Source organism: Bos indicus x Bos taurus, chromosome 9 (genome assembly GCF_003369695.1).
Source record: "Bos indicus x Bos taurus breed Angus x Brahman F1 hybrid chromosome 9, Bos_hybrid_MaternalHap_v2.0, whole genome shotgun sequence".
NCBI lineage: Eukaryota > Metazoa > Chordata > Mammalia > Artiodactyla > Bovidae > Bos > Bos indicus x Bos taurus.
In genome coordinates, this window is record NC_040084.1 from 24157443 (window position 1) to 24445800 (window position 288358).

Here is a 288358-nt window from a genome sequence, read left to right on the forward strand (position 1 = left end):
CCACAGTTTATTGTGATCCACACAGTCAAAGGCCAGTTTTGTCAAAAAATAATTTTTGATTATTTAATTCTCTGGTTTGTATCTTTGTTTCTTAGAGTAATAGATATTTGATCTTAGTTATAATTCTCCTTATCTATTTTTAGGATTTATCTTATTATTTTCCTAAGTTCTTAGATGGATGATTGACTCATTCATTTTTAGTTTCTCTTGTTTTGTAACATATTTTTCCTCTGAAAAGTATTTAGATGGAACTCCACAAGTTTTGCTTTATGGGAGTCTAGTCGTAATTCATGACCTAATATTTGATAATAAACACAGTCCATTATTTCTTCCTTGACTCATGAGTTATCTAGACTCCTGCTCATTTAAATGCCCAGATATTTGTTACTGTGATTTTTATTTGTTTATTTTTTAGGCTGTACATATTGGTTTTTCATTTTGTAGCAGAGTAGTTATGGAACACAGTGTACGTTATTCATTTTGGGGCATTTGTTGAGACTACTTTGTTGTCTGGAACCTAGTCAGCATTTGAAAATGTCTCATTTGAGCTTGAAAAGAATGTGCATCCACCAGTACACTAATTTAGTACCTTCACTAAGTTATTAATTTTGTTGCTCACATCTTTTAAAAAATGTTTTAAAATTAACTATCAGTAGTAGTAGTGTTAAGTCGCTCAGTATTGTCTGACTCTGTGATCTTTTGGACTGTAGTCTGCCAGGCTCCTCTGTCCATGCAATTCTCCAGCAAGAATACTGGAGTGGGTTGCCATGCCCTTCTCCAGGGAATCTTCCCGACTCAGGAATTGAATCCAGGAGTCCTGCACTGAAGACAGATTCTTTATTGTCCGAGCTACCAGTGAAGCCCTAACCATCAGTAACTATGCGTAACTGTCAGTTTCTTGGAGACAGGTATGAAAATACTTGTTTCCATTGTGCAGATACCTTGTCACACTTCAATTTTCCTTTCTGCCTGTGAATTCCAGCCCCTACGGATATATCTGATTGAATACTCCATGAGCTGAGACCTAGCTTCACCTTTGATCTCTACTATTGCTTTGTGTCTATGTTTATGGCTCCTGGAGTTTTCCTGTCTTCTTTTCAAGCTGAAAGTTGTACTAAGCCATTGAAAAAATATTTCATTCAGAATTTTCTTTATTGTCAGAGGGAAACCATCTATATTAGCTAGGTTTGCTGTGTTTGTTCCTGCTTTACATCTGCTTTCCAATTCTGTCTTGAATTTCAACTAAGATAAATATTCCAACGTTTGTGTTTATTAATTCCTCTCACTGTGTCTCCCTTATTTTCACTTACTGCATTCTTTTTTCTAATTTCTTGGATTGGACTCCTTGTTTTCTTGTCATTATTTTGTACTAATTTTGTAAAAGCACTCAAGAATTTTGATTTCTCCATGAAGAATGTTTTAAGGAGAGGCATATGCCTTGAATATCATTTTCTTAGTTTTCATTTGTAGCATTGGTTTTTGTTCCTCTGCATTATAAACCTATCTTTCAGTTTTGAACAGGATACTATGGTGAAGATAGTGGTAGAGAGCAATCTATTTGGCACTGTTGAACAAGAGGTCTGAGTTTATTTTAATCTAGAGATATATGATGACAAGAATGCTGCAAGGCAAAATTGAGAAAAAATAGGAAACACTGCCAAGAAATATCACATACATCTATTTAAAAAAAAAAAAAACCTTTTTGGGGAGTATAGTTGATTTACAATGTTGTTAGTTTCAGATGTACAGCAGATTTAACCTGCTGTACATATACATATATCCACTCTTTCTTAGCTTCTTTTCCCACGTAGGCTCTTGCACAGTGTTGAGAAGAGCTCCTTGTGCAATTCAGCAGGCCATTATTAGTTACCTATCCCACATACAGTAGTGTGTATATATCAATCCCAGTGTTCTAAATTATCCTTACTTCCTGTTACTCCTGGTAACCATAAGTTTATTTTCTATATCTGTAATTCTGTGTCTGTTTTGCATTTGTAGCCTTTTTTTCTTAAAGATACCATGTGTAAGTGATATCATATGATATTTGTCTTTCTCTGTCTGACTTCCTTCACTCGGTAAGACGATCTATTATTTTGTTCTTTCTTATGGCTGAGGAAATTTTCTATTGTATATACATACCACATCTTCTGTATCTATTCCTCCATGTTGATGGACATAGAGGAGTGGATAAATGTTGATGGACATTTAGGTTGCTTCTATGTCTTGGTTATTGCAAATAATGTTGCAAATTGAGATGCATGTATCTTTTCAAATTATGGGTTTCTTTGGATATATGCCAAGGAGTGGGATTGGTGGATCATATGGTAGCTCTATCTTTAGTTTTTAAAGGAACCTCCATACTTTTCTCCCTAGTGATTGTACCAGTTTACATTCCTACCAACAGTGTAGGAGGGTTCCCTTTTCTTCAAACCCTCTCCAGCACTATTGTCTGTAGATTTTTTTGATGATGGCCATTCTGACGTGTGAGGTGATACATCACTGTAGTTTTGATTTGCATTTCTCCAATGATTAGTGATGTTGAGCATCTTTTCATGTGTTTTTTGGCCATCTGTATGTCTTCTTTGGAGAAATGTTTATTTAGCTCTTCCCCCAATTTTTTGATTGATTTTTTTTTTTTTTTGGATATTGAGCTGCATGAGCTGTTTGCATGTTTTGGAGCTTAATCCCTTGTCAGTTGCCTCATTTATAAATGAAATATCACATAAATCTTGATGAAAATCAAGTTTCCAGAGTTTCAAAGTAAATCTTTAAAATTTGTACTTCATACAGCTATAAATTCTCAGACTTTAAAAGGGAAAATTAGCTTTTATTTATATTTAAAAAATTTTGTGAGCACATAATTTTTTTAAAATACAATTTAAAATTTTTAACTAGAACTTTCTATTCCAGTCACAATGAACTAATAGAGAGCAGATTGCCTTCAAGACCAGAAACCCACCCCCCTTGCCTTAAACAACTAGAAAAAGTGACACATGAGAAATACATGGTTTGGACACTGGACAGCAAATAGCACAGGACTATGACTCCTGAGAGAAGGGAAATAAACAGTGCAAGACTTATGTTTTTACCAGTTTATTCTCACAGATAGTTTTCATGCTGCAATATAGTTCGAGGAAACTGAATTACCAAGGCCTTACTAAATTGAAGAGAAAAAAAAAAATAAGAGTTTGGGAGCCTGAATTGACTAGAATTTGCTGCTAAAATTTCTGAAGAGATAAAAAGCTGCACAAAAAGAGTTCCAGAGATTTTTCAGAGGGATCTCGTGAGTTTTTAGCTGAAAAGCAACCTACACATAAATAAGAAAAACTATCAGAGGATCATAGAAAGAACTGTCATGAAGAAGTAAGCAGAATAATTCCTAGAGATCACTCACAGTTTGGAATTGTTCATGTTCTTACCACCAAATGTGTGAATACCATACAATACAAAGTTCATCAGATGACATCTTCCGAAGAGCATCACGTTAGTGGGACTACTTTAGTTCTAGACTGAAGGGTACTTTGGACATTGTTCTGATGACCTCCTATTTAGCCTGTTGATGAAGGAAGATGACTTCACCTTAAATAGTATTAAGTGGCCAAACACATGACACTCAACAATGGACAGAGGAGACTGGCCGAGGTTTACTGTCCACATACTCTCCCAGCTTGGGAGTGGACACGTGTGCATGCCAAGTTGCTTCAGTTGTGTCTGACTCTTTGCAATGCTATGGATGTGTAGCCCACCAGGCTCCTCTGTCCATGGGTTTCTCTAGACAAGAATACTGGAATGGATTCCTCTCCTCCAGGGGATCTTCCCAACCCAGGGACTGAACCCAAGTCTCTGTATACCATATAGGAATACATGGAAGGGGGGAGCATGTGGGGGCAAAGTAATCCCAAAGGGCCAGGGGAAGCAGTTTCCAGGCTGTGGAGAGGGAGGAAGTTGTTAAATTGAAAGACGTCAATCACCAAAGCTCACTCAAGCAGGAACAGATAATTTGAATGCTCCTACATCTGTTAAAGAGATAACAATTATATAACTTATATAATTATATAACAATTATATAACTTCCCACAAAGATAGTAAAGCTACCACTAAAGTGATACCAAAACCAAGCAAAGTTGTGCAAAGAAACAAAAGAAAACAAATAAGAAAACTATGGATCAACATGCCTCATAAGCATCTATAAAAAACTCCGAACAAAAGTTTAGCAAATTGAGCCCCTAAATATATTGAATGGATAATATATCATAATGAAATGGGTTTTAGCCTAGGAATAGAAAGCTTGTTTTACAGAAAATAAAACAATGCATTCACTGAATTACAAGTTAAAAAAGAAAAATCGTATCGAAAACATCTCAACAAATGGAAAGAATGCTTGACAAAATTACATCTATTCCTCGTAAAAATACTAGCAAAGAAATAATAGAAGCATACTCCCACAACCTGAAAAAGGAAATCTGTAAAAACAAAAGCAAAAACAAAAACCTACAGCTGATGTAATACTTAATGGTAAAAGAAAGAACAAATGTTTTTCCTCTAAGGGCAGGAACAAGACATAAATGTTGGCTCTTCCTAAATTCGTCATTGGGAGGAAGGGCTACATCATGACAGAGTTGCATATCTGAAGTGAAATTTCCCTTGTTTATATCTGTAAGAATACATGCAAGTGCCTAACTGTTTATTTCTCAGTGATAGAATGAATAGGGAGGTCACGAATAGGGAGGTCACGAATAGGGATGTCACGAATAGGGAGGTCACATATAGGAGGATTCCTTCCCAGAAGCCAAAAGAATACAACCTTTCCATGCTTTTTAAGAATTTTTGGTTAACCTGACAATTTTTAACAAATGATGATTTTATTTTCAGTCCCAAATTCTACCTCACATTGATTCAATTTGAATTCAATTCAATCCAAATTCTACATAGTATTAGCCCAAAGTTTTTTTGGTTTGCTTAAGAGGAGATTTTTTTTTTTAGGGAGGTTACGCTGAAAAAAAAAAAAAAAACAACAAAACACTGGTCTGGAAACAAAAGTTCTGATTGTGATCTTGGTTCTGCCATTTAGGCAATTACCTCATCCCTTCTTAGCCTCCATTTCTCATCCAATAAATAAGTAAAAGACTAGACTCAAAAGATTCTCTAACTTTCTTCCAGCATAGAGTTTTTCTTTTCTTTTTTTTTTAAAAAAGAAGTATTTAGCAGTGTCTTTCATACTTAAACAAGCAACGAAATCACCCAGTGAATTTGTTAAAACATAGATTCCTGATTTCTGCATTGAGAATTTCTGATTCAGTGGATCTGTGGTAAAGCCAGATACTTTGCATTTTTCACAAATTCTGAGGTCAAGATGCTATTGTGGTCTTCAGACTATACTTGGAGTAACACTGGTCTAAACTCTAGAAATTATAGTTGCAATTCTGTTTCAAGACACTAGATGATAAATTTTTGGATTAAAACTAGTCAGAAATACTCCAGTAAGGACAGTGTTTTGAAGAGTTCATCATAAAAATATTTCTGTTGCTATAGAAAGCCAATATTTATTGTTTTATATTATCATCTGGTTCTGGTTGGTTAATGAAGTACATGCCTAGCTTATGTGTATGCTTTAGCAAATTTAATCCCTTTTATTGAATAACTTTTATGTACAAAGATTCTTGACTTGTATTTTGGGCTGTATTTTGAGCATAGGTTAATGTCTTTAATCTTTCATGAACTCATTAGTAAGTGAGGGAGGCAGGCAGAAAACAAACAACTTTATACAAAGCATCAAATAAAAATGTTAAAATAAGTTCTTTAAAAAACACAACATATCCCCTTTAAAAACAGAGGAGGATGAAGAAGAGATTAATTCTAACTGAAGTGTACAGAGAACAGCTAACAAATAATATGTTACAACCTGGTGACCAGATCCCGGTCATAGAGGAAGTAGAAAATTCTAGTGTAAGGGAACCTATAAAATAGATATGGGGAGGCCTGTTTTATTTTTTAATATTTGCTTGACTTTATCGGGTCCTAGTTGTGGCACATGGGGTCTGTGTTAGGGCACACAGCATCTTTCATTGCAGAGCAGGGGCTCAGTAGTTGCTCTGTCGCACGTTCCCCAACCAGGCATTGAACCTTCATCTCCTGCATTGCAAGGCAGATTTTTAACCACTAGCCCACCAAAGAAGTCCCTATAGGGACCTATTTTAAATTCTCTTCCATATTAGAAGACTCACTTTTTGGAGTCTTTCTTTTGTAGTGCTACACACATTTTTCAAGAGTATTCCTTTTAAATATACTGGGGATGATTCAGAAATAATCCATCAAGCAGTCATTATGATTTTAAAAAGTCATTTTTAAATCTATTGCTTCTCATTAACAGTAATATCTTCTACATTTTCATGTTAATGAAGAATGGATAATCAAATAGATAATCAGTGAAATCATACACTAGTCAAATCAAATTTGCAATAGAATGAACAATATTTCTAAAAATAAATTTTGGTAAAAAACTTCAATGTAATGTGTTTTCTGATTTAAGGAGAGTACATAATCATATGAGTTATACGTATAAACTATCTGCATGATATTCATGTAATTATATGAGTTGAACTATAAAATAAGTAAAATATTAGAAATTAAAGTTCCAGAGGCGAAGAGGTTTAACTGGATCCAAGGGCTACACCTGTAGGTTTTATTCTTTTATTCTAGTTCCCTACTTGCATTGTGATATTGAGCTGTTATGGTATTCATAATGATTGGTACAATATGTTGAATGACTATGTGCTATCCACATAACATGCATTTTCTTGAATAATCCCAACAATCTTAGAAAATAAATATTACTAACTTCACATTAAATACAAAATTAGAAAGTTACCTTTCAAATGGCATGGTAGATTTATACTTGACTCCAGGGTGAGTACTTTGCCCATACCACTTACTTTGTTTTGAATTATTCTATTTTCACCTTGGAAGTAGAAAATCCTGCTGATTTAATTACTAATTGGCCAGTACTATCAGCTTCCCTGGTGGCTCAGTGGTAAAGACTCCACCTGCCAATGCAGGAGACACAAGAGATGCAGGTTTGATCCCTGAGTCATTAAGATCCCCTGAGCAAGAAATGACAACCTACTCCAGAACTATTGCCTGGAAAATTCCATCGACAGAGGAGCCTGGCAGGTTACAACTACAGTTCATGGGGTTGCAAAAAGTTGGACATGACTGAACAACAATGCTGTTATCAGGCATGTATCCACTTTGTGTGTGACTTAAAAAAAAAAATATTATCTTTATTTGTTTGGCTGCACCAGGTCTTAGTTGAGGCATGCGGGATCTAGTCCTCAAGCCAGGGCCCGAACTCCAGCCCCTGCACTGGGGGCAAGGAGTCTCAGCCCCCAACCACTGGACCAACCACCAAGAAGTCCTTGTCTGTGTCTTCTGATTAACAAATCAAGCAGGGACAGGGGGAATAAGAGGGTGGAGGAATCGGTGGATGTGGAGTACATCCCTCTCCTTGGATACATCAGGACCAAATCAAGCAGAAGAGTTATCCTGATGGTGCTATATGTGGGTGGGTGCATGCATGCTAAGTCTCTTCAGTCGTGTCTGACTCTCTGCGACGCTATGGACTGTAGCCAGCCAGGTTCCTCTGTCCATGGGGTTCTCCAAGCAAGAATACTGGGGTGGGTAGCCATGCCCTTCTCCAGGGGATCTTCCTGACTCAGGGACCGAATCTGGGTCTCCTGCATTGCAGGCAAATTCTTTACTATCTGAGCCACCAGGGAAGCCCCAATGGTTCCTTTCAAATCACATCAACAAAGCCAGTCCTGCCTAGATAAAGGTTTCTTTGCCTGAATTCCAGTTCCCAGTCTCCTTTAGTGGCCCATCATCCCATTCTTCCTGAGTTCTGCTTGTTTATGTGTATGTATGCTCTTTCCTGTTTCGGTTTGTGTATTGATCTGTCTTTATAAAATGTACTTTATAAAGTACATGCCTCTTTCATATGTGTGGATCTCTCTTTGTGATTGTGTTACCGTATGAATTTTTTAATATCAATTTCCCGTTGCCTCTCTGGGATGTGTTTGTGCTTCTCTCTGTTCATACCTTCTTGCCCAATCCTTTATCTTTATGTATGGGTCAGTTTTTACATGTTTAATTCACTTTCTCTTTTTTTCCTTTTCTGTCTCTGCCACTTTCTACTTACTTCTCTCACTGTCTCCCAGGGCAGGTAGTACAGCAGAGTGGGTTAGAGCACACGCATTGAAGTCAGATTGCCTGGGACCAGACCTCAGCTCCGCCACAGACTGTGAGATGACTTTGGACAAATATCTTCACATCTCAGAGTTGCAGTTTTCCCATTTGAAGTATGCTGATGATAATAGAGCCCAATAAACACACAGACACAGACAAACTTTGAGATGGTCTGTCAAAAACTGTTTAGGACTCCAAGTTCACCCACAGAACCATCCTTCCTGGAATGCTATCTTGTCAGAGGTGTCACTCCAAAAGAAAGCTTGTAATCCCTCCACAATTAAGCCTAGATGGAGAATCTTTTTAACATATTCAGTCTTTCTGCCTTGGAAGAGAGAAAAATGTTTATCAGTTTCTCTTCTATTCGAGATAACATATAGTCTTAGGCCAAGTTTCTGAGAAGCACGGGAGCCCGCAGGTTCATGATTCGTAAAGGAAGTGCTCAGAGACCACAGGAAGGGAGCCATGTTAGCAGGACAGGGAAGCGAAAGAAACCAGGGAGGAGCCTCAGCCTGATTTGAGGGAATGTCACATTCTCCAGAATGTGAATTTCACCTCAACATTTGTCCTGACTGGAGGGGGAAAGAACTGGGCTTTCATATTTCTATGTCAGTAGTTATAAGAGCTGGGACCATGGCAGGTACATAAGCTCTCAGGTGCCTTTGCTTCTTTGCTCCAAGTCTACAGGCAAACAGCTTCAGGTGGCCTTAGGCAGTTTTCTGAGGAGACTCAGGGACAGGCTAGAAATGGGCAGAGGGCCATTCAGGGAAGGTAATGGGGCCCCAAGGAGCTCTAGGCAGAACACTGAGAACATCCCCAGCCCTACACATATCAAAATGCAGGATGAATTGACAACATTTTAGGAATAAAATTTGAATAGGTTCAAATTTACTTTAAAATTTTAGTCCTTCATAAGCATTGGTGCTTTAACACAGGTGGTATTTTCCACATCTGGTGTTCTTCTTCTTGAGTCATGACAACACTTACCTAGTTAGATTAGACACTAGTTCCATTTTTTTTTTTTTAAAGAATAGTAACTATAGTCTGTCTGAAACTTAATTCAGACTCACTTTTCTTATAATTATACTTACAAGTTGGCACAAGTGATAATGATGTAGGAAAGAGAAGAGATTTTCCAAGGTTAACACATATCACAGGCTCATTAACATTTTCAGGTGAAGAAGTCTTCTAAATGAGGGTGTGGTGGTGGTTTATTCACTAAGTTGTGTCCGACTCTTGTGACTCCATGGACTGTAGCTTGCCAGGCTCCTCTGTCCATGGAATTCTCCAGGTAAGAATACTGGAGTGGGTTGTCATTTCCTTCTCCAGGGGATCATCCCGACCCAGGGATCAAACCCAGGTCTCCCACATTGCAGGAAGATTGTTTACCCACTGAGCTACGAGAGAAGCCCAAATGAGGGGGCAAGAGGTAACTTCTAATGACTGTGCTGGGCTCTCTGACAGGAGCCAGGCCACCACAAAACAATGGAAGTTAAGGCAGATGCCATCTCTTACTGATTCTTTGATTTCAAATGTACCAAATGGATCATTCAGTTCACTCCTAGGCCCTGCAAAGCCTTTCCCCACCTCATTCCAAAGGCCCAGAAAAGGCCAAGCAATGAGGCAGTAAAGTTTATACTTGGCAGCCTCAGTCTCTCTTTTCTGAGCCTTTTTTTTTTTTTTTTTCCCCTTAGCTGGGGCTCCTGAGAATTTATCCTCAACCAATACAGAAGCAAACTGAGTTTTAACTATGTTTAACCTCTTTGGTGTTGTGTGCGAAGCTGTTAAATAGACACATCTTCAACTGCTATGGTCTGTGTTGACATAGGGCATATCATATATGATACTCATGTTTTAATCAACATCTAAGTTTTTATCAACCCATTTGGAGATAACCCATCTTACCAATGTCTACAGAACATTTCTCTCTGAGAACTTTCTTTTTTTCTTCCTTTCTTTCTTTCTGTTTTCTTCCCTCCCTCCTTCTCTCCCTTCTTTCCTATCCATCCACTATCCATCCATCCATCCATCTATCCATCCAGGGAAGAAACAGATAGGAGAAAGAGAGAGAGAGAGAGAGAGAGAGAGAGAGAGAGGGAGGGAAGGAGAGGGGAAAGGAGAGAGAGAAGGTGCATTTCAAGGTTAAGAAGTAAAGCAGGCTGAAAGCATTTTATAGAACAAATTAGAGGAATCAACTCTCCATAGGAATCAACTGGTAGTGGAATCTAAGCATGTAGATAGAAAAAATGAAGATACTCTGAAAATAGTAACGAGGGCTTTCAAATAAGAAATACACAAATCCCAATGTAGGTGGCCTGATAAAACTGTCACAGCCATAGAAGAGAATATAAGAGAATTACAGATTGAAGCAGTATATGTACTATGTATTCTCATCTACACTGACTAAAATGCTCTCATAAGCTCCCCAGTAAAAAAGAACTAAACATGTAGTTTAGAAGTATATCAGTCATGTCTGACTCTTGTGACCCCATGTGCTGTAGCCCACCAGGCTCCACTGTGCAGGGGATTTCCCAGGCAAGGATACTGCAGTGGGTAGCCATTTCCTTCTCCAGGGTCTCATCCTGACCCAGGGATGGAACCTGCATCTCTTATGTCTCCTGCGTTGTAAATGATCTCCTACATTGCAGGCAGATGCTTTACTGCTGAGCCACCAAGCACAGCTGTAGAAAAGTATATGAGTGTGTGAGTGTGCATATATACATATGTGTGAACTGCAACTGACTTTTATAGAAAAAGACATGGTTAGCCAAGATAGAACACTTTAGTTCTAATCTTAACAGGTTAAAGTGAAAGTGACTCAGTCGTGTACAACTCTTTGTGACCCCATGGACTGTAGCCTGCCAGGCTCCTCTGTCCATGGAATTCTCCAGCCAGAATACTGGCATGGGTAGCCGTTTCCTTCTTCAGGGGATCTTCCCAACCCAGGTCTCCCACATTGCAGGTGGATTCTTTACTATCTGAATCACCAGGGAAGCCCAAGAATACTAGAGTGGATAGCTTATCCCTTCTCCAGTGGATCTTCCCTACCCAGGAATCGAACCAGAGTCTCCTGCATTGCAGGCGGATTCTTTCCAAGCTGAGTACCCTACCCATAAAACAAAAACAAAAACCCCCAAGCCATGCACAGAAAAAACAAACAGAGGAACACTTTCATTATCTGGTGTTGGTTCCAAAGTCCCATGGGGATCTTCAGTGGCTGGGCTAGCCTAGACCATACACTAATTCTTTTGACTTGGCCGATTGGTCATAAGTGGCGTAGGACCGAGTCCAGAGGAAGACTTTCTTGTTTTCTTTGCTTCTAGTTTAAGGTTTAAATCTGAATTCTGAATATCAGCACTCAAGGAAAGCACATCATCTAGCAACAAACAGGAAGAAAGCACAAAAATCAAGAAAGTATTTGGCTCAAGGCATAGGGCAAAGCTGGTTGGATTCCCTCCTTCTCCATTTTTATTGGGTTGTCTGGAAGATGAACTCAGTGAAGACCCCTTGGCTTTTCTTATGCAGCTGGGTGGAAGAATTATCCAGGGCTATGCAACATAGATCAGACGAAAGCCCCGTTCAGTTATATGAGGCCAGAAATATGAAGTGTCTGAAAATAGTTTGCTTTCTATAAAACTAAGCAAAATGAACCTGTTCTCTTAATCAAGAATACTCTTTGTTATCACAAGAGAATGACTCTTTGTGACCCCAGGAACTATACAGTCCAAGGAATTCTCCAAGCCAGAATACTAGAGTGGGTAGCGTTTCCCTTCTCCAGGAGATCTTCCCAACCCAGGGATCGAACCCAGGTCTCCCACATTGCAGGCAGATTCTGTACCAGCTGAGCCACAAGGGAAGCCCAAAGGGGTCTTACTCTTCAAATTATTCCTGAAGAAATATTAAAATTCTAAAATATGTACAGAACCGTCTATACTCTTTCAGCCTCTCACTCTGCTGTTAAAACCAATGCATAGGACTTTCAACACTGTAGTATATCAGCTCCAAGTCTAGCAAGTTTTGTTGAGTTTATTTGCTCAGCTGTTTTCTTGCTTCTTCATGTACAGCTCCCATTTACTCCTGTTTTCATCTGTTTGGTTCACTTGGGGGCTGACAGTGATTGGTCCATTGATGGTAATATTTCCCAGAATGGGCAAATCAGTCTCTTTCTAGGAATTTAATCTCTTTCTATCTTCTGTCTGGTCAGAAACTATAGGATGTAAGTAAATAGTCATGAAGCATTCTACATATTGACCAGAACGAGAAATCCAGGAAAATAAAGCTAATTCCCACCCCTCAAAATAGAGATGAGAAGTAGAGAGAAAGTCTTGAGAATATTATCATATACAGAAGAGTCCTTCAGTATTGATTTATTCTTGAGGCTAGTTCAACACCCATTCTTCCAAAGTCTTGATTGTTTTCTAAGTTCTGAACATTAGACAAATATCCTTCCAAAAAAATTTCCCCTTTCGCTTAAGCTAGTTCAAGGTGGGTTTCTGTCACTTATATGTGATAGAATCTTGACTAATACATCAAGACTTTCAATTGTTCTATTTTTTCTAACATAAAAGTGGCTGAATTTCCTTGGTGGTCCAGTGGTTAAGAATCCACCTGCCAATGCAGAGGACATGGGTTTGATCCCTGGTCCGGGAAAATTCCACATGCTTCAGGGCTGCTAAGCCCATGCACCATAAGTACTGAAGCTGGCATGCCCTAAAGTCTGAATGAAAAGCCCATGCATGCACCGCAGTTAGAGGAAGCCTGCATGCAGTAACTGACCCAGTGCAGTTCCCCCCAAATTGCTCTATGAGTCCTCATTGGCTTCAACCTTTAGATTCTGTACTGAGAATGCTAGTTGACAGTGCTGGCCCAGGTAGAGCACCCCTATTGTCTAGACCAAGTTAGCCTGAGTGACCAAAACAAAACTGGCCAAAAGGGGAGGACTTTGCCTCCCAAAGTCCAATAGTCCTTTGGACTATTCCACCCAAACTCATGCCTTGGCTTAGACCTCATGGCAGAGACTGCTAGTTGCCACTCCACTTTTCATTCCCAGTTTCTTCCTTGTGATGAAAACTGTGGATTTTAGATGGAAACATGATTGCCTGAGGAAGAAAAAAGCTCTACTTTCTAATCTTCCCGGCAGGTAGGTATGGCATGCGATTGAAATGAATGATATGTAAGCAGAAGGTTTTCTTTTTTTTTTTGCTTTTGTTTTTACAGTTTCTCAAATACCTTCTTTACTGATCAGCTGGTATGTGTTCTTTGCCCCCTTTCTTCTTCAAGCCTCCCTCTTTTCAACTGGCTTTTCTCTCTTACCAGTTCCCCTGTGACTGGTTCCCTTGCACAGACAAGTTCCCTTGCACCATGAGGTGGAAGGCATGAGCTGAAGTTGATGAAACCTGGGTCTATGATATCATGAAGCTCCGTATCACCCCTGGCATACATATCTTCAGGCATTTTTTTTAAACATGAGAGAGAAATAAACTTACTTTTTGTTTAAGTCAATATTATTTTGTTATATGCAGCCAAGCTAGTCCTAAATGATGAGCCATTCCAGTTGGAGAAAATTCTAATTAAGATCACATGCAAAAATATCCAGAAATTAAAGAAGAGACTTGAGTGACTAGACCGGAGCAGACACCTAGGACTGTGGCACAAGCTCAGGGCTCTGAGGCTTCAATTAGACTTGAATTAGAAAAAAAAAATCAGTTATTTTGCATTGTGAGTAGAGTTTAAGGTAGGCTTATTAGAGACACTTGAGTCCTCCCAAAGGCAATGCATTTATGTTTATACGTGGCAAAAAGTCCCAAATTCACATTTCATGAATAAGTCGAATCAATCTCAACAAACAATAATCTCTTCATAATGTTCAGTGTTATTTTCAGAAATGCCATCTGAGTAATAACACCATTCTACTAAAAGCCCTTTAATGACTGAAATCTCTTAACATGATTAGCAAAGATTGTACCTATTTGTTTGGGGTTTTTGTTTGTTTTATTCTCTCAGGACTAAGTATAAGCTCAGTGAAGGCGGAGCTATGCCTATGTTATTATGTCACCAATGCCTAGCATTGTGCCTAGTATATAGTAAATAGTCAACAAATATTTGCTAAATGAATGACAGATAAATGAAGAAAGCAAAAATTCATGAATATGAGAAATCCTGTTCTGGTACTGTTACCTAACAGTATTCTATCATTATGCAGAGTGAACCAGTCAAGATCTAGTGTGCTAAAAGATTAAACCAAGTTGTACTTTTTATAAAACTTTGCTCTAATTGTTTATATGTGAGGAGTGGGTGTAATGATATGCTGCATAAATAGGCAGGATTCTAGACTAATACCCAAGGATCCATGACCTTGTATGGCCCCTACCCTTTGAGTGTGGGTGAAACTGTGAATATGGTGGGGTATCTCTCTTATGACTAGGTTACTAACTAGTTGACTGACCAATCTCAAGATGGAGATTATCTTTGTCAAATGAAAATATCGCCTACCATATCAATAAATAAGAATTATCACAGCCATCAGTGATTTCTGGCCTCCAAATGTAAATGAGGGCTCCCCAAACTGTGATCCAGCAGATGCTGCCACCCCCACGGTGATTGCTGAGGAGCCGGGGAAATGCAAGAAGCAGCCACCTGCCACTCCTCAAGGTGCAAAGGGAAACAGGATTTGGCCCCAGAGAGCTGAGGTGCCTGGCGCTTCCCAGGTGGTGCTAGTGGTAAAGAACCTGCCTGCCAATGCAGGAGACAGAAGAGAAGCGGGTTCCTTTCCTGGGTCCAGAAGATTTTCTTGATGAAGAAATGGCAACCCTTTCAGTATTCTTGCTTGGAAAACCCGTGGATAGAGGAGCCTGGCAGGCTACAATCCATAAGGTCCCACAGAGTTGGACACGACTAAAGCAACTTAACACAGCACAGCACACAGCTGAGATACATATGGAAGGAAGGAATTCAGTGAACCCAGAGGCTTGCAACTTCTCATACGTAGAATGCTAAATTGTTTAACTTGATATCTGAGTTTTCTTACCTCAAAATAATTTTTGATGTTCAGACTCTGCTCCCTTTGTTGCAAACTTGTATATAGACTGATTCCCCCTCCTGCCTCCTTGGAGCAGTTTTCTTGGGGCTACTGAGATGCTATCTCCTTGCCTCAGGGTCCTTAACATTCCCACCAAATAAAATAACTCTCTACTTTCAGGTTGTGACTATATTTTTTAGTTGACATCCTCAGTGAGCTTGACCTAATCGAGTGAGCTCTTAAAAGATATAAGAAACATCAGAAGATATGCTAGAAGAAAGCAAACTTTGGTATTGTGGACTTACTATGGGAGACACATGACAAGGAACTTTGAATGGCTTTTGATCACCAGTCAATAGCTAGAAAGAAAATGGGTACCTCAGTCCTACAACTGCAAGGAACTGAGTTCTCCCATAAATGACTAAGTGTGGAAGAGAAGCCTGAGCTCCAAAGGAGAACAGCATCAAGACCAGCACCTTGATTGCAGTTTTATGAGACCCTGAGCAGTGGATCCAGTTAAGCTATGCCCAGACAATTCATCCTGGGGAATTTCAAATAATACATTTGTGTCATTTTAAGCCTCTAGGTATATGACAATATTGTATATAGTAATAGAGAACTACGACAAACACTTTTACATATATTACTTCATTCTCAGGGAAATGAACAGATTTATGTTTTTACTTTAGTGTTTACAGATAATGAAACTGACTTCAGAGAGGTTAAACAACTGGTCAGTGTTTGCCAACCTAGTAAGTGTATGGAAGGATGGGGAGAGTTTAATAGAAAGATCATATTAGAGGTGGAAATACCCCCATCATGTATGCATATATGCAAATGATGGAGTAGACTGAGAACTGAGGCTGCAAACACCTCCATAAAGTAGTATAATTGCTTCTATGCAGATGACAGTGTTGATTGAATATCTTTATTCTAATTATAGCATAGTAAACTAAGCCAAATCTTTTCAACTTTGATTGGGAAGACTGATGCTGAAACTCTAATACTTTGACTACCTGATACAAAGAGCCAACTCATTGAAAAAGACCCTGATGCTGGGAAAGATTGAGGGCAGGAGGAGAAGGGGATGACAGAGGATGAGATGGTTGGATGGCATCACTGATTCAGTGGATATGAGTTTGAGCAAACTCCAAGAACTAATGAAGGACAGGGAAGCCTGGCATGCTGCAGTCCGTGGGGTCGCAAACTAGTACAGCTCTGTCAAGTGCTTTTTAGGTTACTTATTTGTACTCCTGCCTTCTTACTCCTATTTTCATTTTTCTATTTTTTATTCAGTATGTTTGTTTTGAAATCTGCCTTAAATTCTATATGGCATGAAGTATAATAGGAAGAAGGAGGAAAGGAAGAAAGAAGGTAAGAAGGAAGGGAAAGAGATAGAGAAGAAGAGGTAGAAAGAGGAAGTGGAAGAAAGTAAAGATGAAAGGGAGGAGAAAACTAAGAAAAACAGGAAGAAAAGAAAGGCAAAAACTACAGAATGATGCCTTATAACTCATACGACTCAGATTAAATGACTTGCCTGAATTCAGTTTACAAGCTATAATGTGTAGTTCCCAAGTCTTCTGGCTTTAAAATGTATGCTTTCTTGTTTTTTTTTTCAGGCTGACATAAATATTTGATTATCCTTATCCTGGGACTTCCTATTTTTAAAAGAGCGTGTGTCCTTTGCTTGAGCAAATAAGGCAAATACCTATTTCACCTACTCTCAATGAAAAGAATTATCAGTCCGTCTCTGTTACCAGTTAGGTTTTGTAGTAGATTTGGGTCTTTTGTGTCACTAATAGAAACAGGCTGATGAAAATAAGACGTGATGAATTTGGATGAGTTTCATCCGCACACGCTTCAAAATCACATTTTAACTTAAGGGTAAAACCGATGTCTTGAAAATTTAACAGATTGAAGAGAAACCAAGAAAAAAAAATGCAATTTTAGAAAGGAGAAAAGAAGAGCAAAGTAAATAGAAGGTAATAGAAGAGAGGAAGAGAGGATGAAGAGGGAAAACATTATAAAACAGAGCTAAAGAAAAATCAGTTTTTCAAAATAAATCTTAAAATCCACTCTGGTATTTATATTGTATTTTTTCCAAGTCTTAAATGGTTCCTGTTTGTGACTCATTTATTATGGATGCAGTTTGGATTGTAGTGTGCTTTAGACCATATGGAATATCAGAGTATATAGAACACGCTGATCCACGCAACTTGTCATTATCTCACTGTACAATTTGAGATGGGATTGCTTTGTTGGGATTATTTTTTTGTTCAGGGAAGAAGGTATGTTTTCAAAGCTTTTGTATACAGTAACAATTACTGTTCATTGAGGAGAAAGATTAAACTTGAAAAGAAAGAATAAATGCTAAGACCCTACCTGCAGTATTTCCTATCAGAGTTAGCAACCACTCCATTTTTCTACATACTGAGACCAAAACATATTGGGGTCATTCGAACTGCTCTGTTTCTTTCACATCCCACTTATAACCTATGACCAAATCTCTTAGCTCTGTTTTCAAAACACTATCACCAGCTCCACAGCTATCACCCTATTCTAAGACACTGCTGTTTATCAGCTGCTTCCCTTGCTTTTTGCCCAAATCTATTCTCAACCTAGAAGTTAGAGTGATTCCATTGAAATATTGGTCAGATCAAGGCACTTCTCTGCTCAATCCCTCCAGTGGCTCCCCATTCATCCCAGAGTAAAATCTCAAACTCACCAAGGATCACTTCCCTGAAATCTTCTCTGAAACCTATTTAAAATCACCAACTGCCATCATAACCCCTCTGGAATGAAGTTTCACAGGTACAGGTGTGCATGTCCACTTTATTCACTGATCTACCCAGAGTACCTAGAATAATGCCAAACACACTGTATGTATGTGCTAACCATTTGTTGAAGAAATAAAATGAATGCTCATTGACTTGAACCTCTGAGGAATACTGCATAAATAGGTACTGTTAGTAGCTCAGTCGGATCTGACTCCTTGCGACCCCATAGACTATAGTCCACCAGGCTTCTCTGTCCATGGGATTCTCCAGGCAAGAATACTGGGGTGGGTTGCCATTTCCTGCCTTTTAGCTAAGATCAAGTGTATTAACAGTTAACTAACCTGTTATTAACCTTGGTTGATTTAAGTTTTTCTACTCATATTTGAGTATTATTTTATTACCCCAATAAAGAAGCTATCATAGGACCAACATGAGACAGAATATGGCCAATTGAAGAAATGCAGTTAGTAAATCACCATTGGATTGTAGCAGGTACTAAGAAAAAAATCTACAAGAAGTGAGGCTGGAGAAACAAACCAGATGATGAATTCTCTCATGCTCTGATAAAAAGATTGGGTTTTATCCTAAAAAAAGTATAGTATAGGCACTGCCCAGGTTAGATGATCTGGGGCTCATCAAGGAAAAAATATGCCCAGGAGAGACAGCGACACAGAACAAGCTTCATTGGGCCGTGCATGGACAGAGTTGCATAACAGGGAAGTCTCTCTAGACTGTACAGAGGCAAAGGGACCCATAAGTACTTACATATGAAAGTAAGAAAGAATGAATAGCAACATCAACCACGTACTGGCTCTTGCCAAGGGCATTTGCCATCTGCCTTGTGAAGACTGAATCCTGTGCTGACCTTTGACACGCCCTGAAGGGAGTTCAGTGTGGAGAGTGGGGCACTTTGTGCTCCAAAGAAACCGGTGGGACAGGTCTTTAGACAATTGGATATTCTCAGGAACTGATTTCATGATCCCAATCCTTGCAACTCCTGTTATCTAGAAAAGCACTTAATCCCTTCCTGGTGACATCAGCTCCTCATGACTAGCAGAAAATCTTTTGTAAGAGAAGTGCTTGATTGCATTGAACTCCCTCTTCACCAAAAATCATATATATTGACCTCCTGCCACTGTCTTTTTGGTGCAGTTTCTCTGAGCTCTCTGAGGTGCTGTCTCCCAGGTTGCAGTCCTCACTGTGCCCCAAATCCAACTTAACTTGTACTCTCACGTTGTGTATCTTTTTCAGATGACAGCAATATTTATTTTAATATGGCTCCAGTGACTTTTGGCAGGCACAATGAGGAACATCTTGCAGAAAACCACACAGAAGGCCAAGTGTTTGATATGATCATGGAATAATAATAATAACAAAGTTATAGATTTAAGGAATATTAAGGGAAAAAATTGAGAGGATTTAATCATCAGATAAATGTGAAGGTTGAATGCAGTTTCTGACTTAAGAAAATGGATGGGCAGCTTGCCAAAATAGGAAAAAAAGAAATGCGAGGAAATTTAAAGGAGGGAGCAAGAAAGTGAGTTCAATTTGGGACATAATAAATTTGAGGTGCTATAGGACATCCAAGTCAAGGCATTTGGTTTGCTTGCTTGTTTGTTTGTTTTTCTTAAAAAACACATTAGCTAAATGGATCTGGAGGGAATCAGGGATGGAGATTTAGATGTTGGAGTAGCAGTGTTAAATGGTAGTAAAAATCCTATAAATAAATGAGATTTTCTCTAAGGGAGTGTCAAGTACAAATTGGCACTTGCCGATAGCATTGTCAACTACTGAACAACAAAGGCATTTGCCACCTGCCTCTACTGAGATTCCTGGTGGACTTCCCTGGTGTCTCAGATGGTAAAGTGTCTGCCTACAATGTGGGAGATCCGGGTTCAATCCCTGGGTCGGGAAGATCCCCTTGAGAAGGAAATGGCAACCCACTCCAGTATTCTTGCCTGGAAAATCCCATGGATGGAAGAGCCTGGTAGGCTACAGTCCTTGGGGTCGCAAAGAGTCGGACACGACTGAGCGACTTTCTTTCTTTTCTTTTCTACTGAGACTGAACCCAGAGCTGCTATAGCTGTTGACCTTCAACAACCCCTGAGCGAGTTCAGGGTGGAGTGATGCACTCTGTGCTCCAGGGAATCTGGTGGGACAGGTCTTTAGTTAGTTGGATGTTTTTAGGAACAAATTTTATGATCTCAATCCTTGCACCTCCTCATATCTAGAGAAGCAGTAAATACCTTTATGATAACATCAGCTCCTCATGACTAGCAAAAAACCTTTTGTAAAATGAGTGCGTATTGGTATTGAATTCCTCCTTCACCGAAACCTTATATGTTGACCTGCTCCCACTGAGGCTTTGGAGCAATCTCTCAGAGCTGTCTGAGGTGTTGCCTCCTGGGCTTCAATTCTCATTTTTCCTCAAAAAAAACTTAACTCACAACTATCAAGTTGTGCATTTTTTTTTTAGTCAACAGGAGATAAAGGAGGAAAATCAAGAGTCAGTGATGTCGTAACAATCATATGAGGAAAGAATTTGGAGGAGAAAGATGCTAAATAGCATCAAGAGTAGTATAGAAGTCCTATAAATTAAGGATTGAAACGTCTTTTGTTTTTAGCAAGGTATTTGTAAGACTTCCTTTAGTGAAAATGAATAAGCATCTATATAGTGATTTAGACAGTCCTAGGAAGTGGGAACGGAGAAGGCGATGGCACCCCACTCCAGTACTCTTGCCTGGAAAATCCCATGGATGGAGGAGCCTGGTGGGCTGCCGTCTATGGGGTCACACAGAGTCGGACACGACTGAAGTGACTTAGCAGCAGCAGGAAGTGGGAAAGTATATATATCACTCTTTGGAGAAACTTGGTTCTAAGAGAAAAAGTGAAAGTCACTCAGTCATGTCCAACTCTTTGAGACCCCATGGACTATACAGTCTGTGGAATTCTCCAGGCCAGAATATTGGAGTGGATAGCCTTTCTTTTCTCCAGGGGATCTTCCCAACCCAGGGATTGAACCTAGGTCTCCTGCATTGCAGGTGGATTCTTTACCAGTTGAGCCACAAAAAGTAAAGTGATCATTGCTGCTGCTGCTGCTGCTAAGTTGCTTCAGTCATGATCACTAGAAGGAGATAAAGAGATAGGACATGTTGGAAGAAAAAGAGAAGTCAAAAGTACAGAAGAAAGGAAGAACACTTGATTTAAGTAAGGTTCCCAAAGAAATGGAAAGATGTGATTCAAAGAACAGATGGAAGGATTTGAAAGGCAGAAGGGCAACCACTTAGCTAAAATATAAAGAAAAAGGTAAGGGTTGTGTTAAGTATATTTACCTATATTTACATTTGGTTGTGTTGTGGGTAGACACAGGGAGTGGAGAATGGTCTTACGTGGTTGTCTCTATTTTTCTCTCTAAAGGAGGGTTCATTTACTTAGAGTGATGGGAAAGATCAGAGTGGTGAAGGTTTGAAAATACTGTTGTGGAGAATGAGAGAGGAAGTGGACTAGAGGTAGAGATTTTACTGTGTAGTGTTAATAGCTAGACTGATATGAGAGACCATGAATTTGTAATGGCATCAATCCATGTGGTTGTGGCATTTGTTTTTAGCAGTGCTCAGCAGCCAGAGACAAGAAAAGAGTGACTGGTTGATCCTGGGCTAGAGTTTAGCTAATTAGGTGCAGAAGAAGGATAAGGGGCAAAGGCACCAATTGTTTTCGCAAGAGAGCTTTTAAGTAATAAATTATGAAGTTTAGATATGTTAGGTAGTTAAAATAGGAAAAAGGAGTTCAGAATGATGGTAGCTAGAAGACAAAGAAGGGGAAAGCCCATGAAAATAGAACAAAGGAAGGTCGGAAGAGTGGAGTGAGGACCTCAGGTAAAACAAACAGCCCTCATGGCTAGCTCAGCTTACATAGGGCAGGATCAGGGAGGGGACAAAAAAACATATAAAAAGAGGAGCCAAAAGTGAGCCAGGGGCCTCTCTTTTCTCCATCTTTTGGGTCGGCCCACTCTCATTCCTCAAGGGTGTACTATCCTTTTTCCTAATAAAACTGGGCTGTAACATTGATTCATCTGTTGCTTCAAATTTTTCCTGCAGTGAGACAGAACCAAGGAAATTACAAACTCCCCCTGACAGATAGATTGAAGTTGATAATGATTATTTAATGCGTACACTTAGCAAGGAGTAATGTTATGCATTTTACATAATTTATTGCTAATCTTCCCATCAAATACATGATATAGGTATTACTACTCTCATTTACAAATGAGGAAAATAAAGCTCAGTTGAATAATTTAATGAAACCAGGAGGATTAAAGATTAAGATAACTTAATGGACCAAGGATTAGAGTTCTTATTGAGATCTAAGAATAGTTTTTGTGGACCAACAAGCTGAGGGAGCAGAAACTATAGATCACCATAGAGTGTAAAGAATTCTAGATGGCATATGGTCCAGGATGTCCATACAGAGCTATATAGACAGTGGGTTTGGAGTGTTAGGTATACTGTCTATACAGAATTGGCAGTCATCCAAGATGCAGTAGAAATGGGGGCAAAAATCTAACACTGTAATTGATAAACTCAAGCCTTTGGTAAGCATGTGGAGAGTAAGTTGGAATCAGAAAATGGCAACTTCTTGTGTGAACCGTAATTATGCTCAAGGTCCTGAGTTTTAAGAAGTTATGTTGCAGGGAGGAAGCCAGTTCTGACTCCATGTTGGAAACTGTTTCTTTGACTTACTTTTTCTTGCTTTTGTATCAGTTCAGTCGCTCAGTCGTGTCTGTTTCTTTAGGACCCCATGGACTGCAGTGCGCTAGGTTTCCCTGTCTATCACCAACTCCCGGAGCTTGCTCAAACTCATGTCCATCGAGTTGGTGATGCTATCACCGACTTTTGTATAGTCATATTTACTATGATTATGCTTTTGTATAATCGTACATAATAGCCTGCCTCAGAGGACCCAGGCCATCTGCTTGACTGTAAAGTGTCTTTGTTCAACTCACAGAAGCATAATTTGTCCCTACCCACCTGTGAATAGAAGAGATTAATACACCCCTTCCAGAGGCTGGCCATTCCCTTGGAGATGTTTTGCAAGACTGAAGACTTTTAGTACTTTACCTCCCCACCGCCTCTCCCTCTCTTTTCTGCCTTTTGAATTTAGTTCCTCATTGCTTTTCCTCTGAATCTATAAAAGAACCTGGCATCCAGACCCCCTATAAGATGGTTATTTTGAGGTGGTAGCCTACCACCCTCTCGGTCAGCTGCTTTCTGAATAAAGTCCTTTTCCTTGCCCTTACATGTTGTCTCTCAGATTCACTGGCCTGTCATGCAGTGAGCAGGGTGAGCTTGGACTGATAACAGTTAAAGCTTAAAAACAGGAACAAGAGGGACTTCCCAGGCAGTCCAGTGGTTAAGACTTTGCCTCCCAATGGAGAGGGTACAGATTTGATCCCTTATGAGAAAATCCCACCTGTGTTCTGGGGTTCACTGGCTTCCCATTTCCCCATTGAGGTTAGGAGTGAACTTGAGCAGGCAGTGGCTTGAGAGCACAAGTGATCTGTCACTTTTCAAGATTCCTAACTAACTGATAATGGGACTTAACCACAGGTCTCTGAAGACATCCTAGCCCAGGTATGCAGACACTAAGGTTAGCTAATTCCCAGGACCTGCCCTTTAGGTAAAAATAGCAGCAGCCCCGAGGGTGGCTGGTCCACAGCACCGTCCTTCATTAGCTCCCTTCTGTACCATATCAGATTCTTAATCCCTTTGAAGCTTGTGGTCAACTAAAACCTCTATGGGTTGACTTTTTTCCATGCCAGTGGCTATTAATTCCCTTGCCTCTTTGTAGTTTGCTTTACTTTAATGTAGGTCTAGGCTTTCTTTTCATCTCGATTTTATCTTTTTGGTCCCAGCCTGTCATTCCAGTTTGACTGTTTTACAGTGTTTATTTTCTTATCCAAATCATCATTTATATCTCTCAGCATTCTCTCTCTCTTTTAGATTTAGAGAAGCATGCTTTCTTTAGCTTCATCCAAGCTACTGAGATGAAATAACAGTAAAGGGTGAAGGACATAGACTTCAGTGCTCTGTCGTAGAACCTGCAGGCTGACACAAAATTTTATCAATATTCCTTCCATGAAGCTGCTCAGCTAGATAGAGATCCATCTCATTGTAGCCACTTCTGTAAATGTATGGGCTTCCCAGGTGGCACAGTGGTAGAGAATTCACCTACCAATGCCAGAGACCGAAGATACCCAGGTTCGGTCCCTGGGTTGGGGAGATCCCCTGAAGTAGAAAATGGCTACCCACCCCAGTATTCTTGCTTGGAAAATTCCATGGACAGAGGGGCCTGGAGGGCCACAGTCCAAGGGGTCACAAAAGGTTGGACTTGACTGAGCACAGCACACAGCACAGCTGTAAATTTATTCATGAAAATATTCAGAGAAACTCTGTTGAAATTCAAGATATAGTGTATGAAATTTCCCCAATTTATTACTTTAAAGACTCTAAAAGACAAAGCAAACAGCAAACAAACAAAAAGCAAAAACCCTCCTAAATCATGAAACAGCACAGGAAAGGGAAAGAGTGTTTTGTAAGGCAGAGCCTGAGGTCTGAGAGCTGTGGTGACTCCATGGTGGCCTGTACAGTCTCTCCTGAGTGTGATGTCTGGTCTTCTTGCTTCTGTGTCAGTAGCTTAATATTAGTTTTAGAATTCATTTAGATATAAATGCATGACTTCAGTGTAGTCTTCAGATTCTACATTTGTTCCTCGTGGCAGAAAATATGTTTTGAAAATAACATGTTTAAAAATGAGTGGTTTTGAAGATGTGATAAAACATAATTGATGTTGTTTTTCAAAAGAATATACAACATTTAAGAAAAAAATTTAAATCAAACTTGAAAGCAAGTTTTTCTCTTTTTTTATTTAGGAGGAACTGTGAGGATATGTGATTTTTACTGGCTATCTGAGTTTCTATCTGGCAGAAAACTAGAATTCTATATTTATCATTGGATCTATACAATAAACATTACATTATGTTTCTGTTTTTAGACATCAAATAAGTTAATGGAGACAATTTAGCCTGACTTTTTGCTGAATATACTGAACACAAGATGCTTCCTATCAGCAAATAAACACATTAATAAAACATCTAATTTTTAATTGTATAGATGAAACTGTGCCAATATGTGAAAGAGTTACAAATTGCAACAAAATAAAACTGGTTTCATTAAACAGGACTGTATACATTGTACTGCTGCTGACTATATCTGAAAATAGGAAAACAGTTATGAAACCAAAAATTTATGCTTCATAGAAAGTACACTTACTAAATATTTCCTTGTAAAGATTTCCTCCTAGGTACTGATAAGTTGACTTGAACAGTTTATTTTTTCTTGCCAACCACTTGTATTCATGATTCAAACACTGACTTATGATTAAAGAGGAGATAGGTCAACCTTAAAGTGATGTTAATAACATACTTTATATTTTTATACTTTACTATTAAACTTCATATTTTGCAGTCTTTAATATCTTTAAAAGGACTCACATCTAGGTTTGATTTTACTTGTAATTCATTTATAAAATAACATACAAAAAAGTAGAAGTTAATATAGTATATGCAAGTTTTGGGTAAAATGTTGAGTAGACAATATTGCCTAAAAGTTGAGAAGCTTGACCTAAGTGTTAAGGAGGGCAGTAATACAGATTGATTTTTGGATAGCAAAATCAGTTAAGATGAAATAGTATTACCAAATGCATTCTTTTAAGGGAAAAGAGACAAAGGAGAAGACCAAAAAAAAAAAAAAAAAAAACACCTTGCTTAGAATTATGAAGTGATATGGGAATTTGAGAGAGAGTTGGAAGAAGTGTTGGGAGAAGAATGTTAAATTGGAAATGCTGTTTACATTTCCATTTGTCTACCGTGTTTATTACAATATTTAAAATTGTACTTTTATTACGGTTTAGTTAATAATTCTACTTTTTGTCGTTAAGCCAGGAAATGCCTTTTTCTCCTTTGCTTTAGCAGGTGAACATGCTCTGCTGCTGCTGCTGCTAAATCGCTTCAGTCGTGTCCAACTCTGTGCGACCCCATAGACGACAGCCCACCAGGCTCCCCCATCCCTGGGATTCTCCAGGCAAGAACACTGGAGTGGTTGCCATTTCTTTCTCCAATGCATGAAAGTGAAAAGTGAAAGTGAAGTCACTCAGTCGTGTCTGACTCTTCGAGACCCCATGGACTGCAGCCTACCAGGCTCCTCCGCCCAAGGGATTTTCCAGGCGAGAGTACTGGAGTGGGTTGCCATTGCCTTCTCCAGAACATGCTCTAGTCTAATTTCTTTCTTGGAAAGCGGGTCCAAGGAAAGGATGACTTGACTTTGTGTGGGTCCTGGTCTGAGTTCCCTTTCTCATCTACTAGAGGAGAGCTTTTCCACTGCTTTGCCTCTGTCCCTTTTCCATCTGCAATTCCCTACCTCCCGTTCTGTTCTCAACACACTGAGATCTGGGGCTTTCCTGGTGGTCCTGTGGTTAAGACTCCTGGCTTCTACTATAGGGGCAAGGGTTCTATCCTTAGTTGAGGAGCTAAGCTCCCCCATACCATGCCCTGTGGCAAAAAAAAAAAAAAAAAAAAAAAAAAAATTAAAATTAAAAAAACACACTGAGGTTTGACTTCTGTTTGTATAATTTTGAGGAAACAAGTTCTGGCAAGTCATGGCAACACAGGGTCTTTAGATTAATTGATTTTGTTGTAGTTTTTGATAGCATCACACCTTTTGATTTCCGCCTGTAACTGTTCTGTGCTGTCACTTTTTTTGTTCTTTATTTACCTCTCAGTCTGACTTTGTTTTTCTCTGTGCATGCATGCTAAGTCCCTTCAGTCTTGTCCAACTCTTTGTGACCCTATGGACCACAGCCTGTTAGGCTCCTCTGTCCATGGGATTCTCCAGGCAAGAATACTGGAGTGGGTTGCCATTTCCTCCTCTAGGGGATCTCTTAAATATTGCTAAGTGTGTTCAATCTTGTTCCTTTACTTTTAGTGTATTCTGCTCAGATCCACTCACCTCTGCCCTCTGGTTTATTAATTAGATGATTACTTCTAATTTGATGTTTCATTTTACACACTCTGAAAGGGACTGACTTGTATCTCAGACTCCCTTGAGTTCATCCCCATTGAATGCTTCACACATTTCAACATCAACAAGGCAAGCAGGCAATCTACTTGTGCCTATGGTCAGTTCTCTGTGTAGTGATACCACTAACCTCAGACACACCAAGAGACACATGGATTCACCTCACTTGCCAGCTTCCTCTTGTGGCTCCTACTTTCAAATTATGTCTCATACCTATTCTCTCCTCTCCTTCACCTTCTCTGTGCATTCATTCAGGCTCTGGGTATTTTTTAGTTCAGTAATACAATTTTATTGCAAGTTATCAGTCACTCAGTAATATGTGACTATGTGACTTCAAGGACCATAGTCCACCAGGCTCCTCTGTCCATGGAATTTTCTAGGCAAGAATACTGGAGTGGCTTGCCATTTCTACTCCAGGGGATCTTCCTGACTCAGAGATTGAACTGCTCGTCTGAGGTTTCTTTTGTTCCTTCTTTTTAAAAATTCTGTCCTTTCTTTGTCACCAAACTCATCTTTGTAAGCCAAATAGAATGATTCCGTTGCCTTTCTCAAAACCTTTCCCAGACTTGTCACTTTTCAAGATAAAGTTCCAAGTCTTTCACATAGCATATAAGGCCATTTGTCATCTGTTCCCTGCCCACACACCCACCAAATCTCTTGCCAGAGAACACAACAGCTACTTGGAGTTCGCAAACAGCATATGTATGCTCTTTTATGCCAGAGTCTTCTCATGGCCTATGACTCTATAACTTCCTTCCTATCTTGTTTCACTGTCAAAGAACTACAGTGAAACGTGAACCTGAAGTCGCTCAGTCATGTCCAACTCTTTGCGACCCCGTGGACTGTAGCCTACCAGGCTCCTCTGTCCATGGGATTTTCCAGGCAATAGTACTGAAGTGGATTGCCATTTCCTTCTCCAAGGGATCTTCCCAACCCAGGGATCGAACCTGGGTCTCCCCTTATTCATAGAGGGTGCATCTCAAGACCTCCAGTGGTTGCCTGAAACCGCTGCTGCTGCTGCCGCCAAGTCATTTCATTCGTGTCCGACTCTGTGCTACCGCATAGATGGTAGCCTGCCAGGCTCCCCCGTCCCTGGGATTCTCCAGGCAAGAACACTGGAGTGGGTTGCCATTTCCTTCTCCAATGCATGAAAGTGAAAAGTGAAAATGAAGTCGCTCAGTCGTGTCCGACTCTTCCAGACCCCATGGATTGCAGCCTACCAGGTTCCTCCATCCATGGGATTTTCCAGGCAAGAGTACGCCTGTAACCATAGATAGTATCAAATCCTATATATACTATGTTTTTTTTTTCCTACACATACATATCTATGATAAAATTTAATTTATACATTAGGCACAGTAAGAGATTAACCATGATAACTTATAATAAAATCAAATAATTATAACAATATACTGTAATAAAAATTAAATGCATATGATCTTTGTCTCTCTCTCTGAATGTCTTATTGTACAAACTTAATGCCTTTTAAAATCTTATCTAAGTACTAATCACTCACTGTGCCTGTAACTTTTGCAGTTTGAGGTGTGACAGCAAAAGTAGCATGAATTTCTTTTTCCTTCTTCACAATTTCACGGATAGAAAACTTGTTCTTACCATAGAATTTAGCAACCTCAGCACACAATTTTTTTTTTCTTTCCTTATTGAAAACTTTCACTTTTTCACTTAAAGGAAGCATCTTTCAGCTTCTCTTTGGCCTATCTGAATGGCCAGCATCACTACTCTTGTGTTGTGGGGCTGTTATTAAGTAAAATGAGGGTGACTTGAATACAAGCACAAATATCATGATATCACTTACGTGTGGAATCTTAAAAAAGAAAATGAGACAAATGAACTTACATACAAAACAGAAGTAGACCTCAGACACAGAAAACAAACATGGTTGCCAAAGAGGAAAGTGGGGGAGGGATTAATTGTTTGGGATGAATATATACATACCACTATATATGAAACAGATGACCAACAAGTACCTACTGTATAGCAGAGCGAAACATATCCAGTATTTAGTAATAATCCATAAGGGAAAAGAATCTAAAAAAGAATATATATATATGTATAACTGAGTCACTTTCTTGTACATCTGAAAATACATTGTAAATCAACTATCCTTCAATAAAAAATTAAAGTTAAAAAAGAATATTTAGAAACACATTGCTGAATTCTACAAAGCAAAACAAAAAATCTTATTGCTAAAAAATGCTAACCATCACCTGACAAAGCAAGGTGGTCACAAATCTTGCCTGTCAAAACCACATTATCTGTGAAATGCCATGAAGTAAAGTGCAAGAAAATATGCTTGTATATAAGAACTTACATTTCAGAGTGATTTGGAAATTCTAAGTGTTTTAAACAAAGCATATAAAAGATCTGATGATGACAGGAACAACTTACAGAGTACCCACCATGTGCCTGGCAAGTCATACACTTTTTTAAAATTTTATTTTAATTAATTTATTCTGCAATCCATATACTATGTTTCCTTTAATCCTGACAACAATTCTACATAGTCTGGAATAATATACTCATTTTATACAAGAAGATACTGAGAATCAAAGAACTTCAATTATTTTTCCAAGATTGCACAGTCTGCCAAAAAGGGATTTAATTGAAGCTCTTTGAGTCTCCAAAGACTGTGCCCTTTCCACAAAATTTCACTCCATCAGGTAACCTCAGGCTTATTTCCCAGTGTCCTCCAATGATTCCATCTAACTAGTCATCTTGGCTTTTTCTTCTATAGCACATTTGGATTTTGTGTTTCATGATGCTGCCAAATGGGGGTCTACTGACTGGGAGAGGAACAGGAATCTGGAGTCACTGAGCTGGTCAGTCAAGGGAACTGGAGGAAGAGAGGTGGAAAAATGGCGAACACCGTGGCGCACCGCCCCACCCCTGCAGCCATGTTTGTATGTCCTCTTCCTTTCTGTTGAGCTACGGGATATTTGTTTTTGCTTAAATATGCTTGCCTTTGTGACATTCAAAATCTTGTAGAATGGAAAGCAAATGCTCTTTTTGGAACTTGCAATATGAATGCATCTTTATTTTGTTTGCTGTATTTTTGTTTGTTGAAAGAGAGGGAATGGTTAATCATCAAAACTGAGTAAGAGTCTCTTAAATGTATTACAACTTGTAGCCTCGGTACATTTGACCTACTGTCCACATTTAACAGTTTCTGATAGAAGAGACTGGAATGTAAAATATCCTTCACGCAGCCTGGCTAAAACTGGCATTTTGGTTAATCAGAAAAAGAAAGAAAGAAAAAAAAAGCAATGAAATGTCTGATGACTTATTTCCCAGTGTTCTCCAGCGATTCCATGTAACTATCCATCTTGGCTGTTTCTTCTGAAGTACATTTGGATTGTTTCATGATGCAGCCAAATGGTATCTTTTTTTAAAATAGGAAAACTGAGTTCCCCATTTTGCTGGTATAGTTTCAGCCACATGTGAAAAATGGAATAAATATGTGTCATCAGGAGCAGACTGTTAGCAGATGAGATGATGCCTCAAACCGTATCTCAGCAACATCCTTTGCCAAACTCTAGTCCCTAAGGAAAGAGAAGCAAATGTACTTTTGAAAAACACTTACATGAGATTAAACATCCTTATTTGAGAAATATTTATCATCCTATTAGTATGAACAGGTTTGTTTCATTATTTAAAAGAAAAATCAAGATTTGTGAACTAGGAAGAAAAAATAATTGAGGGTATATAAGCTTGGAATAATTGAACTGATTATTGTTATTTACTATAAAATGGGCATGATAATTTTTTGATATAAAATTTTACTTACAAATTACATATTTCTAGTGCTTTTCTTTCTTTGGCATTGGATGTACCATGCTTACTATATCACCTACAAAATTTTATGAGAGCATTACACAAAATAAGCAAGGTGACTCTGGGGCAAGCGTGCACACAGCAATCCTTAAATTCACTAGGAGAGACTCAAGCATTCTTTGTAATGATTTTGCATAGGAAGAGTGTCTGACTAGTTACTGTCTCTATAAATATTAACCGAATTGAATCACTACCCACAAGTTGGATGCAGATGAGAAGCAGATGGAACATGGTCTTTTTGCTTGTCATTGCAAGGAGAAATAATTTAATGTAATAACACGTTAGGATGAAAATGTTGCATTTTCCTAGTATAGTACATTGCAGATTTTAGTTGCCTAAGGCAAAAGGGGATACTTTTCTTGTCTAACAGTACCAATAATAATTAGAGCTAAATACCAACCATTTTCATATCTAAATGAAGTGGCTTAATAAGTGAACACTGTTTCAAATAGTAGAAAACAAGAGAGTTAAAATGTCAGTAAGATTAGCTCAAAGACACAATTACAGACAGTATTCCCTTATCTGAGATTTTAAAGTAAAATCAGTACATCTTTGGTTTGTGTTTGGTTAATAATGGAAAACTTGTCCTAAATTTTAAAAATGAGGTACATACTTTAGTAATAGAACTAAGGAAAGTTAGCACTCTCTCTCACCCCATTCCCTCCAAAGCTTTTCCTCCAGATGTTATTTGGTATTTATTTTGCAGTGTTTATTATGACAGTTCAAGCCGTTTATGTTTTAAAGATACATTGGTCAGTTTATTTATAGAGAGACAGCTTCTTGAAGTCAAGACAATCGACGTGGGTGTGGGTTAAAGCTACCCAGTGCTAGAAAGAATGGAGACGGCTGGTTTCCTCCAGTATGTTCTGTCATTTCTTTCATTATGGGGGTTCTGGAGTTTTCTTTTCTTTTTTAGTCCCATAGGTTCTACGTGATTTACCCTGGGAGGAAAAGCTGAGTTCCTGGAGCTGTTATCCTGCACAGGAAATGAGAGAAACACAAGGCAGAAGGGGTGACTGGGCCTTCATACATTTGCTTACAATCTGGCTCCAGTCCAGGGTGAAACTGGAAGAGCTGGAGATTTTCCCAAGGCACCCAGGTTGGAGTGCAGTTCGTCTGTTTGGACAGCATTGCTGGTGCTTCTCGAACCAGGCTCAGGACTGGGGGGTGGGCAGTAGGTGGTTATCAGTGTGCAGCAGGGCTGGATCAAGGTTGTGGAGGTTTCCTGTGCTGAACTATGCTGTAATCCTTTCCCTTTATGTGTTGCAAAATAAAACGATATTAAACTGCACAACCGGGGTGAGAAAGTTCAACTAAGTTCTCATTTTTCTCATTGTGATTACTTCACTGACACTTTGATAATATCGAATGACATTAAAAAATTTTTTTTTGAAATGTAAAATAGCAATTTTTTCCCCAAAGATTGCTTTTCCTTACATTTGCTTTCCTGAGTTCCTTAGACTTTCCACTGGGAAGTCTAGATAGGAAATACATCTACTGACTGAGTTTGTGGGAGTGCAAGCTGAGCGCAGTGCCAAGTGGAAGCTGGGAACGCGGCACCCAGTGAAGTCTGGGGAAGCGCTGAGGACAGTTATGGATTAGGGCTGGTGTGGTGTCTATAGAACCATAATGCAGCACTTTGTAGTAAGACTGAAGCTTTGTCTTGCAAATTAGAATGTATAGGGAATTTCACTTTTAATTATTTTCCTCTACTTTAGCAATATGTGTCTTTCCAAGCTTTAACAAACAACTTAGCAATGAATTTGTTATCTCAATTCACTTTTAACTTAATATGTGAGTGTTGTAAGTGTTTCAAGTGACACAGGGAAAAGCAAGACAATATGCTACTTTTCTTTGAGGGGCTAAAATAATCTTACACAGGGTTACCTCTCTACTTGAAATGCTACTCAAAGGTATATTTTATTTTTTTAAACCCTTTGAAGCACTGCTTAAATAGTATTTAGTTACATTAGTTAGTTCAGTAGTGATTTTTATAGATAAAGAATTTTCCTTCAGAACTTAAATCACTCTGATTCTTTGCAAAGTTAGACTTCTGTATTTTCAAATTTTCTTGTTTTTTTGGTATCAAAACTTATAAAGTTATATAACTACAAAGGCAATAATGTTTTCTTATCATTTTACAGGCTGGAAAACATTAATATTTACAACAGACACCAGGGATGGTAGAGCAATTATTGTAAAATAATATAAAGCTTTAACTTCTTTCTATCTGGAGATGATAAATTTTAAGAGAATATATAACTTATACACATGGAAATACTAAATCTAATTGGGTAGCCCTATTTGTCCCTCAAAGCACTGTTGCTGTTAGCTTTATAATAGGGATGGCAGAATCTATCTTTTGATTATTTATTCATTTAAATGATGACTCATAAGTGGATGGTGCTATGGCCTGAGTGTGTCCCCTTCCAAATTCATATCTTGAAATCCTAATGCCTGTTGTAATGGTATTAGGAGATAGGGTTATTACGTCATGTGGATGTAGCCCTCATGATTGCAATTAGTGCCCTTGTAAAAGAGGCTCCAGAGAGAGCCTTAGCCTGTTTTACCACAAGAGATCCCAACAAGAAGGTGCCATCTATTAACCAGAGAGTGGGTGCTCAAAGGTGAGGTGAAAGTCACTCAGTCATGTCCGGCTCTTTGCGACCCCATGGACTATACATACAGTCCCTGGAATTCTCCAGGCCAGAATACTGGAATGGGTAGCTGTTCCCTTCTCCAAGTAATCTTCCCAATCCAGGGATTGAACACAGGTCTTCTGCATTGTGGTAGATTCTTTACTAGCTGAGCCACCAGGGAAGCCCAAGAATACTGGAGTGGGTAGCCTGTCCCTTCTCCAGTGGATCTTTCTGACCCAGGAATCTAACTGGGGTTTCCTGCATTGCAGGCAGATTCTTCACCAGCTGAGCTACTAGGGAAGCCTTAAGTGGGCCCTAACTAGGTACCAAATCTTCTGGTGCCTTCATCTTGAGTTTTTAAACTCCAGAACTGTTATTTATAAGCTACCAGACTTAGTGAACTCTGGGAGTTGGTGATGGACAGGGAGGCCTGGCGTGCTGCGATTCATGGGGTCGCAAAGAGTCGGACACGACTGAGCAACTGAACTGAGACTTGGTTATTTTGTTATGGCAGTCCAAATGGACTAAGACAGATAGGAAATACACCTACTGATTAGTTTTATAGAACTATTCCACAGGTGACTATATCAAACCTGAAACAACTGATGCTTTTCTACAGTCATTTCTTTTTAAACCTACTAATTTTTAATTATTCTGTTAATTTAATTGCTTATAAATTATCTAATTGGCTGGTTGTTTTGAGGGGTGGAAAGGGTTGAGGCAATAAAATTGATATTGGCCCTGAATTTCATATTGCTTCAGCCTGGAACAATGGCTATGACCAATCTATTTTGATGATGTGGAAAGGATAATTTTCATAATAAATTTGAAAAATCTGGAGACATGGAATAGCACATTCTAATGATCTCTTCCTTTCTATTAATAGTAGCATTTTGGATTTGATTGGATCATATGGATTCCAATTAAGCTGTATTCTCTTGACCCTTTTCTTTCACATGTTGCATATTAAGCTATGCTTTAAATATTCCACAGTCAACAAGTGGAAATATTGGTTTACCACAATAATTTATTTCCCCCCTCCCACCCTAAAAACGTCAACATTTAAATGAGACTAGGATGGCAATCAAGAAAGTTAGGATTCATTTGCATGAAAATGATTCACTTTTCTAAACTGATTCTGCTTGTCTATGTCTTTTCTGGAATCATAAATTATTCTCACTGCTGGTTTGGATAAAACTATAATCTATTTTCCTGTAGTGTATGGTGTGTTCTTGTTATGAGTCATAACCATTTTTTTTCTATGGGAAAAAGATGAGTAGGGGCAAACTTCGTGATAAATAGGATCTGCTTCTAAACAGTTATCACATAAAGACAATCCCTAGGATGTTAAATACCAAGTGTTTTTATTTTTGTTTTTTTCTAGTTTTTATTTTTATTTTTGTACTGTGTCTTTTTGACTCATGGCAAGCAGGATCTTCCCCAACTGGGGATCCAATCCGAGCCCCTTGCAGTGGAAGCACGAAGTCATAACCCCACTGGGCTGCCAGGGAAGTCCTAGTTTCTTTTTGTTTTGATTTTATTAAACTACTGCTTTAAGAAGTACAAAATAATGTCTTTCCTTAGTTTTACATTGAGTAGAGGAACTTATTAAACTATTTCTTCTCCAACTTATTCCAAGATTAATTTTTAAATCATTAGGTCATTTTTTTTTGTTTCCTTCTCAAACTAGCCAACCAAAAAAAAAAAACAAAAACCAACAATCAAGCAAAGTATAGGACCAAAGCAAGGGGAGAGGCCACAGTCCAGGATGACTGACATCGCCATCAGGAAGAGCCCAGTGCCCCATGCCCTAAGGCTAGGAATGTGGCTTTTTTTTTTTTGGATATCATTCTTGGGGAGAAGCAGGGCTTCCCTGATAGCTCAGTTGGTAAAGAATCTACCTGCAATGCAAGAGACCCCGGTTTGACTCCTAGGTCGGGAAGATCCGCTGGGGAAGGGATATTCTGGCCTGGGGAATTCCATGGACTGTATAGTCCATGGGATCGCAAAGAGTCAGACACGACTGAGTGACTTTAACTAGGGGAGAAGCAATGAGATAGTACATAGCTGTCCGTGAGTAAAGCTAAGGGCCCCCATTCTTCTGGAATTGTAAGTTTTCTTCTATTTTCTTTTTTTCAAACCTTGAGACTGTCATGGTTGACTGAGCTGTTAAAGAACTTTCTGCCTCTTGGGAGGTTGGAACTCGGCAAGAGTGTGGATGATCCAGGGACAGAGAGCACACGGGGTAGCATCAATGCACTCAAAGACGTCTCCCATATAAAATTAAGATTCAGTGGGGACTTATGTTACTGTTCGAAGGACTTGAGTTTGAGTGAACTCCGGGAGTTGGTGATGGACAGGGAGGCCTGGCGTGCTGTGATTCATGGGGTCGCAAAGAGTCGGACACGACTGAGCGACTGAACTGAACTGAACTGAACTATGTTACTGTGTTTAGACACCACAAATTTTACAAAATGGAGTGGTGTCCCCTTCCCCATTTTTGATGTAGCTCCAATGACAGCAGCTATAAAAAAAATAGAGTGAAAGTTGCTCAGTAGTGTCTGACTCTGCGACCCCATGGACCGCAGCCCACCAGGCTTCTCTTTCCATTGGATATTTCTGGGCAAGGATACTGGAGTGGTTTGCCATTTCCTTCTTCAGGGGATCTTCCTGACCCAGGGATCCAACCGGGGTCTCCTGCATGGCAGGCATTTTTTACCGACTGAGCTACCAGGGAAGTCCCAACAGAAAAATAAGCCAGAAGGAAAGACTGCGTGCTGCATTCTCAAATATGGGGTCTGTCAACTCAGGAATGAGTGCTTTTATTAATCCCTCCTTGGGAGGGATATGGATAATTTCCTCTAAAAATAGTCTCCAGTGTCTCAACAGTGTAAGGAATGGAGAAAGGCAATCTGTTGCTTTAGCTAGTGACTGGCTAGCAACAATAGTAGCTTGTATATTTACTGTGCTTTGTAATTTCAAAGCACTTATTTTATTATAAAAGTAGGCGTCTCTGCAAACATTTTAATGGGTTGTTAAGTGGGTTGAAAAACTCTATCTCTTGCTTAAAATCTACTTGTGGTAATGGAAATTTGATAGGGATAACTAAAATAGTAACTGATGTTAATGGTACAAAAACTTTTCCAATAAGGATTTGCTAATTTTCTATTTTAAAAGTAAAACTTAGTCTTTAGTAGGTTATTCAATACTTTTGATTGTCTCAACATCATTTTGAACAATTTTTTTCATTGCACAGACTGTAGATATACAAGTGTAAGGTATTTTTCAAACTATTTATGGTCATGAAATTCGGTCTTCTGAAATTATCATGCTGCCAGTTTCCCAGCTAATAAAATATTCTTACTGGTTGAGTTTCTCTTACAAGTGTATTTTCACGACTATGGGGAATTCCCTGGTGGTCCAGTGTCTAAGACTCTGTGCTGTCAGTGCAGAGGACCTGGGTTTGATCCCTGGGCAGGTGACCAGATCCTACATGCAGCAGACTTGGTGCAGCCAAATAAATAAATAATGACTATGAATAAAGCTACGGTTACTCTTTTTACCTCCGTCTTTACTTCCCTCCATTTATTTCTTCTTTCTTTTCTTCATTTCTTAAAACCTGCTTATGTGATGGATATGCTGCTCTTTGAATTACTGGAGGGACAGGATGGGCAAGAAAAGATGTGTGACAACTGAAACACTGATATTGAATGTCAGAAGTAGCTAGGAGAAAGTGAGGAATTATCTGAAGGAAGTTGTTTTGGCAGTTCCAGTAGTGAAAAAGATCTGCTGATGCTTCTTCCCGTGTCATTTTAACCCTTGACAAGGACTCAAGGAAAAGATAATAGAATTGGCCAATATCCTGCTTACACTGAAAGAGAACCGAATTGAGAGTCATTACACAGTAATAAGGAGAAGGAGATGGCACCCCACTCCACTACTCTTGCCAGGAAAATCCCATGGGCAGAGGAGCCTGGTAGGCTGCAGTCCATGGGGTCGCTAAGAGTCGGACATGACTGAACGACTTCACTTTCACTTTTCACTTTCATGCATTGGAGAAGGAAATGGCAACCCCTCCAGTGTTCTTGCCTGGAGAATCCCAGGGATGGCGGAGCCTGGTGGGCTGCCATCTATGGGGTTGCAGAGTCGGACACGATTGAGGCGACATAGCAGCACACAGTAATAAAGAACAGCTATAGCAATCCAGGACTTTCCCAAGGAGCCATACTTGCCATTCCTTTTGTATATGAATGCTGGTCTTTTTTCTGAGGGCACATAATTCTCAATTTTCCATTTCCCTCTGAGCACACTTGAATCCTCCCAACAAATCTCCTACTAGCCAGCCCATAGACTCTTTGGAGCCCCCATCCTACCCCTGCCCCCAACACACATTCATACAAATAGTCACATTTGTATTTGTATAGATTCAGAGTTGAGTCTTATCCTGGGCTAAGGCTTCTGTGATTTGACTTTTCTGCTTCTTCTTTATGAGCTACTAGTTCAGATCACAAGAAAATATTCCTATAATACTTTTATGAACTTCTTTGGAACTAAGAATAGACATGATTTTTTTTTTTTTTTGGTCACATTATACAGAATATACAACCTCCCTGATTAGGGATCGAACACATGCCCTCAGCGGTGGAAACAGGGAGTCTTAACCACTGTCAACCAGGGAATTCCAAAGAGTTATGAGGTAGGGGAAGGAGCAAGGGCAGAGCTGAAGTGACTTCCAGGCTTATTGATTACTGCTTCTGTGACTTTGGGTGCTTCTCTGTGCTCTAGTTTCCTCATTTTAACAAAAAATATATCAATAACCTGCTCACTGTGCTTTGGAGATAATTACATAATATAATTTAGTCAAAGGATAACTGGTTAGCATGAAGGAGGTACAGACAATTTTGGGGTTTTGTTTCTTTTTCTAATAAATCCAGAAGAATATAATAAAAATGATAACACATCTACTAAGTTAGAGGCTTGGGAACAACCTGGAGTGGTTGGGAACTAGGTTGGTAACAACTTAGTTGGGGAGGGAGGTGAGAAGGACGTTCAAGTGGGACGGGACATGGGGAAACCTATGGCTGATTCATGTTGATGTTTGGTAGAAATCAACACAATACTGTTAAGCAATTATGCTTCAATTAAAAATAAATAGGTTAAAAAAGCAGGTGAAATATTATTGTTTGCAACAGAAAAAGTCTCAGTTGATCCAACCACCATCTTTAGGTAATCTTATTCTTTAGTGGAGGATGAATTTATATTGGCTTCCAGACTAACTCTGTGTTACAAGAAGTAACATATCAGCTTTAGAAAGAGGCCTTGTCTCCCACTAATTTGCCCAGAAATAGTTGCAGTTGGACTGAGATAGAGTCTAGTCAGTTCCTCAGTGTCTTTATGCTCATTTATTTAAAAAAATGCATACTTTTAAGAATATGTGATTTTTTAATTTTAACAAGATCCAAGACAAAACCTGTGTTTACATTTTGGTTACTAATAGTCATTTCATTTCCACTGAATCGCACAGATATACTTATTCCTTGAAATTATTACATCAAGGAATTACTTATTCCTTGAAATTAATGTAACAATTTCAAGGAATTACTTATTCCTTGAAATCAAGGAATAAGAAGTTAATGTAATAATTTCAAGGACTAAGCACACTTATATGGATGATATCACATATTAATCAAGACAAAAATTGATTTATATGTGTGGCTTGTGGGATTAGTTCTTTTTCTTGATATTAATTATGTATAGAATAATTATTATATTGAGTGGTGAAACTTCTAATTCTCATCTAAGAGCCTGTACATTTCCATTTTTTGGAAAAGCAAAGTTGGGGAACCCAGAAGGACACTGTCGCTAGTGAGGGGTTATTAGGGACATCACCTTGAACTATCACAAAGGACGCAGGCTTCCCTGCCAATGGGCATCTCCAGATCACCTCTTTCATGCTGCACACAAGAAATGAGGACTCAGAGCAGTTAAGTAGTTTGCCAGTTGTTAAGTAGTGCCAGCTATCTATGACTGGATAGAAAAAAGACCTCCTTTCTCTTATAAAGTAGAATTTGGAGACCAGAACAGGTGTGTGGATCAAACACAGATTTACATTGCTCCATTCCCTTGATTTTCTTTGTATCTAGACTTTACCAGCCATCTGCCACCATTAATAGTTAACCAGATCTTAGAGACAGAATCATAGCAGAAAGTTAATGCCTTCAGTGACTAAGACAGGAATTTTATCAGAAGTCAAACAGGAGATTTTCCCAAAGTTGAGTAGGCTGCTAGTTTGAAGATGATAATGATTTCACGTGCTTAAAGATCTAATTACAGGTGGATTAAGAACTGCAGTTAAAGTTGATGTTTTCTTTGTCTTCACTTATATTTCACCCAGTACGTGACTATAATGCTGGTTTTCATTTCTTTTTCCTTTGTAATAATTCTACTTGTAATTAGGAGCTGCATCAGGGATTTAGATTATCTGCCATTGTCTGGGGGACCACAGAGTATAGAAGTCTGGAGTCAAAACACCTGGGAAGACATGATAATCATTGACCACAGTTGTTATATCCTGGTTTATTTAACCTTTTTTCAGCATTGTATATGCAGGTGTAGACCTTCTCAGTCACTGCTTGTTGGAAGGATGAAGACAATGATAAACATAGAAAGTGCACAATATTTGGCCACATAGGCTTGACTAGGTAAGATTGAGGACAAAGACAGTGATAGAAACCACCTCTAAGGTCTAGAAGATGGGACTATACTTCCACCTAACACAACTCTGTAAGGCAAATGTTTGTTTCTCCTTGGTGACATAAATTTGTAGTTGAAGATTGGATTATTTTTATACATAACACATTTCACATGGACAAGAAAAGAAAATACAGAGTAAGAAGCAGGAACACATCACTCAGAAATGTTATATCTTGGAAGAGGAAAAGAGAATTAAGGCAAAGAGCCCACATGAAGAGTACAGTTTGTGGAGAAAGAATGACCAGAAATTGGCAGCTAGAAACCAGACTCATTGCCAGCTCTTCAGAAAGCCGTGCTCATTAGAGGGCTGGGAAGATGGGTGAACGGGTAGCTGTGTGTCCTTCCATTGCAACAGGAAGGTTATGGTGGGTCATGAGGTTCTGTGGCCCCTGTCTCCTCTTGCCCCAGGCTGGCTGTGGCCTCTCTGAAATACTGGTGAAGCCTCCAGATAGGGTGATTCAGTTCCCCGAAGAGATCCAGAGACTGAAAAAACATGCAGAAGAAAAGGCCAAATGTTCAAGATGCCGGAGGAACCGATATACAAGAAAAGATACAAATTTCGAAGCAGAGAAGGGGTAGTAATGAAATCATTTAGGGAGGCCCCTGTAGCTATAACTAGAATTTTTTAATCACAAAAAGGAAAATGGGATAAATATCTTCTAATACGTTATAAGTAAATTTCCATCAGCTCAGATAAGGCTGGACTCCAAAAGCAAACACTGAGAAATGTAATATGTTCTGAATTCCATCCACAATCCACTTTCCTATTTCAGGAATATCTAAGAGTAACAACTTTTTAATAAAACAAACAATAAAATGAACAAAACTTTAAAAACTATCAACAAATATATTTATTGTGGTGGCTTTCCCCCCTATTAGATACACTTTGTTAGAAAGTAGTATCCCTTTTAGTTTCATGTGGACAATTAAGCAGGTAATAAGATTGTTTTTCCCCCTCCCAGTTGAGAGAGAAAGAAAACACACGACTTTGCAAACATGTTATATTTTCCTTGCTCTAGTTTTTGTTTTCTATGAAATCAGAATTTACTTCTAATAAGTATGATTTTGTTTTTGGAAGTAAGTTACAGGTACACGTTTACAGACATATAACCCAAGGGGTAGCAGAGGCTGAACCACACAGTGCGGACATAGACTGGAGACCTGTTCCAGGTAATCGCAACCCTTCCCAGTTTTGTAAAGAACAAAAATCATCTCCAGCTCTATGGTTTCTTCCACATTTTGCCTTCCTCCAATCCCATACAGTATATTAATTCTGAAAATATGTGCACTCTCATGCTTCTTGCAGAAGGACAAATGAGGGCAAGAGAACTAAGCTTCAAACAATTGTTTCCGTGGTGATAATTCCTATGATTCCAAACGCCAGGCCCTAATATCTGAGCACTCCCTAGATTTCCTGGACAAAACAACACTGTCCTTTGAAAGGTGTTTCTCTCCTCTGATCTCTGGTTTCTTCTGAAGGGACACAGCATCTTTGAGTTCGCAGAACTATCATTTGCTTCTTTAAACAATAGCTTGAAAACATGATTTTATAGGGAGAAGATGTTGCTTCTCCAGCTGTCATCATTATGTTGTTACAGCTTCTAGCCTATTGATGATTATGTACAAAATTTCTTGTCTCTTAAAAATGCACAGAAGCACGTAAGATAACCATTCAAAAGCATCCCTTCTTTGGACTTTTGGCTCTTTGTTGTTAACTATGCTTGTATGAAGAATATAGCAACTATCTGGAATGTTGTTTAGACTGAGCAGTAACTGACATGTTGTCCATTTGTGGTCCTAATGGCTAGAGCACCTGTCCTGGGCATCTGGTGGAGATAGCAGCATCACGAGTTTACGACAATCTCATGGGACCTTCTAGTGCACAGTGCTGACGGATACCGACTTCTGTTGTTTATCTTGGACCTTTCGTTTCTTCTGCTGCTGTTTGTTTTCTCGTTGCTCTGGAGTTTCCCTGCTGGGCTCCAGACCTTTGTTATCAGGTATTGCATCTTTACTTTCTTCTTTATTAGGTTTTTTTCTTTTTCTCTCCCTTCCTTTTCTTCCTGAAATGAAAGGAGACACCTTTTAAAAAGCATTCAGTCCTGTTCAATTTCATTTTTCAAAGTTTTTAAAGGCAAGTTGAATTTCTCTTAGGTTGCATACCATGCCCATAGATATGAAATTATCTACTATTTAAATCATTCATTCAATTAGTTTTATGAAGGCTGTTGTGCTATAGTTTAAGCAATGCAAACATGAAACACATGCAACATATGATGAAGTAATTAATATTTGATAGTTCTGAATTCCAGAAGGTTCTATTGCTGTAAATTTGGTATGAGGATAATTTTACATGATAGCTATTGATGGATAATTAATATAAATTTTCGAATAGATTTCTGGTGGCTCAGATGTGAAAGAATCTGCACGCAATGCAGAAGACCCAGGTTCGATCCCTAGGTAAGGAAGATCCCCTGGAGAAGGGAATGGCAACCCATTCCAGTATTCTTGCCTGGAGAATTCCATGCATAGAAGAGCATGGCGGGCTACATTCTATGGGGTTGCAAAGAGTCAGACAAGACTGAGAAATTACTACTTTCTTTCAAGAAACTTACTAATGTGTATATGTTATCTGGCTCCTACAAAAGGTTCTATTTGGTTTTCAAAATTTTCCAAGTAGCAGTTACCTATTTGCATTCTGTCCCAAAGAAAGGCAATGTCAAAGAAGGTTAAAACTACTGCACAGTTGCACTCATCTCACACGCTAGCAAAGTAATGCTCAAAATTCTCCAAGCCACGCTTCAACAGTACGTGAACCATGAACTTCCAGATGTTCAAGCTGGATTTAGAAAGGGCAGAGATCAAATTGCCAGCATCCGTTGGATCATTGAAAAAGCAAGAAAGTTCCAGGAAAAACATCTACTTTTGCTTTATTGACTACGCCAAAGCCTTTGACTGTGTGGATCACAACAAACCATGGAAAATTCTTCAAGAGATGGGAACACCAGACCACCTGACCTGCCTCCTGAGAAATCTGTATGCAGGTCAAGAAGCAACAGTTAAAACCAGACATGGAACAACAGACTGGTTCCAAATCAGGAAAGGAGTGCGTCAAAGCTGTATATTGTCACCCTGTTTATTTATATGTAGAGTATATCATGAGAAATGCTGGGCTGGATGAAGCACAAGCTGGAGTCAAGATTGCTGGGAGAAATATCAATAACCTCAGATATGCAGATGACACCACCCCTATGGGCAGAAAGTGAAGGACTAAAGAGCCTCTTGGTGAAAGTTAAAGAGGAGAGTGAAAAAGATGGCTTAAAACTCAAAATTCAAAAAACTAAGATGATGACATCTAGTCCCATCACTTCATGGCAGATAGATGGGGAAACAATGGAAACAGAGAGAGACTTTATTTTTGGGGGCTCCAAAATGACTGCAGATGATGAGTGCAGCCACGAAATTAAAAGACACTTGCTCCTTGGAAGAAAAGTTATGACCAACCTAGACAGCATATTAAAAAGCAGAGACATTACTTTGCTGACAAAGGTCCATCTAGTCAAAGCTATGGTTTTTCCAGTAGTCATGTATGGTTGTGAGAGTTGGACTATAAAGAAAGCTGAGCACTAAAGAATTGATGCTTTTGAACTGTGGTGTTGGACAAGACTCTTGAGAGTTCCTTGGACTGCAAGGAGATCCAACCAGTCCATTAAAAGGAAATCAGTCCTGAATATTCACTGGAAGGACTGATGCTGAAGCTGAAGCTCCAATACTTTGGCCACCTGATGGGAAGAACTGACTCACTGGAAAAGACCCTGACGCTGGGAGAGATTGAAGGCGGGAGGAGAAGGGGACGACAGAGGGTGAGATGGTTGGATGGCATCACCGACTCGATGGACATGAGTTTGAGCAAGCTCTGTGAGTTGGTGAAGAACAGGGAAGCCTGGTGTGCTGCAGTGCATAGGGTGGCAAAGAGTCGGACACGACTGAGTGACTGAACTGAACTGAACTGATACATCTGCATGCCATCTACTAGAAGAGAATTAATCTGCATAACAAATATGCAAATAAGGTTGAGGATAATTATATTTTAATACAAATATTTATATGTTGAAGATAATTTTTATTGAAAATTCTCTATATGCAGGGGTACCTGTGACTATGACTTATCAATAACCCTATGGTATTAGCCACGAGGGCAGGAACTTTATCTCTCTCAACCAAATGAGTAGTTGTTTATTGAAATATACTGGATTCCATGAGAATCTTGACCTTGAACAGGGTTTGAAGCACAGATTTATTCAGATATGCAGTGTGAAACATTTTAAAAAGTGGAATCAATACAACTTTAAAGGTCTTGATGTAGGAAGCATAGTGAGAGAAAGACTGGGACCAGGACGAAGAAATGAATTTCATTCTATTGGCCTTGGGTAACTGTTGGCAGTTTTAGGAGAGAGTAATTTGATCAATGGGCTTCCTAGGTGGTGCTAGTGGTAAAGAACCCACCTGCCAATGCAGGAGACATAAGAGAAGCAGGTTTGATCCCTGGGTCAGAAAGATCCCCTGAGGATGGCCTGGCAGCCCACTCCAGTATTCTTGCCTGGAGAATCCCATGGACAGAGAAGCCTGTCAGGCTACGGTCCACAGGGTCACAAAGAGTCAGACACGACTGAAATGACTTAGCACACAATTTGATCAAAGTAGCGAGTCTGGCACCAAATTAGATGAATTGTTTTAAAATTTCAAATTAGTATATCAGCTATATTTTATTATTATGTTAACATTTTACACATACAACCTACATTGTAAAGTAATTTTGAGGGCATGGTTTAGCAATCTCCATTAACACACATATCCCAGTGAGAAATTACTGATTCAAATCAATACAGTAAGTGAAAACTAAGAACCAAGTATACCTGGGTGTGGAAGAAATTCTGATTGGGTGTATCCCCACATACTGAGTCATGTAGAATCTGAAATTAGTTTCAGTCTACAAAAAGTCATTTTGAACAAAAGTATTTTCGAGAAATTATTTGCATGGGAGAACCAAAATATTTTCACGTCCTGAAATAGGCTGCAAATATTGAATTCAGTGGTTTGGCTTTCCTTTTCTTGAGCTCTGGTTATGGAATTCTAGGAACCAACATTATTAATACTGCATATGTATGCTCAGCCAACACCGTCTCCTTCGATTTTATGCCACAACTAGCTTTGTCTGAGACTATATTTATAAAGTCTTCCAGTTACGTTGTGAAAACTTGCCTTGTTGGGCTCAACATAAAAATCTCCAAATTTTGGACTTTAAAAGAAGAGTAAACAAAAATAAGAATTCAGACCACGTAAATCAAATATCAGGCAAATTATTTGGGATATGTAGAGAACAAAAAATATTAGAGTTGAGTATTACATCTAGGGCTGACTAGTCGTATACAGATTCATGAATTCCACTACTCTTTTCACTTAAAAGACTATTGCTGGATTGATAAGATTTCTATAGAAGAAATTCAGGGTGTTTTTTTTCTTATTTTTCATGCTGCTTTACACATTTTCAGTGCTGATATGAACTTAGTAACTAAGAGAAAACTGAAAAGCTAATTTATTGTCTTGCATGTGTACTATAATTTTCATAAATCTGTACAAACTGAAAGAGAGAGATGCTGGTTTTTGTGGTATGTGGTTGATTTTCCAAAGAACATGGCTGAAAAGGTTAGATTACATAATATTTCCATTTGAAGAGCGTTTTGGAGGTGTTTAAGTTCATCTCTAAAAATATTGTCAGTGAAAATCATTCCAAAGTTCCATAAAAACTACTGACCCTAAACAAAATGTTATTTTCATGGAAATCATCCAAAAGTTCAGTGTTTGACATTGTTCTCTTGATGACGGTCCAACATTTTACAGCTGTGATCCCAACCATAAAAATATATTGTTTCTTTCTTGGTCATGGATTGATTTATATGCTTGCTAGCTACATGTGACAACATATTCAACTTACAGTGCATTTCTGCTTATTAGCAAACTGATATGATTCTTTCTTAATACAGGCAGAAACATTCTTGGAAGTAGCTTGAAACTCAGTATTAGAGTTTTATTATCCAAGGAATAACTATTTAGTCTGGGCAGTGAGTGAAAGGGGAGGCTCTACTAAAGGAACAGGAAACTAGCACGTTGTACGTTGCTGTTGCCTAACAGGGGGCTATTGCACAATAGAAAAATGAGATGATTATTTTTTACAGGCCATGTGTTAGTGGTTGGAAATGCTAACTATCCTTTTGCATAAGTAATATATTTTCCTCTTGTCCAAGAAATAAAAATGCAGAAGAGTGTCTCTAGTCCATTAAAAATCACATGCAATTTGGGAACCTCTGTTGTTTTCATTAAAGGGAATTTCTTTTTCTATTCTGCTGACTTTTCATTGATGTGGGCAGGAGTTATTTTATACATTTTTTGGTGATTTTGCAAACTATGCATTCCAGTTATCACAGTCTTACATATACACTTGTGCTTTGTCACTCACTGATTATGTGTGTGCATGCACACATGAGCACCAGAATTGGTTTGTAGAGTGCTCCAATGATTAAAAGAATGTTCATCATGCTTCTATGTCCCAGCTATGAGGGCAGTGTTTGGATAGAAACCATCAAAAAGAAATTAGTCCTTGCATAGAAGTGTAACGTTTAAGAACATTAAATATTACATTACTCAGAAAAACATGGTGTTCAAATTCTAGACGCAACCAGCTAGTTGTGTGACTTTTGACAAGTTGGTATCTCTTGGGATTAATTGTCTGATATTTAAAATGGGGATAATCATTACCACTTGCTAAACTTTTTAAGGATGCTTGTAAAGCACTTAGCATAGTCCATGGTACATATTAATCATGGGAGAGATGAAGGCTAATGTTATTAACTCATTACACAAACAGGAATTAAGCCTCTATCCCTGCCAAGGAATGTGTTAAAACCTGGAGATACAAGTGAGATATGGAGACAGATACAATAAATAAAGTCGCACACTAATGCAAAAATAGTAGCATGCATGAGATCTACTGGTTGCAGAGCAAGGAAAGCATTGAACTCTGCCAATGGAGATCAAAAAAGACTCCCTGGATGGGGTGATGTTTAAGCTGAGCTTTAAAGAATTAATGAGAGTCTGCCAGGCTGATGAGGGAAAAAGGGCACAGCAGGCAGTGAACAATATGTCAATGGCATGAAGGCATGCAAGGCCATGGTGAATCTGGGAAACTGAAGTAGACTTCCTTGGTTTGATCAGAGTCTATATATAGTATATTACCCAGAGAAGCTGGAATGACAGACAGGACTTGATTGCCATTTTGGGAATTTGTTCTGAGGACCAGTGGTACTGAAAACTGGAAAAGGGCAAGTGTCAGAATCTGAGAGCAAAGCAGAAATTTCTAGTTTAGAAAAGGCTATTTTCTATTTCAGAAACACTTCTAAAAGTAATAAGAACCCATAAAGTGAGTATGGTGATGACTGGTATTTATTTTTGAGCCTTGACTTTTAAAAGAGTAGCTAAAATTTAGCCTAAATCTCTGTGAAGATCATATAGCCACATATTATTCAATATTTGTTGCAAATCATAATTGAGTAGGCGATTGACATTTTTGAGATTCTGAAGTTATTTTCTATGAATACAATACTGGAGTGGGTTTCCAAGCCCTCCTCCAGGAGATCTACCCAACCCAGGGATCAAACCCCAAGTCTCCCTCATTGCAGGCGGATTCTTTTTTTTTTTTTTTATTTTAAGTATTTATTATTGGTGTATTTAGTTTAATTATCAGGTTGGCCACAAAGTTCATTCGGCTTTTTCTGTACGATGTAGAAAAACCCAAATGAACTTTTTGGCCAACCCAATAATTGCATGTAATTTTTATTTTACTAAAATTTTTTTTTTTTTTTTACTTTACAATATTCTATTGGCTTTGCCATACATCAACATGACTCTACCACGGGTGTACATGTGTTCCCAATCCTGAACCCCCCTACTACCTCCCTCCCCGTACCATCCCTCTGGGTCATCCCAGTGCACCAGCCCCAAGCATCCTGTATCCTGCATCGAACCTGGACTGGCGATTCATTTCTTATATGATATTATACATGTTTCAATGCCATTCTCCCAAATCATCCCACCCTCTCCCTCTCCCACAGAGTCCAAAAGACTGTTCTATACATTTGTGTCTCTTTTGCTGTCTCGCATACAGGGTTATAGTTACCATCTTTCTAAATTCCATATATATGCGTTAGTATACTGTATTGGTGTTTTTCTTTCTGCCTTACTTCACTCTGTATAATCGGCTCCAGTTTCATCCACCTCATTAGAACTGATTCAAATGTATTCTTTTTAATGGCTGAGTAATACTCCATTGTGTATATGTACCACAGCTGTCTTATCCATTCATCTGCTGATGGACATGCAGGCAGATTCTTTACCATCTGAGACACCAGGGAAGCCCATGAATAAAATACCATATTGTCACTTATGTAAAGATCTCCTAGGGCCGTCTGCAAACTGGGTTTCCAAGCACAGATGACTTTGAAAAATAGATTCCTAGTGCCACTCCTGGAGATTATGAGTCAGCAGTTTTATGATGTGCCCAGGAGTTAACAACATGTTCATTCCCAGTTTATTCTTCTGTGCAGCTACATTTAAGAACCATAACTAGAGATCAATAGAAGTCCAATTGTCTCAAACATGTGCTTTCAAAAAGTTTATTTCATATCACAGCACTGATCATTTAATTTCTTATACTTTCCCATGGATATCCGGTATATTTTTTTTACTTACTGTACTATTAATTTTTAAGTCAAGTTTTCTAATTAGGTACATTTGGAACAGGCACCTATATACAAAATAAAAAATTACTTGCAGATTGTCTTTTTAAAATATGTTCAAACAGAAGTATGAACTGAAAAACAAATATATTAAAAAAGAACAAAATAAATGCTCTTGAATAATATTTCCTAAATTGTGTATTACATATTTTAAGTTCCAAGTAAAAATAAAAACCACAAAAAATGCTCAATTATCTTTTTAAATGTAATAGGGTTATGAATAAAAGAATCGTTCTCTTTAGAATCACAAATAGAATTTGTTTATTGAGAATTACTCAAATTAGGAATATCAGTTCACAATTTTCAGGGTATTTAGATATATCTGTGTATCGATCTTTATAAAAGCGGCTTCTTGGTGAATTTCTTGCAAGGCACCACTAAGGGGAGCTATTGAGCTTTAAGTAGCTCAACTTCCAAGAGTAAGTTTTCTCAGAACGCTAAAAGTGTATCCCACACTCTGTGAACTGAGGACTAAATATCACAGAATCTACGATCAAGCCAGTTAAATGAGTATCACATCAAAAGTACAAAATTCATTGCTAGGTAGTTCTCTTTATTGGGTACGGCAGGAAATTCATTTGAGAAGCCAAGACTTAATACTTTCAAAAGAGCACAAATGACGTGAAAAAGGAGTTAATCTGATGATTTTTGGATCTAGAATTGGACCTGAATTTTATGTTTAGAGGATGAAAATTCCAATTTTTTTCCTTTTTTGTGAAGACATCACTGAAGAAATTTCGCAAAGGAGGGCAAATTGCTACAGTATGACTTCAGCAAATATGATCTATTGTGTAAATACATATTTAAAGGTCTTTGAATTATGGGCTATATAAACACAGGACAGCTTGACCTAGTGGTGTAGAACAGAGCTGAAAGTCAGCAAGGCTAAATTCCTTCTCAGCTATATTTTTACCAAGTAGAATTGACTTGAGAAATGCATTACAACCTTTTGGGTTTTTGTTGTTTAACAGAACAGAAACACTTATTTCCTTTCTATTATTTTAACCTAGGAATTTATTTCAAATACAGTGCAAATATGGTATAATGGATACTTAAAATAGGCAGACAATGTCTCCAAATGGAAATTTAAGCTACCTGTTTTATCTACTCTGTATAGTTGATCCTTGAACAACACAGGTTTGAACTGCACAGATTGACTTATATATGGATATTTTTCAACAATAATACTACAGTACTACAGCTTCTGGTTGGTTAAATCCCCAGATGTAGGGGAACCACAGATATGGAGGGTGACTATAAATTATACATGGATTAACCCTCTGAAGTTGTATAAGGGTCAACCATTGTTTAATACATGAATTAGTTCAACTGTATTTCCGTTTAACTTCCAAGATGCTTCTGAGTAATTATTTGCAGGAAAATAATTTGATGTATCATTACATGCTCTGCTAAATGCTGTAATTTGAGAAATTATCTTGAGCCCACTTTTGCAAAGATATTAAGACTAAAACAGCATTTTGGCTACCAATTGAAAAGGGTTAATATAAGAAGTGTTCATCCATTGTTAATGGAAGAAAATGAAGAGAAACTAAAGAGCCTCTTGATGAGAGTGAAAGAGGAGAGTGAAAAAAATGGCTTGGAACTCAACATTAAAAAAACTAAGATGATGGCATCCATCATTTTGTGGTAAATAGAAGGGAAAAAGTGGAAGCAGTGACATATTTTTTTCCTGGGCTCCAAAAGTCACTGCAGACAGTGACTGCAGTCATGAAATTGAAAGACATTTGCTCCTTGGAAGGGAATCTAAGACGAACCTAGATAGCATCTTAAAAAGCAGAGACATCACTTTGCCAACAAAGGTCTGTCTGCCAAAGCTATGGTTTTTGCAGTAGTCATGTACAGATGTGAGACTTGGACCATAAAGCTGAGTGCCAAAAACTGATGCTTTTGAACTGTGGTGCTAAAGAAGATTTGAGAGTCCTTTGGACTGCAAGGAGATCAAACCAGTCTATCCTAAAGGAAGTCAGTCCTGAAAATTCATTGGAAGGACTGATGATGAAGCTGAAGTTCCAATCCTTTGGCTACCTGATGTGAAGAGCTGACTCACTGGAAAAGATCCTGATGCTGGGAAAGATTGAAGGCAAAAGGAGAAGGGGGTGGCAGAGGATGAGATAGACAGCATCAGTAACTCAATGGACATGAATTTGAGCAAACTCCGAGATAGAGGAGGGCAGAAGAGCCTGGTGTACTGCAGTTCATGGGTTCAGAAAGAGTTAGACATGGCTTACAGACTAAACAACAATAACAAATCTATTTATGCCCCATTCTTTTGGGGATTCGGAAATAAGACTGTCCTGACTATAATGTACTCAGTATAAATTTTCAGAGGTTAAAGCAGATAAACCCAAGCTTCCAACCATGGCACCCAGGGTGCTTATCCTTGGTGACCTGGCCCCTGCTTAAGTAGTCATCAACTTTGAAGTCCTCATCCTGCTCTTCCTAGTCACCCCTGCACATCACTCACCATAACCCACAATGGTTACAAATCCCACTGATGCCTTTCCCTAGAATGCATTCTCTAGTGTCCCTGGATCTAACTCAGACTTATGTGCTTACGTGTCACACCTTCAGAAAAATCTTCCCTATTCTTGTAATCTTTTCCTCTGCTGGATTAATTATGTCTCTCCTCTCTTTGCTCCTTAAACTCCCAATTAGTAATCCTGTTTTAATAATCAAGATGAAGATGACTTATGCTGTCTATTTTTAGAAATACAATCTGCCACTCTTTCTACTTTTTGCCTATCTATTTGCCATGAAGTGATGGGACAGGTGCCATGATCTTAGTTTTTTGAATGTTGAGTTTTAAGCCACCTTTTTCACTCTCCTTTTTCACCTTCATCAAGGGGCTCTTTAGTTCCTCTTCACTTCCTGCCGTTAGAGTGGTATCATCTACATGTCTGAGGTTGTTGATATTTCTCCTGGCAATCTTGGTTCCAGCTTGTGATTCATCCAGTCAGCATTTCACATAATACACTCTGCATATAAGTTAAATAAGCAGAGTGACAATATACAGCCTTGATGTACTCCTTTCCCAATTTTGAACCAATCTGTTGTTCCATCCCTGGTTTTAACTGTTGCTTCTTGACCTGCATATAGGTTTCACAGGAGGTAGGTAAGGTGGTTTGGTATTCCCATGTCTTGAAGAATTTTCCACTGTTTGTTGTGATCAACACAGTCAAAGATTTTAGCGTAGTCAATGAAACAGATGTTTTTCTGCAAATCCCTTGCTTTTTCTAAAAGACCCTGATCCAGGGAAAGACTGAGGGCAGGAGGAGAAGGGGGCAACAGAGGATGAGATGGTTGGATGGCATCAGTGATTCAATGGACATGAAAACTGCAAACTCTGGGAGATAGTGAAGGACAGGGAAGCCTGGCATTCTGCAGTCCATAGTGTCTCAAAGAGTTGAACACCACTTAATGACTAAACAAAAACAATAACAATTTTTAGAAATAGTAAGAGTAAGGATAGATGACTAAAATTTAATGAACACGTCCAAGTGCCAGCCATACTTCTAAGAGTAAGTACTGTGTCTATAAGTTCTGTTATCACCTCCATGGAGAGATGAGGAAAATATCTTTTCAGATGAGGAAAACTACTGCGCTTCTCTGCCTTCACATTCTATTTTGACAGAGCACAATGTGACATGACATCCTTGTATTCTTGTTTTATTTACACTGAAACTGATGAGGACAAAAAAACAAAAAAGAAAATACAGTGTCCAGGTGTGAACTAACACAAGAAGACATAGAGGTTTTGCAAAGATGAAAACATACCTCCCTTGACCTCTTGAAATTCCAGTTTCCTGATCACCCAGCTGCTCTTCAGAACCTAAGAGTACTTTGCAGTAGATATTTCGTGTCAGCACCGTTCATTTACACCATGCGTTACGGGCTTCTGTTTTATTGCTACAAGTAATTTTCATTATTTCCACACCTCTGCAATGGCACCCCACTCCAGTACTCTTGCCTGGAAAATCCCATGGACAGAGGAGCCTGAAAGGCTGCAGTCCATGGGGTCTCTAAGAGTCAGACACGACTGAGCGACTTCACTTTCACTTTTCACTTTCATGCATTCGAGAAGGAAATGGCAACCCACTCCAGTGTTCTTGCCTGGAGAATCCCAGAGACACGGGAGCCTGGTGGGCTGCCGTCTATGGGGTCGCACAGAGTCGGACACGACTGAAGTGACTTAGCAGCAGCAGCAGCAGCAGCACAATCATATAGAGGTGACGTATTGTATACGTGTAATTTGGAAATCATTTATATATTTCATCATTCATAGGTAACTTATAAACTTCATTTGACCTTTAAAACTACTACTATTATACTTTTAACATTCTAATAGAATTTATCAGAGATTTTTATAGTCAGCTAACATTTAATATCAAATAAAGGGGAAGAAAAACTGTATGAATTCAAATTTCAAAATCCCACTGAGGTTTGAAGGCAGTTCTATTATCAATAACTTCATTTTATGGCAGACATCATAAACAGTAATATTAACAACTTTTTAGAATCTATGTTTTCATAATATCTTAGCATAATGAACTTGCTTTTGCCAAAGCAAATATGTTTCTTACTGATTGTTGTCAACAGGTCTTTATGGATTTTTTTCTCTCCAGTTGTTTAAGTAGTTTCATTACTCACTGAAGATTTGGATCTGAAATTTTGAATTCTGGCTCCATGTCCCAACTGAACTTTTCATAAGCCTTTCTCCCAAGGTAACTCCAGTCTATCACAGTGCTTCTGTTGCCCAGAACACTACCCTGTAGACTTTTTGCACTCAAAAGGGGCATTAACTTAGAGTCCAAAAGGGACTGTTAAAGATATTGAATAATGCATACTACGATGCCTTCTTGTTGTAAGTCATCAGTATTAAACCCCAGTGTTCATCGCAGCACTGTTTATAATGGCCAGGACATGGAAGCAACCTAGATGTCCATCAGCAGATGAATGGATAAGAAAGCTGTGGTACATACACACAATGGAGTATTACTCAGCCATTAAAAAGAATACATTTGAAGCAGTTCTAATGAGGTGGATGAAACTGGAGCCAATTATACAGAGTGAAGTAAGGCAGAAAGAAAAACACCAATACAGTATACTAACGCATATATATGGAATTTAGAAAGATGGTAGTGATAACCCTGTATGTGAGACAGCAAAAGAGACACAGATGTATAGAACAGTCTTTTGGACTCTGTGGGAGAGAGGAGGGAGATGATTTGGGAGAATGGCATTGAAACATGTATAATATCATATAAGAAACGAATCGCCAGTCCAGGTTCAATGCAGGATACAGGATGCTTGGGGCTGGTGCACTGGGATGACCCAGAGGGATGGTATGGGGAGGGAAGTGGGAGGGGGGTTCAGGATTGGGAACACATGTACACCCGTGGCAGATTCATGTTGATATATGGCAAAACCAATACAATATTGTAAAGTAATTAGCCTCTAATTAAAATAAATAAATTTAAATTAAAAAAATTAAAATAGTTAAAAAGTACAAGGAGAAAAAAGAACCTTTAAATGTGTTACTATTTGCAATATGCACAATTTACCCATTATAAAAGTAAAGTGTTTCCTGTATTTTATTTTACAATATTTAAAAAATATAACAGGGCATTACAATTTATATTATATAGCTATTTTAAATTTAATATTCTTTTATGTGGGCTGATTTCTTTTGAATCAACTACTTTTGTTTGGAAGTTCATTTGAAATTAGTAATTTCAGTGTACTTTTTTTTTTTTAGTGCAAAATTTCTTAACTTGACTTTGAAATTCTACCCAGCACATTATGTTAGATTACAAAATTCTTGGAAACTAATTCATGTACAATTTATGTGTCGAAAGTTTCTTGATCTAAGCATGTTTGCATAGTGTGTTTAGAACTAGATCTTGGGTCTTATACAATTTTATCTATTGGATAAGCACATAAACATTCTGATTTTCATTTGCTGTCAAAGAATGTGTTGGTAAATTTCAGCTTTAAATCAATTAAATTTGGTTCATTACTTCTACCATGAAATTCACGACTAGTTTGTAAAATTACTATTATGGCTCTCCTTAGAAAAAATTGACTCTGGATATGATTTTTGGATTGTTTAACATACTGTTTGTGAATTTATGAGGATATGTGTATATTGCTTATCTTCAGAAATTTAGATAGTGATGTCACTCCAGTACTCTTGCCTGGAAAATCCCATGGACGGAGGAGCCTGGTAGGCTGCAGTCCGTGGGGTCGCTAAGAGTCAGACACGACTGAGCGACTTCACTTTCACTTTTCACCTTCATGCATTGGAGAAGGCAATGGCAACCCACTCCAGTGTTCTTGCCTGGAGAATCCCAGGGGTGGGGGAGCCTGGTGGGCTGCCATCTATGGGGTTGCACAGAGTTGGACACGACTGAAGCGACTTAGCAGCAGCAGCAGTGGCTAGTACCGCTATTTCAAAAACTGTTGAAGCTTGCCTTGTAGCATTGTCAAGCGTCCTCTCTGAAATTTTCAGTTGAGATCCGCCTTCTCAAAGTATTAATGACTATATCAGGGATGAAGTGATGTGTTTGTCTTGGTTGCAGCGCTCATTCTCTACGTTGCTTCCTTCCTCAGGGCCCACCCTCAACTCATGGTGGCTGCTAAACAGGCTACCACCTCATATAGCAAGGTAGAGAATATATGTAAGTCTATGGAATGTTTTCATCAGTTTTTTTTCATATCATCCTTAAAAAAATCAATTGCAGCCATTTAAATATGAAAAAAATGCCCAGTAGAATAGCCTCTTAGAAAACTCCTACCATATGCATATTGCCAAACTTAAAGTATGTAAGATAGTATTACAGATAGGATTTCTTGCAAAATTATTTTAGAGCAGAACACACAGTTATCATTCAGACCATATTTTGAGTGATTCCTTTAAGAAATATAAACAATTAATTCTTTAATACTTCATTATACTTAAATTTTTTTCACTTTTGTGATAAATTAGTTTTCCTAATTTGTGTCCATTAAAATTTTAAATGTAACAATTTTAATGTTACTAGTCAACAATAAGTTGAAAATATGCTCAAAGTGTAGAGCGCTTTGAAAATCTGAGCCTTAAAAATGTTTTTTCCTAGTGAATATTCATTTTCTTGCTTTAAATCTTTCTGAGTTGACAATCATGTTACCCCAGTCCCCATAAAACATGTTAAAGTAACAATTAAAAATGCTTCAATATGTTGACTTACCCAATTCATTTACCTTAGAAGATCAGAAACCTCAGTTATATCAACATTTGATTCTGAAAATTAACACTTGATATTTTAAACTGTTTTACATCCTTGCATATTCCTCTCGAGAGAGAACAGAGCGATAGTGCATTTTTGTGTAGAGCTTAGGATAACACTGGTATTTGAATTTTCTTCTTTTTCTCCAGCTAGGTGTGTAGGCTCACAGTTCAGTTTTTCATACTTGAAATACAGGTTCTGAAATCTTTTTATGGTAAATATCCACCAAATGCTTTTTTTTAAAGAGAATCTCTAAGCCAAGAGCACTGTCTTCATCTTTGATGAAATATAACTTTCCAATTAACAGGAAAGTCCTCCATTTCAAAAGGCTGAACAGAATGCTACTTGAAAATTCATTCCAGCTGGTTAAATTAAAGAACTGAAATAAATCCAAAGAAAGAATATTCTCTTGGCATTTATCGTTTGATTTTCATTTGGATAAATTTCCATTTGCTCCAAGAACTTGTCTCGTCTCAGAATTTTGTTCTTCGGAGACAAAAAAAGAAGTGTTGATAGGCGTGTTTGACTATGCTGTACTTCCTCCCTTACCCGGATTGTCTACACGGTCGTATTGACAGTTGGAGATGGCCTCATACTTGGTGACACATTTGCAGTGATTGATTATACAAGATGTTGATATTATTCTAGTCTCTTTCATCATTTTATGTACCAGCTGACTGTGCTGTCTAATTCTCATTCTACCACATCCCACTCTTTCCTTCCTTTGAAGCTTTTTACTGCTCTATGGGGGAAAAAAATGTAACTCTAATCTGGAATTACATCACAGGGGGAAAAACAACTACCAAGTGTCTCATTTAGCATGTGCTACTCCACATTTTTAGTAAAGATGTCACACTCTTTTGTAGTCATAATTTACTGTTTTCAGAAATTTATTGATTACTTACGTAAGGCTAATTTTTTAATGTACCTTCCCTACATCCTCAAATATTTTCACTTTTCTTTTTTGTTATAGACTTGATGCTAAACTCTTGACTTCTTAACTAGCTTGGAAAACATAGAAAATCCCATGTAGCCTTTACTATATTAATATGTGTAAGAAATAAATTTTCTTCATTCATGCAAATAAGATCATATGGGGCATGTTTCACCTTTAGTAGATAATGCAAGCTGTTTTAGTTCTTCTCCTCTCACTGTTGGTGCAAAGATCTGTTTTTGATTAGAGATACTTTTCACATTCATTTTCATAACCAACAAGATAGCACCTTGTAATTATTTCATCAACAGTGGTTACATATACTTGAATGGAATACACACAATTTAATTTCTTTAAGTTTTTAGCAGTTGAGTGTTTACTCATCTAGAAATATCAGTCTGATAATTAAGCAAGATTTGAGACCTGAGTTTGGTCAGTGCATTGGGAAGATCCCCTGGAGAAGGAAATGGCAACCCACTCCAGTATTCTTGCCTAGAGAATCTCATGGACAGGGGAGCCTGACGGGCTACAGTCTGGGGGGTTGCAAAGAGTTGGACATGACTGGACGACTAACACTCACTCACTCACAGTGATATTTTACCATATCTCACTTTACAGTTTTTCGTTGTGCTTCCTTTTTCACTGTACATGTTAGGGTGGGGAAAGAGTCAGGAGGGTAGACACATGTGCAACAAATGTGTGTGTGTGTTTGTGTATATATATAAATATATATGCACATATTTATTTATAGGTCCTCTCCCACCACAGATGGAAAAGTTCTATTTTTCTGGTGGATTTAAAAATACCAATTCAAGACAGAAAGCCTGTTTTCCAATTTAATTTTCAGTAAGCCTAAAAGGGGATTTAGCCAATTAAAAGAGTCCTTCAGAAACTCAAACCTTTAAAATTAAGAGACTCTGCTAGATTATACGTGACTTTTTTTCTTATCAAACATTTTCCATATGTTAAATTAAACTTAAGTTAACTTGTACCCTTTCTTTTTTTCTTTTCAAACTTTCAAAATGTTTTAGGAAAAATAGAATATGGTGCCCTAATATGCATCTGATTAATGCAGGAAAATTTAAAGAATTATATTCATTCTTCAAATACTCTTTTACACGTGGACTTTCTCTCCTAACATTAACATTATCATGGGAAGCCCAATTTCTCTCTTCTTTCTTCATGACTAACTAGTTCATTTCCTTCCATTGTTTTGATCGGGTTTCTAAGTGTACATTATATGTATTATATATATATATATATATATATATATATATATATATATATATATAATCTAATGAATTCTGACCTATATATTTCTAGGCCCTTTTGTAATACAACATGATGATATTGAATTATATTTCTATTTTTTGTAAAAGTAGTTATATTTTGTGTATATATATATATAATTATATTTCTATTTTTTGTAGTAGTAATAACTGAAAATATGATGGACTTACCTTGTAGAAACTCAACCTTAATTCTGCTTCCCTATAAAAATATTTGGAAAGGAAATGCAAGTCACAGAATGGGTTATTTCGGGTGGGGTGGGGTGGGTAATGTTGGGGTTTCCAGTAGTGGGTTCCTGATTCATTTGCATAATTCTATGCACAGAGAACCTGGAGCCATAGGGAGGCCTCCATGCCTGGGTACACAGGTAAGCGCTGCTACCATTGCTCTGAAGAATGTGCTAGTTTCGCCTTGCTCTGTGTCACAAGCCTCTGGTACACAGCAGTGACTCAATACATATTTGTTGAAAAACTAAGAGAAAATATGAATGACGCTCTTTTTTTCTTGATTTAATGCCTGTCATTCTATTGAAGGAGAGATGGGGAAGGGCAGGCACGCACAGAGATACTTTTGGTGTTATTCTCACACACGCAAGCATGCTGTGAGTGAGTGAGTGAAGTCACTCAGTCGTGTCCGACTCTGTGACCCCATAGACTGTAAGCCTGCCAGGTTCCTCGGTCCATGGGATTTTCCAGGCAAGAATACTGGAGTGGGTTGCCATTTCCTTCTCCAAAGCATGCTGTGATTACCCAATATTTTGAACAACTTGTCTTAATGAATGACATTTTGGAGTCCTCTGCCAGTTAGGGGCTTCCCTGGTAGCTTAGTCAGTAAAGAATCCGCTTGCAGTACAGGAGACTTGGGGGTCGGGAAGATCCCCTGGAGAAGCAAATGGCAAATCACTCTAGAATTCTTGCCTGGAAAATTCCACGGACAGAGGAGCCTGGCAGGCTGCGGTTCATGAGGTCCCAAAGAGTCAGGCATGACTGAGTGACTAACGCAGTCACTTTTCTGCCAGCTAGCCACTTCCATTTCAGTATTGGTTTCAAGTGAGTACAACCCACTCCAGAGAGCTACATCATGGTTTCAAGGAACTAATTTTGATTTGTCAGGCTCTAGAAGATCATCTTTGGGACCAAACCAATGATTAATAACTGCAGTATCCACAAGGCTGCTTCAGAAGAGACCTTAGAAGTCCAGGATGCACAGAGAGATTACAGAGGATCCGACTGTCTTCTACTGTGAGGAGGAACTTGAATTCCAGAACAGTTTTAGGGATTTGAAAGCTCTAAGGTTTCACTGAAACTCAGAATGTGGACCAACTCTCAGCCCCAAACTGGGAAACAGGGCCTAACAAAAATTTTTTTGAGGCTGGAGAATAAGAGGGGTTAGGGAGAGAGACAGAGAGGGGAAACAGAGGAGGAAGGGAAGGGAACTGACTGTGAAAAGTTGAAAGATGGCAAAATAAGTTTTTCTTCAAATTATCTTCTATAGCAGGCATAAATGAAGTGCTATTTGGTGGAGCTGGGAATGTAGTCTTCTTCTAAAATAATGAAAAATGACCCTGGCTTATCTTGGCCCAGTCTTGGGCCCAATCTTTTGAACTGGTACTACACAGTCTCAGAAGCTTGATTTCCTCTTGAGTTTTGAATGACTGTGGCTCTCGTTGTAATCCACCAAATTCTGCATTCAGTAGAATTCCACTATAATGAGGGGCCATTTGATAATATGATGATACTGTCAGTTGAAGAGGGTGTAGCAAGGGCAGCAAATGGGACGTGCAATGCAATTAACCAGAGAAAGTCCTGGAAAGCCTTAAGTCAAATGACCTGAAAATGAAAGAAACTGTGACAGTTTCTGAAGGAATGAACGCCCTCTTACTCAATCTCCATGAAAATGAATATTTATTGTTTAATTGAGTATTTAAGAATCAAATAAGAAGGTCCTGGAAATAAAAATGCTGAATGAAATAGCAAAAAATGTTTTAAAGGAATAAACAGTTTTTAATATCTCATGTTTTGGGTTTTTATTTTTTGAGAAAAATACAGAATCTTCTTGTATCCCTGAAGACCACTTGAAAGTAGAAAGGGGAATATGTGACTAATGATTGATATAAAACTTTGCCTTATCTCCAGGGGATTTTTAGGAAAAAGGGTAGTAGTCAGGAGGTGATTGAAAATGCTGAGGAATATGGACTTCCCTGGTGGTCCAGTGATAAGGAGTTTGCCTGCTGATGCAGGGGACACGGGTTCAATCCTTGCTCTGGGAAGTTTCCATGTGCTGCGGGGCAACTAAGCCCATGCATCGCAACAGCTGAAGCCTGAGTGCCTAAAGCCTGTGTGCCACAACAAGAGAAGCCACTGCAGTGAGAAATCTGAGCCCTGCAACTAGGGAGTAGCCCCTGCTCACTGCAGCTAGAGAGAGCCTGCATACAGCAAAGACCCAGCGCAGCCAAAATATTATTAATAATAAATATTAATAATGATATTAATAAGTATTAATGATGTTAATAAAATATTAAAAATAATTTTTAAAATGCTGAGGAGTACAAATATTTAAGGAAGGCAGGAGTAAGACTGGCAGATTTGTCTCTGCTGGGCTAGGGCCTAGAGGGACAGGAAGGAGAATCCTTCCTTTTCATCACACCCTGGCCATCCTTTTGCTGTTGTTTAGTCACTAAGGTGTGTCTGACTCTTTTGTGACCCCATGGACTGTAGCCCACCAGGTTCCTTAGTCCATGGGATTCTCCAGGCAAGAATACTGAGTTGGTTGCTGTTTCCTTCTCCAGGGGATCTTCCCAGTCCAGGGACTGAATCCGTGTCTTCTGCATGGGCAGGCTGACTCTTTACCGCTGAGCCACCAGGGAAGCCCTAGGCATTCTTAATCAAGTACATTTTGGGATCCTGCAGACTCCATTGGCCCTTTTAGCTCCAGAAGCCTTGAGGAGTGAAGCACAAAAGGCTGTCTTGTGGGCAGCCTTCCCTGAGTATGAACAGGTCTGGGTGTGAGTGATGATTCTGTCCTAATAGAAAACAATACCAGTGATTTCTAAAAATCAGCAAATATTTCAGAGCTCACCAAATGCTCTAATAGATGATTTTCCCTATTGCTTACAACACATAACAACTACTTGTGTTCTTTAGGTATGCTAATATATTTAACATTTTTGATTCACACATGGATTAATCACATATTTTACTGTACTAGTTGTTAAATGTTTTGAAAATCACTCCTTGCCTATAGACATCCTTCAAGACACATTTCAAAGGCTGCTTTGTCCATGAAGTCTTCTCTAGTTATTCTCCAGAAGGTGAGTAGGGATGCAGTGAAGTCTAGCTTGTATGACCTTGGACTTTGAAGTTAGACAGATCCTAGTCTGATTCCCTGCCAAACCATTTAGTCATTGTCTATCCTTCGGGGATGTTACTTAAACTCTCAAGACCTCATTTAAAAATATGTATGAGCTTAAAAATATGTGTGGTATTAAATTAAATGTCAAACATGTGAAATGGGTATCAGAAAATGTGCATTTTACATTTGGCTATGTTCCTTAGCAGCTATGTGACCTTAAGTGAAGCACTTTCTGCAATTTAGTTGCCTCATTTATAAACATGAACAGATAATTCCTCTTCTTCTCACTAGTTGGGGTAGGTGTGAGGAACAAATACTTAGAAAATTGAAAAAATTATAATTATATATGTTATTTATAAAGTTATAACTCCTAAAATATGATGATGATGGTGGTGGTGCTCTCTATGAAAATACAAAAGAGTGAAGTAAACCAAGTCATCTTTGAAAATAGAAAAGCTCTAATATGACTAACATAAAACTTCAGGGGCACTTAATTTTTTAAGACTTTTGGTGGAAGTCCTTAACCCACTCAAGTCCATGGTGTTCAGTCGTTCAGTTGTGTCTGACTCTGCAACCCCACGCACGGCAGTACATCAGGCTTCCCTGTCCTTCACTATCTCCTGGAATTTGCTCAAATTCATGTCCATTGGGTCGGTGATGCCATCCAACCACCTCATTCTCTGTCACCCCCTTCTCCTGCCTTCAATCTTTCTGAGCATCAGGGTCTTTTCCAATGAGTCAGCTCTTTGCATCAGATAGCCACAGTATTGGAGTTTCAGCTTCAGCATCAGTCCTTCCAATGAATATTCAGGGCTGATTTCCTTTAGGATTGACTGGTTGGATCTCCTTGCTGTCCAGGGAACTCTCAAGAGTCTTCTCCATCATCACAGTTCGAAAGCATCAATTCTTTGGTACTCATCTTTATGGTCCAGTTCTCACATCTGTGCATGACTACTGGAAACACCATAGCTTTGACTATATCGACCTTGTCAGCAAAGTGATGTCTCTGCTTTTTAATACGCTGTCTAGGACTATGACTCAAGTCCATGTGCTTTAGTAAAATTTAAAATAAAATCTTACTTCTTATATGTCTCTCAAACTTGTTACAGTCTCTTCATTCTCATTTAGTTCAAGCCTATTACCATCTCTAGAGTATAATTTTGTACAACTAGGGACATTGCATTTTTTTTTTTTTTTTTGCTTCCAGATGTTTCCTACCTTGCTGTCAGGTTACCTTCTTATTGCACAGAGGGCTGCTCTGCTCTTCCTGTTGATCTCTTGTTTTTTTAATCTCCCTGGTTCCTGTACTTCCAAAGTTGGGAGTGTGTGGCTTAGAAGGTCCTTCAGAATCTGACTCCAGTCTGTTTTATAGAGTGTCATTTCTTTCCCCAATTTGATTTAGCTAAAACCACATGTGTCATGATTATCTGATCACATCATATTCTTTCTTGCTTTTGTGCCTTAGATGCTGGTCCTTAATAGAAAGCTTCTTTAGCTAGAAAAATTCTACTTGTTCTTCAAGAGCCAATTATACTTGATCTCCTCTGTTTCCAGAACACCCAACCCATCTGTCTATTTTACCACTATTTGTTTACAACCAACTCTCACACGAAATTGTAAACTCTCAAGTGAGTCTCATACAGATTTATGTATCCTCCTTGCCATTTTCGCTTCTTGCGTCTAGGGTGGTTTCTGGAATACAGCAGTTACTCAACTCATAAAGTCAAATGAAAAGATGAATAGACAGAGTGTTCAATGCCAGAATCATGCAAAGCTGAGCAAGCAGTAATACCACAAAACTTAATCAATGGAAGAGTTTGACAATTCTATTCATGAAAACAGATTTTCTTATAGGACATCAGGTTTATTTTTTAGACTTACTTTGCCTTTGTCACAATGATATTGCTTTGTCAGTTTCTTTACATTCTTTTTAGTAAAGGAATCTTTGTTTTTGGTGATGGTGTGATCCTGTAAATAAAACTGTTCTATATGAGGAATGGCATCATCACGTCACTCCAGCTGGAAGCAAGGCTTAATTATGGTACCGTTACATCCAGTTTTCAATTTTCTAGGCTTCAGTTTGTCCTCTAATTAATATGCACAACACATGCCTGATGAGTTAGAGATGATGGATTTAGTCATATTTTCTACAGTCTGTTTATGAGAAGGATTAATTTCTTTTTTAAATCAATGAGGATGGTCAGAGGGGATACATAGAGTAATGAAAGAACCGGGCAGACAGCTGAATCTGTCAACAATTTCTTATGGAGGAAATCATCACTGTGAGTCTTTACTTCATAAAAAGGAGCAATGCCAGTTAATGTTTGGTCCTTGGCTTGGTAATCATTTATTCAGGGCCCCTTCAGAGAACATTATGTAAATTGGGGGGGGGCTTCAAATTTATAAGTAGTGTGGCTTGTTTTGCTGGGACAGCTCAGTGGCAGGCAGAATAAGAGCTTCCCAAAGCTGTCCGTGTCCTAATGCTAGAGCCTATGAATATGCTGCTTTACAAGGTAGATGGAATTAAGGTTGCTATTCAGGTGACTTTGAGATGGATAGAATATCTGGGCTTATCTAGGTAAGCGTAGTCTAATTTCACAAGTCTTTGTGTATGCATGTTGGGTCGCTTCAGTCGTGTCCGACTCTTCATGACCCCGAGGATTGTAGCCTGCCAGTCTTCACTGTCCATGGGATTCTCCAGGCAAGAATACTAGAGTGGGTTACCATGCCCTTCTCCAGGGGATCTTCCCAACCCAGGGATTGAACCTGGATCTCCTGCTTTGCAGGTGGATCCTTTACTGCTGAGCCACTGGGGAAGGCCTCATGAGTCCTTAAAAGAACTTAAAAGGCAGAGGCAGAAGAGAGAGTCAGAGATATGGTATGGTTAAAGACTCAACCTGCCATTTGTGGCTTTGTAGATGGAGTAAGAGGCCATGAGTCAAGAAATGTGGGCAATCTATACAAGCTGGGAAAGGCAAGAAAATGAATTCTCCCTTAGCACTTCTAGAAAGAGATACTGCCCCTTGGACACCCTGATTTTAAACTGATTAGGCATGTATTGGTCTTCTGACATAAGAGAATTATAAGATGATAAATTTGTGTTGTTTAAGACACTAAATTTTGGCAGTGATAGAAAACTATTATGAGCCCAAACTTTGTAATGGTTTTCTTATATTTAAGCTCATAAATATATGCCAAAATGGTTTTGAAGGCCATTGTTTTGCTATTTAAATGCTCTAGGAAACTTGAATGGATCGTCTTGGTTTTGAATAACATCTCGCTTGTCTACACAGACTTTTAGAACATGAGCACCATACGTTTCTTTCTGGCAACCTTTTTCCTGGACCTTTGGAGAAACTGAATTTACTGATGATCAAGTGAAAAATCGTAGATCAAAAGCAGCCAAATGTCAGAAATACTAATTTCTTAAAAAGTTCATAACCTCTAATATTTATCTAGTTCTTGTGAGAACCAAAAATTTGCTTCTCCTGAAAATTATCTGATTAATTTTAAGACAAAGTTGTGAAACAAGATGGGTCCTTTCCATCTTATTTTTACATGTATGGTGAATACATTTTCTGCATCAATTTGTGAACAAGGATTCCTATTAAGCAGAAATTCATCTGGAGTATATCATCTGCAAGATCAGCTTGAAGAGAAACGAAAGAATGTAAAAACAGGGAGATTCTTTAAGAATGAAATTATGCCTTCCTCCAAGTGCCCTCACCAGTGTGGTTATAGAGCTTCAGGGAATTTATTCCAATGTTTTCTGAACTCACAGTGTTCGTTGCTTTACTTCTTCCTATCAGAACCTCCTGAGGTCAGAAAGTTTTGCCCTTTTCAGAGACTTTTTTCAGCCAAATGAAGGCTTCTGAGCTAACCAGAAATCAAAATGGGATGCTGTATTATGTCAGAATTGCATGTTTAGTCTGCTTTCTTAGAAATAATCAAGAAAAGTTAGATGTGAAAAGTCACAGATGTTCCTTTCCCAGCAATATTTTCATACTTTTGAAGCATACTATGAAAAAATCTAGTTACAATCTAGAACAATATCTATTTTGTATATCCACATATTTTATTGATTTACATAAGTTAACTAAAGATAAATATCTTTTGGAAATGTCTAAGATTATATAATAATATGATTCTATCATATTTAATATGTAATACAAGGCAATAAATGTTGTTTCATGTTGATGTTGACCCTTAACCCAGCATGTCTTTCTTTGAAAATTCATAGGAAAGAGATATTCTACTATTTATTCTGACTTCTGTGAAGTGTTAGTCACTCAGTCATGTCCGACTCTTTGTGACCCCATGGACTCTAGCCCACCAGGCTCTTCTGTCCATGAAGTTTTCTCGGCAAGAATACTGGAGTGGGTAGTCATTCTCTTCTCCAGGGGATCTTCCTGATCCAGGGATTGAACCTGGGTCTCCTGTATTGTAGACAGATTCTTTACTGTTTGAAAGAAATAGGGAAGCCTATTCTGACTTACAGTTGAGCATATTTATAGCATGGAGAATATTTTTAATTTATTAGACTTCCAATCATTTTAGGAAAATCTTTGAAGAGGTACCTAAAAACTAAGTTGCCCAAAATTTAATCATGTTACTTGTCTTTCGTTTTTATTATTATGTGAGAAAACAGGGCTCAATTTTAAGCTGCCTTAAGATATATATTCTGAGTTTAGTAACTAAGCATGTGTATATATCTTAGAGAATCTCAAGGAGTTTTTGTAACATTTAAAGTTGTTGTTCAACCCAAATTCTACAAAAGTCACTACTTGTCAACTTAATGTATAAACTACCGTTTAAAAATATATACAGTGAAATAAAATTAGTTAACATTTCAATATTTGAATTAAAGATAACTATAGACTCTTTCACAGAATGTAAAGTCCTAGAGAAACAGTTAGGTAAATACCTATTAATATTCTATGAATGCCAGATTCATTAAACACTTCATTCTATTTCAGACATGAGTCAAAGGACTGTAACCCACAGTGTGAGACTAATACTAGTGAAATAAAACTTATTCTATTCAGTCATTGAAAAAAACTCAGCAAACCCCAAGAAACAAAAACAAAACTTTAAGACCACTATTTGGCTGTCTCTCCCTCCTTTCCCTGGACAGCCATTAAATAATTGACTTTTGAGGAAAAACAAACACATTTGTAAAAAGTTTGGCTTCCTGTGAGTCCTTTCTCCCTTTGTCTTTCATCTGTCTTACTCGTTATTAGAAAAAAGAGAGAGAAAGTAGATGCAAATCTTCTTAATTTACATTTTAGAAACTTCTTTTCAGTTCCTGTTTAACCAATTTAGTTGTTCACCCAACTCTGATTATTCATCTTTATAGTTCCTGACTTACTCCTCACACCTTATCAGAAATTCTAATTAATATAGAGTTCAGTACTTGTGATCAGAGCTTATTACTGGCATGGAATATTTGGTGCCAACCATAAACTAATTTCAGATTATGTCTGTATCCACGTCCTCTTTTTGACAGGGGACTATCTTCTGCTCGGAGCAAATATACAGGTCCTGCCTGCTGGATGGCCAGCTGGGTTTAAGAAGGAGGCAGGACCTCATGGTTGATAGATACCAGATGAATGTGCCTCTTCTGTACAGCTGAGATATGGAATTGTTGTTGGTGACCATTTGGTACAATCTGGTAGCTTGAAAGGCTGGGAATTCACATTCGTGATAATTTAAGCAGATTTTAGTCTCACTGGCTTATTCCCAAGAATTGGGTAACATGTTATAGCTTTTGATGATTTGTTGGTTATTTGTTATTCTTCTAAATTCCCAAAGAATGAGCAAAATATCCAGTGGGAACACTGACGTGAGCAGCAGACTTAACAGTCAACTTTTGTGAGCCATCAGCCGTGGCATATCACAATAAAAACCCCCAAGGCAGGCCAATTTTGGGGTCAGAACTCTCTCCAGTTAGAGCAAGGCTCTACCATTAAGAAAAGAACAAGTTCAAAAGAAGTCTTGGTTTAAAATGTAAGGTTTGGGAATCTTAGTAGGGTGGAGGGGGGTGCAAGCAGGTAGTGTTTATTAGAAGTAAAAATCTGCTGTCATGGAGAATCATAGGGATTATCAAGAGTATTGTAATTCAGCAACAAGGAATTCATATCTTGTAACGAGTGCCACCTGAGTTAAATGAAGATAAACTTGAACACTTTTTTGCGTGCTGCATTCCATGGGGTCGCAAAGAGTCAGACACTACTGAGCTACAGAACTGAACTGAAACTTTGACTTTTATTTGAAACTAAATAAATATATAAACCCTAGAGTAGAATATTTCTTCTTTTATAACGTATCTTGAGGTTTTTCACTGTCCAAACCCTGGATTATTATAAATTCATCCTAAATTACTTTCTGGTGATTCCTAAGATAAAGTGCTTCCCCCCCACCACCCCACTTCCTAGATATTAAAACACATTATGTTCTTTTAAAGGCTTATTCCCTCCATGTGTTTGGCCATATTAAGAATAGTCAGGAAAAATAGCTGATCTAAAATAAAACAAGTGGGACTTTAGGACTCAAAGAAGCTGATAGTTAGGAGTGAGCATTTAGGTCTATTCACACACAGAAAAAGGAAATAACAAGTTCCCTGACACTGGAGCGTCAATTTCTTTTGTTACAGGCTTGCACTTCAGCTTCTTTTTCTGCTTAGTCATTGCTTTAACTCCCACTCTGAGATTAATTGCATGACCCTTGGAGATGAATGGTCTTCTACTTAATCTTAGCCAATGCAATCTGGACAACCTCAGGGTTGGTGAGGCTCCTCTTGGGTGGTTTTTCATTTGTTTTAAGAACATTAAAGTATCTCATAAATCTATATTTATTATATTGGTGAGTAATCTATTATAATTAAATATGAAATGCTGAAGACAATGTTAAGGTAACATTGGGGTCACAAACACTCTTTTTATGGTGGTTTCATGGCTGCAAAAATACTCTTGAGTTTGCCTTTGTCTTTATGTCTGCATCTGTTTAACATTACGAAGCATCCAACAGCATATCATTTTCAAATGGGCACTTTGTGTTTTAAAATAATAGTGATCTTTTTGATTATAAATACACACTGCTTAAAACAAAAAATTTAAGATGAATCTTGGAGGGAATACGGCTAATAATACCCTCATTCAAAATGAAGTGTCTTCACTCACCAGTATTAGAAAATTTGGTAAGCCAGTCTTAATAATACCATATTTACGAATATTCGGGGTTTAATACTAGATCTGTTCCTATTAGTTTTCAGATTGAGACCAGTATGGAGATAAAAGAAATTAAGTAATAAAAAAAAAAATTCAGCTTAAGTATGTGAATTTGGAATCTATGTTCAGAACAAACTATGATAAATATGCTGAAATTGACCTTTGCAATATCATCAGGGAGAAAGAGGATTTGTTATGCAAATTAATACTGAAACAAATGGTTGTTTTAGAAGTGTTTAAATTATCAAAAAATATAAACTTTTCCAGTCTTTTATATCATTTACAAAAAAAAAAAAATTCATCTTACAAGGAAGTATTATTTGATAACTGAACCAGCTCCCCTAACCAATTTTCCACTTGACTACAATAGGTCAATCATATGCATTTGAGGAAAGTGTCACAACTGCATATCGTTCAAACATGTTCTGTAATTCACACCAGGAAAGCTATTTCTTTGGATTTTCTGAGTTTTCAGTATTTAGCAGATGCAACCTCTGCCCCACCCTCCACTAACCCCAACAAAACTAAATACTGTGCTTTGGGACTTTCTCTTCAGTAAAAGGACTCAATTTTCTAAGTCAGACAGATGAACAAACCAAAACAAATGGGCATACCCAAAGATAAGAGACACTGTCAACTATAAGGGTAAAACCACGAATCAACAAATAACTCCTACTAGGAAAATAAATGCTAGAGGAAAAATGAATTATAGAACATAATGAGAGTGAGGCCATTTCGGTAACCTGGGAAAATTATTACTTTTCGTATTTAAATGTGCTACAAAATCTATTCACTAAAGAGTTTTAAAATTGAATAAAGTTTCATGCAATTGTACCTAAAGTCAGGGATACAAACAAGTTACTCATAATGATTCCCCGGCTAGTTTAATGCGTTAAGATAAAGTTGCCCTGAGCAAGCTTCTTTGTAAATCCAAACACTATTTCTATCAGACATTCTTCCAAATTGGTCTAGGAAAATTTTACTGAGTACTTCAAATGGAACTTTATTGTATGGCTGATAATATATACAAATAGATCATACAATGGACTTGGTTTAAAAAAAATGTAGTTGGTGACTACGTTTCCAGTTCTCTTGACTCCACATGTATTATTTCAATTACTTTTTAGCACATGCATACTTAACTTTTGAGGAGAATGAAGTAAGACTGCTGCAGCTGCTGCTAAGTCACTTCAGTCGTGTCCGACTCTGTGCGACCCCATAGATGGCAGCCTACCAGGCTCCCCTGTCCTTGGGATTCTCCAGGCAAGAACACTGGAGTGGGTTGCCATTTCCTTCTCCAATGCATGAAAGTGAAAAGTGAAAAGTGAAAGTGAAGTCGCTCAGTCTAGTTACATTCTAATGGTGCCAGAGAATATGGGTGTGTGTGTGTGTGTGTGTGTGTGCTAAGTTGCATCCAACTCTTTGTGACCCTGTGGACTGTAGCCTGCCAGACTCTTCAGTCCATGGGATTCTCCAGGCAAGAGTACTGGAGTGGGTTGCCATTTCCTTCTCCGGGGCATCTTCTCCACTCAGGGATCAAACTTGCATCTCCTGCATTGACGGGCAGGCTCTTTACCACTAGCATTACCTGGGAAGCCCTATGGTGGGAGTGAGGTCAACTTGTAAAGCCATGGTCTTCATGTTCCCACAGGACAGCAGCAACAAAATAAAATCCAGCAAAGAAGCAATTTCATAATGTATCTATTACCCTGCTTTTTTAACATCCCATGTTTCTTTTGCTCTCTTCACACCTCTTGTTCTTTTCCTGATGGGAGCATATCCACCATTCAAAAATGATATTAAATGAAGTATTTGTAAAAACACATGTGCGAGGCCAAAATGGCAAGCACCAATTTATTCTTATTTCCATGAGGCCATCCTTGAATTCGAAGATGTCTAATTATGTTTCATGTGCTCTAGAAGGCTTAATAGATCACTAGTAGGTTTTACCACATCTTAATTCTGAAAATCTGTATATAATTGAAAGGAAACATATCCATGTGTTTCTGACTAACTTGCCATTAGGCTTATTTTGTGAGCTCAATTTCATGTCTAAAATGCACGATGCTGGATGCTTGGGGCTGGTGCACTGGGACGACCCAGAGGGATGGTATGGGGAGGGAGGAGGGAGGATTGTTCAGGATGGGGAACACATGTTTTAAAATTATTAAATTAAAAATTAAAAATAAATAAATAAATAAAACAAGAAAAAAAAATATTTAAAAGCCTCTTTAAATTGTTAAGCTTTTGCCAAGAGCAAGGTATCACAAACATGCACCCCATTAGAAGTGGGCTGGTCTTTGACAGCCCAAACTAAAGTCTGTAAATAGATACCTAATAAAACTACTAGAGGAATTATATGCTCCCATCTTTTTGCAAACAAACAGCTTCCTGCTCTCTCTTTCCCTACCTGGAGGAACATGCTATATATATATATTTATAATGTTAGAAATAAACTCTTCTTCTGTGACAGTCAGTTTCAAAGTTAAGCTACTATATTCTAGGAGGAATTTTACACCATTGCCCTACCCTCAATCTCACGTGCCTTCAGCAGATGTCTAGAGCAACTGAGAGCAGCATGTGATTTTTCCATACAGTCGTGAGTTCCCAAGAACAAACCAAAAGTCATGCCGCATCTGCTTTATTCCTACATGCACATTGTGTTCTCTCTTGGAACTCTATCCTCTTACAGCTTGCTTCAGGCTTGGAAGCCTCCTGGGCTGGGAACTTTGCTCCACGTCTGGCGTATTCACTGATTCACACGACACTTAGGAGACATATATATTTTGTAAACCGAGTTGCAAATCTGAACCTCTGAAATACATTTTTGTTTTTGTGAATTTCATTTTGTCTTGTTATTTTATAGTACTTGGATGAGGTATTATTTTTAATAACCTTTTAAAAACCCCAATGAGGATCTTTATTAGGTTCCATGTTTAAACATAACCCCATGAAAACTGCATGTAAGGCACTTAGAGCCTGAAGGTCACAGACTATTGACAGACAGTGTCTTTGTTTAGACAGTGTGATGCTGCGAACATAACCATTTACTCCATTTGAATACGATGTTAGCAATTTGTGAAAAACGTTTGACTTTAAAACAGCAGTGTGATTTGAGGCAAAAGGCCAATTTGCTCATTAAGTTCAAGTTTGTTCTTTGAACAACAGAATGGTTGTAAAACAGGAAAGATTTAGCAGATTTCATGGTAGAAATAGAAGGTTCTCAATTTTACCAGCAATAAAATGACAATAAGAAATAATAGCTAATGCCAACCACATGTCTGGTGTGTATAATTTTCAAAGGTCGGAAAAATATAAATAAATGGTCATCTTGAACATGTGGCAAAAATGTTGAAAGACATAGCATAGAAAGAAGATTGGATTAACAGACAAAATATCCACATTCTAGTCCTGAATCATCTATTTATTAGCTAACACTCTTAAGGTTGTTATAAACTTTTTTCAGCCTCAGTTACTTGAAATCTCACTGATCTTGGAGTCAGGTCTGAGTTTGAGTTCTATGTCTATTGCTTACTATGTGTGATTTATAGTCACCTACTCACATGCATCTGGTCCCATCACTTCATGGGAAATAGATGGGGAAACAGTGGAAACAGTGTCAGACTTTATTTTTTTGGGCTCCAAAATCACTGCAGATGGTGACTGCAGCCATGACATTAAAAGACACTTACTCCTTGGAAGGAAAGTTATGACCAACCTAGATAGCATATTCAAAAGCAGAGACATTACTTTGCCAACAAAGGTCCGTCTAGTCAAGGCTATGGTTTTTCCAGTAGTCATGTATGGATATGAGAGTTGGACTGTGAAGAAAGCTGAGCACTGAAGAATTGATGCTTTTGAACTGTGGTGTTGGAGAAGACTCTTGAAAGTCCCTTGGACTGCAAGGAGATTCAACCAGTCCATTCTAAAGGAGATCAGTCCTGGGTGTTCTTTGGCAGGACTGATGCTAAACCTGAAACTCCAATACTTTGGCCACCTCATGCGAAGAGTTGACTCATTGGAAAAGACTCTGATGATAGGAGGGATTGGGGGCAGGAGGAGAAGGGGAAGACAGCGGATGAGATGGCTGGATGGCATCACCGACTCGATGGATGTGAGTCTGAGTGAACTCCGGGAGTTGGTGATGGACGGGGGGCCTGGCGTGCTGCGATTCATGGGGTTGCAAAGAGTTGGACACGACTGAGCGACTGAACTGAATTGACTCACTTGCACCCAGGTGGCTCAGTGGGTAAAGAATCTGCCTGCAATGCAGGAGGTTCAGGAGACTCAGTTTCAGTCCCTGGATTGGGAAGATCCCCTGGAGAAGGAAATGCAACCCACTCCACTATTCTTGCCTGAAAAATCCCATGGACAGAGGAGCCTGGTGGGCTACAGTTCAAAGGGTCAAAAAGAGTCAGACACGACTGAGCGACTAAGCACTCAAATGCAAAGTCTCAATTTCCTCATTTTTAAAATGGAGTTGATAGTAGAAATGCAGAGATACCTGAAATAGTTAAAAGAACTACATGAGATAATTATGCAAACTGCCAAGATTTAGACAAATCATATTGTTAAATCACAACCCCATCAGAAAGAATATATGTCAATGGATATGGTTATTGGGTTTGAGTAAAGGATATACAGCAAGGATATACAACCTAACCAAATTATTTTCTAGCTTTCTTGCCTGGAGAATCCATGGACAGAGGAATAGTCCTTAGGATCTCAAAGAGTTGGACACGACTGAAGTGATTTAGCATGCATGCAGGCAAGGATACAACCCAAGCAAATTATTTTCTTTGGCTTTTTGAAAATGGTAATTTGTGGCTCACTATAATTACCCTGCCGCTAAGTACTTCAGTCATGTCCAACTCTGTGTGACCCCATAGACAGCAGCCCACCGGGCTCCCCTGTCCCTTGGATTCTCCAGGCAAGAACACTGGAGTGGGTTGCCATTGCCTTCTTCAATGCATGAAAGTGAAAAGTGAAAGTGAAGTCACTCAGTCGTGTCCTACTCTTAGTGACCCCATGGACTGCAGGCTAACAGGCTCCTCCATCCATGGGATTTTCCAAGCAAGAGTACTGGAGTGGGGTGCCATTGCCTTCTCCGATGCCTTACTCTGGAAAACCATTATTACTTCTTCATTAATAACTAGAAGTCTCATCTCCATTTTAATCATTTTATCAAGTTCTGAGGCATAATGAAACTAGGAAACTGAACTACCCCACCCTTTAGTGTCCAGCAGTGAGAAAATTCTTCCAGTTGTTGTGCAATTTAGTGGGGCTCCATGGAATATTAAGATTTAAACCAACTCAGAATTTGAATTTTTTAAATAAAAAATCGACTATAAAAGCTAAATATGTTAAACAATCTGGTTTTAGACTGTAATATCAATAATTAAGGATTTACTAATGATTCATAAGCCTCCTTTCCAGAGAAATGTAGGTTTGTGAAAAGGCCTTTTAGTTTAAAGGAACAGAGTTTCATGGCAAATCCAATATCTAATATCATGAATTAAAGACAGTTTTATGTTTCCTATGGAACTTTGGGTTTTTGCAGTTAGAAGATTCTGGATCATGTGTTGGTAGTTTTACTCTTTTCAATATTCCAAATACATATATTCAAGTCCTTTGGGTCTTAAACTAACTTATTTTTTTAAATTTAGTATTGCACACACATTTTTAGTTAAGCAATAAACATCTGTCATCTGCCATTTATTAATATTAATTATAAATGGTCAGTGGCTCATGGGATCCAAGTACAGCAGCTGAGATTTTTCTACATCTGACCTCCTTAGAGTTTATATAAAAAGTGTTCAGAGTAGTTCTCCTAAGCTCCTAGCCAATTTAAAGCTGGTTTGTAACCTAGTGCTTTCAATTCTGCATCTAGCAATTAAAAAAAGGAGAATAAATGACAAAAATCCTGAAAAAAAGCATTGTGCTAGGGGATTAGGTGGAACAAATAACAAGAATATGTCCCGGGACATATAACAAGGGACAAATAACTGGTCATAGGAAACACCCTCTTCCAGCAACACAAGAGAAGACTACACATGGACATCATCAGATGGTCAATACCGAAATCAGACTGATTATATTCTTTGCAGCCGAAGATGGAGAAGCTCTATACAGTCAGCAAAAACAAGACCAGGAGCTGACTGTGGCTCAGATCATGAACTCCTTATTGCCAAATTCAGACTTAAATTGAAGAAAGTAGGCAAAACAACTAGACCATCCAGGTGTGACCTAAATCAATCCCTTATGATTGTTCAGGGGAACTGGCAAATAGATTCAAGGGATTAGATCTGATAGACAGAGTGCCTGAAGAACTATGGACAGAGGTTTGTGACATTGTACAGAAGGCAGGGATAATGACCATCCCCGAGAAACAGAAATGCAAAAAGGCAAAATGGTTGTCTGAGGAGGCCTTACAAATAGCTGTGAAAAGAAGAGAAGTGAAAAGCAGAGGAGAAAAGGAAAAATATACCCATTTGAATGCAGAGTTCCAAAGAATAGCTAGGAGAGATAAGAAAGCCTTCCTCAGTGATCAATGCAAAGAAATAGAGGAAAACAATAGAATGGGAAAGACTAGAAATCTCTTCAAGAAAATTAGAGATACCAAGGGAACATTTCATGCAAAGATGGGCACAATAAAGGACAGAAATGGTATGGACCTAACAGAAGAGAAGCTATTAAGAAGAGATGGCAAGAATACACAGAAGAACTGTACAAAAAAGGTCTTCATGACCCAGATAACCACGACGGTGTGATCACTCACCTAGAGCCAGACATCCTGAAATGTGGTCAAGTGGGCCTTAGGAAGCATAACTACGAACAAAGCTAGTGGAGGTGATGGAATTCCAGTTGAGCTATTTCAAATCCTAAAAGATGATGCTGTGAAAGTCTTGCACTCAATATGCCAGGAAATCTGGAAAACTCGGCAGTGGCCACAGGACTTGAAAAGGTCAGTTTTCATTCCAATCCCAAAAAAGGCAATGCCAAAGAGTGTTCAAACTGCTGCACAATTGCACTCATCTCACATGCTAGCAAAGTAATGCTCAAAATTCTCCAAGCCAAACTTCAACAGTACGTGAACTGTGAATTTTCAGATGTTCAAGCTGGATTTAGAAAAAGCATAGGAACCAGAGATCAAATTGCCAACATCCGCTGGATCATCGAAAAAGCAAGAGAGTTCCAGAAAAACATCTACTTCTGCTTTATTGACTATGCCAAAGCCTTTGACTGTGTGGATCACAACAAACAGGAAAATTCTTCAAGAGATGGGAATACAAGACCAGCTGACCTGCCTCCTGAGAAATATGAATGCAGGTCAAGAAGCAACAGTTAGAACTGTACATGGAACAACAAACAGACTGGTTCCAAATCAGGAAAGGAGTACGTCAAGGCTGTATATTGTTGCTCTGCTTATTTAACTTATATGCAGTGTACATCATGCGAAATGCTGGGCTGGAAGAAGCACAAGCTGGGACCAAGATTGTCCGGAGAAATATCAATAACCTCAGATATGCAGATGACACCACCCTTATGGCAGAAAGTGAACAAGAACTAAAGAGCTTCTTGATGAAAGTGAAAGAGGAGAGTGAAAAAGTTGGTTTAAAACTCTACATTCATAAAACTAAGATTATGGCATCTGGTCCCATCATTTGATAGCAAATAGATAGGGAAACAGTAGAAACAGTGAGAGACTTTCTTTTTGGGCTCCAAAATCACTGCAGATGGTGGCTGCAGCCATGAAATTAAAAGAAACTTGCTCCTTAGAAGAAAATCTATGACCAACCTAGACAGCCCATTAAAAACCAGAGACATTACTTTGTCAACAAAGGTCTGTCTAGTCAAAGTTATGATTTTTCCAGTAGTCATGTATGGATCTAAGAGTTGGACTATAAAGAAAGCTGAGTGCTGAAGAATTGATGCTTTTGCACTGTGGTGTTGGAAAAGACTCTTAAGAGTCCCTTGACTGAAGGAGATCTAACCAGTCCATCCTAAAGGCAATCAGTCCTGAATATTCATTGGAAGGACTGAGGCTGAAGCTGAAGCTCCAATACTTAGGCCACCTGATGGGAAGAACTGACTCATTGGAAAAGACCCTGATGCTGGGAAAGATTGAAGGTGGGAGGAGAAGGGGGTGACAGAGGATGAGATGGTTGGATGGCATCATTGACTTGATGGACATGTGTTTGAGTAAGCTCCAGGAGTTGGTGATGGACAGGGAGCCCTGATGTGCTGCAGTCCATGTGGTCGCAAAGAGTCGGACAAGACTGAGCGACTGCACTGATCACCTCTTTAACCTCTGGTAGAAAATAAATGCATCAGTTCATTAACACTATAGAGATTTTTGTTGTAGTACTAAGAGCAAAGAAGAGGAAAACATTTTGCTATCTAGGTGTACTATGATGGTACATTGGTAGTATGCCATTCTGGTATCTATACATGCCATATCATGTATACACTTACTGACATTAAAAATAATCCTTTTGTGAAAATTAACCAAAGACAATAAAGAAACAGCAAATCCAGAGTTGAACTGAGATGTTTTGGTTGTCAAACTAGTTCAGCACTCTTTTACTTAAGTCGGTTGACACTGCGTGTATTAAACTACTTTGACAACTGTGAACGCAAGAAGAAATGATGATTCTATGAGCAGATAATCCTTTGAAAATGGAGGAAACTCTCACGAATGGAAGGAAAGGGTGATAAGGCAGGACACAAAGCAAGTGGAGGGACACCAAGGGCATGAAAGATGGGAGGAAGCCAAAGGCCCTAGGGAGAGGAATTAAATAGGAAAACTCCCTTTTCCTACACATTTCAAAGAAAAATTAGAAAAACTGGACAAGTGTGCATCCACCACCAGTTTGTCCAAGAAATACTTTAGTCAACTGCATCTTAACTATTGAAACAAACCAATCTGAAACAAAACAAAATTCGTTTATGAGCTTAGAGTTGGTTGGAAACCAGAGGAGCATAATATCAGAGATTAACAGTTTGTACTTATTACTTTGAGGAATATTTCACTATTTCATATGTCTACAGTCCATAAAAAAAATAATTAGCTATCTAATTAGCATTCTCCTATAAATTAGGATAATACTTTTTGTTCACAGGTTGTAATTAATTAGATATATACATTTCTATGACTCATTTTCAGAATTATCAATTACTCATGTTTTCCAAGTGTGAATTCAGTATACTGATATTTTCTTGCCCAAAATGTGATATTATTTAAAAGAAAAAATTCAGTGAGGTATTTCCTGGTGGTCCAGTTGTTAAGTAGCTGCCTGCCAAGGCAGGGGACACGGGTTCAATCCCTGGTCTGGGAAGATTCCACTTGTTGCTGGGCAACTAAGTCTGTACACCACAATTACTGAGCCTGAACTTTAGAGCCCATGAACTGCAGCTACTGAAGCCTGTGCACTGAGAGCCTGTGCTCTTTAACAAGAAAAGCCACTGCAATGAAAAGCCCACGCATCAAAACTAGGGAGTAACCCCTAGCCTCTGAAACTAGAGAAAGCCTGCCTGCAGCAATGAAGACCCAGGGTAGCCAAAAATAAATAAAAAATTAATTACTTTTAAAAAAGCAATGAAAAATGAGTGCCACCATGTTTCCAGACATTAGTTGTCACATAAGACAAGAGTAAAAGGGATATCTCATTTAAAAACGTACATTTTGCATTGAGATAGAAAACATAATTGGACTCTGTTCACAAACCATTTCCTAAATTTGATCTCTTGCAAAAATTACAAAAGTTGGCTTTTCCAGCAGAAACAACAAATAAACAAAACAAGCTTTTACAAAACATATTTTTCAATTATGGCAGCTTGGGCTCACAAAGGATAGAGTTATGACCGGGTGGTGTATACACAGTATAAACACAAGAGTTCAGTAATTAGGTTTGAGTTAATCTTAAAGTTCCAGTGGCCTGGTGCATAATCAAGCAAAAGGTCATTACCCATACTGGTGGTAAATTTCACACAGAACACTCAGCTGCTAGAAATGGAAATGGACATGTCTTTACTTTAGCCTGCACAAATCAATCCCAGAAACCATTCATATGAATAGTGGATTCTATTTCTATTCATTTGAGAGACCATTTACTTATAAAGAAAGGTTTATAGCAAACCAGAAAAATCAGAAAAAAAAAATCAGTTAAAATATTTGCATTATGCTGGACACGCTTGTCCAGTCTAAAATAGAGGAAGTAAAACTTTGATTACACTTTTTTACTTAAACATTTTTTTTCCATAAATAATATTGGATAGGGATTACCCTATAGAAGAGTACAAACTTTTTAATTTTGGGCTTCCCTGGTTGCTCAGATGGTTAAGAATTTGCTTGCAGTGTAAGAGATCTGGGTTCGATCCCTGGGTCAGGAAGATCCCTTGGAGAAGGGAATGGCTACCCACTCCAGTATTCTTGCCTGGAGAATTCCATGGGCAGAGGAGCCTGGAGGGCTACAACACGCTGAGCAACTAATATTTTTGTTTCTTCAGCCTAGCACTCTTATTTCTACATGGAACTGTCACTCAAATGGCCCATGTGTCCCTTGGCTTCAACAGTGGGCGTGTGACTGAGGCAGACCAATCACAGCACTCCATTTCCTCTGCCACAGTGATGGGTTCAAGGGTAGACACATGAGTCAAGCAGGGTCAATTTGCATCTCCCATGTGATTGGATGAATGGATGCTGAAAGAGAGAGCTTACTATCCTTTTGGACTGAGAGCAACCTGGATGTAGACTTAGGGCTTCCCCAGCCAAGCTTTCCCTGTGAGTAGAGACAGACTCCCTGTAGCAGGGGAGAACAATGCCAATAAACAAACACAAACAGAGGCAGGATGAATTGAAATGCCAAGAAGGAGGAAAGAAGATGTATCCAATGATACCGTTTGAGCACTTAGAGCAAGCTGTGTTTTCAGCCAATAGGTTCCTTTTTGCTTAAAATTTGAAATCTGTCATTTTTAAATATCCTAGTGAGTACACAGAGGGTAACAGTGAGCTTGGTGAAAAAGGACTATCACTGAAGGATAAATACTCTGACATACACTGTTTTACTCTTAATAATGACAACATTTGCAAATAATTTTTAAAGAAACTTAAAAACAGTAAGAAAAGTGATAGAAAACATTTCCGATTTAGGACATGAAGAATGAGGTGCTTTAAGCCAAAGGAAAAACGAATCGAATAGAAAATAAAATGGAAAGTGAAGTACATGTGAAGGAGAGCAGAAACCTAGTAGAATAATGGGTTCTGAAGAATTTATACTCATTTTGCACATGTTACCGATAATAGCCCACAGGTGCCAGCCACTGCGCTAGAATTTTATGCTTGGCTTTGTCCATTAGTACAGAAGTACACCATAATCTATGTGGGGTCTGCTTTGATAGTAATGTACGAGAATGAAACCATTCAAGTGATCTTTCCGTTTCATGATGCTAAAAATGATAGGGTTTTAACGTGAACAAGTTTGAGAATGTTTCTGTTTCATTCCCTGACATTGTAATTTCATTGTACATACATTGTACATACATTGTACATACAATTTCATTGTAACCTGGTTGTATTGGCTTGGCGTTGTAACCTTGGTTGTATTGGCCTCTTGGGAGGCGGGTGGATAGAGGTAACTAGTCTTTTCTGTCAGGCCGTTAACAATCTACAAAGTTAGTCTGTAACACTTCTATGAAGTTACCGGAGTAGATAAAAAAAGAGAACAAGATAATAATCTATGGAAAGAATAATTCTTTTGTGCCTTCAAATGTGAGGTGATTTCTTTGCCAAAGAGGTTTCAGCAACACCAGCAGTTTCAAGGAGTGACTGTGTTTGGGAGGTGGGAAGGAGGACAGGAGCATGAAAGGAGGAAGTGTCTTTTTTGCCGGAGAAATGTTTACTTTGTAATTAGCAAAGGACAAGAAAGCCCTTTTGGAAACTATACTTGGGGGTTCAGAATTTAAATTTATGCTGATGCTCCCTGAGGCTCTCTCTAGGGAACCCTCCTCATTGGCAGGGATCTCAGCTGGCTGGAACAGGCTGCACACGAAGCCAAGGTCTCAGGGTCATTTCTCCGAAGAGCCCGTTAACGCAGCTCTGTTCCACAACTACAAGCTGTACCTTTAACCCTACTCAGTCATCTCACAAGCACACATTAGCACATCGACATGGTGGTCACAGAGAAAAAGATTTGCCTGCAGACCAAATAGAAAAGCAGGCAGAGATCGTTCGTTCTTGCCAGCATAAACAAATGTTTTTATAAATGCAAACGAATGAAACTGCAGCTACTGACAGAACAAATCCCGATGAAAACTGTCCACACAAGTGGATGCTACATGCGAGCTGAGCATTGATGGTCTTTGCTCTGTGGCCCAATATAAACCATGATGGGCTCCCCCAGTGGTTCAGTGGTAAAGAACCCCCTACCTTCCTGTGGAGGAAACGTTAAGAGACATGGGTTCGATCCCTGGGTGGGAAGATCCCCTGGAGGAGGAAATGGCAACCTACTCCAGTATTCTTGCCTGGAGAATCCCATGGGCAGAGGAGCCTGGCGGGCTACAGTCCATGGGGTCGCAAAGAGTAGGACACGACTGAAGTGATTTAGCACACACACATAAACACACTTAATAGAATAAGAGATTCACGATAGCCGAGACTTCTGTCTTTCCTATCCACTGCTATTGGGTTGGCCAAAACGTTCATTCGGGTTTTTCTTAAGAGTGTGTGGAAAAACCTGAATGAACTTTTTGGCCAACCCCAAAAGTGCTGAAAGTGCCAAGCATAAGCTGGTGCTTTAATAGATATGTGTTGAGTGTATGAGGGTTTCTTGACTGGCCTTTTAAAAAATTGTTATTAATATTCCTACTCTTCCCTTTACAAACTAGAAAGTATAATAGAAATAATCTACACACTATCTCCTGTATCAACTGTTGAGTGTGTTTTTACAAAGGAAGAGACATTACCTTAGACAGGAAGACAATGCTGAATAAAAGAGCAGTCACACTCATCTAACTACAAACAAGAGAACGACCTCTGTGGTAGATGGAAAAAAACGGTTACAGTTCTCTACTCATCCCTGTATATACATACCAAATCGCAAAGTAACTCTGGGGACTTCTCCCTGTAAGAGAGGATATCTATTTCTTTAACTCTTGAATCAGGACCCGCCTTGTAACTTGCATAGACTAACAAAACATGGTGGAAATAAAATTGTGCCAGTTCTCAGCACATACTCAACAGGACTGCTTCTCTTCCTCTTAGAACATTATAGAATTCCTGGCCACCTTGAGCATGATAGAAATAGCAGTTTCCTCTGTGCTCAACCAGTCTACCACATTAGGGAACCAGCCAGAATTGCACAGTGGATCCCAGCCCACACTGCCCATCCACATTTATTGTTTTAAGCCTGTATGTTTGGGGGTTATTTCTTACGGAGCAAAAATGAACTGAAACAGTTTCATCCCAACACACAAGACGTAAACAATGGCACGATCACTGCCTGGTTAGAGGCTGAAGAAGGCTTTGTATACTACAGCTACTACCCGAGTCAACATCCTGACCAATGTGCACTATGTCACACATACCAATGGGTTGAAAGCATTAGATATTTATAAAAATCACAAAAAAAGAAATCTCAGAAAATATAGGCATTTGCAAAAATAATTTATTATAAAGAGTTAGTATCAAAACGATTTTAGAATAGAGATGCTGCAGTGTATGTTCCAACACACTGGTGAAGCCTAAAAATGATTCTTCTACCAGCAGAGACTGCACAGATAATAGTGATACTTAAGTATTTCACACTGTGAATCATGTCCATTGTGAATTTTGACCACTATGAATAGCCCTCAAATCTCAGAGAACCTACAAAAATGGAATGGTACAAACTTGGTATTAATTTTAATGAGATAACAACTTGGCTAAATTATAAAAAATAGTATAGTACCTGGGATTGCAAAACATGAAATGAAAGGCATCTTACCTTCTGCAGAACTTTTGCATTAACAGAAGTTTAAGAATATACAATGCAATTGTATTCAACTTTTTCATTAACAGAGATTAAGAATATACAATGCAATTGTGTTCAAAGCAAGAAACCTAATAACTGTCATTTCACTTTTTTTCAAAATCTGTCTAGGTGCTGGATGTGACCCTTCAGTTCCATTATTACAGAGGGGAGTAAACTGTACATATATAAACGAGCTTAGCATTGTCTTCACCCCACAAACCTGGGCAACAGATAATGCCTGCAAAGGTCCTGCCATTGTAATGTCAACGTCAGAGGAATCAATGAGAGAAACTGGGGCCTATCACAGAGGCAAACTCTTTTAACCATATGGATAATACATTTGGACACATGGCTGTGGAATTGGCAAGTTGATTTGATGCTTCAAAGATTAGGCTGGAATTGGCAGGAAAGAAACAAAGTGGAGTAACCGTTGCGTAACATAGTGAAGGAAAAAATACATAATAAATAAATCAGTGCATAGGCCATGTGTGAACGTGACTGAGATGGACTGGAAGATGAGCCACGTTTTTATAGGGTCTTTAGGGATCAGTAACAGTAGCATACTTGTATTAATATTAAAAGCCCCAAATTTGTATTTGGTGATAACATATACAAACTGTAATCTTTTGGTCAGTAACAATGGTACTCTAAGTCTAGTTTGAGTATTTATAGAATTTAGAGATAAAATTTTGAAGTATTAGGTTAAACTCTAGTGAAAGTGAAAGTCGCACAGTCATGTCTGACTCTTTGCTATCCCATGGACTGCAGCCTGTCTGGTTCCTCTGTCCATGGAATTCTCCAGGCAAGAGTACTGGAGTGGGTTGCCATTTCCTTCTCCAGGGGATTTTCCCCACTGGGAATTGAACCCAGGTCTCCTGCATTGCAGGCAGATTCTTTACCAACTGAGCCACTAGGGAAGCCCATGAAATTGTTAATATTTGACTACTGACAAGCAAAGTAAGAGCTAGTCCCTGGTGGCTTAGACGGTAAAGAATGCAGGAGACCCGGGTTTGATCCCTGGGTCTGGAAGATCCCCTGGAAAAGGGAATGGCAACCCACTCCAGTATTCTTGCCTGGAGAAGCCCATGGACAGAGAAGCCTGGTAGGCTATAGTCCATGGGGTTGCAAAGAGTCAGACATGACTAACACACACACATTTATGTGCAAGAAAATGGCAGTTTCATGTGGTTTAACCGAATAGACAGGAAAGCATTACAAAACAAAGATGACTATAGTCACATAATTAGTCTTGGTGAAGAGAGAGCTATGGGGCTTTACTGGTGGTCCAGTGGTTGGGAATCCTTCTGCCAGTGCAGAGGACACGAGTTTGATCCTTGGGTTGGGAGGATCCCACATACCGTGGGGCACCTGAGCTCGTGCACCACAGTGACTGAGCTGGAGCTCTAGAGCCCACGTGCTACAACCACTGAAGCCTGTGCTCCTAGAGCCTGTTCTCCGCAAGAAGGGAAGCCATCATAACAGGAAGCCAGTGCACTGCGACTAGATGGCAGCCCCCACTCGCCACAACTAGAGAAAGCCGTGTATAGCAACAAAGACCCAGTGCAGCCAAAAAAATGAGCTAAACATTTACTAAACAAATGACAGCCCTCTCCACTGGGGACATTAGATGAAAAGCTGGGTTTAGCCTTTAAGAGAAAGGCCACACATTTATATGAAGGACCATATCTCAGAGTGAAAGGCATTATATATTTGCAATAGATTACTTTTCTTAGAGGCTTTAAACATAGCTAAATATTTTTGTATGGTACTGGAATATTTTAGATTCAAAGTGAAAGTCGCTCAGTTGTGTTGGACTCTGGACTTGTAGCCCACCAGGCTCCTCTGTCCATGGAATTCTCCAGGCAAGAATACTGGAGTGGGTTGCCATTCCCTTTTCCAGAGGCTCTTCGAAATCCAGGGATTGAACTTGGTTCTTCTGCATTGCAGGCAGATTCTTTATTGTCTGAGCCACCAGGGAAATTGGGTGGCAAAAACTTCCCCTCTGTTCCACCAAATTGTTCTTGTCACCAAAGGTTTGCACCATGCACAGGTTTCCATTGGTGGCAATGAAACCTTGCCTTGGTTGAATGAAACCTTACATTGGTTCTTCACAGAATCTCAACAAAAAACCATTTAGGTAAGGGGCTGACTAGACCCTAAAGAAGGATCACAAAGAGAAACTGTTGAGTTTACACCAGGGTTTCTCCTCTTTGGCATAGTTCAGTTCAGTTCAGTTCAGTTGCTTAGTCGTGTCCAACTTGTGACCTCATGAACCACAGCACACCAGGCCTCCCTGCCCATCATCAACTCCCGGAGTCTACCCAAACCCATGTCCATTGAGTCGGTGATGCCATCCAACCATCTTATCCTCTGTCATCCCCTTCTCCTCCTGCCCTTAATCTTTCCCAGCATCAGGCTCTTTTCACATGAGTCAGCTCTTTGCATCAGGTGGCCAAAGTATTAGAGTTTCAGCTTCAACATCAGTCCTTCCAATGAACACCCAGGACTGATCTCCTTTAGGATGGACTAAACTGGCAGATAATTTTTGATGTGGGGGGCTGTCTTGTGCATTGTAAACTATTTAGCAGCCTTGCCCCACTAGATGCCTCTAACTGTGACAAGAAGATGTATATGCTGGGGAGCAGACTCACGACTGGCTGTAAACCAGTCTTTAATGCCATCCTTATCTCAGCTCTCTATTTTGTGGAATTTTCTCTGACATGTCAAAGGGCCAGTGTACTGACTGTGTGCAGGGAAAGAGCAGAGAGCACCCCCCCTCCAATGCTTAAACAGGATGAGTGTCTGCAGGCCAGCTGGTCTTCCTCCATGAGGTGAAGGTGGTGAGAGGACATCACCGAAATTCTCCAAGCCAGTTGGCATCCTACAATTTTGAGCTAATGAAGCCTTCTATTTGGATTTTGAAAACGGTTCCAAAAATTTTGGCTAAATGTCTTGTTTTGAATTTGAATGAATTTTTAATATGAATCCTTCCTGTAGAAAACTCAACTCTTCATCACTGGGGTGGTTGTTACAAATATTTTAAGAAGTAAACCAGAGGACAGGGGCACAAACCTGGGAACAAAGTAGATTCACTTTTTATTTCCTTCCTTTTTAAAAAACTAAATTTGCTGTAATTTTAAATATAGTGCTCATGATAAATATAATGCATGTGTATAATACTGGTATTTAAAAACATGATTAATAACAATTTGTAAGTTAACTTACAACACTTTTCGTCTATGTAAAACCTAGTAGAATTTTACAACTGGACTTAATTTTGGGAAGGCACATAAGGTGACCTACAGTACGTTCAAATAATGCAATAATTCCCATGCTTGTTTCTTCCCTGGAAATGTCTGGATATTTTCATTTGTTTATATTTTAATGGATTCCTTTTTTCCTCCTCTGCCAAGAAGGATGCTATTTCTTTCTTTACACCAAGAAAGTAGACCCTGTCCCCATTTTTTCCATGACTCTGTTCTCTCTCCTTTCTATCCCAAGATCGTGTACTACATGTAATTAATTAGGATCTTGTTCATGCAATTCACCAAAGGACAAAATTTCTTTCATTCTTTGTAAATTTGTTCAAAACCCAGTATCTATTGGAAATTCTCTTCAGTTAATTAAAGGAATCTACATATGAATGGTTTTGTGAGGACTTCCCTGGTGGCTCAGACAGTAAAGCGTCTGTCTACGATGCGGGAGACCCAGGTTCGATGCCTGGGTTGGGAAGATCCCTTGGAGAAGGAAATGGCAATCCACTCCAGTACTATTGCCTGGAAAATCCCATGGACAGAGGAGCCTGGTAGGCTACAATCCATGGGGTCGCAAAGAGTCGAACACGACTGAGTGACTTCGTTCACGTTCACATATGAATGGGAAACATTTTGGTGATCTTCCCTTCTTTGCATCTACCTTCCACTCCAAACAAAAAAAATCACTCTTTTGCACCAAATGCAAACATATATATACTTCCCTGCTCTGTTTCACTTCCCCTTATCTAAGATGGTTAACCCAATATATCAAAAGAGTTAAAAAGTATAATTTGGAAACCATTAAAAGTGCATTTTCTCCTTGCTTATTTCTATTTCAAATACATTGTTTTAAGGCATATGTGATACTAGTATATGTTATGTTAGCCCTCATAATCTCTTAAAATACATGTTACTTACCTGTGACATTTCAGATATATATAATTCAATTGAGATATACTCAACTAGAAACTACTGCAATAGTAATAATTTCTTATAAAAGTTTATAATTGATGGAGAAGTTAAGAGTGATTAAAATGCTGCATGTCAGGTAAAAGGAAATAATCCTAAATGTGCAAGCAAGTAGTGTATCAGAGAAAAGTTTAGATTTGGGGCTACAGAAAACACATTCATCGTCTTGGATTAATTTATGATAATTATTCTAAGCATGAGAAGAATATCAGTAAGAAAAATGTGTAAATGTGTAAGATTTTGCAACCAACTTTTCATATATATATATGTGAAAATTTCATGTGTATAGATATCCATTTTACAACAAGAGTAATCCACTCTGTTACTAAAATCTAGTTCTTATTATTCAGCTTCTTCTTTGTGTACATTTTGAAAAGTCATTTCTGGGTCTTATCATTCTTCCCTGGAGACCTTGCCTTTGGCAATTACAACACAGCAGAAAAAATCCTGAACACATGCTCCATACCTTTTCCAAATAAGAATTATCTACCTCTGTCTATTGTTAACCTCTTAGGCAGGGATGATAGATATAAATTTAAATTCAAGATTTTCAGGCTAAATTTTGTTTTATAAAGCCTTATCTTTTAGCTTACTCATATGGAAATGCTCAGCCATGAACCTAGAAGATGTTATTTTGTAAATCGACAAGGATTTAGGTGCAGCTCAAGTAACAGTTCTTCTAGTGGTAGGATAAATCGTATCTTCATCACTTTATTGTGTTTATATTTATCATTTTATTGTATAGCTCTGAGATATACAATATAAATGAGAAGGCTCTGGGTAGTAGTATGATTTTGATGTGATTTTTGCTAGAGTGGCAAGTTCAGAAGTCATAATTACTTTTCTATTTGGTTTCTTCATATTCAAATAGATATTTATTTGACATTTGAGTTATTATTAGGAGAAGTTAAGAAAATCAATAGATTAGAGAAGTTAAGGAAAGAAGAGAAAAGTGGTTTCCTTCCTATCTTAACTTTCTAGATAGGCTACTTGAGAAAATACTTTTGACAGATGTATAAACACATGTATACCTGTGGTGGATTCATTTTGATATTTGGCAAAACTAATACAATTATGTAAAGTTTAAAAATAAAATAAAATTAAAAAAAAAAAGAGTGAAAATTAAATAAAAATGGAACTGAATCTTGAATTTAATTATACATGTAATCCACACTTCCTACTCGGTAGTTTATTGATTATCAAATTTGGAAAAGAATAAAGCACCTAAAATTTTCTAGTTGTATAAAGTTCTCATTGTAAACATAAAATGTCATTGTATCCTACTTAGAAGGGAAAAAAAAGACCAGAAAGAAACTTTAAGTCAAGCTTATGTTACAGGTTATTATTTTAAACTTCTTATGGCATTTATTTTACTTGCTGCTAGTCTAAAACCTAACATTTTTCAATGTTTAAGTCAGTGCTAGCAAAATATATTAGAAGACTACTTTCTCAAATAAAAGAAATAAAATGTAATTAGTATCATAATTTATCTATTGGATGAGATTTTCTTCACTTATATTTTAAAAGCAAAGTACACTAAATACTGATTAGTAATGTAGAATCTTTGTGGAAAAAATAATATGAACAAAGACCACCTGTGAATCATTAAATTTCAAGAAAATTTAGTAAACATAAGTAAATGTAAGGCTATGGGAGCTTACCAGCAAGTAAGAGTGATGAAATATTTGATTTCCAAATCCAACTTTTAAAATCTAAGATGTTTTAAATTAATTGGTAACAAATGTCAGAAAGACCTTTTTCACTAGCCAACTTTCATTCCTTAAACCTAATTTTTAATCAAAACCTCCTATAAATTTACAAAAGTTTGAAATTTCCTTTAAAATAATCCACATACTCAAGAAGTTTGTCACATTAACTACTTGATTACTAATGGCAACGGCAGGCTGTACCCATCCTGATGATGATCAACTTGGTCTTTTGGTACAGTGAAGACAGTGCAAAGGATGGGTGACCCAAGTTCTTTCTTGTATGAGCAAAGTTAAAGTTTCACAGCACTCTCTTCTGTGTTTCCATTGAGTGTTTTCACACACCAAGTCTCCCTTCATATGTGATACTATGATTATCTGCTTAAACTTATCTCAACCTTCCACTGGACTCTGAGTGTAACTTCAGAATAGAGATGGTACCCTATTTAGTTGAGAATCCCAAGTGCTTAGCTCTATGTGTGGTTATAAAGTAAAAATTCAATAAAATGATGAATGAATGAAATAAGCAAAGGAAGTTCAACTATAGAGTCAGCCAAGCTATAGCTTGGCTGCATTATTTTTTTCAATTAATTAATTGAAAGGATCATTTATAGACTCAGATTACTACTAATAGGTACATAGCATATTTGTAGGCAGTGGTACTGGGGATAAGCAAGAAAGATGGAAAAATTATATTTTAAAAGTCAACAGCTGCAAATCTTCTAGATAGATGTTTAATCACCAGAAAGCATCATATTAAATGATACATGAGTTTTCTTTAGCCCTAACAAGACTTCAGAACAAGCCCTTACACAGAGTTATTTAATATTGATTTGGTAGGTTCTATAATCTGATATATAAAGTTAGTGTAATATGAAAAAATCTGGGGATAAATTGTCATTAATGCTTGTATTATGCTAATAAAATATACAACTTTTAAAACATGTTTTGCTATAAAAGCTTAACACCTAATTGCACTACTTTGATTTGCAGGAAATGAAAAAAGGAGTAAGTTGGTGGCTGGTATTCACCATTCTCATATGTGTACCAAATGCTGTTAGACTTTGCATTTCTGAGGCTTCCCATGAGTTTGCCAGGTACTAGGAAGATGCGTGATAGGAAAGATAATGGCCCCAAAGGAAGATATAGACATAGATGCATTATAATGCAGCTCCTTCTCCAGGATTCATTTAGCACACTTGTGTGAAAAGTTCTGATACCAAGCTCCATTTTTAAGAATCACCATCTCAAGATTCTGTACTTTACAGCCAACATATTCTTTGGTACACATTTTAGACTTTTTTAGACATGAGTGATCATACTAAATGTTTCCTAAGAAATAGTGAAATTTGCATCAAATCATGTGGATCCAACTGAGCACATATTGTTGGTATGACTGTACCTCGTTCTCCCTTTGGACATTTCTTCCTTTGCACTGTACACTTCCTTGCCTCACTGGTGGGGGGACACAGGTTACCCTTTGCTGATGGATGCTGTATTATTTCTCGGACCCGTGTTTCAGTTCCTCTTTTGAAGCCGCATGTTTTTCCTTTCTTTGTGCATGGACTCCAAGGGCTCCATTCACTGGCCTCACAGTGCACTGAAACAGAACACCAGAAACAGCCTCAGTTCACTCACACACAGTTTCACAATTGTTAAATAAACAAAAAGACTTGCTTCCATCAGTACTTGCCCAAATTCTGAGCAGAAATCCTGCAGGATGAAACTGGGCAAGATGACTTAAGAAATAGGGAAAGGCAGGAATAGAATGTTTTCCCCTTTTTAATCCTTATATTATCAGGTAAACTCATTCTTGCATTGGGCTTACTTTTCACTGTAGATTTTAACTCAGGCATTAATGTAATTACTCATGAGTAACCAATGCTTTATAATTTCTAGAGCACTGCTACAATTTATGTATTTGTTTATGGCTATGCTGGGAAGAATTAATGCTTTTGAACTGTGGTGTTGGAGAAGACTCTTGAAATTCCCTTGGACTGCAAGGAGATCCAACCAGTCCATTCTGAAGGAGATCAGCCCTGGGATTTCTTTGGAAGGAATGATGCTAAAGCTGAAACTCCAGTACTTTGGCTACCTCATGTGAAGAGTTGACTCATTGGAAAAGACTCTGATGCTGGGAGGGATTGGGGGCAGGAGGAGAAGGGGACGACAGAGGATGAGATGGCTGGATGGCATCACTGACAAGAAGGATGTGAGTCTGGGTGAACTTCGGGAGTTGGTGAGGGACAGGGAGGCCTGGCGTGCTGCGATTCATGGGGTCGCAAAGAGTCGGACACAACTGAGCGACTGAACTGAACTGAACTGATGCTGGGTCTTCGTTGATGCTTGGGGGCTTTCTCTTTTGTCTCGGCAAGCTGGAGCTACTGTAGTTGTGGAGCATGGGCTCTAAGGGCACACAGGCTTCAGTAGTTGTGGCATGAGGACTCAGTAATTGCAGCTCCCGGCTCTAGGATACAGGCTCAATAGTTGTGACACGTGGGTTTAGTTGTTCCATGGTACGTGGGATCTTCCTGAATCAGGGATCAAACCTGCATCTCCTGCATTGGCAGGAAGATTCTTTACCACTGAGCAACCAGGGAAGCCCTGCTACAACTATTGATTGATCCTGACCAGATGATTACTGCAGCCAAGAAATTAAAAGATGCTTGCTCCTTGAAAGAAAAGCCATGATCAACCTAGAAAGCATATTAAAAAGCAGGGACATTACTTTGCCAACAAAGGTCTGTCTAGTCAAAGCTATGGTTTTTTTTAGTAGTCATGTATGGATGTGAGAGTTGGACTATAAAGAAAGCTGAGCACCAAAGAATTGATGTTTTTGAACTGTGGTGTTGGAGAAAACTCTTGAGAGTCCCTTGGACTGCAAGGAGATCAAACCAGTCAATCCTAAAGGAAATCAACCCTGAATATTCATTGGAAGGACTGATGCTGAAGCTGAAACTCCAATACTTTGGCCACCTGATGAGAAGAACTGACCTCTTGGAAAAGACCCTGATGCTGGGAAAGATTGAAGGCAGGAGGATAAGGGGATGACAGAGGATTAGATGGTTGGATGGCATCACCGACTTGATGAACATGAGTTAGAGCAAGCTCCGGGAGTTGGTGATGGACAGGGAAGCCTGGCGTGCTGCAGTCCATAGGGTTGCAGAGTCAGACACGACTGAGCAACTGAACTGAACTGACTGACCATAGCTTGCTAGGTTAGTCATTCTCAAGAATTGATTCTCATAGTTCATTGTGCAACAGGATCACCTTCAGTGAGGGCTTGCTAAAACAAACAATGTTGGACCTGTCCCAACCCTGAGTTTCTGATTCAGTTGTCTTGTGTGGGGCCTGAGAATTTGCATTTTTATGATACAGGTGATACAGATTTGCAGGTACTGAGAACACACTTTGAGAACTTCTGTACGAGACAATGGTTAAGCAAAAGATGAATCCAGGTCTTTGGCCTACAACTCACTGCCTTTGCTACAGTGCTACAATACTGTAATATTGCCAATTATTAATTAGTATAGATCAGGCATAGCAGTGTCTATTTTAAGTGAATTCCAGGTCAATTTCAGCTGATAAACTGCTTCTAGAATTCACTTGACTGGCTTGTTTCTCGGATGAATTGATATCCTTTTTCTAAAGCTTCTTTGGTAGAATTTTTTCCCTTTTTCTGTATGTTTCAATCTTTTCAGTCTTGGCTTTCCAAGGTCTTTCCTATAACAGATTTTTGCACTTATAAAAATACGTACCTGCAAGGTGATATTCTTATATTTATGTTCATAAAACTTCCTGACTTACAACAACTGAAATGACTTGCAACAGTAACCCTTTCAGATGATAGAAGACTCTCTTTCTACAAAAACAAATTCCCAGTAACCTTTTTTGCTAGCTTCTGATGTAAAGAATCCTTATTTCAGAGCAGAATACTATTTTTCGTACAATCTCAAGAAAGATAACTTAAATGTTTTAGAAATTTAAAACCATTCATAATACATTTTTTTTCACATGCTTTTTTCAGTTACTTTCAGATATCTGAGTGCAACACAGAGTTGAGTGGAAATGGATGTGAGTTTAAGTTTCTATGAACTTAAATGAACTTTATTGAGCCACTTTCAAAAGAGTCTTCACGCTCAGCTATACTGTTATAATATTGGCTAAAGAATAGAGCAACCAAATCACCTAATGATGTCATAATCTCTTGCCAGTTAAGGTCATATCTCTGATCCCAATATTAGTCATTAAAACATAGGGGAGCTTTAGTACACACCAATAAAAATACCTTCAAGAAAGTAAATGGAAAAAATAAATCCAGTTTGTGAGCTGTAACTTTGTCCAGTATTCATTTAATGCCAGAACTATGAGTACTAAATTAGAAAAAAAATTATATGATGTGGAAATGACCCAAACTTTAGTGCTTTTTTATAAGAGCAAAGATGCTCTAGGAAAAAGCATATCTAGACTTCAGAGAAACAGATTTTAAAAATTACAACATAGGTAGCTTCAGTCAGATGATGAATGGTTCTAAAAATGAAATTTTACTGACAGCCTTATATTATTTCATTGAAGAAGGAGGAGGAAAAATATTCAAAACTAATGAGTTCAGACAATAAAGGGCTCTAATACAATAAGATAGTTAAAAAATATTGAGAGAATAAGAAATGAGCCTTTAATGTTTGTGTGCAGAAAGATTTTTGGAAAAAATGGCAACTTTGTTGAACATGTAAAGACAACAAAAAGGGTGATTTAAGTAATATTCAGATCATTAAATGAACAGTGTAGGTCTGGGGCACTATTTGGTTAAGAGGTAATTAAGGAAAAAAGCAGGACTGCTCAACTCTGCCTTTCTTCTATATTCTGCATTAAGAATAATCTTAACATTGGAAACGTTTAACTGTTCACTAATGAAACAAGTGTCTCAAAAATGTAATGAGCTCCTTGTCCCCGGAAGTGGTCATGGTGTGGTTGATCATCAGCCTGGAATGCTGTAAAAGGGATTCTTGAAATGGAGAAAAGTTCAACCCGAATGTTTCACTAGTAGTGGTCTTACAACATTATTCACTTCTCATTCTTGTTGTCTGACTGCATAGCTCCAGAAGGAATGTAGCAAGGCCATTTACTTCACTACTCACTGTTTGAAGCTAGGTACTTTCCTTCTATGACTACTTGAACACCAGCTCTCTAAGAAGAGCAATGACAATGGCAGAATGACAGTGCAGAAAAGAGGCAAATATTTGGAGCACAAAGTGTAAGTAATAGGTCTACTAAAAGATTGGGCACATCTGACATTTTTGCTTAATTCGACCTGCAAACCATGAGAAGTGGATATGTTATGATGTGAGTCTTTCCCCCTAGCTCTGTATGAGGGTAGTGTTTTCTCAGTTTATGACAGGCTCTCTCAATTTAAAATCTGGGTAAGATACAAGTCATATGGTCTAGATTCTAGCAAAGGGAGAGACATAGCCTTCAACCTCTGTCCTAGAGAGCTAGAGTCGAGGTACTAATTATAGCACTGACAGTAACTCACATTGTGTCCTTGGGATCACTGTTTCAGCTCACTGGGTTCTAGTCTTCAGATTTGTTAAAGGAACAGCTTTAACAGTTCTTTGTGATCATCAAGCAGGTTATCATTTTTCATGAAATTCTGAGGTAAACTCACGGGCATGGCCAACACACTGCTTGTAGGCCAGATACCATGCAATGGGAGGCATCCCTTAGAGAGCAAGCAACAAAAGCCAGCTGAGAACTAAAGCAGTTGATTTGCCTATTCCTATGTCAGAGGTCAATTCCAGCAGTCCCCAACCTTTTTGGCACCAGGGATCTATTTCACGAAAGACAATTTTCCCATGGACCAGGGGTTAGGGGATGGTTTTGGGATGATTCAAGTGCATTACATTTTTTTTTTTTTGCACTTTATTCCTATTCCTATTACATCAGCGCCACCTCAGATCATCAGGCATTAGATCCCAGAAATTGGGGACCCCTGATTTACACCCATCTATTCAAGGAGCCAGATTCACTAAATGGCTTTTAGATTGCTAACCCCTATTCTAAAATATATACATTTCTTAAATTTAATTGTGTTACCAATCTTTATGTAAATTACTTTGCATAAATTACCAGGAAGCTTTAACAGCTAATCCCACAGTTTCAGATGTTAAATGCTCTCTCTGATAGGAAAGCATTAACACATTTAAGATGAATGGCCTCTGAAGGACTGATGCTATACCTTCTACAACTGATAAGTCTAAACATTCACCCCTTTCCTAGGTAGAGCAACACCACTAACTTTCTACAACTCATTCTGAACTTCTGTCCTTGAATATTCCACAGAACTGTTTCCTATTTTCTCCACAGTTTGGAAGTTATTACCTCTAATCATCAGCCCTCAGGACCTACAGAGAGATGAATGTGAAGTGCTTTCTCATGTACCTTTTACTCTATTTCTAAGTTATTTTTCTGTTTTTATTGCCTAGAGGGAAAAAAATAAAGACTCAACCAAATTGAGCCATGAACTGTTTCAGGAAAGTTGTTTCCCAGATGCTTCTGAAATTATCTTTAAAATTTCATCTATTTGTTTCATTCTTATACAAACTTTGTTTAGAAATAAAAGTCTCATATGGATCTGAAATGGTTAAAGCGCCACTTTAGAGCTATTACTCCAGTATTTTCGATTCTAATGGATCTGTCTGTGGGGACCCCAGGGGTGTCCTGGAGACTATCTCGTACTGAATCAAGGGGACATTTGTGTGCATATGCCAGCATCACTGCAGCATCAAAGGTTCTTGCAGCCCTTGCCCAGGGGATTTTGAGATTTAGTATGCTGTTTCCCCATTTGGTTGAGCATCTGCTCCCCAACTGTTCATCAAACTCGTAGCTGTAGTAGCTGCCCACCATTTAAAAGAGGGAAAATATAGCCTGACAGTGATCCGTTATTTAGACAAACAACTTGTCTGAGGAACCTCCCCTCCAGGAAACTCAGCCTGCAATTAATCAGACCCTGGGACTGTGTCCGTCTGTCAGTTTGAGTAAGTCCAAAATCCTCTTCTTGTCTCTGAATACCTGTGCAAGCAGAGAATTTCAGCAAAGTAGTGTGAGAGAAAAAAGTGTGATTTTTAAAAATATGATTTATCATATCCAGTTCTTTAAATCTTTGATCCATTTACTGAGTATTAATGGGCTGGATCCAGAGAATATGTTTCCTCCTTTTGGAAAATAACTTTGGTCACTGGTTGACATTAGACCTAGATGGAAACTCTTGAGCTAAGGTGGAAATGTAGTTCAAGATTAAATTTGTAACACACACACACACATATATATGGAAGTATGTGTGTGTATACCTATAAATTGCTATAAGTAAAACTTCATTAAATAATGATACAAAATAAGTCTATATCACAATAGTTGAAAGAGTTATTGACAGTTCCTAAGAAATAATGGGGCGCCCACAAGGTGTTAAATTTACTGTAATACATGCTGAGTAAGGCCCATTAAGATGTTATCTTTGTAAAGGAGGGAGTGAGCCTCTAAGAGGAACCCCTCAGGTTCTTGCGAGGCAGGACTCTGAGCGGAGACTGATGTTATCAGCTCTGATGTTTCTCAAATCTCCTAAGTCCTCACCAATACTGACGCACTCCATGGTGTGGTTATTGGCTTCCAACCCTTCTGGGCAATTGTCAAGGCACTTTCCAAGGTGTAAGTAAAATCCACTTTTACACTTTGTGCAGAAATTTTTGTTGAAACAGGTATCACAGTCAGCTTTGCATTCTGAAAACAAAAAAAAAAGAAAAGAGAAATAGACTTCCATTATTGTGAGTTAACTATTTTTTGTGGGTCCAGTTCTGTACGCTTACAACACTGGCACCTGCAACTTGTGTGTTAAACACACAGCCTCAAACTATTTTGCCAAACAGAATTCAAGAGTCCTCCATAATCATTTAGTTGATGCACATCAGTCATTGATTTCAAAATTGTTGTTCTTCTGGCCTTGTGAAAAAATTTTGACAAGAATGTTTATAAGACTGCACGTCTACTTCTACTAAATGATAGTAAAAATGTTTTATTAGAACTTTCATGAAATGTGCTACGATATTGCCTTCGTGCTGCTCTTGAGATTTCTTCGTTCATTCACCAAATATTTGATTGCCCACTGTGTGCCAAGCACCATTCTAGATATACGTTGACAGCAGCAAACAAAAGAGAGATAAGGTCTGTTCTTCATGATGCTTATATTCTAAGACGGGAGATGTGATCAACAATGATAGTTGACCCTTACATGGTGATTACCATGGGTCACACACTGCTACAAGTATTTTACAATATTAAGTCATTTAAACCTTACAACAACCCAGTGAGGAAGCCCCTATTATCTCTTATTTTACAGATAAGGGAACTATAGCTCAAAAAGATTGTGTCATTAACTCAAGACCATGGAACACAGTGGTCTTTGAAACTAGGCAGTCTGTTTCAGACTTATTCCAGAGTGACAAGTGATGTAGAAAAAAATTAAGACAGACCTAAAAGGTAGGAAAAAGATATGCAAAATGACAGGTAAGGGGAAAGTGAAGTGAAGTGAAGTCACTCAGTTGTGCCCAACTCTTTGTGACCCCATGGATAGTAGCCTGCACCAAGCTCCTCCGTCCATGGGATTTTCAAGGCAAGAGTACTGGAGTGGGTTGCCAGTTCCTTCTCCAGGGAATCTTCCCCACCCAGGGATCAAACCCAGGTTTCTCACATTGTAGACAGATGCTTTACCATCTGAGCCACCAGGTAAGGGGAAGAGGTTGATTGTTTTGGATAAGATAGCCATGGAATGCCTCTCTCAGAAGATGACATCTGAGCAGCATCTTAAATGAAGGGAGAGAGCCAGCCAACAAGTGAAGGTGTGGGCAAAGAGCTTTCCAAACTACCAGGCAGGGAGTGTAGAACAGTGATTTCAAAAGCCTTGAAGTGAGGGGATCCTGTAAGCAGGCCGGTGGAGTTTGTGCAAAGTGATCGAGGGGCAGTCACAGGAGGGAATTTGGAGAGAAAAGCAGGGCCACATGCGGTGTATGCTGGAGAAGTGCTGTGTGCTAATTCGTGTTTTGAAAAGTTCCTCAGTCTACAGTGTGGAGAGAAGACTTTCAGGGTCTACATGAGAGGTGATCTGAGAGTTTCCAACATTTAATTCCAACTGATAAGTCAATATTTCAGTTGTTGTAATGGAATCCTTGAAGCAAGAAGAGCTGAATTACTTCTTTCAGTCATTAAATACTTGGATTCCATGATAGCAGTGGGAACCCAGATGGCATTGGTGCTTGCCATATTCTTATACAGGTTCAATGAATAATCACCACATTCTCAGTTTTGTTTTTTACAATGAAACAAAACAAAACAAAACAAAACAAAAAACACCTCTCAAAACTGGAATATTTTTCAGAGTGGTGAGAATTTTCCTGCCCTGAGGGCTAAGTTCAAGTATGGTTTAGTCTAACTGTCAGGTAAAGACTATCATTTACTTAACATTGAATATTAAAAAAATTCTAGAGGCCATTTCATATCTGGAAAGTACCCCCAGTCAGTTCAGTTCAGTCACTCAGTCCTGTCTGACTCTTTGCAACCCTGTGGACTGCAGCACGCCAGGCTTCCCTGTCCATCACCAACTCCCAGAGGTTGCTCAAACTCATGTCCATCGAGTCACTGATGCCATCCCCCAAGGATGAGATAAAAACATAATTTTGTTTAGGCACTTACTTGTACACTTATTTATATCTGGATATCGGGTTCCATAATATCCACTTGGACATGAAGAGAGACACACTCCAATCTGCTTCATGCCAATTCTTTCCAGAACAAAAAATAGTTTGGGCTTACATGACAAACATCCATTGTAATCTGAACATGTTGCACAGCCTCCTTGGCAGCCTTGACTGACGTTAGGATGCACTGGGGGGACAAATGTAGAAAGACAAAAATAACAGTTAAATCATAAATATAGAAGTTCAGTGACGTTCTCTGGGCAGGATACACATGTTCTTTTATTAGCTTGCAATTTGGTGGTAATGGGTGAATGAGTTCAGAATTTTTCCCTCTCTTTTCTGTGATCTGGTGTTTCCCTTGAATAGATACATACATTATTTTTTAGTTTCAAAGTTTTAAAAATGTGAGCATTTGAAAAATAAGAATATACTGCCTCAAAATATTTATAGATAATATAAATTGAATGGAAGTATCCTTACTGAACTAGTGTCCCAGTAGATTGGAGATGAGAATTGTGTGCTCTTTCCTTGAAATCAGTACATATTAGTTTTGCTTTTCATGTATGTGGTGGATGTATCTAATGTCTTCAAATAAGGATGACAACATAGACTGGGACTTAATTGGAGAAGGAACATTACTTTCTAGGATATCTTTTTCAAACTCTGGTGTATTAGAAAACATAATTTTACTCTTTGATTCAAACCAAATTGACTCTGAAGCTCTGTAGCTATTTAGCACCTCACTCCTTGCCAATGCTTTCCTGAATCATTTCTGCTCACATGATATTTCCCAGTTGAAATTTATATAATGGTGCAAATGTGATTTACCTTACCAGTAGTTCCACATGGATCATACGAAGTATTTATAATATTAAATAATATTTATTATAAGTTGTGTTCAATATTTGATCTGTTAGGAGAGAAGTCATAGTTTTTGTGCCCTCATCTTTCATTTACTTAAGTGAAATCTACATTTGGTGAGGACATGACCAGTCCATCCTAAGGATTGCTACTACACATGTTCCTGAGAATTCCAAGATTTCTGAGAATCACCAACATACGTGGTGAGACTATTCATTAGCAAGTCTGAACAAATATAAGCAAACATTTGGAAGATTCATGTTTACTTGAGATCTTCATAACTTTAAACATTTTTAAAATGACTATTAACTAGTTATAGACACTGTCTGTGAGCAGAGGGAATTTGCTGACTGAGGGGCATCTTTCATGTAGCTAGTGTTTGGGATGATTTTTTCTTCTAATGTATTCTCTATTCAAATACAATATTAACATCTTTATTGTCCCTTTAGGAGTGCAGAAGGGAATCATCCTGACCCTAAGAGAAGTAGGGCTGATGCACAAGAGTGCAAAGGCATCCTTGTGTCTCTCTCTCTTCTGTTGGTGGGGGGAGGGACCTCCAATTATTAAGTCTGTCTTCACAGTGATGTTTGATTACTGCAAAGTCCTTTACTGCAAAAACAAGTCCCATCAGGCTTAGTTAGAAGGAGTACACATAAACCCAATCAGCCTTACCACGGAGGCGCACGGGTTAGCTGCTGAGAGGTCATTCAGTTGACCAGCATCCTCTGCCTAGAGGAAACCATCCCTGAATCAGCCACAGGAACCACAAGCAGCTCATTCTCATTCCAAGACATTTTGTAAATAAACTGAGGAAATGTGTGGGGGAAGGGAAGTCTGCTTTTCCTGTACATGCTCCTCCATGGGGTGGGGCGGACATATAAAGTGGCACAGGAGGTTTAGACATTACAGGACCTGGGGGACTTGTAAGCGAATACTGCCTTCCAAGGAACAGAGTCATTTTTCATGCCAGTAACTCCAGTATTGGAGACTTACAGAAAATGTGTACATATTTTAATCAGGGAAAGACCCTAAAAAAGAAAGGGGGTGAAAACTCCATGCATTTGGAATCAAACTGATCCATTTCAAAAAGTGATAGTTGTAGGTCAAAACCTGTAAAACTTTTCATAAAAATCATCCATGGGAAAATAGACCTCAGTTTGAAAGAAAGTCATTCTGAGCTCAGGGAAGCAAGAGACTGAATTTAAATGAAGATGGACTGGATTGGTCCACATCAATGTGTCTCTGTCTCTGAGACACAGTTGCTCGAAGGAACAGAATTGTAAGTTTAAGCCCCTTGAAACTTTTGTCAATTATAAGGTTAAATATATTAGTTAAAAAAATAAACATGATTTACATGTTCTGAGCCTCAAAAATGGATATACCTTGAAATAAATTTTATTTGAAAATTTGGGTTTGAATGTCTGGAAACTTCTGCAAGAGAGACCTCTGTATGCATCCCAGGATTAACAATTTTGCCCCAAATGATGAAATGTGCTAAAGTGATCTCTCTCAACCTCCTCTTTAAAACCTTTACTGATGAAATGTAGCACACTCAACTCACACATGGTACTACAATTACTCTTTTTTCCCCCATATTTTGCTTTTTGAGACAAAAGCTTTTAACAAAATAGCATTCTTTCCCCCAATTTTCTTCCTTCCACTATCACACTGTGTTAATTACTTTGGTGTACCATTTAGGATATTTTCTAGTTGTGAGGTTTAATACCTACAACTTTGATCTGTTTTTTCAAGGTTCTGACAACATAATTTTGAAAAATTAAAGATGTAATTGTTCTAACTGGCAAAGAAAATACCTGTTTGTTTTTAATCAGAGAATTTTGAACATGGGCAGCTACAAATAATGGCAAACTTTATTTATTCAGGAGGGGTTAAGTATTATGCTGTGGGAAGTAAGAAAAAAATCGAGACTACAAAATTCAGATTCTATGATTCTAGATTCTTTTATAGTTAAGAATCATGACATTTTGCTTTCTTGAACCTTGTATAAGGATCACTCAAGTTATGCAGTTGGTATTACACAACTAGATACAAATTTCCCAAACTTCATCTTAAGGGAAGAGTTTTTACTTTTTATATGGAAACCACAGAAAACTTTGGTCTGGATTGACTGTAACAACCCTTCCAGCCTTAAAGTCTTATAATACTAAGAGAGAAAATAGAACTCTACTTGTTGTGCTGTTCATTTTCCCCCCACTCTAGTAATACCTTCATTTTCTATTTCTGAATCATTCCTTTTCAAACAATGTTTTGTATTATTATTTTATACGAGCACTGGAGGGATTGGTGGTGGTGACGTTTCATAGAACATCTCACGTTTTAACTTAATCTTAGAAAATGTATCAAAGTTAGCAGTATGTAAGAGGCCATGGTGGGGCCGGAGGTGGGAACACCATGTTAATTCCCATCAAGGAGACTGGCACAAGTTCCACGCAACTGATGCTGAACTAGTAATGAATGGAAGTAGAAGGCATATCAAGACAATTTTGAAGCACAGGATAGATCTAGATTACAAAACCCCTGGTGGGCTCTCCCAAGGAAATTATTCTGTAGACTTGGAGGACTTAAACCTGGTGAGTGATATAACCACATCTGTATTATTATAGAGGGGAAATTTCCTTGACAGCATGCAGGCATGGACACTAGAAGACTAAAGCAATGATCAAGGTAAAAAGACAGATGAAAGCTTCAAATACAGCAGAAGTAGTGTAATGTGGTGAGGGAGGGATTCATATTCCAAGGATACTTGGGAGGCGGCATCAATCAAATATGTTGACCAAGAGAATGTGGACTGAGTACGTAAAATAACTTGTGTTTTGCATTTTGGCCAGTAAACAGAATGGAAAGGGACTGCTAAATAAAAGCCTGAAGTTGGAGGGAAGAGCAAGGTACATAGAATAAGAAGGTCTACAAATATAAACATGGTTGGGGTCCTTGATTTTGCAGATTTTGTGAAATATCCAAAAAGCGATGCTTAGTAGATGGAGCTTAATGTTGCAATGGTTCCTAGATATGAATGTGGGAGTCATTTAATTAGAGAAGACATCTTGAAAGGGGGAGATGGCCAAAGAGGCCAAAACAAGGAATAGTAGTCCAAATAAGGAAGAGAAAAAGATGTATAATCAGTTAATTTTAGTAATAGGGATTCCCTGGTGGCTCAGTGGAAAAGAATCTGCCTGTCAATACAGGAGATGTGGATTCAATCCCTGGGTCAGGAAGATCCCCTGGAGGAAGAAATGGAAACCCACTTCATTATTCTTGCCTGGGAAATCCCATGGACAGATGAGCCTGGTGGGCTACAGTCCATGGGATTGCAAAGAGTTGGACACAACTTAGCTACTAAACAACAATTTCAGTAATACTTTGTATTTCTATATCACTTTTGCTTTCAAAGCATGCATCTCAGAAGGCTAAATTAGCCACAGAGGGACTCCCTAGCTGGTCCAGTGGTTAAGAATCTGCCTTCCAAAGCAAGGGACTTGAGTTTGATCACTGGTAGAGGAACTAAGATCCCACACTGCAACTACTGAGCCCATACACCATAACTAGAGAAGCCTGGACACTGCAACAAAGACTCAGTGCAATCAGTAAATAAACAAATAATATAAGCATGGACATTACTGTCAGTAAGGACAGAAGTTATCACAATTACTTCTTTTGGAACCCCAGACTAGGACTCAGTGAAATGCTACTTGACAAATAGTGAGTTTAGATCCAAGAGTAGAACTTAGACCTTTGATACTTGAAACCAATCTATTTAGGACTTCCCAGGTGGCACAGTGCTGAAGAATCCACTTGCTAATGCAGGAGACAAGAGACGTGGGTTCGATCCCTAGGTTGGGAAGATCCCCTGGAGATGTGAAATGGTAACCCACTCTAGTATTTTTGCCTGGGAAATCCCATGCACAGAGGAGCCTGTGGGCTACAATCCATGTGGTTGCAAAAGAGTTGGACATGACTTAGAGACTAAACAACAGCAAACCAACCTATTTACATATAAGTAAACTTTAGATGTGTAATGTGGATAAATATAAAGTGAAAAATGGGCAGAATTCATAGAAACTCTAAATTGGGACTTTCTGGTTATGATGCACCAAATACATGGAGAAATTTGTATGACTTTTCCTAAAACTGGGAAAGAAGAAAGTATCTTTTCTTAACTTGTATATGAAAGTTAATATGAAGAATATATCTTAATGCATAACAGACCAATTTTCAGTGTCTGAACTGTCGACACTATCTGTGTAAGTGACTTCAATTTCTCTAGCTATTAAACAAACCTTCCTACTGTTTCTCTGTTTGATAAACTTACGATGCATAACCGATGCAACCATTCCTAAATGCTCTTGTCATGAGAGCCAATTCAACTTTTTAAATAAAATATCTAGAACTTGGAGTTTTAAATGGTACTGTGCATTTGAAAAATACACAATCTTTATATTAGTGTTTATGATATACAAAACCAACTACAACATTGGAATCTAAGTTTGTTTCTTTAACCATTTAAGTGTAAGTCAACGATTTTCCCAACTTTGTGTGTTCATGCTAAGTAGCGTTAGTTGTGCCCAACTTTTCGTGACCCTATGGACTGTAGCCCACCAGCCTCCTCTGTCCACGGGCTTCTCCAGGCAAGAATACTGGAATGAGTTGCCATGCCTTCCTCCAGGGGATCTTCCCAACCCAGGGATCCAAACCTGTGTCTCCTGCAACTCCTGCATTGCAGGTGGATTACTTACTGCTGAGCCACCATGGAAACTGTTGCCTTACTTTAATTCCCTTCTAAAGCCCAAATGCAATACTAATCTGACTGTTATGCAGAAGGAATCTACTGTAATTGTTATGCAGAAGGAATCCATTATTGTTGTTGCTCATGTTCAGTTACTCAGTCCTGTCTGACTTTGCAAGCCCATGGACTGCAGCATGCCAGGTTTTCCTGTCCTTCACCATCTCCCAGAGCTTGCTCAAACTCAAGTTCATTGAGTTGGTCATGTCATCCAATCATCTGGTCCTCTGTCATCCCCTTCTCCTCCTCCCTTCAATCTTTTGCAGCATCAGGGTCTTTTCCAATGAGTAGGCTTTTTGTATAAGGTGGCCAAAGTATTAGAGCTTCAGCATTAGTCCTTCCAATGAATATTCAGAGTTGATTTCCTTTAGGATGGACTGGTTGGATCTCCTTTCAGTCCAAGGGACTCTCAAGAGTCTTCTCCAACACCACAGTTCAAAAGCATCAATTCTTCAGTGCTCAGCCTTCTTTATGGTCCAACTCTCACATCCATACATGATTACTGGAAAAACCATACCTTTGACTAGACAGACTGTTGCTGGTAAAGTAATGTCTCTGTTTTTTAATATGCTGTCAAGGTTTGTCATAGCTTTTCCTCCAAGGAGCAAGCATCTGAATTTCATGGTTGCAGTCACCATCCATAGTGATTTTGGAGCCCAAGAAAACAGTCTTTCACTGTTTTCATTTTTTGCCCTCTATATGCCATGAAGGCTCCAAAATCACTGCAGATGATGACTACAGCCATGAAATTAAAAGATGTTTACTCCTTGGAGGAAAAGTTATGACCAACCTAGACAGCATATTGAAAAGCAGAGACATTACTTTGTCAACAAAGGTCCATCTAGTCAAGGCTATGGTTTTTCCAGTAGTCATGTGTGGATGTGAGAGTTGGACTATAAAGAAAGCTGAGCACCGAACAATTGATGTTTTTGAACTGTGGTGTTGGAGAAGACTCTTGGGAGTCCCTTGGACTACAAGGAGATCCAACCAGTCCTAAAGGAACTCAGTCCTGAATATTCATTGGAAGGACTGATGTTGAAGTTGAAACTCCAAAACTTTGGCCACTTGATGATAAGAGCTGACTCATTTGAAAACACCCTGATGCTGGGAATGATTGAAGGTGGGAAGAGAAGGGGACAACAGAGGATGAGATGGTTGGATGGCATCACCGACTCAATGGACATGAGTTTGCGTAAACTCCGGGAGTTGGTGATGGACAGGGAGGCCTGGTGTGCTGCAGTCCATGTGGTCGCAAAGAGTCAGACCTGACTGAGCTACTGATCTGAACTAAACTGATATGCCATGAAATAATGGAACCAGAGGCCATGATCTTCATTTTTTGAATGCTGAGTTTTAAGCCAGCTTTTTCCCTCTCCTTTTTTAACTTCATCAAAAGGCTCTCTAGTTCCTCTTAACTTTCTGCCATAAGGGTGGTGTCTTCTGCATATCTGAGGCTATTGATATTTCTCCCAGCAATCTTGATTCCAGCTTGTGAGTCATCCAGCCCGGCATTTCATATGATGTACTCTGCATATAAGTTAAATAAGCAGAGTGACAATATACAGCCTTGACACACACCTTTCCCAATTTTGAACCAGTCTGTTTTCCATGTTTGGTTCTAACTGTTTTTTCTTGATCTGCATACAGGTTTCTCACGTGGTAGGTAAGTTGGTGTAGTATTTACATCTCTTTAAGAATTTTCTATAGTTTGTTGTGATCCACATAGTCAAATACTTCAGCATAGTCAATGAAGCCAATATTTTTCTGGAATTCTCTTGCTTTTTTATGATCCAACAGATGTTGGCAATTTGATCTCTGGTTTCTCTGCCATTTCTAAATCCAGCTTGTACATCTGGAAGTTCTCAGTTCACATGCTGCTGAAGCTTGGAGAGGGTTGCCTTGCCCTTCTCCAGGGGATCTTCCCAACCCAGGGATTGAACCCACGTGTCCTGCATTGCAGGCAGATTCTTTACCATCTGAGCCACTAAGGAAGCCCAATAATTGATTTTAAATGAACTGCAGCTATGAACATATAGTAAAGAAATCAGATTTTATATCACATACATTTTGAGGATGCTTCATTAATTATGAAATAAATCATTCAAAATAATATAATAAAAGCTTCCCTAGGGGACTTCCCTGGTGGTCTGCTGCTTCAGACTTGGCATTCCCAATGCAGTGGGCATGGGTTTGATCCCCAGTTGGGAAACTAGGATCTGGCACGCTACAGGCTCAGTCTCTCTCTCTCTCTCTCTCTCACACACACACACACAAAGTTCTCTAGGTGCCATTTATTTGAGTTATCAATTCACTTAGAGAAAATGTAGACCTTTTTCCTGCCTAAGTAAGAACAGCACGTTTCTATCATATCTTGAGACTTGATTGTTATAGAATCATTTTTAAGTTTAATGCAATGTTTGGTCATAGAAAAAGATGTTCTGTGGTTCCTCTGGAATGTCTGGCAATATTCACTTTAAGAAAAATCTAATACTAAAAATTTGAATAACTTGGCAGTCTCTTTCAAATTTTATTGATTCAACCCCAGAAAATATTGAGAGCCAATGTTTCTTATTTATTCCTAAGTTAAATCTTTTAGGGCAGAAGTGACTATAGCTAAGATCTCTAGAACCATTTGGGTAACTTGGGACTATTAGGTATAACATCAAAATATCAAAAGTTGCTTGAATAAATATGATTACTTATTGTACATATAGTAACAATACTGGTATACATAAACATTTGTATATATACAATGTATACAATTGTATACATACAATATTTGCATACATACTTGTATACATTCTTAAATAATGATATCTGGATGAACAGAGGTCTAGCATAGTCGTCCATTATTATTTTTGACTAATAATTTGTTGAAAGAGTGACGTTTATATATACACACATATACTCTATTGTTGAAATACTGTGTATCATCTGATGATTTTAATGTTTTTGTATACCAATGTTTTAATCATTAAATGAATTAAAATTTGCCTATGCTATGTAAATATACAAATGTACACGTTTTTGTGTTAGACACATGACACTCACACATCCTATTTGGTCTGTTATTAAATCAATATTACAGACATTAACCGACATGAAGCAGTTAAAACAATCGAGTCTGCCACATCTTTTATCCCAGTGAATCAACTTCTGATACTCTGAAAGTCTGTGCCCAGACCAATGGGTTCACAAAATTCCTAGCAATCTCAGAGAGGAATGTATTCACCAGCTGCTGAATATAGCCCAGTTAGGACTCCACCATTATTATGTGGGAAACATACTGTTTTTAATGGAAACTATTTCTTTGAAAACTTGGAAGATCTTTCTCTTTCTCTTACTGAATAATAATTTCCTGAAGGGAGTCTAATATTTATATTCTATAAATACTTTAAAATAAAACCACAGCAATAAAACAGACCTAACATTAAGTAGCAATTAGCTAGACTTTCCACTAAAATCAAGCCAGCTCAAAATATTAAGAACATGGCTAGCAAGTGATGGCAGACATAGATTTCCCGAAATCTAAGATATGATGAATATTTGGAACTAGATGCCAAGTTGGTGGCCAATGACTGAGCTTTGTCTATCCACAGGCTATAGAATCAGAACTAGAAATAAAAGATGAAAGTGGGTTGCATCGTGTGTATATATGTATATATAGTATTACATGTAATACATATATACTACATAAAATATTACATATAATATTACATGTTATATATACATTATATACACATATGTGTTATTATATATATATACATACATGTATATGCTATTATATACACATGTATATAGTGGAGATCAGTGTTAAGGGTTTTAACAAAATTTTCAGATAACTTGTATGTGCCCCACACTACACATGGTGCAGAAAACATAGGAGCGAATAAGACAGCTGGTTCCCAATCTCATGATGTTAATCAGTTAATAAGCAAGTCAACAAAGAAATTAAATGGTCAAAGATTGTGATGAGTGTTGTGAAGGAAGTAAACAGGTGGATAAAGCAGAAAATAACTCTGGGAATCTACTTTAAATACGGTGGTCAGGAAAGGCCCCTTTAAGAAGTTTACCCTTTAGTTGAGACTGGGAGGATGAGAAGGACTCAGCCAGGAAAACCTGAGGGCCAGCACTCCAGGTGGAGCCTCAGTCAGTACAAAGGCTATGGGAAAGAACAGGGCACAAGGAATAGTCAAGGGGAACCAATGAGGCTGCAGTGCTGTGACTGGTATGAGACAAGGTTAGGAAAGGAGGTTAAAGTTAAAGCCAGATCCTACAGACCCTTAATGACCAAAGTAAATAGCTGGGATTGTCTACCAAGACCCTTTAGACTCTGCATTGCTAAGCAGACATCAGAAGGAAAGGAAAGAACACATTTTTGCCTGACTTAGTCATCCACTTTAATTTTTTGCTAATTTTATAGGTTATAGAACAGAACCAACATCTTGGATTCCACAAACACAGGTTTTCTTATTAAGTTTTATATTAAAGGATAATGTTCTAACTAGACATAACTTAGGAATTTACATTCAGATTCCAATCTCGTGTACATTGTTCTACCTGTACTTTGCTCTTGGGAAGATGTTATTTCATTTTTGTTTCTCCCATCTCTCTCTAGCAGTAACTTTAGTTTTCTTTGGGGTTTTAAATTTTCATTCTACTGTACTGGAGTGTGTGTCGGGGGGAGGGGAGGGGGCCTTGGTAGTGGTGAGGAGAAACAAAAATGTTATGAAATATATAAGATGTCATAAGAACAAACTCTAAAAAAGTAAAGCATTCTGCAATCTTGCATATAATCTTTTTTTTTTTGTATTTTTCTGAATTCTTGCCATTAGTGACATATACTGACACAGTCTAATTTAGAACAACAACATTATCGTTTTCACTTATGATCTAACCTTCCTTTTAGAATCCCACTATTATGTTCTTTTTTCTCCCATTAAATGAATTAAATAACCTAAGGACTAATTCCAAAGTTGATTCTTCAAATGCAGTGAAAACCATATTAGTTTTCATGTGACCTACCAATAGCTGTAGTTGATGCTGAAACTGCAACAAAAAGCATTTGTAGAATCAAAATAGTGGAATTTTTTCCCCTTAATTACAAGCAGAAAATCTATCATAAAGTTAATGCACTCTGCTATGGGTGTAATACATAAGGTACTGAATCAACATCTCCAGCTGTTGGTAAGAGCGGGAGAGCTTCCCCTTCTCCAAGTGGCTATGTTCCCAAGTGGAGGTGAATAGAGGACAAGAAGGCCTGGATGGGGGTAACGGAGACCCAGATTCTGTAGAGAGCCAGGACCTGTTGATGAGTTAGTGGGTGGTAATAGCAGCGTTTTTCATGAGACAGATCCAACAGTGTTCATCCAACAGTGGGAATCATTATGTGCTCTGGTCTGGCTGAACCATTCCTTTTTTTTTTTAGGAGAGAATTAATTAGAAATCAACATAAACAGAAAATGTGATAGTTTAATGGTAATGAATCTGCATGGGTGTGATTCCATAACTACTAAGTTTGCATTCTTGAATGAAACAAACTTCAGTTTGTGTTAAAAACAAACTCCACTTTGTTATATTAGGAATAAACTTGGATCTTCTCACCACATAGCATGCTCAAGTAGCATATCTCATGCTGAAGTCTTAGCATAAGCAAACAGCAGGCGAGGGACTTGTGGTATTTTAACAGGCACAAGAAGATGTGCAAATAGTGGGTATACCATTAAATAAATCCAGCTTTATGTGTGACATCTGAAATCCTGAGCAGAAAAAAAAAAAAAGTGGATTTTTTTTTTCTCTAGGTTCACAAAATTGCTGACAAAACAGAAGGTGCAGACACGCACCTTTGTGAGTAGGATGTGTGTTTGAACTTATGTGCACCACTCACCAGGGCACTGCCTCAGTCAGAAATGTGGCTTCTGCACTTCCTAGAGGAGCACAGGGACTGGGAAGAGGAGAGCTGGTTTGGGACTTTAACAGAGTTCTGACATTTACTAGCTGGAAAACCAGAATGTACCTCTTCAACTAGCTGTTCATTTAAACGATTGAGTTTTCTAAACATCCAGACATGGGGCGAGTTGGTGAACATTCAAAGATGAATAAAACCAATAATCTGTGTCAAAGAGTTCACAGTCTGATTATTTATTTAGATAGACAACGGATGTGTAACCTCTCTGAACCTCAGCTTCCTTACCTGCAACCTGAGAATATCTACCTGATAGACATGGTGGGGGTGGGAGGAGAGAATTAAGTGAGAGCATTTGGAAGCACCTAGCACTGTTACAGGTGTGTGTGCATACGTGCTAAGTTGCTTCAGTCATGTCCGACCCTGTGCAACCCTATGGACTGTGGCCCACCAGGCTCCTCTGTCCATGGGTTTCTCCAGGCAAGAAAACTGGAGTGACTTGCCATTCCCTCCTCCGGGGTATCTTCCCAACCCAGTGGTGGAATCCACGTCTCTTATGTCTCCTACATTGGCAGACAGTTTCTTTACCACGAGTGCCACCTGGGAAGCCCACTCTTATAGGCACTTGTTACAGATCAATAAGTGTTAAGACATTTTGTTTTACCTGAGAAGTACCAACCACATTCTTGTATCATGTCCACTCTTATTCAAGGCAGCTGGGAGCTTTTGGTCAATAATAACTCTTCAAAAGCCTCCAAGCAAGGAGACAGGAGATTTGGGGAACCTTTAAGAGCCAAGGATTCACTAACAGTCATAGAGAGGGGCTACTTTTTCAGGACTGCAGACACAGCTTTTAATGAATATCCAAGATGGTCTTTCACAACATTCTGAGCAAGAAGTCCTCTGGGACTCTAGCAACCCACTGAAGACAAGAACCTGCTTAAACAGATGGAAAGAGGTCAGGCATGCCATGAAAGTGGTACCAGAATGATAACAGAGAACCTGAAGGTTCTAGAGTATGTCCAGACTAATGTCTAGACTAAACTTTGCTATGTGTGAAAACGACCTGGAGTACTTGTTAATAATGCAGGTACATAGGTTTCACTCCAAAACTCTGTGATTTGGGGAATGAAGAGGTGGGCTTAGGTAGCTCCATTTACAACAAGCACTCTAGGTGAATGTGATGCAGATGATACTAATATCATACTCTCAGTATCATATCATGGCCATCCTCCCAACTAGGTACTTATTCAGTGATTACTGGAAATTCTCTGCTAGGCACTGAGAGACAAAGCATGGTCCCTGGCTCAAGAATTCTATAATGCCACAGTAAAATAGTCTGTTTACATTCTGAGGGCTATAAATATATAGTTTAGAAATGAAGTACAGCAGACATTAAAAGGTAGGCGCAATTACTGATGGTTGAGGTATTTCAAGATTGCAGAGAGCAATTAGGAATAGTTATGGGACTTGAGGGAAGAGAATAACTTAGAGAAATGGAAAGGGAAGGAATGTTATGAACAGGAATGTTCATAACAGGAATATAAAAAGAATATTTGGGACAATGGTGAATATAAAGCTGTGAATTTAAAGGGATCTTAGAGCTCTTCCTTCTCTCTTAAATTTCAAATGAGAACACTGACATCCATAAAGTTAACCAGCTTCCAGCTGATAGAATCATAAACCTTTGGAACTTTAGAGGGATTTAGTTCAAACAGCTCTCCCAGAAAAGTCTATTTAATCATGTTTAGTAAAACAAATCTTATGATATCTGGGGGCAAACAATATAATTATTTTATAGCACCCTATCATATTGAACATATTGAAACGTCTCTCCACAGTGAACGTAAATCTGTCTTTCACAAAGTTCATGTGCTTAGTTGCTCAGTAGTGCCCAACTCTTTGTGACTCCATGGACTATAGCCCACCAGGCTCCTCTGTCCATAGGATTTTCCCAGCAAGAATACTGGAGTGGGTTGTCATTCTCTTCTCCAGGGGGGTCTTCCTGAATCAGGGATTGAAGCTGGGTCTCCTGCACTGCAGGCAGATTCTTTACCATCTGAACCACCAGGGAAGCCCTCATTTGACAATACTTCTCAAGTAATCCAACATATCAAATGAACTTAATTAGTTAAATATCTTTCTTCGGGGTGTTTTAGGGGCCCTTTGAAGCATACTACTACGTTGGAGCAAAAGTAATTATGGTTTTGGACCCTGAATTTTAAATCATTATAACTAGGCTCAAACACATTTTTATTAATCCAATAGGAACCATTACAATCAACACATTTTTGCCAATGAGAAATAAGTTTGTTTATTCCTATAGCATAAAAATCCATGCTTTGGGAGTCGATGAACTCTTGGAAAGCATTTTCTGAGTCCTTTTGGTTGTAGAAGCATTTTCCCTGCAAAAAGTTGTCCAGATGCTTGAAGTGGTAGTCAGTTGGCAAGAGGTCAGGTGAATATGGTGGAGGAGGTGAAACTTCGTAGCCCAATTCATTCAACTTTTGAAGCACTAGTTATGTGACATGCAGTCAGCCGTTGCAGAGAATTGGGCCCTTTCTGTTGACCAATGGCAAACTCAGGTGTTGCAGTTTTCAGTGCATCTCACTGATTTGCTGAGCATACTTCTCAGATGTAATGGTATCACTGGGATTCAGAAAGCTGTAGTGGATCAGAGAAGCAGCAGACTAACTAACAGAGACCATGAACTTTTTTGGTGCAAGTTTGGCTTTAAGAAGTGCTTTAGACCTTCTTCTCAGTCCAACCACTGAATTGGTCATCAACAGTTGTCGTATAAAATTCACTTTTTGTCACATGTCACAATCCAATTGAGAAATGGTTCATTGTTGTGTAGAATAAGAGAAGATGACACCTCAAAACAACTATTGTTTTGATTTGTGGTCAGCTCATGAGGCACCCCAGAGAAGGCAATGGCACCCCACTCCAGTACTCTTGCCTGGAAAATTCCATGGATGGAGGAGCCTGGAAGGCTGCAGTTCATGGGGTTGCTGAGGGTTGGACACGACTGAGCGACTTCACTTTCACTTTTCACTTTCATGCATTGGAGAAGGAAATGGCAACCCACTCCAGTGTTCTTGCTTGGAGAATCCCAGGGTCGGGGGAGCCTGGTGGGCTGCCGTTTATGGGGTCTCACAGAGTCGGACACGACTGAAGCGACTTAGCAGCAGCAGCAGCAGCATGAGGCACCCACTTACTGAGCTTTTTCACCTTTCCAGTTTGCTTCAAATGCTAAAGAAATGTAGAATGGTTGATGTTGAGTTCTTTGGCAATTTCTGGTGTAGTTTTAAGAGGATCAGCTTCAATGATCCTCTCAATTGGTCTTTATCAACTTTCAATGGCCGGCCACTGCACTCCTCATCTTCAAGGCTCTAATCTCCTTTGCAAAACTTCTTGACACACCTCTGTATTGTATGTTCAGTAGCAGCTTTTGGGCCAAATGAATTGCTGATGTTGCAAGTTGTCTCTGCTGCTTTATGAATCCATTTTGAACTCAAATAAGAAATCTGCTTGAATTTCTTTGTCTAACATCATTTCCATAGTCCAAAATACTTATAAAATAAATAGCAAGTAATAATTCATTAGCAAAAAACATAAAGCAAGAAATGCACATTAAAATGATGCAGAACATAACCACATTTTAAGAACGTATTCCAATATCAAATGGCAAAGTTCAACAATACAAAACCAAAATTACTTTTGCACCAACCTAATATCATAGACCACACTCAGTATGCTTTCTGTTTTCCTTAAGACAGTTTGTCAGACAATACCTGGTGCCTAGGATGGAAAGATAGTTAAGACCTAGGAGTTTCCAGTATGGCTAGAGATTACAAACTAGGTTAAGCCAGCGTGGTGAATTCTGTGTACAAACCAGGCAGAAAGCAGACACCTAGTTGGCAGACCTTACATTTGAGCTGGATTTTGAGAAATAAGGAGAAACTGGGGGAGGGTGGGGGTTGAATTTAATCATAAATGTAATCTGGATGAACTGTTTATGGGCAAATCTAAGACCATGCTCTAATTTGGTTTTAAGGGAATCCTCTCTGATGGTGAAGAAGAGATGCACTGGAGAAGGGAGACTAAAGTTGAGGGCGTCAGTAGGACGTTCTGGTCTGTACCTGGCATTGTTTTCTGCTCAATTACTACAGCATGAATAAGAAAGCACAGATCTTAAAGTTATTTCCAATGAAGACGGGCAGGACTGACAGCGTTTGATAATCAGTTTTCAATGGGCAAATGAAGGAGTAACACATGTTGAGTTGGGGGTTTCTAACTTGGGAGACCAGGCATAAAACAACATGGTAACTGAGATAAGGGCATTCAGATACCAAGTCAGAAGGACAGGTAGTGAGGGAGGGAGAAAAGTAAGTTAAAATGATTGTTTTTGAGGTCCTGGGGCTTGGACTTGTTTTATTTCTTTTTGTGTATCCCAAAGCCATAGCACAGGACAAGGCATATTAACAGGTTCACAAGATTCCATAAGGAATAATACCCTAACCCCCTTCATTTTATTAAAAAGAAAATTCAAACCCCAAAAAGCAAAAGCTGAGGTTTATGGAGTTTGATGCCTTGACAAGGATCTCCTAGGATTAGTGGCACTCTTCAGGGTTTGTGTTTTTCTTTTTTGGTTTGACTGGAATGTAAAATTTGTGGAGAGAAATAGAGGGGAGAGAAAGTTAAGACTAAACATAGGAAGCAGGCCAAGGAGTTGACCATGACGATAACAAGGATACGTCATGGTTTTGAAAGGTGATGGGACTTTAGGAAAAGTTGTTCTTGGGCTATATGAGTTCAGAACACAAAGCTGGGAATCACAGTGCTTGTGATCCCGCAGTTTAATCACTACACCTGAGCATGTGAGAACTTAGGAATGGAATCTAAGAGTTCTCCAAAACCAAAGAGAGCTAAAATGCTGACACTAAGTGTAATTTCTTACAGGATCGATATCCCATTACATTTTCCAGGGTTTGAGATCATTCCCTGATGTTCATTTCCCTGTGATTAGTCATTGTGGAGACAGGTCTTGGAAAGTTAGTCATTAATATTGCCCAGAGTAGGAGCACAGACACTTGACTGTTATACCTCTGATATTCTATCTTCCTCACTGGATCAAAGAAATGTTCCTGTGGTCCATGACAAGTGGTCACTCTCCATTGAGACTGTAGAGCCAAAATCTTTAGTAACAAAAAGAGATCCAAACTGGTTCATTTTCCATCATGCCCCCAGTAAGCAAGTTACTTTGGATACTGTATCATCAGAAAGCTCTCAGTCAATTTTAATCAGGAAGCTAACTTCAAGGTCCTAATTCATGACCTTATATATAACAAAAGTAAATGATTATAGACAATGAAACAACAAAATGGGAAAGCATTTTATCTTTAATAATTTTATAAATTAATATATTACTATGAATCTTTATTTTTAGTTTCTTTTAGCTTATAAGGACTATTGAGGGAGTCATGGGTTTAGAATTTTATTCTTAGATTTAAAAGCATTTTTGTTCATTCTTTAAAATGGTCCCCCTTTTGGGGTACCCTTTTCCCTCAGAATTTCCCCACACCCCACCTTCCAGGATGAGCTCACGCTTGGGTATTACAATGGGAAAGGACCTTAAAGAACCACCAATTCACCTTATCGACCAGTAAGAACAATCTCATCCATAACAAAGATTTCCCCTAATTTATATGCCTTTGTTGTCAGACTCAAAGAAAATTTTATTAATAGTAGTAATTTCACAGGAAGATAAAAGAGGATTCTGCCAATGCAGGAAAGGCTATAAACTTGTAGTAAAACAAAAGACATATTCCCCTGTAAGAAACCTAAGGCTGAGGTTTGCCACCTACCACCTTTATGATGTTTATACAGATCACTTAACATCTTTGAGAGTTATCTGTAAAGTGAGGACGGTAAAACCTGCTCTGCTCATTTCATAGGGTATTGAAAAAAATCAAGACAAATATGAAAAAGTGCTTATAAGTTATACAAAATTATTAGGTTGGCCAAAAGTTCATCTCGGTTTTTCCATAAGATGCAAGATGTTCCATAACCTTATGGAAAAACTTGAATGAAATTTTTGGCCAAGCTAATATATTGATATGTTGTTGTTAAAAATGGGCATGATGGTACTCTACCATCTCAGGGCCAGATTTGAACTTACCATTCCCAGGAATAGAATAAGAATACATTTGATGAGAAAACTGACAAGTTTATTTTATGGGAATATGTATAATTGAGTTTTTTTTGTGTGTGTGTGTCCTCTTGTGAGTCTTATTATACTAGGGACTTTTTAAGGTTTAGATCTTGGAGTAAGAAAATGAAGAGATTGTGAAATAAATAGCCAGTGAACAGATAATTTTCTTTGAAATGACCATTAATTAAACAAATAGGAAATCAGATTGCTGGAAGATCCACAGAGTACTTCTCTGGAATATCAGTCCTTGGAACCATCTGCTGTGCGGTGTTTGGTGTTACAGAATGGCCACAGGACTTGTTTCTACTCTTGGCTCCACTGCAAAGTGAGTTTGGTCAAGTAATTCACTTCTCTGGCCTTTCTTTTTCCTCTTAAGTTACATAAGGGAATTATACCACAGACATAATTTCCCCCAATCTTCCTAGCTATTAAAACACGTTGTACACCTAATCCACATGGCTCTTTCTCTAGTATTCTCAATTTCGGTAAATGGTACCACCCATGGGCTAGAGCCAGAGAGCCAAGCGCCCTCCCCATTCTCATCTCCAATCCCTTTGCTATGAACAGAGCTCACATCTTCCCATCTCCTGCCACCACTCTGACTCCTGTTAAGCAGTGACGGTGGACTTTTCAGAAGAGTGGCTGTGATCGTATCAGGCCCCTGCTGTAACAAGTTTAGAGGCTTCTGTTCTGCTTCCCAAGTAACCGTTTCTGCCAGTTAGCCGAGTGTACTCTTTCAACCTCACTTGTCCAAGAAGGCGTTAGTAGTTCTGTCTCAGCAGCAGAATTTCCCTCACTTAAACCTCTTCTGGCCTTCTTGGTTAATGGACTTAATGAAAAGCAGAGTGTAATGGAGAAAACAGTGCTTCCGGTTAGAAGATCTGGGTACACACTCAGTTCTACCCTTGCTGACTATGTCATTTTGACCTGTTTCCTAATTAGTTTAAGCCTCAGTTTCTTCATTTCTAAAATAGTTAACTATATATTGATATTGTACAAGACTGAGGTGAAGGTTACATGAGATAACACATATAAAACGCCTGAGGGTCACCTCTCTTTACTCAAAATCCTTCACAAGTTAGTAATAACACACAGAAAAGAAGTGGGTCATGTGATTTTCGGGAATCTGAATTCTGGCAACTGACAGACTTACAGCTATCAATTGATGTTAGGAAAGATCACAAACAGACTTACATAGAAATCCAAATAACTTGTTGACATGCACTTGCCACACTGGTGCTTTACGTATTAATAGATCTGATTGTATGTTCCATGTCGTGGTCAAAGGTTACCATAAAAGGTTTGGAAAATGCCTCTGAGATATGAGCAAAAATGCACTATGTTTAAACATACAATATTTTAATGTTTGTTTGATAAAAGTAATTCCAGTTAAGGAACTAATGTGAAAGTTCAACTATAGAAATTGTTCAGTGCCAAAAAAAGAAATTCACTCAGCTAAACCATGCTGCTCCATTACAAGCTTTACCTAACAATGCCAACCACTTTTATGGTTTGCATGGCAAACTTCCTATGATTGTCACAAAGGTCATGCTAAATGATGACTCCTATTCATCGGTCATAAATTTTCAAACAAGAAAATACCAGGAGACTCAATAAATTCCAGTGTTTTCTGTTGATCTGTCTTCGACTTTCCTGTGTTTTCCTTACAGTATGTCTACTATCCTTATTTTCCAGAGAAAAACCTGGATATTCATTCGGCTTATTTGTAAACACTTTGATTTCCAGTTGTATTTATGCAAGCCTTACAAAAGAAAAGTTATACAGCTTAGAGTGCTTAACAGTTCTCATTTACTGTAAACCAAATATTGTTTAATTCTGGTTTCATGTTTCTTTTTTCCTTAACCACCGTGATGTGCTACGAAGGCAGGTTTCACGTGTGGTTTGCTCACTTTTGTAACCTCATCACGTACTAAATGTTCGATAGATAACTGTTGAATGAACAAATGAATAAATTTATGCTGTTTTAATAAGGGCTAAGTTTAATTTCAACTTTTCCCCCATTAGAACTTCTTTTCCATTTGTTAGTTTTTAAAAATATGATCTAAAAAACCCCATGAAAGTACAAAGAGAAACTTCTGCTGCATTCAAGCCCTAACTCCATATTCTTGAAGTTTTGATGAATAGTTGTTAAGTTTAGAGAATGCTACAAGGAGGAAAGGGAAAGTTCTTTGATCTTACTGTCGCAGGGACTTCAAGATCAGTGTCCTGCTTTCAAATAAAAGAAACATTAAAAATCAGATTTTATAATGGCTGCAACTGAATCACAGACTAAATGATTTGTCTAAATTATACAGCATAACGTTAATCAGAAATCAATTCACCCACCCTCTAGTGTGGCATTTCTCTAACCATAGTCCAAACTCACAAAGATCAAGATTCTAAAAAGCCAAGGAAAAAGATATTTTCCTTCAATGAAGTTTATCAAGTTTCCATTTCATCTTCCTTAAATCTCTTTTTATTTTCTTTGCTAAATCATCAACAAATACAGGATTCAAGTGGGATCCAACTGGAGACTCAGCATCAAATGGTTGTCATAATAAGTTAGACTCAAAACAAGGAGGAGTAAAATCTCACTGTAGATATTTTAATAATATTCTTTTTAGAGCATTGTTTTTCTAAAATGAGTTTCAGCAGAAAAAAAAATCCTATGGAAAGTGAAGAAAAATCCTACTCCTATAAAAGAAGAAAAAATTACATATACTAATAAGAAATCTTAGATTGTGACTTATCAATATAGAAACTGAATTAAAATTCTTGGCTTTTTATATTTTAATGTAGGCCTTAAATCATCAAGGGAAGGTGGAAACAATAATTGGTATAAAGGATGAATACCTTTTCTAATCAAGTATCACAGTAATCATCAGTATAGTGGGATTGACTTAAAATTCAGTCAGTGAAGCCTCCAGTGCTTTCAATTACTTAGCTGGGCAATCCCCTAGTATAGAAAACACTTGAACATGCTACGCAAATAGGACGGCACAGAAGTGGACTAGTGCTCTTCCACCCACTGAGGCTAGGGTACCACCCTGTTTCAACAAGTGATATTTGATATAAGCATTAGAGACTAGCCATTATCCTTTTTAGTAGTTCTTGAGTAATATAGAAATGAGAACTTACACCAGATAGGATCTCAGATGTATGACTTCATTTTTTGGGGAATATGGAGAAATAGCTAAGAACTGTATTTGACTGGCAGGGTTGATCAAAAAATCTTAATTGGCCCTCACTTTTTATTAAATCATTAAAAACACCAGTAGCCAAGTTTTACTATTGTCAATTTAATCGAAGTCATTTCCCCTACATTCTGTATACATTAAAACATGTCATCTCTCTGGTGATAACTTAAAATAATATTTTGCAGCTCAGGTTACATAGAGTTCAATCGAACTCTTGTCTTGATTTTTTTTTTCCCCTTCACCTTTTTCTCTAGTGTCCCATATCAGAATCTGTGCATCAGATAGCATAAGGCTTGTTGTTGCAAACATTAATAAGATCTATCACTTGGGAACACTTACTTACACTTTGTTTCATCTCTAATGGAAAGGATTTCTCTAAATATTTACACCAGAACAGTTGTCAGAATGAATCCTGCAAAATTGCTGGCATACTCCCAGGAGCAGGGAGCTGGTGTTAGGGGGAGGGGAGATTCCTGGTCCTTGGTTGTCTAATCTTAAGCAGTCCTAGATTTTCAGGAAGCTTCTTGCTGGAACATGAGGGGTTTGTATTAACAAAAAGGTACTTCAGTGTGTAGACCAATTCAAGTGAAGTATCTGAACAGCCACTTTCATTTATTGCTCTTGTAAAAATGGCTCTCCATTGGCTTTAGGTTTAAAGTAAAAGGGATGGTTTAGGTTTCAGAGACCCAGCAACAAAACTGTACATGAGGAAAGAATCTTGTACAGGAAGTGTGAACAAACATTGAAATCATTTTATGCAATGGCCCTCAAGGTGCTTTAATATATAGAAATGTCTTGTTCCCTCCATGAATTGCTAAGTGAGAGAGTCAGCATGCAAGAGTTAGACAGGAGAGAAGTGAAACCTGCCAAGATAAATGCCAAGATAAATGTTAACAGTGTTTTATAAATTAACTCCGCTGTCTGTGTGTTTGTTTTTTCTTTGGAAGAGCCTAAAATTAAGGCTATTCGACTCATCTTGGTAATGGTTTAGAATTTAAGGGGTGGATTGAGGAAGTAAGTTTGGGCTAGAAAGGGCAGAGAAAATATCTTGCACTGGAAAATCTCGGAAATTTTCACTTGAAATATGTTCTTATCTGATGAATGAGGGTATTTCTGCCCCCAAAGTCTATGAATGAAGTAGTTTGGTTAAAAAACGATTCCACAAAGCTTGCTGGGTTTGTAAGCACTCCATTATAGTATGGGCAGTTTATTAAATTCAAAGGCAAACAGTTGACAATGAATTCGAGAACGTCAATGAGATGTCCACGTGGGTACTGAAAACAGCAGAAGTAGCCTGAAACGGTCTAGAGCTACTCTTGCTGGAAATCTCCCTTATTCTATTAGAAATTAAATGTTGAATGGGCACATAATGCTCACAAGTCTGCAAACACATACGAATTAGGGCTGGCTCCTGGAGGCTCCATGCTGGGTAGAATGGCACATGCCATTGATTATACTGGGGCCAAGAATGCATCAACATGATCCTGCAAGTCTAGCTGGCTTCCAAGGGAATCCCACTGATCTATGTTAAAAGCTTGGATTTACATCAAGCTCTGGACAGAACTGGAATGCTGGATGGATGTCTTAGAAATATGCTACAGGAGACACTGCCTATTTTAAATTACATTAGTCTTTGTGGAGGGGGCTACAAGTTAACATCTTAATATTGACATCAAATGAGTGTGTGAACTTAGACCAGAGGGGCTTAAGGACACTACCTTTGGGCTTTACTTCTTGTTACCTAATAGTAATGAGTGTCCTTTTAAACTTAGATCAACAAATTGGTCACGCATTGGGAAATAAGACTGAAATCTGTAACAGACAAGTCTTCAGGGACTCAATGAAAAGTCAAACTATTAGTTGCTCAGTTGTGTCTGACTCTTTGTGACTCCATGGACTGTAGCCCACCAGGCTCCTCTGTCCACGGGGCTCTCCAGGCAAGAATACTGGAGTAGGTGGCCATTCCCTTTTCCGGGGGGTCTTCTCGACCCAGGGATTGAACCCAAGTCTCCCACATTGCAGGCAGATTCTTTACTGTCGGAACCACCAGGGAAGTGGCTCAATGTGTGGTCCTTTAGCTTGTGGCCAGGCAACATTCAGGTTCAGGTTCAGTTCAGTCACTCAGTTGTGTCCAACTCTTTGCACGGACTGCAGCATACCAGGCCTCCCTGTCCATCACCAACTCTCAGAGTTTACTCAAACTCATGTCCATTGAGTCAGTGATGCCATCCAACCATCTCATCCTCAATCCTTCCCAGCATCGGGGTCTTTTCCAGTGAGTCAGCTCTTCGCATGAGGTGGCCAAAGTATTGGAGTTTCAACTTCAACATCAGTCCTTCCAATGAACACTCAGGACTGATCTCCTTTAGGATGGACTGGTTGGATCTCCTTGCAGTCCAAGGGACTCTCAAGAGTCTCTCAAGACTCTCAAGAGTCAGGCAACATTAGTCTATATCTTTTGTATTTCATGGCAGAAACTATATGTCATCAAAAGGTATGATACAAGTAAGCACATTTTGCTGCTAAATTTCCAAAAGTTAAGATTCTTCCATTCTTAAATCAGCTCATGGCCAAATTTAAGACCAAAGAAAATCAAATACATGATTTCACTAAACTGCTATCATATTGATAGCAGATCATGCTAACTCTGGCAAAGGGCATGAGGTCAGAGTTTACTTGCCCAGTACTACCTGGAGAATGCCAGTTTCTGCAGAAGGCTGGCAAGAATAAGAATGTGACTTCCTGCCTTTCTGTGGGTTTAAAAAAAGCAATATCACCCATCCATATGTTTAAACAAAGAGAGACTCAGGTCACAGGAGTCTAAGGTTTAAGATCATAGGAGTACTGAAATATACTGACATCATTCTGAATCATAAAAGAATGTCACACTTAGACCACATTTAGGACACTGATCAGTGGGGACTCTGTGTCTTTGTTCAACTAAAGATCCAACACTCGAGGTGACAGAGTAACCTTTCTGGGTATTTGAGGCAATGCCAATAGTTTCAAAGGTGAACTTTCACTGAGATTATTAAGGATAGATACATATGTGCTACTTGAATGTTTTCCTATAGAGAGGTTTAACAATCTTCTCCCATGCTAAGCTGCTTCAGGCACGCCTGACTCTTTGTGACCCTGTGGACTCTAGCCCTCCAGGCTCCTTTGTTCATGGGATTCTCCAGGCAGGAGTACTGGAGTGGGTTTCCATGCCCTCCTCCAGGGGATCTTCCAGACCCAGGGATCAAACCAACTTCTCTTACATCTTCTGCATTGTCAGGAGGGTTCTTTACCACTAGAGCTTCTACTTTCTAACATATTGAGAGCTTAAAATTAGAGCACCACTTAGCTCTTAATAATTTTGACTGAGCTACTGACAGCGACACACCTCAAAATGGTATTGTTTTCAGTAAAAGAATCCCTAAGTTTGCTCTTGGTCTTTTCCTAGGAGGTTTTAGACCTCCTATCCTGTGTAATGTACTTCTATTTTCTTATTTCCAAATATTACTTCAGTAATATTATATCTAAAATGACCTTAGGATGTTTACAAAGATCCTTTCCCTTCCCTCCCCATCCTAATCGGACACCTCTTATACAAAGACTCAGGCTGCATTCCTTGAGTTCTTTTTATCTACTCAGGAAGGGAGGAGGAGAGCTTGCAGTGGTGACAGCTGGAGCTCTGTATGTGTGGTTTGCCCTCGTGCAGGCAGACAAGGTGGTTTATAAGATGACCGTGATTTGCCCTGGGCACGTATACTGGCGGCATGTTTCCATCTCGTGCATGCGTAGGGTGAATAACCTATTGAGGAAAAAAATTGGTGGAAAAGCATTGTTTTCTGGTGGGTTTCCTGCTGCCTGTAACTCATGATTGCTCCCAATCCCCAGGGACAAGTAACTAGGTCTGACCACGGAGCAATGGCTCAAGCGTGCTGTGATGACCCTCTGCCCCCAAAGCCTGGCTTTCCTCAGTCTAATTGCTTTTGGCAATTGTGGTTATTGGGATTTGGCCTAGTGACTCCCTGGAACCCAAATTCTCCCAAGGAGCCCCCTTAACAAGCAGAATTAAGTCTGACAGGAAGCCCAAACTTCCACTTCACTTTTACATGGAGTTTTCCCTGGTTTATGGCAAGGTCTGAACATCGTTCGTGGGCTAGAAAAGAATAATAAACAAGATTTAATGAAGATAACCACTTGAAGAAGAGCACATTAGGGGGGAAGTAAGAACAGCAAGTTCAAGAATAAACAACTTACTGCAAAACGTCACCCATTAAGATGCAGTTAAAACTATGCGGTTTATAGTAGTTTCATTGATCACCAGTAGTCAATCTAGAGTTAGTCAGGAATTGTAGAAATCATAAAAGAAAAAGATGTTTATTTCTTATTAGAGGCTATTTCCTAACCATTTCGCTTTTCCTGAAAACAAAGAGGACTCTAGGGCACAATCATCTTGTAATACATGAAAACAGTTGTTTATGATTCTGTAGCTCTGAAAAAAACATCTTTGGTGCGGCTGATACCTCATCTTCCATCCTATTTATTGCCTCCCTCAGCCCTGCTGTAGTTCAGCAGCAAGCACCCTGACTCCTGAATCCACTTCTCTTGGCAGCAAGGTTCCCGTCAGGGAAACCAACAGCAGCGTCTGTTACACTCCCCACATATCCTACTGCGTGCACTTTGCTATCTCTCCTCCGACTCTCTGAACAAGATGATTCTAAATCACATGATCTTGGCTGCACCAGTCAGTGCCACAAGTTTAAACAGGACTCACCTGATTAACAATCTGGGGCTATCAGATAAACATATGCTTTACATTTTAAAACTACTATCTGTTCAGTGACACAGATCTCATCTCTTATCATAATCCCCACAAGTCTACTTTGTTTGTCTAGCTCTCCTGTAACTGGCATTGTTTTCAAATTGTTCAGTTGTCAGTGTTATCTTCAGATGAAGGTTTCAATAGAACTTCTCAGTTTTGACTGCATCTTAGCATCACCAGGATTGCTTTTGAAAGTGTAGATGTCCAGGTCCCCATCCCCAGAGATGGTTGTATCTGGTCTAGGGTGGAGCCTGACTGTTTTTTAAAGATCCCCAGGTGATTCTAATTTGAAGTTAGGGTTGAAAAGCACTGTACCAAGGCCCATAAAGCAAGAATTCGGGGTGGAGGTTACTGTTAATGCTCACGGTAAAAGGAATATAAATAAGACTTTATGAAGCACCATAAAGATAACTCTTCTGGATAACAAACACTAGCCAGTGAAGTATCTATTGTGGTTATAAATTACATAGAAGGATTTTGATATTTAACTGCAAAATTACAGACTTTGCCCACATTCTCATGCCTTAGTCAGTCTTCTCTTGAATTACACACCATAGATGGGAAGAATAATCTTCAAGTACTTCATATCAACTGTGCTATTCTATTGCTTCTAAGCAACTTTCTATGTTTAAAAACTATCAGTAGGACAGGTTTAAGAAAGGAGAGGAAAAACAACCAAGAAAGGAAAGAGATGTGGGAAAGAGTATTAGAATACCAGAAGCAACCTCAGGAGTAAAAGTCTGAAGAAGGCTTGTGGTTTGTTAAATGAGGAGGAAGAGATACTAAGCAATGAGAGTAAGGGAAAGAGAAAAATAGGGTAGGGTTTGAGAGCCCCTGTCCCATCCCCCGCCATGATTGCTTCAAGTACTCCAACCCCAACAGTTGAAGTGACATGAAAAAATCAAGGAAGGCCATGAGTTTTGAAGTCAGTCCTGGGCTGGAATCCCAGGTACCACATCTTACTCAAGTGACCTCAGGCAACTGATATGAGACTACTGGCACCTACCTGTCTTACAGGTTAAGTGTGAGCACTCAGTGAGATAGTATTTGCAAAAACATCAAGGACAGAGTCTGGCACCCACGGGTGATTAAAACACAGCACCTATTTAAATCATCATCATCACATTACTCACTTTAATAAATGAATACAAATGCACATTCAGATAGAATGCATGTGAATATAACAGTGGTTCTGAGAACTATAAAACTACAGCTGCCACGAGGTATCTATACACACTTTGTCATAACATTTCACCTCTTTCCTATCATCTAAATGTGACTGACTCTGCCTCTTCTTACAGGACAGCCTTTGACGAGATGACCGTGTTCACATATGTGAGGTCCCATTGTATGAGGGTACATAACAGTGGGAAAATAGCTGCTCCTTTTCTTATAATCAAGCATATGTTAAGAAAATGGTGTTCTAAAATAAGCATTTCACAAATTATGTGATTTTATATTGTGTGGTGGTGGCTTGTATTATGTGGTTATAAAATGGGGGCTGCTTTACCACTTACTCTCAGGAATGTGCTTTGTATTGGGGTATAATTATAAATGTGCTTACCAGCTAGTTTTCGAAAGGCAATTTTTGGGAGTGAATATGGTGCACTGAATTATTGTGTATTCATTTTAGAAGGAAGTTTTAAGGTAACTAAATCTCAATCTCATGCCCCTGTCAGTTGCTCAGAAGAAGGAGAACAGGCATGCTAGAAAATATACCCTGCTTCCTGATACAGAAGACCCAACTTGACTAGGAGAAGCAAGTAAAGGCATGGGATCCGGTTGTTATTGAGTAGTAGTGCTAGTCACTCAGTCATGTCCGACTCTGCGACCCCATGGACTGTAGCCAACCAAGCTCCTCTGTCCTTGGGATTCTCCAGGCAAGAACACTGGAGTGGGTTGCCATCCCCTTCTCTAGGGGATCTTCCCAATCCAGTGATCGAATCCAGGTCTCCTGCATTGCAGGCAGATTCTTTACCCTCTGAGCTACCAGAGAAGCCCTAACTGGTTGTAACTGAGGCTAGACAATTACTTGGTGGGCATGTTGCAGAAGTAGTTCATGTTCTATATAGATGGACTGAATTCCTTCGTTTCAATACATTCTGAGAATTTGTGTTATTTTATTTTATTTTTAAACTCTTTATTGGGATATAATCGATTAACACTGCTGTGATAGTTTCATGTGAACAATGAAGGAATTCAGCCTTACATATACATGTATCCATTTTCCCCCAGACTCCCCTCCCATCTAGGCTGCCAGGTAACATTGAGCAGAATTCCATGTGCTTTACAGTAGGTCCTTGTTGGTTATCCATCTTAAATATAGCAGTGTGTACATTACCATCCCAAAGTCCCTAACTATCCTTCCCTCCATTCTTGCCCACTGGAGAATTTCTTATTTTAAGAGAGGGTACTTTGAAAAATCTGCTTGAAAGTAGAATGCTATGAGTAGATGCTAGATCCAAGTGGAATGATATAAAAAAATCACTTTTATACTTTAAGGAAACATCTTTCCTTACTATAAACTTTTTTAGGTCTCCTAAGATCTGTGGCAAACTAATACAGTTCCACAGTTGATGAGACTTTCAAGTATGATTTTCAGTTGGAAGTCTTGGCAATGTAAAATTAAAGCTCCTGATACCAATGACTGCTCTCTTATGTGCACAAAAAGGGCTACAAAAATGAGAAACCACAGTTGAGAATGATATACTAGGCTCCTTAAAACAGGTGAAGTGAAGTGAAGTGAAAGTGGCTCAGTCGTGTCCGACTCTTTGCAACCCCATGGACTATATAGTCCATGGAATTCTCCAGGCCAGAATGCTGAAGTGGGTAGTGTTCCCTTATCCAGGGGAATCTTCCCAACCCATGAATTGAACCCAGGTCTCCCACATTGCAGGCAGATTCTTTACCAGCTGAGCCACGAGGGAAGCCCAGATGAAGTGCCTTGCTTTTCACCAGACCTGAGTCCTTATACTCCAAAGTGTGGTGACAAATATGGCTCTCTTCCTCTTTTCCTTCATATGCACTCTCCTGCTCAGTTACTATCATAACACAGGGTCTTATAACTTAAACCTGGGCCACTGCAATTGCCACTTCCACCCCCAGCACAGGCCACTTCTAAAAGCCTGACATGTAAGGGAGTTCTGAAGCATCTCTCTGGTTGGGATTCCAAACCAGTTCCCTGTGACTCTTACATCTAAGGACACAATGAACTTGCTGAAGATGGAGTGTGTGGACTGATGCTACGGCTATGGTCTTCTGGGACTAGAAATTGTGATGGGGGCGGGGGGTGTGTGGGATATCATAATTAATTCAGTCTCTATGTTGATAAGTTACTTATTAATCTTTATATGATGAATTTACATTTTACTTACAATAAATGGATACTTCTTATATTCATTTATATTCTTCATCTACTAAACTGAGTTAAATAAGATAGCTAAGTTTAGAAGAAATAACTCCCCACTTCTGCTCATGCTTCATGCTCTTATACCAAAAGATTAAAGGTTGAAGAGACTATAAGAATCATGTAGCTCTAAAATTTTAACCAACCACCTCACTTCACAGATGAGGAACTGAAGCTTTGTGTGGTATAAGGGCTTGTCTGGGTTATTCAGATATTACAAGCAGCACTGGACCTAGCACCCAGGACTTCTACTTCTCAGTCTACTTTTCCCAAAACACACTTGGAATTCTCCCTCAGTGATGTCTTAGGTCTCAGGCACTACCATGGATTTATGTATGCTTGCTGTTATCCACCAAATTATTAAGGTCAGAGGGAAGCCTAATAAAGTAGTAATTTGAAGACTGGGTTGGATGCTTGCATAAGGCATAAAGCATAAAGATAGTTAAAGCTTATTAAATATGTATTTAATTGGGCAATCATATCCTTTAGTACCATTAAATTTTCTTTAAAAACTTTCTGAAGAATTTTAGTGACAGCAGATGGTAACTAGCTCCTTCGCCAAGATTACAAATAAGGCAGAAACATTCTCATCAGATAAGAGGCACCTGCAAACATGTCTTTTTTAAAATGAATTTTTAAAATTATTCAAACTTTTTATGGTTTGAATAATTGTGAATAGTGAGGAAGTGGGAAGAGAAGTTAGGTAAAAAGAATTCAGGTCTTTTGCTTAAAAGTTTCATGTTGCTGAGATACCCTCGGAGCAGAAAAGTGGGATTTCTTAATACTCAATGGCATCTTCAGCACCCCACAATCCTTGAGAATGGAACATTCCATTCTTTTCAGCAGTGTTGGATAACTACTTTAATCAGAATACTAGTAATAATCCTGAATGGGAAACATCTGATGAACAGAACTAAATAAATAGAAAAAATGGACAGCATCTTTTACAGATATGTATTTTATACTTTATATGTTTATATGCTATATGTTTGCTAAGATATAGTTACAAAGCGTTTCAAACTTACTAGGTTGGCCAACATATGGTAAATTTAAGATAATCCAATCATTTTAAATCTTACGAAAAAATTCACAATCAAGAAAGCAACCCACATCTTTCCTCAAAATCAAAAGCAAGGCAAAAAAAAATCTATATAATTTATGATGCAACATTTTTACAAATGATCATTCTCAAAAGAATGCCAGTGTACAATGTGCTGTTCAGAGAAGAAAAAGTCCTAACTAAGTAAAACATATAATTTCAACACACTGTCTTACATGATCCTTACCATGCTCTCAAAACTGAATGATGTTTTCCTAATGGTAACCAAAGTTGATTCTTACATTTCATGAAACACAATACCCACTCTGATGGCATTTCAAGAATTCACTACTTGGAAAAAAATATTTTGGGGGCTGGGGAGAGTGAATAGTGAGGAAGTGGGAAGAGAGGTTAGGACAATGTCCAAAATGAAACATTTGCATAGAGATAAAGCAGGGGGAAGATGATTTAGAAAACTGTTGTATGTGGAATAGTTTTATTTTTTGATAGTTTATTCTTGTAATTGCAGAGGGATCATGTTGTCTTAACTCTACGTAGGGATCTGACAGCATACAGTGTTCTATCAATAATACATAGAATTTAAAAGAACGATTGCATTTTTTTAAAAAAAGATTAACCATTTAACTAGAAATATTTGAAATAGTAGCAATCTGGAGATCTCTGTTCTAATTAAAATAGCCTCAAGTGATCAGATGACTAATAAACTTGTTTTGCAGTAGTGTGGCGAGAGTTTCTCCATAATTTGAAAATCAAAATTAACTACATGTTGTAATTCCCCATTCATCACTTTCTGGGGACCTAATTTGTAAAATATTAAATTCCAGGAAATATTTAATGGAGAAACGATTGAACGAAACTTATTTACTTACTTACAAGCTAAAAGGCCGTTCATATTTCATGCTTAAAAAATGCTGAATTAATGACATTGATCAATTTTATGCCTACTATATTGTCAATGACTTTACATAGAATAACTTGGGACTAAAAAGACAAAACTATCATTCTTAATGCTCTTAGTAAAATCATTCTACTGAAGTGATAAAGGGTTAAAATAGTATGACAAAGAGATATTTTAAGAAACAACTTTGATAGTGTAATAATGATTAAATTAGAATTCACAAAAATAGATCTTTGCTTATATTTAGATGTTGCCATCACTGCTTACTTAAGAGCCTGAATTTGGGGCTTTGATTCATGAAGATATCATATGATATGTTGCAGAATATGTTTTCTCTAGCAAATTTTACTCGTATCTCCATCCATTAAACAGTGTTTCTCTCAAAAACAAGGTAGACTGCGACAAAGTAGACAAGTGGAAAAAATGCACTGTAGTCAGTATCCAAACCAGACACACTTTCATTAAAGTTAATATTACAAAATGTATAGCAGAATGAATGATTTTTCTGTCTTACAGTTAACCTGTTTTCCCAGGTAGTTATATAATCATCAAGAGTGTATCATAATTTCAGAGAATGGCTCAACAACCAAGATATCATGAGCAGCGGCCACTGTATTCATCATTTTTCAGTTCGTCACCATGAAAATAATTTCTCTTGTGTTCTTACTCCTTTATTTCAAACATCTTTATGAAATATTTTAAAAAATTTTATAGATTGTGCAATGGGAGCTTGGTAATTATGATGCATACAATGGCTTGTCAAAACCTGGATCTGTCTGTAACCCAAGCAATTAAACATGAATTAATAGATGGCATCAAATAAAAAGGATATCGTAATGGCATCTGATGTTTCTCACAATAGCATTCTGGCATAATATGAACCCACAATGTCTTCCTAATAACCAAATAGTATATTATACTTAGCAAACTATCAGGTATTTAACTCTTTGACACCAATCATTAATATATAATACATTAGAAAGAACAGTTCAAAAATGTCCAGTCAACCATAAGAGCTTATTCTCCAAACACAGGATAAATGATGGTTTGGAGACAATCAGATTTATTATCTAATACTCCTGACATCTACTCACAGACATGGATTAGCATATAGCATAAATAGCAGGAGACAAGTTCCATCCAGTATTTTACAGCTTTGTATATATTACTTAGCCTCTGTTTCTTGGGTTCTTTCCCTGTAAAATGGGTATATTAATACTGGCCTCTATACCTCAAGTGGCTATACAGGGTCCCTAGCAAATAACTCAAGTTAAAGTGTGGTGCAATTGTAAGATACTGTGGTTATTATGGCAAACACAACCTTTACTTTTATTAGCAGATAATCTAGAATTCAGAAGCTAACTCTGTCAAGTAGCAAAGGCTGAGTGGGAAATGATTTTAAAACTGGATTAAGGATTCTTTATGTAACATCCTCTGAAAACATTTCTGGTTGAGGACTGTTGAATGAGGATTGCATTCCATGTTTATCTTAAGTAAATTCAACTTAGTCAACTCTAGGAGCTGTATATGAATCCAAGTAGATAATACAGTTATTGGGTATTTTTTCATCCATAACGCCATGGTGGTGGTGGTTCAGTTGCTAAGTTGTGTCTGACTCTTGTCACGTTATGGACTGTAGCCCACCGGACTCCTCTGTCTATGGGATTTTCCAGGCAAGAATACTGGAGTGGGGTTGCCATTTCCTTCTTCAGGGGACCTTCCTGACCCCTGCTGGAACCCACACCTCCTACATTGCAGGTAGATCCTTATCCATAACCCAATAAGTATTTTTTAAAGTATCAAACTCCTGTTTAAAATGCTGTTTCTTTTATAAAAGGAAACAAGAAACTAGTTTGCAACAAAGTAGAGATAAATGGTATACCAGTTGCCTGAGGGAAACCAGGATTACTGATATAGCTTTATCTCCTTTATCTCAGGATTAGTCATGGCTCCTTATACTTGATAATATTTAACACTGCAAATAAATTTTTTTTTGCAAGAAACTTTTCCACCAAAACATTTTCCACCAAAACCGCTTTAAAATTTTTGAAAAATATTTCTTGCACCTCAATTTTCTATCATTAGTTAAGATTTTAAAGTTTAGGATAGTGAAGCTATTTAACTCTAAGGACAAAATGGATACCCTTAAATACTTTAATTGTCTCTTGAAGAATAAAGAAGAAAGACTTTCTTTCTAGAATACCTCTACTACCTTATTTTTCATTTAAACAACTTTTTCGCATTCCCTATTTGAGAAAACTCTTCCCCTCAGAGATTTCCCAAACAATGAGTATGTGAACATGCAATCTGACCTAGAATTTCTGGATTTTTGAACAAATCTCTCTCTTTACCCTCTTACCCCTTCCCCATTCTCAAAATAAACGAACAAGCCCCATGCTACACCTGCCAAGAGAATCTGTCTCCTCAGAGAACGCAAGGGGTCGCCCCTCTCCCATAATTGCACCAGCAAACCCCAGTAGCAAAGGCAAGACTCAAGCGTGAAGGAGCAAGGAGCATCCCCTGCTAGGGGAATTCTCTCCCGCCTCACACCCACATTACATTCGGAATTTCAACACAGTTTCACCCACTCCGTCTCTCATCCCCGCTGCACAACAAGAGGGCGCCTTTGACTTGGCCTTGAGACGATGAAGGCAGATCAAAAAGCAGCTCGTCTTTAGACTCTGTAAATCCTCTCCAGTCCAAGCCCAGAGTGCATCATCCCCCTCTGCTCCCAGAAGACTTGCGGCAGCACCACTGGGCAGCTTCCTGCACCGCTGTCCTCACCAGGGAAGTGAGAACCAATGGGTGGTCAGCTTTCTTGCCGGTGTCTTTCATCGCAAACAGCCCTCCCCCAACCCCCACCCCGGAATCGGAGACAACTCTAACAGACATGCAAGACCCTGTCCTTCCCCTGCAATTGTGGGGCTCCTGGCCCTGGGATCCTCGGTAGCGTGAAAGAGGGTGTGAGCCACGGGCGCCGGGTTGGGTACTGGCTGGAATATGGGATGGGAAGGCAGGAGGCTGCGCTTGTGCCTAGCATCTCTCTTTCTCGCCATCGACCTGCAGGAGACACTCAGTGCCCTAGAGCCAGACTTTGCAAAAAGGTGACCTGGGGACTGCCAGGAACCAGGGCAAGCCTCGAGTCCCAAGCCATTTGTTTTGTGAGGCAGCCGCATGAGGCAGCCACAAGGCTCGAGTGGAAGGGTAGGTGGAAGAGTTTTGAAGACTACAACCATTCAGAGGCCAAGAAAAATAAATTGGATGCCCTGACATGTTTAGATTAGGCCCTCCTGCCCCTTGCTACGCGATCCTAGAGGCAGTGAGGCTGGGCAGGAGCCCCTGGCGCTTTGGTTCAGTTATGTTTTTTAAAGACAATTTTCAGGTGAATCAGACCTTGTCTGCTTTAGGCAAGCGGCACAAAGGGGGCTTTCAGGGGACCCTCACGTCCAGGGACAGGGCACAAATAGCGGCGGAGAAGCGATTACTAAATCTCCATCTCACACAAGCCCATGCTGTGTCTTCTGCGCTGTTACCCACGCTTACCCCGAGGGGCTTCGCGGGCCAGCGCTGGGAGCTGGCTCTGCGCGCCGGAGCAGGCGCCGCCAAGCGTCATTGACTCCCGGGCGGCGGCGGACTGAGTTGGTCAAGGCAATAGCATCGTTCTCTGCGCCCCGGGAAGCTTTTTCCCTCCGGGTCCCCGCCAGCGCTCCCTACACTGGAGCCCGGGTCGCTCCGGCTCTATCTGCGAAGAAGGGACTCCCCACTTCTGCACAGAAGCCAGAGCGCCCAGCGCGCCAGCCTTCCCGGCAGCAAGGAGAGGTGCCTTTCTCGGGTTTGTCTCCTCATCTATGGAAGACTCCACCTTGAAACAGACCAAGCCGCGATGGGGGTGCCCTTCGGGATACCCGTTTCATCCCAGCTACGGCACAGTCCTAGGAAGGCTACACCAGCCAACCTTCCGAGTAACTGGAGTCAGGATAAGGGGAAGCGAGGAGGCGAGCCAGAGTCTTTAGGGGAACCCCACCCTCGGTATGTGTCTGCCCCCAGGGGACCCACTTGAAAGGGCCTGAGACGGTAAAAGCCCTCCTGGGTGACAGGCAAGATTGTCACTGGAAACCTGGCACCCTTGGCTCCCAGCGGCTGGCTCTGCATCTCTCGCGATCCCCGGAGGGGTACGCCGAGCGGCTCCGCCAGCGCGTAGGCAAGCGAACCCAGAGCGCCCGGCGCGCCCTACCTCCACTCGCGCGTGGCTGAGGGTAGCGGCCGCGCAGGCGCTGGCTCTCGGTTTCCCGAGGGGCGACAGAGCTCTTCGCGACCCCTGAGCCGAGGGAGGACCCCGCGAGGTCTCCCCACGCGAGGTGGCGACGCAAGGTGAGCGGGTGCCGCGGCCGCGCCTCCCCCGGCGGGCACTCAGTGGGTCAGGGGCATCCCGCTAGCCGGGCGTCTGCGACGCCTGGGGGCTGGAGGCTCCTGTCCCAGTCTTGGGGGGAAAGCACACATCCCCTGAGCTGGTCTTAAAGAAGGAGCGAACTTTTCCGCTAACCTGCGGTTATGGGGGCGCGGGAGGCACAGGAGCGCCGGGTCCGCCGGACTATGGAACCCAGGAAGATGCGGGGCAAGAGAGGAGCGGCCGAAAAGAAGGCGTGAAACACAGGAGCCTCAACTGTTACCTCTTCTCCAGGCGTGGGGTGTTGGGTGGGAGGACTGCCGCCGCTGTGAGCCGACTCAAGTTAAGGAAAAGCGACCCGACAGGTGAACGCGGCGGGAGGGAGCAAATGCGTAAAAAAGCCTGCACTTACTTCTTCGCTGGCGCCTTCCCCGGGAGGCGTTTTGGCTGCCGATGTATTCCATAAAGTTCAAAATGATAAAAAACCAAGAAATCAGTCGCAAGTGCATAGTAACCCAATAATGTTTCCCTTCCTTTGCTCCTTTTTTTTTTCTTTTGATTGTTAATTAAGATTGACTGTTTCAGAAATACACGTAGGTGTTAGGCGTATGGAGAGAGCAAGCGCTAACCCCAGCTGCGGACAACTTCTCCACTCAGATCCGACAGGCGAGCCGGGATGGCAAACGCAGCGGGGTCGGGTGGTCAGGGAAACCAACTATTGTACTTTCAAACTGTCCGAGCCCTGAGCTGCGGGGGCTCCCGTGCGGTGGCTGTCAATGCCGCGAGTGAGGGTTCCAGAAGCAGCGAGCGGCCTCGCCAGGGTGGCCGCAGGTAGCATGGTGCGCCGCGGCTGCGCGGGATCCGGGCGGGCGGTGGCGACGGTGGCGGCCCCTGGGGCTTTAGAGGTGGCGGAGGCAGCGGCGGGGGTCCCGGGAGCGGAGGGGAGCGGGCGCCGTGGGCACCGCGGCCATGGCCAAGGGGCGGCGGAGAGACCCCGAGCTGCTTCTGCCGTTCGCAAGCAGGAGCGGCTCCACTGGTGGAGGGAGGGAAGAAGGGAGGCCGCGAGGGAGGGACAGGGCGAGGGAGGGGGAGGGGGACGGCCGCGGGGGGCGGGGGGAGCTTGGGGGCGGGGAAGGAAACTGCTGGAGCAACAACCCCGAGCGACCTCAATAACTTTCAATTTCAAGAGTGAAAGAGGGAGCTGGAAAAGTACAGGCGTCGCGATTTGGCAGAGGGACGGGAAGAGGCGCCTAAGGGGTCTCGGGTCTGCGGCGGAGCATCTCTGGACGCGGCGAAGAAGGCGGGAGAACGCGAGCCCGGGGCGGGGGGAGCCGAGGAGGCACTGCGAGCGCAGTGGAACCCCTCCGAAGGGCGGCTCTCGCGGGGAGAGGTGGGCGCGCTCCGGCTGCGAGTGTGGAGGTGGAAGGTCCCGCGGCCGCGAGACCACCCCGCCCCTCGCCCCCCTTCCCCGCACCGCCCCCCCCCCCCGGCCCCCAGGGCCGACTCCCGAGTTGGGCGGGTCTCCGCCGCCAGAGGCCGGGCGCGCTCCGCTCCTCCCGGGGGCCGAGCGTCCCGGCTCCCTAGCGCCTCGGCTCCCGGAGCCCGCGCGCAACCCCGGCCCCACGGCAGCTCGCTCCTCGCCCTCCGGGGCAGATCGCTGGAGGGTTTCTGGCTACGGACGCCTTCCCCGTCTTCTCGAGCCCCTCCTCTGTTGCTTCTCTCCTTTCCTTTCTTTCTTTTCAATAAAAGTCGCTGCAGTTGGTCCGGCGCAGGGCGGGTGGTCCGGAGGAATTTCGGTGGACACTGGCGGTCAGCCGGACCGCCCGTTACCTGCCCGACGCGGGTCGGACTCAGAGGTGTGTGCCCTCACACAGTTTGGAAGTTCAACTGTGCTGCGACTTTTCTCCTAAAGGGAGTCTCTGCCGGGGCTCTGGAAGATTCCTCCTCCCCTCGGGCAGTTCCCTCCACAGTCAGCTCGCCCTCGCTCTGAGCCGTTCTCTCTCTCTCTCAATCTTCTCGAGAAGATCTCGTGTGCAATTTGGTTTCTCATCTGGGGGATTGGGAATGATCTTGGGAAAGCTTTTTCCCGGTTTGGGCTGGGGGAGGAGGAGAAGGTCCGCTATTCCTGTTCCCAGTGCAAGTAGGGGGTCCTTGGCAGTGGAAAATAAGGTTCGTTGTTCTCCCGAACCTTCGCCCCCCTCCTACGCCCCACCTCCGTCCGAGGTGGGAAAGTTGAGGGCTGGCCCTTCAGAGCAGGGTACACCCAGGCTCTTATTACTCAGTGGTAGCTTCCCATCTCTTTTCTCCAGTACCACAAGTCGGAAGAGCTTCCAGTACTTACTGAAGAAACTGAAAGTCACAAGCCCCCAAAGTGATTTTAATGTAAATTTGTCCTCTGTGCTGTATTACTCAGTCTGTCTCCAGGGTTCTGCTCTATGGCCTTACAACTTTACACAGCCCCAGGCTTCTTAGAGGTGGCTTTGAAAAAGTCCCTGATTCATAGACAGCTTGCTAATGCTTATGCTCAAAAATTCAGGTTTAGAAAATAGCTAAAGCCTTGCAGAAAAACAGTAAGATCTGTCTTTTCCCTTCTTTTATCCATTTGTAATCTTTCTTACTGGTTTGCCTTAATTTATATGTTGATGAATGAGAGGAGGAAAAAAAAAAGTGATTGCTTCTATTCATCACATTTTACAAGCTTGCAATGCTTCATTCAAATTGTTGTGTGTCTATGAAGATGTAGCTGTTATTCATCCCCAAAGTAAGGAGATGAAATGGCCTGGAAGCAATAGGAAGGAAACATGAAATAAACTCTGCTGTGAAGGTGCTAAAAATTAGAATCTGAGAGACTTGCCTTTCCTTGTGAATTCCTTAATTAAATATCATCTATTACTTTGCATACCTGTATGGGGATTTTGAAAGTAGAAATAGTTTTGTTTAGCTTCTTTATTCTGCAGAAAACAACCCATCAAGTTTATCCTTTGGGGCTTATTTTAAAGATTGGCATTTGCAACATTTCTCTTTCTATGGTGGAGCTGTATTTTCTATACATCACACACACACACACTCCCTTCCTTAATCTGTTGCATAATGTCCTGTTCCAAATGACTGAGTCTGTTACTTTGAACCAGAAAAGTTGCAGGTAACAGGACAATTCCAATACTGATTGTCCAAGGAAGAAGCTACTCTAGTTTTCTGTGCCCCTCTGGGCCAGCCTTGCTTTCCTTCTTAATGCCTCAGATCCTGAATATCTGCACCATAAAACGTGGGGATTTAAAGGCTGTGGGAGGCTCCCTTTGAAAAGGACTCCAGAGAGGGCTTTTCTAATCCTAGATACTTGAGCCGGATGGGGTGAGGTTGCAAAAAGGGGATGTAAAAAAGCAATTTGGCGAACAAGTTCAGGGAAATAAACACAAAGAAAGACATTTACTTTTCACTGTGTGTTGTGCAGACATACGTTCATTTGGATGAGGGCAGGAATGGCCCTGTCAATAAATAAACAAACAGTGAGAAGCTACGGTTCCTGAGCCATCCCAGAAAAGATGCAGTGGGCAGGAAAAGCTTGTCAAGGAGCTGCTCTGCGGAAACATAAGGAAAACATTAAATAAATGGCTAGTGTATTCTTTCTCTCTTGACACTATGTGTTAGAATAACTTTTTCTTGATCCATGTTATCATACTATTAAATGCGTATTTTCTTTCCTGGCTGAGTCTTACGTCCCCTCCACTGTCCTTGCAGCTTATGGAAAGCTTGCCATGGCCTATTTTGTGCAACATAGTCCTTTTTTTTTTTTTTTTTTAAATCAAGGAAACGATGCTCACAAAAGCATGTGGCTGCTGATGGATTCTAGGGCCCAAGCCTAAAACAAGTTAAAAGCCATAGGCTTAGCCTAGAAGTCAATTTTTGCTTGCTGTCTGTTTTTCTCCAGAAAACATTAAAGTTCCAGGGAGTTTAGATAACCAGGAGTTTGAGTCAGACCATGAGGACAAAGTTTTGGACAAAGATAGAGGGTTAAACACATCCAGACTAGTTACTGCAATTTCTCATCTCTCCTTTCTTTACTTCCCCCACCAGGCAGTGACAACAGTAACACGTTATTTTTGTCCCTTGCAGCAGTGGCACTTTAAGGAAAGAAAATGATTGTCATATTGTTGAATCCATACTGCAAATATGTGAAGGGGGTGGGAGCGGCGGTGGTGGTGGAGGCGTGCTGCAGAAAGAGAGAGCAAGCCCAAGAGTTTGGAATGGGACATCACTGGTAGTGATGAGAGATGTTTGGCAAAGTTTGGGCTGACATCAGTCATTATACCACAAAGCTAACATGCAGACCCTGAAAACGCTCAGCTCTCCAGTTACTCAGATCTGGAGGCATCTGAGTGAGTTAAGTCAAGCAGGGTACTGCGGGTGGGGTCTGTGTAACTGATGCAGCTGGAAGTCACTCCTGAAACAGAGAGCAGACAGCAGTATTTAAAAGCTATTGAAATGAGTAGATGAAGGAAATGACTATTTTTAGAGAGAGTAACAGAGGAGACAGAATTATTATAGCAATTTAAAAAATGATTAAATCGTTATATAGCATTAAGAACATGAGAAAATCAAGACCCATGATGCATTACTTTCTGTCAATGAGAAAGAATGTTCTTCCTCCCAGATGAAGTTATGGGACACTTAGAAAGTTGTGGTGAGCACCATCTGGTGTAAGGGCTTCCCAGGTGGCACAGTGGTAAAGAACCTGCCTGCCAATGCAGGAGATATGAGAGATTCCAGTTCGACCCCTGGGTCAGAAAGATCCCCTGGAGTAGGAAATGGCAATGCTCCTCCAGTATTCTTGCCTGGAAAATTCCATGGACAGTGGAGGCTGGTGGGCTACAGTCCCCTGGGGCCACAAAGACTCAGACACAATTGAGCGCACACTCACTGTCTGGTGTGCCTGTTTTTAAAAACCTTTCACAAGTCAGTTGATTACTGAGCTCATTTAAATAGTGAATGTCTGGTAGTACTTAATATAAATTATTTACTACCTCAGAAAATTTTGTTTGACTACAGAGTATTAATAGAAAGAGGCTGTGTGTTGTGATAAGAAGGGCAAGAAATCTAGGGATCAAGGTGAGTCCTTGTTCTGAATTTGTGATTGTGTTTCAGGTTTCTTTATCTGAAAAATGAGGGAATCCAATCATCTGCAGAGTCCCTTTTAGCTCTGAAAATAATGGCAATATATCCAGAAAAGAAAGACATGCTTGTAATTGCAAATGTCAACGCTATTTCTAGTTATGTGACATCACAGCTTTCACTCACAGAATTATGTTTAACTGAATAGGTCCAGATTTAGAAATCTGCCTGTAAATGTGTTGATTTTCTGGAAATGCCTAAGCTCTTACAAGAATCCTAGATGACTGGCCTGGCAAGTCAGATCCAGGACTAGTTTCATCTGTCTAGATGTCTCTAGACTTGGGGACAAAGAGGAACAAATTTTAATCCTGGATTCTGGGCACATGCCCAGAGAGATTAGGGAAAAGGACTTCTGTGCCTCATGGAGATACTACTCAATCTCTTTTTGTTTTTAGGAATTGTAAGTGGGGAAGGCACATGGATTTCACTGAGTGTGTGGCCTTTCCTTTTATTCTCTGTTATTCCTTTCTTTTTCCTACTCCTGTCTTTGGATGAGGACTGATATCCATGTCTCGTTTGTCCCAGGAAATGCTCCAGGAAGTTAACGGTGAAGCTTGAGTGGCAGTGGTCACAGATTTAGGTGGAAGGATTACTGTCAATGACATTCAAATCCTATAAGATGTCGTGGGCAAGGCTACATGATAATTTAAATGAACAACTTTTTTTGCATGTGTTAACATGTTAACAACTGCTCTTGAATGTGTTATCTCAAAACAGCCTCAAAGCACATGATTTCATAGATGAGACAACATAAAGTCAGAAAGATAAAATCGTTTGCCTAAACTTATATAGACACTCTTTGGTTATGTCACCCTCAAGAGCTATGTTCTCTGCTCTCCCTGACCCCCAAGTTGTTGATTTCTATGGAGTAGTCACCAGAACTTTCTTCCTCTGGTTCCTGATTCAGTTCGGTCAATGGGACCACCAGGAGGAGATCAGAATATGGGAGGAAAGAGTGATTCTGCTCCTTCTCAGCTTCAGCATCATTCTAGAAGTGGCTGTATCCATGGGGGTGACCACAGCTCTGTCAAGCAGCCCCGTTTCTATGGCCCTAGTTCTTAACCAGGTTTCAATAACACCATTGACTCTCCCTGCTTATTTACCTAGGAGTTAAAATGGCTAGTTCCTGGGTGCCTTAACATCTCCTGTTGTTTCCCTTTACTTTGTGCTATCATAAATAGTCCTTTTTGTAAAAGTATGTTCCAAAAATTCTTGTGGGGTTCCAGACTTCCCTGGTGGTCCAGTGGTTGAGACTCTGTGCTCCCAATGCAGGGGGCCCAGGCTCGATCCCTGGTCAGGGAACTAGATCCCACATACTGCAACTAAGAGTTCACCTGATGTGATTAAATGTTCCTGCATGCCATGACTAAGACCCGATGCAGCCAAATAAATAATCCTTTTAAAAAAAGAAACAAACAAACAAAAAAACACACCACCTATTCAAAAAGTCTTGTAAGGTCCCTCCCCAAGTGACACATAAGTGTCAGAGCTGAGACTGGAAACTAGGTTATCTGACTTAGTCAGTGCTTTTTCTACCATGTCATCAGCCCTATCCAGAGGAATGTACTCTGACTAACACTGAGATGGGTAAAGGGGCAGATAATAGGGGAAGTTGCAGGGTTCCAAGCCAGGAAGGCTTCTGATGTAAACAAGCAGGCATACAACAGATTCTGGAGCAAAGTTGTGGGTTAAACCAGAGTGAATAACTAGAATCAGAATGGCAATGAGCAAAGTGAAATTCATGTACAAAATTATACTGGGCATCAGAAATAAGGTGATTACACAGGAAAGGTAAATCAGGTACTCATTTGTTCCGGAAGTGTATGTTGATGGTGCCTCCTGTGAAGGACACCAGGCTGGACAAGGAGACAGAGGTTCATGCATGGTCTTTAAGACAAGAATGTGGAAGTGATGGCTGTGTAGGTTGTATTGGCATTCTGGTTAGAAACAATATGATGGTTTATGACAGAAATAAAATGGCATGGAGAGATACATTAGGGCATGTTCAACAAGCTTTAAGGAAATATCTCATCTGAGCAACTCTATTAAAAAGCAAAACAATAGAACAAAAACAATCTCTCTCCATCTATATATTTACCTGTTGCTTCTGGTTTACATTGGTTGTTACCCAATACATTTAGGTAGCTGGTTTTGGTCAACTGGTCACCCTTATTTCAGCATTCACTGAACATATGGTAAGCACCATGCTTGGCTCTAGAGATACAAAACTCTGAAGACTAGGACCTTGCCCTCAAGTAGAGAACGCTCAGTGAAGGAGTGTGTGTGCTAAGTCGCTTCAGTTGTGTCTGACTCTTTGCGACCCCAGGGACTGTAGCCTGCCAGGCTCCTCTGCCCATGGGATTCTCCAGGCAAGAGTACTGGAGTGGGTTGCCATTCCTTTCTCCAGGGGATCTTCCTGACCCAGGGATCAAACTTGAGCCACTGTCTCCTGCAGTTCCCTGCTTTGCAGGCAGATTCTTTTCTACTGAGCCACCGGGAAGCCCCTTAGTGAGGGAGAGAGCCACATACACCATGAAAGCTTCCAGGAGATAAATGCTGTGTGATAAGGCTGGTGCCGTGTTGTGGGAAGAGGAAAGAGGAACAATGCTTTGGGGGAAGGTGGGGTGTGATAAGCTCTGTGTCTAAGATGGGCAACATTTAAAGGACTAATAGTGAATCTTAATGCAGATAAGGAAGGATTCCTTCCCTTGCTTAGACTGGCCCTAACTCAGAGTGGAGGGATAAGCTCTCCTTCTCTTTTGCTGTGTGAAGGTCGGTGGTCAAGGTTGGCTGCCTGCTTGCTAGGGAGGAGGCCATACCCCTGAAGTGGTATCAGGCCTCCTCTTCCAGCAATTCAATGTGGCTCAGTATTGACTATGTGGGAGTGTTGTTAATGGCTGATACCTATGCAGGGGTCTTTGTGGGTTAATGATTTGACCGGTTTATTATAGCTGCACTGTGGGTGGATTCCACTCATGTGAGAAAAATGACATTTCATTTCTCCAGTTTCTTATAAGTATTTTGAATATATTTCTAATAACCAACAACAACAAAAAATGAAAGTCAGTCTTGCTTGGTGTCTGGCTGCTCTCATTCTCCTGCCCCACCCCCACGTTCCACCATTCCATACATATTCAAGTATTTCTTTGCAACATGTTCTCTCAGACAGTGTTGGTCACCCAACCTTGCCCAAACGTCCCCTGCTGAGTCTCATCCACTGGTTGATTTAACCCTCCCCCGCTTTAGAAGCGCCCTACTCTGAAACCAAAGTCTAATTCACACATTAGTGATAAAGAATTGACTTAGCTCTGTCACTGTCTCCTTCTTCTCTTCCCTCACAGAAGCCTTTCTTTCTAGAAACATATTTTGATTTCACATTGGTCTGGGGGGTATGCCCCAGGTATAGGGATTTTAAAGCCTGTATAAGGAATAGAAAAGTTTCTGGTTTGCTGGTGGTTCTGGCATGTGGATGCTAGCCTGCTTTTGACTTTTTCCCATTTGGCAGGTGGGGGAGCTAGTGGAGGGCAGGGAAGCCTGGCATGGTGCAGTCCATGGGGTTGCAAAGAGTTGGACATGACCTAGCCACTGAACAAGAGCAACAGAGTTCCAGGACACTTGTAGGACAAAGTTCTGGACTTAAGTCTAAAAGTAGAGAGCTGTTGTCATTTGGAACTCATGGAGGAAAAACTTGTTGGGGCATTGTAGTCTTGGGAGAAGTCATAAGAGCTTCTCTATATGGAGGTAACTCTAGCCTGTTATTTCCCTTCCTTTCTTTCTTGTTTCATGTGCTAAGATAAGTGTGACTTAAGATTTGTGAATACAGCATAGAGAGCTCTTCATTAAAAAGAACTACTGTTTAAATGCCTTCTTTCTGAGAGCCTTTCTTTTGCCTACCAACACTGACAAATGGACTTATCATTTTCGTGCACAGGAACATAAGGAATTTAATAAGGTGAAGCCACGATCTTTACTCCCTCAGTATTCATTGATTCTCTGACTTAAGAATGGCACAGTGATTTTGCCTGACTTTACGGTGAATTTTCATCATCTGTGGTCATAAGAATTAATATTTTTAGTAGCATCATAATTTATGTAAAATATGGTGTCTTTCATGTTTTTGTTAAAGACATGTGGTATAGTAGTTAGAAATTTGATGCCAGCTCAGCTTCTAATAGATAAGTAATAACCTGAGGATGTCTCTCTCAAGTAATTATATTAGTATATACAGCTTGCTTTACCTTTTCCTTTATGTGCGCTCATGACTATATATTTTTTTCACCTGTTAAATCCCATTGCTGAAATTGTTCACAACATTATGTATACTACTTGAAATCATCATAATTAAAAATTAAGTTTAAATGCACATACCCCCAAGAAAGTTAAGAACAGGTGAACTATTTTAATTAGGTTGTTTTTTCTTAACAGATCTCTGACATGTGGCAAGGGAAGATCAGCGTGTGCAGGGCATTATGAAATGTGAGTGTGTGGGAGATGTGTCTAATAAGGATGCTCAGTGACTATGGGAGGTTGAAAAATAAGGACAGAAACAGAAGCTGCAAGAAAAAGCAGCAGAGGGGAGATGTGACTGTTTCAAGGATGAACTTAGTTTTCTGGAGGTGAGCAAATGAAGCATTAATGAAAATTTAAGTTAGACACCTTCTTGCAATTCCCTTATCATAGGAGAAGATTGTGTCAAAGATTAAACAATCAGAGATCAGATCAGTCGCTCAGTTGTGTCCGACTCTCTGCGACCCCATGAATCACAGCACGCCAGGCCTCCCTGTCCATCACCAACTCCCGGAGTTCACTCAGACTCACGTCCATCGAGTCAGAGATGCCATCCAGCCATCTCATCCTCTGTCCTCCCCTTCTCCTCCTGCCCCCAATCCCTCCCAGCATCAGAGTCTTTTCCAATGAGTCAACTCTTTGCATGAGGTGGCCAAAGTACTGGAGTTTCAGCTTTAGCATCAGTCCTTCCAAAGAAATCCCAGGGCTGATCTCCTTCAGAATGGACTGGTTGGATCTCCTTGCAGTCCAAGGGACTGTCAAGAGTCTTCTCCAACACCACAGTTCAAAAGCATCAATTCTTCAGTGCTCAGCTTTCTTCACAGTCCAACTCTCACATCCATACATGACCACAGGAAAAACCATAGCCTTGAGTAGACGAACCTTTGTTGGCAAAGTAATGTCTCTGTTTTTGAATATGCTATCTAGGTTGGTCATAACTTTCCTTCCAAGGAGTAAGCGTCTTTTAATTTCATAACTGCAGCCACCATCTGTAGTGATTTTGGAGCCCAGAAAAATAAAGTCTGACACTGTTTCCACTGTTTCCCCATCTATTTCCCATGAAGTGGTGGGACCGGATGCCATGATCTTCGTTTTCTGAATGTTGAGCTTTAAGCCAACTTTTTCACTCTCCACTTTCACTTTCATCAAGAGGCTTTTGAGTTCCTCTTCACTTTCTGCCATAAGGGTGGTGTCATCTGCACATCTGAGGTTATTGATATTTCTCCCGGCCATCTTGATTCCAGCTTGTGTTTCTTCCAGTCCAGCATTTCTCATGATGTACTCTGCATATAAGTTAAATAAACAGGGTGACAATATACAGCCTTGACGAACTCCTTTTCTTATTTGGAACCAGTCTGTTGTTCCATGTCCAGTTCTAACTGTTGCTTCCTGACCTACATATAGGTTTCTCAAGAGGCAGATCAGGTGTTCTGGTATTCCCATCTCTTTCAGAATTGTCCACAGTTTATTGTGATCCACACAGTCAAAGGCTTTGGCATAGTCAATAAAGCAGAAATAGATGTTTTTTTGGAACTCTCTTGCTTTTTCTATGATCCAGCAGATGTTGGCAATTTGATCTCTGGTTCCTCTGCCTTTTCTAAAACCAGCTTGAACATCAGGAAGTTCACGGTTCACAGATTGCTAAAGCCTGGCTTGGAGAATTTTGAGCATTACTTTACTAGTGTGTGAGATGAGTGCACTTGTGTGGTAGCTTGAGCATTCTTTGGCATTGCCTTTCTTTGGGATTGGAATGAAAACTGACCTTTTCCAGTCCTCTGGCCACTGCTGAGTTTTCCAAATTTGCTGGCATATTGAGTGCAACACTTTCACAGCATCATCTTTCAGGATTTGAAATAGTTCAACTGGAATTCCATCACCTCCACTAGCTTTGTTCGTAGTGATGCTTTCTAAGGCCCACTTGACTTCACATTCCAGGATGTCTGGCTCTAGGTCAGTGATCACACCATCATGATTATCTGGGTCGTGAAGATCTTTTTTGTAAAGTTCTTCTGTGTATTCTTGCCATCTATTCTTAGTATCTTCTGCTTCTGTTAGGTCCATACCATTTCTGTCCTTTATTGAGCTCATCTTTGCATGAAATGTTCCTTTGGTATCTCTGATTTTCTTGAAGATATCCCTAGTCTTTCCCATTCGGTTGTTTTCCTCTATTTCTTTGCACTGATCACTGAAGAAGGCTTTCTTATCTCTTCTTGCTATTCTTTGGAACTCTGCATTCAGATGCTTATATCTTTCCTTTTCTCCTTTGCTTTTCGCTTCTCTTCTTTTCACAGCTATTTGTAAGGCCTCCCCAGACAGCCATTTTGCTTTTTTGCATTTCTTTTCTATGGGAATGGTCTTGATCCCTGTCTCCTGTACAATGTCACGAACCTCATTCCATAGTTCATCAGGCACTCTATCTATCAGATCTAGGCCCTTAAATCTATTTCTCACTTCCACTGTATAATCATAAGGGATTTGATCTAGGTCATACCTGAATGGTCTAGTGGTTTTCCCTACTTTCTTCAATTTAAGTCTGAATTTGGCAATAAGGAGTTCATGGTCCTTGTTTTTGCTGACTGTATAGAGCTTCTCCATCTTTGGCTGCAAAGAATATAATCAATCTGATTTCGGTGTTGACCATGACCGTGACATCATGACACGGTGATGTCCGTGTATAGAGTCTTCTCTTGTGTTGTTGGAAGAGGGTGTTTGTTATGACCAGTGCATTTTCTTGGCAAAACTCTATTAGTCTTTGCCCTGCTTCATTCCGTATTCCAAGACCAAATTTGCCTTTACTCCCGGTGTTTCTTGACTTCCTACTTTTGCATTCCAGACCCCTATAATGAAAAGGACATCTTTTTGGGGTGTTAGTTCTAAAAGGTCTTGTAGGTCTTCACAATGGATTGTCCTAAAAATAATTTTGACAAAATGAAGCCTTCATCAGACTAGGTCCCTGGGGGACTATGGTGGCCAGCCCTCTTACTGTCTACCTATTGATGGCTGTGTTGGACATACAGCAGGAAAGAGAAACAAAACTTTGTAGTTAGTGGGCTACTAAGATTTCCCTAAAGTCAGATTTTTATTCCTTCAGTCAACATAGGTCCTAGCGTATGTGAATGAAAATAAGTGTGCAGAAGGAGAATAAATTAGAGAATTAAAATAGGCAATTTCCATAAAAATAATAATAATGGATCATTTACAAGGTAAGATTCAATAGTTTCTTACTGATAATGGGCAAAATTAACTGAAAGATTGTATAGCTGATTCCCTGAAGTAGGATATGTTTGCTATATACACGTTTTAGAGAATTTGAAGGGAGTGGTAGTTACTCTAATTTTTCATATTGGCAAATATTTCACTCTGATGCTCCAACTCCCGCCCTCTGAAGTGCACTCATTCACTGTGATTGTGGCCCTTTGGAACACCAAGCCCTAAGGGGCTTCAGGATTATTGTGTATGCAGGGCAGCATGCTATGACTGCCTTTAGAGCTGGAATACAATAGGGAAACCTGTTGGCACCAGAACCTGAGGCAGAATGCTTAAGGAATCCCTGAGACTGCACTGCTGTTAAACACCTTGGTGGGAGGGATTTCCAGTCTTCTTTGCAAGCTTAAAAAAGTACAGAACAAATTTTATTTCACTCTAATGCAGCTTATGGGCTTCCCAGCTGGTGCTAGTGATAAAGAATCCACCTCCTAGTGTAGGAGACAAAAGAGAGGTAAGTTAGATCCCTGGGTGGGATGATCCCCTGGAGGAGGAATTCAACCCACTCAAGAATTCTTGCCTTGAAAATCCCATGGATAGGGGAGCCTGGAGGGCTGCGGTCCATGGGGTCGCAAAGAGTCGGATACAACTGAGCGACTAACACTAATGCCACTTATGCCAGCATAAGGTTTCTGTCCTGAATTGCAATTTCAAAAACAAACCAAAAACTGCCCAGAAGCTGGTAAAACTTCCAGTTCTTAATGTAAGTTTCAGTTTAATTTGACTTGCAAAATTCATGGAGTTCTAGAACTGGAAGTGCTCCTAGAGATCACCTAGTGTATATTATTTTGTTTTATAGATGAGGAAACTGAGACCTGAAAGATTAGATGACCTGCCCAAAATCACACTGGCAAAGCTGAGACTAAAGCCCAATCCCTCTCATTTTTAGGATATTTTTGACCACACCAAGATTCTGCATGTAGTTTCATTTAGCATTCAGTGTTCATCACTATTTTAGAAATTTGTATTTTTTTGTTTCACATCAATAGGGTCAGAACAGCACATTCATTAACTAGTTCATTTTTTTGTGTACTCCCATTTATCCAACACTCCTTTACTACCTTCTTTGGAAATTGTATTGATCCTCATTACAATCCTTCTTTCCAAAGGAAGAACTCTTCATACAGAAAATAGTACGAATTTACCAATTTCCTTGGGTTTAACACTTTAATTCTGATTCTTTGAATAATTCCTCACAGACTTTCATTTACTTGTTTTTGCAAAATCTAGGGTCAGATGAATTCCGAATATAATAGAAGGGAGATCTAATATTTCTGTTTTTATTTTCCTGAGGCCCATATTTGTTTTTGTAATATAGGATTCCAATATGAATTTGCTATACAAGTGGCCCTGTTTTTTCAGTTGCACTTAAGGAAAAAAAAAGTATAACTTCCACAGTTAAATAAGGCCATGTATTTATTCCATGTATTACCCTATACTTGTACTGATGAAATTGTCATTTATTTTCAAATTAGTTCATGTATAAAAAAGTCACTTGGATTCTGCTTTCCCACTGCTGATTAGTGAGAATACTGTGTCTGCCATGTGAGCAATAAACATGAATTTATTACTCTTGTGAAAATTATACCAAAGAAATTATGGACATAGGTCCACAGGAACTCATAATTTAGTTATGAAGAAGACATAAAGAAATATAAGAACCATGAAAATCTTATGCTCTTGATATATTCTTATCCCTAGAAAAAGGTTACTCTTTGGACTACAGAGAAATGAGAAACACTAGGTCAGTCAGTCAACGTGTCAGTGTTTGAAGATTTGGGTGTTAAGCCAGATTTTGAAACAAACCTGATGAAGATATAGGGAGAGGGTAGTTCAGGTGCTGATGTTCTCACTGTTCAAAGGAAACACTTGGGCTTGAATTTTTCTCTCTCTCCTTTAAGACTAACTGAATGTCCCAGTCTGTGCACCCGCTCCTTCAGAATGCTCAGGTTCCCTTTCAGCAGCAATTCCTGAGAGCTCAGTTCCACTAACCATGTAAAGCGCTCTGGCATGTTGTCACATTCGTTCACCTAATTGTTTTTCCATGGAGGCAGGTTATTCTCAATCTTCCCCTCCATGCTATTAGTCTTACCCACCACTGGAATCTAAAATATATAAGTGATGTGTGTAGGGAGAGGGAGAAGGGAAGGAGAGGCGGTGACTAAGCCCTAGCTCTAGCTCTCACTCTGTTCCCGAAGATGTCAATTTAATAGGCCTTTCTGCTCATACGTGGTCCACAGACAGCACCCCAGAGTCCACCTTATTAGAAATGCCAAATCTCAGGCCCCACCTGAGATCTGCTGAAGCAGTCTACTGAATCAGTTCAACCATTTTCCTAGGTGATTTGCATGCACATTCAGGGTTAAGAAGCTGCTTCCCAATATAGTCATTTAAGGGAGCTTTTCAAGGTACTTCCCTGGTAGCTCAGATAGTAAAGAATCAGCCTGCAATCCAGGAAACCTGAGTTCTATCCCTGCATTGGGAAGATCTCCTGGAGGAGGGAATGTCAACACACTCAAGTATTCTTGCCAGAAGAATCCATGGTCAGAGGAGCCTAGCAAGCTACAGTCTCTGGGGTCACCAAGAGTCAGAAATGACTGAGCAACTAACACGCTTTCAAAGTACTAATTAGTGAGCTCTATTTCAACATAGTTAAATCAGAATCTCTGGTGACTAGGCATCTGTATGATTGAAACATTTCCCGGGAGGTTCTAGTCAGTGCTTCTTTCAGTTGCTAAGTCATGTCCAGCTCTTTGTGACCCCATGGACTGCAGTACACCAGGCACTTCTGTCACTATCTCTCGAACTTTGCTCAAATTCATGTCCATTGAGTCGGTGATGCTATCTAACCATCTCATCCACTGCTCCCCTGTTCTTTTGCCTTCAATCTTGCCCAGTGTCAGGGTCTTTTCCAATGAGTCGGATCATCACAGCAGGTGGCCAAAGTATTGAAGCTTCAGCATCAGTCTTTCCAGTGAATATTCAAAGTTGATTTCCTTTAGGATTGACTGGTTTGATCTCCTTGCAGTCCAAGGAATCCTCAAGAGTCCTCTCCAGCACCACAATTCAAAAGCACAATTCAGTTCTTCTGCACTCAGCCTTCTTTATGGTCAACTCTCACATCTGTACATGACTACTGGAAAAACCACAGCCTTGACTATAAAGAACTCTGTCAGCAAAGTAATGTCTCTGCTTTTTAATATGCTGTCTAGGTTTGTCTAGCTTTTCTTCCAAGGAGCAAGAGTCTTTTAATTTCATGGCTGCAGTCACATCCACAGTTATTTTGGAGCCCAAGAAAATAAGATCTGTCACTGCTTCCACTTTTTCTCCTTCTATTTGCCATGAAGTGATGGGACCGGCTGTCATGATCTTAGTTTTTTGAATGTTTAGTTGTAAGCCAGCTTTTTCACCCTCCTCTTTCACTGTCATCAAGAGGTTCTTCAGTTCCTCTTCACTTTCTGCCATTAGAGTGATATCATCTGCATATCTGAGGCTGTTGATATTTCTCTTGGCAATCTTGATTCCAGCTTGTGCTTCATCCAGCCCAACATTTCGCATGATGTATTCTGCATAGAAGTTAAACAAGCTGGGTAACAATATACAGCTTTGTTGTACTCCTTTCCCAATTTGGAACCAGTTAGTTGTTCCACATCCAGTTCTAACTGTTGCTTCTTGACTCATATACAGTTAGAACCAGATATGGAACAACTGACTGGAGACAGGTAAGGTGATCTGGTATTCCTATCTCTTTAAGAATTTTCTGAAGTTTTTTTGTGATCCACACAGTCAAAGACTTTTGTGTAGTCAATAAAGCACAAGTAGGTATTTTTCTGGAATTCCCTTGCTTTCTCCAGGATCCAACAAATGTTGGCAATTTGATCTCTGGTTCCTCTGCCTTTTCTAAACCTAGCTGCTACATCTGTAAGTTCTTGTTTCATGTACTGCTGAAGCTTAGCTTGAAGGATTTTGAGCGTAATCTTGCTAGCATGTGAAATGAGTGCAGTTGTGTGGTAGTTCAAGCATTCTTTGGCATTGCCCTTCTTCTAGTCAGTGCCCCTACATCCTTTTACCAGATGACAAGACAGACCCACAAAGCAGGGAGGTAAACATGGGAAAGAGAGAATATAGGATAAGGTATGTGTTTCAAAGTATCTTATAGGGTCTAAGCAGAGATATACAAAAAAAATCTTCATGACCCAGATAATCATGATGGTGTGATCACTGACCTAGAGCCAGACATCCTGGAATGTGAAGTCAAGTGGGCCTTAGAAAGCATCACTACGAACAAAGCTAGTGGAGGTGATGGAGTTCCAGTTGAACTATTTCAAATCCTAAAAGATGATGCTGTGAAAGTGCTGCATTCAATATGTCAGCAAATTTGGAAAACTCAGCGGTGACCACAGGACTAGAAAAGGTCAATTTTCATTCCAATCCCAAAGAAAGGCAATGCCAAAGAATGTTCAAACTACCACACAATTGCACTCATCTCACATGCTAGCAAAGTAATGCTCAAAATTCTCTGAGCCAGGCTTCAGCAGTACGTGAACCATGAACTTCCAGATGTTCAAGCTGGATTTAGAAAAGGCAGAGGAGCCAGAGATCAAATTGCCAACATCTTGTGAATCATAGAAAAAGCAAAAGAGTTCCAGAAAAACATCTACTTTTGCTGTGGCTCAGACGGTAAAGCATCTGCCTGCAGTGCGGGAGACCTGGGTTCGATCCCTGGGTTGGGAAGATCCCCTGGAGAAGAAAATGGCAACCCACTCCAGTACTCTTGCCTGGAAAATTCCATGGACTGAGGAGCCTGGTGGGCTACAGTCCATGGGGTCGCAAAGAGTCGGACACGACTGAGCGACTTCACTTTCTTTCACATTTGCTTTATTGACTATGCCAAAGCCTTTAACTGTGTGGATCACAATAAACTGTGGAAAATTCTTCAAGAGTTGGGAATACCAGACCACTTGACCTGCCTCCTGAGAAATCTGTATGCATGTCAAGAAGCAACAGTTAGTACTGTACATGGGACAACAGACTGGTTCCAAATTGGGGAAGTCAGTCAAGGCTATATACTGTCACCTTGCTTATTTAACTTATATGCAAAGTACGTCATGTGACATGTTGGGCTGGATGAAGGACAAGCTGGAATCAAGATTGCCGGGAGAAATATCAATAACCTCAGATATGCAGGTGACCCCACCCTTATGGCAGAAAGTGAACAAGAACTAAAGAGCCTTTTGATGAAAGTGAAAGAGGAGAGTGAAAAAGCTGGCTTAAAACTCAACATTCAGAAAACTAAGATCATGACATCCAGTCCCATCACTTTATGGCAAATAGATGGGGAAACAATGGAAACAGTGAGAGGCTTTATTTTCTTGGGCTCCAAAATCACTGCAGATGGTGACTACAGCCATGAAATTAAAAGACGCGTGCTCCTTGGAAGAAAAGCTATGACCAACCTAGACAGCCTATTATAAACCAGAGATATTACTTTGCCAACAAATGTCCATCTAGTCAAAGCTATGGTTTTTCCAGTAGTCATGTATGGATGTGAGAGTTGGACTATAAAGAAAGCTGAGCACTGAAGAACTGATGCTTTTGAACTGTGATGTTGGAGAAGACCGTTGAGAGTCTCTTGGACTGCAAAGAGATCCAACCAGTCCATCCTAAAGGAGATCAGTCCTGAATATTCATTGGAAGGACTGATGCTGAAGCTGAAATTTCAATACTTTGGCCATCTGATGCGAAGAGCTGACTCATTGGAAAAGACCCTGATGCTGGGAAAGATTGAAGGCAGGAGGAGAAGGGGACAACAGAGGATGAGATCGTTGGATGGCATCACCTACTCAATGGACATGAGTTTGCGTAAACTCCGGGAGTTAGTGATGGACCGGAAAACCTGGCGTTCTGCAGTCCATGGGGTCACAAAGAGTCGGACAGGACTGAGCGACTGAACTGAGCTGAACTGAACTGAAGCAGAGGTGGAGGTGGGTGGGGCTCAAATCAGTTTGCATCCCCTTATCTTAATCAAGAGTCATTGGTGCACCTAGGTCAGTGAATGATTTTCAACAATTCTGAATCTCTTTGTTTGGGAAAGGGGTGGTGCTGAAGGTAACATTTCAGAGAAGATAACCAGAGTATTTAGGGGAAGACAGAGAGCAAATCAGAATGGATAATATGATTGAGAGTCTTCAGAGTCAATAGGAAAGGAATGAGTAGGCGTTCTTCAGTACTGTGGAAAGCTGTTCTGTGGATTTCTTTTACTATTTTGTCCCCAAGTTGAGGAATACTGATTTCAAAAATGTGTAGTCTTTTTATTGCTGACACAGAGGGCAACAACACTTTTCTAATAGTGGTGTGGATATGATCCTTGCATTCGTTCAATACATCAACCATCTTGACGTACAGCACCAAATTGATATCTAAGATGAATCCTTCATAAAATTGTTAGTTGTCATTCAAGACCTTGCACTCATTTATGGAACTATTTAGGTTTTATTTGTTTTATTTTTGTAGTAGGAAAATACTGTGTATTTTAAATACCTACATAGAGAAATGTGCAGAGTACTCTGCTAGGTGCTGCAGATGAAAAGAATATTAAAGGATACCACTCCTGCCTCTGAAGGGCTTAAAATTTATTGGAAATAGGGGGAGTGGGATGGTCAGAACTTGTATGCCCCAAAACATAAACAACTGTGAAGCAGAGCACACATTGAAAGCCAAATGGGAGATTCAGACAAGTGCTAATGGACAGGGAAGAGAACCCACTGGGGGTTCTCTTACGTTTGTGGATATTATGCTTTGGGCTTCTCCCTCTAAAAGATGTGTGAACTCAGAGACTTATTCTATTTCATCACTTTTTCTCACTTAGAGCTTTAATAATTATTTAACTTTTCTTAAAAACAGTTAGCTGAATGCAAAGGTTTCTTAGGTGTGTCCCTGGCGCTAAGTTTTAAGGTACTTCAGAGACACAATGAGTTATCTTGCTAAGCTTGAATATCTAGGGAAGTTACAAGACCTTAAGATAATTAGCCTTTGTAATATGCTTCCAAACTGGACATTTTGCAGATAACTATTGTCCTGCCTTCTCCTCCTAGCAAGGGGTTGTGATTTCCCAACAAAGGCAGAGGAGTTGCAAAACAGCAGGACTTTGCTACAATTAGTAATTAATGAGGTGCTAAAAAGTGCCAGAGCAGAGGCTCCCAGATGCGGTATGTGACTCAAAGGGATAAGAAGCACCCAGAATTTCAAACAAAAGTGTCACTTAAATAAACAGAAAGTCAAGTGAGTCCAGTCTGTGGAATGGGAAATGGTCTATTGACATCAGGAGTGATCACACAACTGTGTAATACAATATAATAAAGATTAGTCACTGCATTTTGCAACTTACCAAAAAAAACTTTTTCCCCCTCTAAATCCTGCAGAAAGTGAGCAGTTATCTGCTTTGCAATATTCAATGAAGTCAAAATGAACTCTTAATGTACTGTAGTGATCAAATAAATAACCAGTTCGTACAGGTTCCCACCAGCATGACTTTCCTCTGCCTCTTTAATGTATATTAATCAATCAAGTTAATTATTAATATTAGTTGACAGGCCAAAGTACTTTACTAACTAGTACTTTACTAACTAGTAGCCAGAGACCCAAGGCCTAAGAAGAGATTTCTTTACTGATAGGAGCTTTGTTGAGAGAGAAGAACTTAAGGGTTGCTTTGAATCATGAGAGTTGCCTAAAGTGGAATATGTTTTCCTGCAGAGTAGAATTTCTAAGTAAATTCGGATGAATATTAAGGCATTTTCCAATTAAGATTTTATGGTTTCTTCAGGAATTCCCTGGCAGTCCAGTGCTTGGGACTCCATGCTTTCACTACCTGCTGCTGCTAAGTCGCTTCAGTCGTGTCCGACTCTGTGTGACCCCATAGACGGCAGCCCACCAGGCTCCCCCGTCCCTGGAATTCTCCAGGCAAGAACACTGGAGTGGGTTGCCATTTCCTTCTCCAATGCATGAAAATGAAAAGTGAAAATGAAGTTGCTCAGTCGTGTCCGACTCCTAACGACACCATGGACTGCAGCCCACCAGGCTCCTCCGTTCATGGGATTTTCCAGGCAAGAGTACCGGAGTGGGTTGCCACTGCCTTCTCCATTTCACTACCAGGGCCTGGGTTTGGGCCTGGGTTTGATCCCTGGTCTGGGAACTAAGATCTGGCAAGCTGCACACACGCTCCCTGCACGCGTGCTGCCCCCCCCACCGCCCCTTCAAATGCACTATTTAAATTTTGGGTTGGTAGATAATAAAATAAAATTAAAATAGGATTTACCAACCTAGAATAGCAGAAGTTCACTAAACAGGTCACTAAAATATCCATCTATATCCATAATAGGCTTCCTTGATGGCTCAGTTTTAAAGAATCAGTCTGGCAATGCAGGAGACTGGGTTCAATCCCTGAATCAGGAAGATCCCCTGGAAAAGGCAATGGCAACCACTCCAGTATTCTTGCCTGGAGAATCCCATGGACAGAGGAGCCTGGTGAGCTATAGTCCATATGGTCACAAAGAGTCAGACAGGACTGAAGAGACTAAGCACACATACACACACATATATAGATGCACTTTATGTAGGTATCCTGCTATAAAGAACAAAAATGGTTAGATGTAATTTGATTATCCTACCATAAGAATCGGAGAAGGCAATGGCACCCCACTCCAGTACTCTTGCCTGGAAAATCCCATGGATGGAGCGGCCTGGTAGGCTGCAGTCCATGGGATCGCGAAGAGTCAGACATGACTGAGTGACTTCCCTTTCACTTTTCACTTTCATGCATTGGAGAAGGATATAGCAACCCACTCCAGTGTTCTTGCCTGGAGAATCCCAGGGACTGGGGAGCCTGGTGGGCTTCCATCAATGGGGTCGCACAGAGTCGGACACGACTGAAGCAACTTAGCAGCAGCAGCGTAAGTATTATTCCTTTGAGGGGTTTCATAGTTATGTCGATTGTTATCAATGTATGATACTTAATGTTTCAATGACCTTGAGAAAATTTCTCTGTTTAATAAGCCTACTTGAGTTTGAAAATGCAGAACAGGTGAAAGAAATTTCTTAAAGGTATCCAAATGTTAAGATATTAGGAGAATTAAGCAAGTCCCTGATTTTTGTTTTTGCAGCATGGAACTAATACATATATATCTTGCCATAATAAAATGCATAACATTTTCACATTTACAAGTAACTCTATGTTCATTATACATGTGAAAAAGCTGAATATATTTGAATTTGGTTAGTGAACTTTAATTTGTAGAAATAAAGGCTTCATGGTAGGTTTATTTGATAGCATTTATTAAATGCTAGCGCATTGGAAAAAACCACTAGCTGCCTCACACTAAAGCTATTATTGGGAATTTGGAATTTTAATACTATAAATCACAAAGCCAGTATTTAATGACTTGACTTTAGAGATCTCTTGTCCTGGTACCAGCAGGTTAGAGATATAAATCAATAGTTTACTCAGCAGAAACATTTTGGCTCTATCCATTAAGAATAACGGAATTGTTATGGCTTTTCTTCTTTAAGAAACTTCGTAGATTTTGTGGGGGAAGGGGAATATTGTATCAATAGCTTTTCCTGTTTTAAAATATGTACTGAAAAATAATTCACTGGATCAAGTCTTTTCCTCCAACATACTCTAGAGGGAGTCAAATCTAAGAAAGTTATACTTCCTGCATTTCAACTGCTATTGGTTCTTTTTAGAAATTCCTTTTTTTGGTGACATTGTTGTTTGGTCCTCTTAGTTAATAAAGGTTCAGTCCAGGAGGTGATGAGAACCTGGAGCTAATGAGGCCAAAGTGGGGACTGACTCCCTATACGAACCAGGTAGCATCTTACAGAGAAAATATCCTGTCCTTCGTTACAGACTGCATGGGTCAGCCTGTGAACCAAAGCATGTTTTGGCATGTATGGGGAGGTAAAGAGTGGAGTGAGAAAGTGTTTATGAATCAGGGAAATTCTTCCTTCCAGATAAAAATATAAGCTCCACTATGAGTCTTAACATTGCCTTTAATTAGCTATATGAAGTTGGAGATGCCATTATCCTCTTGGAAAGTCAGTTTTCCAATTCTGCTAAAATAGAGCGTTGAGTTAGAAAGATCCAGATCTAAATTTTATGATATTATTTCAACAGAAGATAGTTTACCATTTGTATAAAAGCCTGCCTTGAAAATCTGAGAAGGAGCCAGGAACTTCTAGATAAATTGTGGATGTCCAGTGTTTTGTTCTTAAAATACTTGGACCATCACTGAACATACATAACTGGACTACATGTTCTTCTCCTAAACACTTATTGGGCTCTTTTCTCCTTTTATGGCTTTTTTTTTTTCATCTGGAATTCCTCCAGCTGCTCTCTGCAACTATAGAAATCCTATGTGTTCTTCAAGGCCCTACTCAGTTGATGTGTGCTCCATGAAAAACACCTTGTACCTTCCAACATTATGGGAATGATTTCTGCTTCCTCTGAACTTTCTTGGCATTTTGCTTTCATTTTTCTTCTGGCATTATCATTTTTTATCTTGCCTCATAATTGTTTTTTGGATGTGGCTTACCTCTTTGTGCTCAGTTGTGTCCGACTCTTTGTGGTCACGTGGACTGTAGCCCACCAGGATCCTCTGTCCATGGGATTTTCCAGGCAAGAATAATGGGGTGAGGTGCCATTTCCTAGTCCATGGGATCTTCCCTACCCAGGGATCTTCAGCACATCTTAAAGCTCCTTAAGTGTAGATCTGATTCAGTTCAGTTCAGTCGCTCAGTCATGTCTGACTCTTTGCGACCCCATGAATCGCAGCATGCCAGGCCTCCCTGTCCATCACCAACTCCCGGAGTTCACTCAGACTCACGTCCATCGAGTCAGTGATGCCATCCAGCCATCTCATCCTCTGTCATCCCCTTCTCCTCCTGCCCCCAATCCCTCCCAGCATCAGAGTCTTTTCCAATGACTCAACTCTTCACGTGAGGTGGCCAAAGTACTGGAGTTTCAGCTTCAGCATCATTCCCTCCAAAGAAATCCCAGGGCTGATCTTCAGAATGGACTGGTTGGATCTCCTTGCAGTCCAAGGGACTCTCAAGAGTCTTCTCCAACACCACATTTCAAAAGCATCAATTCTTCGGTGCTCAGCCTTCTTCACAGTCCAACTCTCACATCCATACATGACCACTGGAAAAACCGTAGCCTTGACTAGACGGACCTTTGTTGGCAAAGTAATGTCTCTGCTTTTGAGTATGCTATCTAGGTTGGTCATAACTTTTCTGATTATGTTCTTCATTTTAAGTAGCATGACTTGCTCATAGGATATGCTCAAATATTTATTCAAACATGAATAAAAAGAATGCTACTTAATAAAAAAAAACACACCTAGTTTTAGAAACTTATAAGGAGACATGGAGTCCATTTTAGTATCACTAATTGCAATTCTTCACACTTCCTCCTTGAATGCTGAGACAGCTCCTATATTTTTTGAGGAAATAGTTTTAGGAAATTCTCTCTTTAGGGATCAAGGGAGGAAAAATTATTTTGAATATCTTTTTTCTAGTGTACTTTATATATTTATTTCTAAGAAATTATAGTTTCGATTTTATTCTCTGGCAGCTATAAGTTGGTATTACTCAAAGCAGATTTTGTATGAATGCTTTTAAGATCTGCAAAACATTTTCATGTAGTTCATTCTTGTAAATGTAGCCCTTAGGGATGAGGAGTAGCCAGCATTTTTCTCATCAGATACCAATTTATTTCCATATCATAACAGGATCACATCTCCAAGTAGAACTGGATGTGAAATTAGAAATTCTTATATTTAGTACAAAATGCATATAGACTTTTGCTTCACAGTTTCTTAATCATTGCAACTTTGATTTCTGTTATTATGCCTCCTTCTCTTCTTCCTGTTTTGATTTCCACATTTTGTTTCTTCCTTACAGCCCAGTTATGACAAGACATTTATATACTAGGTTTTCAATACATGTTTTATTTGTTTTTATTCTTACTGGTCATTTTCCTCTACTAGGGAGTGGAATTTTATCCAGGGAAACGAGTCATGCGTGTAGAATTTGTCTTTTTTTTTTTCGGTAACTTGCAAAATTACTTGCCCTCTCAGTGGCCTTTTTCATCACAAACTTTTCATCCTGTATTTTAGCTCTTCTGTATTTTCTTCAAGTGGCTACCATTTCATTCCTGTTGGCCATCAGCTTACACTGTGGGATCCCCTCCCTTGGTAATTGCAAAGGCATAAATCCCTGATGATAAAATATTGAGTGGCAGGGTTGAGATTTCTGGACCTGAGGGCCTTGTGTATCATCATGTCCTTCACGTTATCATACCATGAACATTTATGGCTTTATCAGTGGGTGTGGCAGAGTGTTCTTCCTTCTACCCTGATGTTGAATGTCTTTCACTTAAGCCTCCTCACCTCTGAGCTCAGTGCAGGGCTGAAGGCAGAGTTCTTATCTATTCTTTTTAATTCCTATCTCATCCTTCTGCCACAGTTCTTTGTGCCTCTTCTGGACTGGTGTGATGACCAGGGTATGAAAACTTTATCTCCATTTAAATATGTATTAGAAAATTACATCTTATATTAATGGTAATATCATATACTAGAATCAGAAGTGTCAAAAAGATTGATGTTAAAGGCCAGGTTGAAACAGTATTAAAGAGGATAAATGCCATTTGCAAAGATGAGCTCTGGTAGGAGTTCATGGCATTCTGTATTTGAGTTCTGTCCCTTGGATTGATGTTTTGTTCAACTGATTTTTTTTTTTTTGGCATTCCAGAAGGCTGAGCAGTATGGAGTGTGCAATGTCTAACATAGATTGCAGAGGCTTTGTGATAACTTATATTCCAGGTTAATTTCTAGGTCTTCCTTGTAGAAGGAAGATGTTTTCATTTAGAAATCAAACTATTGATATGGCAGAAAACAAAACATATTTTTACCCTTTACATCAAAACTCTGAACAGAATTTCATAATAGAGATAGTATCATCTATGATTTTAGAGGCTTAGTTTCTGTGTCTTCTTTGGTGATTCCTTTTGCAGTTTAAGGTGTGCCTTTAAATGATAGAGGAATCTTTTGAGTATTAAAGCCATTGTGACTCTACTAAGGAACAGCTGGTTCTCTGCCCTCATAAGGTGGTTGGTATCATTCTCTTCTCTTGGTTTCAGAGCTGACTTGGATTTCAGGCTGGCACTTCATGCTGTTGATAATGATATAAGTTGCTGGTAAAGTATAACGTATGTATGGCCAATATTGATAAAGTGAACATAAATTTTATGATGTTGTCATAGCATTGAACTGCTCTCAATATTTCAGGATTTTAGATTTGTGTCATCATCTCCCTTCTTTCTTTTGCTCCTTCTTCATTTCTTTTTAATGGCTGAAAAGTATAGATTAACTGACAAACTGATGTGTTCGTGTGTCCTGGACCCAAGCCTTTTTTGAAACTCTTAAAATGAATGACTGATAAAGCTAGTGCTTGAATATCTTGGAAGAAAGACACTAATATCATAAAAATGTTCAGAATCTAGAACTAAACACATCATGGCTAATGTGTTTATCTGTAAAGATATATAAAGAGGCAGTGCCAAGATCATTCCTTGGGAAAAAATGTGTCAGAAGAGTAGTCTTCATAGTAACCTATGCATTACTTAGAGTCATAAGTCTTGGCTTTTGTCCTGCATATATGGTTTTTTATCCTTCATATTTTATGTTTTGGGGTGCAGCTTATATCAAGGATAGCATGATGACACAGAAAAAACTATCTTTTAACTGCAAAATTTCCTGAGGGTAAATGGTAAGGACTTGGACAACATATGTAAATTTCTGCAGTGCAGCAATTATCTCAAACATTTAGATATGGCTTTGGGAAACCCACTAAAAGTCTTTGAAGTAGGGAAGAAAAAAAGATTAAGTTTCATTTACAATAATGCAGAAAAATATGTAAAATATTTATAGGGAAAAAAAGTTATGTTGGAGCAGAGGCACAGAAATAAGGAACTTATCTTAATCATAATGAACTCTCTTAAAAATCTTATCTGAATTATTACTGGTAGATTTCTCTTGTTGCCTTTATACTTCTGTTCAGCTTTATGCCAAGACTTTTAAAAATGCAAAACATATAGGGAAGTCAAGCTCTCAAACGATCTTCTCCATAAGCCTGAGGATTCGCACTCTTCCTGTGCTTTGTCTCTCCTCACCCCATCAAAACATCTCCATGCCACTGTGGTTTCCATGATTTGTAAAATGACGATTTTTTTCATATTAGAAAACAAGGCAATGTAACCATGTTTCTACTACTATAGACAAGATACATTCCATTAAAAATAAGTAAAGCATTTAGATTCAAACTTCCGAATTAGTTCTGGCCATTAGATTTTATGCGTAGACATCTGTATTCATCTACTCATTTGGGGGCTAACTTTTTCTATTGACAGTTGGAGATATTTTACATTGAATAAAATAAATATCTTTTCATCCATGTGTTCTGAGAGGTCTCAGAACTGATGAGGAATGTTTTTCCAATAAATATTTGGGTATTGATTTGTTTGCTTTAATACTGTGTATTTTTGCCTTTTAATAGGGAGGTTGACCATTTAGCATAATTTAAATCTTTCTTTTTTAGTATTCTGTTTGATATTTCCTGACTTTTGTGCTCCCTTGGAGTCTCCTTTTACTAATGATGAGTTATATTTTGGTTTTGACTTGTCTAGGAATTTGGAAAGTAAGCATCCCATTTTAAATTTTACTCCTGCTTAACTAGTAGAATTAAAATACTTTCAAAAATGCTTTAGTTTATTAGTGTGTCTTATATTGAAGGTAAACATATATTAATAACTCATTTGTTTAGGTTACTTATTTTTATTTCTGTAATTAGTATATTTACATCATTAATGTATCTGTGGTCGAATTAAACATTCCTGCATCTTCTCACATTCACCTGATGCCATGTACTTCCGGGGTCTTGGCTGTTTGCTCAGTGGAGATCTTTGACCATTACACTATAGTGTTGCCTTGTTCCCAAATATCACTTGTTGTCGCAGATTCCCCTGGCAAGATGGCAGATTTTACTGCACCTGATGGAGGAGAACTACAGCAGCAGGTAAAGCAGGCTCAACCTGGCTAAATGCACGACAACTTTTCCTCTTCCCACTGGTTCTGCTTTCCGCTGAGCATTGGGCATGAGACATGCCTTTCCCAAAGACTCTTCAGATGTGATGACTAATACAAGCCAGCAGGACAGAGGAGTTAACTTGTGAAGGGATAGTTGACCAGTGAGGAAGAGGAGATGAGAGAGAGCTGATTCTCTAGTTCACCCCCATCTCATCCCCAACTACTGCAGCGTGCGAACGGACGTTCCATGTGGCCTGCCAGGACACGGCCCCAGCCACGCTTTCCTGTGAAGCTGTGCCAGTCCCATGTTGTTTCTGCTTCCTTGCTTCCTTGTCTCCTCTGCTGGTTTCTCTCATTCATTCTTGGAGCCACTGATTGCATTCTTTTCCCAAGTGAAGCTATTAAGACTTAATCTTTAACTTAGCCTCTGTTTATAGGAAATCCTGGTTTTGACAGATATATATTTGTTTTAAATTAAGCCCTATATTGAAATATAAAAATGTAGGAATTAAAAAAATAATTCCTGTTTTTTTTTATTTTCTAGATTTTTAAAAAAATTGGGCTATTTATTCTATTATTGAGTTGTAAGGGTTCTTTCTTTTTTTAACATTTAGTTTAAAAAATTTTTTGTGTGTACTTATTTACTTGTTTTTGTCTGTCCTGAGTCTTTGTTGCTGTGAAGGCTTTTGTCTAGTCGTGATGAGCAGGGGCCACTTTCTGGTCTTGGTGTGGGGCTTCTCCCTGTGGTGGTCTCTCCTCTAGTGGAGCATGAGCTCTCAGGCACGTGGGCTTCAGCAGTTGCTACGTGCAGGCTCAGTAGCAGCCGTTCACGGGCTCTAGAGCACAGGCTCAGTAGTCATGGTGCTGGGGCTGAGTTACTCAGAGGCATGTGGGTTCTTCCCAGGTCAGGGATCGACTTGGTGTCTCCTGCATTGGCAGGTGGATTTTTTACCACTGAGCCATCAAGGAAGGCCCACTTTTCCAGATTTTTAGTAAACATTTTCATATACTTAGAACAGATGGTAATACATACATATATATATATATTTTTTATTTATTTTTTCTCTCTGTGGAGTTTTGTAAGAAATGAAATAATCTTGGATACATTTTCCTGAGATTTGGTCTTTTCATAAAGCCATGATTTTTGGACATTGTTGTATGCCAGTACATCGTGTTCTATATCATTCCTTTAAACACAGTATTCCACAGTATGGATGAACCTAAAGGTCTAAGCCATTCCCTTTTAACTTATGTTTACATGCTTCCCATTTTTTCGCTGTTACACATAATGTTGCAATAAATATTTTGCAGGTGCTTCTACGTGCTATGTGTCCATGTTCACATATTTCTCTGGGATACAGAAGTTCTGAGTGAGATTGCTGGAGATGAATGTCATGCACATTGTAAATTTTACTTGTTACTCCCAAATCCCACATCTTCCATCATCTGCACATATTTTTACTGTGATCAACTTCAACAATTTTCAAACTCAACAGTGCTGGATAATATAAGTCTTTATGCCAAGCCCACATGTGAAAAAAATTTCATTGTTCTTTTAATTTATATTTGCCTAATTAAAGAAGACAAATAGCTTCCCATGTTTTCCCAGCCACTAAAATGGCTTCTTCTAAAAGTGCCTGCTTTTATTCTTTCCTCTTGATAGCTTTTGGGCCCACATGTGTTATGAAGTGTTATGGAATATTTAACTCTTCAGCCTTTCCTGCTACTGAGGTACTTATTTTTCATAAATACTGACTTTTATGTAAGATGATTAGCAAATTACTATTTTTTCATGTAGTTTCTCATTAGGTTTTATTATCAAATATTTCAGTTTGATTCTGTTAGCAGAAGGAGAGTCTGAAGACCCTTCCTCCTGCTGGCATTGGTTCTTGTTTAGGACAAAAGAAGAATCTACAGTCTTAGCCCTTGCAAGTAAGTTCATTAACAATAAGGAAAGAAAGAATAGGTTGCAAAGAGTTGGACAGGACCAAGTGACTGAGCAGACACAGAGAAAGAACAAAGAGAACACTGCAAGAGAGAGGTAGACCACGCCAAGGGAGTCAAATGGCGCTGGAGGGCTGGGGTACAGAGTTGTTAAGGCAAGGTTATTTGCATAATCCAGGGGCTTGTTGATTGACAGCCTTGATTGACCACTGCAGGTTATACAACAAGATGCTCTACTCTGGATGTCCTTCCCATAATTCAGTCTGTTATAATTAGATGTATGTACTCATGGAATAATTATGAGCAGTTAATGCGGTCCCATCACTTCATGGGAAATAGATGGGGAAACAGTGCAAACAGTGTCAGACTTTATTTTTCTGGGCTCCAAAATCACTGCAGTTGGTGACTGCAGCCATGAAATTAAAAGACACTTACTCCTTGGAAGGAAAGTTGTGACCAACTTAGATAACATATTCAAAAGCAGACATTACTTTGCCAACAAAGGTTCGTCTAGTCAAGGCTATGGTTTTTCCTGTGGTCATGTATGGATGTGAGAGTTGGACTGTGAAGAAGGCTGAGTGCGGAAGAACTGATGCTTTTGAACTGAGGTGTTGGAGAAGACTCTTGACAGTCCCTTGGACTGCAAGGAGATCCAATCAGTCCATTCTGAAGGAGATCAGCCCTGGGATTTCTTTGGAAGGAATGATGCTAAAGCTGAAACTCCAGTACTTTGGCCACCTCATGCGAAGATTTGACTCATTGGAAAAGACCTTGATGCTGGGAGGGATTGGGGGCAGGAGGAGAAGGGGACGACAGAGGATGAGATGGCTGGATGGCATCATTGACTCGATGGACATGAGTCTGAGTGAACTCCGGGAGTTTGTGATGGACAGGGAGGCCCGGCGTGTTGCGATTCATGGGGTCTCAAAGAGTCAGACACGACTGAGCGACTGAACTGAATTGAACTGAATGAGTCCAATGGCCACCAAAGGTTATTTTGGTACAGAATAGTGTGAGGTTTGCGCATGTGCTAGAGTGGGGAAAGTCCTGCCAGTGAAGATGTTGGGTCTGGTTTTTATGCCTTCTCTGACTATTTTTGGAGTGCTGGCAAGGGCATGTTAAGGGTGGGGCTTGCAAATTGCTTGGTGGGATTAGGTAGCTCTTGGACAGTTAGCTGAAGGGGCCAACTCTTGTTGCTCTCAGCTAACTTCCTGCCTGTCCTTAACAGAGTTCAGCATTTACAATCTTTCTAAATAATACGATTACTTACGAAGTTTTGATTTTTAGCTTTCAGAAATCTTTTTAAACTTCAACATTTATTATTATTTTATGACACAAGCAATTATAAACTACAAATATGGAAATTCACAAGGATAAAAAACACTTTCATATATGTTAATATTTTGTTATATAACTTTTAAAATATTTTCAGTGAATATGTCTATAATGATACATATATTTTAAAATGACATATAATACCTGTTATTTTATAATTTACTTTTGCCACAATTGTATGATGTTCTTAAACATGTCAATATATTTTTTTATAAGTGTTACATGGAAGGTAACACTTCTGAACCTTTGAATGTCTTCAGTTGCCTTCACAGATGAATACTAACTTGTCTGAATATTAAATTATTGAGACAAGAAGTTTTCCCTTAGATCTTTTTGCCAGTTATTGTTACAGAAAAAAAATTTATATCAGCTATTCCTTTTCTTTGTAGTCATCATGTAAATTTCTTGTCTAGGTTTATCTGTATGGGTAATAAGTCCACATATAACTTTTCAAATCCCTTATCAGTTAAATTCTCTTTTTTATGTGACTTTTTTCCCCTGGATATTATGGCATACCAACTAATAAACAGCAGACTTTGATGTCAAATGGCCTCAGTTGGAAGGCTTTCCCTATTTGCTTTGTGATCTTGGGCTAGTCATTGTTTCTCTCAATTGCTAAGTGTATAAATATGGAATGGGTTGTTGAGAGAACTGAGAAAGCGGAATGCATGTAAAGTGCTTTGAAAGTTTCTCTGCATGTTTTAGATATTTGTTACTTTGTCTACACACCACCATATAGTCTTCTTTTTTTTCAAAGTATTTTGGAAGACTGCTTCAGGTATGTATATGACATCACTGATTTGACTTCTCACAGTGCTAATATCATAATTTATGTCTTCCAATGTGAATTTAAATTCTGTTATTACATTTTAGCTTAAGAAAGTGATCTCTTCTTACCTATTTCCTTGTTTTTCATATTCTGCTGGTTTTCCATCTCTCCCTTATGGATTTCTCCTCCGTTTCATAAATGTTCTAAGTCCTTGAGTCTTAAAGAAAGTACCAAACATGTACATCTTAAATATATTTTTTCAAAGTTCTCTTTCTTTCACTGGGCCTTAAACTTGATGTAACTTCTCCCAGGTTGCCATTGCTTTTTATTTTTCTCCAGAAGTCCAGTTTGCTTTCTTTATTTTTGTTTTATTTTTCTATTTATTTACTCTTGGTATTTGCTAACACACTGGCTGTCTACATTGCCCTTGGGCTTCAGAGTCGATTTACTTTAGTGATGGCTAAGTCTACTTCTCAGACTTCTGGCCTTAATGGCTGGTTAGTACAGGGAATTCTTTCTCAATTTTCACTAACTGCAACTGTTTATCTAGTGTCACTATAAAAAATTTGATCTGTCTTTATATTCCACTGCCTGCTATATGTCATTTTGAACACATGAGGACATTAAAAACTACAATCTTCAGTATACACAAATCTTGTCCAGTTCAGTTCAGTTCAGTCGCTCAGTGGTGTCCAACTCTTTGCGACCCCATGAACCGCAGCATGCCAGACCTCCCTGTCCATTACTAACTGCCAGAGTCTACCCAAACCCATGTCCACTGAGTTGGTGATGCCATCCAACCATCTCATCCTCTGTTGTCCCCTTTCCCTCCTGCCCTCAATCTTTCCCAGCATCAGGGTCTTTTCAGATGAGTCAGCTCTTTGCATCAGGTGGCCAAAATATTGGAGTTTCAGCTTCAACATCAGTCCTTTCAATGAACACCCAGGACTGATCTTCTTTAGGATGGACTGGTTGGATCTCCTTGCAGTCCAAGGGACTGTCAAGAGTCTTCTCCAACACCACAGTTCAAAAGCATCAATTCTTCAGCGCTCAGCTTTCTTCACAGTCCAACTCTCACATCCATACATGACTACTGGAAAAACCATCGCCTTGACTAGATGGACCTTTGTTGACAAAGTAATGCTCTGCTTTTGAATATGCTCTTGTCTGTACCTATGTCTAAAATGTAAGAATATCTTATTTGTAAGAATTATCTTTTCTAGAAATAAGTATGCCATTACTACTGTGTTTACATTCTATCCCTACCCAGCTTTTCTAGAGTTTGTGGGATTAGACCAAGATGTAGAAAGGGAGGTCTCTGGTGGTTTGGGAAGTGGAAGTGGGAAGAAGCCCCTTGCCTGCTTCAAAAACCTGCACCTACCACTCGGGATGGGCTTCCCAGGTGGGGCTAGTGGTAAAGAACCTCCCTTCCAGGAGACATAAGAGATGCAGTTTTGATCCCTGGGTCAGAAAGATCCCATGGAGGAGGGCATGGCAACCCACTTCAGTAGTCTTGCCTGGAGAATGGCATGGACAGAGGAGCCTGGTGGTCTACAGTCCAGGGGGTTCCAAAGAGTTGACAGGATGGAAGCAACTTAGCACACACCACCAGGGATATTTAGGTCTTCCTTTTGGATCAGTTCAGTTCAGTTCAGTTCAGTCACTCAGTCGTGTCCGACTCTTTGCGACCCCATGAATCACAGCATGCCAGGCCTCCCTGTCCATCACCAACTCCCGGAGTTCACTCAGACTCATGTCCATTGAGTCAGTGATACCATCCAGTCATCTAATCCTCTGTCGTCCCCTTCTCCTCCTGCCCCCAATCCCTCCCAGCATCAGAGTCTTTTCTAATGAGTCCACCTTTGCATGAGGTGGCCAAAGTACTGGAGTTTCAGCTTTAGCATCATTCCTTCCAAAGAAATACTAGGGCTGATCTCCTTCAGAATGGACTGGTTAGATCTCCTTGCAGTCCAAGGGACTCTCAAGAGTCTTCTCCAACACCACAGTTCAAAAGCATCAATTCTTCAGCACTCAGTTTTCTTCACAGTCCAACTCGTACACTTCAAATCCAGTGGATTGTGATGAATTGAATTCCTGTCTAAAGACCCACTAGATGATTTGACACATGGTAGGTACTCAATATAAGAAATCTGTATGAGAAAGCATGAGAAATCTGTATGCAGGTCAAGAACCAATAGTTAGAACTGGACATGGAACAACAGACTGGTTCCAAATCGGGAAAGGAGTGCGTCAAGGCTGTATTTTGTCTCCCTGCTTATTTAACTTATATGACGAGTACATCATGCGAAATGCCAGGATGGATAAAGCACAAGCTGGAATCAAGATTGCTGGGAGAAATATCAATAACTTCAGACATGCAGATGATACCACCTTTATGGCAGAAAGTGAAGAGGAACTGAAGAGCTTGATGAAAATGAAAGAGGAGAGTGAAAAATTTGGCTTAAAGCTCAACATTCAGAAAACTAAGATCATGGCATTCAATCCCATCACTTCATGGCAAATAGATTGGGAAACAATGGAAACAGTGAAAGACTTTATTTTTTGGGCTCCAAAATCACTGCAGATGGTGACCGCAACCATGAAATTAAAAGACACTTGCTCCTTGGAAGAAAAGCTATGACCAACCTAGACAGCATATTAAAAAGCAGAGACATTACTTTGGTGACAAAGGTCTGTCTAGTCAAAGCTATAGTTTTTCCAGTAGTCATGTATGGATGTGAGAGTTGGACTATAAAGAAAGCTGAGTGCAGAAGAATTGATGCTTTTGAACTGTGGTGTTGGAGAAGACTCTTGAGAGTCCCTTGGACTGCAAGGAGATCCAACCAATTAATCCTAAAGGAAATCAGTCCAGAATATTCATTGGAAGGATGCTGAAGCTTCAATACTTTGGCCACCTGATGTGAAGAAGTGACTCATTTGAAAAAATCCTGATGCTGGGAAAGGCAGGAGGAAAAGGGAACAACAGAGGATGAAATGGTCGGATGGCATCACCGACTTGATGGACATGAGTTTGAGCAAGCTCTGGGAGTTGGTGATGGACAGGGATGCCTGGCATGCTGCAGTCCATCCGGTTGCAAAGAGTCAGACACAACTGAGAGACTGAACTTAACTGAACTGAGGTACTCAACAAATAAGTATTCTTTTCTCTCCTTGTGGTGGGCAGTGCCATAGTGCCATCAGCTTTCCTTTTAAGATTCTTCCCCAGTGCTTCCTAAAGTCTGGAGTTAGTTCACTGTCATTCTTAATTCCCAGTGTATTTAACTTTTCATTTCTTTTAGGTGGTGAATGGTGAGATTTATCAGACTTCTAGCCGTTTCATACTGAATTACCTATGTGTGTTTTAGAAACATTGCTCTGGTATCACCATGGCAGGAGCATTGATAGGAAGTGAGGTTGAGGAAGAAAGACGAGTTAGTAGAATACATTCACAGTTTTAACCCAAAATGGCAAAACTGGAACATTCATAAGAGGATTACAGAGAAGAGGGCTGTGCATTGCAGGTGGATTCTTAACCACTGAGCCACTGGGGAAGCCTTTGTTAAATTTCTACTGTACAGCAAAATGGATCAGCTATATGTATATATCCCCTCTTTTTTTGAATTTCCTTCCCATTTAAGTCACCACAGAGCATTGAGTAGGGTTCCCTAAAGTATACAGTAGGTTGTCATTAGTTACCTATTTTGTACATAGTATCAATAGTGCAGATTTTTGTGTTTAGATTTTATTTGCTTATTCTCTCCTCCTCTAGGGCTGCTGCTCCAGATATTAAGTACAGACCATATATGACTGAACATAAGGTGGCTTTCAGAGAAGGCAATGGAACCCCACTCCAGTACTCTTGCCTCACTTTCACTTTTCACTTTCGTGCATTGGAGAAGGAAATGGCAATCCACTCAGTGTTCTTGCCTGGAGAATCCCAGGGATGGGGGAGCCTGGTGGGCTTCCGTCTATGGGGTCGCACAGAGTCGAACACGACTGAAGCGACTTAGCAGCAAGGTGGCTTTACTCTCTGATGCAGAGGGTGTTAAGATAGAAGGACATTGGAGAAAATGATTATTCAATTTTTGTCCTTGTTTCCTAATAGATCTCATATAGACTTCTTAGCTGCAGTTTCTGTAGAGCCTCTGTGTGCATGGTGAGTCTCTCAGTTGTGTCCAACTCTCCGTGACCCTATGGACAGCAGCCCACCAGGCTCCTCTGTCCATGTTATTCTCCAGGCCAGAATGGGTTGCCATTTCTTCCTCCAGGGGATCTTTCTGACCCAGGGATTGAACCTGCATTTCCTGCATTGGCAAGCGGACTTTTTAGCACCGAGCCACCTGGGAAGCCCATAGATGTCAATGTAGTAATTGTCTTGTGTGCAAAAGCAGAGGTGGCTGCTAAAAGGCTAAACCCAAACAGTAAGTTTATCAGATGACTATGTGATGCTGATTGATGGCTATAGGATGGGTCTTCAATGCCTGTATTATCTCTGTTCTGACCATGCTATCTGAAACTTTCCTTGGATTACTTTCTTTGGACTTACTTAACAAAAAAAAGCAAACTTCATGATGGCAGTGAATTCACAATAAGATAAGAATGACCCAGCTGCTCCTTTACACAGGTAAAAAGAGTGACCAAATGCTGGATTCATGACTGGAGACTGGGGATTGTAGTGGTTATAGAAAAACCACAAGTCATTATTGTTACTATATTTTAATTCAAGCTAGTTTTTGTATTTCTACTACCTTACTATTTAATAGAAATGCATGACAAGAATGAGCCTAGCCACTTGTGATTTTGCGTCACTTCCAACTTTATAAAAGTATAGTAACAATTTTATATACATGTAAATACATGTAATATAAAGCATTTTATTCTGATAGGTGAAATCACTTAATAAATGTGGCAAGTTAAACCAACTCACAACCTAAATATTTTTGTTGGCAAGGCAGTATGTGTTTGTTTCTATGATGGTCTGTTTCCAAAGATAACTGTCTACTTTAAGTTCCTTAAGGGCAAAGATTTTGTTTTATTCATCATTGGGTACTCTGTGCTGAGTGAAATGCTTTAAATATAGTAGGTCATCAATGACTTTTATTGCATAAATAGCAGAAAGTGAAAAATGAGAAACTAAAAGGGAAATGACAATTTAGAACTTACATTCTAGGGGAAAACTTCCATTGATAGAAATAAGAGACCTGCTTACTCAGGGTCCTAGCATGCATTCCTGAAAAAACCAAAGCCATGAATTCCATTGTGTAGTGTTTGAAATAAACAGTTCCTCTTTTTTTTATGACACTAAATTCGAGGAAACACAGAAATCTGGTCTTGGATAATTTGGTGTGGCTAGAAAGATGACTTGATTCATAACACAAAGTAGTTGGGATGAGTGTGATATTTCCCATTGTCTGTAAAACCTCTCAGTCCTTCTGTCCCCTCATCAACAGCCTTTTTAGCCATAATGCCTTTAAGTAGGAGGACTTTTTAGACCACAGACTTCCAGACTCAATTTTTGTATATCCTGATGAAAATTCTCAAATTTCTCTGCTGAATGTAAACATCTGTGTGATGTGTTTAAACTGAAACTTACTGAGTGTTGGCAAGCTTTGCTGAAGTGAATAGGGTGGTACATTTGTATGGATGGAATTGTTTGGGACAAGGAAGTGATAAAACAATCTAAGCTTGGGATGCACTCACATGTTTGCCTCAGGACACAACCTGTCCCGTTACCTCCATTCCTTCTATCTCCTCCCCTCCTGGACTCCTTTTGAATTTACTGACCTCTTTGACCAAAATTCATTGTAATTCCTTACATTTTGTTTCTTCCTTTCTATTTATATAGTACGATCCTTCATTCTCTCTGGTTGCACTGTATCTTTCTCCAACTATATTCCAGGATGACTGACCCAATCTAGCCATAATGCCAAAAACATATAAAAAATGAGTTAAAAAATTCCAAGGGACCTTTGTAAAGAGTACCATGTTAAAAGAAAAAAGAAAAGAGTGCCACGTAGATATAGTTCATTTTTCCTCCAGTTTTTAAGGAAAGGCTTACAGGACTGACCTGGACCAATAATGTTGTAGATGTGATAACTGGAAAACAACAGGTTGGTATAATTATAAATGATTACCATTTGAGCCTTGCAAATGTACTGAATATATTAAAGACATAAATAAAGATTCAGTGCAAATTGGAGTAGAGATCAAGAATAACTGAGGTGAAACTCAAGGGGGAAAAGTCATAGGATTTGGGCTCTTCTTTCCATGGAGAAGAATTCTTTAAGCAAGGATACTGGAGTAGGTTGCCATTCTCTTCTCCAGGGAATCTTCCCAACCCAGGGATTGAACCCGGGTCTCCTGCATGCAGGCAGATTCTTTACCATCTGAGCCACCAGGGAAGCCCCTTTTTAAATCTAAGTTTTATCAATTAATAGGAAATCTTGTTTAGTACATTAGATAGAATGTACTCAATGTTTCTTTAGGTATAAATGGGTTTCTTTTCCGTAGTTATGCATAGGCCTCTTGAAGTAAAGTTATATAAAGCCAGTATTTTTGGTGTATAAAATATAATAGATAACTATCACATAAAGTACATACAGTGGTTAGTTTAAGCTTTCAAACTCTTCAGAGCTTATGGTAAAGAATCACTTTTCGCCTGGAGGCAGTTAACAGAGATAATTCTTTTATAAGCAAATTATTTTAAATTAATCTTTATTCTGTTTGAGATTTTGTACTCCTTGCAAATTAAGCTAACCTGCTATACTTTCATAGATGCTGGCAGATGACACAGGATTCCTGCTTCTGAGACAAAGGACCTTATTATCAATAATACCAAAGCCAGAGTATCAAACATTTTCTTGTGCTGTTTCCCCACACACCATTCTTATTGGACAGTACAAAAGATTAGGTAATACCTGTCCATGCAGTGAGTTGTATTAAAGGAGAAAGGTCCTAAGATTAGGAAACCCGAATCTTTTATAATGGACAGTAACCATTCCTGCTCTTTAGTCTGAAAAGGGACACACTTTTTATTCTACGGGACAATGGACAGACCTGCCCTTTGCTCTGGTGTGTAACCTGTCTTTATTTTCCAAAGGCTCTTTGTTATACAAATATCCTTGAAAAGATAGTCTGTAAGAACAATAGAAACTGCCTCTGCTCCCAAGATGTGGAAGAATGGAAGAGGCTCGTGGAGAACTCTGTCCTCAAACAAAATTTGACAAAAATGTGCTTATCCTCTAGATATCTTGCACTTAAACTATTGAGTGATCTGAAAGGCCTATTACATTTAGTTTCCTAGGGCAAATGGCACTAAGGTGGCTGTGGAGGGTCCAGAATGTTTGAAGAGAGTTTGACACTTTTGTCTTCTCTACTGGGTAGCTGTGGGGGCTTGGGGGAGGTGGAAGTATATATATGTATATATCTAACATAATGCTCTTTTAAGCTGACTAATCTATTTACCATCCCCTGTACCATTATCCCTCCCAAAAAAGGTCCTGGCAGCCTTGCTTCATTTGTTTGTGGACAAGATAGCATTTATCATAAACATTTCACTCTATGGCAGCATTCACTCTGATTTCTGACTTGCTCATGATCTCTTTAGGTCCTGAGTTTTGCCTTATTTCTTGTCTGTGTCTTTACATTTGTTTCTTGGATCTTCTGTTTAATAAAATTCTTCCAATAGTGCCTGATAATCCTTGTGATAAAACTAGTGCTTACTCCTTGTTTTATATCTGCTGTCCAGTACTCTGCAAAACAGATCTCTTCTAGCCAGGCCTCCAAGATTTTATCTCATTCCTGAGAACTGGTCCACAGGCTTGAAGTCCATACCCACTTTTCACCAGCTTTTATGAAAAGAAGCCAGACTCTGCCCAAAACATGAACACTCTTTGTAAGATCCCTACCAGATGGTCATCAAGCTTTTACTTCGTGTGTATATTCTGGGTTGACAGTGGGGTTGAAAGAATCAAATAGTAATGTATAACTGGGAGGTATATCTTGAAAACCATTTCAATAAAGATCCAGACCTTGGATTTAAAACCTATTTAAGTATGGATCAGATATATATACTGTAAAAAACATCAAGAACACATTATTTTCATAAGACAGGTAAAATTGTCCAATCCTGAGTGCTTCAGATATGATCTGGGACCTATGAAATATGGTATGAGACAGAGTTTTTTCAGAATGAGATAGATATTTTGTAAGGAAAGACCACAAATATTTAAATATGTTTGACTTCAGAAATAATGAACATTAACTTCGTTGCCCCATAAAAAAGTTTGTGATCTTTAAGCAAGGGGAAAACATAGAGTGAGGACTGACATGAAGATCAATGTTAATAACAATTAAAGACCTTGTCAATCCACACACGCTGTTTTCTGTCTACCATTATGGTCTTGATCTTCTGTTCAACTTGAATTTTCCTTATTTTAATTCTTCAATGTTAATATTTCCATATTATTATATGTATTTTAAAGTTACAAGTTAAAACAAGATATGAACAAATACATAAAATCTTAACTGCTTTTGTATCTGCTTATTTAATTTACCTAGACAGATATATTTTAGAATAAAATGTGGCCTTAGCTATATGTGCTGTAGCCTATAAATTCTAGTCTCCTACTGGAGTGGGAGGAGAGTGTATTTTACTTAGAAATACTGCCTCAGTGTTTGGCTACATAGAAATTTCTATGGATTGTTTGGAACTCAGAAATTTGTAGAATTATAGAATGTACTAATGCCTTAGAAATTAGAAAGAAACTTTTTTTTTTTTCCTGAATGAAAGAGAAAACTGAGCTCCTGAGGGTTAAAGATAGCTTGATACAATTAAGCTTAACACAGTCATACAATTAATAACAAAACCAGGACCTCAATTCAAGCCTCCCTACATTAAATTCAGCATTTTCCCCATGATAACCTACTGTGATTATTTTAGCTTCATATTGAAAAATGAATTAGAATCAAAGAATAAAAAATGAAAATCAATGCCAGTTAACAAAAGACAAGATAATACCCTCAGGGAGTGTGGAGGTATTGCAAACTGAACTGCTTGGGAAAAACTGAACACATACCCAGGATGTAGAGACAGGTCACCAGGCTAAAAAGTGAATCAGAGATCCTAAAAATGCAAGGTATTTGGTGACCAATAGCATTTGAAGTAATAAAAATCAGATAAAGATAATCAAACTTCATATCGCAGCACGTAAGTTGATTGCTCCAGGGATCCAGCATCTCCTTCTTCATCGCCTTCCCTCTCCCTTATGAAGTAATTTCTTGGCCCTTAGAACTGTTTTCGCGATTTATAAAATTTTGCTGCCAGAGTCCCATCCCATTTGGCAGAAGGAAGGGAACAAAGCCCCCAACAACTCCACTAATTTCTACAAAGGACTTGACTCCCACTGTCTCTTTCTTTCTTGGCTTTGGGCAGTGACAGAGTGCAGAATCAGATGTTGCACGGAAGTCTTGATAACAACTTAGAAAGATGGCCATTGCTTGCTTGCTCTGTTAAGTTTCTTTTCTTTTCATTGGAAAGGTTACTATGTATGTGTCCAGGCTTTAGAGAAAGATTCATAAGTTTATCTTCACAGGTATCTAGTTCTGTCTGGAAGGAGTACAGCTACAAACCCCTCAGAAAACCATACTAATATTTCTGTCTGTTTAGGACTAACTTATTTTGTAGGATGCTAGTATCTTTCAGTTACTCTAAGAACATGCTTGGCAACTCTATACTTGAGACCTGGTCTGAAAACAGAAATCCCATTTTGTGTGCGTGCTAAATTGCTTCAGTCATGTTCAACTCTTTGAGACCCCATGGACTGTAGCCTGCCAGGCTCCTCTGTCCATGGGATTCTCCAGGCAAGAATACTGGAGTGGGTTGCCATTTCCTTCTCCAGGGAGTCTTCCCAACACAGGGATCACACCCATGTCTCCTGTGGCTCCTGCATTGCCGGCAGATTCTGTACCGCTGAGCCGCTGGGGAAGCCTCTCGTTTTGATGGTCTGACAAATCATTGTCTATGTATAAAATCAAGCTAAAGGGAGAGTACTTTCTAACTGAAGGGCATATATGCACTTGTGGTCAGAATTTCAGGGTTTCAGTGAAGGCTCAGCTGCTTACCAACTGGATCACCTAGAACAAGTCATTTTTTAAAAAAAATTTTATTTATTTTAATTGGAGGCTAATTACTTTACAATATTGTAGTGGGTTTTGCCATACATTGACATGAATCAGCTATGGGTGTACATGTGTCCCCCATCCTGAACACCCTCTACCTCCCTCCCCATCCCATCTCTCAGGGTCATCCCAGTGCACCAGCTTTGAGTGCCCTGTTTCATGCATCGAACTTGGACTGGTGATCTATTTCACATATGGTAATATACAAGTCACTTAGCTTCACTATCCTCACTTGTAAAATGGAATAATGAGATTCAAATGGGAAGATATGAGTTGAAAACTTTTCTAAAAACTATATATCTCTATGCAAAGATTCTACCATCTGAAGAATGTGGGACAATTAGAGAAGAGTTGTGCCACAGACAGCCAGACTGATGAAAAATGTCAACTTCATGTTGTCACTCAGTGATTATGCATTTCATTGTCTCAGCTCTGTAATATTGCTATTTGCATTTATGATGAAGATTTATTTGTTATTGCTTTTTATCAGGACATTCATCCTAATTGGCCATGGTCAGGGCAGGATTGGGGAAAGTACATATATAGTAATGTTTACTGAAACAGAATTGCCAGTTTTGAGAGAGGTATCCAAGAAGAAGGCATTTTTAAAGCAGTTTTATGCAATGTTATTAACTTAGAATTCTGTGGAGTAGCTTGAAACTCAAGTGAAAGAATACTGAGATAGGACTCATGAGACCTAGGTTCAAGCTTTGCCTCTGACTAGCCCTGAATAACAAGGCTGCTGCTGCGGATACTAACAGTGTTGTGATAATGAAGGTGATAGTAGGAATAACAAAAACTTTTAATTGAGCAGTCATCCTAGGTCAGGCACTATGGCTTTATATATGTTAAATTATGTAATCATCTCAACTACTCACTCTATCAGGTAGATACTAAAATTATCCTCATTTTATAGATAATTATCTGAGAATCAGACCAAGACTGAGTCTGAGAAACCATTGCTATTAGGAGCCAAGATTTAGTCTTGGCTGTGTCATTCCGAAGTTCGTGTGTTTACTGAATACTCTATTGCTTTTATGTTTCTGGGCCTTGGTTATTCCACCTATAAAATGAAATGATTAAGGTAGAATCTCAACTTTATTCAAACTCCACATTTCTATAGATGTTTTAGAAATTTTGCTGCAGAATGCAGAACTCTTAAAGCACACTTTGAGTATTCTACACCAATGGAGTAAATAAAAGAGAAAATATCACCTGAATTTCCCAACATATATTCGTTACCATCTGGATCATTTTTCATTTAATGTCTAACCTGCTAGTACTTTTCAAAGAACAGGCAAAGATTCAGATAGGGAATTTTTACAAATTAAATATGACATATATCCTAAATAGGGCTTCCCTGGTGGATTGGGTGGTAAAGAATCTGTCTGCAATGCAGAAGATCCGGGTTCGATCCCTGAGTCAGGAAGATCCCCTGGAGAAGGGAATGGCAATCCACTCCAATATTCTTGCCTGGAGAATTCCATGGATAGAGGAACCTGGCAGGCTACAGTCTATGGGGTTGCAGAGTCAGAAATGACTGAGCGACTAACACTTTCTTTCACTTTCATATACTAAATAAAGGATACATTTTTAAATGAAAGAAACGCAAGTTAAGGAAGATCGGGGACTCAGGCATGTGTGCTGTCTCTTTAGTCCTGTCTGACTCTTTGGCACCCTATGGACTATAGCCTGTCAAGCTGCTCTGTCCATGAAATTCTCCAGGCAAGAATACTGGAGTGAGTTGCTGTGTCCTCTTCCAGGGGATCTTCCTGAAGCAGGGATCAAACCCATATCTCTTATGTTTCCTGCATTGGAGGCGAGTTCTTTATCACGAGAGCCACCTGGGAAGCCCTCACGCCCTCAAAGTATCAGTCAAAGGACTCATTTTAAAACCTTGCTTTGCCAGCAAGGAAAAAATTAAGTGAGTTGTTCAGTGAAGTGGTTACACGATGGAGATGCAGAGAATGTTAGAATTGGAAGGGGTCTTAGAGAATATCTAGCCCAGTAATTTCATCTTATGGATAAAGAGAAAGTGGGATAGAGAGAGTGATAACAAGCTTTGGAGTCAGATTTAATCACATTTAAATCCCTATGCTTGCTACTTACTTGATATTTGGTTTTTGGAAAACTGACTTCTGTGAGGCTATTCTGTGAATGAGAATAGCACTCTCTGGCTCACTGAAAGTGAAAGTGAAGGTCGCTCAGTTGTGTCCGACTATTTGCGACCCCATGGACTGTATAGTCCTGGAATTCTCCAGGCCAGAATACTGGAGTGGGTAGCCTTTCCCTTCTCCAGGGTATCTTCCCAACCCAGGGATTGAACCCGGGTCTTCCACACTGCAGGCAGATTCTTTACCAGTTGAGCCACAAGGGAAGCCCAAGAATATGGAAAACAGAATGATTCTGGCTATCTAATAAGCATTCTATAAAAATTAGTTCCCGTCCTACTTAACTGCTTGATCCTCTATAAAAGAGTTCGGAGTTCCACCTCACCAAGTTCCTCAGGTCTTCTGACCTCCACAATCATCAATGCTCCCCCAGCTTATTGGAGATTTGTCCCACTCTGCTAAAGAGGGTGGCAATGCCTGTTTTTTTTCCTTCCTCAAATGCCCTCTCATACTTTGAAGTACCATTATGAAAAAATAAACATTACTTAGTAGGAAAGAGAGAAAGGAATAGGAAGTGTTTATATCTTAAACAAAATGAAAAAATTGGTCTCATCTTGCAGTCCCTCTTGGGAACTTCTTTCTTTAATTTCCTGTTTTCACTTTGTCTACAAATATGCTCAATAGCATTACAATTTGTTGTCCTAATACCACTAAAGGTTTTATTAATTATTAATATTTTAATAATATTAATAATTTAAACTTGCTAAAATAACTAAAATAGTTGTAACCTTTACTTGCTGTCTCTTGTTTCTTGTTAGTTCTTAAGCATTCTCATTTTTACCAACTCCCTTATACATATGAATATCCTATGCTCTTCTCCCTCATACATATGAATCAAAATTCTTAGCATTTCCATTATCAATTCTATACTCATGATTTCCATGTTCCTATTATACTCAAATTTTGCATTCATTTCTAACAGTATATCAGTGTGATTAAAACAAACTGTCATTTTGGCAGTCCCCTGCCTCTCTACTTCTCCACTGCCTTAAACGTTTGAAGTGATTTTATTTTTCTATATTCCATTTGTATTCATGACCCAACAACAGTATGGAATCTTGGGTATCCTATTGGAATATCACACTTTTACAACATGTCAGCTACTCTGCCAAGTTGATTCTGTCATTACACAGCTCTTCTTTTCCATTATCAGAGACAATATTCTAGCACAGATCACAAAGAAATCATTTCTAAAATGCGGCAGTTTTTCACTATTTGATATGTTTTCCCTCTTTTGAGCCATCTGCATAGCTTTGTCAGAAAATAATTCGGGTTGGACTTGCCCCCTTTCCCCTCCACTTCAAGGGCTTAGAGTACTTTAACATTGCTTACTAAACCAACTCCAGACAGCTTTTCAAGATTGCAAACAAAATCATTTGACCCTAATTCTGTCTATCTGACTTGACTTTACATTACTTCCAAAAAGTCTTCACTTAAACCAAGTTGAGTTTCTTACTGTCAATTTTTGTCTTCCAAACATTTGGCTCCCAGGGAATTTGGGTCTTTCAGTTACATCATTTTCCCAACTAAAAGAATCCAAAGCATATTCATGGCTTTTTGCATCTTTAAAAGCACTTCTGCAGGTATTATTAATCCTTCCAATAATCATGAGAGGTAGATATTATTTTCCCCACTTCTAACATGAGAAACCTGAGTTTTAGAAAGGCTAAGTGGCTTTTAAGAATCACATGACTCTCAATGAACTCAAAGTCTTGTGACTGCAAATATGGTGTTTATTACTTCAGAACATTTTTTATAATACTTTCTGATGCCTCATTATCTTTTCATTTAATGTTCAAACCTAGCTAAATTTGCTCTCTTCCTTCCAAGTTTTTTATGGCTACAAAAGCCTACCAAGAACTCATCCCATGTTAGATAACTGCACAATAGATGTTTAATAAAATATTCATTGCTTATCTCTTCTCTGTTAGACCATGAATCCAAAGGGCTGGAGGGTCATCTTTTTTTTTTTTGTCTTCTGAGTGTCTGCTGCAATCATTTAATGCTCATTATTTTTGTTGAATGAATGACTTCTGTTCTATCTTTGTAGGTCAGAGTTTCCTATGTCTATCACATATGAAACAAAGTTTTATTTTTGTCTTTATTATCATTATTAATTGCTATTTAAATAAAAATATATCGGCAGTATTTGAAACAGCTTTCATTTTCCCTGCGGCAATGCAGGGGTAGAATTAGCACAAGAACTTAGATCAGTTGAGTCAACAATGTCCAGTGTTTTTGCTTCTTGCCAACCACTTTTAATTTTAATATGAGAAATACAACTTGACATTTCAACCTCACTTCAGTTCTCGGTTATTAAATCTTTTCTGAGAACAAGGTGTGGTGCTCAGTTTTCTCTGAAAATAGAGGAGATGTGGATTAGCTAAGTAAAAGTTAGTGTTATTCCACTGTGATTAGTTCCACGAATGAAAAACAGAAATTCCAATTGGCTGTCTTACGTAACTGTACATAATCTTCCTTAGCTGTCATGTTACTTTTACATTGTTAAATTATCTCTGCTTGGCTTGGACTTGTTCATATGACACAATTATACATGACAAGCCAAGAAAAGACAATATAAAATACACACTAACATTTCCTAGTCTTTTTGTATTCAGCAAATCTCCAGAAAAACACTAGGTTGGAAATCTTTTCTCGTATACCAAATTCGCATTTTAAAGAATATTTGTTTATTTTTGGCTGCACTGGATCTTGGTTGCTGTGCTCGGCTTTCTCTAGTAGCAGAGAGTGGGCTACTCTCTAGTTGAGGCGCATGGGCGTCTCTTTGTGGAGCACAGGCTCTAGGGTGCTCGGGTTTCAGGCGTGGTGGCGCGTGGGCTCAGAAGTTGCAGCTCGCTGGCTCTAGAGCACAGGTTCGGTAGTTGTGGTGCACGGGCTTAGTTGCTCCATGGCATGTGGGATCTTCCCAGACCAGGAATCAAACCTGTACCCCTTCATTGGTAGGCAGATTCTGAACCGCCAGGGACATCCAGCATTTTAAATATTATCTAAATCTATTTTAAATGAAGCAGAACCACATTACATTTTTCATTTTTGAAGTATTTACTTGTAATTATCACTGACCTGCAAATTTAATTATTCTGCCTCAATTATATTTCCTAGATGTTTATTTAAAGCACAGATTACAAACACTCAGATTTTTTTAAGTATGTTACATATAATTGGGCTTCTCTCATAGCTCAGTTGGTAAAGAATCCTCCTGCAATGCAGGAGACCCCAGTTCGATTCCTGGGTCTGGAAGATCTGCTGGAGGAGGGAAAGGCTACCCACTCCAGTAGTCTGGCCTGGAGAATCCTCAATTATATTTCCTAAATGTCTATTCAATGCACAGAATACAAACATTCATATTTTTAAAAAATATGTTATATATAATTACTTTGGATGGGTACAGAGATTATATCTACTGGTAGGAAATGGAACCAGCTGTCAGTCATGTCTCCTACAGGAGATGTTTCCAAAATTGTCTCAGCCCCAGATTGTAAGTTATTTGAACAGTGGTTTCACTTGCTAAAATTTTAATTAGTATGTCTGGGGCTTAGACATTTACATTTTGGTAGACATTTACATATTCTGAAGATGATTCTTATAACTGATCAAGTTTTGAATTATAATTTTAGAGAATTGCCAATACTTTCACTCCGGTTTATTGTTTTTCTTGCAAGACTTCTGCAGATTGTTTGCCCCTTGCATGGGTCTGTCTTGCTTATTGTGCATGGGAAAACATGACCTACAAAAACAGAACAATTAATTTATTCAGCAAAAATTGTTTTACTATAAAATCAGTGTTGTAGGCAACCAGAATCTGAAAAAGATGCTATTCTAGCCTTTTCCTGACTTTATCTTCTTTATGGAAACCAGCAGCTTATTAAGATAAAAAATGTTTAAGTTATTAACTATCATGAAGTAACTGTAATTCTCCAATTGAATAAGGGTTCTTGAACATATACTTAGGGAAATGTTTGAATTAGGTGTATTAAGTAATGCCACCATGGGTAAGAACTAATTCCTGCTATCTAAGGGCTTGCAAGAGTGTGTGCTAAATTGCTTCAGTTGTATTTGACTCTTTGTGACTCTATGGACTGTAGCCCACCGGGCTCCTCTGTCCATGGGGTTCTCCAGGCAAGAATACTGGAGTGGATTGCCATGCCCTCCTTCAGGGAATCTTCCTGAACCCAGGGATCAAATCCACATCTCTTATGTCTCCTGCATTGACAAGCAGCTTCTTTATCACTAGTGCTGCCCGGGAAGCCCCATCTAAGGGCTTACTATAAAGCAAACATCGGTATAAGACATAGGGAGATAAGGTAAGAATACAAAAGAGTATAATTAAAAACTAACTTTAATAAAAATGACACAAGATTTTAAGAAAAGAGAATTCACAACCAAATGATTAAGAAAAGCTGCATGAGGAAAATGTCATTAAGGGTAGGCAATGAATGATGAGCAGAAAATTTCTAGATAGAAAAAGAAAAGGATAGTGCTCCACTGCAGACACAAAGAGCTTAAGAAATTATTCCTCGACTGGAAAACATGGGGCATATTTGGGAAATATTACATAGTTTAGCTTGGTTTACGGCTGTGGTAGAAGAACAGCATAGGATGAGTGGGATGTCAATGAACCAAGTCATCACGTGTTAGATAGGCATTGAAATTCCCAGAATATTAATGCAGAGCTGGTGGTAAAGAGAAAGATGAAGGAGAGGAAGCAACCTGGATGATGACACAAGGAAGGTATATCACATATCAGAGTCTGATCGCATGTACTTGGAAGTAGCTGGAAGCTTTTTTGGAAGTGGCAATAAAAGGCAGAGGGAATATCTACCTCATTCCTGTGGGTGGAAGAAAATGCAAGGAATGTGGAGGAATATGCAGGGTAGACTGAATCTGATGATAAAGAGGACTGGAATAGAAGAGGTTGAGAATTGGGTTCACTGATGATGACAAACCATGAATTCCGGGGGGCACAGTGCTAGAGTGGAGAGTGTTGACAAGATGTGGAAGCTTGAGTTAGACTTAAAGGATATAAAGATCCAAATTGGGAGATAAGGCTAGTTGATGTAGAAGGAGGCTGGTCTGCCAGTGGTGACTGAGTTAAACCAGAATGCAGGACATTGTGACTTTCAACCTGGTCATGTCATAGGGGATATAGATAATCAATTATATTATCTATTTAATGTTCACAATAATCTTATTAGCTCCATATTTTCAGTATAAATATACAGATGAAGAAAGTTAAAAACAAGGTAATAACTGGTATAAGGCCTTGTAGAAGAAGAGAAGTCTTTTTTGAAAGTACAGTCTTATTTGAAAGTGGATTTTGTGATTCAGAAGCTTTTCCTTGCCTCTTTCTTCCCCTTCTCCCCTTCTCTCTTTCTTCAAATCATGATCCTTCCAAAGGAGATCAAGAAAGTACCATGATGAAGGAAAAGAATAGAAATGAGATGATGCAGTCTTTTAAAAAACAAGGGAGTTTGTTTCAGGAAGAAGTTGATCAACAGATTAAAACGTTTCAGCCAAATCAAGAATAATAAAGACAGACACAAATGAAGACAAAGGAAAAATGCCCCCCCCCACCCCTTTTTTCTTTTTTCCAGATAAGATGGCACCATTCAAGAGTGTTGAGCAAAAAATATTATTCTGACTGCTGTTTTGAGAAAGTACTGTAGGGAAGCAAGTGTAAAAAGAGAAACCCTTTGGGAAGATTTTGCAATAATCAAAGAGAGATAATTTTGATTTAGGGCAGCTGTAGGGGTGAGGGTGGTGATAATTGTTCGGATTCTGGATCTACTTAGAAGGTATAGCCAACAAGATTTTCAGAAAGATTGAGTGTGGGATATAAGAAAAGAGGAGGGTTAAGAAAGAAAGGTTTTGTCTTGAGCAATTGGGAGGATGGAGTTGTTATCAACATAGATAATGAAGACTGTTGGAGAAGCAGAGTTTGAGGAGGAATATCAGGGGTTCATTTCAGATATATATGTTCAGGAAGTTATTTGTACATCTAAGTAGAAATTACAAGTAGGCAGTTGAATATATATCTATGGATGAGTAATTCAGAGAAGAGGTATGGACAGAAATATAAATATGTGAGCTGGCTGTATAAATAGTAAAAGATGAAGAAAAGAAAGTGAAGTTGCTCAGTCGTGTCTAACTCTTTGCCACCCCATGGACTGTAGCCTACCAGGCTCCTCAGTCCATGGAATTTTTCAGGCAAGAGTACTGGAGTGGGTTGCCATTTCCTCCTCCACGGGATCTTCCCAACCCAGGGATTGAACCAGGGTCTCCCACACTGCAGGCAGATGCTTTACTGTCTGAGCCACCAGGGAAGCCCCAAAAGATGAGCATTATTTCCCCCTTTTTTTGATGCTCTTCCCAAAGAACAATACTTCCTAATAAAAGTATTGGAGTGGGGTGCCATTGCCTTCTCCAATATAAAGATGTAGCCTTTATCAAATCTTCTTTATTAAGAACTGATTTTAGACTGAGTGAGATCAGTGGCAAGATAGGAACTAGTTTCTCTCCCCAGTTTTGCAGTAATGTGATATTTTCAACAAAAAGTAGTTTGAATGTTCCTTTGAAAGACAGAGTATACATTCTAAATGAAGAAGAAGCAGGCACTTGGTGATTAAGATAGTTTAATGGTGGCACTTGAAAATTTCTCAACAGTAAGCAGAAGCCCAAAGATTTTTAGTCATTGGTTTACTGATTCATTCATGTATTTACAAAAAAAATAAAGCACCTTCTTTGTGGAGTGAAACTTATAGAATTTGATGAATGATTTATGTAAAACGTGAGGTACAAGAAAGATTCTTGTGAGACTCTTTGAGGTGTTCAGCTTGGGTCAATGGTTGTGCCATTAACCAAGACAGAAATAGCTGAGAGGAGAAACAACTGAATTTGCATGGAAATTAGAGAGTTCATTTATATACATCTTAAAATCAAGGAAGTTACATATGCCAATGTTTGTTTATTGGGCAACTTTTGGAGTGTGTTCACAGCTCAGAGAGAAATCAGGATATGAGGGGTTCCATGCCAGAATCCCTTGAACAATTTCCTCCTAGCTCTTTGTTGGACTAGATTTTCTTATCCTTTAGATCTAAACTTAATTGTGACTACCTCATGACCTTTCTCCTCCTTTGTTATGCTCTTACTTTTTGTCCTTTTTCTTTTTTTCCCCTCTTGGTATTATGTATGGTTCTTTGATTACATTTTGTAGTATTTGCATATTAAATAAATGTCTTCAGTACTTGATGTTAAGTTGCAAGATGGCAATGACTATTTTGTTCCAACTAAATAATACAACTTTCTGGGATATATAAGCAATCAACAAATACATGCACAATAAATGAATAAGATATATACTGGGGAGTTCTTGGCGTACTGATGACAATTGAAGCCTGAGATAATATTGAACTTTCTAAGGATGGCAAAGAAGAGGACCAATAAAATACTCTGGGGAAGTTCTAACATTAGAGTCAGAAAAGAGTAGTCATTATAGATTTTTGAGACCAGAAAGATAGCAGTGCCCTGAAACCAAAGGAAGAAAGTATTTAAAGAACAGCACCTCTTGTTGTCATTCAAAGGAAAGCAAAAGTCACACTCCAATTCTTGCTCTTTATTTTGTAAAAAACAAAACAAAAAATTGAAAAGTCCCACAAATCAAACAAAATTCATGTCTTATAATTCATTATTTTTGTCTTCTTCTCTATGATCAATTTTATTTATGAACTGAAGATATTGGGTATATTTTCTTGTATATTTCTAACTTTGCATTTGGGATTATCATTTATTTTAGTTCAAAATATTAATAGCCGTTTTAAAAAAATATTTTATTTATTCATTTGGCTGCACTTGGTCTTAGTTACAGCATGTGGGATCTTTAGTTGTAGCATATGGGATCCAGTTCCCTGACCAGGCGTCGAACCTGGGGCCCCTGCATTGGGAGTGCAAAGCCTTAGTCCCTGGACCACCAGGGAAGTCCCAGTAGCTGTTTTAATTTTCAAAAACCATTATCCAAAAACTCCAATATCCATTATTGTTGAACTATAGACAATATATATTCATGCAGCTTTGTATATGTGCTTGTGTGTATAAATATGTATGAAAGAGAGTGTATGTGTGTGTTTCATGTGTGTTCTTTTAGGTTAAGGGAGTATTTGAGTCAAGAATATTTAAGTTCTATGTAGGTCTACATTAGAGAGCCCTGAAAATACGAAGTACATAGGGCCTAAATGTACTGATCAGAAGACCTGAATGTCACCAGGAATGACCCATGGAGTGAATAATTTGTTTCCTTAGGAACATATGGAATCCACTGACTTCAGGAAATATTTTCAGAGTGCACACATATTTCTTCAAGACATTAACATCCCAGGGGAGGAGGAGAAATAAAAACATGACAAGGAGTAATTTAAAATGGCAGGTACTGCAGTTTTCTTTTCCTGAGCTGGAAACCTGATATTTGATACGAATGTAGATGATTTTCTTATGATTGCTATAAAAAGTTGATACTGTTCTTTCCAAAATTCTCTAAAATTTATTTTTTCCTCCTTCTTTGTGGAATTTTGTTGTTTTTGAAAAGCTTAGATTGTGGGTTCAAAGAAATCAAAACATTGCACATTATTTCTTATAATGTAACCACAAGAAAATGCAAATGCTGAGACTCTGATTCACAAAAGAATATTACCTATTAGTTACGGTATGGTTCAGTGGGAAAATAGAGTCCAAAATTAAATTATGTTTCACTAGACTGTAACACAATCAAACCTTGATTTTTGTGCATCAGTTACATTATTTCCCTTTTTAATTTTAAGTTTTCAACATTTTTATAAGATTATAGCACCTCGGGAGACTTAAATGCTGGACTTTGACATAGACAGCCTAGGCTCCAAGTCTCATTTTGCCACTAGTAAGATATGTGACTGGGAAAATTCCTTAAATGTTCAGAGTTTCACCTTCCCCACCTATAAAACAGGGTGGTAGTGTTCACTTCAGAGATGACACTGAGGATTCAATCACATAATTAAAGTGAATAAGTATGTTTTTTTCTTTCTACTTCTGAATGCCTAGTCTTTGATGGATGTTGCAAGGGTGAGAATGGCTAGGTACATTGTCTACAAATCCTTGAGAACATAATCATTTACAAAAATCTAAGCTTGAAAAGACAACATTTTGTAGAAAGTAATTTTCAGATTTCTTTTATGCACTTGATTTTTCTCTTTTGAAATTAAATTTTTTATAATATGGAAAGATGGTTGGACAGTTTAAAAACCATAGACTTCATTGGAGGACACAGATTTTAGGACAATGGCTTTTTAAATGATAACCTACAGTAAGAAATATCTTATTTTGCAATCTATTACTTTCATTCATATATATATATATATATATATAGAGTATGTATTATATATATATGAAATAAAATTTTTATAAAATTATCCATATATTTGCCATATTTGCAGCTGTTTAATCTTTTCTACTCTTGTCTAATCTATTTCATTATTTTAAAAAATTGTCTTTAAAATCCAGTAATTTGATTTTAAGATCCACTAGTGGAGGGCCATCTCGTGGCTTGAAAATCATTTTTTACTTCAGATATGTAGCATCTCTGTAACAGAGGCTTTTGTCTGACTGTATTCCCACAAACAGTATCTATATAAGTTTAAATAAAATTCATGAAATTTTGGTCAATCACCCTATTAGCTTTGGTTTCCCTGGTGGCTCAGACGGTAAAAGTGTCTGCCTGCAATGTGGGAGACCCAGGTTTGATCCCTGGGTTGGGAAGTTCCCGGGAGAAGGAAATGGCAACCCACCCCAGTACTCTTGCCTGGAAAATCCCATGGGCAAAGGAGCCTGGAAGGCTACAGTTCATGGGGTGGCAAAGAGTCAGACACGACTAAGCGACTTCACTTTCTTTCTTTCTATTAGCTTTCCTGTCCACAGTCTAAAAGATAACATTATAAAAGGTCAGTTTTCATTCCAATCCCAAAGAAAGGCAATGCCAAAGAATGCTCAAACTACCACACAATTGCACTCATCTCACACGCTACTAAAGTAATGCTCAAAATTCTCTAAGCCAGGCTTCAGCAGTACGTGAACCGTGAACTTCCAGATGTTCAAGCTGGTTTTAGAAAAGGCAGAGGAACCAGAGATCAAATTGCCTACATCCGCTGGATCATCGAAAAAGCAAGAGAGTTCCAGAAAAAAACATCTATTTCTGCTTTATTGACTATGCCAAAGCCTTTGACTGTGTGGATCACAATAAACTGTGGAAAATTCTTCAAGAGATGGGAATACCAGACCACCTGACCTGCCTCTTGAGAAATTTGTATGCAAGTCAGGAAGCAACAGTTAGAACTGGACATGGAACAACAGACTGATTCCAAACAGGAAAAGGAGTACATCAAGGCTGTATATTGTCACCCTGTTTATTTAACTTCTATGCAGAGTACATCATGAGAAACACTGGGCTGGAAGAAACACAAGCTGGAATCAAGATTGCTGGGAGAAATACCAATATCCTCAGATATGCAGATGACACCACCCCTATGGCAGAAAGTGAAGAGGAACTAAGAAGCCTCTTGATGAAAGTGAAAATGGAGAGGGAAAAAGTTGGCTTAAAGCTCAACATTCAGAAAACAAAGATCATGGCATCTGGTCCCATCACTTCGTGGGAAATAGATGGAGAAACAGTGGAAACAGTATCAGACTTTATTTTTTGGGGCTCCAAAATCACTGCAGATGGTGATTGCAGCCGCAAAATTAAAAGACGCTTACTCCTTGGAAGAAAAGTTATGGCCAACCTAGATAGCATATTGAAAAGCAGAGACATTACTTTGCCAACAAAGGTCCGTCTACTCAAGGCTATGGTTTTTCCAGTGGTCCTGTGTGGATGTGAGAGTTGGACTGTGAAGAAAGCTGAGCGCCAAAGAATTGATGCTTTTGAACTGTGGTGTTGGAGAAGACTCTTGAGAATCCCTTGGACTGCAAGGAGATCCGATCAGTCCATCCTAAAGGAGATCAGTCCTGGGTGTTCATTGGAAGGACTGATGCTGAAGCCGAAACTCCAGTACTTTGGCCACCTGATGCAAAGAGCTGGCTCACTGGAAAAGACTCTGATGCTGGGAGGGATTGGGGGCAGCAGGAGAAGGGGACAACAGAGGATGAGATGGCTGGATGGCATCACTGACTCAATGGATATGAGTTTGAGTGAACTCCGGGAGTTGGTGATGGACAGGGAGGCCTGGCGTGCTGTGATTCATGGGGTCGCAAAGAGTCTGACACGACTGAGCGACTGAACTGAATCAACTATCCAGATACAGCAAAACTTAAGTCACCTGCCTTCTGATGCTAGTGCTAATTCCAGGCCAATATTGATGGTTGAGTTGTCTAAAGGTGAACAAGGGCACCAGACAGGGCTGGCTTCATGTGCATATGACCTGTGCAGGTCACACGAGCCTCTGCCCTCAGAAATACCCTTTGTTTGGATTAATGTCCTCGTGTGCACCTTCAGTTCTTACTCTTTTTATCGGAGAACTTGCGTTTGTAAGTGGAGTTTGATGGGACAGTAGAGCGTTCACATGAGCAGAGAAGCTGTGAGCAGTAAGTGTGGGCACTGTTCCTCACCATCCCATTTGCTTAAAGCCTACCTGATGTCCCATCCATGCATTCCATTGGATTCAGTGTGTTGGAGTTCATTCAGAAAGACTTAGAGCAGATACAAGACAAGCATGCAATGAAAGTTGTTGTTACAGAAGGGAAAGGAAAGGTAGGGTAACCCATATTTCCTTTTCTTCTCTGTCCTTCCTTGCTCATGGGTAAGCCACAAATAGAGAGCATGGAAGAGTATGCATATCAAAAACTGAAATAAAATAGATGAGTCAGTTTTATGCAGAATATCCTTTGTGCTGACAACATCAAAATACATATGCATGTACAAGTTACAAAACTGAAATTGTGTAATTTCAATGATTCTGTGTGAGTTAGTTTTTTTTAGATTTGCCTTTAAAACTGACACTGCACAATATAAAATTGTGGTAATATTTAGGACAACAATTTAATTTAAATTGTTTATTTACTTAGAATGACATTAAATAGGAAATAAAAACACCATGACAATTTAAGAGACTTCAGAAGAAAGGAAAAAGCTTTCCATTTTAGTGATTTTATGGAATTTTCCCCCCACTTTATGAAGAAAAGACTTCACATTTACATTTTGTGCTGAGCCCTCTAGTTATGTCTTTGGCCCAGGCAACATAATGTATTTATATATATACATGTATACATATCAGAGTCGATTAAGGAAGCCAGCAGGTAGTTTAAACAATTATGTGCATTCATGTCTTCGTTTGTTCCTCTGTTCAAACCTTCACTCATTTATTGTGCTCCTGTTAAGCTGTCCTAGAAACTGGAGATTCACACCTATGGACGTGACAGATTACATCACTGCTCTTGTGCATCTTAATATGATGAGAAGGCGATCATTAAAAATTATTTGCATTGGTAATTATTTCATGACAAATATAGTAATGGATAAGAAGAAAAAATTCAAAATGCTACAAAGGAATATAATATACTTTTTCCGAACAGCTAATGTTAATTCTAAGAAAACTTTAAACTTCTACTTTTATTTAGTAATAGTTTTTTACATCCCTCATAGATGCCTGGCAGTGTATGAGGCTATAGGGATATAATGAACATTGGTCCTAAGGAGCTCCCCATTCGTTACAAGTGTTATTTGTTGGTTGTTCCTATGTAATAATGGGTAATATTTTTATGACAGAAATAGATTCAAGGTGGAGCAAAGATGAAGTAATTACTCTTTTAGGTGTTGGATGGTGAGGGGGATGGGGATTAAATGTCCTCAAGGAAGCCTTCTACAAAAAGAAACATGGAAATAACTACTTTTGTTGAGAAATCAATATTTTAAATAGTGGCACTTTAAATCAAGTGAAGACTTAGGGAACTTTCCTATGACATGTTGCATTTCTCTGGGCTCTAATGAGAATGGCTCCGCTGGATGTTTATATCCCTTCCTATTGAAACAGAGTTTTCACTAGCTTCTGTTCTGGAACACTGTCTGAATCCCAAGTAACTTTTTAATCAGCTGTTTAGAAGAAATATTTTAAGTTAGTCAGTTAATACTATCACACTCACAAAAGTAATGGCAGTGTGCTTCATCTTGGTAGTTCTATTTGTTTGATTGATTTTTGCTCTTTATTGCTCCCTTAACTTTCAAAATGTTCTAAAATATTTCTCTTGCATTTAGTTTTATGTCTTAAAATTTAATCTCCAGGATTAACTATTTGTGTCTTTTTTTTTTAAGTATTAACTTTTATATAGCATAGTAAAGAACACTCACCTACCTAAATTTTTCAGAACATTCAGCAGATTAAAATTTCTTTATATTATATTGTAAGAAGTAATCTACAACATTCGAGGTAATGAAATATTTTCTCTCTTGATTATAATGAAAACATCTCTAGTTGTTCTGAGACAAATGGAACTTCATTTTGAGGGACTCTGTATTAATTAATGGAATCTCTAACTGCTCTTTAATTTTTGTCTTGCATATAGCATGTTGGTTTTGTATTTCACTCCTTAGTTTCACTGTCATACAATTCGTGACTTCTTTTCTTATATTCCCTTTGCCAGCTTCCTTAAATTCTCACATGGTCCAATGTTGACCTGGATACAAGCTTAACTTTCCTTCCATAGTTTGTTTTCTAAAAATGAATACTGTGTTGAGATTACTGCTTTATATTATCCTATTCTTACATTTGTGTTGATTTATAATTGTCTGGTTCCATCACATGTTTTTGTGTTATTTCCCTCCTTGTGAGTGAGACTCAGCCTACTTTTAACACTTGCACAGTTTGACCATTAGAAAAAAATTGCTTTGAATGAACACATGTGTCATGAGTGTATGAACTTGAATATTTATAAAGCAGGTATAAATTTAATGGAAAATTTTTTCCCAAGAGTAATGAGAGATCTCCAGGTAAATCAACTCATTTCGTTTTGTAATTTTAGGAAAGAAAAACATTTTTAATAAATCTTCAAATTTTAGGCAGTGAATTAATAAGACCTGATAGAATCTGGAGAACCCAGAACCAGCACCTCAGAAACACCTGCCCCCAACACACACACACACACACACACACACACTAGATATTAACAGAACAGTCATTTAAGTGTCAGTTTCCTTCTTACATTTCTACAGTATGGATCTTGGATGCAAAATTCTGACACTTAAAAATATCTAACATCACAGAAATCTTATGACTAAAACCTATTTCTGATAGCCATCATGTATAACACAAGGATTCTGTTAGTTCTAGCATTGAGGATTTCTTTCCTTTCATAATTTCAGCGATTCATCTAGGATCAAATAATAAATAAATATAAATCACAAAATAAAAAATTTCAGACTCTATATTATATTAAAAAGTAAGAGTCATAAGCCAAGAAGACTGCACTGTAAGCAGGCAAGTCTTATCTACTGCGATCTGAGCAGACCTCTGACTGATTTCTCTGTGTCTACTCTGCCAGTAGATTCTGAATGCCAGTGCATTCTGAGTAAACCAGAGGAAAATGTGGGAACCATGACAGACCAAAATCAGAAGGAAATGGGACTGGCTTCTATCCTTTCATCTTTTAACCTGATTTGTAGAAGAATGTCCAGTTTGAGAATGGAACCAACTGAATGAGACCTTATATCTGTACAGCTGCTGTTATCAAAAGAGATTGCACCTTCATCCAAATATTTGGGAACAAGTTATCTTACCTGAGTGAGGGTAACAAACCAGGAAATTCCCACCATCTGACCTGTTACTGAGAAATATAATATCACCACGAGTGATGTTTCCACTGTTCAACATACTGTGAACAGCCCACTGAACAAAAGACTGTCATCACCAGGTAATATATTTAGGATATATTCGATGGAATCTGAGTAAAATGTATCTGATTATGCTGTTCTGATTATTTTAAATTTCAAAGCATAGTTGTTTCACCGAGGAAAAGAAAAAAAACAACTAAGATCAAATTACTCAATAACTTAGATAACAGGAGGACATGCCAAGCAGAATAATTCAACTTGGGTATCATATTCTTTCTTCTTATATCCAGTTCCTAACTTAGAAATGAATCGAGTACCATAAATTCATTTGGCCTACATTATCCTATGATACCAATATTCATGGTAGTGGTTAGGTTTCCAGGATTGGTACAAATGCCCACTTTATAAAATAAAACATATGCTTGAAGTATAAACATTTACAGAAAATGTTTTCAGTTTGTCACAATAAAATTATTTAGGAAATGTTTAAAAATATTTCTTCATAGATTGAAGCTTGAAGAAAAGTGTATTTCAGTCAGATGAGAAGCTAGAAAATGGCAAGTTTGTGCAGGTTTTTAGGTGGATTTATGGACATTTTCAAGGTCTTTAGAGATTAATAGCATTCATATGATTTAAGCCTAATTTTATGTTAAAACTTTTTTTTCTAAGGAAGTTTATTTTGTTATTTTTTGGCTGTACCTCATGGTTTGTGGGATCTTAGTTCCCCAACCAGGGATCAAACCTGTACCCCTTGCAGTAGAAGAACAGAGTCTTAATTACTGGACCATTAGGGAAGTCTGCTTTAAAATTTTTAACTTTTCTCTTTCTTTGGTTCCCATAATGTTCCACAGACCCACATCTGTGTTACTCCTCATGACAATACCACAGAAGAAAAGAGTAGGAGAAAGAGATGATGATTTTTTTTTTCCTCTGAAAAAACAGAGTGTGCAATGAGAGATACATAAAAATGGAAAAGTGATCAAAATGAAATTAACAAACAAGGAAAGTTATCCAAGATGCAATTATCTCTATTGTCATAGAAATGAAAATACAGGAACTTCACTTCAGACACACATCTTTTCAGCAAAGAAGTGGATTTTGGGAAGGAGATGTTTGTCTTTGGCTCAGTGGAGAAGAATCTGCCTGCAGTGCAGGAGACACAGTTTCTATTCCTGGGTCAGGAAGATTCCCTAGAGAAGGAAATGGCAACCCACTCTAGTATTCCTGCCTGGAAAATTCCATGGACAGAGGAACCTAGCAGGCTATAGTCCATGGGGTCTCAAAGAGTCAGACATGACTGAGCATGGGCCTGTTTTTCACCATCCCCATGAAGAGTCAAGCGTTGGACTTACAAAGGGATGGGGCCAGGGCAAGACAGAAGCAGATACCTTCTGTCTTCTTTGTGCAGACAAAGAAGAAAATGGAAACCAGGACCTGAACTGGAGAAAAACTGCACTGAGTATAATGTGTATAATCAAGGGTGGTTTCAATTCCAGCCAGGAAGATGAACTAGCTCAATAAAAAAGCCATACTCAATATTGAGCTGTAATTAAGTGCCAGGCACTGTGTTCATTTCTTCAAATGAGTTATTGTAGTTATTTGTCAAAGAACCTCAGTGTGGATAGAACCATCATGAAGACCCATATAGTAATATTAGTATCCCGATTTTATAGATAAGACAACTATTACATAGGGAGATTAAATAGCTTGTCTAAGATCATTCAGAGGGTAAATGGGAGATATAAGACTTGAACCTGGGAAGTCTCGTATTGGGTCCCTCACTGTCGTATGCAGACATCTTAAAGGAGGATTAAATGATCTAAATCCAGGACAAGAGGATCAAAGAGCAAGGCTATCCAGAGCCTAGGCTGGATTCTGCTGGGGTTTACTTGCTGTTTCTGCTGTCATTGATAACCTCTATTTCCAAGTCTGTGGACCTCCGAAATCTCTTAAAAGGTGCCAGGTAGCTTATATCAAACCATATAGTTCCCCATCCTAGCCACTAGGTGGTGGTTAGTACTGTCAACTTAAAATGAGTATTTGCTAATATGAATAAGGTTAAAAAGGACAAAAGACTTGAGGTTTCAGTGGTTAGAGTTGCACTGAGGTGGTAAGTTACTAGTGGTGAGATGGTGAATTATTTTAAAAAAAGAAAAAAATAATGTGAAAGGGACAGATTCTCTCATTTGCTAAGAGTTTAACTTATTGTATATCAGACACTGAGGTAGAAGATACTGGGAACACAATGATAAGCAGCATAAAGGAGCATGTGGGATGTAAATATCTAATTAGGGTTATCTATCAATGGAGTAATTGGATGGATAGAGTTATATACCAGATATGAAATTGAAGAGACATACCCCCAAATGAAGTATGTGCATTTGTGTGTGTCTGTGTGCATATGTGCACACTCAAGGAAAGCTTACAAAAAGTTTAGGTATGAAAATACCAAGATGCAAAGACTTCGCCAAGTAGGCTATAGGATGCAGTATCATGTACAGAACAAATTAGTGCTATGTCAAAGATACTTGTATTATCAAAGTAATAATTATGGTTTTTTTATTTTGGATGACAGTGACTTAAATTTTAATCAGTTGTGTCTGACTACTCCCTGACTATTGAACTATATGTGTCTGAAGATCTTGTCTACCAAACTTTACTTAAATAGTTCCTCACTGTATATAAATCAAACTTTTAGAAATTCTGGTCAGATAACATAGCTAGCATGCATGCTAAGTCACTTCAGTTGTGTCTGACTCTTTGCTACCCCATGGGCCATGTCCACCAGGTTCCTCTTTTCATGGGATTCTCCAGACAAGAATACTAGAGCGGGTTGTCATGCCCTCCACCAGAGGATCTTCCCAAGAATGCTGGAGTGGGTTGCCACGTCCTCCTCCAGGGGATCTTCCTGACCCAGGGATTGAAGATGCGTCTCTTGCATCTCCTGCATTGGCAGGTGGGATCTTTATCACTGGTGCCACATGGAAGGCCTTACTAGCATTACTAGACCCATTTAATAATAAATGTGTGTGTGATGTGCTCAGTTGTTTCCGACCATTGGAGATCCTATGGACTATAGATTGCCAGGCTCCTCTGTCCGTGGGATTTTCCAGGCAAGAATACTGGGGAGGGTTGCCATTTTCTTCTCCAGAGGTTCTTCCCAACCAGGAATCAAACCTGAGCCTCCTGCATGTCCTGCCTTGGCAGATGGATTCTTTTACCACTGAGCCATTTGGAAAGCCCTTAATAATAAACAGAATGCAGAAAATTGTATGAATATGAAATGAATTCATCTTTTTTTGTGATGTATATCAAAGACATATATTAATATGGAAAAAATTTAGAATTTCAAGTTTGAATAAGCTTGATTTTTTTGTGCTTATCACTTTTGTGCTTTAGATAATCTACATTTGGGAAGCTGAGATCAGATATAATTTTTACTATTAGAATACCAGTTAGTGTTAAGATTGTTGTAACATTTGTGTCTCAAGAAAACACCAAGGTTGATATTAACACCCATGTTGGCCAAAGTCAAAGCCTCTGAGTTGTTTCAAGGTACAGTATCACCAGAACGAACCCATGCCTATCACAGGCCCACAGGAGTAATTAGCCTTTTCTAAACTTAGCCTTTTCTTTTTTTTTTTTTTTTTAAACTTAGCCTTTTCTAAAGCTTGGTTGCCTAAATTATGATGTCCATGGTATCTGGAAAAATTAGCTGCGAAAATGGCAGTAAGGTATTTATACTGCAGATGTAGACATAGGCTTTCTTGCTAGACCCTCCAAAAGAATGACACTAAAACCTATTTTCTAAAGTAGATCATCTAATATCACATAAAATCATTTAGAGCAAGGAAAATATAAATATTCTTAATTATTCATTTAAACTATCTATACTGAAAATGAGGAAATTTAAATTCGCACTCTACCTGTATCAATGTGTGTGTCTGCAAACTTCCTGACAAAGCTTGAGTGTGTATCTTTTACTAGAAAGCACACTATAGCAAAATCAGGGCCTCATCAATTAATACTATAATCATGACCACACAGAATCATCAGTCAGTTCAGTTCAGTCCAGTCACTCAATTGTGTCTGACTCTTTGAGACCCCACGGACTGCAGCACGCCAGGCCTCCCTGTCCATCACCAACTCCTGGAGTTTACTCAAACTCATGTCCATTGAGTCGGTGATGCCCTCCAAGCATCTCATCCTGTCATCCTCTTCTCCTCCTGCCTCCAATTTTTCCCAGCATCAGGGTCTTTTCAAATGAATCAGTTCTTCGCATCAGGTGGCCAAAGTATTGGCATTTCAGCTTCAGCATCAGTCCTTCCAATGAATATTCAGGACTGATTTCCTTTAGGATGGACTGGTTGGATCTCCTTGCTATCCAAGGGACTCTCAAGAGTATTCTCCAACACCCAGTTCAAAAGCATCAATTCTTCAGCACCCAGCTTTCTTTATAGTCCAACATGACTATGTCCATACATGACTACTGGAAAAACCATAGCTTTGACTAGATGGACCTGTGTTGGCAAAGTAATGCTTCTGCTTTTTAATATGCTGTCTAGGTTGGTTATAACTTTCTTTCAAGGAGCAAGTGTCTTTTAATTTCATGGCTGCAGTCACCATCTGCACTGATTTTGGAGCCCCCCAAAATAAAGTCTGCCACTGTTTCCCTTGTTTCCCCATCTATTTGCCATGAAGTGATGGGACCAGATGCCATGATCTTAGTTTTCTGAATGTTGAGCTTTAAGCCAACTTTTTCACTCTCCTCTTTCACCTTTATCAAGAGGCTCTTTAGTTCTTCTTCACTTTCTGCCAAAAGGGTAGTGTCATCTGCATATCTGAGGTTATTGATATTTCTCCCAGCAATCTTGATTCCAGTTTGTGCTTCATCCAGCCCAGTGTTTCTCATGATGTACTCTGCATATAAGTTCAATAAACAGGGTAACAATATACAGCCTTGGTGTACTACTTTTCCTATTTGGAACAAGCTGGTGGACCATATCCACTTCTAACTGTTGCTTCCTTACCTGCATACAGATTTCTCAATTGCCTACTTAAATATGAAAATTAACCTATCATTCAGAGAGTTATTCAGAATTTCTTTAAATATTAGACTTCACTTGGTTCTGCAATTTGAAGGTTTTTGGAGGATGTGTGGTTTGAACTATTATCTGCAATCTAGATAGAAAAGAGTTTTGGCATAAAATGATGAGTGTAAATGATTTCCAGGAAGAGAGAACACAGAATCAAAGTCGCCAAACTGTGAAAACTTAAAAGTTCTCAAAAGATGCGGTGTCTTCCAATTTGGCTAGAATGTTGAGTTACTAACTGAAAAAACTTGGAAATTGGGACAGGAAATTTTGTTTAGTAGCAGATTCTGAGGGGCCTTAGATGTAGAATTCATCATTTTGGTCTTTCTTCTGCAGGTAATATGGACTTGTTGAAAAAGAAAATCTGAGTAGAACAATAATAACCTAAAGAGAAGCAATTCCAGTCTCTCATCTGTTCATGAAAAAAAAATTGTCTGTTGCTACTGAAGAGAACAGATAAGGTATCAACATTCTACTAAGACTTCATTTGTTCCCCAAATACATACCAACAAAGGCAAACAAATTCCAAAGTAAACTTAGAAATATAGATTAATGAAAACATTTACATTATTTGGCTACTAGTTATAGATTTAAAACTACCTAAATCACACAATATACACTTCAGTTGTTTATCATATTTGCTATATTGAGTGGGTGTGTATATGTGGAATTTAAGTATATTGTTGAATTAATTTTATCTTTTACTTATTTGTCTATCAAAGATAACTGCTGTGTGGGATTTTTCATTAAATGTTTGTTTAACATTTTCAACATATAATTATTTGACTATTAAGACCACATCAGAACAACTAAATTACTCCTGAAGCAGCTTATGTCCTCTGATCATTCCTTTTGAAAAACTCTTATATTCAGCATCAAAAACATTTACCCATTTCAGAGAAACCAAAGTTCAATACACATGAATCTATACCATGTTGATGGTATTTTACATATCATATTTGATACTGCTTTAGTTATTTTGCCTATTTCACAAACTTAATTTGAATTTCATCAGTACTGCTTTTGTTCTAATTAAATAACAGTGCTTTAAAGCTTAAGAAAAATGACACTTAAAATAGAACCATCCTTTATCTTCACTGGTCCCTTTCATAGCCTTCCTACCTACCAGTGTGACCTTGCCAAGTGTCAAATACATGGAAATACTTAATGGAATTTTTTTAAAAAGTTATGAGAATGTCTCTAAATGCTCTGAGGAAATGATACACAGAAAGGAGATCCTAATCTAAATTTATACCACTGAATTTTGAAGACTCTAAAAAGAATACACTAGTTTGAAGACAGGCCTGAGGTTTTGATTTATTTGTGCTAATGTAAGGCACAACATTAACAAACAAAAGAGGAAAAGAAATATGATCATGTCAGGAGAGACATAAAAAGTATTTGAAAAGTTCAACATCCATTCCTGATAATACACTTGAAAATTTGGAATTGAACAGTTTCAGTTTGATAAAGATTATCTATGAAAAACTTACAGCTAATGTTATGCTTAATGGTGAAATACTGATTCTTTATTACTGAATAATAAAGAAAAGAGTAGAAATCTATTGAAAATAGGAAAATGACAGAGAAAAGTCAATAAAACAGAAAGCTGACTCTGAAGAAAAGCAGCATAATTGATAAACCTCTAGAGAGACTAACAAGGATTGAAAGAGAGAAAATGAAAATAATATCAAGAATGACATGGGTGTTATTTACTATAGATCCTGAAGCCATTAAAATCATAATGAGGGAATACACTCATAAATTCAAGAATTTAGGGGAAAAAGACTAATTTATTAAATAGATCAGTAGCAAGAATGTGTCATAAACCAAGTATTATGCATAATAAAATTCTGTATAACTGAATGTTTTTTAAAAAGGTTTATGGTTTTGTATTGTACAAAATATTATGTATTTAAGGAAAAAGCTAAATTTAATGTAGGGTACTTATTCAGGCTATGTTTATACATCATCTTATATGTATATAAAAACATTATATAAAATATTTTTAAAATCCTAAATTATTTCTTTCTTTATGATAACTATTTGAAAGCATTATCTAGTTTACTCCCCTTTCATCCCAGTAAGTCTTCGATGAACTTTGCTTTGCCTTCATCCACACTGAAATTGTTTCTGTCATAATGACCCGCATGCATACAGAGGGTCAGGCTCATTCTTTTGTTCTGAGTGACATGGAAATTGTTTAGAAGATTTGGTCCAATGTGTTAAATAATCTGAGTGTTTTGGAAAACAAAACAAAAAAAACTAATTTGCTGTACCAGTATCTAGGCAGATAAGCAAAGAAAGGGATTCAAGCTGTAATGAATGATTAGGACAAATGGTGCTGATATGTGACATAATATAAAGCCAAAAATTTGTTATTGGCTTGCAATGTGAAGATCGTCTGAGATATGTTGAGCAATGAACGTCCAAGAGAAAATAAAAGAGAAACTTAGTCCTATTTTTAAAATTTTCTAGTTAAGAAAATATTCCTTTGTATTGAAGCCATTTTGAATTGGGTTTCTATCTTGTTATAGCAAAAGGGGCTCAATCAATTTTTTATTGGAGTATAATCGCTTTACTCTGTTGTGTTAGTTTCTACTGTACAGCAAAGTGAATCAGCTGTACATATGCAAATATCCCCTTCTTCTTGGGCCTCCCTCCCACTTCCCCCTCATCCCACCCATCTAGGTCATCACAGAGCACCGAGTTGAGCTTCCTGTGCTTTAGAGCATGTTCCCACTAGCTGTCTATTTTACACATGGTACTGTATATATTCAATCCTAATCTCCTAATTCATCCCCCCTCCCTTCCCCCACACCCATGTCCTTATGTCTGTTTTCTACTTCTGGGTCTCTATTCCTGCCCTGGAAATAGGTTCATCTGTACCAAACAAAGCAAGATATTAAGCTAATTACCCATTTAACAGTGACAGTGAGGCTGTGCTCATAGAAAAAATATCCTTACAGGACTACAGTGTAGACAATACTCTACTCACAGAAACAATTGCTTTTTCATCAAAATTCCTTGTCCTGATTATTAATGCCATTATAAGAGCTATGCAGTTGGATGTTTGAATGATTTATCTCCAATATAGAGCTTGTTAATGCTGCAGTGTAAACCTCTCAGACCTGTCACCATCTTTGTTTAGAACAGTAATATCATGTGGTTTAGCTTCTGCTCTTGTGTGTAGTAAGCTAATCACTGATTGAAAATGTGCATAACTTTGTTTTATGCTATTTTATATTTCACGGCAATATCCCTGTTAACATCTGTCAAAGTTGCTATGGAAACTGAAGCATAACATACCATATTATACATAGAGATTTAACATTTTGTTTTATATCCTTTCTGGTGGAAATTTTGTGCATATGTTCAGTTTTATATTACTCTGTATTCAATGTCTTAATTTTCTTTTAATAAAAGCAGAAGTCATTTGATATGCTAATACACTGTCAAATGTAGGGAATTTCTTTCAACCCTTAAAACTATTTTGACTTTATGGTTTTATCAAATAGAGTATATGGGAAAAGGCAATTAAAGCAAATTATGCTTTAGAACACACTTTCCCGTATCTAGAAATTAGAAAGCAAAGTCTAAATATTGGAAACTAATAATTACTTAGAAAATATTTGAATTATTAAAAAGATTATGTCATCCAAAAAGAGCTTGTGATGTTGTTTAAGAGACAAAATGATCTTTAACCTTCAGGGTTTTATTGAAAATACTTTATGGTAATATAGGAATCAGGGTAAAAACCTATGATATTTCACTTTTGCAAATTAAATTTTATTGGAGTATAGGTGTTTTAATATGTTGTGTTAGTTTCCACTAAATAGCAAAGTGAATCAGTTATACCTATATATATGTCCAGTCTTTTTAGATTTCCTTCCCATTTATGTCACCACAGAATATTGAATACAGTTCCCAGTGCTATACAGTAAGTTCTTATTAGTTACTTATTTTCTATATTATTATTGGTTTTTAGTCTCTAAGTCATGTCTGACTCTATTGCAACCCCATGGACTGTAGCCTGCCAAGCTCCTCTGTCCATAGGATTTCCTAGGCAAGAATACTGAAGTGGGGTGCCATTTCCTTCTCCAGGGTATCTTCTCGACCCCAGGGATCAGCCCCATGTGTCTTGCTTTGGCAAGTGGATTCTCTACCACTGAGCCACTAGGAAAGTTCATTTTATATACAGTAGTATATATTAATATATGTCAATCCCAGTCTCTCGATTCACTTTAAAATAAAAAAAGCAAGTGGAACAAAGGAAACAAATTAGACTTACAAAACAATCATTTAAAATTATTTAACTGATTATAGTGAGTTGTTTCTCTCAAGAGTTGAGTTGAGTTGTTAGTGGATTACTGTTAATATTGCACTTAGCAGCATAGTTTAAAACTATGGTCTTTCAGGTCATTTCAACCAGTTTTAAGTCTCTGTGGAGGACTGGAACCTGAAGATGGGGAGATGGTCTGAATTGTATTACCCATCTGGTGTGTCACAGAGCATTCCACATTGACCGTTAATTGTATCACTGAGCAGTGTATTTATAATCAATAACATTACAATTTCACTTCAAAAATAATAAAACAATTGTTTAAATGCTAACTCCAAATTTAAAAAAAAAAATCTATTATATTGTAGCTAAATTCTATTTTTAAATGCTTGGTTCCTTTGTTTATTTTTCCTGAGTTGTTTCATATCTATTTTTGTTAAGGACTCAATTCCTGTTCTTCAGGTCAGAGACTTGTCTTCTACACATTCATTTGATACACAATAGGCCATGCTTTTGACACTGTATTAAAAATCTCCCTGTAACCATCTTGGGGTAGGCAGAATCTAAGGCAGCCTCCTAATTTCCTCCTGTTGGTGCACACGAGCTGCACGACCTGGAGAATGGAGAAGACCTATGAATATGATGGGTTATTATTCCCTTGATTAGGTTGTGCTGTGTGGAGGGACATTTTCCTGCTGGCTTTAAAGAAGTTGCAGTATTGTGACAGGGCCACGTGGCTAGGATCTGAGGTTTGTCTCTAAAATCTGAGATCAGTCCCTGGGGACCCCGGTCCTACAGCTGCAAGAGACATAGTTCTGCCAACAACCTGAATGAGCTTGGATGAAGACTCTGAGCCCCAGATGGGAACACAGCCTAGGCCAAAATCTTGGTTACATCCGTGTTAGACCCCAGCAGAGACCCCAGCTGCATTGTGCCTGGACTTCTGACCTACAGATACTGTGAGACAGTAAGTAGATGTTGTCTTAAGTCTCTAAGATTGTGGTAATTTGTTTGCAGCAATAGAAAACTAACACAATTGAGTTCCTTTTCTGTATTCTTTTCATTCCTTTTCAGCCATAGATTAACTAGTAGCAAGAGTGCCCTACATGATTAATCTCAAAATGGGCAATTAAGACAATAATTGTAATGGAAACTTGACTAATCAAGTGCTGCTTATCAGAGCCACTTCTACATTTATATGTATGTGTTTTCTAAATTCAGATATAATGTTTTTAAAATTCCTTGTTGTTCTGTTGCTAAGTTGTGTCCAACTGTGCTACCCCATGGACTGCAGCATGCCAGGCTTCCTTGTCACTCCCGGAGTTTGTGAAAACTCCTATCTGTTGAGTTGGTGATGCTATCTAACCATTTAATCCTCTGCCAACCCCTTCTGCTTTTGCCTTCAACCTTTCCCAGCATCAAGGTCTTGTCCAATGAGTCAGTTCTCCGCATCAAATGGCTAAAGGATTGGAGCTTCAGCATCAGCCTTTCCAATAAATATTCAGGGTTGATTTCCTCTAGGATTGACTGATTTGATCTTTTTGCAGTCTGAGGGACTCTCAAGAATCTTCTCCAGCATCACAATTCAAAAGCATTAGTTCTTCAGCTCTCAGCCTTCCTTATGGTCCAACTCTCACATCCATACGTGGCTACTGAAAAACCATAGCTTTGACTGTATGAACCCTTGTTAGCAAAGTGATGTCTCTAGTTTTTAATACTCTGTCTAGGTTTGTAATAGCTTTCTTTCCGAGAAGCAAGCGTCTTTTAATTTCATGGCTGCAGTCACCATCTGCAGTGATTTTGGAGCCCAAGAAAATAAAATTTGTCACCGCTTCCACTTTTACCCCTTCTATTTGCCATAAAGTGATGGAACCAGATGCCATCATCTTAGTTTTCTGAATGTTGAATTTCAAGCCAGCTTTTTCACTCTCCTCTTTCACCCACATCAAGAGGCTCTTTAGTTCCTCTTCACTTTATGCTATTGAGAGTGGTATCATCTGCATATTTGAGGTTGTTGATATTTCTCCTGGCAATCTTAGTTTCAGCTTGTGATTCATCCAACTTGGCATATTTCTCATGATGAACTCTGCATACAAGTTAGATAAGCAGAGTGACAATATACAGCCTTGATGTACTCTTTTCCCAATTTGGAACTGGTCTGTTGTTCCATGTCCAGTTCTAACTGTTGCTTCTTGACCCACATACAGGTTTCTCAGGAGATAGATAAAGTGGTCTGGTATTCCCATCTCTTTAAGAATTTTCCACAGTTTGTTGTGATCCACACAGTCAAAGGCTTTGGCTTAGTCAATGAAGCAGAAGTAGATGTTTTTCTGGAATTCCCTTGCTTTCTCTATGATCTAGCAAATGTTGGCAATTTGATTTCTGATTCCTCTGCCTTTTCTAAATCCAAGATTTACATCTGGAAGTTCTTGGTTCACATACTGCTGAAACCTATCTTGAACACTTTTGAGCATAACCTTACTAGCATGTGAAATGAGCACAATATGTCTTTAATTGTTGCTTAAATATTTTCATAAAGTTAGTTTTATGAAATTGCATTGATATAAAAGTCGTTTATGTGGAAGTTTACCTGTTGTGGGCCATGATTATTTTTCCTTACTAAATGTGACCAGCACTTTGTGTCTTAAGGCAGAGTTAGATTTTATGTCATGGCAAAAGGCAGAAGTTATATGTTGATATTATTACTTTGACAATTTACTTAAACCAAGCTGTCTTAGATTAGATTGATATTATCAAGGTTGAATAATAGTTGAACTGGTTGTAAGTTGGACCCATTTGAAGTTCCTGCTTTTTACTTTATTCACACATTATCATCTCACCTCAGTCAACTAATTCTTCATTGTAAATAAACTGCTATATGTATAAAATCAAAGTCATGTATAGAGGTTAAAAATTAAAAATGAACAAATTTATATCAAACAAATGCAATAAAAATGATGCTCCAAATCTAAATATTGGTATCACATGCTGCTGCTGCTGCTAAGTAGCTTCAGTTGTGTCCAACTCTGTGAGACCCCATAGAAGGCAGCCCACCAGGCTTCCCCATTCCTGGGATTCTCCAGGCAAGAACACTGGAGTGGGTTGCCATTTCCTTCTCCAATGCATGAAATTGAAAAGTGAAAGTGAAGTTGCTCAGTCGAATCTGACTCTTAGCAACCCCATGGATTGCAGCCTACCAGGTCCTCTGTCCATGGGATTTTCCAGGCAAGAGTACTGGAGTGGGGTGCCATTGCCTTCTCCAGAGGTATCAGATGAGAAAGAGTTTAAAGAAAAAGAAAAGCATTAAAGTGAACAAAGTGGTTATTTTTTAGTAGGTGAAAGATACAAAAATACAATGAAATTCTAACAAAATGAAACTTTACAAAGCAAGTAGAATATAAAAATCCATGAAAGAAAATACATTATAAATCAAGGAGAAAAAAAAAACAAACCCACAACTGTTGAAGAAGACTTCTATACAGTACAATACAATTCAATACAATACAATACTCTCTAATTATTTAAAAACAGACAGGTTAAGTTAGTCAGACAAAGGAAGACAAATATCATATGATATCACTTACATGTGAAACTAAAAAAAGAGAACAGATAAATTTATCTACAAAACAGAAATACAATTATGGAAAACAAACAGAGGAGGAAGGATAAATTGGGACACTGGGATTGAAATATACAGACTATTATGCACCATCCTGCTCGGTGTCTGGTACCTGATCGTCAATGCCGTGGTACTGCTGATTCTATTGAACACCCTGGCTGATCCATATCATTACCACTTTTCAAGATCTGAACTCAGGGGTGACTTTGAGTTCATGGATGATGCCAACATGTGCATTGCCATCGTGATTTCTTTTCTCATGATCCTTATCTGTGCCATGGCTACATATGGAGCATACAAGCAACACGCAGCCTGGATCATCCCATTCTTCTGCTACCGAATCTTTGATTTTGCCCTGAACACCTTGGTTGTGGTCACCATACTTGTTTATCCAAATTCCATCCAGGAATACACACGACAGCTGCCTCCTGATATTCCGTACAAAGATGATATCATGTCAGTGAATCCTACCTGTTTGGTCCTCGTTATTCTTCTATTTATCAGCATTATCTTGGCTTTTAAGGGTTACTTGATCAGCTGTGTTTGGAACTGCTATCGATATACCACTGGCAGGAACTCCTCTGATGTCCTAGTTTATGTTACCAGCAACGACACTACGTCTTGATTCCAGCTTATGCTTCATCCCCCTGGGCATTTCATATGATGTACTCTGCATATCGGAGAAGGCAATGGCATCCCACTCCACTACTCTTGCCTGGAAAATCCCACGGACAGAGGAGCCTGGTAGGGTGCAGTCCATGGAGTCGCTAAGAGTTGGATACGACTGAGCGACTTCACTTTCACTTTTCACTTTCATGCATTGGAGAAGGAAATGGCAACCCACTCCAGTGTTCTTGCCTGGAGAATCCCAGGGACGGGGGAGCCTGGTGGGCTGCCGTCTCTGGGGTTGCACAGAGTCGGACACGACTGAAGCGACTTAGCAGCAGCATATATAGAATTATTTACTTTAAAAATTATTATTTAATTTTATTTATCTCTTCATTTTTTTTTTGATGGTGTAGCATGCAGGATCTTAGTTCTTGGACCATGGATCAAACCCGTGCCTCCTGCAATGGAAGCCCAGTGTCCTAAGCACTGGACAGCCAGGGAATTCCCAAGTCTAGCTATTTAAAGCAAAAGACATTTGACTCAGATAATTTAGTTCACACAAAATGGCTGGAAAGAGAAGGGAACTGGGCTATGATTCCCAGAATCACACTGCTCAATGGGCCTGCAGGGTTGCTGCTCCCTTTGCTGTGATCAGAGAAGTGGGTAATTACGCAAACTCCACCTGGACTGTCAAGTTCAAGAGCACAACCCTGGAGCTGTGATCCAGCATCAGGAGACTGCTGCTCGTGCCTCCATTGCAAGTGCTTGTAAGCTTAGTGACCTGGCACCGAGGCAATACCATCTTTGTCCTTACTTGCCAGTGCAAGAGACAAAATAAGAAGTCCCCTGCTTCACCTGCACCTTCCCAATCTTGAGGTTTGGATCAAGGATCTTACATTTTCAGTGTGATCTATTTCACATCTACATTTGAAATTGCCAGTTAACCTTGGAAATACGGTTTTTAGCTTTCCAGACTTCGTAGTTCTAAAAAACTCTTCAGAAAACAGAGAGAATGGCTCCTTTGTGCCAGATTGATCATGTCTACCATGTCTGTGAGACTAAAACAAAACTTTAAAAATAATGAGTGTGTATTTGAGTCAAAATATATTTATTGTAATGCTAATAAATGGAATTATGCAAATCAGTCTCAGACCATGAATTAATAAAAATGGTAATCTATAAAATGGATGTAAGCCAAAGAATTGATGCCTTTAAATTGTAGTGTTGGAGAAGACTCTCGAGAGTCCCTTGGACTGCAAGGAGATCAAACCAGTCAACTCTAAAGGAAAGCAACCCTGAATGTTCATTGGAAGGACTGATGTTGAAGCTGAAGCTCCAATCTTTTGGCCACCTGATGCAAAAAGCGGGCTCATTGGACAAGACCCTGATGCTGAGAAAGAATGAAGGCAGGAGGAGAAGGGGGCAGCAGAGGATAAGATGGTTAGATAGCATTACTAACTCCATGGATATGAATGTGAGCAAATTCTGGGAGATAGTGAAGGACAGGAAAGCCTGGCACGCTGCTGTTCATGGGATTGCAAAGAGTTGAACATGACTTAGGGACTGAACAACAACAAAGCAAATAAAAAGAGCCTCAAAGATTGGAATTAGAAATTGTCCTATGAAATTTTGGGATCAAGTATGAAATTGAATCTATAGGACCCTTATAAAATAATGATGATGAAAGGTCACATAGTAGCATTTTCAGAATGAGATGAAAGATATAGAGAGTCAAATATATAGCATTAAATGGTTCCATTCTCAAAAGATCTGAATTCCTGGTCTTCTCTTTGACATCAGCTACTCAAAATAACTTTACTTTCAAATTAAAATAAGAAATGAGATAGTTTTTATATACCAAGTTTTCAGTTTTTGAAACTGTAATTTTCAGAGTCATCAAGGGCAGAGTGACAATGATATATTGCATACTCATAAAAATTATAAATTCATACAAAAACTTTGAAGGGTAATTTGGCAATGTGTATCAAAAGCCTTTAAAATGAATAAGCTTTGATTCAGTGTTACCATTTTGGAAACATTATCCCAGGAAGATAGAAATATACACAAAGAGCTAGGATAGGTTAGCTAGTAAAGCACTATTTAGCAAAACTGTTCAATATTAGTGAAAGGTTAGATAAAATATGGTATGGTATTAGTTCAGTGCTCTGTAACTTGAAAATAGTGTTTTGGAAAATATATTTAATAACCTGGAAAATATTCATTATATATTATATAGATGTTAATTTATTATATATGTAGAGAATAGTTTACAAAATAACATGGAAAACATGATATATATATATATACACACACACACACACACACATATATATATATATATAATCTAAAATAATACTGGAAAGCTAATGGAAGTGTATTAACAGTTTTGTAACTGTGGTTGATAATATCAGTCAAGATAGGTTGCATTATAGTTTGGAAACAAGAAAAACTGAAATCCCAGTGGTTTAATATACAACAGTTTATTTATTTGCTCTCTCTTAAGGTCTGCTGAGGGTACAGGCAGCTTTCCAGGGCAGCTGTCTTCCATGTGGGAGCATAGAACCATCCCCCCCCGGTTGGGAGCACAGACTAACTTGATCATGTGGCACTTCCTTAACAATTCTTTCCACAATTGTTGTGGTAGTGGAAGAGGGCATCTGCTCAGTCTTACAGGTACTTTTCTCCCTTGAATTTATATTTCACCCATAAGCAAGTATAAATGATGAAAAGCCTAAGTACCTCAAACTAGAATTCAAAACTTTACTTACCCCGAATGGCTGAGTATCTCAAGTCATTCTGCTGCTGCTGCTGCTGAGTCACTTCAGTCGTGTCCGACTCTGTGCGACCCCAGAGACGGCAGCCCACCAGGCTCCCCCGTCCCTGGGATTCTCCAGGTAAGAACACTGGAGTGGGTTGCCATTTCCTTCTCCAATGCAGGAAAGTAAAAAGTGAAAGTGAAGTCGCTCAGTCGTGCCCAACTCTTAGAGACCCCATGGATTGCAGCCCACCAGGCTCCTCGGTCCATGGGATTTTCCAGGCAAGAGTACTGGAGTGGGGTGCCATTGCCTTCTCCAAGTCATTCTAGTGCCTGAAAATTAGTTCCCAATGCATTTCCTTCCATGACAATAATGTGCTGACTTGTCTGATTGCATCATTTATTCTACTAGAGTCTCAATCACACTAGCTAAAATGAGGAAGAAATAGTTACATCAAAGCCTTGATGAAAATCCTAGAATATTTCATCAATAAATAACAGTGAACCGAGATGTAAAGCTTATATTTGTCTCTTAGACTTCTTTGAACGCAGTCTGCTTTCTCCTTTAGATAATGCTCATAAATGTTAAATGCAATGGACTCGGGTGATTTTATAGATGGAAATCATGTTGTTTATTCCAAGCAACCTGCCTTTATTTTCCCCAATGCCATTATTTTGTTTTTTGTTGTTCTCTTAAGTTTTGCCAGGGATTTTTATGGGCTCTAACTTTTAAGCAGTTTGTAGTGCTCGCCATCAGTAGTGGGGCAGGGTAATATTTTAGTCATGTTTCTCATCTAGTGTATAACCTTGTTTTAGCCCTTCTGAGTTCTGGTATGAAATAAAATTGATTTTTTTCCTTAAAGAAGGAAATTTACTTTTATGTAAGTGAACTTCAAGGATGGAATCATGCCCTTTTGTTAGAACTGTATTAATAGCCACTGGGTGCCATAGTTAGCAGACCACTGTAGTCGGTATATAAACATAATAAATCATAGAAAATAGGCTGACATTTGAGCAAAACCTCAAATTACTGAATCTGCAAGAGATTTAGATTTCTTCCATTAGGGTTATTCTATCTCCAAGGTGAGAATGATGTGGTGCAGCAAGGATTTTAAAATGTGTTATACAACTCTAAACTACTCATGTATTGATGAGTGACTTATTTGGAAGAGGTGAGATGGGATAAATGATGGGAAAAGAAAGACATATTCTTTAAAAGGAAAATTATCTATAATATTAAATATATAAGTTATATATGATTCCTTGATTTCTTCTGCATGTGGTTATAATCAAATCCAACTTTTCCTATTTCACATACAAAGTGAAGCTAAGAATTGGGCTAGGAGGGAATTGCAATTGGCTTTGACAGGTTGGAGTAATTTTCAGCATGGCTTTGAGATAGTGGGTTTGCTTGGCTAATACATATTTTTCAGTATTGTCAATTGAGACAGGAACCCCAAACATTAGAAAAGTGTTTGAATACGGAGTATTTTGTGCCAGGAAGGCACATTGACTTTGGTGTACAATGTTAAGATCATGAATTTTGCTAAATACAATTGCAAACACATGTTCAATTGTAAAGCAGGGAATGAAAAGCAAATTAAAAAATAAACAATACAAATGTGTTTCACTAAGAAGCAGTGAATAACACCAAGGGTGTTTTAAAAAATTATAACATTGTGCAACTACTATAACTACTTTTTGCATTGCTAATATATTAATGAGCCATACTGTTCATGCTATTTCATTCTACTTTTTAAATAATTGACTTAAGGATATTAAATTATGAAAGCTTGTATTTTCCAGATTCAGTCTTTTTTATTACTGAAGGCATTTTAAATAAAAAAAGGAACTTTGAGGATGACTGAAATTTTAATTTAATTATTAAAATAGTCTGTTCTGAAAATTTAACTTGGTTGGATCAGAATAGTATGGATTTTGAATGAACACTGGTTTAAACTAGTTTGGACTGGGCAAAACCAGTTCAAACCAGCTCAGTTCAGTCGCTCAGTCATGTCCGACTCTTTGCGACCCTATGAACCGCAGCACACCAGGCTTCCCTGTCCATCACCAATTCCTGGAGTTCACCCAAATTCATGTCCATTGAGTCAGTGATGCCATCCAACCATCTCATCCTCTGTTGTCCCCTTCTCCTCCTGCCTTCAATCTTTCTCAGCATTAGGGTCTTTTCAAATGAGTCAGCTCTTCGCATCAGGTGGCCAAAGTATTGGAGTTTCAGCTTCAACATCAGTCCTTCCAATGAACATCCACAAAACAGCTCAGACCTATTCAAATCAGTTCAGACTGGTTCAAATTGGTTTAGACTGGTTCAAACTGGCTCAGACTGGCTCAAACTAGCTCAGACCAGTTCAAACAGGTTCAGACCAGTTTAAACTGGTTCAGGCCAATTTAGACTGGTTCAAACTGGCTTGGACTAGCTCAGACCAGTTCAAACTGGTTTGGCCTAGTTCAAACAGATTCAGGCCAGTTTAAACCGTTTTTGAGGAGTTGGTTCAATCTGTTTCAGACTGGTCCCAACTGGCTCAGGTCGGTTTAACTGTATCAGATCGGTTTTTATCAGAATAGACTGGTTTAGATTGGAATAGACCATGCTGGTTTAGACCAGTAGACCAGTTTAGAGTAGAGTAGATCAGAATAGACTGAAATAGACTGGAATAAACCAGAATAGACCAGGAATAATAGACTGATATAGACCAGTATTTTCAGATTATTTTCTGCCATTACTGCAAAAGTATACCCTCAAAGTTATTCCTGTGACAACTGGTGGTTAAACTCCAAATCTGAGGAGGTGTCATTTTCCTTTTTCTCAAACTTATAAGCCAAAGGAAGGATTCAGTTTATTTATTCTTTCATTCACTTAATGTATGTCTTTCTCTAAGAGGTATATACTTGTCTATTTTTCTCTTACATTTGTCTTGGTAATGGAGCCTGTCTTAAATCCCAAGATTCTGTAGGATAAGGACCATGCCTATTTAATTTGCTTTTAACACATCTAAACCAATGCAATAAAAATATATGAATTAACACATGAATCTTGATGCTGATTATAATAATTTGTTGTTTCTCTTTTGCTAATCCATTCTTGCTGACAGCAAAGTTTTGTGTATTTTTGCATACATTTTCATATTTCACAAAAATGTGAAGACATAATGCATAAAATTTGACTTCAATATTCCTTTAATTTTTATCCCAATTCTCTAGCTTTTTTCTATTTATCTGCTGGAATCACAGATGAGGTCAAATCTTTAAATTCATTGCAAATTTCTCTTTGGATGTACAACACAAGTCTGTTGACTATAACATGTCAGTCACTATTAATATAAGGTGAACATTAAAGAAATGGGAAAGGAATAGTTAAAAGAAAAATGCTACAGAACAATGCATGGTATTTCTCTCCCCACATTCTAATGTAATCCATCATGACCCAGACTTTAAAAATCTGCTGGGTTCCCAGAGAATTATGAGCATTCTTTCCTTCTCTGAGATTTTCTATGTCCTATATATTTAAGAAACTTCATACTGTCTTTTTTCTTTTTTTTAACCTCAGAGAGGATCTACTATACATGCAAAAGTAACTTACAGAGAGTCACATTTCAATATAAATATGTAACTATAATAATAATAAGTATATCACTAATATTAAGTCACTAACATTGTCTTCTCATTGGAAATCATATCATTACAGTTATTAATATCTGTAGGCTCTCTTACATTGCTTCACATGCTATACCTAAAAAGACTTGGATTTTCAAAAGCAGATTTCATGTTACATACATCAGCTATATGCTTATATCCCCACCTTGTATAGTTCAGTAAACAATGGATTCTAATAATAAAAATGTTTAAGTACATCTTAAATATAGTTGTTATTATGAGTTAGTATGGGAAATAGATGGGGAAACAGTGGAAACAGTGTCAGACTGTATTTTTTGGGGCTCCAAAATCACTCACATGGTGACTGCAGCCATGAAATTAAAAGATGCTTACTCCCTGGAAGGAAACTTATGTCCAACCTAGATAGCATATTCAAAAGCAGAGACATTACTTTGCCAACAAAGGTCCATCTAGTCAAGGCTATGGTTTTTCCAGTGGTCATGTGTGGATGTGAGAGTTGGACTGTGAAGAAGGCTGAGCGCCAAAGAATTGATGCTTTTGAACTGTGGTGTTGGAGAAGACTCTTGAGAGTCCCTTGGACTGCAAGGAGATCCAACCAGTCTGTTCTGAAGGAGATCAGCCCTGGGATTTCTTTGGAAGGAATGATGCTAAAGCTGAAACTCCAGTACTTTGGCTACCTCATGCGAAGAGTTGAATCACTGGAAAAGACTTTGATGCTGGGAGGGATTGGGGGCAGGAGGAGAAGGGGATGACAGAGGATGAAATGGCTGGATGGCATCACTGACTCGATGGACGTGAGTCTGAGTGAACTCCGGGAGTTGGTGATGGACAGGGAGGCCTGGCGTGCTGCTATTCATGGGGTTGCAAAGAATCGGACATGACTAAGCGACTGAACTGACTGGCTGAACTGATGGTATTCTTATGCATTAGCTTATGGAGTTAACCACAAGTCTCAAACAAAAGTTAAATTATAAATTCCTAAAGAGAAAACCCTTTAGGTAATGGATCTTTATTTATTTGCCTGTTTTATACATCAATATGGCTCTCAGTGAATTTACTCTCTTGTCTTCTCCTATCTTCATGCCTTTTTGTCTATTCTCCCACTATTGAAATTTGGTAGCAGCTCACTTTGGGTAGATCTGAGGCTAATACTCTAGCTTTTGTGAAACAAAGGAGAGAAATTTGTTGAAAGACTATAAGTGGCTGAAATATGTTTAACAACATCCAAAATTTCAATCCTAAAAGAGCACTACCTTCAGTCAGATCTCACTTAGTCGTTGTTTATACAATATTACAAAATTATATGTGCAACATATATTGGAAGTATACGTGCTCTAAAAACAAAATTGAATCCTGTCAGCTTTTTAGCAAAAGAAGAGACTAAAATGAATCTACATAAAACAGACAAAACTTGAACAGCAGTGTGTGTTTTATTTAATTTGTATATGTAAAATAACCTGCACCTTTCAGTGGTTCCCAAGGTAACACTGGTACATCATAGTTAAATAATTGGAATTTGCAATAATTGCTTTGAGTCTTCTAGAATAAGTTAAATAATTTTAATTTCTGTTTCTTTAATAACATTTTGGAGTACAAAAAAAAAAAAAACTTTTTCAGGCAAATGTTATCTTCTTTGAGGTCAAAAAATTCATGAAATTTGACACAAAAAACTTTCAAACAAATACAAGTGATTCCATAACAACTGAAGAAATCTGTGTCCCACAATAAGAAAAGGTTTACTGAAAGATGGTCTATCAACCCAATAGAATATTATTGAGTCATTTAAACTATAATAATGAGAACTATATCAAAATACGGAATGTCAACAGTGTTAAGTAAAGAAGTGATCATAGAATTACACAGACATCTGATTGATCACTGCTATTTAAAAGAAGCTTATTTGTCAATAAAGATTGGAATGAAATAAAATAAATGCAAACACAGAACATAGAGGCCATGAGGCCATGTTCACAACCTTGGAAACAGGTTTCCTGAGTTTGGGTTCCAGATTTGTTGCTTTTTAGTTTCCCTACTTTGAGCAAATTATGAAACTAAACCCAAGTGTCTTAGTTTATTCATCTGATAAACAAGGATATATTATCTTCTCTGTATGCTGTTATAAGGATTGAACTTATAGAGTATATGTGAAAAACACTAAGAATAATGCCTGGAACATAATATTACTATATGTGTTGATAAAACTTTTAAAAATAATTATATTATATTGATGAAATTAGAGGGGCTTCCCAGGTGGTGCAGAAGAAGTGAGTTTGATCCCTGGGTCAGAAAGATCCTTTGGAGAAGGAAATGGTGACTCTCTCCAGTATTCTTGCCTGGGAAATCCCATGGGCAAAGGAGCCTGGTGGGCTAGATGAGATTAAAGGGGAATTTTGTGTTAGGTAAATTTTGAATTAGGTAAAGTGAGTTAGGTAATTTTGAATTAGGTAAAGTGAATTAAAATAAAAGACTGCATCATGTGAATTAATATCACTTAAAAAGTCAAGAAATTCCATAAATGGTTTAGAGAAAATAATGATTACAGTGAAGTATTTTTGGATTTTGAAAGAAATACACTTAGCTACCTGGAAAATTCAACTAATAGTTAATTTACTAAAACACCTAGATTAGTCCAGACATTACTCTCTAGTTATTTGTCTTTTGTTTTACAAATTGCCACCATATTGTTCTCTACATTTATCCTTGGTTATGTCATGTGTGTTTGGTTTTTGCAGTTATACATTTAGTTTGTATTCACTAATATTATTCAATTTTCTCTTCACATAAATAATGACAAGTAACTAAATCCTATTGGGCTTTGACATTTTCTTTCCACAGAAAGGTTTTTAAAAGTAAAAACTCAACTTCCCTTCTAAGTGTCCACACTCTACTTTGTGACTCATTTTGCTGTGATTTTCATGTAGTTTCTTCAGGTCCCCGATCTTTTCCTTTTGAGCCTCTTAGAAGGAACTTTCTGGGATCCAGAAATGCTTATGGGTCAGGTGTAAAATTCATTTATGGATACTGTAGTTCATGGAGACTGGAAACTCAGCTGCTACCATTGGCAGTTGTTAGGAAATTTCAGGTTAACAATGGTCTTAACTTTATACACAACAAAACCTCCATAACTAAATTCAATTATCTCCACAAGTGTACCATGATTTTGGACTTTGCTAGTCCTTCATACTTTCAGTCTACCTCAAGTAATGGTGTTGGCAACAGACATGGATGAATCCAGAACAAGGACACTTATTTCATGGCGTGGGGAAGCCCTTTATTTGGTTATTTTCTATTAGGATCGCTGTCTCCTTCCAGTGTGGCTGTGAAGAAAAGGCTTATGGTTGTTCTTGGAAGGGAACAGCACCACTCTTAGGAAGCTTGAGTTAGGTTGAGTAGAATAGCCCTTCCTTTGCTTGTCTTACCTTGAGTTAAATTTCCCATGTTAACAGATAGAGATATGACCTTGGCAGTAGTAGAAAGGCACAGAGAAAGCTGGAGTCCTGGTTTTAGGCCTATGTAATGGTCACAGGACTGGAAAAGGTCAGTTTTCATTCCAGTCCCAAAGAAGGGTAATGCCAAAGAGTGTTCAAACTACTGTACAATTGCACTCATTTCACATGCTAGCAAAGTTATGCTCAAAATCTTTCAAACTAGGCTTCAGCAGTTCATGAACTGAGAAATTCCAGATGTACAAACTGGATTTAGAAAAGTCAGAAGAACCAGAGATCTGACTGCCAACATTCACTGGATCATAGAAAAAGTGAGGGGATTAGAGAAAAGCATCTACTTCTTTGTTGACTACGTTAAAGCCTTTGACTGTGTGGATCACAACAAACTGTGGAAAATTCTTAAACAGATGGGAATACAAGACCACTTTACTCTCATCCTGAGAAACCTGTATGCAGGTCAAGGAGAAATATTTAGAACTGGACATGGAACAACTTGAGTACAACAAGGCTATATATTATCACCTTGCTTATTTAACTTCTATGCAGGGTATATCATGCTAAATGCCAGGCTTGATGACTCACAAACTTGAATCAAAATTTCCAGGAGAAATATCAGTAACCTCAGATATGCAGGTGATATCACTCTAATGGCAGAAAGCAGAGAGGAACCAAAGAGCCTCTTGATGAAGGTGAATGAGGACAATGAAAAAGCTGGCTTGAAACTCAAAGAACACTAAGATCATGGCAGCTTGTCCCATTACTTCATGGTAAATAAAATAAGAAAAAGTGAAAGCAGTGACAGATTTTATTTTCTCAGGCTCTAAAAGCACTACGGATGGTGACTGTAACCATGACACTTGAGAAAATTAAGACACTTGCTCCTTGGAAGGAAAACTATGACAAATCTAGACAGCGTATTAAAAGGCAGAGACATTTTGCCAACAGAGTCCAGATAGTCAAAGCTATAGTTTAGCAGAGCATTACTTTGCCAACAAAGGTTTGTCTAGTCAAGGCTATGGTTTTTCCTGTGGTCATGTATGGATGTGAGAGTTGGACTGTGAAGAAGGCTGAGCACCAAAGAGTTGATGCTTTTGAACTGTGGTGTTGGAGAAGACTCTTGAGAGTCCCTTGGACTGCAAGGAGATCCAACCAGTCCATTCTGAAGGAGATCAGCCCTGGGATTTCTTTGGAAGGAATGATGCTAAAGCTGAAACTCCAGTACTTTGGCTACCTCATACGAAGAGTTGACTCATTGGAAAAGACCCTGATGCTGGGAAAGATTGAAGGTGGGAGGAGAAGGGGGCAACAGAGGATGAGATGATTAGATGGCATCACTAACTCAATGGATATGAATGTGAGCAAACTGAGATAGTGGAGGACAGAGGAGCCTGGTGTGCTGCAGTCCATGGGGTCACAAAGAGTCAGACATGACTTAGCAGTTCAGTTCAGTTCAGTTGCTCAGTCATGTCCGACTCTTTGCAACCCCATGAATCACAGCATGCCAGGCCTCCCTGTCCATTGCCAACTCCTGGAGTTTACTCAAACTCATGTCCATCGAGTCGGTGATGCCATCCAGCCATCTCATCCTTTGTTGTCCCCTTCTCCTCCTGCCCCCAATCCCTCCCAGCATCAGGGTCTTTTCCAATGAGTCAACTCTTTGCATGAGGTGGCCAAAGTATTGGAGTTTCAGCTTCAGCATCAGTCTTTCCAATGAACCCCAGGACTTATCTCCTTTAGGATGGATTGGTTGGATCTCCTTGCAGTCCAAGGGACTCTCAAGAGTCTTTTCCAATACCACAGCTCAAAAGCATCAATTCTTCAGCACTCAGCTTTCTTCACAGTCCAACTCTTACATCCATACATGACCACTGGAAAAACCATAGCCTGGACTAGATGGACCTTTGTTGGCAAAGTAATATCTTTGCTTTTCAATATGCTATCCAGGTTGGTCATAACTTTCCTTCCAAGGAGTAAGCATCTTTTAATTTCATGGATGCAATCACCATCTGTAGTGATTTTGGAGCCCAAAAATGGAAAACCACTTTAGTATTCTTGCCTTGAGAACCCCATGAACAGTATGAAAAGGCAAAATGATAGGATATTGAAAGAGGAACTCCCCAGCTCAGTAAGTGCCCAATATGCTACTGGAGATCAGTGGAGAAATAACTCCAGAAAGAATGAAGGGATGGAGCCAAAACAAAAACAATACCATACATCAACATGATGTATGTTTATGTATGGCAAAACCAATACAATATTGTAAAGTAATTAGCCTCCAATTAAAATAAATAAATTTATATTAAAAATAAATAAAATAAAAAAAAATACCCAGTTGTGATAGAAGCACATGTGATAGGTGATAGAAGCAAGGTTCAATGCTATAAAGAGCAATATTGCATAAGAACCTGGAATGTTAGGTCCATGAGTCAAGGCAAATTGGAAGTGGTCAAACAGGAGATGGCAAGAATGAACATTGACATTCTAGGAATCAGCGAACTAAAATGGACTGGAATGGGTGAATTTAACTCAGATGACCATTATATCTACTATTGTGGGCAGGAATCCCTTAGAAGAAATGGAGTAGCCATCATGGTCAACAAAAGAGTCTGGAATGCAGTACTCAGATGCAATCTCAAAAACGACAAAATGATCTCTGTTCATTTCCAAGGCAAACCATTCAATATCACAGTAATCCAAGTCTATGCCCCAACCAGTAATGCTGAAGAAGCTGAAGTTGAACGGTTCTATGAAGTCCTACAAGGCCTTTTAGAACTAACACCCAAAAAAGATGTCCTTTTCATTATAGGGGACTGGAATGCAAAAGTAGGAAGTCAAGAAACACCTGGAGTGACAGGCAAATTTAGCCTTGGAATACAGAATGAAGCAGGGCAAAGGCTAATAGAGTTCTTCCAAGAGAACACACTGGTTATAACAAACACCCTCTTCCAACAACACAAGAGAAGACTCTACACATGGACATAGCCAGATGGTCAACACCGAAATCAGACTGATTATATTCTTTGCAGCCAAAGATGGAGAAGATAGATGACTGACTCTATATGGTCAGCAAAAACAAGACTGGGAGCTGACTGTGGCTCAGATCATGAACTCCTTATTGCCAAATTCAGACTTAAATTGAAGAAAATAGGGAAAACCACTAGACCATTCAGTTCAGTTCAGTTCAGTTCAGTATGACCTAAATCAAATCCCTTATGACTTAGCAACTGATCAGCAATTGACATGTAGCTCTATGTAGTTCAGCCTAACTCACAAGCTAAGTTAGATTCCATGTGGGTATTTGAGCCAAAGGGAGCAGCTGATAATGAGTCACTCCTTTAACTGGTGTTCTTATATTTATATGTTTTGACACTAGCAGTGTGCCAAACCTGAAGCCAAACTGAAGCTCCAGGACAAGCAAAGAGGGCTCTTTCGCAGAAAGACTACGGGTAGTGACTCAGTCGCTATTTGCACAGGGCCCTAGTTGTGGCATCCTGCCAAGAACCATCTTTCTGATTATCATAGTCTTGTGGGCTTTAACAGTGCAAGTTTACCTGGCTGCAAGAGCTAGGCAATGAAGGGGGTTGGATTATAGCTGCAAAAATTGGGGTGAAAACCAGATGTGAAAACCAGGGCACCAGCTGCATATAAAGCTCCTTTTTAGTAGACACTGGTGGGCTGGGCATGGCAGAGGGAGAATATGAAGATAGCACCTATGCTCTGTGATCCCTGGAAAGGACTGCTGTTAGCTCCTAATTAAGGACTGCTTAATTAGAAACCTGACCTTCAGACTTCAGCCCTGATGATTACCTAATAGGTCTCTTTCACAGAAAGACTGAGATCCTGGGCCTGTTGCCTCTTGTGCCCTGGGGGTGGTATTTGTTTAAGAATTCTTTCTTCATGGTTTACAGTCTCGTGAGAACCACAAGTGTAGGTCCTGCTGGTCACCAGAGCCACAAAAATCAGGGTGCCAGATAGAAATATGAAGTCCTTTGTGGGACCCCAATTATTATGGTCCCATGGGACCAAAAACACAAGCTTCCCTGGCCCCTAGAGTCAGGCAGCCAGGAAATGTCCCTTGGGTAGCAGCTGCAGAGATCAAGGCACCAGACACATAAAAAAATTCCCCTTCTCAAAGATACTGGTACTCTAAAGCATGACAAAGGGAAGAGAAAAGATAGTATCTTGCAGTCTTTGTCCCTGGAGAATGTTCCAGGAAGCTTCTCGAATATGTTAAACTAGATGCCTGCCCATCAGGGAAATGCTTATTATAAGCAAATTATCCTTCTGTACTCTAAGTATGGGAGAAATTTGCTGTGTCTGAGCTGGATTCAGAAGTGGGTAAGTCTGAGCTTGGGTCCTTTAAGAGCTGTCTCTCAGTTTGCTGCAATTTTATGGATCTCAGGACACAGCCTTGTTAATTTTTATAGTTGGATGTTTTGGGGTCTTTTCTCTTTGGTACAAATTCTAAAAGTTGAAGTGCCTGATGTGGAGTTTAAGCTATTTGCTCCTTAGGGAGAAGCTCTAGCTTTTGAGTTTTCTCCTGGGTGTAGGCATGGGGTTTATGGTGAGACTGTGTTCCAGCCTCTTCTACACACTTCAGTGTGGTTTTGTTCTTGTTTTCCCAATGTGAAGTCATCACTCAGCCAGCCTTTAGGTTTCCTTTAAGAAGAAATTGTTCCATATGTAGCTGTAGACTCAGTGTATCCATGGGAGAAGGTCATTTCAGGATATTTCCATGTCACTATCTTGAACTGGAAGCAAATAGGAGTCGCAGAGCTGAAGAATATAATAGCTAAGAGAAAAATGCACTAGAAGGGTTCACAGTAGAAAAAAATAAAGCATAGGAAAGGAACTAGTCAACTTGAAGAAAAGGCAGTGTAATTCATTCAATCAGAGCAGCCAAAAGAGAAAAGAATGAAAAAAAGTGAAAATAGCTTAAGGGCTTATGGACATCAAGCTAAATAATGTTCACATTATTGGGGCCCAAAAGAATAAGAGAGAAAGGGGCAGAAATCTTGTTTGAAGAAATAATGGCTTAAACCTTTATCAACCTGGATAAGGAAATAGACATCCGGATCTGTTAAACCCAGACAATTCCAAATAAGATGACTCCAAAGAGACCATCAAGACACATTATACTTAAAATATCAAAGTTAAAGACAAGAACAGAATATTAAAAGCAGCAAGAGAAAAGCAACTTGTTATGTACAAAGGAACCCCCATACCACTATTAACAAATTTTTTCAGCAGAAACATTGCAGGCCAAAAGAGAGTAGCACGAAGGAAAAAGAAAAACTTCCAACCAAGAATGCACTACCCAGTAAAGTTAACATTCAGAATCGAAGGAGAGATAAAGAGGTTTCCAGGCAAGCAAAAACTAAAGGAGATCATTACCACTAAAGCAACCTTATGAGAAATGATAAAGGGACTTCCTTAGGTTGAAAAGAAAGGGCACTAATTAGTAACAAGAAAACAAAGAAAGAGTAAATCTCACTGAGAAGGTAAATGTAAAGGTAAATTTAGTGGTTAATCACTCATAAAGCTAGTAAAAATTTAAAAGACAAAAGTAGTAATAAAAACTATGATTACATTAATTATTTAAGGAATACAAAAGATAAAAAGATGTAAAATGTGCCATCAAAAATGTAAAATATTAGGGGAGGACAGTAAAAATGTTGAACTTTAAATTAAAATGGGATTAAACTTACATTGTTATCAACTTAAACTATTATAGATACAAGTTGTTATATGTAACTCTTATCATAACCACAAAGCAAAATCTTATAGTAAATACACAAAAAATAGAGAAAGGAGTATAAGCATATCACTAAAGAAAGTCTTTAAATCACAAAGGAGAAGAGCAAGAGAAGAAAGGAACAGAAAAGAACTACAAAAAACAACCATAAAAAATGAACAAAATAGCAGTAAGTATTAACCTATCATTGCTTTAAATACAAATTAACTAAATTCACTGATTCAAAGACATTACAGTGGTAGGATGGACCAGTCAATATGTTACCCACAAAGAACTTTCCATGTAAAGACAGACACAGACTGAAAGTAAAGGGATAGGAAAAGATATTCCATGAAAATGGAAACCAAAAGAAAACTGAAGTAACTATACATAGATCAGACAAAATAGACTTTCAAACAAAGGCTGTAATAAGAGACACAGATAGGCATTACATAACAATGAAGAGGTCAATAATAAGAGGATATAATGTTTGTAAAACTTTATGCATCCAACACAGGAGTACCTCAGTATACAAAGGAAATACACAAAGACCTAAAAGCATGTGCTCTCTTGTCACTTTTATTCAACATAGTTTTGGAAGTCCTAGCCAGAGCAATTCGGCAGGAGAAAGAAATTAACAGCATCCAAGTTGGAAAGGACGGAGAAGGCAACGGCACCCCACTCCAGTACTTTTGCCTAGAAAATCCCATGGATGGAGGAACCTGGTGGGCTGCAGTCCATGGGGTCATGAAGAGTCAGACATGACTGAGCGACTTCACTTTCACTTTTCACTTTCATGCATTGGAGAAGGAAATGGCAACCCACTCCAGTGTTCTTGCCTGGAGAATCCCAGGGACGGGGAAGCCTGGTGGGCTGCCGTCTCTGGGGTCGCACAGAGTCAGACATGACTGAAGCGACTTAGCAGCAGCAGCAAGTTGGAAAGGAAGGAATAGAACTGTCTCTATTTGCAGATAACATGATACTCATATAGAAAAATCTTAAGGATTTCATTAAGAAACTTAGAAATAATAAACAAATTCAGTAAAGTTGGAGGATGCAGAATCAATATACAAAAATCTGTTGCATTTCTGTATACTAATAATGAACTACCAGAAAGAGAAAAGAAGCGATCGTGTTTACAATTGCATCAAGGAAGAAAATATCTAGGAAAAAATTTAACTGAGGAAATAAAAGTCCTATACATGGAAACCATGACATTAATGAACAAAACTGAAGACGACACAAATAATTGGAAAGATAGCACATGCTCATGGATTGGAAGAATCAATATTGTTAAGATGTCCATACTACTCAAAGCAATCTATAGATTCAGTGCAATCCCTATCAAAATTCCAATGGCATTTTTCCCCAAAATAGGACAAATAACCCCCAAGTTTGTGTGGAGCTACAAAAGATCCTGAACAGCCAATATAATCTTGAGAAAGAGGACCAAAACTGGAGGTTATCATGTTCCCTGACTTCAAACTACATTACAAAGCTATAGTAATCAAAAGAGTATGCTATTGGCACAAAAGCAGACACAGATCAACGGAACAGAATAGAGAGCCCAGAAATAAACACATGCATATATATTCAACTAATTTATAGCAAAGCAGTCAAGCATATGTAATGGGGAAAGGACAGTGTTTTCAATAAATGTATTGGGGAAACAATAGCTAGATGCAAAAAAAAAAAAAAAAAAAGAAAATCTACTGCTATTTTACACCACATACAAAAATAACTCAAAATGGATGTAAGACTTGAAACCATAGAACTCCTAGAAGAAAATATAATTGGTAAGCTTCTTGACATAGATCTTGGTGGTGATTTTTTTGAAGCTGACACCAAAAGTAAAAGAAACAAAAGCAAAAATAAATAAATTTAGCAGCATTATACCAAAAAGCTTCTGCATAACAAAGGAAAGTATTAACAAAATGAAAAGGTAACCTTTGTATGAGAGAAAATGTTTGTAAGTCATCTGATAAGGAGCTAATAAACAAAATATATAAAGAACTCCTGCAACCCAATGGAAAACAAGCCAATTAAAGGATGGGCTGAAGATCTGAAGAGACATTTTTTTCATAGAAGACATACAGATAGCCAACGGTTACATGAAAAGATATTCAGTATCATTAATCATTAGAGAAATGCAAATCAAAATCACAATAAAGCTTCACCTCATATCTTTTAGAATGGCTATGAAGAAGGAAAGAGATAATAGCTGTTAGCTAGGATGTAGTGAAAAGGAAAACCCTGTGCACTATTGGTGGGAATATAAATTGGTTCAACCATTATGGAAAATGGTATGGAGGCTCTTCAAAAAACTAGAAGTAGAACTACCATAATATTTAGCAATTCCACTCTGGATATTTATCTAAAGAAATGAATACACCAATGCAAAAAGATATATGCACACCCGTATTCATTGCAGCATTATCCATAATAGCCAAGATATAGAAATAGTTCAAGTGTGATTGACGAATGAATAAAGACATTGTGATACACACACACACATGCATATTACTATATATGTCATTCAGCCATAAAAAAATGAAATCTTGCCATTTGTGACAACATGTATGGAGCTTGGGGGCATTATACTAAGTGAAGTAAGTCAGAGAATGATAAATACTGTGTAATCTATCTTATATGTGAAATCTTAAAAAAAAAAAAAAAGGCAAAAAAACAAGTTCAGATATACAGAGAACAAATTGACGACTGCCAGAGATGAAGGGTTGAATGTAAGAGAAATAAGTGAAGGGGGTCAAAAGGTAGAAGAAAAAGAGGCAAATACTGTAGATATCTGTTAAGCGTTAATTCAGCTGCATCGTCTGTATATGTTTTATGATAAGTGCTAGAAAGATTATCTCATCTACTCTGTACTACATTGAGTGTAACAAGATATATATAGACAATTTATAAACTTCTAATTGTCACGTTGCCTTGAGAAAGGGAAAAAATTAAAACATTTTTATCTCTGACATGAATCCTATTATTCTTTGATTAAGAAATTTTTTTCTAAATATTTCTTCAATAAGTTTATGTTTTTCAGTTGCTCCTTTCTCTGTTATTGAAATTTCCTGCATCAAGAAAGCATAGCACTGTCATTTTCAGTATCTTCAACATTAAGCACCATGGCAATGGACAATGTACTAATTTAGAAATAGAGATTTTCAGGAATGTAGTAATTCAGCTTTATGGAAAACAGGCAAATGACTCAATAAAACCATCTGGTTACTAAAAACAAAAACAAAAAACCTGTATGCCACACTTATGGGTCCCTGCTGTGTGAGTGGCCTAGCATGGTATGGGGCCTGCTTAAACTCACCACTAACAGCTGGTTACCATTCAGTTGCTAGTGTGGGTGCCCGGTTATTTTCAGTTTGGCTTGGCACTGGCAGTGGCTAACATCTGCTAAGTGATGGCTCAATTTGTAGGCCCAGGTTTTTAGGGTTTAAACGCCCCTGAATTCACTGTAAGGCATAATCCAGGTCTGTGTGGGCGCTTCTTCAAAGTTGACCTGAAAGCTTTCAAGAAGTTTGAAATCATCATGATTTCCTGGCCTGGACCTTCCTTATGGGATAGTTGCTGTCCATGGAGATGTCTTAGGACTTGGCTGCCCCTTTCTCTAAGTAGCAACAGGAGGGTATTGTTAATAGCTTGGGGACAATGAGATAACTGCTTTCAAGAGTTTCTGGATTTTTTTGCCACACGAGGCTGTCTTTGGTGAGAATTATGTTGACACACATATGTGTGCGTCCAGGGCTGTGGAGCACAGACATCTGCTGTGCGTGTACCTTATGGATCTACTACGAATCAGCTAGACATTGGCAGTTGGCTTTTGGAATTTGTTATATCTGCTGCCAGGTCACAAGGTTGTGTTGGTCAGTTCAGGAGTTAAAAGGCCCAAATGGTAGTGAAAGTAAAGAAAATATCTACTCAGGTTGAGGAACTAACTGACCAATCTCAAGAAATTATAGCTTCTTTTTTGTTCATATTTATTTTTTCCCTATTTACAGTTCCTAGAAGTCAGAAAATGCTTTGATCCCACTGTCCCCTTTTTCAAAAAATCTTTTAAGACAAAGATGTTATTTATTTTTGCAACCTAATGGCCTTTAATATCATTTTTATGTATGTTTGAGTATATTTTAGAGCTGGAAGAGTAAATGAAATGCAGTATTTACATTTTGCTTATTTTCCTCTCTTGTCAGAAAGCTGCTATTTTGCAGAAAGAGAAATATGTTAAAAATGTAAGTATTTTAACTATAAAAATCAATTGTCATAAATTGTATATATAGCAAATCACATGGGAAGTCTTTATTTCCTAATTTAAAAAATCTGCCTCAAAGAAATATTTCAGCACACAGAGGCGCATGGGCCACTTGGCCGACGGCCTAATTGAAACCAAGGGCCCAGGAGAAGAGCTGAACTCCGCATCTGCTGTCCAGAACCGGCTGCGCTACACTTTGAACCAGTGCTGATGGCTTTGTACACAAAGATCAAAATGAGTTTGTTTTATTCAGCTGGGTTGTGGAGGTGCACATATTTTGGCTTCTGGATGCAATAAAGCATTGAGCTCTCAGATAAACAAACTATAAATCTAATCAAGCCTGGACACACTGATAAGTGGATTGCTTGAGAGAGGGAGAGACAGACACAGAGAGGCAGAGAAAGAAAGACTCACGAGATAAAATGGCCCGATTCCATTTTATGCAGTGGAGTACTGAATGTGAATCTTGGCGCATTGCCAGTTTTAGCAACTATTTCTTCTTCTTCCTTTTCCTCTTCCTTCTTCTCCACCTCCTCTCATCTGCCTTCTTGTCATGCTGCAGTGAGACTGAAGATATATGCTCCCTTAAAGAATTGTCCAGGGAGCGACATCAAACTCCTGGAATGGAAGCAGGTGAATTAATATAAAATGTTTCTTCTTAAAGTTGTGTTTGAGGACTTTGAAATATTTCCCTCTCTTTCTCAGAGCAGTTTAGGCAAATAGCCTATAGGCAGTGTATTCCTGTGCCGTTTGTAGCCATTAGTAGTGTTATCATGTAACCTTTATTTGTCCCCAGTTATGTGCCTGGAAGTAACACAAAAGAACAATGAATGTTCCATCTTAAACGTGTTTAGATGTAAGCACTCCAAAGCATAGTTGAATGTTTGAGCCATGACGAAAAAATGGAAAGGTGTCATTGATTTATTCATATGCTTTGGATGCGCTGACCCACCACACAACTTCAAATATTGTTGGAATCAATCCATCTCCTTACTTTACTAAGTAGCTGCCAGATAAATCTCCAGATATAATAAAATATGTGTCCATTAGGAATGACTGAATTCCACAACTAGATTCCACCTGAAATCTGAATGATGAAGTTTTTATTTAAAGTGAATACATAAGTTGACAGGTTTAAAAACTGCCCAAGAAATAAATAGCAGTGATTTAGAAATTTCCTCCAGTAATACAGGAATCCTGGCTGTGCAGTAAATAATGAAATTCTATAATTTAAATCACTAATCAGATATTTAAAGCATCGTTAGCTGCTTTAAAATTTTTTTATTGAGGTATAATTCACTTACCACAAAAATTTATACTTGTAAAGTATATAACTTAAGTAGTTTTTAATATATTCATAAAACATGCAACCATCATTTCTATCTAATCCCAGAACATTTCATCACCTCAAAAAGAAATTCTGTATCCCTTAGCAGCCTTTTGTGGGATTTATTGATAGAAATTTCAGAGAACTGGTACCTTCTTTCTAACTTCCAATTTGAATAAAGTTTCATTTGTACTTCTGAAAAATCAACTTTGATATTTTTTCATCTCCAATTTCTATGTTATTAAGATTCTTTTCTATAGATAACCAAAATATTTTAAGTATGTAGTAAAATATAGCAGAGTTTAGAGAGTTCAGCACTGAACTGTACAGCTTATTGTATGAACTACTAAAGTTCCTTAAGACTCAAAATTTTAGTCTTGTGGTGTATGAGCCTATCAGTCTAAAGAATTGAGCTGGGTGCTGCATTGTCCAGAGTGTTATGCCAGGAGTCTTGTTTCTTGTTTAAAACATATATAGAAAGGTCAATAATAGTTATTATAATACTACTAATAATTAGGAAGGATAGGAAGAATAAAATAAACATGAAGAAAAACATACTAATATAATTTATTTATCATCCTCCTATGCTAGGAGTTTGTTCAGTATACTTTTAACAATGCATTTATTCTCAGTATAACTTATGAATGTAAGTAATATAATATAGTATTAAGTGCAACTTGGTGCTAAGCAGCAGAAATAAATCCTGTTTATCTGCAGAAAACAGGGTATTTATTGGGAGTGTCTAGAGGCTCCAGACTTAGGATTATTGACTAGAAGACTGGACTGCAGAAACAGTGGTAGTCATGCTGCTACAATCTGATGACATGCTATTGCTGTTACTGCTGCTGTAACGAATATGACCACCTGCTATTCTGATACCATTGTGTTAATTGCTTAAGATTCAACAACCTTGAAAAGAGCATCTGATGCACTGAACTTACATTAGGTGCCCACGGTGTGGAGAAGCAAGGGAGGAACAAGTCTGTTTGGCTTAGGTGATGGTTAATTTTATGTGTCAACTTGGCCAGACCACAGTGCCCAGATATTTGGACAAATATTATTCTGTATGTTTTTATGAAGGCTTTTTTTTTTTTTTTCTTTTTGGGTAAGATGAACATTTGCATCAGTGAACTTTTGAGTAATCACAGATTACCCTCCATAGTCTTATGCAATTAACTGAAGACCTTTCTAGAACAAAGACTGATCTTCTCCCAGTAAAAATGAATTCTGCCAGCAGACAGCCTTTGGACTTGAACTGAACTTTTTCCTGTGTCTCCAGGCTACCAGCTTACTCCATTAGATTTTGGATGCATCAAACCACATGATAATGAGAGCCAATTCCTTAAAATAATTTCCCTCTCTCTCTCTCTCACACACATCCTGTTGGTTCTACTTCTCTGGAGTAGAACTAGTACAGCTTATTTTGAAGGAGGTGGATAAAACCTCCATAGATTTCTACAAAAAGTAATTACTCAAATAAATTTGAATTACCAGTAAGAAGGGAAGTGCTCAATAATGAACAGCCAAAAAGCAAGAAATGTCCATTATACATAATATAGTAAGATGGTGTCTAAGTTCTCAGGGACAGGAACTCAAGAGATATGGAGTCAATCTGGAAAGAAATCATGAGAGAATGTTTTCTAAAGGAAGCAAGAGACATGAATTGGAGGAGGAGAAGAAGGAAGATATTCTAAGTCAGGGGAATAAAAATGAGCACATGATCTCCCACTGAGGTGGTAATACAATGGTTTATGGAGGAAGTGATACTGTGCCAGACCCTTGCATAGCCTGCAAGCCTCTGAAAAGCCAACTACCTTGTCAGAACTGCATCTACCCAGAAACCACCATGCTCTAAGAAGTCAAATCCACGTGGAGAGGCTCTGAGAGAAGGAGAGAGAAACAACACACACACAAGGAGCACACTGGTGCAAAATGTCAGTGAAGAAACCTTTGAGGACTGTACATTCTCCAGCTACCCTAGCTATCAAACTGATAGCGTGACTATCAAAATGGAACATCAAGTTGAGTCCTTCTCAGGCACCTTATCCCCAAATCACAAGTTAAACAAAGTGGTTGTTGGATGCCATTATGTAGTTTTGGCATAGGTAGATAATGCAGTGGAGTCCTGTCACAGATACCACTTGGCATGGTACTCTAAAAGTTTGGAGATGTAGAACCAAATCAGGTGAACAAATGAGGTTCCTGAGGATGAAGTTTAGAGAAGAGAAGACAAAAGGCAAGGACTGAGGTTGAGCAATACCAGTATTAATCGTCAATGGAAAAATACTCCAGGTGTTAGTGAAGGAAACAGCATGATTGGAGAGAGCAGAATTAAATTAGCAAACGCTGCTACTGAAGAGCAAGATATTGACGGGACAATGAGGAACAGCCAGAGAACATGGGCTCGATGAAGACAACTCATTTTATTAAGGCCATTACTGATCTTGTATACAGCAGTTTTACTAGAGTGAATAATGAAACTGAAATGGATAAGCAATGAAATTTGGTTTTGGAAAATGTTTAATAGTATTATGCTACTCAAGATTATTAACAACTATAAGAAAGCCCTTTAGAAAGGGAAATAAATAAAAGCCTAATGTGTGTTTATTAGTATAAACATATTTCATAAATGATAACATTTGTAAATAAGGGATACAAATATGTCTATAAATTTATTTTAGAAATTTATAGAACTTACACAGAAAATACACAAGAAGAATAAGGCTACCTTCAAGATAAAAAAATTTGAAATTTGAACTTGTGGTCCAAATTAATGGCCACTGTTTTGTTTCAAGTTGACAACCTATTTATTTGAATACCATTTTGATTTTGCACAATATCGAGATTCTCCATGGTACTCCCTTCACTTGTGCAATATTACAGAAGTGGACATGCAGAAGCCTGGCACTTAAAAGACCAGTACTAAGTTAAAACTTCCTCATGAATTTCACCTTTGTAAGAAAGTTAAATATATAGAGAGATGGCAAAGCAGGCTATATTTCCAAAATCTGAATAAAAGCAATTTAACCTAGAAGTCAAGGTGAGTGCCACAGATTCTCATGTATTAAAATATGATATATATTGTTTTATGCATTTTCTACTCTTCAAATTAGTCAAAAATATTTAGAAATTATATTCTATCAAACATTTGTGTGACTCTTGAAGCTTCTCCATAGACTTCTATGGAAAACTACTGGTTTAAATTAAACAAAGGGGATTCTTCAATGCAGTCTGCTTTTAACAGAACTGCTTTGGACAAAAAGCAATTTCATTTGAATATAAAAATTATATTCTCCATGCTCTAGTCTGTGCTTATTTTATCTTTAATTAGTTGTGGTTTTACCAAATTTCAAATAAATGTGTTTTTTATTTTTTTTCATAAAACTTCTCATGAAAGTTGTATAAGTTCTTTTTGTATTATCTGCTTTCTAGAACATTCCCCCCTCTCTTGGAAAGAAGGCTTTTTATGGCCAGCTGTATGGCTCACTAAATTCTGTTCAATACCATGCAAGGACAATGGGATAGTCTTTCAGTTTGCTTATATTATTAGCTATTATGTCAGTATTAAAGATATCAAAAGGCATTTTAGCCTCATAGATGAAGCAGACAGTCACTAAATAAGTACTGTGACACCTGTTAGCCTCAATCAAGACTTTAGGTATCATTAGCAAAGAAGCATGTTTGGGCTGGAGGGGAGGCTTGGTCATCTCTACTTCAAGGTTAGAATTGCCCTAACTCCGCTAATAGCTGTGTAATATGGACACCTCTGTTTTGGATACAAGAGGAAGGGAACTGTTCCGATGCTACAGTTTGTGAAATGTAACACCATTGTCTGATTCTGATATTAAGTGCAGTTGTTCACACCTAACCACGTATTTTTCATCTTGCATTGTTATCTCAAGATATTTATTCTCTAATGGGACTCTGAATAGCTTTGTGTAGGAGGTCTTGTCTTTCCTATTTAGCTGTAAGCCTTTCAAAGACAATGGGCAATATCTCATAATGTTAGTTGCCAGTGTGTACAGGATAGTTTCAGGCACAGACTAGGAATGCAGCAGAGGTTGCTCCTGCTGCTAAGTCGCTTCAGTCTTGTCCGACTCTGTGCGACCCCATAGACGGCAGCCCACCAGGCTCCCCTGTCCCTGGGATTCTCCAGGCAAGAACACTGGAGTGGGTTGCCAGTTCTTTCTCCAAAGCATGAAAGTGAAAAGTGAAAGTGAAGTCGCTCAGTTGTGTCTGACTCTTAGCGACCCCATGGACTGCAGCTGACCAGGCTCCTCCATCCATGGGATTTTCCAGGCAAGAGTACTGGAGTAGGTTGCCATTGCCTTCTCCGCCCAAAAAAGATATCCTTTTCATTATAGGGGGACTAGAATGCAAAAGTAGGAAGTAAGTCAAGAAACACCTGGAGTAACAGGAAAATTTGGCCTTGGAGTACGGAATGAAGCAGGGCAAAGGCTAATTTTATCTTTAAGTTTTGCCAAGAGAATGCATTGGTCATAGCAAACACTCTCTTCCAACAACACAAGAGAAGACTCTACACATGGACATCACCAGATGGTCAACACTGAAATCAGATTGATTATATTCTTTGCAGCCAAAGATGGAGAAGCTCTATACAGTCAGCTAAAACAAGACTGGGAGCTGACTGTGGCTCAGATCACAAACTCCTTATTGCCAAATTCAGACTGAAATTGAAGAAAGTAGGGAAAACCACTAGACCATTCAGGTATGACCTAAATCAAATCCCTTATGATTATACAGTGGAAGTGAGAAATAGATTTAAGGGACTAGATCTGATAGACAAAGTGCCTGATTAACTATGGATGGAAGTTCGTGACATTGTACAGGAGACAGGGATCAAGACCATTCCCATGGAAAAGAAATGCAAAAAAGCAAAATGACTGTCTGAGGAGGCCTTACAAATAGCTGTGAAAAGAAGAGAAGCGAAAAGCAAAGGAGAAAAGGAAAGATATTCCCATTTGAATGCAGAGTTCCAAAGAATAGCAAGAAGAGATAAGAAAGACTTCCTCAGTGATCAATGCAAAGAAATAGAGGAAAACAACAGAATGGGAAAGATTAGAGATCTCTTCAAGAAAATTAGAGATACAAGGGAACATTTCATGCAAAGATGGGCTCAATAAAAGACAGAAACAGTAAGGACCTAACAGAAGCAGAAGATATTAAGAAGAGATGGCAAGAATACACAGAAGAACTGTACAAAAAGATCTTCATGACCAAGATAATCATGATGGTGTGATCACTCACCCAGAGCCAGACATCCTGGAATGTGAAGTCAAGTGGGCCTTAGAAAGCATCACTACAAACAAAGCTAGTGGAGGTGATGGAATTCCAGTTGAGCTATTTCAAATCCTGAAAGGTGATGCTGTGAAAGTGCTGCACTCAATATGCCAGCAAATTTGGAAAACTCGGCAGTGGCCACAGGACTGGAAAAGGTCAGTTTTCATTCCAATCCCAAAGAAAGGCAATGCCAAAGAATGCTCAGACTACCACACAGTTACACTCATCTCACATGCTAGTAAAGTAATCCTCAAAATTCTCCAAGCCAGGCTTCAGAAATATGTGAACCGTGAACTTCCTGATGTTCAAGCTGGTTTTAGAAAAGGCAGAGCCACCAGAGATCAAATTGCCAACATCTGTCGATCATGGAAAAAGCAAGAGAGTTCCAGAAAAACATCCATTTCTGCTTTATTGACTATGCCAATGCCTTTGGCTGTGTGGATCACAATAAACTGTGGAAAATTCTGAAAGAGATGGAAATACCAGACCACCTGATCTGCCTCTTGAGAAACCTATATGCAGGTCAGGAAGCAACAGTTAGAACTGGACATGGAACAACAGACTGGTTCCAAATAAGAAAAAGAGTACGTCAAAGCTGTATATTGTCACTCTGCTTATTTAAGTTATATGCAGACTCCATCATGAGAAACGCTGGGCTGGAGGAAGCACAAGCTGGAATCAAGATTGCCAGGAGAAATATCAATAACCTCAGATAGGCAGATGACACCACCCTTATGGCAGAAAGTGAAGAGGAACTAAAAAGCCTCTTGATGAAAGTGAAAGAAGAGAGTGAAAAAGTTGGCTTAAAGCTCAACATTCAGAAAACAAAGATCATGGCATCTGGTCCCATCTCTTCATGGGAAATAGATGGGGAAACAATGGAAATAGTGTCAGACTTTATTTTTGGGGGCTCCAAAATAACTGCAAATGGTGATTGTGGTCATGAAATTAAAAAAAAAAAACAACATACTCCTTGGGAGGAAAATTATGACCAACCTAGATATCATATTAAAATCAGAGACATTACTTTGCCAACAAAGTTCCGTCTAGTCAAGGCTATGGTTTTTCCAGTGGTCATGTATGGATGTGAGAGTTGGACTGTGAAGAAAGCTGAGCACCGAAGAATTGATGCTTTTGAACTGTGGTGTTGGAGAAGACTCTTGAGAGTCCCTTTTACTGCAAGGAGATCCAATCAGTCCATCCTAAAAGAGGTGAGTTTTGGGTGTTCATTGGAAGGACTGATGCTAAAGCGGAAACTCCAATACTTTGGCTACCTCATGCGAAGAGTTAACTCATTGGAAAAGACCTTGATTCTGGGAGGGATTGGGGGCAGGAGGAGAAGGGGACAACAGAGGATGAGATGGCTGGATGGCATCACCGGCTCGATGGACATGAGTTTAAGTGAACTCCGGGAGTTGTTGATGGACAGGGAGGCCTGGCGTTCTGTGATTCATGGGGTTGCAAAGATTGGACACGACTGATCGACTGAACTGAATAGACTGAACTGAGCTAATTAATATTTTTCAGCTCCCATGCCATTCTTGTAGCTATGCTACGTAGTATGTGCACAATGTAATATGGCACATGTTCTACCTCCTTAAAAACTGAAAACAATGAAAATGGTGTATAAACACACACAAACACACTCATGGAAGTGAAAGTGAAAGTGTTAGTTTCTCAGTCGTGTCTGATTCTTTGTGGCCCCATGAATTGTAGCTCATCAGGCTCCTCTGTCTATGTAATTTCCCAGGCAAGAATATTGGAGTGGGTTGCCATTTCCTTCTCCAGGGATCTTCCTGACCCAGGGATTGAACCCAGGTTTCCCTCATTGCAGGCACATTCTTTACCATCTGAATCACCAGGGAACATAGACACAGACACACATATATATAAAGTATGAGTATATGTACATACATACATGTATACTTATATATAGATATATGCTATGATTCACCTTTCTCTGTCATTGGATCAAAACAATGAGCTTTAGAACTTTATATGCATGTATAAGCTTTATACACATGTATAGCTTTAAACACATGTATAAGACACTAGTGAAAGAAATCAAAGACAACATAAACAGATGGAGATTATATTCCATGTTCCTGAGTAGGAAGAATCAATATTGTGAAAATGACTATTTTACCCAATGCAATCTACATGTTCAATGTGATCGCTATCAAATTACCAATGGCATTTTTCACAAAACTAGAACAAAAAAATTTCACAATTCATATGGAAACACAAAAGACCCCGAATAGCCAAAACAGTGTTGAGAAAGAAGAATGGAGCTGGAGGAATCAACCTTCTTGTCTTCAGATTATACTACAAAGAAAGCTACAGTCATCAAGACAGTGTGGTATTGGCAAAAAACAGAAATATAGACTAATGGAACAAGATAGAAAGCCCAGAAATAAACCCATGCACCTATGGGTACCTTATTTTTGACAAAGGAGGCAAGAATATACAATTGGACAAAGACAGCCTCTTCGATAAATGATGCTGGGAAAACTGGACAGCTACATGTAAAAGAATGAAATTAAATCACTTCCTAACACCATACACAAAGATAAACTCAAAATGGATTAAAGACCTAAATGTAAGACCAGAAACTATAAAACTCTTAGAGGAAGACATAGAGCACTCGATGACATAAATCAAAGCAAGATCCTCTATGACCCACCTCCTAGACTAATGGAAATAAAAACAAAAGTAAACAAGTGGGACCTGATTAAATGTAAAAGCTTTTGTACAGCAAAGGAAACTATACGCAAGGTGAAAAGACAACCACTCAGAATGGGAGATAATAATAGCAAATGAAACAACTGACAAAGGATTAATTTCCAAAATATACAAGCAGCTCATACAACTCAATACCACAAAAAGAAACAACCCAATCAAAAAGTGGGAAAAAGACCTAAACAGACATTTCTCCAAAGAAGGCATACAGATGGCTAACAAACAGATGAGAAGATGCTCAGCATCGCTCATTATTAGAAAAAAGCAAATCAAAACTACAATGAGATAGCACCTCACACCGGTCAGAATGGCCATCATCAAGAAGTCTACAAGCAATAAATGCTGGTCAGGGTGTAGAGAAAAGGGAATGCTCTTGCACTGTTGATGGGTATGTAAATTAATACAGCCACTTTGGAAGATGGTATGGAGAGTTCTTAAAAAACTAGGGATAATAGCACCATATGACCCAGCAATCCCACGAGGAAACCAAAATTGAAAGAGACACATGTATCCCATTTTTCATTGAAGCACTATTTACAATAGCTAGAACATGGAAGGAACCTAGATGTCCATCGACAGATGAATGGATAAAGAAGTTGTGGTACATATGCACAATGGAATATTACTCAGCCATGAAAAAGGAAGACATTTGAGTCATTTCTGATGAGGTGGATGAACCTAGAACCTATCACATAGAGGGAAGTGAGTTTGAAAGAGAAAGATAAATATTGTATTTTAACACCTATATGCTATCTATTTTACATATTCTATACAGAATAGACTTATGGACATGGGGAGAGAGGAGGAGAGGGTGAGATGTATGGAAAGAGTAACTTGGAAACTTACATTGCCATATGTAAAATAGATAGCCAGTGGGAATTTGCTGTAGGTCTCAAGAAACTCAAACAGGGGCTCTGTATCAACCTAGAGAGTGGGATGGGGAGGGAGACAAGTGGGAGGTTCAAAAGGGAGAAGATATATGTATACTACTACTAAGTCGCTTCAGTCGTGTCTGAGTCTGTGTGACCCCATAGACTGCAGCCCTCCAGGCTCCCCCGTTCCTGGGATTCTCCAGGCAAGAACACTGGAGTGGGCTGCCATTTCCTTCTCCAATGCATGAAAGTGAAAAGTGAAAGTGAAATCGTTCAGTCGCGTCCGACCCTCAGTGACCCCATGGACTGCAGCCTACCAGGCTTCTCCATCCATGGGATTTTCCAGGCAAGAGTACTGGAGTGGGGTGCCATTGCCTTCTCCAAGATATATGTATACCTATGGCTATGGCTGATTCATGTTGAGGTTTGACAGAAAACAGCAAAATTCTGTACAGCAATTATCATTCAATAAAAAAATAAAAAAAACAATGAGCTTTAGAACTTCAAACTTGTAATATTATCAATTTTATTGTAGATACTCCAGTAATTTTTTTGCTAATTTACCAAAGAATATTCCTTATTAATAATGTTAAATAGCATGGGGAATTTCTTTTTATTAAGGAAATTGTAAATTATTTCTGTTATTATTACTATTTTTAGGATAGGAATAATAACTAGGAAGACATTTGTGGAAACTCTTTTTGTCTTAGTTCTTAATTACATTCTCTGGGTTGAAGCCTGATGAAGTTTTGTGTTTTCCAAGAAAACGAGTAAGGAAATGTTTCATATTGGAGATTTTTTTCTTCAGTGTGCTTTATACCTGCATGATCTTGAATCCCTTGGACTTACCTCTCCTTAGGTCTCTACATCAGAAGTATCTCTTCCTAGCGTGAGTTCTGGCCTAAGATTTCCCGTTAATCAGCACAGAACAACAATCAGTAAATAAGACTGGATGGAAAATAAGAGAATTAAAATCTGGAAGAAACATGTTAAAATAAACTTGGAGGGCATGGTGAACCTTGTTTCACCATTCCCTGTTTTCCTAGAACCTCTCAGCTTCTTGCATGAAACAGAGGGTCTGCCAGAGTTTAAGCTCTGAACTCCTATTAAATGGTTCAGAATGAACCTGATTAAAGAATTTTTAATAGGGCTCTCAAGCTCTCAAAATTAGTGAAACAATTTGAGAAGAAGGGCAATTTATCTTTGTGTAAAAAATTGAATATACTGTGTGGTCAAATGGATAGAAAAATGCCTTACTTTTGGCAACTGCTAGTTCCCAGGCAGGACTGAGGAATACCCTGGCTGTCTTCTGAGTATTCAGAGGGTGCTATAGGTATTAACTATGGCAGAGTGTGGAATGGATTACTGTGAATTCTAGTTGCTGGCATCTGAATTATTGTGACTGATTCTTCTTTGATCTAGAACCCTGAAATAAATCTGGAATCTGAAGGATATGCTAGTTTTTAGATAAAGAAACCCACTCCAGTACTCCTGCCTGGAAAATCCCATGGACAGAGGAGCCTGGTGGGCTGCAGTCCATGGGGTCGCTGAGGGTCGGACAAGACTGAGCGACTTCACTTTCACTTTTCACTTTCATGCATTGGAGAAGGAAATGGCAGCCCACTCCAGTGTTCTTGCCTGGAGAATCCCAGGGACGGGGGAGCCTGGTGGGCTGCCGTCTATGGGGTCGTACAGAGTCGGACACGACTGAAGTGACTTAGCAGCAGCAGATAAAGAAAAAAGGGAAAGGAGATAATTATCATATCTATTTTCACCAGTGAATGTTGACTTACTGAAGAGTATTGATTTTTAATGGAATTTTTTACTTATAGTGAAATATATCAGAATTAGCTGCAATTTAGATATATAAGTTGTATGGATTTTTGAAGAATTTAAATTTTGTGATGCCAAAACGACAGCATTTTTATAACTGATATAAATAAAAGAGTCTAATAAGAGATACTGAATAAGGAGATAACAATGAGAGAAATTTAAACAGAGAATCAAAAATAACAAGGGATGTCAATTTAATAAACTAATTATAGCCTTTCCTCAAAGTCATAGAAAACAGAATATATAATTTTTGATTTGGAATACATTGTCCTGTAACATCTCAGTGAAAATTGATTCAATACTGTAGCATCTATTTTTTTTTTTGTGGACATTACTGGTTGATCTTTTTATTCTGGGTGTTTGCAATAGTATATAGTCTTTGTAATTCAAAAAAGGGGAATTTTAATAGATTGGCTTATTATTCCACGTGAATAATTATTCATGGAATATTATTCCACCTTAACTATTCCACATGAAACTGAACTTGCAAGGAAATAAGTACAAATTACAAAAATATCCCTTATTATAAAAGGAAGATAAAGATTAAATTTACAAACCAAAAAACATTTCCTTGTTTTGGAGTTGGCTTTCTCTGGTCAAAATATTTTTCATACTTAGAAATGCTGACTACTTTTTTTTTTTTTTAAAGGATTTTATGCTTTAAACTGCAAGTCAATAAATTCTCACACAGGGAAAGAATCTTTGTATGGAAATTGAAGAGAAGTTGGTGATTATGCCATCATTAATAGTGATATATATTTAGACATGAGAAAATGTCATTTATGTTTTCAAAATTTAATACCCAAGTAAAACTTACCAAGTGAGATTACTTTCACACCCTCTCTAAAATATCTGTTGTAAGGAAAATCTCCATCTAAGTCAAAGACCAACAAAACTTGAACATGTCTGTGTCCTAGAAAACACAGTTTGGCAAAGAAAATTTTTTGTTTCTGAAATAATTTAATCATTGCCTGTTCTTTCTTATGCCCTTTATTTTCTTCCTTTTATTCTGAGTAAGAAGCTGTTGAGTTTCTCCTTCAGGACAACATAGCAGAAATGGTCAGCATAATTTTTCTCTTTGCCTCTGCTTTTAACCTGTTTCTATAGTAACTACTAAGTATGTCACTGATGGTTGATATTAAAGGACTTATCAAATTTCAGAATTCTACATTTGGTTCACAAAGATCAGTTAAAACATTGAATAATACATAGAACTCACAGAGAGGTTTAGGCTCATCTGTTCTGATCATCAAAGAGGGTGTGTCCATCCTATTCTCTCTTCTGTTTTGATCCACTGTTGTCAGGGAATTGATTCTGGTCCCAGTCCTGCAAAGACTGATGGGACAATTTTCTTCTTTGTATCAAAACCTGCCTTGCCACTTCCCACTCTTAATAAGCTTTACCTACATGGTGAATATCTAAACAAACTGGAAAATTCTTAAAGAGATGGGAATACCAGACCATTTGACCTGCCTCCTGAGAAATCTGTATGCAGGTCAAGAAGCAACAGTAAGAACTGGACATGGAACAACAGGCTGGTTCCAAATCGGGAAAGGAGTATGTCAAGGCTGTATACTGTCACTCTGCTTATTTAACTTATATGCAGAGTACATCATGAGAAATGCTGGGCTGGATGACACACACCCTGAAATCAAGATTGCTAGGAGAAATGTCAATAACCTCAGATATGCAGATGACATCACCCTATGGCAGAAAGTGAAGAACTAAAGAGCCTCTTGATGAAAGTGAAAGTGGAGAGTGAAAAAAGTTGGCTTAAAACTCAACGTTCAGAAAACTAAGATCATAGCATCTTGTCCCATCACTTCATGGCAAATAGATGGGGAAAAAATGGAAACAGTGAGAGACTATTTTTGGGGGGCTCCAAAATCACTGGAGATGTTGACTGCAGCCATGAAATTAAAAGACAGTTGCTCCTTGGAAGAAAACCTATGGCCAACCTAGATAGCATATTAAAAAGCAGAGACATTACTTTGCTGACAAAGGTCCATCTAGTCAAAGCTATGGTTTTTCCAGTAGTCGTGTATGAATGTGAGAGTTGGACTACAAAGAAAGCTGAGTTCCGAAGAATTGATGCTTTTGAACTGTGGTGTTGGAGAAGACTCTTGAAAGTCCCTTGGACTGCAAGGAGATCCAACCAGTCCATCCTAAAGGAGATCAGTCCTGAATATTCATGGAAAGAACTGATGCTGAAGCTGAAACTCCAGTCTTTGGCCACCTGATGCAAAGAGCTGACTCACTGGAAAAGACCCTGATGCTGGGCAAGATTGAAGGCAAGAGGAGAAGGGGATGACAGAGGATGAGATTGTTGGATGTCATCACAGACTCAATGGACATGAGTTTGAGCAAGCTCTGGGAATTGATGATGGAAGGGAAGACTGGTATGCTGCAGTCCATAGGGTCTCAAAGAGTCGGACACGACTGAGCAACTGAACTGACTGAAATAGTGAATAAATTGCATGGGCTCTTGGGGATAGGTGAGTGAGATAGCTCTCCCCACCCAACTGAAGGAGCAGGCTTAAGTAGCAGTCGATTCTCCCTGAACTATCTGTGTAGCCTTTGCTTGTTCAGTGATGCCCTTCCTTAAGAGATAAAGGGAAGAAAGAGAAGGGATATGAAATGCCTGGTTTAGGACAAGTGATTCTAGATAATTTTTTTTTCTGGCCTGTGTTATTAAGAAAAAAGGAAGTATTGCTTAATCACTAGAGAAGGTACTTTGTTACATTTACAACTTATGTACTTTTTTCTCCAATTTTTGGTTGTTTGATCAAATTAGTTTGTTGGATTTGCCTTTTAAGATCACTAAGATTTGCTTGTTTTCCATAAAATATTATTTTTTCCAGGTTTACTGAAGTATGATTGGTGAAAATTTTATATATTTAAAGTATACAATGTAGTGTGTTTTTAACTGAAGTAGAGTTGAAACAATGTGAACTTTGTGTGTGTGTGTCTGTCTTTTTATTTTATTTTATTTATTTTTTTTGTGTCTGTCTTTTTAAAAAAAATTATTTATTTTCTATTGAAGAATAACTGCTTTACAGAATTTTGTTGTTTTCTGTCAAACCTTACCATGAATCAACTATAGGTATACATATGTCTCCTCCCTTTTGAGTCTCCCACCCATCTCCCTCCCCATCCCACCCCTCTAGGTTGATACAGAGCCCCTGTTTGAATTTCCTGAGACAAACAGCAAATTCCTGTTGGCTATCTATTTTACATATGGTAATGTAAGTTTCCATGTTACTCTTTCCATACATCTCACCCTCTCCTCCCCTCTCCCCATGTCCATAAGTCTATTCTCTATGTCTGTTACTCCATTGTTGCCCAGTAAATAAAGTTTTCATTACTATTTTTATAATTCTGTATGTATGCATTAAATTATGGTATTTGTCTTTCTCTTTCTGACTCACTTCACTCTATATATTAGGTTCTAGGTTTATCCACTTCATTAGAACTGACTCAAATGTCTTCCTTTTTCATGGCTGAGTAATATTCCATCGTGCATATGTACCACAACTTCTTTATCCATTCATCTGTCGATGGACATCTAGGTTCCTTCCATGTTCTAGCTATTGTAAATAGTGCTTCAATGTGTGCACAAATGTGTGACACACTTCATGTGCCTCTTTCAATTTTGGTTTCCTCAGGGCATATGCCTAGGAGTGGGATTGCTGGGTCATATGGTGCTTTTATTCCTAGTTTTTAAAGGAATCTCCATACCGTCTTCCAAAGTGGCTGTATTAATTTACATTCCCATCAACAGTGCAAGAGCATTCCCTTTTCTCTACACCCTGACCAGCATTTATTGTTTGTAGACTTCTTGATGATGGCCATTCTGACCGGTGTGAGGTGCTATCTCATTGTAGTTTTGATTTGCTTTTCTCTAATAATAAGCGATGCTGAGTATTTTTTCATGTGTTTCTTAGCCATCTGTATGCCTTCTTTGGAGAAATGTCTGTTTAGATCTTTTTCCCACTTTTTGATTGGGTTGTTTCTTTTTGTGGTATTGAGTTGTATGAGCTGCTTGTATATTTTGGAAATTAATCCTTTGTCAGTTGTTTCATTTGCTATTATTATCTCCCATTCTGAGTGGTTGTCTTTTCACCTTGCGTATAGTTTCCTTTGCTGTACAAAAGCTTTCACATTTAATCAGGTCCCACTTGTTTACTTTTGTTTTTATTTCCATTAGTCTAGGAGGTGGGTCATAGAGGATCTTGCTTTGATTTATGTCATCGAGTGCTCTATGTCTTCCTCTAAGAGTTTTATAGTTTCTGGTCTTACATTTAGGTCTTTAATCCATTTTGAGTTTATCTTTGTGTATGGTGTTAGGAAGTGATTTAATTTCATTCTTTTACATGTAGCTGTCCAGTTTTCTCAGCATCATTTATCGAAGAGGCTGTCTTTGTCCAATTGTATATTCTTGCCTCCTTTGTCAAAAATAAGGTACCCATAGGTGCATGGGTTTATTTCTGGGCTTTCTATCTTGTTCCATTGGTCTATATTTCTGTTTTTGTGCCAGTATCATACTGTCTTGATGACTGTAGCTTTCTTTGTAGTATAATCTGAAGACAAGAAGGTTGATTCCTCCAGCTCCATTCTTCTTTCTCAACACTGTTTTGGCTATTCGGGGTCTTTTGTGTTTCCATATGAATTGTGAAATTTTTTTGTTCTAGTTTTGTGGAAAATGCCATTGGTAATTTGATAGCGATCACATTGAATCTGTAGATTGTGTTTGGTAGTATAGTCATTTTCACAAAATTGATTCTTCCTACTCAGGAACATGGAATATCTCACCATATGTTTATGTCATCTTTGATTTCTTTCTTTAGTGTCTTGTAATTTTCTGTGTACAGTTCTTTTGTCTCCTTAGGTAAGTTTATTCCTAGATATTTAATTCTTTTTGTTGAAATGGTGAATGGGTTTGTTTCCTTAATTTCTATTTCTGATTTTTCATTGTTAGTATATAGAAATGCAAGTGATTTCTGATTTTCTAATTTCTGTGATTTTGTATCCTGCAACTTTGCTAAATTCACTGACTAGCTCTAGTAATTTTCTGATACTATCTTTAGGGTTTTAATTGTACAGTATCACATCATCTGCAAACAGAGAGAGCTTTACTTCTTCTTTTCTGATCTGGATTCCTTTTATTCTTTTTCTTCTTTGATTGCTGTAGCTATGACTTCCAGAACTATGTTGAATAATAGTGACCATAGTAGACACCCTTGTCTTGTTCTGCATCTTATGGGGAATGCTTTCAGTTTTCACCATTGAGAATAATGTTTGCTGTAGGCTTATCATATATGGTAAGCCTTTACTATGTTGAGGTAGATTCCTTCTATCTCCAGTTTTTGAAGAATTTTAATCATGAATGGTTACTGAATTTTGTCAAAGGCTTTTTCTGCATCTATTGAGATGATCATTTGGTTTTTATCTTTCAATTTAATATGGTGTACCACATTGATTTCTGTATATTGAAGATTCCTTGCATCCCTGAAATAAACCCAACTTGATCATGGTGTATGAGCTTTTTGATGTGTTGCTGAATTCTTTTTGCTAAAATTTTGTTGAGGAGTTTTGCATCTATGTTCATCAGTGATATTGGCCTGTAGTTTTCTTTTTTCATGTTTTCTTTGTCTGGTTTTGGTATCAGGGTGATGGTGGCCTCGTAGGATGAGTTTGGAAGTGTTCTTTCCTCTGCAATTTTTAAAAAGAGTTTTAGAAGGATAGTCATTAGCTTTTCTCTAAATATTTGATAGAATTCTCCTGTGAAGCCATCTGGTCCTGGGATTTTGTGTTTTGGGAGTTTTTTTGTTTTTTTTTTTAATCACAGCTTCAATTTCAGTGCTTGTAATTGGGTTGTTCATAATTTCTATTTCTTCCTGGTTCAGTCTTGGAAGATTGAACTTTTCCAAGAATCTGTCCATTTCTTCCAGGTTATCTATTTTATTGCCATATAGTTGTTCATAATAGTCTCTTATAATCTTTTGTATTTCTGCATTGTCTGTTGAAACCTCTTCTTTTTCATTTCTGATTTTGTTGATTTGATTCTTCTTTTTTCTTGATGAGTCTGACTAAAGGTTGGTTAATTTTATTTATCTTCTCAAATAACTGGCTTTTAGTTTTATTAATCTTTACTATTGTTTCTTTCATTTCTTTTTCATTTATTTCTGCTTGGATCTTTATGATTTCTTTCCTTCTACTGATGTTGGGGTTTTTTTCTTCTTCTTTTCCCAGTTGTTTTAGGTGTAAAGTTAGGTTGTGTATTCGATGTTTTTCTTGTTTCCTGAGGTAGGATTGTGTTGCTATAAACTTTCCTCTTAGGACTGCTTTTGCTTTTTGCTCAAATCCCATAGGTTTTGAGTTGTGTTTTCATTGTCATTTGTTTCTAGAAATTTTTTTATTTCCCCTTTGATTTCTTCAGTAACCTGTTGGTTATTTAGAAATGTGTTGTTTAATCTCCATGTGTTTGTGTTTCTTACACTTTTTCTTTTGTAATTGATATCTAGTCTCAGAGTATTGTGGTCGGAGAAGACTCTTGATATGATTTCAATTTTCTTAAATTTACTGAGGTTTGATTTGTGACCCAAGATGTGGCCTATCCTGGAGAATGTTCCATGCAGTTGAGAATATGGTGTATTTTTCTGCATTTGGATGGAATGTCCTGAAGATATCAATGAGATCCATCTCATCTAATGTAACATTTAATACTTGTGTTTCCTTATTAATTTTCTGTTTTGATGATCTTGTCCCGTGGTGTGAGTGGGGTGTTAAAGTCTCCTACTATTATTGTGTTATCATCAATGTTTCCTTTTATGTCTTAGTGTTTGTCTTATGTATTAAGGTGCTCCTATGTTGGGTGCATAGATATTTACAATTGCTGTCTTTCTCTTGGATTGATCCCTTGATCATTACGTAGTATCCTTCCTTATCTCTTGTAATCTTCTTTATTTTAAGGTCTATTTTTTCTGATATGGGGATTGTTACTCCAACTTTCTTTTGCTTCTCATTTGCATGGAATATATTTTTCCATCCTCTCACTTTCAGTCTATATGTGTCTTGAGGTCTGAAGTGGGTTTCTAATAGACAACATATATTTGGGTCTTGTTTTTGTATCCATTCAGCCAGTCTGTGTCTTTTGGTTGGAGCATTTAATCCATTTAAAGTAATTATTGATATATATGTTCCTATTGCCCTTTTCTTAATTGTTTGGGGTTGATTTTGTAGATCTTTTTTCTTCTGTTGTATTTCTTGACTATATAAGTCCCTTTAACATTTGTGGTAAACCTGGTTTGGTGGTACTGAATTCTCTTAACTTCTGGTTATCTGAAAAGTGTTTTATTTCTCTATCAGTTTTGAATGAGATCCTTGCCAGCTACACTAATCTTGCTTGTAGATTTTTCCCTTTCAGTACTTTAAATATATCCTGCCATTCCCTTCTGGCCTATAGAGTTTCTGCTGAAAGATCAGCTGTTAAGCATATGGTGTTTCCCTTGTATATTACTTTTTGCTTCTCCCTTGCTGGTTTTAATATTCTTTCTTTGTATTTAGTCTGTGTTAATTTGATTAGCATGTGTATTGGTGTGTTTTTCCTTGGGTTTATCCTGCATGGGACTCTTCGTGCCTCTTGGACTTGATTGACAATTTACTTTTCCATGTTGGGGAAAATTTTCAACTATAATCTCTTCAAAAATTTTCTCATACCCTTTCTTTTTCTCTTCTTCTTCCAGGACCCCTATAATTTGAATGTTGGTGCTTTTGATATGGCCCCAGAGGTCCCTGAGATTGTCCTCAGCTCTTTTCATTCTTTTTATTTTATTCTGCTCTTCAGAAGTTATTTCCAACATTTTACCTTCTAGCTCACTTACTTGTTCTTCTGCTTCAGATATTCTGCTATTGATTCCTTCTGGAGTATTTTTAATTTCAGTAATTGTGTTGTTTGTCTCTGTGTGTTTATTATTTAATCTTATAGGTCTTTATTAATTGATTCTTGCATTTTCTCCATTTTGTTTTTCAAGGTTTTTGATCATCTTTGCTATCATTATTCTGAATTCTTTTTCAGGTAGTTTGCCTATTTCCTCTTCTTTTATTTGGACTTCTGTGTTTCTAGTTTGTTCCTTCATTTGTGCAGTATTTCTCTGCCTTTTAAATTATTTTTTTTTAAGTTATTGTGTTTGAGGGCTCCTTTTCTCAGGCTTCAAGGGAAGTTCAATTCTTTCCTTGAAGAAGGTTGAATTCTTTCTTCCTTGTGATTTCTGCCCTCATAAGGTTGGTCCAGTGGTTTGTGTGAGCTTGTATAGGGTAAGAATTGTGCTGAGTTTTTGTTTGTTTGTTTTTCCTCTGATGGGCAAGGCTGAGTGAGGTGGTAATCCTGTCTGCTGATGATTGGGTTTATGTTTTTGTTTTGTTTGCTGTTTAGATGAAGCATCCTGCACAGGATGCTACTGGTGGTTGGGTGATGCCAGGTCTTGTAGTCAAGTGGTTTCCTTTGTGTGAGTTCTCACTATTTGATACTCCCTAGGATTTGTTCTCTGGTAGTCTACCATCTTGGAGTCTCTGCTCCCACTCCAAAGGCTCAGGGTTTGATTTCTGGTCAGGAATGAAATTTCCACAAGTGGTTTGTTATGGCCGTAAGTGAGATTAAACCAAATATCCAAAAATAAGAAATCAAAGAAGAACCCCAGACAAATGGCAGTTACAAAATTAGGCAAACAGTAATTAAAATAATTGAATATATACCCATGAGCAAAGTGAAAACAGTCCAGCACAAGTAAAGTACAGTAGATTGACCTGGTGAACAAAAGAAATCAAAAATTATATTTACCAGTTGAGAACAAAACTAATTTAAGCATAAACTGGAAAACAAAACTAAAGCAAGGTGCCAAGTGGGGAATAAAGAAAGGAAAACAAAACTAACAAGTATGTTGAGAGAAAAGGAAGGAAAGACAAGAAAGAATAGATATGCAAAGTTAAATAGAGGTAGATGAAGAAGATTTATATACATTAAAGATTAACTTTCCTACTGGAAAGACAAACAAAAGAATAAATGTAGAAAAATGTAATAGGTTTAAAAAATTATAAATTAAAATTATAAAAAAGAGAAAAGAAAAGGAAGAAGAAAAGAATGAAAAAAAGGGAAAAAAAGGAAAACTCCTTTAGGAGTTTTTCACAGAACTGCAAAAATCCAATGTAGAGACAGAGGTTTATGACAACAATAGAAAATGTGACTGAGGAAAAGAAAAAGCTCAAAGCTTAACTGGCTTTCTTAGTGCCAATAAAATTGACATCTACAACAGAGGGGGAAGAAAAGGAAAAAAAAGAAAAGAAAAAAAAATCCAAAAGAATCTACAGAACAAGTCAAAAAATAAGAATAATAAACGTTTTTTCAAGTCACTGCTGTCACAGCCCTTTCCCTCACTGGGAGTCACAGTCCACCTTCCCTCCCTAGGATGCCCTCTAACACTGTGCTGATCTCTGGACCTCCTCTGGGGGCAGCTCAGATTCTAATCTGGTCCTACTCCTCTGTATTCTTGCCTCCAATGTCCACAGTTATCAGAACTAGTGTGTTTTCTTTTGTGGGAACTCTCAATGGCCTTTTATATACAAAACTAATTAAAGCACAAACTGGAAAACAAAACTAAAGCAAGGTGTCAATTGGGGAATAAAGCAATGAAAATAAAATTAACAAATATGTTGAGAGGAAAGGAAAGAAAGAAAGAATAGATATGCAAAGTTAAATAGAGGTAGATAAAGAAGATTTATGCACATTAAAGATTAACTGCAAGGGGAAAAGAACAGTAGGAAAAGCAAACAAAGGAACAGAGGCACAGAGTCTGCGTAGTTGAGCGTGTGGATTTCATCTGCAGCTTGTACATCTGGTGGGAAGGTTTTGGGTCTTCTTCCTTAGCCACACTGCCCCTGGGTTTCAATTGTGGTTTTATTTCTACCTCTACATGTTGGTCGCCCACTGGGGTTTAGCTCCTGAGGCTGCCCTTGAGGCTTGGCTTTTCCCCAGTGAAGACCAGGTGTGGAGGTGGTGCAGCCGCTTGGGTTGCAGGGGTTCTGGCAGCACCAGGTCCTCAGGGGCATTGGTGGCTAGGGCAGAAGGAGATATAGTGTTCTGGAAGGGTATGGCAACCAGTATTGGCCAACACGCTCCAGTATTCTTGCCTGGAGAACCCCCCTCCCTGACAGAGAAGCCTGGCAGACCACAGTCTACAGAGTCGCAAAGAACCAGACACGACTGAAGTGACCCTGCATGCATAGATGCAAGACTTTTTTTGCTTGTGGAAGTTCCCCAGTGAGAGTTGAGCTTGAAGGTGGCACAGCTGTTTGGCTTGTGGGGACCCTGGCGGCACCAAGTGCACAGGGACATGGACTGCTTTCGCTGCAGGGATTACGGCTATCAGAGTCTTTTTTCAAGCCTCTTGTAGCTGGTGATCAGAAGGCCTCTTTGGCCAGTCTTTCTCCATAACTCTGCCCTTTCAGGAACTTACAGGCGCCCTTGCTTGGGGTCTTTCTCTGTTTTTCCGAGTGGCAGGCACATAGAGGGGGACCCCCTGGCTGGGGTCCTACTCTGTAGATTGGCACATCAGGCACTTAAAGGGGCACACTGGGTAGGGTCCTACTCTGTAGTTCAGCTCTTCAGGCATTTGATGGGCCAGCCTCTCTATTGTTCAGCTGCCAGTGCTGGTGTGTGGGGAGAGAGAGGCCACGGTGATGGCTCCACCCCCAACTCGTGACTCAGCAGTATTGCCTTGCTTCCACGGCTGCCTGGCTTTCCTCCATTGGCATTTCCCACGACAATCTCATCCCTCACATCCCCTCAATCCATCTCTCCGCAGTCAGCAGCAGCCCTCACCCTGGGATTGCTCCACAATCCCTAAACTCCAGCTCCCAGCCACTGCACCTTCTAGGAGACCAGTGTTCCTGTCCTGGGTATGTATGGCTGCGGCAAGGACTGTCTGATTCTCATTCCATGTAGGCTGTGACAGATCAGCTCTTTCACTCTCAGCCTTAAATGTTTCTCCTCTGACTCAGAAAATTGCCTCGCTCTGGGGATTGGACCCCTGCTTCAGTTCCCCCACCTGCTGAGGGCAGGTCCAGTCCTACTAACACTCCTGTTTTTCCCCCTAGTTCCTTCATCCTACTGAGTTTTGCATTGTTCTATTATTCTTTTCCACTGGCCAGGTACTCCTGTCTGCTCTCAGCTGGTGTTCTGCAGGCACTTCTGTGTCTGAAGGTGTATTCCTGATGTATCTGTGGAGAGAGATGTACTCTCCATCCACCTACTCCTCTGCCATCTTGTTCTTCCAATGTCATGCAATTTTTCAAGGAAGATATTCTTCTGTATCATGAATTCTTCAACAAAAACTCTATTTGTGGTAATTCATTATGATTGAGGTGTGTTTCTGAGGTGGGCAGAGGCGGCTCCATGGGAAGCCACCATATTTGGGCAAAGAGCTAGAGCCCACAGTGTACAAGGTCACTTCTCTCAATCTCCTTAATAAGACTCTCATCCTTATGGGAAATGTGCTGCTTTTAAGATATTGGCAAATCTTAGAATCATTTTGAAAACTTAACTTCTCTAAGCCTCACTAAAAAAAAATCCATGAATGGGGATAGTAAAACTATCTGTCTCATAAGATCTTTGGGTGTATTAATGCAAGTAACCTCCTTAGCACAGTACCTTATATGAGGCACTTGGTGTCTGTTAATTTTTCTATTATTATCAATTTGTTAAAGATTAAAGTTGCCTCAGTAGACAAGTGAAATCAGCAGTCCTGGATGACTTTCTTGTAGTTTAATAAAACAATTAGGTCAAATCAGTCCAAAGACACCAGTTATTATAAAACCACATAAAAGATCACAATGTTCCTAAAAAGGGAGAAAATTTAGGCTAATACAATAATGCTTCCCAGGTGGTACTAGTGGTAAAGAATCCACCTGCCCACGCAGGAGATGAAAGAGAGGTGGGTTCCACCCCTGGGTTGGGAAGATCCCTTGGAGGAGGAAATGGCAGCTTCCTCTAGTATTCTTTTTTGGGGAATCTCATGGACAGAGGAACCTGGCAGGCTATAGTCCATAGGGTTGCAAAGAGTCAGATATGAATGAAGTGACTTAGCACTCACATGTATATAATGTAATATAATATAATATAAATTCACACATATATATGAATGATATTGAAAATTATAGAGACTAAAAGGCAAAGATTTATACTAAAGTCAATTTCACAGACCCCTTGAAAAGAAAGAGATTTCATATTTATAAAGAATAAATCCTCTCACATTACTCTAATCCAGGTTACTGAAACACTAAAAACTTACAGATTCACAGCAGAGTTAAAAACAGAGATCTACATCATGATTCTAGAAAAATCTAAAAAAAAAATTTTCAGCTTAATGGATTCCAGATTCTTTATGCTTTTACTCTAGGCCAGGTATACCTAACATCTTTAACATTTTTATTGCATTTAATATTCACAATCTCTCTATATTAGTAGGTATTATTAGCTCCACTCTGTGGATAAGAAAACTAACCAAGTGAAAATAATACACTTTTGTTACTGTAGATTTTAAGTCTTTTCTGCTTTGATAAGTCCATTTTGAATCTGTATAGTAAAGCTTTCTAGATTTCCATCAAAATAAAATAAAATTTATAAGTACTACTTAAACTCTTTGGCTCTCTTTAGCTATATATTATTTCTCACCATTTTCATTATAAAGACAGTTCAGTTCAGTTGAGTTCAGTCGCTCAGTCATGTCCGACTCTTTGCGACCCCATGAATCACAGCATGCCAGGCCTCCCTGTCCATCACCAACTCCTGGAGTTCACCCAGACCCACGTCCATTGAGTCAGTGATGCCATCCAGCCGTCTCATCCTCTGTCGTCCCCTTCTCCTCCTGCCCCCAATCCCCCCCAGCATCAGGATCTTTCCCCATGAGTCAGCTCTTTGCATCAGGTGTCCAAAATATTGGAGTCTCAGCTTCAACATCAGTCCTTCCAATGAACACCCAGGACTGACCTCCTTTAGGATGGACTGGTTGGATCTCCTAGCAGTCCAAGGGACTCTCAAGAGTCTTCTCCAACACCACAGTTCAAAAGCATCAATTCTTCAGCGCTCAGCCTTCTTCACAGTCCAACTCTCACATCCATACATGACCACAGGAAAAACCATAGCCTTGACTAGATGGACCTTTGTTGACAAAGTAATGGCTCTGCTTTTTAATATGCTGTCTAGGAGCGCCAAAGAATTGATGCTTTTGAACTGTGGTGTTGGAGAAGACTCTTGAGAGCCCCTTGGACTGCAAGGAGATCCAACCAGTCCATTCTGAAGGAGATCAGCCCTGGGATTTCTTTGGAGGGAATGATGCTGAAGCTGAAACTCCAGTACTTTGGCCACCTCATGTGAAGAGTTGACTCATTGGAAAAGACTCTGATGCTGGGAGGGATTGGGGGCAGGAGGAGAAGGGGACGACAGAGGATGAGACGGCTGGATGGCATCACTGACTCAATGGACGTGGGTCTGGGTGAACTCCAGGAGTTGGTGATGGACAGGGAGGCCTGGCATGCTGCGATTCATGGGGTCGCAAAGAGTCGGACACGACTGAGCAACTGAACTGAACTGAACTGAGGTTGGTCATAACTTTCCTTCCAACGAGTAAGCATCTTTTAATGTCATGGCTGCAATCACCATCTGCAGTGATTTTGGAGCCCCAAAAAATAAAGTCTGGCACTGTTTCCACTGTTTCCCCCTCTATTTCCCATGAAGTGATGGGACCAGATGCCATGATCTTCGTTTTCTGAATGTTGAGCTTTAAGCCAGCTTTTCCACTCTCCTCTTTCACTTTCATCAAGAGGCTTTTTAGTTCCTCTTTACTTTCTGCCATAAGGGTTGTGTCATCTGCCTATCTGAGGTTATTGATATTTCTCCCGGCAATCTTGATTCCAGCTTGTGCTTCCTCCAGCCCAGCGTTTCTCATGATGGAGTCTGCATATAAGTTAAATAAGCAGGGTGACAATATACAGCCTTGACGTACTCCTTTTCCTATTTGGAACCAGTCTGTTGTTCCATGTCCAGTTCTAACTGTTGCTTCCTGACCTGCATATAGGTTTCTCAAGAGGCAGATCAGGTGGTCTGGTATTTCCATCTCTTTCAGAATTTTCCACAGTTTATTGTGATCCACACAGCCAAAGGCGTTGGCATAGTCAATAAAGCAGAAATAGATGTTTTTCTGGAACTCTCTTGCTTTTTCAATGATCAAGCAGATGTTGGCAATTTGATCTCTGGTGGCTATGCCTTTTCTAAAACCAGCTTGCACATCTGGAAGTTCACGGTTCATGTATTGCTGAAGCCTGGCTTGGAGAATTTTGAGGATTACTTTACTAGCATGTGAAATGAGTGCAATTATGTGGTAGTTTGAGCATTCTTTGGCATTGCTTTTCTTTGGGATTGGAATGAAAGCTGACCTTTTCCAGTCTTGTGGCCACTGCTGAGTTTTCCAAACTTGCTGGCATATTGAGTGCAGCACTTTCACAGCATCATCTTTCAGGATTTGTAATAGCTCAACTGGAATTCCATCACCTCCACTGGCTTTGTTTGTAGTGATGCTTTCTAAGGCCCACTTGACTTCACATTCCAGGATGTCTGGCTCTAGGTGAGTGATCACATCTTTGTGATTATCTGGGTCATGAAGATCTTTTTTGTACAGTAAGAGTGGATTTTGTCTAGACAACAAATCAGAGGAGATACTAGATTTTATGTGAAATTTCAAAATTTCAAAGTAGATAATCAAAGATGTGTTACTTGTTTTTTGAACAGCTCATATATTAAGAATATAAAATTATCCAGGGTTAGAAATAAAGGAGAATGTTTTTTGAGACAGATATTTGAAGAGAACTTTTTGTGTGTTGTGAGCCTATCTCATCCTTTCCCTCTGCCCAGAGGAATGAGGGTCCAACTTCATTGTAATTAATTCATTAATTTTGGGGGGAGTATAGTTGCCTTATAATCTTGTGTATGATTTAGGTCATAACTGAATGGTCTAGTGGTTTTCTCCACTTTCTTCAATTTCAGTCTGAATTTGGCAATAAGGAGTTCATGATCTGAGCCACAGTCAGCTCCCTGTCTTGTTTTTGCTGACTGTATAGAGCTTCTCCATCTTTGGCTGTAAAGAATATAATCAATCTGATTTCGGTGTTGACCATCTGGTGATGTCCATGTGTACAGTCTTCTCTTGTGTTGCTGGAAGAGGATGTTTGCTATGACCAGTGCGTTCTCTTGGAAGAACTCTATTAGCCTTTGCCCTGAGTTAAATTCACCCATTCCAGTCCTTACAAATAGCTGTGAAAAGAAGGGAAGTGAAAAGCAAAGGGGAAAAGGAAATATATACCCATTTGAATGCAGAGTTCAAAGAGTAGCAAGGAGAGATAAGAAAGCCTTCCTCAGTGATCAATGCAAAGAAGTAGAGGAAAACAATAGAATGGGAAAGACTAGAGATCTCTTCAAAAATATTAGAGATACCAAGGGAACATTTCATGCAAAGATGGGTTCAATAAAGGACAGAAATGGTAGGGACCTAACAGAGGCAGAAGATATTAAGAAGAGGTGGCAAGAATACGCAGAAGAACTGTGTATCTCTTAATTCATTCCACCCCCTCTCCCCGCCTTGGTGTCCATACGTTTGTTCTCTATGTTGGTGTCTCTATTTCTGTTTTGCAAAAATGTTCATCTATACCACTTTTCTAGACTCCACTTATATGTGCTAATATATAACCTTTGTTTTTCTCTTTCTGACTGACTTCACTCAGTATGACAGTTTCTAGGTTCATCCACATCTCTTCAAAGCAACTTCTTAACTTTACATCTTTTAAAAGGGGCTTAAGGGGACCACTGAAGGAATCTGGTATATATGCATATAGATATGCATATATACAGGTTTGTGTACATATATGTGGGCTCCTCAGGTGGCACAGTGGTAAATAATCTGCCTACCAAAGCAGGAGAGGCAAGAGCCCAGGGTTCCATCCCTGGGTTGGGAAGGTCTCCTGATGTAGACATTGGCATCCCACTCCAGTGTTCTTGCCTGGAAAATTCCATGGACAGAGGAGCCTGGCAGGCTACAGTCCATGGGTTCTTGAAGACCTGGAAATGACTGATCAACTGAGTACATATGTGTATATATATATGAATGATTCATAATATGCATGCATATATAATATAAAAGTGTATTTGTAAGTGTATATTAGTGTATTTTCTAAAGTTGGGGGAAATTGTGAGCTTGTGATGGATTCACACCTGAGAAAGTGTGACCTGATAGTGGTGTTGTCCAGCAGAAAGAGGCTGTGAGTTGTGTTATTGGAGACAGGTAGTGGGGGATTTGCAATAAGCAGCCAAAAAGGAAGCACTGCCTGGATCAAGGGAGTTGTCAGAAGGTCCACCCAGGAGTCTTTCCAAGATGCCCAGGGAAAGAGTCAATGTTAACTGAATATAGAGCCATACAGGGTGTAGCAGTACCAGTCAAGACCTGCTCCTAAGACTTTAGGGAAAAAAAAAAACAAAAAACTGCTGTTAAGTGGAAAAAAGAGAAGACAACCACTTCTATCTTGGCCTGGTTCCCTGAAGAAAGTCCTGTTGAAAGCTTACATTCTGAGACTGTATAGCAAAATGTCATGTCAATATGGCAAGGTCAAGGGGAAAAGGAAATGAGTCAGGCAGGGAAAAAGCAAGTGCCTTTAGCAGGTGGCACATCACTGAGCATGCTAATAGCTTCACCAGGACTCAGAGCTAATTGCTTGTTCCTAGGGCACCTCTTGGGCTTCCCAGTGGCTCAGCGGTAAAGAATCTGCCTGCAATGCAGGAGACACAGGAGATGCTGATTTGATCCCTGGGTCAAGAAAATCCCCTGGAAGAGGACATGGCAACCACTCCAGTATTCTTGCCTGGAAAATCCCATGGACAGAGGAACCTAGCGAGTTACAGTCCATAGGGTCACAAAGAGTCGGACACGACACTGAAGTGACTGAGCATGCACGAGCAGGTCACTTCTTCCACACAGGTTTTGTGGAGCCACCATTCCTTAGAATATTCTCTCAGTGGAAGTAATGGGGAGACATTGATCTGCTGGTTTTGTTTTCTTATCTCTTGTCCCTTGTCATTTCAAGTTCAACTTCTGAGGCATTAACTTCCTTACTTTTGACCCTTGACCCAGTCTGTGTTTTTAGGCCCCTCTAGAAAGCTGCTAGGAAAGCCAGACCTTGTGCTTTGCAGTGCATGGCTTCTCCATGAACCTGGGCATGGGAGGACAGTCAGCATCTCAACAGGTCCAGTTAGGTGAGATTAAGTGCCAAATGGTGGAACTACCCCATGGCTTATATGAAGAAGCTGAGAAAGCTTACACGGTATCAGGAGATGAGGCAAGAGTAAAGGTCTCAAAGGCTGCGCTTGGAATGCAGTTGGGGAAAGAGTAGGTGAGGTGTTTTTCTGAAATGCCTCTCTTCCCGGAGAAAAGAGAACAAATATTTATTTTTGAACAAGCCTTGAAAATGCATTTATTATGTTGCCTGGACAGTTTTAATTAATGAAATGAGGCTGAAATTGTGACTTGAAATACCTATGAGAATTTTTACTAACTGAAAGCAGAGTCATGGATTCTGCCTAATTTTTATCCAGGGGCAGAGAAGGATTGGGCTTTCCTGGTGGTTCAGTAGTAAAGAATCCACTTGTGATGCAGGAGATGTGGATTTGATCCCTGGGCCAGGAAGATCCCTTGGTGTAGGAAGTGGCCACCAACTCCAGTATTCTTGCCTGGAGAATCCTATGGAGAGAAGAAGCCTGGTGGGATACAGTGCATGGGGTCGCAAAGACTTAGCGACTGAGCACCAGCACCAGCATGGAAGGATTATCCTCAATGAAGATGTTTAAAGAGATAATGAAATTAATTTCATGAATGTATCTTACGATTTCTGCACTTTCAAGTCACTAATTATACTCTGAGCTCTTAAAATGCACTTTATTCCACCATTTCTACTTCTTCACTTCCCATTAGTTCCTCACACACCATCATTAGTCTTTACCACTAATGTGACAACTGTGCAAACTTATAAGACTCTCATAAGTCTCCATATCACTTTTTTCTCTGCAGTGTTTGTACTCACCACTATTTATTTTTAATACTTTCTTGCCTCAGATTCTATGACACCAAACTTCTTGGTTTTCTTTCCACTTCCTAAATCAGTCCTTGGAATCTTTGATACCCATTCCTTCTTCTATACCCAGCTTCTAAAAAAAAAAAAAAAAAATTAATGACTTTTGGGGTTTACTCCTCAGTCCATGCTTTCTTGACTCTATATCTTTCCCCAGGATAAGTTTTCTTTTCTCTGCCAACTCTCAGCAATTATGAACTCAAATCCCAGAGAACTCCTTACCTACAGGACATCTTTATTTCAAATTCAACATGTCCCAAAGCTGAACTCTTCATCTTTTGCTTCCAAACTGGCTACTCCTTCTGGCATTTACTATCTTGATTTATTGTACCATTATTCACCACACCCCACCCTCTGCCGAGTCAGTAACCTGGGAATGATCCCAGACTCCTCATGGACCTTCATTTCCACATCAAAGCAGTCACCAAACCCTGGAGATAAAACCTTTGGAGGAGCTCATGAATCTATCTGCTCCATGTCATCCTCACTGCTACTGCCATAGATTAGGTCTTCACTGGGTCTGAACTGGGTGTTACCTTAGCCTCTGACAGCTTCTGACTAACATTTCTATTACTTTAAATTTCAGATCCACGCTATCACAAGAATCATCTCTATCATTTTTTTTCTATATAATAAAATAAGAAAAACTCTTCCAACTCTGAGTCTGTAAAGAAATGACAAATTTTGTATTAACAGCAGTACAGTCAAAGCTCTCCTGATCGGACTGCTGTTGATCTACTAGTTTTGGAATAAGAGTAATATGATAAACATACAGCATGTCCTTTACCATCAAGCCAGTCCCAAGTTCTCATCCTGGCTCTGCCACTCACTGTCTGTCTGACTGTGGGCAAAGTAATGAGCCTTCTGGACTTTGGGTGTTTCATGGGTAGAATATTGGTCAGTGTATATAACCATGAAGTGAAGTGAAGTGAAGTCACTCAGTCATGTCCGACTCTTTGTGACCCCACGGACTGTACCCTATCAGGCTCCTCCATCCATGGGATTTTCTAGGCAAGAATACTGGAGTGGGTTGCCATTTCTTTCTCCAGGGATCTTCCCCACCCAGGGATTGAACCCGGGTCTCCCGCATTGTAGGCAGACACTTTTACTGGCTGAGCCACCAGGGAAGCCATGTATATAACCATGGTGAAGATTAAATGGAACCATGTATGTGATGCATTCAGCACCTAAACAATACTCAACACATTTCCTTTCCTCCTTCACTCACTGCATTCCCTTCACCTTATGTGTCAGCATGCTGGTATGCATGAAATACCTCCAATCTGTTTTTTGGTCCCATCCATTTTTGTCATATAATATTCTCTCTAAGTGTAACTTTCTCTTTCCTGCTGGAGAGTTGCTTCTCGTTCCAGAAGATGAAACTGCAGGGCACTTCTGCAAAGCACCCCCTGACACCCAAGGCTAAGGTAAACACTCTATTCTCCTTTTAAAACCTCTTTCAATATCTTGTCCAATTGCCAAAGCAGCTGTTATGTCACTGCGCCATAAGAATGAGGCACCTGGGCTTGGAGGATACACAGTCAGTCACATAATGTTCTTAAAAGCTGACATGATACCAATACAAATAAAGAAAAATGCATAAAAGGACCTCTGAAATGATCTTCTCATTACTGTGCAATCATGCACTGACCAACCTTGTGTCTGATTGTCTTCACTGTTAAAAACGAGTATGGCAAATTTGTATGGGATGGACTGAAAATTATGATGCTTTATAAAACAAGACCTATGAGGAAAGGCTAATTGTACTATTAGTCAATCTAAAGAGGAAGTAGAGAAGGCAGTGGCACCCCACTCCAGTACTCTTGCGTGGAAAATCCCATGGACAGAGGAGCCTGGTAGGCTGCAGTCCATGGGGTCGCTAAGAGTCAGATAGGACTGAGCGGCTTCACTTTCACTTTTCACTTTTCACTTTCATGCATTGGAGAAGGAAATGGCAAGCCACTTCAGTGTTCTTGCCTGGAGAATCCCAGGGACAGAGGAGCCTGGTAGGAGGCCATCTATGGGGTTGCACAGAGTCGGACACGACTGAAGCAACTTAGCAGCAGCAGCAAAGAGTAAGTAGAAATCACTCCGTAACAATTCTCAGTTGCAATGTGATTTAACATAGAGGACACAACTGGGCATTTTGTGGAGCCAGTGAGCACCAGATGAGTGGGGATAGTGTAAATTTCCATAGGAAATGTAGATACAATAATAAAAACATTTCTTGAGGATAAAAGATACTAAATAATGAAATGTTTCATCCAAGTGGCTGTGACAATTCCTCAATACTGTCTTTCCAAATTTGTTTAACAACGATTTTTCTTGAATGCTGGAAAATGGACCACTTGGCTCATCAAGGTCCTCTCCACCCACAGGATCCCAAGAATGCCATCCAGTAATGAAGACTTAACTCTCGTGCAAATGTAAGCACAATAAATTCTTCTTAAAGCTATTAAACCCTTTTTATTGTAAGCAGTACTTGCAGCAGGGGAGACTAAGGTTCACAGATGGATAGCATAAACCCATATAATTATGCTACATATCTGCAAATAATTAATTTGGCTTTGTGCATGTAATTTGTGTGTCATTGCCCAAACATCCTCTTACAAAAATACAATTCAAAATGTGCTGAACGGGGCAACAAGCTTTTTAGTCTTCAGAGTGACATATTTCCAGAATAAGTTACAGCAGACATGAGAGTAGACAGTTGGCCTGTGTTCCATGGGGCCTAAAAGTAGTTACTAGGTGATTGAGGAGTGATTGTAAAGGCAGAAGGGGTTCCAGACAGAGAATTTTCATGTCATGAGCCAGTAGTGTGTGGGAAGCTGGCACCCAGTCAGATGGAGACTAAACCAGGCTTTACTACTGCTCTTTACTTCCAGTGAACTGGAGACATGCATCTCCTAATGTGTTTTCTCTTTCCTTTCCTTCCTACTCATGATGATGACTCAGGATGGCGACTGACCAACTTTTCTCTTCCATGCGTTCTGATCTGCCTCCCTAGCATTCCCCGCACACTTGATCTAATACAGTTTTGTCCTAGAGCAGTGGCTTAGTACAAATCTGCCTATGGCAGCATGTGATCTGCTCCTAACATTCTTGGACTAGGATCAAAATGATGTAACCCTGCAGGGAAAGTCCAGGACTCATTTTTGCATCTATATAGCAGCTGCTTGCTGACTGCAGAACATTGCAAGCCATGCACTCAGTGGTTCTTAACTAAGGGCAGTATCACCCCTAGTGGGGTTTGTATTTGTGTGGGGGGCCTTGTGGCACCATTGATATTTGGTGGGTGGCAGCCAGAGATGCAAATGTCTGGTAATATTTGAGATAATTAGCATCACAAAGATTTGTTTCACTCCCCAAAGCCAAACCTGAAAAGCAGGTTAGATTTAGAACTGCCCCAGTGTTTGCCTCAATAGCCAGGAAGCAGTGTAAAGGTACTTTGCCTTTTTGCCCAAAGAGATTGTATGTGAAAGAAAATATGACTCTTTATTATTTGCCTGAGACATCAGGCCCTCATTATAAAAGGGGACAATTAATCTTATTGAGGAACTTAAGATCTTAATAGGAAATCTAGACCCAGAATCTGTTAAGGGCTTTGAGCATTTCTTACAATTCCAGTCCAACGAGGGGAGAGAGAATGCATTTGAGAGGTAAGTACAATTTAGTGGTACTTAGCCATGAGATTGGACTTCCCTAGTGGCTCAGACAGTAAGGCGTCTGCCTACAATACGGGAGACCTGGGTTCGATCCCTGGTTTGGGAAGATCCCCTGGAGAAGGAAATGGCAACCCACTCCAGTACTCTTGCTTGGAAAAATCCCATGGATGGAGGAGCCTAGTAGGCTACAGTCCATGGGGTTGCAAAGAGCTGGACATGACTGAGCAGTTTCACTTTCACTTTCTTTCAGCCATGAAATTAGAAGACGATTACTTCTTGGCTGGAAAGCTATGACAAAACTAGACAGTGTCTTAAAAAGCAAAGACATCACTTTGCTGACAAAGGTCCATAAAGTTAAGGCAATGGTCTTTCCAGTAGTCATGTATGGCTGAGAGAGCTGGACCATAAAAAAGGCAGAGCACTGAAGAATTGATGCTTTCAAACTGTGGTGCTGGAGAAGACTCTTGAGAGTCCCTTGGACAGTAAAGGGATCAAACCAATTAATCCTAAAGGAAGTCAACCTTGGAAGGACCACTGCTGAAACTGAATACTTTGGCCACCTGGCAGAGTCGACTTTGGAAAAGATCCTGATGCTGGGAGAAACTGAAGGCAGAAGAAGAGGGTGACAAAGGGTGAAATGGTTGGATGGCATCATTAATTCAATGGATATGAACTTGGGCAAACTCCTAGAGATGATGAGGGAGGGAAGCCTGGCATGCTGCAGTCTGTGGGGTTGTGAAGAGTCAGACACAACTTGGTGACTGAATACCACCACCAACAACAACCATCTAGTGGAAATCCCCCATATCATAAAAGATTTAGAAAGCCCTATCTTTGAATTCCTCTTCAGCACTTATTGTCTGTATAACCTTAGCCAATGTGCTTACTACTGAACCTAGAGTTTCGTACCTGTAGAAGGAGTGTTACTGTATCACATAGGTTGTTGAAAAATTAGTTTAATGCATAAGTCTTACCGCAATATCTTGGTGTGTGAAAAATGGTAGCTAAATAATAATAATAAATGATTATTAATGCTAGTAATAGTGTAATTATTCAGAGTTAAGAAAAAAGGAACTAAATTGTCTGTGTTCAATTGATATTCTATTTAATGTCTTTTATAAAACAGACATTATAAAAGGGGAAAATAATACTTGTCTTGATGAGATGGTAAACAAGTAATGCTCTTTGGTAATAAGTGTACAAAATATGTGTAGGGGAGGAAATGTGGTAAAGAGGAAATTATTTTGGTTCCTAGTACTATTTTTTTCTCTGTATTAATTATATGGCTCCCTCCCATGCCAGGCCTGGTTGCCTTTAACTTTAAAAGCTGAGGACCTCTTCAGGGGCTAAAGATTCAATTATTCAATACTATCCATTAAAACCCCCCACTGTGAGTTTTGTTGCTGTGAGCTTTCATTTAGAACTATTGTGTAATTAGCAGCATCTTGGTATAATTCAGTTTTGGAGGGTGAGAACATTGAAACCATGGGCCTTGCTCTATTCATCCATTGTGTACATCTGTGTGCAAGAAAGACTATACTATGTTGAAGAACAAATATTCTTAGGAAAAAAAAATACAGTGCTCAACAGGCTGACTTTTTGAGTTCACAGAAGACAAATAATTGTCCTAAGTCATTTCCTCCTATCAATTCCAGATGCAGGCCAAGACTTACCAGACTTTCCAGTAGTTGCTTTGTTGCTTGTGTCTCCAGTGAACCTATAAGAAGATCTATTGTTCTCTTAAAACAATACTCTTTTGCTTATTCTCCCCTCCCTGGCTGAAATTTTCAGGTACCATGATTGTTGGAGTGGTGGAAGGGTGCTGTCCTAGTTCCATTAAATAGTAATACAATTTTAAGTTCTCTAACAGAAACTTAGCAAATGAAGATCTAATTTAGAGTTATACATAAAGGGATTTGCAAGAAGTTCTTTGAGTAAAATAGGAGAAGGTGTAAGAAAGGGCAGTTTTCAAGTTACATGCATATCTGAGACTCTTCTCACTGAGGCCCTGGACTTAAGAGTTTGCCCCTTTCCATGGCTGCCTCATTCATAGTTTGTGTTCTTGACTCATAGGAAGAGAATATAAGTTCTTTCTCCAAAAATATCAAGTGTAGGGGCCCAGTTGGTTTAATAAACAATTTATAAAGCATCAAATGCTGAAAAATTGGAAAAAATCTTTGGGGGAATATTGGTTAAGCAACTATTCCAAAAGAATAGCCTAGGAAAACATAAAATTCAGTTATATATAAGTAATTAGTATTTTAAAGTGATTTTGGATAACATTAACTTTATTATTATAATGTATTATAATTTAATATTTAGATTTAATGAATAATTAATTGAGCATGATTAATCATTTTACATAAAGGGAAAGAGTTATCAGTTAATGAATTTGGGTGATTAGAACATAAAACTTTATTGTCTACCTGAACACGATTCCTATGGAGGTAGAGGCAATATTCTCAATACAGTCTACATCTGTCCCCAGGTTATATTTGCATTCTGAAACACTGGAGCAGGTGGAGCTCAGATACTGCAAAGGAGGGTTCATCAGCCTGGTTCTTAGTGCTTGTCTATTTATGCAACCCTGAACCCACTGTCCCATCTGGCCCTTGGAGCTTACAGACATCTCTGAACTATCTTCGCTTCTGTCGGCAGGGTGCCTTCAGATTCTGGCACAACTGAGATTTGAACAGGACTTGTTAAAGTGCTAGAACTCTAAACCAGTTCATTTTAAGTAACTGTGGTTATTATGATATGATGCCACTTTTGACATTAAAGGTGACTAAAGAAATTGTGACTGCAAGCAAAAATGAAAGGGCCTGGTAATATTAGGTGCCAAGTGTAAGATTCCACCTAAGAAAACTCAGAACCATTTAGGAAGAATTTTTTGAAGGCTAGATCAGGCAGACGGAGAAGGCAATGGCACCCCAGTCCAGTACTCTTGCCTGGAAAATCCCATGGACGGAGGGGCCTGGTAGGCTGCAGTCCATGGGGTCGCTAGGAGTTGAATATGACTGAGTGACTTCACTTTCACTTTTCACTTTCATGCATTGGAGAAGGAAATGGCAACCCACTCCAGTGTTCTTGCCTGGAGAATCCCAGGGACGGGAAGCCTGGTGGGCTGCCGTCTATGGGGTCGCACAGAGTCGGACACGACTGAAGCTACTTAGCAGCAGCAGCAGCAGATCAGGCAGAAGGAGAACCAGATCAAACTGATGATTACTGTTGTTATTATCACTTATCTCACTAACCTCTTCGTGTAGTCTGTGAAATATGAGTTTCACTCATCTTTCTAAATCCCATGGACAGAGGAACCTGGCAGGCAACAAGCCATAGGGTTGCAGAGTCGGACAAGACTGAAGTGACTTAGCATGCACACACATCTTTCTAAAAATTCATAAGGTAATAAAAAAGATACATCTATAATCAATAAGGGGAAATTTTCATCAAACTTTCAGATATTAACTCAATTCCTTTTTAAAAAAGTAACTCATGTAATTCCAAGATCCAACTCTTCAGAAATTCATAAAGATGTAAAGTGCTTCCAATGAGATGGAGAATGTTTGGAACATGAGCAGGGAAATTATCACTTGATAGGTGGCAAGCACTGTGAGAACAAATTTGCCTTTTTTCATTCCCTTCCTGGTTATTTTTCCCGTCACATAAAGGGAAAATGAAACACCAGGAAAAGTCAGGTTATCGTCATCTACACTGGTTCCTGTCACTGGTTAAATAGCATACACTTCTTAAGAAAAGCCAATGCCTGACCCACCATTCCTGGTGCATACGTTTTGAGCTGTTTCCCATGCATGCCGCAATGCAGGAGGAGTTCGTTGGTCACTGTGGGGCCTGCTCCTCGAAGCAGGAGTTTTCAATCTTCATTGTTCTGGTTGCAGAACCGTTTGTTTAAACGCCTAAGATGTAAACCAGATGAAAACAGAGCTGCTCTGTTTGAAGAAGGCGCTTGAGGGGGCTCATCCCATTGCTCTCTCACTTCTCCAAGGGCTCTGAAGCCCTTTGCTCTATATCAATTCGGACTTTCTTATTAAAATAAAATTCCGGAATACTGTGGGTTTTCCCTGGAAGGGGAGTCTCCAAATGAAGAAGCACAGCTTATTGAGTTTCTCTGTCTCTGCTTCCTTCAGTTTCACATTCAATTTAGTCCCATTCCAGCTTCATGTGTGTGTGTGTGTTCAGTCGTGTCTGACTCTTTCACAACCCTATGGACCCTAGCCCACCAGGCTCCTCTGTCAATGGGATTATCCTGGTAAGAATACTGGAGTGGGTTGCCATTTCCTTCTCCGGGGGCTCTTCCCCATCCAGAGATCAAACCTACGTCTCGGGGAAGCCCTCCCACCTTCATGATGTACTCCTGTTAAGCCACTGGCCCTGGGCTTCTCTTCACAGACATAAGGCAGGGATTTCCTGCTACTGAGCACCAAGGAGCTATACTTACAGACTGTGAGTGCAAGAAGGATAGAGACTGGGTCTGTTTTGTTAAGGGTTGCATTGTGGGGACATATGCTGTGCCTGGCATATATTGGGCATTCAATCAATATTTGTGGACTGAATAATAGGGTATAGGAATAGCCAAATGGGGAAAGCATAGATAGTTCAGGAGATATAAAAAGAGTGCAATCAAAGAAGAAAATAGTTTCTAGAGTTGTGTTGGCAGTCCTGCCACTGGGCTCATGAACTTGACTCATCTCATTCTCCAGTTTGAGTCAGATGGCCCCTAAGGGCCCTCACAACTTTGCCTGGGCGCTTATGACTTACTTCTTAGATGGTTTCCCTTAGTACCATCTTAAAACTACTCTAGGGAATGGCTTAAATACTCTTCTCTATGGTGACCTAATATGCCCATGATTGAGGCAAAGGTACTCTGAAGTTTTTCCTCAGTTACTGGAAGACTGTGCTTTGGTTTCTGAGTTTTTCTTTTTTTTAAAATTTGCATGTTTGTTTTGTCTAAGTAGTACTAGAAATGACTTCATCTATCTGATTAGCCCTTTCCCCATACATAGTGGATGAACTTGGCTCTTACACCTGAGTATATAAACATATTTAAATACAATTCATTATAATAAGAATGGTATTTACAGAGTGCTTGCGTGCTCAATCATTCAGTCATGCCCAACTCTTTGCAATATCATGGACTATAGCCCACCAGGCTCCTTTGTCCATGGAATTTTCCAGGCAAGAATACTGGAGTGGGTTGCCATTTCCTCCTCCATTTATAGAGTAATAGTAGCAAAATGATCCCCTGATATTTATATAAAGCACCCAGAATGGGGGGGTCATTGGAGGGTGGGGTAAGCTGAATAATGCCCCCCAAAGATATTAGTTCCTTGTCTCTGAAACTTGTAAGTGTTGCCTTATAAAGGGAAAGAAAAGGTCTATGTACAATAGATGTGATTCAGTTGAGAATTTTGAGTTAGGGAGATTATCCTGAATAATCAGGATGGACCCTAAATGTAATATCTTATGAGAGAGAGGCAGAGCGGGGTTTGATGCAGATAATAAAGAAGAAGATATATACATGGGAGATATACACACAGAAGAAGAAACATACACAGCACCACCAGAAACTGGGAGAAGCCAGGGACCAATTCTCCCCCAGAGCCTTCAGAGGGAAGGCAGAGCTGATGAGCCTTTGATCTTCGCCCAGTGACACTGATGTTGGCGCTCTGGCTCCTAGAACTGTGACAGAATCCATTTTCATTGATCGAAACCACCAAGTCTGTCATAGTTTGCTACAGTAGCCACAGGAAACAAAAAGGGAAATGTACCCTTTTAAGATTTGGTATTTTATGTTCTTAAAACTGCTCATTGCCAAGTATTTCTGGGTTTGTATGTATACACACTATCAGGATTACAAGCTATTTCCTGTGGTTGAAATCTGCAAGGGTTTTATAAATATTAAGGGATCAGAGGAATTTTTTAATATAATTTTTAAAATTTCTTTTTGGCTGTGCTGGGTCTTCATTGTTGCTCGGGCTCTTCTCTAGTTGGTGACTGGGGGGCTACATTCTGGTTGTGGTGAACAGGCTTCTCCTGGTAATGGTTTCTCCTGTGCGCCATGGGCTCTAGGTGCTTGGACTTCAGTAGTGGCAGCACATGGGCTCTGTAGTTGTGACTCCTGGGCTCTAGAGTGCAAGCTCAATAGTTGTGGCTCATGGGCTTAGTTGCTCTGCTGCATGCGGGATCTTCCTGGATCAGGGGTTGAACCCGTGTCTCCTGCATTGGCAGGCAGATTCTTTACCACTAAGCCACCAGGGAAACCAGAGAGAAACTTTTGAAAGGCCAAATCACCATAAAGAACAACTCTAGCCTGTAAAAGTTGAGAGATGAAAGGATGAGATTGAGTTTGAGCGGATCACTCTGAGAGCAAACAATGCAACTGAGGGCAAATAATTGGGATTATTCAGGGAACAGACTTCTTAGTGTGGTTAGGCAATTAGGTGCGACTGGGGTGATGGGGAAGTGGACTAGGGAACTTACCTGTTAAGTGAAATATGATAATTATAAATTAATGCGAATGTTGGTGTTAACTTCCTATGCAAGCCATCCAGTCTTTGCATGCAATACGCTGTGCTTGCCCTCACATAGGTAAATAATTGGTAAATACCCATGAGAACCAGGACCCCGTGTAGGAGACACTTGTTAATAGAAAAGACTCCCCTGGATGGAGAGCCTCTGTGTTGGTGAACCTTGAAGCATCACCTTGGAGACCTCACTTCAACTCAGGCCTGCCTTCTTCCTCTGAAGGAAGTACAAGAAATTTCTGCTGCTTGCTAAATGTATCCAGTTAGTTTATGAGCACCAGCAGAGAACCCCTCCCCACCAAATACATCCTTTTACTTGCCCACAGACCTTTGTAATCTCTTTAACTTGAGCTATTCCAGTGGTATGTTTGTGGATACCTCTACATTCTCATGAGTTTTTTCCATGACTCAGAACATTCTTTCCAAGAGGCCAGGCTGAAGTACCTGGCCTTAGCCTTAAAGCAAAACAAAGACATTGGACTTTCTTTAGAATCCTGTTCTAGCCAGGATTCCTGTATAAAGTATAGATGTGAGAGCTCCTCTAGAAGTTCCAGGTAGTAGAAAGTACATAATAGTTATCTTGACATTTTAAAGCCATCTGTGCATAAGCTTTAAATTCTCATTATGGCATATGAAAAGTAGACTGTTCATACATAGGCACTTATGATTTCTAATTACTCCATAGTTCTGGAATTCTGAGAAAAGTTTTTGAGATGGAAACTCATTGTGTGATAGACTTCCTGAAGTCTTTACATTTGCATATAATTTCTATAGGGCCTCTCTGCATTTGTGGTAAGATATGACCCTCCAACTTGCCATGTAACTTGCTAATTTTATCTCTCAGTTGTTCATAAGTTTTTATACTTCTGTATCCCATAAAAATAATTGTGTCATCATTGCTGTGGTACTGATGAATAAGGCTTAGTCTTACTATGATCCTGCAAGATGTATGGTTTCCTTTAGCTTTTTGAAGTTCATAAAATTAGTTTCCAGCAATGTTTTAATATTTCTCTAAAGAAACAGCAAAGACATAAAACTCATGTTTGTTTGATTCTGTTCTGTGTTAGAAGCTTTCAAAGTTGAGCATCTCCGGAACTCCTGAATTCCCCACTCTAGAAGATGAATGGCTAATTGGATCTTAGTATGTAAGAAAACACTAGCAAAGTTTGCAGTCCGTACCAAATATTTCTTTTCATGATTCTAAAAGCAGTCAAAACATAGATGTGCTTCTAACGCAACAGTGAAGAATGTGCATTAAATTAACAAACAGTCTTTCATTTGTTAGTAATTTTGTTATATGCTGCTTGGAAGAGATTAGTTAAAGCTATAATTCTGGAAAGGATGGTCAGACAGAGACAGCGTAGCACCCTAGTAAAACAGACTAATTTTTAAAGTTCCGTCATTCATTCATTAATAAGATACTTTTATTAGTGGGTTTACCTTTATTATATGGTAACTTTTTGCAGAAGAACGCAGTGAAACAGTGTGTCTATGTCGAACAAAGACAATACTTAATAACATGTATTAAGCTCTATGTGTCAGGCAGAAGATATTAACACGAAAATATCTTTTCCTCACAATAATATCTAAGAGAGATAAAAGTTTTCTGGTTTTAGGAGTGAGATATCTCAAGCCTAAGACTACATGGTTTAATAAATTGTGGGGCTGGGATTAAAACTAGGTGCTTTTTCTCTAGAGCCTGGCCTATGCTATAACACTCTGATAGAGTATTTCTTATCACAATTTATATTTTAAGTCCAGTGAAAAGCATTGAATTAATTAAACTTCATTTTAAGAGAGAGATGTCATTTTAGGTGGACTCAGTCACCAAAACTTTTGTAGAGGACAGCCTATAGATTGGATAAGTTTGGGTTTGAGTATGAAGGAGGGTAAAGGAGATATTTGTACGTTAAAGGTACAAGAGGTGAGAAAAAATGAAAATGGTCAAGTAGGTCAGAATGTGTGTATATATATACATGTGAAGAGAAGTCACTCAGTCGTGTCTGACTCTCTGCAACCCCATGGACTGTAGCCTACCAGGCTCCTCTGTCCATGGGATTTTCCAGGCAATAGTACTAGAGTGGACTGCCATTTCCTTCTCCAGGGGATCTTCCTGACCCAGGGATCAAACCTGGGTCTCCCGCATTGTAGACAGACGCTTTACCATCTGAGCCACCAGGGAAATCTATATATATACATATACACATGTATATATATATATATATATTTAAAGAAGTTATGGGAAACCAGGTCCCTCCCCACATCTGACATTTTATTATTAAAATTTCAAATGCACAGAATTTAAAAGAATTATACAGTGAACATTCATATACTGCTACCTAAATTATACACTCAACATTTGAGTATATTTGCTTTATCACATATCTGTCCATCTATATATCCATCTATCTGTAAGTCAATCCATCTTACTTATTAATTTATTTCAAAGTAAGTTGCAAACATCTGTATACTTCCCCACCAAGCACTTCATCATGTATATGAGTAAGTGGGTTCAATATTTGTTTAAAGTTATTTTTTAAAGTAAAATGTATAAACAGAAAAATATATCTAAGTGTACTGTTGAAAAATTTGACTACTCCATGTACATTTTTAAAACAAACCTCTTATCAAGATACAAAATATTACCATCATTTCAAAGCATTATCTTGTTTCTGTTGTTGGTTAGTTTTTGTAACCGCTGCCCCACTAGTCTGATATTACTTGACCATAGATTTGTTTTGCCTTTTTTTTTCCACTTAGCATACTGTTTTTGAGATTCATTCATTTTATTGTATCCGTTGCTCATTCATTTTTACAACTGAGTAATATTTTCTTGTATGAATATACTATAGTTTATCCTTTTGTCTACTGATGAACACCTGGACTGTTTTGAGTTTGGGGCTATTATGAATAAAAGGTGCTATTACTATTCCTACATACAGTTTTCTTTCCTTAGAAAAATATCTGAGTGGAATTGCTGTGTCATAAGGTAGATGCATATTTAGTTTTGTGAGAAATTGCCATATCTCTTCTCAGTTTCCATTAAAAATGTGTGAGAGTTCTGCTTGCTCCATATTCTTGCATATTTAGTGCAGCATGCAGAAGCTAAGTGGTAAAAACTGAGTCCTGATTAGGTTGTGAAGGAACCAGGCTTTGTGGCTAGAGGCTCCGTCTTTAGTAGCTGGGAGTCACCTAGGGGTCTGATAATAGCAGAAAGCCTAGGGAAGATAGTGCTTGGTAAGATAAGCTGGCAGCTGGGTACAGGATAGTTTTGAAAAGTAAGGAATTATAGATAGAAGCTAAGAAAGTTGTAAGAATTTAGGCATGATCTAATGATGACTTCGATTAAAACCTAGTCAGTGGATGTAGAAAATTTTAAAAATGAAAAACTCTGTGAAGAATTAATTTAGAGTATTTGTTGTAATAGAGTGGTACGTGAAGAGACAAAAAAAAAAAAAAAGCTGAAGTGGGTGTAGGGAAAATGGTATTGCCATTAATAATTATAAGCAAAGGGAGAATTGGTTTTGTGCTTATCTGCTTATTGGTTGTATGTACTCATGTAGCCATCTTGTCTGTGTGTTTGAAGGAATGACATTGGAATTATTGACTATGATCTCCACTGTCTACACACATTTGCTTAGAAGAAAACAAATTCCCGTCAGTTATTATAGAAGCCAGGAAACAAGACTTTACCTCCAAAGGACTATCATATATGATTTTCTTAATTTTCCCTATTAAATTTTACACATTGTCTCTTCTGTCTGAAATGCCTTTCCCTGACTGCTCTACTTGTAACTTAAAAGACATTGTTGAAATATTGCCTTATCTGTGGAGTCTCCCCTGACTCCAGTGCCATTTCACACTCCCCTCTATCACAGAATTTCCTGTTCCATCCTGGAATTATATGCATTTTATGCTTCTGTTCTTGCTCCCTTGCCCATGTTAGAAACTTTGATGCAGAAAAATGTTTATTGAATGAAGGCGGTGCTTCAACTTCTACTCTCTAAACTTCAAAATATCTGTTTCTTCAGTTACTCACTCCTCTTTTCTTCATTTTTCCTTTCCTTCAAAATGAGCCTTTTCTCCCTACTACTCTCTGTCTCTCTGGAGAAGGAAACGGCAACCCACTCCAGTATTCTTGCCTGGGAAATCCCATGGACAGAGGAGCCTGGTGGTCTACAGTCTATGAGGTCGCAAGAATCAGACACAACTTAGCGACTAAACGACCACCACCACCGTGATTCTCTGTCTACCTAGCCTATGTGCTTTGATTGTATACCCTCTATCTATCCTTTCTTTTGCATCTTTAATATGGAAAAATTCTATACTAGTATGCATGTTGAAATATTCTGCATCCTAAAAACAAGCTTTTCTTTTTTGCTACCCTTTTGAGTTATTCTCCTAGGTCTCTGCTTCCTTTTCCAATTAAACTTCTAGAAAGAGTTGTTTCCACTGCGTTTTCTAGTTCTTTTCTACACATTAAAAACCATTCTTTTGTCTATTGCTCCAACTGCTTTGTAAAAATAATTTTCTCAGAAGTCACATATAACGAATTGGTTGACAGATCCAATGATTTTGACTCTTCCTCAGATTCCTCAACACCTCTGAGTATTTGATAGTGTTGAAAATGTCATGTCATTGGAATTCTTTCCTTTGTAGCCTTCCTTAACATTCTGTCATCCTTAACATCTACTATGTTACAGGTACAGAGCTAGATGCATCTCAAATGTTATGATACTGACCAAAGTAGAACCTCCATTCTCTTCCTGAAAAATAGAACATTGTCCAAAGTCTTTAGTTTAATTCAAATGTCCTAACAGTTGTTTTTACAAAATTTTTATCAATCCTTTCCCTCAACTGTTCTTACAATCCCTCTAAGTCCATCTTAGAGGGATGGACATCACAGTATCCACTGTAACCTATACCCACTGAATATTTTCCTACTAATAATGGGAATAGTAGTGAGTCTAGGGCTATGCCATGCTCATGTAATATAAAGACTGTATGCATATTATATAATATAATTATAAGAACAAACTTGTGATATACAACTATCCCTACTTTAGTAATAAAGAAATGGAATCTCACATAGGTTAAGTAGTAAAGGTTACTGGTGTATAATGAACTCAGGAGCCACAGATGAATTGATTTGCACATTTGCTTAATTGTTCTGCTGAGAATGTTACCTCTGTCTTTACCCATTCTCTTTTGTTTTCTACCAGAATGTCCTTATCCTCTGGAGAAGGAAATGGCACCCCACTCCAGTACTCTTGCCTGGAAAATCCCATGGACGGAGGAGCGTGGTAGGCTACAGTCCATGGGGTCGCAAACAGTCGGACATAACTGAGCAACTTCGGTTTGTGTTGAGAATGTTACCTCTGTCTTTACCCATTCTCTCTCTCTCTTTTTTTAATATCAGAATGTCCTCATCCTATACAAGGATATTGTATTATCTAAATCTTAATAATCTGTCAATGTCTATTCGGAATATCATCTCTTCTGAGTAGTTTTATTTTCCCTGCCTTTTCTGACTGGAAACAATTTTTTCACTCTGAGCTCTGATAGCATTTTAAAACACTATTAACAGGATTTATTTTTTAGAGTAGTTTCAGATTTACAAAAAAATTAAGCAGAAAAGACAGAGGTCACATGTACTCCCTCCTTCCTGACATATCAGATCAGATCAGATCAGTTGCTCAGTCGTGTCCGACTCTTTGCGACCCCATGAATCGCAGCACACCAGGCCTCCCTGTCCAACACCAACTCCCGGAGTTCACTCAGACTCACGTCCATCGAGTTAGTGATGCCATCCAGCCATCTCATCCTCTGTCATCCCCTTTTCCTCCTGCCCCCAATCCCTCCCAGCATCAGAGTCTTTTCCAATGAGTCAACTCTTCACATGAGGTGGCCAAAGTACTGGAGTTTCAGCTTTAGCATCATTTCTTCCAAAGAAATCCGAAGGCTGATCTCCTTCAGAATGGAGTGGTTGGATCTCCTTGCAGTCCAAGGGGCTCTCAAGAGTCTTCTCCAACACCACATTTCAAAAGCATCAATTCTTCAGTGCTCAGCCTTCTTCAGAGTCCAACTCTCACATCCATACATTCCTGACATATAGTCTTCCATAATATTAACATCTTGCATTAGAGTAGTAAATTTTTTAGAACTGATGAAATAATATTAATACATTATAATTAACTAAATGCATAGTTTACCTTATGGTTCATTGTATGCTTCTTTGTATGGTTTTTGACAAATGCATAATATTATATATATACCATTACAGGATCAGACAGAATGTTTTCACTGCTCTAAAAATTCTCTATGCTCTCCCATAGTTTTATCTTTTCCAGAATTTCATATATTAATAATTGGAATTATATAGTATTCAGCCTTTTTAGATTGGCTTCTTTCACTTAGTAATGTGCATTTAAGGTTTGTCAATGTCTTTTCATGGCTTAATAATATTACATTGTCTGTATTACCATAATTTATTCATTCACCTACTGAGGAACATCTTATTGCTTCCAAGTTTTGGCAATTGTGAATCAAGTTATTATAAACATCCATTTCCCAGAGTTTGTCCAAGTTCATGTCCATTGAACTGGTGATGTCATCCAACCATCTCATGCTCTGTTGCCCTCTTCTGCCTTCAATCTTTCCCAGCATCAAAGTCTTTTCCAATGAGTCAGCTCTTTGTATCAGGTGGCCAGAGGATTGGAGCTTCATCATCAGTCCTTCCAATGAGTATTCAAGGTTGATTTCCTTTAAGATTGACTGGTTTGATCTCCTTGCAGTCCAAGAGACTCTCAAGAGTCTCCTGCAGCACCACAGTTCGAAGGCATCAATTCTTTGGTGCTCTGCCTTCTTTATGATTCAGCTCTCACATCTATACATGACTATTGGAAAGACGATAGCCATGACTATATGGACCTTTGTCAGCAAAGTGATGTCTTTGCTTTTTAAGACACTGTCTAGATTTGTCATAGCTTTCCTGCCAAGAAGCAGTCATCTTCTAATTTCACGGCTACGGTCACTATCTTCAGTGATTTTAGAGCCCAAGAAGAGAGGAAATCTGGCACTACTTCTATCTTTTCCCCTTCTATTTGCCATGAAGTGATGAGACTGGATGCCATGATATTGGTTTTTTAATACCGAGTTTTAAACTGGCTTTTTCACTCTCCTCCTTCACCTTCCTCAAGAGGTTCTTTAGTTCCTCTTTGCTTTCAGCCATTAGAGTGGTACCATCTGCATAACTGAGGTTGTTGCTATTTCTCCCAGCAATCTTGATTCTAGCTTGTAACTCATCCAGCCTGGCATTCCTCATGATGTGTTTTGTGTATAAGTTAAATAAATAGGTTAACAATAAACAGCCTTGTCATACTCCTTTCTCAATCCTGAACCAGTCAGTTGTTCCATACAAGGCTCTAACTGTTGCTTCTTAACCAGCATGCAGGTTTCTCAGGAGACAGGTAAGATGGTCTGGTATTCCCATCTCTTTAAGAGTTTTCCATAGTTTGTTACGATACACACAGTCAAAGGCTTTAGCGTAATCAATGAAACAGAAGTTTTTCTGGAATTCTCTTGCTTTCTCTATGATCCAGCAAATGTTGGCAATTTGATCTCTGGTTCCTCTGCCTATTTTAAACCTAGCTTGGACATCTGGAAGTTCTTGGTTCACAAAATGCTGAAGCCTAGCATGCAGGATTTTGAGCATAACCTTACTAGCATAGGAGATGAGTGCAATTGTCTAGTGGCTTGAACATTCTTTAGTACTGCCCTTTTTGACTATTGGGATGAGGATTGACATTTTCCAGTCCTGTGGTCACTGCTTGGTTTTCCAAATTTTCTGACATGTTGAGTCCAGCACTTTGGTAGTATCATTTTTTTAGGATTGAAATAGCTCAGCTAGAATTCCATCACCTCTATGAGCTTTATTGAAAGCAGTTCTTCCTAAGGCCCACTTGACTTCACACTTCAGAATGTGTGGCTCTGGGTAAGTGACCACAGCATTGTGGTTATCTGGGTCATTAAGATCTTTTTGTGTGTATTTCTTTTGTGTATCTTCTTCTGTGTATTTTTTCTCTATCTTTTGTGATCTCTTCTGCTTCTATTAGGTCTTTACCATTTCTGTCCTCTATTGTGACCATCTTTGGATGAAATATTCCTTTGATATTTCTAGTTTTCTTGAAGAGATCTCTAGTCCTTCCCTTTCAGTTGCTTTCCTTTTATTTCTTTGCATTCTTCATTGAAGAAGGCCTTCTTGTCTGTCTTTGTTATTCTCTGAACTCTACATTTAGTTGGGTGTATCTTTTCTTTTCTTCCCTGCTTTTCACTTCTCTTCTTTCTTCAGATATTTGTAAAGTCTCCTCAGGCAACCACCTTGCCTTCTTGCCTTTCTTTTTCTTTGGGATGGTTTTGTTGACTGCCTCCTATACAATATTACAGACCTCTGTCCATAGTTCTCCAGGCACTCTGTTTATTAGATCTAGTCCCTTGAATCTATTCATCACCTCTACTATATATTCATAGGGGATTTGATTTAAGTCATACCTTGCTGACCTAGTGGTTTTCCCCACTCTCTTTAGTTTAAGCCTGAATTTTGCTCTGAGAGCTGATGATCTGAGTCACAATCAGCTCCAGGTCTTGTTTTTGCTGACTGTTTACAGTTTCTCCATCTTTGCCTATAAAGAATGTAATCAATCTGATTTCAGTATTGATCATTTGGTGATGTCCATGTATAAAGTCGTCTCTTGTGTTATTGAAAAATGGTGTTTGCTATGATCAGTGCATTCTCTTGGCAGAATTCTGTTAGCCTTTGCCCTGCTTCATTTTGTACTCTAAGCCAAACTTGCCTGTTATTCCATGTATCGCTTGACTTCCTACTTTTGCATTCCAGTCCCCTTTGATGTAAAGGATATATTTATTTTTGGTGTTAGCTCTAGAAGGTCTTGTAGGTCTTCATAAAAGCAGTCAACTTCATTTTTTTTTTCAGCATTAGTGGTTGGTGCATAGACTTGGATTACTGTGACACTGAATGGTTTGCCCTGGAAACAAACAGAGATCATTCTGTCATTTTTGAGATTGCACCCAAGTACTGCATTTCAGACTCTTTTGTTGACTCTGAGGGCTATGCCAATAAATTATGGGAGCATGGACTGAGAAAAGTTAAAAGAATTGAACAATATTCTAACAAAATAATTTCATGGGGCATGTAAACACTGTTTCAAGATGCAATAAAAGCATTAGAAAACTCCAGTCTAATACAAAGTGACAACTTGCTAATTAACACCAATATCGGGAACACCATGTTTGCAGGCCAAATTTTATAAATAACAAAAACATTGAATGTACTTTAATCTAGTTTCACAGCTGTACAGTATTTTTAAAATGTAGATGTAAATGAAGTTTTCATCTCTAGAGATTTTCTCTAACTTTATATTTTAATTGAATAACAGAGTTAATTTAATTTATCAAAAGATGATAGAGATACCCCCAGGCATATAGGAAACGATTTCATGAATTTGTATTTTAAAGAGCATGTAACTGAGTATTTATTACTTGCATATTTATTTTTAAAAACTTGTGTGATGGCATTAGTTCAAAATGTAACAAAACAAACATTTGTTTTAAGAAAATTGTTGAATTTGCATTAGCTTTGATGAAAAATAGTGTTTTCAAAATACCTTTGATTAAAAAACTGATGCACATAATTTGTGTAAGAAAACTGTGTTGAAGGTATCTGGGGTTCAACATTCGTGCTTATAAGCTGCTTCCAAACATCATTCTAAAGTAATTCATTAGTGTTTAGAACTTCACAGTGAACACATAACACACAGATCCTGCTCTTTAATGACATTTGACAATGTCTTTGAGAAATTGCCTTAACATATTGTATTCTGCCTTTGCCCAGCTATGTCTGGAGCAGGTGCTGCTAATCTAAATTCTTTGGAAGGGAAAACTGTTCTTATTGATTACATATGGCTACAAATGAGATCTGGGAAGCTCTGTCATTCAAAGGGTGCCTGTCTCCACCCTGATCTTTGTCTTGATTACATGGTTCTCTTCCCAGCAGCTTCTCTCCTATGCCAGGCTGGTGTACACAGCACAGATGTTTCTCCTATTGCTGCTACATGGTGATTTTTCAAGCAGCTTCATAGACAGATATTTCCAGATGTTTTCCCCCATTTCTCTGCATAGACCTTTTCTCCTTACAAAGAGCAGATCGCACCACCGCTCAGGCTTTTGATCTATTGACTATAGAAAAAACAAACAGCACTCCATTGATGTTGAGTTTTGGGGGGCTTTGGCAATAGCACACACAGTAAGTGTCCTCTTCACTCTTTGAAACCCTCCTGGCAGATGTTTTCATGGGCTTCTCCACCCAACAGCTTTCATTCTCACCCCAGCTCCTCTTTCTGGGGCGAGGGAGGATGGTAGTTTACTTCAGTCTTTGTTTCCCATTTATATTTACTTTAAGGCCCTCTTTTATCTGTGCTTTGAGGTTAATGGCAAAGTTTAGCTTGTAGCAAATTAAGACCTAGTCAATGTCTTGTATCAGTAATAAGGCAAATAATTTTAGAAAATGTATATTTACTGTCAAAAGAGAAATTTTAATTTAAATTACTTAATAAATTTGTTTACCCAAATTTAGAGGGAGATTATGAGACCAGATTGTTTTAGCACTTAAATATTTGTTTCTCCACTCGTCTACCCTTCTAATATCCACTCATCCATTCATGCCTGATGATTCAGTTCTTGATAATCGGAGACCTGCTGGGCAACAGACATTGTGGATACAGAGATGGAAGGGATAGAATCCTTGAGCTCAGGAACCTCATGACCCAGTTGAGGAAGCCAATATGAGAAAAGTTTAATATAAGTTCTTTAATAAGAATCTGTATAGACTTCTGAAAGGATGAAAGGAAAGAGCAATTGGATGGTTAAACTATGAGGAGGTATCAGTTCAGTTCAGTTCAGTTCCTCAGTTGTGTCCATCTCTTTGAGACGCCATGGACTGTAGCACGCCAGGCCTCCCTGTCCATCACCAACTCCTGGAGTTTACTCAAATTCACGTCCATTGAGTCGGTGATGCCATCCAGCCATCTCATCTTCTGTCTTCCCCTTCTCCTCCTGCCTTCAATCTTTCCCAGAATCAGGGTCTTTTCCAAGGAGTCAGTTCTTCACATCACGTGGCCAAAGTATTGGAGTTTCAGCTTCAGTATCAGTCCTTCCAATGAATATTCAGGACTGATTTCCTTTAGGATGGACTGGTTGGATCTCCTTGCAGTTCAAGGGACTCTCAAGAGTCTTCTCCAACACCACAGTTCAAAAGCATCAATTCTTCAGTGCTCAGCTTTCTTTATAGTCCAACTCTCATATCCATACATGACTACTGGAAAAACCATAGCCTTGACTAGACAGACCTTTGTCAGCAAAGTAATGTCTCTGCTTTTTAATATGTTGTCTAGTTTGGTCATAATTTTTCTTCCAAGGAGCAAGTGTCTTTTAATTTCATGGCTGCAGTCACCATCTGCAGTGATTTTGGAGCCTAAAAAGATAAAGTTTGTCACTGTTTCCACATCTATTTGCCATGAAGTGATGGGACCAGATGCCATGATCTTCATTTTCTGAATGTTGAGTTTTAAGCCAACTTTTTCACTCTCCTCTTTCACTTTCATCAAGAGGCTCCTTAGTTCTTCACTTTCTGCCATAATGGTGGTGTCATCTGCATATCTGAGGTTATTGATATTTCTCCCGGCAATCTTGATTCCAGCTTGTGCTTCATCCAGCCCAGCGTTTCTCATGATGTACTCTGCATATAAGTTCAATATGCAGGGTGACAATATACAGCCTTCTAAATCAAATCCCTGTTTGTGTCTCTGAATGCCCAAGGACTTGGGTAGTCTGTCTATTGTTCTAATGTGCTGTGTCAGAACAAATTAAGTAATGCTGTAATGACAACCACATTCTCTCTGGGTTAAAACACCAAAGGTTTATTTCTTGTTCATGTTTCAAGTCCATTGCAACTTACATTGCCATTGTCCTCACTCTAGAACCCATGCTGGAAAAGTAGCTCCTAGCTAGAGGACTTCCTATCACAGTGGTAGAGGGAGAAGAGAGTAAGGCTTCAGCCTGGAAGTCACAGAGAACATTATAACCCATTTTCTTATTAGCCAACACAAATCACTGTTGAATTGAAGTAAAGCCTAACTTTAATTTTGCAGGGAAATGTATTCTTTCACGAATAAGGAAAAAAAATACTGATTAACAGTCATATACTCTAACACATCAGAGAAGGCAATGGCAACCCACTCCAGTACTCTTGCCTGGAAAATCCCATGGACAGAGGAGCCTGGTGGGCTGCCGTCTATGGGGTCACACAGAGTCGGACACGACTGAAGCGACTTAGCAGCAGCAGCAGCACTCTAACACATAGTGTGTACAAGAAATTTTTGTAGAATATCTTGGCGCATCTCTTATAATTTTCACTTACTTGTGTTACTTATAAATTTCACTTATTTGTATATTAAGTAGTCTTGAAGAAAAATACTTAATATATGTCTTATTATTCTACAATATATTAATAATACTTTTTGAATAGTATCATATAGTATATATATGGTCATCTGATGTGAACAGCTGACTCATTGGAAAGTTCCCTGATGCTGGGAAAGATTGAGGGCAGAAGAAGAGGGCATCTGAGGATGAGATGACTGGATGGCATCACCAATGCAATGGACATGAACTTGGGCAAACTTTGGGAGAAGGTGAGGGACAGAGAAGCCTGGCGTGCTGCAGTCCATGGGGGTCTCAAAGAGTCAGACATGACTGGGCGACTGAACAACATACAGTATATATAGTATATAGTGTTGATGGTACTATATATTTAGATTTTTGTGGTTCACATATTATTATAGTATGCATGCATATGTGCTCAGGTGCTTTAGTCATGTCTGACTCTTTGTGACCCTATGGACTATAGTCTGCCAGGCTCTTCTTGTCCATGGGATTCTCCAGGCAAGAATATTGGAGTGGTGGCCGAGCCCTCCTCCAGGGGATTTTCCCAACCCAGGAAGTGAACCCATGTCTCCTGCATCTCCTGCATTGCAGTTGGATTCTTTACCCACTGAGCCACCTGGAAAGCCCCATATAATAGTATAATATACTAGTATAATAATATTATATAATTATAGTATATATACTATAGTAGCATATAAAACATGTACATGTATAAATATTATATGTATATATATGGTATGTATAAAATAAGTCTATATATCTTATTGAAATTTCTGAGGTTGTTTATTGTCAACAACTTAATCAGGACCTAGCCTTCCTGATTGATAGAGCTACTTTTCTTATTCTCTACTATTCTTATTCTCTATAAGAATTTGCGTAATACTGACATTAATTCTTTTTTGTTTGGTAAGATTTTATCTATATGGGCTCAGAGGTCTCCTTGTGGGAATGTTTTAAATATTCAGATTATTTCAGTAAAATTGTAATAAAGATCTAATAACATTACTAAAGATTTCTTTAAGCCTTTTCAGTTTTTCTGTTTCATCTTCTATTAGTTTTTATAGGTTTAGGAATTTATCCATTTCTTCTAAGTTTTCAAAATTGCTGGCCTAAAGTTGTTTATAATGTTTGGAGAATCTGATATTAGATATTTGCACCATCTCTTTCTAAACAAAAATTAATCTCAATAGAGGTTTATCAGTTTTATTTTTGTTTTCAAATAACCAACTTTTGGCTTTGCTAATTCTTTTGATCAATCTCTTTACTATTTCTTTCTACTAGTTTTACATTTATTTTGCTATTATTTTTTCAATCCCTTGCTACGTTAATTTTCAGTATTTCCTCCTTTAAGGACACATTCAGGGCTTTATATTTCTCCCAAAACACTGCTTTAGATGCATCTCATAAATTATATGGAACTTCTATTGAATGATAACAAAATGAAATCATAACACAACATTCATCCTGATAATGTTGAGTCGCTGAACAAGCACCAGTAACTACATCCTTCCCCCAAATTACTTTTTAAAGTTAGAATTGTATAAAGTAAAACTCCTTCTTTTTATAGCTGCCCCTATTGGGTAGGTCCATGGAGAAGGCAATGGCACCCCACTCCAGTGCTCTTGCCTGGAAAATCCCATGGATGGCGGAGCCTGGTAGGCTGCAGTCCATGGGGTCACTAAGAGTTGGACACGACTGAGCAACTTCCCTTTCACTTTTCACTTTCATTTATTGGAGAAGGAAATGGCAGCCCACTCCAGTACTCTTGCCTGGAGAATCCCAGGGTCGGGGGAGCCTGGTGGGCTTCCTTCTATGGGATCGCATAGAGTCGGATACGACTGAAACGACTTAGCAAGGGATACGTCCGCAGGATTACTTTGTCTCTACATCATATCTTATGTATGAAAGGAAACTAGGAACAGAAGTTTTCTTGATGATTTGAGTGTTAATTTTGTTTTCATTGTGCCTGACAAAATACAGTTATGCAAGTGTTTCTCTATTATGTTATTTTAATAAAATAAATTATGTGTAAAACAAACAACAACAACAGAACCCTCCCCTTTTTAGAAGTATAGTTTTATGATTTTTCCAGATGTGTATAGTTACGTGAGCAACATGCAAAAAATATTCATAATATTTTCATCACCCCTAAGGTTTTCTGAGTCATCTGCATTACGCTCAATCCCTGTACTGAACAAAATTTTTTTCTGACAATCAGATTCCCTTCACAATCATGCTCCTCTTATGTCACAGTTTGAGTAGAAATCAAGTAGATATAAGTCCTTCTGGTATTTCTTGTGTTGTTGATTTAAAACTGGTAAATTTTCCTGTACGTCAATGAGTTATTTCACTCAAATGTTTTTGGTAGACTTTTCTATTAAGATGCTGACATCAAAAGAATTGTGGTCTCTTTGTCAATGTTAAGAATTGCACTAATATTGTCTTTTCCAAATAACAAGAAAAATTCTTTCCAAAAATTAAAATACAGTAAATTCCATTACTGGGTTCCAATCTCCTCCAAGCCAACATCGACTCTCCTAATATTTTAAAGAACACTGGGAAATCATAATGCAGGCTACAGATTTTTATTTACCTGTCAAATAGTTTGGGGGGGGGGCCGGAAAGTACAATAGTTATGGGAAGAAATAAAGCATTTCCATATTAGGTATACCTTTCACTCTAGTCCATTTTTCACCTTCGCCAATTTGATTTAAGGAGAAATAAGGCCCTTTGGGATTTTCATTGTTGTTAAAAGTTGTCAGTAGAAGGTTTCATAAGCCACTAGTGCCAGAACTGGTTACAATAAACTGTAATTAAGTTAGTATTGGTAAGCAGCTGTTATTCTTCAGCTACTACTCATCAATAACAGTGTGCTATTAAATTTAAAATCCTGTGTTTGAGCCTTTTTATCTTAAGTTAATGAGATTTTAATCTGAGACATCAGCAGCCCTACAAATGTTTCAGATCAATTTATGCTAGAAACTGTGTTTCCAGAATCATATTTCATTGATCTTCTCAAGAAGCCAGCAAACAAATACAAAACACATCTTTGTGTTTATTGCCATTTACATTTACTTAACAGGAGACATGGATGTTTGATGTCTTTCAATAAGTGGGGCAATCCCACACAAAAGAGAATTGGCTCCCATCCTGCGTGGATTTTGAAAACTCTAGGAGACAAACATATGACTGAAAAACCAATTTGTAAATATCCGAACCTTAATATAGTTATCTAGTATATAACTATAAGAAGTTTGGAACATCTTTACATGCACTGAATTTTTTCAGAAATCAGAAGATATAAATTGGAATAAGATTTTTTTAAATTTATCAAATTTAAAATTTATTTGATTTGGAAAATCAAATCACCACTGGCAGTGCCACTTTGGTATTTGAGTTGCCAGTACCACATATTCTGATCAGTTTTTCTCACATTCATGGTAATTCTCGTAGCTACACGTGTATGCACACACATACAGACACACATTTACTTAGAGTTTTTTTTTGATGACAAAAAGAAAAATACTGAGAACATTCAGTTGAATAGTTGTAATTGAGTTTTATAATTATGCTTACAGTTGAAAAGTTATCAATATTCTATGGTAACATTCTTTTTTAAATAATGAAGCAAGTAGTGAAACCAAGAAAACCAAATGAACATTTTACAAAGAAGGACAGTGGCAAGTTAACGAAGGTATATTGTATTTACTTTTCCTATTTTCACAAGATGTAATTTGGTCTATTAGCAATTCCTCCTATTTAGCAATTAGGTAGCAATGCTACCTATTTAGAATTTCCTCCTCTTATAAATACACAAGTCTGGTTTGTCAATACTTTTCCTAACTCTAATTTTTAATCTAATATCACCAATAGCATCAACATTTCATTTTCCTTTACTTCTTTTATGGAATGACCTCTGATCTCACTTGTTCTTTAAATACAAACATATTCATTACAAGTAGGTGAAGCACCTGATGAACTCATTTTGCCTTGTAGTATAGTTATACCTGAGCACTTGCTACGTATTGAACCCTACCTTTGTTTGCTAAAATTCTTTTAAAAATAAGATTTCATATTATATTTTCCTGAAGATATTTGTTTGAATGTTATAGTATCTCAGAATTACTTTTCAGGGTAAAAAAGAGGATACTATAATACTACACATTTACTTCTTAAAGGGGGCATTGTAGGTTTGAGGACCACTGCCCTAAACTCTGCAGAGAATAGAGACCTCAGTGTACTACTCAGTCTATAAACCAACTAAACTTCCTTTCTCTTTTTCTTTCTCCCTCGTCCATCCCTTACTCTTCTTCCTTCCCTCCTCTCCATTACTTTCTCCTTCCTTTCTTCTTATATTTAATGTGTACTATAATACTGCTGTGTATTAAATTTTGTCACAAGTTACTGAAATGCAACAGAAATGAATAATATTCCTGGCAACAGAGAACCGTAAATGGAAACACTGTGTATATCCTCATAGTTCAAGGACTTAAAATGTCAGAGAGAGAGAGGTGAGTATAGAAGATGTGTCTAATGTTTAATTAATATTGTGTCTAATATTTAATAACTATGGATATAGCTATCCTTAATTTTCCAAAATAGGAACACCGTTCTGTGTCCTGTGGTAAAATCATACACATAGTAGAGGTCCTTACCCTGACCAGAAACTTCAGCAGGCTAGATTGAGGAGCAGATTTTAAAACTATTCAAAATGAGGTGCCTGTGGCATATGTAGCAGTTCATTTATTACTTAAGCAATTGGTCCCTCAATATTCCCAGGTTATCACTTTTGCAGAGAAAAATTGTGAGCATAATCAGAAGGTAACAATACAGAGAGTGGATTGTATTTCTAAGATTGCCTAGGCTTCAAAGATAGATTTGAATGGCGCTGCTATGTGGGTTTCAGAGCAGGGGCTCTAGAGGCAGAGGCTCTAGGGTTGAGCTCCATCACTTACTAGATGTGTGATGTCAACATTAAACTTTTGGTGCCTCAGTTTCCCTACCTATAAAAAGTGAAAGTCACCAGAACAAAACAAAACAAAAAACAATGTCTATTCATGCCTTATGTTTTGCTAATACTCACACACACACGCACAAATGGTACCCTAGCAGGTATATTCTCTCAGTGGACAAAATGCATTGACAACACAAAGGATTTTTTTCCATTTGGCTTAATTGTGTTGTTGCTTGGTCCCTAAGTCATGTCCAACTCTTTGTGACCCCCTGGACTGCAGCACACCAGGCTTCCCTGTCCTTTACTACCTCCCAGAGTCTGTTCAAATTCAAGTCCATTGAGTTGGTTATGCTATCCAACCATCTCATCCTCTGTCATCCCCTTCTCCTCCTGCCTTTAATCTTTCCCAGCACCAGGGTCTTTTCCAATGTGTCAGCTCTTTGAATCAGGTGGCCAAAGTGTTACCTCATTATTATCTGTGATCTTTTTTCTTTAAGAAAATGTATTGTTTCATGCATTTTGTATTCCTGTTTTTCTGTTATTTCCACACATTCTTCTGCTTTTTACCTTCTTATTTCAGGAAGCCATGTACTTCTAAGATGTTTATAAATGTCTTCTAGCCTCAATTTTTAATAATTTAGATATAATTCACATGCAACAAAATTTATTGCTTTTAAGCATATAACTCATTGGCTTTTAGAATATTTGTAAAGTCGTGCAACCATTACCACTATTTAATTCAAGGACATTTCCATTATCCAGAAAGAAATCATGAACACATTAGCAACCAGGCCCTGGAAACCATTAATCTCCTCTCTGATGCTGTGGATTTGCCTATCTTGAACACTTCATATAAATGTAATCATACAGTATATGGCCTTTTGTGCCTGGCCTTTTTCAATTAACATACTGTTTTCAAGGTTCATCCATTTTGTAGCATTTATCACTACTTCATTCCTTTTAATGGGTTAATAATATTTCTCTGGGCTTCCCAGGTGGCACTCGTGGTAAAGAACGAACCGACCAATGCAGGACACATAAGAGACTTAGGTTAGATCCCTAGGTGAGGAACATCCCCTGGAGAAGGAAATGGTAACCCCCTCCAGTATTCTTGCCTGGAGAATCCTGTGGACAGAAGAGCCTAGCGGGCTGTAGTCCATAGGGATGCAAAGAGTGAGACACAACTGAAGTGACTGAGCATGCATGTATGCAATGTTCCATTATATGGATATACCACACTGTGCTTATCCATTATCAGTTATTCACTAGGTGGACATTTGGGTTGTTTCATTTTTTAGCTATTATGAATAATGCTACTATCAATATTTGTGTGCAAGTTTTTATATGAACCTAAGTTTTAAGTTTTCTTAGGTATGTACCTAGAAGAATTGCTGGATCAGAGATGGTTGGAGGGCTCCATTGACTCAATGGACATGAGTTTGAGCAAACACTGGGAGATAGTGAAGGTCAGGGAAACCTGGTGTGCGGCAGTCCACGGGGCCACAAAAAGTTGGAGGCAACTGAGTGACTAAATAACAACAACATGGTAATTCTACATTTAACTTTTTGAATAAATGCTAAATTGTTTTCCACTACAAGCACAACTTTTTACATTTTTACTAGCAGTGTATGAGAGTTTCAGTTTCTTCGCATTCTTGTCCAGGTTTCTCTTCCTTCCCTCCTTTCTTCTGTCCTTCCTTCTTTTTAAAAATTGTCATCCTAGTGAGTGTGAAGTGTATCTCATAATTTTGCTTTGCATTTCTCTAATGACTAATGATGTTGACCATTTGTGTGTGTGTGTGTGCTTATTGGTCTTTTATATATCTTTGGAGAAATATCTATTTAAATCATTTGCCTATTTTTAATTGGGCTATTTGACATTTTGTTGTTGAATTCTGAAGTTCTTTATATATTCTGGCCAATAATTCTTTATCAGATATATGACTAGCAATTACAGTCTTCTAATTTGTGGGTTGTATTTTCACTTTCCTTATCATATAGCATCCTTTAACACAAAGAGTTTTTAATTTTGGTGAAGTCTAGCTTATCTATTTTATATTTGGAAAGCTTTATTGATGTCATATCTAAGAATTAATTTCCTAATCCTAGGTTGCAAAAATTTATATCTGTCTTTTTCTAAGAGTTTTATAGTTTTAACTTTTACATTTAGGCCTTTGATTAATTTTGAGTTAATTTTTATATAAGATATGAGTTAAGGGTTGAAATTTATACTTTTGCATGGGGACATGCAGTTGTCACAGTACCATTTGTTGAAAGATGATTCTCCCCCTGCCCCCAAATAATCTTGGTACCCTCATTGAAAATCATTTGGCCATAGACAGCAGGTTTATTTCTGATCTCTCAATTCTATAACATTGACCTATATTGTTCAGCTTTATGCCACTATCACACTTTCTTGATTGCTATAGATTTTTAATAGTTTGAAATTAGGAATTGTGAGTTCTTCAGTTTTGTTCATTTCCAAGATTATTTTGTCTATTCCGGGTACCTTGTATTTCTGTATGAATGTTGCAGAGAAGAAGCCAATTCTGACTCCATGTTGGAAACTGTTTCTTTGACTTGGTTTTCATTAGGTTTGTTATTATAATCATACATAATAGCCTGCCTCAGAGGACCTGTCCTTCTGATTGTAAACTAATACAAAGTACCTTTGTTCAGCTCGTAACTGTGCTTAGTAACTCAGTCTTGTCCGACTCTGCAACCCCATGGACTATAGCCCACCAGGCATCTATCTATCCATGGGGATTCTCCAGCCAAGAATACTGGAGTGGGTTGCCACACGCTCTTCCAGGGGATCTTCCCAACCCATGGATCAAATCCAGGTCTCCCGCATTGCAGGCAGATTCTTTACTGTCTGAGCCACCAGGGGATCTGACTCTGCTCACCTGTGAATAGAAGAGATTAACACACTCCTTCCAGAGGCTGACCCTCCCAGGAGATGTTTTGCAAGATTAAAGACCTTATTTTACTTTACTTCCTCACTGCCTCTCCCTCTCTATTCTGCCTTTTGACTTTTGTTCCTCATTGCCTCTCTCTCTCTCTCTGAAGCTGTAAAATAATCCCTAGCATCCAGGCCCCAATAAGATGTTACTTTGAGACTTTACCATCTTCTCAGTCAGCCAGCGTTCCAAATAAAGTTGTATTCCTTGCCTCAACACCTTGTCTCTTGGCTTCATTGGCCTGTTCTGCAGTGAGCAGAGCAAGCTTAGACTCAGTAACATGAATTCT

The 288358-nt window shown here is 38.8% G+C and overlaps 2 protein-coding genes, 1 long non-coding RNA gene and 1 other non-coding gene across 4 annotated transcripts; 2 read left to right on the forward strand and 2 right to left on the reverse strand.

Moving 5' to 3' along the window:
• Positions 1 to 29737: 29737 nt before the first annotated feature.
• Positions 29738 to 32310, forward strand: LOC113898783. The gene is made up of 2 exons (XR_003512737.1): positions 29738 to 30088; positions 31936 to 32310. It is a non-coding gene; the product is annotated as an uncharacterized LOC113898783 (long non-coding RNA).
• Positions 32311 to 41238: 8928 nt separating this feature from the next.
• On the reverse strand, positions 41239 to 135640 carry RSPO3 (R-spondin 3). Its single transcript, XM_027551050.1, has 5 exons — positions 134986 to 135640; positions 99027 to 99218; positions 96915 to 97061; positions 90691 to 90888; positions 41239 to 42474 (listed from the first exon to the last, which is right to left on the reverse strand). The coding sequence occupies exons 1-5, from the start codon at positions 135080 to 135082 to the stop codon at positions 42287 to 42289; spliced, it is 822 nt and encodes a 273-aa protein (XP_027406851.1). The 5' UTR covers positions 135083 to 135640; the 3' UTR covers positions 41239 to 42286.
• Positions 84205 to 84277, reverse strand: TRNAC-GCA. Its single transcript has one exon. It is a non-coding gene; the product is annotated as a tRNA-Cys (tRNA).
• A 997-nt stretch (positions 135641 to 136637) lies between the features above and the next one.
• On the forward strand, positions 136638 to 207307 carry LOC113898886 (lysosomal-associated transmembrane protein 4B-like). Its single transcript, XM_027552192.1, has 5 exons — positions 136638 to 136830; positions 138502 to 138583; positions 138687 to 138831; positions 140138 to 140142; positions 206761 to 207307. Exons 1-5 carry the CDS (start codon positions 136638 to 136640, stop codon positions 207305 to 207307), a joined length of 972 nt encoding a protein of 323 aa, XP_027407993.1.
• The last annotated feature ends 81051 nt before the right edge of the window (positions 207308 to 288358 follow it).

Bases quoted from the DNA above. Each gene is read 5' to 3' on its own strand.
- RSPO3 (XM_027551050.1), bottom strand. From the start codon at position 135,082: ATGCACTTGCGACTGATTTCTTGGTTTTTTATCATTTTGAACTTTATG. The intron at 99,219-134,985 runs GTAAGTGCAGGC...TTGTCCCCCCAG, and splicing joins GGGAAGGCGCCAGCGAAGAA to TGCATCCTAACGTCAGTCAA. The intron at 42,475-90,690 runs GTACAGTCATAC...CTTTCATTTCAG, and splicing joins ATGTCCAAAGGGAGAACGAG to GAAGAAAAGGAAGGGAGAGA.
- LOC113898886 (XM_027552192.1), top strand. From the start codon at position 136,638: ATGATCTTGGGAAAGCTTTTTCCCGGTTTGGGCTGGGGGAGGAGGAGA. The intron at 136,831-138,501 runs GTACACCCAGGC...GTTTTTCTCCAG, and splicing joins GGCTGGCCCTTCAGAGCAGG to AAAACATTAAAGTTCCAGGG. The intron at 138,584-138,686 runs GTTAAACACATC...TGTCCCTTGCAG, and splicing joins GTTTTGGACAAAGATAGAGG to CAGTGGCACTTTAAGGAAAG.